Source organism: Leptosomus discolor, chromosome 1 (genome assembly GCF_034619465.1).
Source record: "Leptosomus discolor isolate bLepDis1 chromosome 1, bLepDis1.hap2, whole genome shotgun sequence".
Taxonomy (NCBI): Eukaryota; Metazoa; Chordata; class Aves; order Leptosomiformes; family Leptosomidae; genus Leptosomus; species Leptosomus discolor.
In genome coordinates this window covers 136,602,429-136,838,982 of record NC_141391.1, presented here as the reverse complement: position 1 = coordinate 136,838,982, position 236,554 = coordinate 136,602,429, and the positions used below count along the sequence as shown (strand labels likewise).

At 39.1% G+C, this 236,554-nt stretch overlaps 1 protein-coding gene across 1 annotated transcript; it reads left to right on the top strand.

The window, feature by feature from the left end:
* Window positions 1-5,329: 5,329 nt before the first annotated feature.
* On the top strand, window positions 5,330-210,421 carry ANO2 (anoctamin 2). Its single transcript, XM_086465725.1, has 25 exons — window positions 5,330-5,378; window positions 13,543-13,727; window positions 16,651-17,052; window positions 47,862-47,960; window positions 54,191-54,342; window positions 55,574-55,628; window positions 56,505-56,553; window positions 59,847-59,902; window positions 60,148-60,189; window positions 65,974-66,038; window positions 83,776-83,910; window positions 86,505-86,665; window positions 90,462-90,544; window positions 106,196-106,279; window positions 160,440-160,514; window positions 166,248-166,449; window positions 171,032-171,143; window positions 172,495-172,552; window positions 173,422-173,522; window positions 182,640-182,788; window positions 199,272-199,424; window positions 199,522-199,574; window positions 201,496-201,677; window positions 208,486-208,591; window positions 210,140-210,421. Exons 1-25 carry the CDS (start codon window positions 5,330-5,332, stop codon window positions 210,419-210,421), a joined length of 3,090 nt encoding a protein of 1,029 aa, XP_086321851.1.
* Window positions 210,422-236,554: the final 26,133 nt, after the last annotated feature.

The following is a 236,554-nucleotide window of genomic DNA, read 5'->3' as shown; positions in this document are numbered from 1 at the left end:
CATCTGTTGCATTAGCTACAAAAGTTTGAGTTCTTTCAAATACAGATTTGTCAGTGGTAGGTTTAGTTTAGTTACTGTTGCCAGGGATAAATTTAGCAGGAGTTAAATTCCACTTAGTCTGGTCAGGCCATGGAAGACAAAAGATTTTCCAGAGGGTTGTTGATCCTGGTGTAATCTAGTGCCAGTCAAGCAGTTTCACTGGGAACTACTAATTTCTCAAAAATATGAGAGAGGGAAAACTGTTCAATTTGCATTTTTGAAAGACAAGAAATATTCAAACTTCTCATTCAATTGAGGTGGGTTTGGTGGTGGTTTTTTTTTGGGTTTTTTTGGGTTTTTTTTGTAATATGTAAATCAGATATAGGAGGTGCATTAAAAAAGAAATGCAACCCCAAAATTTTGTGATGTTTGTGATGGCATCACTAAGGCTTAGGAATAGGTTGTGGGTGAAAAAAAATCATAGTTTCTCCAGCTCTAGCAGAAGTGTTCTTGAACTAGTGAAAAGCATATACAGAAGTCCTGAAGGGTAAGAGTGCTCCTGAGAAGCCTAAGAGAAAAGGTCAGGAAATCAGGTTATCCTTTTGCAGTTTTCACTTGGCATCTGTAGAAATGAAAGGCATTTCAGAGGACATTGTCACCTTTTTACCATTTCCCCTGGGTCACAGGGAGGGAAGTTTTGAGATGAAGAGCTATTGCTCCTCACATGAATGACAGTATCATATGATTAAATGATTCAAAACATGCCCCCCCCCCCCCCCCCCCCCCCCATCTGCATGAATGGCTCCCTTTGGGAGCAAATAAAAACTCCCTCTGTGCTTTCAACTAAAAAGGCAAGTTGTATTCCTTTTTGATATGAATTGGGTAGATGCCCACTTCTTCTCTTGCCATTCAGCTGTGGATTCAACGCATACTGAATTGTAGGCCCTTTTATTATTCATTCAAGATATCCTCTATTGCTGGACAGTGCTAGGAGAAGTGCAGGCCTTCTATGCACCTCTGTTCCTTGTGCTATGGGACAACAATAACTCTAGCGAGAGAAACCAAGTTTTAATTGGCACTGGCCCCACTTACTGCAGTAAATCTCTGTCACCAGTTTTCCTCCATCCTCACGCTAGTTCCTTATTGTAGCTGGCTCCAGATATTAAGTTCTATGACAGAAGGTTTTGGGTCATAAAGGTAATAAACTGCACAGCAGCTCATCTGAAGCTGCAGATAACTCCTAGAACAGTAGCTCAACATCAGAGAGGACCAGAGAAAAGGAGTGGATGGAGGTAAAAGCCAATGTCTTCCACTTATGATTGTTGGACTACCCCTTTGTTTCCATCCGTGCCTTCACCCAGACTGGCCTTTCTTAGCTCGTGAAAGCTGACAGGATTGCAGACTAAGGCTTCATGACTGCAGACAGGTCTTCTAATCAGATAATTGTATGAGTCAGGCATCAGCTTATCAACGGGGAGAGGAAACACAGAAGCATCCACAGGGACAGAGACAGAGCCACATTTTTCTGGAACCTCTGAAAAGCAGACATACACAGCTAGTATTTTCGATCAGCAACAAAGTGGATGAACAGATCTGTCCAACAAACAGGCAAGCATTCCTGCTTTCATCACTTCTACCTCAATTAACAAAAAAAATCTTGTGGATCTAAGTCTCTCAAGAGAGAAACGGAGTAAAATAAAGATACTGACTTTCAGACTGGAATAATTAGTATTTTTTCCTAAGGACCTCCAGATTATTTATTGGAAAACTGCTTGGTTATAGGATCAAATGCATAGCAGAGGTAGCTCAGTGTAATTGGATAAACAGAACTGTATTAAGACTTTATAACAGTTCAAGAATATGCCCCATATTACATGGCTTTTCTTCACTTTCCTTGGTTGCAATTTTGCTTTCAGGCATCCATGCCAGTGTATGGACTAAAGTGTGTGTGCAATACATGCCATGAGAACTTACTGGCTTTTCTTAGAGAATACAGTTCTGTGGATCTCTGTATGGTCTATATGTTATTGTTTGTGCCTGGCTAGTACCTATGTATTCCAAGCAAAGACAAGGCCGTGTTGTGCTCAAGGCTAGAAGGAGCTGCTTCCTTGAAAATCCTGTAACAGACAAGTGGGAAAGAGCAAGAGAAAGGGAATATTATAATGTCTCCCTCAAGAGAATGAGAAGGTACATAAATTTTTGGCCTTGACCTGCTGTCATGAGAATCAAACTTTTTCACATAGCCTACCCCAAAAGAGCTGTCTTTTATCTAAGGCTTAGTGGTGCCAGTAAAGGCAATTGGCTTGGACTTCCTCCACGCAGGTTTTGATTGCCTTTCACGCAGCCCAGTTTCATTTAGTGCAACTCTGCTATTTTCAGAAGCATTCTTACCTGGCAGAAGTGAAGAATGTAATCAAGCCTATAATCAAGTAACTGCTTAGTAGAGAGCTGTATACTCTAAGAATAGTAGTCTGCCAGCACATCAGACAGCGCTGTACATCAGACTGCTCCATAGACATTCACCAGCAGAATCTAGGCTTTGAGGAACATTGTTTTTCAATGTTTTTGCATACTGCTTTGAGTCTCGATTGTTTTGAGCTATCTCAGTCTTTGCCTTTCTGCCAAAGATTCGGAATGCAGCCCACCACTTCAGAAGACTGGCTTGGATCGTTGGGCGTGCTACAGGATAGATTTACAGGAATGTTAAATGGATTTGGGGAGGAGTCTTATATAACTTCTTAATTATTGAAAGCATCTAATCTCTCTGCTAACTTTTACAGACTTGCAAGCACCACTCCTCTACAGGAGGTGAAACACAATCTGGTATATTGCTATTATTTGTTGCAGCTTTGCATTATCAACTAACAACATACCCAGGTACCTCAGGAAACACAGTGATGCCAAGATATGATTTTCTCCATTGGAAAGTGTCCTTAAAAATAGAGTACAGACACAGTTCCATTTTAACCAGCTGGATATTGCTTCCTATCATATTGCCTCCTGTGTATATTATTTATTACCTAAGCTAGCTGTGTTACCTGTAACGAACCCATCCTTATGGCTTATAGGAGGTAGTAAGATGAACCTGTGCAGGTAGAGCTTTGTGTCCACAGGGATCCTGGAAGGAAGGACCTGGCTCTACATTCCTATACTATTCCAAAATTAGTGGGTATGCCTTTCTGTTTTAGCATTTAGTTGGTGCAGCATACAGTGTGCACATAAAATAGCATCATTTTCAGCAAGTTTTCATTCCCCTCTCCCAGAGACAACTGTATACAAAGCAGTAGTTTTGCACTCCATCCAGGGAGCAGATTAATTGGTTATAAAACATCACGGCAAAAAGCAGTTCAACCATTACTTTCCTTGGAGTATTCTCTGATTCCACATTGTGAGCAAAAAGCTACCAGGAGCTCTGTGTGACTGCACCATTGCCCTGCACCAAGTAAACATGAACTACATTGAGATCTGTGCAACTGTGCACAATCAAGCAAAGAGAAATTAATTTGTTGAAATGGATGGGATGTTTATGCAATAAAAAAAAAAAATTACAGGCACATCACCTCAAAACTTGTATGCATGGGCTAGTGTTCAAACAAAAGCCTATATGAAGAAATGTCCCCTCTGCTAGAGAGCAACTAAGAACACCCTTTTTTTAATATTTTTTTTGATTATTTCTGTGATATAATAGGTTTCAGATTAGTCAGTCCAGAAGCTATGGCATCCAGGTTGTTCCCTGTATTGTAACTGAAGGCAGTTTCTAAATTAAGTTCTGAAATTAACATAAGAAACTGACAGGGTAAGAAGAAAAAGTATTTGATACATGTTGGTACATTACTTAGAAATCAGGAAATGCTATTCCAAAGGAGGGACTGGAAAGAGTGGGGTGATCTAGCTTTTCCTATCTGAAGACATTATTCTATGTGAATACCAAAGCAATTGTTAAAAATATTCTGTAGCATTTAATGTACTTGTCTTCCCTGTATGCACAAAGACAGACCCTAATCATTACTTTTCCTCTTTCGTCAAGGGTAAATCATAGTGCAGAAAAGTTTGACTGACCTGTATAAGGCTGTTCAAGATGGAGTCAGGGGTCCTGACCCCTCTCCCTTTTAAGTAAAATTTGGCATATAACTAGCATAGGTTACACATAAAAGTCCTTGTGTGGCACTTCAGTTGAGCCAAAGTCAACAGATGAACACAGTCATCTAATTTAATCTCATTCTCTTTGGTCTGCCTATAGCTGTTTCATTAAAAGGACAAGTAACTAGTTTCAATTTGTCCACAGCTTAAAGCAGCATGTTTATTTCTTAGACTTGCTGGGAAAGATTTACAGCCCAAGTTTTGGGGCAGAACAGCCACCCTGTGTAAATTCAGTATCTTTGATAGCTTAGACACAGTGCATCAGTACATCTCTTTGTAATATAGACAACTGCTATTCTTGCCAGTCATGATACAGGGCACAATCCTAATTCACAAGCCAGTAGAAACATTGTACTTTTTATTCAGTCATTGACTAAATCCATTTCCCCTCTCACACTAGAGAAATTGTTGAGGTGTCATAAATAGGCTAAAAGAAGAAAAAGATTTGAATTAAAAAAAATTACATCTCCCTCCAATTATCATTGCCAAATAAAAGTCCTTTCTCAGATGGTATTAGTCATCATCAACTTTTCTTCTCAATACATTGTTTAATTGTAAGATTGAAGGCTAAGCAGGATCCATCACTTGTTCTGATTAGACAGTTGATTACAAGATAATCCCCTGAATATTTCATGCAGGAATGACAGTGCTGCATCCAGGCAGTAAGGTAACTTGAGTAGTTGAGATAGAGCTTATAAAAAGGTTTATGCACTTACCTCCTACCTGGAAGCACTGTAAAGCTTTGCAGCTATAAAGATACTCTTCCCCACAGTAACCACCTCCAAGATAATCTAATCCTTGAATAAAAGTTTTTTTGGACAGAGCTGTCTCTATTGTAGAGCCCTGGTTTTGCATTAGCTTTTTTTCTTCCACTCCTCCACTCCCTCTTCTTTGCCTTCTGGGGAGTTAGGACAAAATATGCTTGTTGTTACATTGCTTGTTGAGGCATTATAGAGCATAAAGGCAAGATGCTGAAGTTCCAGCAGAGAACTGTCATGGCCTTGCAGGTCATGGAGTTTTGTCTTTTTTCCCTCTCTTTCCTCCATGATGGTAATCATCCGAAGAGGTCTTGCTAATTAGCTTCAGTTTGTGGTTTGCTTAAAGCAGGATGAAGCCAGGATGGAAATAGCTGCTAGTGCTGTGCAGTACTTAAGCCAGTGCAGAAGCCGATTGTGCACACAATCAGCATAGCAACATCCTATTAGCACAGATGCAACTTCCAGCCAAACCTCCAGGCAACATGGAAAGACAAACGCCCGGTAAGTTTATTCTCTGCTTCATTGTTAATTGCTGCCTATGAGGTTGAATAGGTGGAAACGGGGTTGGGAACGGAGAAAGGAATACTTTGAAAGGACTTCTGTGTCTTCTTTCAGGACATTTTCAAACAAAAAGACATAAAAAAAAGAAAAATCTGTGGCCCTGGTTACATACAGACAATTCAGAGTTAAAACACGCATAGTTAATTTCTTCTGAAGCCTCAGGAGTGCAGCTGTTGGTCAGTGTTGTGATCCATGTGGAAAAGACGATCACTAGGCAAATGCCTTGTGCTGGACTTCTGCTGTTTCCATCTGCATTTGCCTTATTGCAATGTAACTGGGGGGAGCGAGCAACATCCTTTTTTCAGAAGCCAATGTGCGGCAGTGAGTTTTCAGTTCCCATATACAAGGAACAAAATTGCTCAGTGCATAAAACCTTCTGTGTTTGAGTTCCCAGTGTACAAATTTAAAATAATGTTCAGCGCTTATACTGTGTCTCTCTTTCTTTACTGCTACAGCCAAAAGCTCTGTGGTTGTTTCCACATTATCTCGTTGCTTCTAGGGCTGTAGCTCTGCTTTGAACTCTGAACTGTCATGCAGCTCAATGAATCCTGCTATTTCTGTGCTCTCCCATCCAGTTCCCTTCCTAAAATTACTTGCATAGTAGACCACAGTGTGCAAAGAGCCACTAGATTTAATGTCTACTGATGATCTTTGTTGAGTTATTCCAGTGTCCTTTTTGTATCCCCGATCCTTCACTGTTGGAGTTAGTCCTGATATATACTTCATGTCAGAAAAATCAGGTACATTTCATAATCTTTACATTTAGATTAGGGTTTAAAAGGAAGGAAAAAAAAGAGGGGAATCTATGGAGTTATACACACAGTTGTATTATATAGATACAGCTCTATTAATTCTTCAGTTAGTGCAACAATTCATAAGGCGGCTCAGGTTTTTGTTTTATACTGTGTGGTTCCCACATCTATCTCCACAGGTCTACTCTCTGTCCTTCATTCTTCGCCATTCCGGTTCATAGTCTTCCACCCTTTAAGAGATGCTCTGGCTCATGGAGTGTGCCAGAGGTGAGAGACTGTCTCTGTTAACTCAGGTACTTTCTTCCTGCTCCTAATGCCAGAGGTAAGGGCTCCTCTGTATATGGGGCTACAAAAGGAGCACAACCACAGGTGTTTACACTTGTGTCTGTGACCATAGCTATTCAGGCCAGTCAAAGCCAGCAAGGTGCCGTTCTCCCTCTTGCCTGCCCCTGTCTGTTTGAGGTGCTGCAATGCTGTTGTTTCTGGCAACAGTCAGGGACAGGCTGTCAGGGTCCAGAGTGCATTGCCCCATCTAGGTGTTTAGTTGGTCATGTTAAAGAGTTCAGCTGGCTGAGTCCAAGGCCAGCTCTTTCACTGACCAGAGCTGTTGTGCACAAAGCTAGAAGTGAGGACCTGCCCTTCTTTCCCTGTAGAACTGTTTTTAAGCTGAGGCTGTACTGCTTGCACCTGCCTGTGCCTGACTGAAGCTGAGCTACATCTACACCTGGCCTTGGACCTTTGCTAGTTTGGCCCTAACCAAATCTGGCCCAGACCAAGAGGCTGTGCTTCCTAGCTTGAACTTGGACCTGCCTTGTCACTGCTGCCTTGCTGGGGGGATCACTGAGCTGTGTCCAACCCTGATCACTGTCTCCAGCCCTGATCCTGAGCTGGACATGCTGCTCTGCCACTGGGCCCCTTGTCAGCAGAAGCCCTATCATGCTTTGCTCCAGGGTCACCTTCCCCTGTGATGGACATATGCCTCCTTTTCCCTAAAATGACTGTAAGAGGCTTGTTATTATCCTTTGTGTCAGTAACTCTTACTTTAAAGAATCGATGAATATGCATTCACACAAAGGGCCGGAGGGTTATGGACAAGTTGCTCTGTTTACCACATGTTAACAACTTCCTGAATCATCATAGCATCAAAGTGCATGGTGATATGGGAAGAAGCTGAACTCGTGCCAGAATTACTTCTTGTGCACAGCTCCACCAAACTCATCACAGCTACAGCAAGTGTGATTTCCTCCACTGTGTCTTCAAGACTACCATTAGTGCCTTTTAAGGATCATAGGAATTAAAGACAGACAAGGCTTTTTGGATTGTCTTTAATGCTTTCTAATACAGCATGGTACAAATGAAAGCAAAGTTCAGATTGGAGGGTGTGAAGCCTACCATGAAGAGAAGGAACTTAGAGGAAACTTCCGGGAAATGGAAGTATAGGTGTGGCTTCGAGGAACTAACAAGAGTTACGATCATAGCCCCACACAATTCCCTGACTGTTTCCCATCTTCATCATATTGCCCTAGCCATATATCTGGGGAGAGCAGACCTCCTGAGGAATGAAACTGGGGATGCAACCAAAGGGAGGAGGAAGTGGAGCTAGAAGCAGAAAACATAATTTTTTCACGTTTGCCAATTCCTACCTGTTCCCCCACAACTGAGTTTCCACCAAGAGACATGAGATTCAAATTTGCAGCCTGCAGTTTGAGTGCTCATACAGTACCTCAGCCTGAAGATGCGAAGGGCAAAACCACCCGTGAGAAGTCTTGGCTAAAGCCTTTGACAGCCTGGGTCCGTCTGCCTGTCTGGACCCCGTTCCAACATTCAGTTTGAAATGCCACATCCTGAGCCTCCAGGACACAGCAAGGAGAATCTCTTGAGTAGGAATCAGTATCTCAGTTGTGTCTCTTTACATCTGGCGGTACATAACACTGTTTCCAGTTTCCTTCCCAGCCTCCAGACTATGATCAGAGACGAAATACTCTTCATAGCAAGAACTGGCTAATGCTGAGTTTAGTTATGGGACTGATTTTAGTAGAAGCAGTTAAGTAGTAGGGGACTAAACACCTATCTAGTTCTTAAACCATCCTGAAGAAAGAAATATCTGAAATTTAATGGTCAAATTCTATCCGTCTTTTATTCAAATAAAGAGTTTGAGAACACTGCACTGGTCTAAATTATCTTTAATGAAACCGAGTGGAACTTTTCCTTCAAGTAAAATTGAATAAAGAATGGATTTCCTATGTAAGAATTTATTCTGAGACTTTTCTTCTGGTGGCTTGTTTCCTTTAACCTTGACCAAGGTTTATTTAATTAACATGTATTCCCTTGTTTATGAAACTTTTAAATTGAATACTAAATAATAATCAGTATTTTCAAGAGACAAGGGGTGGCAGCTTAAAAAAAAAAACCTGCAGTGTGATGAAAATGCTTGCATATTTACAGGCATGACTGGCTGTATTGAAATCAGCAGCTCTAGATATGCATGTTCAGAAATGAGAAGTAATTAGCTTAGTGGGGGCCTAGAGAACACTTGTATAACCATGGTACATCTTTTCACTTATGTATATCTCCTTTAAAGAAGATACGTTTAAGTCAAGCTACATAGAAACAGTAAATTCAAGTAGTTCTTTTTCATACCTACTCGAAGGGTGGAAGAAATAACAAGTTTGCCAAATAATGCTCCTAAATTGCAGATATTTTGAACAGCCTTGCAGAAGAGTCTGTGCGAGTACAGGTATACTTCTGACTTTAGTGTCTATCAGAAATGCAGCTCATTTCTGATCCTTAACCGGAAAGAGAGGAAGGTGAATGTAAGCAGGCCAGTCTGTGCCCTGGGTGGCCAAACCATTTACAATGTATTCTGCAAGTAGTTGTGCCTATGATAATCTGACCATCTGGACCACTCAGATTGGATAATTGGCTGTTACTCAGGATTTAATACAGAGCTCCTCATTAGGTAGACTCCCTTAATGCATATTTCCCAAGCAGTATGGTCCTTTAATACACCCTCTTGGTCCTTCCACTTTTGGCAGAATGTGCAGCTTTGTCATCATCGCACTTTAGACAAGGAATTGGAAACTCAATTAGTGAGGTCAGTTGGTGCACATGCAGCCAACCCTTACGTTTACAAAAAGCTGAAGCAAAGGAGTGCAGAGAGACTGAGCGAGCAAGTAGATGGTTACTGGCTGTGAACTGATGCTGGAACTAAAGCTGGTCACTAATCTTTGTGCTGGAGGTACCTTGTCCTTGGAAGACATTTACAACTTAAAGAAGTTTGACTGGAGGGTTGGCTCCTAGGCTGTTTTTCTAGAATGTGTGTAGTTCTTGAACATTCGCTTTCCAGGTTGAACTCAAGATTCGCTCTGTGGCTGTTCTCTGCGGATTTTTATATATATATACCAAAGCTATGCATATGTGCATGTATAAAAATTTATATATATATGCATATACATACACACAGCTTGTTTCTATTGATACTAATTCCTCTAGAATATTTACAGAATGAGAACATGTAAGGCCAGATGTTATAAAGACTTACAGGGTAGAATGAGGTCAGGCAGAAGTAGAAGCCTCTGCGGCGCTGCAGTACCAGAGGCAAGCACTGTCAAATATGGAACTCATTCAGAACAAAACGTTTTGGTTCAGTCAGTTTGATTTGGGAAGAAGAAAAGCTTTTGAGAGAGCAGGAGTCTTCCAAATTCAGAAATGGAAATTGTGTTTTCATCAAAAAACTTACTCTGACTGGAAGTCCCTGACTGCCTCACATGCTTACCAGTGTTAACCTCAGGTTCATGACACAGTTTCTGAAGGTTGGGGAGCATAATGGAAATTAAATCATTTTATTATAAATGAACTGCAGATTTCTCTTCCTAGGCTAAGTTAAAAGGACTGGGAAGAAAAAAAGGTCTTTAATTGACTGTGCAAAGGTCTTGTGAGATATCCCAGGCTTAGTTTGAAAATATTGGAGAAACACTGTGTGTAGCCTTTGGGAATGAAACCTTCAGTTATTAATTATTTTCCTGGGAGTTTCCCTTGTGGCATCATTATGTGCTTCATTAAAGTAAATAAAGCGTGAGTCTCCTTGAGAGATCAGAAAAGGAAGATTGGTGAGTCAATCTACTGTACTGTTCGAGTGCTGCAGGTCCTGCTTTTATGACAGGCAACATAAGAATAATCATAACATTTAGGGGTAAGTTCTGTGCATTTCATTCTTTAGCATTTCACTGGCTCCTCTCTTGGCACATAATTGTGGTTAAGTAGATTCAGCCTGTGTAGAGGGCATAGAAGATTAGCAGTAGGACACAATGTCTGCCTGAGACTCTTGAAAAAAAAAAAAGAGGGGATTTGATTAAATAAGGGGGAATATGACTTCCAGATTTTAGCAATACCTCCCCCCCTCCCCCCCCCAAAAAAAAAGAAAAGAAAAAGAGAGAGACAAAGTTTTGCCACCATCATCTATAAGAATGGATCCTTTTAGATTTTCCTTGAGTTATTTGAAGATGATGATCCCTCCACAACTCTATGGGTTTCCTGCATACAGCCACCTCCTTTGTCTTTTGAGATGCAATGCAAGGTATTTCTGCCACAAGTTGGCTGTTTCAGCAATGAGAGAGAAACACTTTTCAGTCACATGAACACTGAGCAAGTGATCCAGATATTCTTGCCTTCTCTGTTCCCCTGACTCGATCACCATGAGGAAGTTGTGGAGGAAGCTGCTCAAATTTTCCAGTGCTTTCTTATGGCAGAGAAAGGTGAAATCACTTTCTCATAACACAGTACAGCAAATCTGACAGGACAGTTCCTCCCAGACTAGAAAGTAATTATCCTATGCTGTTGAAGCTTCTTGTTTCCTTAGACAGAAGATGAAGGTGGGAGAAGAGAACTGCAGCATTACTAGGATTGCTTAGTAAGAAGGCACGAAGAGATACTATGGATGTAGTGTCTCCCTGGATATATGATGAATGTTCTGGTTATTTCTTCTTCCTGGGGAAGACAAAAGTACTGTCTGGAAAGGCATGGCAGTTTGTCTTTTCAGTAGTAAGTGGAGCTAACTATGTGGGCAGATGCGTCTGCTATACCTATTTCTTCTCCCTAGCAGAAAACATTATTGCTTGAAGGAACAAGCCATAGTTTTTCACTCCAATAAACTTCTCAAAGAAACTATGGGTAAAGACCAATCAAACTCATTTCAGTTATGGCACCACTAGAGGGGGAAAGAGTATGCAACATTTGTATGTAGAACAGTTTCTTTACCCGTTACTTTTTAATCATCATTTTTTCCCTGTGCTACTGCCTATATGGGGTTGAATTTCTGCATTTCCTACCCGTGACCAAACATTCTTCTCATATTCTGTTGTTGCTGTACCCTGCTCTACAACAGAGAAACAGCTTACCAGTGGTGGTGAACAGGGAGTGACATGTAACTCCCCACCCCCTCCAGACTACTCATTATGCTGCATTGTGACCATTTTAATTGTCAATCCAAGAGATGGAGAACACATCTAAAACTAGAAGGTTCAAGACATTAGTCCCTCAAGCCAAAACATATAAACTTAGATGTACTTTATGAGAATTTCACACCACTACATGTCCACAAGTTAAGAGTTCTTATTGGAGAATGACCAATAGCAAGAATTTTGTATTTATACCTGATGCTGCTAGATTTGTTCACCTCACAGTACAGCTGTGTCAATTTCAGTCCTAGCTGTAAGTCATAAGCAAACGTAACTCAATTCATTTGCAGTGATTTGGCTTCTGTCTGGCATGAATGCTGTACCCAGAGAACCACGGTACAGTCACTGAAGACACACAGCTTGCCTTTGTCCTGGGTGGTGCTTACCTAGCTACAAAGAACAAACTTTCCAGCTCCTAACCTCGTGGCTGAAGTACAGGAGTACAAATGGTGTTATAGAATCACAGAATGTTAGGGGTTGGAAGGGACTTCTGGAGATCATCTAGTCCAACCCCCTTGCTAAAGCAGGTTCACCTATAGCAGGTTACACAGGACTGTATCCAGGTGGGTTTTGAATATCTCCAGGGAAGGAGACTCCACGACCTCCTTAAGCAGCCTGTTCCAGTGCTGTCACCCTTAATGTAAAGAAGTTTTTCCTCATGTTGAGGTGGAACTTCCTGTGTTCCAGTTTGTGCCTGTTGCCCCTTGTCCTGTCACTGGGCACCACTGAAAAGAGCCTGGCCCCATTCTCTTGACACCCACTCTTTAGATATTTGTAAGCATTGATATGGTCCCCTCTCAGTCTTCTCTTCTCCAGGCTAAAAAGCCCCAGGTCTTTCAGCGTTTCCTTGTAAGAGAGATGCTCCAGTCCCCTCATCAACTTAGTAGCCCTCTTCTGGACTGTCTCCAGTAGTTCCCTGTCTCTCTTGAACTGGGGGGCCCAGAACTGAACACAGTACTCTAGACATGGCCTCACCAGGACAGAGCAGAGGGGGAGGATGACCTCCCTCGACCTGCTGGCCACACTCTTCTTTATGCACCCCAGGATACCATTTGCCTTCTTGGCCACAAGGGCACATTGCTGGCTCGTGGTCAACTTGTTGTCTACCAGGACTCCCAGGTCCTTCTCTGCAGCACTGCTCTCTAGTAGGTCGACCCCCAGCCTGAACTGGTGCGTGGGGTTATTCCTCCCCAAGTGCAGGACCTTACACTTGCCCTTATTGAACCTCATTATGTTCCTCTCAGCCCAGCTCTCCAGCCTGTCCAGGTCTCACTGAATGGCAGCACAGCCTTCTGGCGTGTCAGCCACTCCTCCCAGTTTAGTATCATCAGCAAACTTGCTGAGGGTGCACTCTGTCCCTTCATTCAGTTTGTTGCTGAATATGTTGCATAGGACTTGACCTAGGACTCACCCCTGGGGAACACTGCTAGTCACAGGTCTCCAACTAGACTCAGCACCACTGATCACAACTCTGAGCTCTGTCCTTCAGCCAGTTGTCGATCCACCTCACTGTCCACTCATCTATCCCACACTTCCTAAGCTTCCCTATGAGGATGTGGTGGGAGACAGTGTCAAAAGCTTTGCTAAAGTCGAGGAAGACAACATCCACTGCTTTCCCCTCATCCACCCAGCTAGTCATGCCAACCAACTAGTGTTGACCAACCAGGGTAGTGCTGAGCTAAGAGCAGTATTGTATCATTGTTCCCTCTTCCCCACGAGTTCACACAAGTAAGTACCTGTTGTTCTTCTGCAGTTGTATGCACCCCTCTCCATTGACTGAATCAGCATGTCATCTGAAGTTGAGTGGTGTCTATTAACTGCAGTATTTCTCATTCATTTAGGAAGTTACCTGCACAAAACCTTCTTTATATAACAATACTTATCTCTTATTCTCAGACTTTCTTCTAGCCTCCTCACAGCCAGCTCTGAATGGACAGGAGACAGCAAGATCAGCAAGGTACTCTTTTTCAGTATACAACAGCAAATACCTCACAGTTCCTCAAAACCGGACTTCCTTGCACAGCAACGAGACCAATGGAGCTTTTGAAGCACCGAGCTGCAGGGAGTCCTTCAGCAGTTCTGTAAGTAGGATTTTATGATCACTGGCTTACCTTTAATGCCTTTGAGATGAGGAAGAGGCTTGAAGCAGAGTGAGCAGAACATGGTGCAGTCGTCCTGTGTGTTAGTCAAATCCACGCTCTACTGGGAAAACTGACTATGCAAGGAAATGGATACTACAGTCTTAGGTAGCTCAGTAGGCTTTCTCAGTGTACAGCAAGGACTAATTGCTACTGTAGTAGTCTCATCAAGCTTTTATTAATTATTTAATTTAGCCAAAATGCTTTGGAGCAGGAATAGGGGGGTTACTTTACCCCTAGTGTAGGAAAAGATCTGCGTGTTTATGATTAAATTGTCTGTCCCTGTGCAAACACTGGGCCAGCACATGCCCAGGTGTTAGTGTGTGCTGGATTGGAAGGTGAAAGTGTACAGTGGCTGTTTTCAGAGCAGAACTGTTGTAAGAGGAGACACCTCTTGGGATATTTTTGTAGTGAATATATTGGCTTTTAGAGGACTAGAATAAAATCATCATGAAATAGCAATCCTACCTTCCCTTTTTCTTACTGCTTGGTGTGCTGGCTACTTGTCTTGGAAATGATAAGAAGCAATGAATGTGGGACTGAAGTTTGTAATTTAAGTAATTGATTCTGACTTTTACAATGGCTGTGAGAGGGGAGGAGAGAAAGATCTTGATAGTTCCTTCAGTGACATTTTAAAAATTGCAGCTTACTTGTGTTCCTCCCTAATAAGGTCATCTTGTGCCAGAAGGTCCCATGGTAAGGAAAACAGTGCAAATTTTGGGCCACAAAATATTCTTACTGAAATCTGTGGGAATTATGATTTGTTTTCTATGAAATAGACACCCATAATAATGGGGGTGGCACTTTGCTGCCAAGAGTGAGGAAAAGTCAACAGAGAGGAAGGGAAAGAGACACATCATTGTATCTCCTCATCCTATTATTCTGTGTAACTCCAGCAACATCAAATGTTGCTATGGTGCTCTCTCAGGTGGCTGGGATGTGGCAGCTGGCTATGCACAGTAATAAACAGAAAGACCTCTTAGTGACTTTTCATGTTCCCCAACCTCCTTGTTCCCTCTCCTGCATTTTATTTGTGCTTCTGATTTCTGCCCACACTCGCCAGTAAGAGAGAAGAGGATGCTTAGAGCTCATCTTCTCTAGAGTCAGCTAATGCATTGTGTTGTGCCAGTGACCTGGTGGTGGTGACATCATTACTTCTGCGCTGTACAGTGTGAAACTCTCTGGAAGAGAGACTAGAAATCTGCAGCGGGTTTTTCTTCACTGTGCAGAGATGGATCCAGGAGGTTTGCATGGACTGCCTGTGAGTACTACATGAAAATGTATCTAACTAGGAAATGGGGAATTGCAATAAAATGCTGTATCCCAAGCAGTTTTATATTCTGCCAGAATATAGTGCTGAGTGTAGGTTTAGATATGCCTAAAGGGACTATACATACACTTTACACATAAAGTGTGTGATAAGTGTAGTGTGCAGAACAGATTATTTGGTGATAAATTTGTAAAAGACTGAAGGATGTAATATGCATACAAAACTAAGATTTATTTAGTGATATGGTGACTAAAAGCTACTTTGTGGGAAAGTAAGCAAAGCAAAGCAATCAAAAACAGGAATTTGGGAGATGTTTGTGTATATAATAATATGCATATTTATATAATACCTTCAGAAATTCATGTTGTGTTTACAAACGAGAAAATTGCCATACAGAATGCTTGGTCAACTTTGCATTCAGGGCTACCAGTGCATGTAATGGAAGTGGGGGTAGGGAGACAAAGAAATCTGTAACAGGTACCTGTCAAGATCTTGCTTGTATAGCCACTTATAGGAGCCATAAATGTCTGGAGTTAGGTTATTAGCTGATTGCTTTGGATCAGGTTGACCCTATTTGTTTGCTTGTATCTTGTTCCCCAGTCACTGGAGGACTGGTGTCACTTGAATGAAAGTCACTGTAAAGACTCTGTAAAGGGTTTTAAGCTACAGCATTGAGCTGGAAATGGTGGTCAGTAACTGTTTTGGAAAATCTATGGGCTATCTTAGTGAATGAGATGAGAAAGTGAATGCCTTGCATTTGGTATCCAAGTTCAACATGGGTGCCACAGCACTGCTGTCCAGACTGGGGTGCAATGACAGAGGTTAGTACTAGAGCAGCTTCACCCCAGAAGGGTTCAGAGAGTGGAGATGAGGAGGCAGGGTTGGTCCAAGCCGGTGACTGAGTGCAACGTAGGTGATTCGAATGACTTTAGTCATTGATTTTCTTTTGCAGCGTTACTGGTCAGTCACACAGTCTTTTCATAACACATTAAAATACAGGTCAGCTAGCATTATTAGCCATCCATGGGGCATATCTTCTCTAATCCCTGGTATTTTTCAAAGCATTTCTGTCCAGCCCTACCATTCTTGCCCTTGTATTACATTGAGGGTATTTCTCCTGTTCTAGCTCAGATCAGTTTCTTCCCTTTCTTCCCGTAGTTTTTTTGCTCCCCTCCCCTGTCCAGCTTTTCTCCACAGCATATCCTTTCTCATATCCCAATCTGCAATGTCATCCTTATTGTCACTTCTTCATCCCATTTCAAAATGTGGGTGTCTTCTCCTGTACAGTCTGTGTACATGCAGAACAGAGAGACAATGTTGGTGTATGCCTCCATACCTGCCCGTCAGGTAGGTGTCCCATGCGTTGGGCTAAGGCTGCTATCTTTAGACATTCTCGATTGTTTATGGTCAGAGGAGTTTAGTGTGACTTAATCTGGTCTGCAGAGTGCAGGTTTGCAGGTCATAGCTACCCCTGGCTGACCTCCAGTTTTGACTCTGTGCAGCTTTATGTGCTTGTGGGGAGACAGACCCTGGGCCTGACACCTTCTTGGGCTTTCTGGCTTTCTTGTCTGTGAGACTCATGTGTTTCTCTCCCAGATTATAAACAATTACCTGGATGGGATGCAGGGAGGGACCATGGACAAGGTGTCCCCGAGTGGCCGGCATTTCAGCGACAGCAAGAGAAAGGTTGACTACGTGTTAGCCTACCACTACCGAAAACGCCTCACTCAGCACCTGCCTGGTGCTGGCTCACTGGAGCCAACGCGCGGATCTGCATCCTTGGCCCTGGTTTCGAACGGAGGGACCGGGAAGGGCCGTGCTGAGCCGCAGCGGCAGGACAGTGGCCAGAATGCCCTGCAGGAGCAGCCGGGGCTGCTGGGGACGGAGGTGATGGAGCTTGGCCCGCTGGATGCCCTGGAGGAGGAGAAGCAGCTGCAGCGGGAAGAGTATGAACGCAACCTGGTGGAAGCGGGCCTGGAGATAGAGAAAGACCCTGAGGTAAGATGGGGAGACTTGTTCCTCACATGCGGCACCGCGTGCCCCAACAGGTAATGGCCACTTCGGTGTCAGAGATGTCTATGTGCAGGACGTAACCATGGCTGCGCCATGCTGGCGGGACAGCCCGGTGGTGACTGCATGCCCAGAGCATGGCTGCCCGCTCTCCCTGCTGGTGGGGAGGCCAGGAGCCTGGCTGTGGCCATGCGCTAGGGCCCAGCCTGGCCTGCCTTCATTCCTGCCCTGCATTAGTGTTCACTGAGAAGCAAATCAACCCATGCTGTCTCTTAAAAATAAGAACATGTGCTGCTTTCCTTCTAACACAGCCTCGCTGACTCCCCCACTGTCACTCCTACAGCCACAGCAAGTGTAGGATGTCCCAGAGGTATGTTTCATGGCCAGCTTGAGCAGCTAATCCTGAAGACAGTTTGATACTGCTGAACAGTAGTCCAGTACTGAACATCCCTGGGTCAAAAGCTGCTGCCACGACAACCTCCAATTAGGGATCTGCTGTACAAGCTCTTTCATACGTGCCTAAAATAATTGTAAAGCCAAGAAGAATGGGGTGGGTGTGTTTCAGTGTGGCTTGTTTCTTACTGCCTGGGAAATGTGTGGATGTTATTGTTGTTTAATGCACTGCTGAGTAGCAATTTCAATCTTATGTAGAAAACACATTTTATCTAAATGTTCTTATATGTGGTGAACACGCTTTTCTTACAAAAAAAATAGAACTTCTTACATTTTAATGTTGTTAAAATGAAGAAAGGCTGTCTTAAGTAATTTGCTGGAGTACAAAGCTCTGTTAAGACATTTGTCACTTCCTCGGAATAACTCGGTGATTTTCAGTGTGACTCTTAGCTTTCTTCCCAGTCACATGTAAGTTTTGTGTCATTTCTTCATTCCACTCACAGAATGAATAGTGCCTATGCTGTAACAGGACAACCTCCCATCCTTTAATATATTTATTCTCACCACATGTGCATGATGTTGGATAGTGCTATTGTCGTATCAGGTGGGAGCTGTGGTTAGGTTAGTTGGCTACAGCTAGTCAGTCAGTTGAGTACGGGTCTTCCAAATCTCACGTTGATGAACTGAGTGCTGTGCTACCCCTTTGGACCTCTTTGAAAGCCAAGACTACTTATATCCATTGAAGGGAAGTCCCCACTGGGTTCTAGTTTTAGGTGCTCTATTGTTTTTGACACCAAATTTAAGAAACTCAGGGCTTCTTTTCAGAGGTGTTGAGAACTTACAGTTCATATTGCTTTCAGTGCAACCAGTCAGCACTTCCAAACCGTGGACCAAATCATGGTTTGCATCTGAAAATTTGAGTCTAGCTGACCTGGCATAGTGTACGCACATTAAATTGCTGGCAGGAATAGAAAGAAACAGAAAAGTCTTTTGACTGTAACATTTTCCTTGCTGCTTTTGCTGAGTTGCAGGTGGCTATTTCACTACACAGTCTGGCTGAGCCATTCTTGCACTGAACAGAAAAAAGTGATCTCAGATCCTGATTCTTTTATGCTAAGCATTGGGGTTAAGGTTCAATACTGCTAACATATGACTATCTTACTGCTATGATTTTTATAACCAAATTGCATAACACCCATGAGAACAGCTGTTTTTGGAGGCTTCTTTCAGTTCTGAATTTCATCAGAACCTGAAAAGTCTAGGAAGAGATTTGGATTTGATTATTCAAGTCATTACTTACCCAAAGTCCAGATGGACTCAAATTCCATTTCGGACCCCTTCCAAGTGATGACATGAGCTTTTAAATAATATACAAAGTAATAAATGATGTCATAGAAAGCTGATCAAGAAAAGACTTTTTGTCATAGTTTTCCTTCTGAAGAGGAAAAGGCTTTCTGCAAATGAACCGGCAAGTTCTGAGGAAATTATTTGGTGACCAAGTTTTTTTGTGGGAAAGAATATAAAATTAGAAAAATGCAATGCCATCATTTCTCTATCTGCATATATATATGTATGTATGTATGTAGTCACTCCTACCCCCCTGCAACACACTAGCTGTCTAATCAAAAAGGGAAAGTGCTTTTCCCTCCAGAAACTCCTGAGAAACTAGAAGGGACTACTCATTGTCCTTTTCTTCCCTGCCCAAGACATGTGGCTTTTACTTCCTTTTCTTTTTCTCACTTTACTGTTTGTTTTTTCTCCTGTTAGTTGACTCCTGTTAGAACAGGCTGAAGCTGCTGTCTGTTATCTTGCTGTGAATTTCATTGAACATGCTGATCAGGCACATGTGAAGGATACAGCTGGCCTTGTACGTTGATTAAAATTGTATGTTGAGCTGATATGAAAACTACTTCTGATTTTAGTCCTGGGAAAAATATGTGTCTACAGGTTCATTAAACTCAGAACAGTCTTAATCATGGCATCCTATATTTTTGGTGTATAACACAGTGGACTTTCAACTACTACATTTCTAGTGGTTTATGCTAAACATGTATGTTTGGTTTTTTTTTTGTTTTGTTTTGTTTTGTTTCAGTGCAAGTATAACAAGTGGATCTTTTTCATATAGTATTATTGGAAGTTAAGACATATTCTCTAAAACATATCTCCCTCTTGCCATATGTTCTGGACCAGGTCCTAAGATGAATTTGATCTCCTGCTCAGAGGGCTGGCTGAAAAGGTAACCCAAAACAGTCCTCTGTGCTGCACCTTCTGAACGAGGGATTCCACTTTTGGACCCTTGGGTTAGAGCAGGCCTTGGTTTCTCTACCTTATGTCACCTGCATACAGTCTTGCAAGGAAAAATATTAATTTAAGAACAATAGGATATCCTGAACACAATCTCTTTCCTGAAAGAGCATCAGTTTTTATTTGAAGCAGTAGCAATAGAAAGGAAAAGGGCAAAAGGGTATCTGCTATGTCTGTGGACTTCAGTGAACATCTCTGCACTGTTCTTTCTAGGTGGCCTGCAGTAGCTACACAGGGAAAAAATTGTCTTTGATAGGGTCTGTGTAGTTCTGTTTCTTGTTAATCTCATTCCTTGAACAAAATACCCCAAACACTCGCGCCACTCCCCCCCTCCTCTTTGTCCTCTTTTTGCTGATATTGTGGGGGTTGTGAAGGATATACTCACTGAGTAATAATGCTGATTCAGCATTTAATGAATTCTAAGGGCATCTGTCTTCTTGTGGCTAGGAAGTTGCTTAATCTATGATCCTGGTTAACCCTACTTTGTAAAGACTGTAAGCTTGATTAACTTAAATGAACTAAGCACAGCATCTTTTGCATCAGGCTACTCAGTCTACTAAGAAGATATTGGAATTCCTCTAGAAACTGCTTTTGTAGGCTAAAACTATTTAGACGTCAGGAAGTTCATCTCTAGGAACATAGTATAGCATTATGACAATTTAAAAATCTTTATTTCTACAACTATCTTTTTGAAAAAGTGGTAATTTTTGTGATGTTATATGTTTGTTGATATATGATGTTAATATGGTTGTTATATGCTGAATAACTAGGGACAAATGCCTTTCTCATTTGTATTGTCAACTTACTGTGTAAAAGAATAGAGACAAGAAAATAAATGAAGATATATAATTTGTATGTGGAAGGGGGAGTACTATACTTTTTTGAATATGTGGAGAATAGGCAAGATTGTGATCTGTCTCCATATCCACCCAGTTATTATTTGAGAATTAAGGAATTCTTGACTAATTTTCAACTTCCTTATAACTTTCTATAATTTGTTATTGCTGTCTTCCAGAGAAACTTTATTCTCTCTTAATATAACCTTCTTGGGTTTTTTTGTTTTCCTGTTTTTAAACTGAGATATTATTTCACATGTCCAAGACAAAGCACACAATGAAAGCAATGAGCATGAAGCTCAATGTTACAACTTTTTCCTCTCTAATATTACATTGAGAACCCATAATGATTGGTGGTTGTAATGAGAGTTGACAACCTTCTTACCATGTTTGCTGGTAAAGTCATACCTGATCCATAGCATGTATTCATGTATTATAACAAATACTGCCACCATCAACTTTCAATCTTGATGTTCTGAGTGTCAGAGAACAGAGGTGGCAGTTCAAGTTTAAGGAGCTCTTTGGATGGTTATCTCATCTTCAAATCAAAACATCTGGGTGGTCCAGTGTAGCCCGTGCCCATGAAAACAATTGAATTAGTATAACAAGGTTGTATGGAAGTGATAATTGGTGGAAAGAATAGGACAGAAGAGGAAACTCTTTCCCTCCACAGAACTACTGTTTTGCATAGTGTCCTGGTTTGGTTGGGATAGAATCATAGGCCAGTTGCGGTAGGCAGGCTTTAGCTGTTTTGAGTGATCCAGAGCAGCTAACCTGAGGTAGCTACAGGTGTAGCACATATCATAATGTCATGCTCATTATAAAGGGGGAAGGTTTGCTGAGGAAGGGGAGCTACTGTGGGATTCTTGCTGGGCTTTTTCCTGCTCCTGAGGACTGGTCTCCTGTCAATTGTGACTGCTGTGTGTTCATTCAGCGGAGTATAACTCTGTATACCTTTGTTGGTATTGGTGCTATTTTATTAAATCTGTTTTCACTTAACCCATGGGTCTCATTTACTTTTCTCAATTCTCCCTTCCTGGATGGTGAAGGGTTGTTGGGTGATAGAGCAACTGTTCTAGTTCAGCCCCAGATATGGGCTAAATGTAATCACGTAGTTTGCTATGAGTAAAAACAACATTTACATTTATGACTGGCCTGTTTGATCAGTCTACGAAGTTAAATAAAATAAGCCTGGTGTTGACTCTTGCATGTGTATGTTGAATTAACCACCTTGTATCTTGCAATATTATGTAGTGACTAATATAGACCCCACTAACACAGATCCTGTAAACGCTTACGCTAATCTGCACAGCATTAAGCATCTGCAGGACTTTCTTTCTCTGCTTCAAAGGAACACAGCCAAAAGTAAAGTAAAACACTTTTTCCAAGATGTCCATGCTGGAATCCAGGTTCTTTGGTATGTCTCTATTAACTGTGGAGACATGCTAGCAGGTTACACTTACCCTTGTGATCTAGCTGCCAAAGCCATGACAATCACTTCCAAATAAACCCTATTTAACACTAGTGGCACAAGTAAAGTTTTCTATCAGATACAAAGAATTGCCTGAGATAGGGTCACCTTAAGAGTACTGTCAAATATTCCACCTCATTTCCTAGGAAGGGCAATAAATGCTATTGACATTGCAGGCAATTCTTGGGGTTTAATTTTTTTTTGTTGTTGTTCCTGGGGAAACTGATTGTTGTGTTTCACCTAATGTGGAGCACTAGTAGCTCACTTAAATTTGAGCGTACTGCTGCTTTAATGACTGGAAATGCAACATGTACCATATTCAATTAGTATTATATATGGCAAAGCATAATAGGAATAGAATAACAAGACATTGGAGATGCACCTTGGCATTCTGACAAAGTAGGACCCTTTTTGAGCACACTGGCAATGAAATGTACTTTGCTAAATAGCATTCAGGAGATGAACACATCTTTTAAGGCAGAATGATGACAATTTTAAAACCAAGTGTAAATTACCCTTTAAGCAGCTTATCTTGTTAGAGCTGCATATTTTTAAGGATGTCTTATTAAACTCTGTTGGCTACATTACACTTTCATGCAAGGAAGTCCTTAAGGTCCTTTAATGTATCAGCTTGTGCAGTACTGTTGATAACAATACTACTGATGATGCTGGTTGTCACTGGATTGTTCTGCTTGATATTCCAAGGCATGTTTTTGAATTTTTGTGGAAACCCCCCCCAAACACCTAAACCTGAAAACCAAAGCAAACAGACCTCCATCTACAAACCAACAAACCAACATCCTCCTGCCCCAACCTGAATCAAAGAAAAGCTTATAGTGCTGCAGCTAGATTTTCTCTGTGGGATTAAACAGCGCTGATTTTTCACACTAAGGTGCTTCCCATTTCCTAGTGGGAGAAGGCTTTAGATTTTATCTTCTGTCAACTTTAAAGGACAGGAGTGGCCAAAATAATACCATGGTAAATTTTTCAATGCTAAGGAACTTTTTCTTTCTCTGTCTCCTCCTATTCGCACCTCTAGCTGAGGACTTTTCTGTTTAGTGCCATTGATGTTCTTGCCATGAGTTGTTTTCTTGGGTCTGCTATATTTCCTAACATCATGTTTATCCTGCAGGTACTCAGTGTGAATGTTATAGTTGTTTCAAAATGTTCATTCATCTAAAGCGCAGAGGGAAGCTTAATTGTAGCTAACATTAATTTTGAAAGGATAGGGAAATTTAAGATGAGTCTAAGACCTTTAGCCATGCTAATAAATGCCTCCTGAAGCCAAAAAGAATGCATACAGAGTAATGTAGTATTGGAAGCAGACTGGGGTCTTTTGTGCTCTAGGTCTTTGGACTTCGTATATTTCACTGTCTCTTCGTACACTGGTCGGAATAAGACAATACTTCTTTGGGGGCCTCTTAGTATACCAATTATATAAATATTTGATGGTTATTTTTCAATGACTCCAGTTACAGAAGCATTAATTAGCTAAAACATGTTCTGTTCCTCTATGCTACTTCTATGGGGCTGAAAGGTAATACACAGCTCTTATAAAATTAAAGTTGAACAGACAAGGCAAGGTTTTCAGTGATAGTGAAGTGGACATGATGAAAATATTGGTAAGCTGATTAACTATTTAAGAGGAAGCTATGTCTCTATTTTAGAGAGGATTTTGGAGTAGCCCCATAGTGTGGTTCAATCAGTATTGAAATAATGATCCATGATAGCAGGTGGCTAGGTAGAATGGCTGTCATCAAAGCTGTAAAGTTCATACTATGAATCCTGTTTTTTAATGATTGTATTGTGACTTGAATAGGTGAACGGGCAGACAGACTGTGTATTTTAATTAACATCCAGAGACCTAATGCTCAGCTATTAGATACCTTTGTCAAAATGTCTTCCAAGGGATTCAGAGAAAATTGAAGAGATGTTCAAAAATGGGCCTGTATGTTGTCAATAACATTTATAGAGCTCTTGGACCAGCAGCAATAAGTCTTGTCAATCATTTTCAGGTTGGGAAATAGAGGCATCAATATCTTGAATTTCAGATGGTAGTAGATTTGTGGTGTGCGTTCTGGTGCTATTTACAGTGGAAGCTGGGCAAGAAGCATCCTATTTTTACATAATGCTGTTTCTATCAGATTTGCCTGTTAGAAATGGCAAATTGACTCCTGAATTTGTGTCTTCATTTCACTGTGTCCTGTGAGTTCTGTCACCTGCTGGAGGAACTAATTCCATTTCTACAAACTGCTAGGTAGGTGAGAAGCCCACAGAAATGGCTTACACATCTCTGCTAGGACACGGCAGGGAAAGACCTGGATGCCTGAAGGATAGAGGATGAAATATAACGAAATCAGCTGCTTGGCTTTTTCACAGACGAATCCAAGAAAACATTTTTTAATTATCACTGGTCTTGTTTGCAGCAGAAAGTTTAACCTGCAAATTAAATCCATGGAGAAAATTTGAAAAGCAATACAGGAAGCCCTGAGGGATGCCACACTGCACTGATGACGCAGTAGCTGGGGTGCCTGCAGAGGAGACTCGGAGGCTGAAGTAGTGATAATTTCTGTAAGATGTTTAGAGTGGTGAAGCTTGAATAGTAGCTTCATGAAAATCAAGTGGTAAAATATGTGGAGCAATCATTTCTGCTGACTGAATAGTTGCTGTATGAATTTGTTATTTTTTGGAGGCATTGCTTCTTAATCATGCTTTCATACCTCATGAAAAGGAAAGCAGGGAGGTCTGCCTGCAACTCCTTTGTGTAAGTGAGAGACATTGGGAATTCTGCTTGGGAGTGGATGCAACACTGTAGATAAGTGCTCCTTGTTTTTGATATGTTGCTTTTATGCCTATATACCTGCATTCAGGTGCTGTTTTATTTTGTTGTTACAAAAGATCTGAGCTAAGATGATTCCTCTCTGCTCTTCCCTCATGCTTTTTTGACCCGTATGAAAGCAGATTATAAGGCATTCTCTGTCTGAAGACTCTCTGAGACAAAAAAAAATAAGAGAAACAAGGACAACAATGAGAGACAAATCGATTTTGCTTATATTGATGGAAAAAATATGGAATAGGATTTGTTCTTGAGTCACTTCTTCCTCTATGGAAGATGAATGTGGGGCATATCTTCCAGTGAGCAGAGATAGCATTCTTTTCCAGAGCCAGGGAGAGCAAACCAAAGGTCCCATGCCTTCTCACTGCAGGGCAAAACAGCTTGAAAGTGAAGCACTGAATGGTTTCTTAGAAAGGGATCTTCTACCTCTGCTAATTCTGTTTTGGCCTCTGATGCAACTAGCTATGTAAAAGCCTTCACTGTCCAGAGCTTCTGGATTGTTGTAGTAAGCATCAGTCCAGTGTTGTTGTTTTGTTTTTCTGTGGTATTTTTTTTTTTTGGTTCACAAATCTGAGCAAAAGCCAGTCCATTTTTATGGAAGTGACAATGAATACTCTTGAAAGGCTTACCTGGGGGCAAGGACAGAGAAGCTAGAAATTAAAACTGAATTGTCAGAGAACAGAAAAGGAATAAAAAAACCTGCAAGAACATGAAAAGGAAAGAAAAATCCTCTCAGCCAACCAATGGTACAGTGGCACCTGCGCCAAAGGGAATGCCATAAAGTGGCATTCACCAGCTTCTGCTGTCTCAGATTCAGGAGCAGATTCCAGCAAAGAAAAGGCTGAGGGTTATCTCACTATGGAAATTAGTCTTGGGAGAATAAGACTGTCTTATGGGAAAAAAACAATTGTTTGTGTATGTGCAGAGTGAGGGGGTGGAATTTGCTATCCTTTAGCAGATCCAGGGAAAGGTAATGTAAATAATGACTCAGTCTTGTGGGATTTTTTTCATATGTTCTGAAGTCTTTTAAGGTCGTCTTGCTTTACTGTTGACACTAATGGCTCTGTGTGTGTGTCATTCTGCCCAAATTTAAGTTAATAATAGGTCTGTTGCCCGTGACATTATGACTAGACAGGCAAGCATATTTCTCCAGGAAGAGAGTCACTATAGGGAAGGAATTGTTCCCTTCCACATGCACAGCTAGACATTTTATGGTGTGTACATTTTAAAACATTATATTGTATATGAGGGAGGTGTTTTGGAATGAAAACTGTGTTCTTAATTAAGCTGTTAAGCATGGGTAGCGGAAGGATCTCTTAAAGGAAAAGAAAAAGTATTTTTCCCTTAGAAATCAGAATGTCCCATTCAACACAAACTCTTTCTTAAATCATTTGTAGACCTAAGTTCTAGGCAGGGGCTGAGCTCTAGCAACTTGGTAGTAGTTTGTGTGGATGAGCACAGATTTAGTGGGGTGAAGCTGTCATAGAGGGAAAAGTTAACTCTCCCACTTTTACTTCAAGATGACAAGAACCTAAAGATATGTATATATATCTATGTAAGTAGAGGGAGAATTGAAGATCACAGCTCAGTGCTCTATGTGCTGGGTCTGTATGGGAGCTGACAAGGAGCCTAATTTTTGCTTACACTTGGACTGTGCTGATGGTGACTGTGATTATCTATAGCTTCTGTAGCTGAAGGGATGCACGGTTTTCCAGCTGTCAAAGGATCTACTTTGGCCACTGGAAACAGCAGAAATACAACTCTTCTCCAGTTGAACTCTTCTCTAGTTTTCCTGTCAGCTTCAAGTATGGCACAAAGTTACTGTCCAAACGCCATGTTACCTGAGAACTCCACCTATTTACATCACCAGAGGCAGCATTATGGAACCAATTTATCTTATTACTTAACTTTTTCAGTGAAAAGGAGTAAGGGTTGGTCTGCATGATCCAATTTTAATGAATGGATTTGCGGAGTGATGATGTCGTTCAAGGGGAAACAGGAGAAATCTGAAACCACACATGGTTTGAGAAGGCCTAACATATTTTATTTACACTTCAGTGTAAGAGTGAATATGTTTGATTGTACCTGAACAGCAGCTTTTGAATATTGTTTCTAATTAAAAAAAAGCTAAACATCCGGTTGCTTTTAGCAGTGGGAACTATGGATGTATAGTACTTGGGAACACTGCGCACTTCATGTTTCTAAAAATAGTTTCAATAATCTGCCTTTTATGTCTGCTAAGAGTTGCATTTATGTTTTTCATTTTTAAGAACTAACAGAAAAAATTCGATACACTGTCATAATTCGTGGCCACCATGATGGCACCTGCATTGTTATGATGCATGCAGGCAACTGCTCACAGAAGTTCCTCTCTCCCATCCACAATGACCTGGCAGATCTATGTAGATGAAGGTAGGGATCTTGTGGTTCTGCAAGAACCAAGGTCACTTCCTTCTCTCCAGTGTGGTCTGGGCTATGCACTGTAGGAGATCGCCCCTCAAAGGGGCTTGGCTTTATAAGCATTTAACATACCACAAGTTGGGACCTGGAGGTTGGGACCTGAAGGAGAAAAGGCCTTCAGCTACAGCTTAGTCAAACTGATATTTGTTCTCTGTATAAACTGTGGTTCTTCTAATGCCTACACCCTGAAAAAAAAGAAACTGTGATATATAAGCCATATAGAAGGTTGTAATCAGATTGTTTTCAGCTTGAAGTGTCTTTGCCAGTCATTGTAAGGTCTTTTAAATCACAGGATAAGGCAAATGATTCAAAACTGTATCATGTATTTGTTTCTGTTGTTCCAGATCAGCAATTACTTTGGCCTGAATAGAACAAGGAAAAAAAATTATCAGAGCGGCATCAGGCCTCACAGTTCCCTTTAATATTAATGGGAGTTAAGTGACTAAATCCCCATGTAGCATGGAAAATTTACCCTTAAGGGCAAATTCTCTTCTTGATAGACAGGGCTGACAACTGCGTGCACACTGCTAAGCCTCCCATATGTGTACAGGTATATGCACATGGTGATAAGCCAAAGAAAAAAATTATGTAAGAGCTAGATTTTGATTTCTGTGCCGTTATTCCAGGTTAGCCTTAATGTAACAGTGATTTCATCACCTGAAATAAAACAGTTAGACTTATATGTTTTCAAAAGGTGTATGGATGTTTATTTGCTGTTTTTGTGGGTTTTTTTTTTTGTTTACTTATGGAGATGTTGGATATGTTTGCTTTAGCTCCATATTCAAGCTCCATCACCTAAGAATTAATTCATCAGTTCACTGGTGGCTTCTCCCTTCAGTTCCTTGACCTCTGTCATTTTAGAGCATTACTGAATTCACTAAAAGGACTGAGACCTATATATTATCTTTTAAAGAAATTCTTCAGATGGAGTTAGGTAAATTACCTTGTGTTGTGGTTTTACGCAAGCTGGCAACTAAGCCCCATGCAGCTGCTTGCTCACTCCTCCCCGCCCTAGTGGGATGGGGAGGAGAATCAAGAACAAATAAAAGTCATGGATTGAGATCAGAAACATTTAATTCAAATAAAAATAAAATATAATAATAAAAGTAATAATTATAATTAAAAGGAAGATTACAAAGGGAGTGAAATAAAACCCATGAAAGACAAGGGATGCACAATGCAATTGCTCACCACTCTGACCGATGCTCAGCCAGTCACTGAGCAGTGATCTGCCCCTCCTGGCCAATTCCCCTGAGTTTATATACTGGGCATGATGTCATATAGTATGGAATATTCCTTTGGCCGGTTTGGGTCAGCTGTCCTGGCAGTGTCCCCTCTCAACTTCTTGCTGGCAGGGCATGAGAACGTGAAAAATCCTTGACTTGGTATAAACACTGCGTAGCAACTACTAAAAGTGTCAATGCATTATCAACATTATTCTATACTAAATCCAAACCACAATACTATACCACCTACTGGAAAGAAAATTAACTCTATCCCAACCAAAACCAGGACACCTTGGAATTTCATAAGACTTCTAGTGGTAAAGGAAACGAACAAAATGGATTTGAGAGAGAATGAGATACTGGTGGGGAAAAAGATGAAGCTATGTAGACTGATATTCCTTCTTATTTTTGGAAGCAGTAACCTCTCTAGGTGGAATACAAAGACACCACTTAGAAGCATTCTCCTGAAAACGTAGAAGTGGCCTTTAGTCATTACTCTTTGTAGGTTAGTGCCAACATTGAGTACACTGGAAGAATAACTACATCTTTCTCTTCCAGAGGAGCACAGTGCTCTTCCTTTAGTCGTGGCATCACTTTACCAGCTGAGAAATGGAGAATTTGTCTGTAGGGTTTGTCTCACCAAACTCAGTCATGTTTTACATGGAGTACTTTACTAATACAAAGAAAACTTATCATCTCAGAGACAGAGAATATATTCAAGGTCTTGCAAATACTTAAGCAAAACTCCAAGCTGGCACCTCCAAAGTGCTAGTTCAAACTACTGTTATTTTTCCTTAACCCCTTCAAAATGGGCCCATCCTATACTTACAAGGTTTCTCCAAACACTCTGAGTCCTAACTCTGCCCCTGTTGAAACTGGACACAGGATGTGAAGGATTGCTTATCTTTCATAATGCTTTGAAATAAAGTTTCAACTCCAGTGCAGGTTCTGTAGGTCTTCTTCAGTTTTTTCTGGGTTTATGTGTAATTGTTTCTATCCTTTTCTTGCCTTGCCCATCTCCCATTATCCTCACTGATTTGTAAGTTGTAAACACCTGATGGCTGTCTTGAAAACTTCTGTTGTTCCTGCTCTTTTTTTAAACTCTCATATTCCATACTTCATTTTACAGGCTTTGAATAATCATTCTTTGCTTGCCTCTTAACATTTACACATGTTCAACTGCCACCAAACCCTGTTGGGTAATCAAGACAAAGTAGCATCCTAAATTTCATGTACCTATGGAAGGTCATTGGAAGGCTACTGCATCCTTTCATTGTCCACTTCCAGTGGGACCTAAGAAATTTCATGATATTCTTTTGTTATGTAGGTGTACTTTCAGGCACTTGCAGGACAGATCAATAGGCTGTATACTTGTACCTCTGGCAAGCCTACTTGCTTGTCACAGGTCTCTGAAAGTTCACTGGATAATGTTTACTCTACCTCCAGTGGCACTGCTCAGCTTTCACATGTCAATGCATGGTAACTGCTTCATCTCAACAGTGCCTGACCTGCTCACCTATCTCCAGCCTCTATGTGTTCACCGCTGTACCTTCACACCAGTCTATCCACTCGCCTACCCGCTACAGATCACTGCCCTTCCCAGGATTCTCCATTTCTGTCCATGATACTCTTTCATCTTTATATCCTATACCTGTAGCAATCCTACCACTCCGCAGTATGACTGTGTATCTTCCTTTGGTCTACATGCAGTCAGTTCTTCGCTATTCTCTGCTGTACGTCAGTTACAATCAGTTAGTCACGAGCCTATGTGAAGCCATAATGTCCAAGACATCCACTTCTCTGAAAATCTGCAGACTGCTATGAACATGAGGACTTCATACTTCATGACAGCTTATCTCTCAAAGACTTCTGTACAAAGTTGTTTCTCTGTTAAACCTGGCAAAGCTTGGCTGTAGTTAGGCACCAAAGTTTGCTCATTAGAGGACTTGCTTTATTTTTTCAACTGATCTGTTGCAGGAGGCATTTGAGAGCACCACGGCAATGACATAAGTCACAGCTTGCACCACAAGGGATCCCAGTTTGTTTTTTCACCTGTGAGCCACAGTTCACAAGTGACTCTCCTGGAAAGTATTTGTTGGTATGGTGTCACATCTGGCCACCAGCTGGCAAGTCTCTTCACAGAAAAGTCATCATGAAGAATGTTTTTAAACGCTCCGAGATCCAGCTGTAAATTGTTGTTATTTCCAGATCTTCATAATGCTCTACTAGCATTATCAGACTCGCTCCCTGGCAGGACAAAACCCACATATCAGGAGACCTGCTGGATTATGTTGTTAAAGACAGATCATCTTAGTATTAAAAAGTAGGTGTAGTTTATAATATGGTGATTGGCAACCCTCCCAATATCAGTATAGCTATTCTGTAGTAATGTGCTGTGTTCCTTGTAATTAGATTTCCAAATTCCATTATTTCATAGAAGATGGAAATGTAATTATAATGTAAAACCAACGCTGTAGAATTTTAAGTACCACAAAAGACTAACAGGTAGCTCTAAAATCTGTTCCTTCACTTGTATGTGTCAGTGGTAATTATCAAATATAATTGGCATATAACTATGGAGCCCTCCAGTGTAATTAGAAATCACAATAGTAAGTGGAGGCAAGAAACTATACATTAAAAGCTGTAAGCCAAATCCAGGAAGTGATGCAATGGACACCAGCTGCCTGCTCAGCCCCATCACCTTGTTCAGAGGAATGGCAGGAGCTTGAGGAGCTGCTGTTACTTCCTGCATGTGAACTGCTTCTGCAGCTTCCCATCTCTTGGTTCCCTGAAGCAGAGCACTTGTCTTGTGAAGACTGACTGCTAGGTTGAAAATCTGACAAGATTCATACCTGTGTCTTTCTTCATGTCAATGCCAAAACTACTGTGAAATGTCAGACTTTTAGAAGGAGTAGAACTTAAAGTAGGTACTATTCCCATGTTGTAAATACATGAGGATAGAGACAGGAATAAAACAACTAGCCAAAAGCTCTCATGGGTCCCTGTGTTCCCTGGCATATTCTCCGAGTTCCTCATAGTTCCAGTTTCCACTTTTCAAGTCCTTTATTGTTGAAAGGAAACAACAGAAAAGTGGAGGTGAGAATTAGGTGAATACTAACTCTTTTTACTGGCAAACGGGTTTTTTAAACATGTGAAAGCATTCACGTGAAAGGGAAGGACAACGAAAAATGGGAAGTTGTCTCTTAGCATTATGTCTGTAGTAATCTTTACAGTTAATTCTCACAACTGAATATGTGCTTCTCATGGCTTCTGCTCTTAACACAATTTTTTTTACCTGCACACAGACTCTGTAGTCCTTCACCTTTTCTTCCTCTCAAAGAACTTATGCTTATATTCTGCCACTTGCCTGTAACTGTAACAGCCGTATCTATTATAGACTGCTTTTTATATATTAAACTTCAGTTATTAATAGTAAAATAAACACTAATTAAATTATTTATATTTTATAGTTATTAAATATTGCTTGCCAATCCGTTTTGTTGAATTGATGGCAAAAAGTGCACTACTTCTGTATATTTAATATTACTTTTCTCTAAAAAGCTGGGTTTGGCAAATACATCATGATTAGACATTGATGTATGACTTAATTACAGGGAGGCAAAGTGTACTGCAGTGAGATTTTAATGGAAAATACATTTATGACTGATCAAAAGTATTTGGAGATTTATACCAATTCAATGATTAATTTGAGGGAGAAAACCCCGAAGTTTCAGAAGAACACAGTTTGTTTTTTTATATAGACTGCATTTCTGATCTGTTTCAAAATCCTGTTTCAAGAGGAGACTTGCCTAAATGTTATCAAAAAATAGATATTAAAAAAAAAGGCAAATAAAATATTGGACATCAAATTTGAGTCAAACAAAAGGTTTTCTTCTCACTGTTTTCATTTTTGCAAGCATCCTGAAGGCACAGGGCAAGCTGATCCAAGTTAGGGATTCTGTGAATCTGACCTCTTCTTTCGTGCCCTGAGCAATGTGTCTTGCACATTCCTCTGCCTTGCAGTGCTACCAACAGTTGATCACTTAAAGTGTGGATCCAGTTGAAAATTAATTGCTCTTTAAAACGAGGATTTTGTTCTCAGGGAACTGATCTGCCTAAAGAAACTCACTATCCAGTTACGTAAATGTGACTACGGGCTCAAGGTGGTAGAGGGGTGGGTGTATAGCCACATGGGTAGAGGCAGAGAGGAATTTGGGACCACAACCTCTGTAACTTACACTAGCCTGAATTAATGTGAAATGGCAACCTACCAACTGCCTGCACAAGTCGTGAGCCCGCTAGATGAGGTGCTCAGACGGATCAAATAGGGGATCAGTAGAGGCTGCCTTAGAAAATAAAGCATGATGCTCATGCTCAGCACTCCCTCAGTGCTACTCTGTATTTGCATACTGCTCTGTGGGAAGCCCAAATGCTGCTTTTTCCTTTGGTGCGGGTGGAGGGAGAAGGTTTGAAAGCCAAGGCAATCTCCATGGAGGTCAAAGTTCAAGCAGAGGTTTCTAATTTGGGTATATATATATAAAACTGTGTGTATGCATACTGTTATATAAACTTGTGTATGTGTGTTTGTGCTTTTAGTCAAAAGGAAGTATTGCAATTAGTTTTAGGTTTTTATGTAAACCAGCTCTATAAATATTTGAAAAGAGCTATCACGTGTTGCAAATATTTAGTTAATGGTCTTTGTTGAAAAGAAATTTAAGAAAGCTCTAAAATCATAATAACCTACTAGTATTAAGAGGTCATTTTGTATATGTGTGAATGTTCCAGTTGTAGCCTGTTTCAGCCAAAACATTTGTTTAGTTATCTGTGATTGATGTGTGAATTTTTTGGCAAAAGTCTCACTTAGTATTTTTAATATTGAGCGATAAAGTTGTATTTTTAATGTTTTAACATCGTGTGCAAAAGTTGTATAATCAGATTGGATCTATGTGGTTTCTGCTATTTATACTACTGTTGGGGCATGTGACAGATGAGAATCCAATGTGTTCCAAATAAACACAAAAGAAAAATGCATTTTGTATTACCAAGATTATCATTTGAGTGTAAGAAATAAAACAGAGTAGCCATGATAAATTGCAGTGGGAGTACAAAGAATCAGCAATATGTGCTATCCTCTCAAACTTGTGTAAATGAGATCTCTATCTGACCAAAGAACTTTGTGGTTAAAGATGTTACAATGCATTTAAATTATCCTTGACCACAAATGCAGTATTTGTGTAACTGAAATGCCAGTAAGGATATGTAGTAATGGAAGGCAAAGACACAGTTTTCTCTATTGTTTTTTCAGTAAGCCAAAATATGCAGTTAATTTATTGCCATGCCTTAGTCTGCTCATTTCCTATTGTTTGCTAATTACTGCTAAAATCTAATTTCTTCTGCTTGTTTTTCTTGCTCCCAGTTTTGCAGAATAACTCCGAGTCTCTTGTCTCAGAACACTTTCCCTACTACATGCCAAGAACAAAAAACATCTTGTGATCAGTATTAAACAGATAGCTTCGGTGATGCCCCATGCAAATGGACCAGAATTTTCCTTGAGACAACTGTTTACTGAAGACTGCCAAAAGAAGTAAAAAATAAAAAGCAAAACACTCCCTTTTTTTTTTTTTTTTATTTTGCTCTCAATCTTGATATATCCTTTCTGATAAACTTGGAGTTAATGATATCACTTGACATGTGATCACCTCTGAACTTGCATGTTAACGCTTACTCAGCAATGCCAGATATGTGAGGACAGTGAATGATGTAACAGTTTCTGTTATGAGTCCGTGTCTTGAGGTTCTTTCTCAAGCAAGCAGTCACTGAAGTTCTTAGGAGCACACCCGATTGAGGCACTCAAAACTTAGCATAATATGAGTTTTTGCTGCAGGACTGACTTCCTGTATGTTCAGTTTGTGAATGCTCTTAAAGTACCCACTTAAGATGCAAGCTTAAGTGTGTGACTCTATCAGGGCTTTTAAAATGATGGCTAGATTCTGCAGGCCTTAATAACACTAGGATAAAGAGATGGTTTTTCCCCATTGATTTCACAAAGCTTTATTTTAGTGCTCATGAGTAGCTATCATGATGTATAGAAGGAAATACATTGGAGAGTAAATGCGTTACAGGACATATCTAAGGATTGTAGTGCCTAATCTAGAGGAAAGATTTGGACTGAGCAACCCTAGCCTCTGAGCAACAGGCAGACCTTGCAGAACTCTCCTGAGAGTAGCTGGCTTTTGCTATGCAAGATTTGGGTATTCTGTTGCTGAACATATCTTCCCATTATTGTGTCACAGCCTAGTATAGTGCGTATGTGGCTTTGTTACATAGCCTCCCTTTCTCAACTTTTAATATTTATCATATATATCAGAAAAATAATAGTACTAGCTAATACTATTTAGTATGGCAGAAGTATAGGAAAAATATTACAGAAACGTGCCCAAGAAAATGTACAAAAATGTACAAATATGTTCAATGTAATACTATATATAGATATTTTGAAAAGGCTCTCGAGTTACTAAGTGAATTTCTTTGAGTGCGCTGATGTAAAACAAGCAAAAAGATTTAGGAAAATGAAAAAACAACGAGTACTAATGAGGCATAAAATGGATTTTAAGATGTGGATGAAGGTGCTATCAGTGTATAGCAATATATTTATTACAAAAATCTGGTAACGATTTCATGTAAATTTCAACTCGTGTAATACCATCAGGTTTGGGATAACAAACTTTACATTTTTGCTTTGCTAATAATTTTTCCTCAAAGTACAAAAAACTTGGGCATTATCAGATTAGTATTCGTATTCCACAATCTATCTGCTAAGTATCTTTTTCATAGTTCAAAGTTAATGGTCCACCTGGCCCTTACATTTCTAGAAGTGATTCGTTCAGCTTTTTACATAAGTCTTCATATTTCAATGTGAACCCAAAAGTAAAATCTGACTAAAATTTTTTTTTTGAATGCTGTTGTGAAATATATTGGAGAACCTACAACTCTATAATGTGTCAAGCTTTACCAAACATCGTTGTAGTAATGACATTTGCTGACAGTTTATTCTTAGAATGGTAATAGAAATTGAAACTCACATTTCAGTTACAATGATTTGGCAACTGATTTTTTTTTTTTTTACCTGACAGATGGCTAGTCAAATAAACAATACAGCTGATGGCTAATCCCTCTTTAATTTGTGTTACAAAGGAGCAAAGTGGCACTTGCAAATCTGAATGGGCTGCATTTGTCTTTTTTTTTTTTCTGCAGAGTAGCTCCAAATTTATGGTGATGGAGATGAGCTAAATCTGGCTAACATAGGTTATGGCATGTACTAAGCAGTAGTACTGTTATGATGGATGAATGCAGTATGTGTTGTAATAGGTGTTCTGGTGGTATCTACTGAGTGATTGTTTTTTGGACCATAATTTTTGGGGAACTGAAACTAGCAGTATAGATGGGACAGATACCTGATAAGGTGATAGAGTGTTTTGAGAGCTGATTTTCAAAACTGTTGATAATTCAGCACATTCTACAGAGATCACTAGAAAATTCCAGCTAATTAACATTTCTGAACATCTAATACTGTCCATTTACTAGCTGATTTCAGTAGTGATTGTCATGCCCCTGTGGGAAGATATTCTTTCCAGCCTAGGTACCACATTAGTTGAGAGAGCTGGTTTCTTATAGCTCCAGAAACAGTATAATACTGAACTTTCCATCTATGAACGAGGTATTTCTTGGACACTGCTTCCCAGCCTGTTTGCCAAGCTTCTCATGTTAGTCTCAGAAGCAATGTTTCAAGCAATTATTTTTCTTTGCTTGATGATTTGCTCAGATTGCAGGGCTGCTGCTGCTGTTGCTGCCTTCTAAGCATCTGCAGAGGTTGCAAGCATCCAGCAGAGTTTGGCCTCCATACTTCATCCGAAGCATGCTTGTGCCTCACTGGCTGGGAACTGCTTCTCTAGGAAGGCCTTGGATACAAGGAACTAGTTCCAGAGTCAATGTGGCTCTTTTATACCCCTGCTGATGCTGGGCAGTTGCAAATGCAGACTGATCCCTTGTATTATGTGTGCTTAGTCAAAGAAAAAGAGATATTCCTGCTTGAATTTAGTTGCTTCATTTGCTGAAGAACTAGAAGAAATGCTGTTGTACTCTTTTGCAATCTGTCTTTGATCTTCCCCACACCTGGCTGTACAACCTAAAATTAATAGCACCAGGACTACCACCTAACAATAATCAAAAACATATCATCGTTGCAAATAACTACAGTCAAGTACTATAGTCTGGAAATGGAATGAACTCCTTTAAAGAACAGATGCTTTGAAGAAGTCTAAATTGTAATATTGTGAATATATGAAAGGTTATTTTTTTATGTGCCAAAATGTAGGGAAGGGAGATACATTGATAGTGACCTTTTCCAGCACTCACTTTCCCCATCTAAAGTTAAAACCCATGTTTTCTATTTCCACCTAATGGACAATAGCTGACTAGTCTTTCTAGCCTTCAAATTGGTTTTTGAATATTGATATATCTTGACTCACCCCATCTGAGATCTTTTGGTTCAAAAGACAAATGACTTTCCAAAGCAGGCATCTAGTGGGCTGTACTTCAATTTTGCTCCTGCTTATTCCTGTTGACAGCTACCAAGAACAGAACAATTCCCTTGTACTATGCAAGAAAAGTGAGTTTGTTTTTTTTTTTTTTTTTTCCTGAAGTAAACAGATTATTGGGACACATAACAAAACAGCATCATTAGCTTTCCTTTGGTTGATTGGTGAAGGTGAAGATATTTCTAGCCTTTAAGTCTCAACAATAAAATAAATTTAAATTACTTTCCTTGTATGAAGTTTTGTCTGAACTCATCCTTCCTTCAGGGAGTGCTCGCAGATTCCAAATTAACTTTGATCTTTTCCCCTTCCTGATAAACCTGCATGAGTCCAGACTTGAGTGTGTTCAGTTTTCAGGTCATAACCTTTAATGATGCCCATCTAAATAGCTCTATCAAATTTGTGTATCTGTGCCAAATTACATCATCTGACAGCCTAGCCTGATAGTCTCATTAAAACAGCAGAAGAAAGCAATTGTATCGTAATCTGTATTATTTATTATAAACTAAATGCCAGATTGTAGAATAACCTGAAGAGTAACTGATCAGTGGTGAGATTATGAATTAGTGACAGCTTGAGTCCCTGTTATTCTCTAGACCTGAGGCACTGCAGAGTGCAATATGGTAGTGAACCCGTGCATGGTGTAAGCAACTACTGAAACACCTTCATTAATCAGGTTCTACTCCACCACCAAACAGAGTGCTGTTAAACAGCCCGTTTTTTAAAAATTGCCATGGAGGTAACCCCTGTGCCAATAGCAAGGCAGAGCAGCCTATAATCTGTCCAAGGATGAGACAGTCAGATTGCTTACTGTGTATTTTTGGCTAAGCAGTTAATTGAAGAACAGTTGATACTAGGAAGTAGGAGGTCAGATTCTGAGCAGAAAGAAAGGCCTTAAGTCCCTCCTATTAGATTTGGCATAATTGCCATAAAATGATCCTATTATTTGAGACACCCCATCAATGCAGTACTCTAACAGTTAAATTAGTGAAATGTATAGGAAAAAATAGGAACGGTACAAACTTTTATGATACTTTTACTCTAACATTCTTGTGACAACTGCTTTCAGTTCAGGTAATTTCCCCTATTTGTAGTTAGTCTGTCTAGTAACCTTCCATGGATTTCTCTTCCAAAGTCTGGTATAGGTTGTTCTCATAACATCATACAGTCTTTTAGACCCACAAACTCTTTTGGCAGGACTACCCACTGCATTAATATCTGTGTCCTTTTGTTTCTTTTGAGTCTGGCTCCCAAGAGTTTGGCTTGGTCTGAAGCCCTTTAGTTCTTTGCCCCAAAAGAGACAGCAGGCAGTCCATCCACACCCCCTCTCCTTATCACACATGATTTTATAGACTTCTGCAATGTCTTCCTTAATGTTGCTGTTTTCCAGAATGAAAAGTCTCAGTCTACTCGGTGATTCCTACATCACTGTCATTGCAATGCTTTTATGGTGGTTGTTGCCCTCCTCTGGACCTGTTTGTGGTCTAATTTATCTCTTTGGAGGTGAGGAAACATGGACTGCACATTTAATTCAAGATGTCAATACAGCATGGATTCCTATGTTTAAACAATATTTTTTTTCTTAGTCTCTGTTGCTTTCCTAATGCAATACAATATTTGCATTGCTTCTTCATTCTTACAAAATACTGAGCTGGTATTTTCAAATAGCTTTCTGTTGCACCCCCAAGACGTCATTACTGGCTGGTATAGGTTAATTTAGAGCCCAGTAAGTTATATATGAAACTGGTTTTAACCCATGGATATTGCTTTATATTTATTTACGTTGAAAGCCATTTGTCATTGTTCAGTCTCTTACTCATTTTGATGATTTTTCACAGTCTGCCCTTATCCTTGCTACCGTGAAAATATTCATCAGCACAGTTTGTCTTCTTACTGCTTATCTCTTTTTCCAGGCCACTTATGGTGATGCTGTACAGCGCTGACTCTGCAAAACCCCTTTGGTGACTTTTTTTTTCAGCAGTCCAGTATCTTATCCTGCCTGGTTTCCTGTTGTTTAACCAATTATTTATCCACCCCAGACCTGTTGCCTCATCCAAAATGTGTCACATGAAGTTACTGTAAGGCTGTCAGTGCCTCTTGCCCTTCTTTCCCTGTTTATACTGAGCCTGTAACTGTCCAGGGAGGTTTTGAATTCCCCGCCAGCAAAGCCAGGCAGAACACTGATTATCTTCATCTTAATCCCCTCCCAATCAAGCCTATGCAAATACAGCCAACTATCCTTTTACTGCTGCTCATCTTTGGCGAGAGACCTCAAAGGGAGACACCATCCTGGAAAGGCTTGTAGCATATGATTAGAAGAATATACTTAGTAAACAAAATACATTTGTACCATCTGTTAACACTTTGAAATTAAAGTAAACCCTCCAAAACATTTTGCCTAAGAATGAATTGAAATTTAAAATCTTTCAACACAGAATTGAAGCATTCCTTTATATGACTGTTTGTTAATATCCCAGATCAAGTATTGAGTGATGAAGCAATATTTCAAGGCAGCAATCCTCTGGTTTTCTGTTTGGTATCCTAACCACTCTGGTTTTCTTTTTTTTTTTTTTTTTTCCTCGAGATTGAGTCTGCTAGAGTAGGGATTCAGTCTCTATTTCATTAATTCCCCTACTGGTACCATGCCTGTTATCTGGTCCAAAGATTGACTTCCATGATCTTGCTGCTTCATCTGGAAAATTGTTTAGGGTATAAAACTCTGTGCAGATTAGTGTGTCTCATTCCCTCAAGAAGAATTACATTTTGCCCTTTTTAAGGTTAACTCTTTGGCCTCAAGAATTTTGTTGATTTTATTATTGATAATCAAGTTTGATATGATGTATTTTACAGAATATTGGCTGATTTGCTAGCTAATTTGGCACGGAATGTAGCCAGGCCAGCTGATTACGTGTTTTTCCATTGACACTGCCAAAATATAGGAGGTGGTACTCCTCCCTTCATTTCTGAGGAAGTCTGATTTGGGTGGGTTTTCTTCAATTTTGCATTTTATTAGTATTTCTGGTATTCTTCAGTCTCAGAAGATGTACTGAAATTGTGATAGGCTTTTGTAGCAAGAAATTAGTGTCATTGACATAGTAGAAATTTGCTGATAAAGTTATTCTAAACATATAGGGAAGATTTTGCTTTACGTTTTTCATGCTGTAGTAATGGCCACAGATAAATATTTGGAAAATAATCAGGAAAATGCACTAATTTTTAAATTAAAAAATCTGCATTCAGAGAGAATTAAAAATTAATGACAGTCCTGACATATTTGTTACTCACCTCCATATAGGTTCTGCATTGAGTTCTGCAGTAACACAGAGGTCTGTGCATTTTTGTATTTGGCAGACTTAACAATCTATTCTACATTTGTGCTTGAGTTTCTAACAGCTCATTTCCATTCTGTTGTGTGCCATTAAATATTTCCATCTTCTTCAGGGGAAGTACGCCTGTGTTTTTAGGCTTCCTGTATCATCTTCCATTCAGAGACGCTTTCTGTCTATAGATGAGTGGGAAGATTTTGATTGGAAAGGTAGCAATGCCATGAAGAAACATTGCAAAGGATGTGCAAAGTCAACTGTTTCATTCCACGGTGTTTTATCTAAGGAATTAAGGTTATATAGTTTCTTTTAAAGTGTTTTGGCCAGATCTTTCATTCCAAGGTGTTCTGGTCTTTACTTATACACAATAGTATATTCTTTAACTGTTTATGTTCAGAGGTGGGAGTAAGTGAGTAAAATAAACAGGCCATTAACACTGTCACAGTTAGTAGAAATGAAGAAAGAGGAAGGCAAACTGTCAAATTGTGTTAATTATTGCAGCTTTGCTTAAGGTCTGAAATTTGGACTTGAGTGTGTCTGCTTCGTGTATTATTGAGCAGCTAAAAATAATCCTAACTCTGTGAACTAAATGGAGTTTACCTTTGCCATCAGTGAACAAGCCTGTGCTTTGCATCTTTACACCCGTGCTGTGTGACCGCTTGCCTGTCAGGAGTGGGACAAATTCTTGAAGCTGTTGGGGATTGCTGCTAATTATTTGTAATACTGTTGCAAGAGAATCTGCAGTCATTAATGAGGATGTCATTATGATAGGCACTGTACAGCCATACAGTAAGGTAAATCTGTACCCCAGAAAAACAATGAAAATAGAAAACGGGAAGTTTGGCAAAAGGTGAAAGGACTACAGTTACTAAAGGAAAATGTGAAAACTGCAAGATCGATAGTATGGCTACTGTCTGTAGTCATACACTCTTATTTGTTTACTGTATTATTTGAGCACCTCTCAATCTGTAATGTAGTTATCTTCACAAATGTCTTTTGATAGAGGAAAGTTCCATTCTCTTCATTTACTCAGTGACAGAAAGAATGAAATTACTTGCCTCTAATTGTATAGATGACATGAGCTGGGAATTGCTCTGGACTGCCATCTCCATGTCAAGACATTCTAGGTCTTGATGTCTTACTTTGACTAGTGCACTACCCTTCCTTTTTATAATGTAACTGACATACACATTGATATCCGTGCTTTGCGAGAAACTGATTTTGTATCTTGGATACAAAACATTATTCAGCAAAATGCCAATCCTTGTACAGATAGAGATTCAATAAATTTGACACAAAACATAGACACTTTCACATTTGCTCTCTGAATCTGGCAATGCCGTAGCATTCCATCATGTGCTACCCACGCAAGGGGCCAACAGCTCAGTATTTGGCTCAGCTTTCGTAAAATGTTTGTGAACAGAGTTCTGTGATATTAATGAGAAGTTGGATTTTATTTGCACTATCACATCACATCACATTGTTATTTGTCTCCATTTCCAGGGCAGGTATCAGGAGAGTAGGCATTAATTTTGAACAATTGCATTTGCAGACGTGACTGATCCATTTGGTGATGGAATAAATGGGAAGATGATTACTTTTGCTGAGCTACTAGGACCTGTCTTTTTTTTTTCCTCCCTGCAAACTGTCTCATTGTTGCTTTCCTAGAGTGGCTGGTCTTACCAATGTCAGCAAAAGATATCTGATTATATTAACTGAAGCCATTAGAAACTTGCGGTCTGTATGTGTCTGGTATTTTTCTGTCTATTTAATAATCACAGAAGAATAAAACATTTAAGGCCCATATAATTTGTCTTTTTAAGAAGGAAGGTTTTATAATTTATGCCTTTCCATTTCCTAGGTATTTTTTTTTTAAATCGTAAGATTAGCAGTTTCTTTGGACTCCCTTAGACAGTAGTTAATCACTTCTGTTCAGCTTCTTTCTGCCCTTCAGTGTTTCCTCTTTTCTTCCTATTAAGATACACAGCAGAAATCGATTTCTTTGGACAAGTATTTTGAAATAAATTATTTCCTTTAAAATATATTTTATATATAACTCTACACCTCTAATATAGAACGAGTGATGAGTGATTTCATTATGAGGAAATAATGAGAAAGACTTCTAAAATGTAGCATTCAGCAATGAAGCCTGTATTTGCAGAGTTGCTAGGAGCAATATGCTAACCACAAAGAACTCTAAGACTCTCCCAGAGTATGATTATTGGGTTTTTTTGTTGTCCTGACTGTGACTGACAAATATGATGCCTTTAGCATCATATGCTTTAGCTTGTATTAGAGGTGTCTAACTAAACTGTTGAGAACACTTCATTTTGAGTTGACATGTCTGACACATGACAAGTGGGTTATGTGAAGGAGGTAAGGTGGGAATCAAACTGGCCTGACAAAATAATGGCGCTATGAGAAATCTTTGAGCTGGACACATAGTACTCCACTTTTCACATGCCATGCTTTTATGGAGCAACAGGACTTTTCCACAAACTCCCATTGCAATAGAGAATGCTTCACAATGCATCTCCTCAATTTGTGGCCTGTTCCTGTGTCACGGTTTGAGGCTGGACCGGCCACTAACGAATGACAGACGCTCTCTACTAACCCCTCTCCCCTCCCAAAAGGGAAAAGGAGAGAGAACAAGGGAGAGAGACTTTACGGTTTGGAAAAGAAAACTAAAACAGCTTTAATGGAACAATAACAATAAAAGAAAAGGTAATAATAAGGAAAAAATGAAATATATACAGTATGTACAAATATATACAAAACCAATACCGAACCCAACTCCCCCCCACCCTGATGACAATACGTCACCACCACACTGCAGGGCTGGCACTGGGGCAGTCCCAGGCTGGACTCGGCAGCAGACAGGGACGGGATGCAGGAGCTGGACTCAGGCACTGGATTCAGGGATGCACGGATCAGTCCTCCTCAGATGTTGGCCATCGAAGAAGAGCGAAGGGGCGAGACCCTCGTGATCTCTCAGCTTTATACTGAATATGACGTCTATGGGATGGAATACTCTGTTGGTCAGGTTTGGGTCACCTGTCCAGTTCGCTCCTCCCTGTAGGTGCGACTCTTTTCACTCCCGGCACCCCAACATGGAGTACAAGATTTAGCAGTGACCTTGGTCGCCATAAGAACAAGTATAAGCAAGGGCCTCTCTGCACACCATTCCTTGGTACGAACTATAAACACCAGGCCTTATCACTGCTAGGAGCAGTCACTGTCTGGAAAAACATGCTGCTGTTTCAGAAAGTGCCGTTAGTTGGAGGAGACTTAACTGAAACGTTAAAGCACTAAAACAGAATTAGTTCTGATTTAGCCCAAACCAGGACATCCTGCAATGACTTGAATTGAGAAACTGTGAACTGGAAGAGATCAGTAAGAGCATGGTAATTGTGTTATAATGGTTCAAAAATATTCCATGTTATGGTTGGACAACTGTAACTGTCCAAGTAGGTGAGAAATACAGATATGCTACTAGCTTCAGAATGACAAAATTCTCACTTGATATTTGACTTCTAAAAACTTCAATGACAAGTCTCGGGCAGAGAGCTCTTCTGCTTAGTTTAGCTATTGCACTCTCTTTTTGAGTTTTTACTAGGCAAATTATAATCAATAGGAGTACATTCTTTATATAAATCTATATGAGACCTTTCATAGTTGTTATACATTTTTTTCTTCTATGGCCTTGATGGTGATAAGTTTGCAATAAATCTTGCAGTTAATACATGCTAATGTATTTTACCGTTAAGGCATGAAAGATAGAAAAAGTCTCCTTGGAGAAATTTGAATTTTATTCAGCCTATACATTTCCATTGTAAGACTGAAAAAACATGCAATACAGACTACTGTTAAAGTCCTGCTTTAAACTACTGGGAATACATGATAGGCTGAAAGAAATATCTGATATATTTTTCTTCATGTGCTGATTGAAAAGCAGAGCAGGCCTTGCACATTTTCTTCCATTTGACTTTAATGCTGAGTTTTCCTATTGAAATGGGAAGGCCCAATTCAACTTTGCGAAATAGAAAAGAAGCCAAGGTATAAATGTATCTTGAATAGTTCAGAACTAACTTAGTGAAAAACATCTTATTGGAAGAACTCTGTAATATGGAATATAGATTTGATGAAAAAAAGGATCATGAGAGCAACAAATCTGTTTGTCATCTGCATAGAAATACTTAGTCATTTGAGTAATATAATCAGGGAGTTCAACGATATAGACATAGAACAATGCAGGGCCAAGAATAAAGTCCTGGGGGACGTCAGCTGTAAGTGAAAAAGGACTTGATTAAGGATGGCTGTATTAAATAACAAGTGAATGATCAGACAAAAATATCATTAGCCAGGACTAAATGTTAGCTTTAGTGATACATCTAGAGTACAATGAATAAGCAGAGGTGGTTGTGAGTATTCAAAATAGAAGATTGACAGTATTTCATTAGAGCAAATATTAAACTGTATTGATGATCACATGTGCCTTGATCATTTCAGGTGGTTAACCAAATGACACCATTTAGTGGATGTCTTTAGTACACAGTTATAAATCCACTCTGGCAATGAGAAATGCAAGTTCCAGCTTTTGGTAATGTTTGCAATACAATAAGCACTCTAGGAATAAGTTAATTGAACAGATCTTCACCAGTCATCATAATGATAATAACAAAAAGGGCACACAGATAACTGGGACTACTTCAGATAAAGGCTTTAAAACTGGGGAAAGGAGCCTGACAAAAGGAGTAACTGATGTAAGTTTTTATTTTGGTGGCTCAACAGAAAACTAGGTAGATGTTTTACCCCTTGAGATATGAGATTGATGATTTAAAACGTATTTTAAATTTCTTTGATTAATTTTAATGTTAGGAAAATATAGGAAGATGTGGGAAACATGGTTCTAGTAACCCCAAGCTAAATATTCAGCAGTCTATTGTTCTGCACTTCTTGCTTACCATGCAACAGGAATCACCTGGTCCTGCTTTCCCTACTTTACTTACTTCGCATTAATCTTTATTAAAATGATCTCAATTTCCTATCGTGGGGTGATTTTAAAGCTTTTAAAGATTTTTTTAAGGCTCTGATTCCTCAGATTCTGATACCACTTCATGAACAGCACAACTTTCCAACATATTTTTATTCAAATATAGAAAGATCACATTCTTCATCTGTTTTTTCTCTTAAATTATCTGATTGATTTTATTTGCAATCTGCATAACTAGATGAGCCTGAGCTGGAAACAACCAATTAGGTCAGACTGTCTCTCCTCTTGCAAATGTAGAATAAAGACCCCCAGACAGAGGACACAAGCTTGATTTTAGCCAAAAGCTGAGAAGAAGCCTGCTGATCTTCACCCCCTAACTCTCATCTGTTATTAATATATTTTCAGCAAATGATTACCAGAACATCTGCTCATGCCCAGTAAATTTTTAGTTCCTTCTCTTAAAGCTGACTTCCCCAGTGGATTGATGAAAGAGACATTTCTGCAGCTCATTCTGCTCTTTAATATAGCATTGGTCCACCGAAGAAATGTTAGCTGAAAGTGATGTAATGATCTTTGTAGTTCATGTTGCAGCTATAAGGGAAATAAGAGAAAAATGATTGCAATAAGAATAGTAGGATTTCCATCTAACTTTTTTTTTTAAATAGGGAAGTGTTATGAAACATGGAGCAAATGCATGTTTGGTGTTTACTCAAAGTTGTAAGCATTTATACACTTTGAAAATGTTGAATACTGGTTCTAAAATGCTGCTGCCAATGTGATACGATACATCTTTATTTGAAAATTGATATAAATTGTATGCAAATCAAAAAAAGAAATGTCAGTGTGGCTGAGAGGAGAGGCTTTTCTGAGGTAAATGTGCTAAAATAGTCTTTCAGATTTAGACATATGTTTAGATTGTGACTCATATTTCTGTTTAAAACTTTTCTTAATTCAAAGCTTTTGAGAAAGACCACATTCTTGGAGTCAATTTCCAACAGAAGGTGCTGTTTCCATGGGTGTGGCCTATGTTCCCAGCTTTGTAGATTTATGCTCCTTGTTGATCATAGTGACATTAAGCTATGTCCATTAACATTCTTTCTCTAGGTATATGCAACTCTTTGTATGTATAACAGGCAGCTACTCACAGGTGGGGCACCCAAGTTTTGCATTTCAGCCCAACATGTAACCCAGCTATATTTCTCATCAAGTTGGACACGCTGCTTCGGTTTTCTTGTCTCACTTCTAAATTTCAGGATATTTTCTGAGGGAGTAGAAATAGAAGTTCATGCTCCCCTGAAGGGAGGAGGCTGTCCTGGTCCTTACATACATACGGGTGGCAAAATGCAAAGTGGCAGTATGCCCTAGCACCAAAGCCCCAGCATGCACACAGCTACCCAAGGATCATTAATCTTAGTATTAATCAAGCCTTTAAAGTCTTCCCCTGTCCACTTCCATGTCCTTCCCAAAATATGTCCTCATATCCTCTTTCTAATCTTCCTCTCAAGTTTTATTCCCTTCATTTCCACAGTAAGCATTCATCTGTATAATTTACTGATATAATTTATTTGTGTGAAATGAGGAAAGTTCTGTATCAATACGCCTACATTTCATTTTCATGCTTTTGCCAGGGGTGCTGCTTTCTGATCTTAGAGTGCCTTTGCGTAGCTCAGATATACTACCAGGAGAGCACCCTCTCAACAGCCCAGATCACAGAAAACTGGCTGTGCAGAGGCACTCTTGTGTAATCTTCTGTCTCTGCACAGCTTAAGCAGTTATTTACATAAAATTAGGTTCCCGTCTCTCTTCAGAAGTTAAATTTGAATGTTTTGTTTAGTGTTGCTACGCCAATTGCAGATATTTAGGGCAGTAAGTGTTGGGCCTGATCCCCTGTAAGGAACTACTGATCTGAGGAAGGGTCCAGGAAATAGTTGGGTAAAACTGAAAATGGGAACCTAAGGCAAAGCCCACCCGGACCAGAATAAATGTTTTTTCTTTGTTAGTTCAAAGTGGGAACAAAAGCCCACTAATGAAGTCAGATGACTTACAAAATATCTTACTGTGGAACCTGTAGCTTGGGGTTTTCTGGTTCATGATTCCAAAATCTGGAACAGGTTCATGCCTTCCATCTTCATGGTGCACACACAGCCACGCCATAGGCAGTAGATTAATGGATTTTAAAGCATTAGAAGACTCAGCTTTTAGAGAAAAGGTCACTTTTAAGCCCAGTTGTAACAGAAGTTGGTTATTCACTGTGATTGCCTACTGTTGCATGATTTAGTTGGAGCAGACATCTTGAAATCTTATTTCTATATTCTGTTCAATAATATTAAAATACATTGTTTTCACTATTCTGTGTTTCAGAATAAGAGCCAAGGATTGAGTTTTGTCCGTATACATGCACCTTGGCAAGTACTTAGTCGAGAAGCGGAACTTCTTAAAATAAAGATGCCCACTAAAAAGGTAAATATCTTCCATCTTCTATCAACTAGTTGCATGACTGAATGAGGGGGGATAAGAATAGTAGTTAAATGTATAGAAGCCCATGGAGTTAGTTTATTTCAAAATCAGAGCAAATGAACCATCAGGCTTATTCTTTCACATTACTAATTATTCTGAGATGATTTAGTATTCAGAGCCATATTTAAGATGGGATTTTCAAAGGGGGTTTCAAAGGCAGCAGAGGCAGCTGACATCATCAGAGGAGTGATGACAGGGGTGAGTTTTAAGGAGGGCTTTTAAAGCTGAGAAAGCAGTAGCTATTTGGATTTTTGTCAAGAAACTTTCCTCAAAGGTGAGGTGGAGTATGGAGGATAGTACAATAGCTGGTCATTGCCTTAAGATTTTTTTCTAAAGTCTGAGAATGCCAAGAGAGTTTATTTTGGTGGTATCAATGACTTAGTCAATTCAGACTTGCCTACTGTCATTAAAACTTTGGCTTACCATCTTCTTTACAGTCTGCTTTCAGCAGAGTTGCTGGCAAACATTGTAAATTCTGAGTAGCAAATCCCAAAATTTGTGGTCCTGCAATGATTTAGCATGTTGGCTAACAATGCCACTAAAGGCCATGGAACTGCCTTGTGCTTTGTTAGTGATACTGATCAACTGCACTACTGTACACTTATTTTATTGCATTGACATTAGAATTAAAGGACAGATTAATTTTTTTTCTTCCACAGGGTTGTTTGTTTATTTGATTTTTTTTTTTCATTTTGATTGTTTTCACACAGCAAAAGCTTCAGTGTTGTTCACATTTCACGGTGTTGTGATCTGTCACTGTCAGAAGCTTGGCCAACCCAATCTCACATACTTTTACTGTACTGTGTTTACATCCCAGGAAAAAAAAACCAAACAAATCTTGGTTACTTCTAATCAGACTTTGAAAATGAGTAGGTTTTGGACAGCTACAGTACCTCTGTCCTCCCTGGCATATAGATGAATGTGCAGATCCTTTCTAGAAATTGACCTACATATTCCACTCCTCTCTTTGATCCCTTCCAAGCTTTGTTTCTTTTGTGCATTTTTAGTGTCTACTTATTTCTTCCTCCTTCCCTCATGGGAATTCTCCTCTCCTAGCAAATTTTACACTATTTTCATTGACAAATATTGCCATCATATTGTTTTGAGTTAAGGTTTGTCCAGGAGCTGATAAGTCTCTAACGGCTGCCCTCGTCATTCACAAACAGTTCCATGTTGCCTTCTGTCTTCTGAATGGGAGAAAAAATGCACAGTATATCATAAGGCCTTAAAGACACAGAATCATCTAGGGTAACAACATCTAAAAATACTGACAAATTACTTCATTTAACTGCTATATATTATACATTATTTATAGAATCCTTTCCTTTAAAGCAACAGATTTCAATGAACCAATCAGGTCTGTGCACATTTCATGTTCAATGAGATTGGCAACGTTGCTGAATGAAATGTCATACTATTCACTAAAGGTCAGTTAAGTGTTCAAAGAGTAAATGAACACGCATTCATTGATTAGGCAGTTATGGAAACAGTATCCAGGTTTGTACTTGTAATATATTCTGGTGTATAGAAGAAGACAAAATATGTCTACCAATAAGGAAAACAGATCTCAATGTTCTTGAAAATTCACCCTTAAAACTGACATGGCATTTTTAAGGAGAAGATTGCTGACAACTCCTGTTGACTAAATTATTTTTCTATTATCTCAAAGGCAGAAATGGAGTACTACCAGAATGCAAGCATGACAGGAAAACTATATTCATGTCTTTCATTTTTTTGCAGTTAAAGACAGTTGGAAGAGGAATTTCCTGTGAAGAAAACAAAAATCCACTTTGAAAAATTGAAATCTTGTATTTCATGGATTTGGCAATACAAACTGAAAAATTCAGCCAGTAACCACTAGAAAGAAAATTCTATTTTTGTTCAGAGAGAGAAAAGGCTGTTTTCAAATACATTAGGTATTTTTGGTCATGTTATTTTTATTTATACAAACATCCAATGAAACCATAAACAATGCATTTTTAGTGCAAAGTATTTCTCCACCTCTAAACATGATGAACTTTTTGCAATTTTTTTTTTCCCCAAAGTTCAGTCTTAAATCATCTTTCACGATAAATGACATGCTGGGAAAAGATACTGTTTGAGCAATTTTAACTATATGTGTTCTTCTGGATATGCCAATACAGTTATTTTTGATGATTGAGAACAGGTCACACCTAAATGTGAGTAAGAGAAGCAAACAGCATGAGAAACAAACAGCACCAACTGGAAGCGTTGGTCTGTTCCCAGAGCTATGATATCTCTGGTATTAGTGAGACTTGGTGGAATGAGTCCTGTGACTGGAGTGCTGGGATGGAGGGCTACAGGATGTTCAGGAGGGATAGGCAGAGCAGGCGAGATGGAGGAGTTGCACTGTATGCGAGGCAGAAATTTGACTGTACAGCCCTTGCAGTTAGGGATGATGTGGTTGAGAGCCTCTGGGTGAGGATTAGGGGGCTGGAAAACAAAGCAGATGTTGTTGCGGGTGTCTACTATCAATTGTCCAGCCACGGTCATAGGACTGATGAATTATTCTGTAGGCAATTAGGAGAAATTTCTTGATCAGTAGCTGTGGTGGTTTGGTGTCTGGCGTGGTTTTGGTAGTGGGGGAGGGGGCTACGGAGGTGGCTCCTGTAAGAGGCTTCGAGAAGCTCCCCCGGCTCCAATTTCGGACCCGCCTCTGGCCAAGGGCAGACCAACGGTCCCTCTGAGAATAACTAAGAGTGAAAGAAGCAGTTGATTGCTGTCTCTTTGTTCTGTTTGTGTTGGTGAGCCGTTGAAAGAAGGAGGATGGGAAAGAGACAGCCCTGCGGACACCTAGGAGCAGTGAGGAAGCAGAGGGGGAGCTGTGCCGGAGCAGGGGTTCCCCTGCGGCCCGCGGGGGGGTGGCGGCTGAGCCCCCGCAGCCCCTGGAGCCCAGCGGCGGCCCAGAGGTCGCCCTGCAGCCCGCGGAGGGCCCCGGGCCGGAGGGGCAGGGACCGGGCCCGGAGCAGAGCGCGACTGCGGCCGCGCTGGAGCCGCCCGTGGGTGGGAGGGCGGCAGCCCCGGGAGGGACCCGCGCTGGGGGGTTCTGGGGAGCTGCAGTGGGAGGCATGCTGTCTGCCCTGAAAGGGACCCCGCGGTGGGGCAGGGGAGGGCTGCGAGGGCCCCTCTCCCTGAGGAAGGAGGAGCAGCGGAGACACCTTGTGCTGGACTGATTGAAACACCCGTTCTTTGCCCCACTGTGCTGCTGGGGGGGAAGAGGGAGCAGAGCTGAGCCCGGGAAGACCGGAGGGGTGGTGAGGGTGAAGGTGTATTGTATTTGAGACCTGGTTGTATCTCTCATTATCCTTGATGATGGTGGTTGTTTTGTATTAAGTGTGTGTTGTTATCCCCAAGTTGAGTCTGTCTCTCGCCCATGACCATAACTGGTGAGTGAGCCCTCCCTGTCCTTTGTCTCGATCCTCAAGCCTTGGTAGGGGCGAACTTCCAGCTGGGTAGGCTCAAACTATGACAGTAGCCCTTGTCCTTATGGAAGATTTCAACTTACTACACATGGGGCTGTGACAAGCAAGTCTGAGAAATTCCTGAAGAGTGTTGAAGACAACATCTTGTCACAAGTGCTTGGTGAGCCAACAGGGAAAGACAGCTTTCTAGACTTGTTATTTGTGAATAGAGAAGGACTTGTGGGCAATATGATGTGGCCACAGTGATCACAAAATCATTGACTTTAAAATTTTAAGTGTAAAGGGAAAGGACAGCAGAGTTGTTACTCTAGATTTCAAGAGAGCAAAATTTAATCTACTCAGGGAACTAGTTAGCAGTGTCCCCTGGAAATCTGCTTTTGGGGCCTTAGGAGTCCATGAGTGCTGGTCAGTTTTTAAGAATAATCTTTTAAAAGCATAGGAGCAGGCAATTCCAGCGTGTCATAAGTCAAGCGAGCAGGGCAGAAGACCATCTTGGCTGAACAGGGAACTCCTCATGGAGCTCAAGAAGAAAAATTGTACCATCTCTGGAAGCAACGTCAGGCTTTGCAGGAAGGTTATCGTGCTGTAGTTCACATATTCAGGGAGAAAACACGAAAGAGCAAAGCTCAGCTAGCGTTGAAACTGGCCAGTGTTGTGTCAGACAACAAAAAGGCTTTTTAAAGTGTATTAATAGCAAGAGGAGGTCTAAGGGTAATATTGGACCAATACTTGTTGAAGATGATAACCTGACAAATAAGGATGAAGAAAAAGTGGAGGCCTTCAATGCCTTTTTTTCCTCAGTCTTTAATATTATTGATAGACCTTGGGCTGCCTGGTCTGCTCAGTTGGAGGACCACAGCTGTGGGATTGATGACTTTTCATTTGTGGACACTGAATTTCTAAGGGACTATCTGTACGAGCTGAATGTTCGTAAATCCATGGGGCATTATGGGATTCATCCCAGAGTACCTAAGGAGTTAGCAAATGTTACAGCAGGATCCTTTCAATCATCTGCCAAAGATCTTGGGAGGCTGGGGATGTCCCTGTTGACTGGTTAGACTAACAGGTCTGTAATGTCCTGCATTATTACAATTTACAAAAAGGGTGAGAGAGAAGACCCAGAAATCACAGACCTGTTAGTCTAACCTCAGTACCTGGAATAATTATGGAGAAGGTCATACCAGGTGGTATTGAAAGGCATTTAAGGGACAATGCAATCATCAGCCACAGTCAATATGGTTTCACGAAGGGTTGGTCCTGTCTAACTGATTTTATGGTGTTCTACGATAAGGTTTCCTGCCTAGTGGATGATGGGAAGCTGGTAGATGTAATTTTTTCTGGATTTTAGTAAAGCTTTTCATAGTGTCCCTGACAGTATCCTTCTGGACAAGTTGTGAGATGAGCAGGTGCATGGTGCACTGGGTGAAGAACTAGTTGAACAGCAGGGCTCCAATGGTTGTAGTGAATGGAGCTGTGTTTGGCTGGTCACCAGTCACAAGCAGCGTTCGGCAGGGCTCAAAGGGCTGTAGTGAATGGAGCTACATCTGGCTGGAGACCTGTCACCAGCGGTGCTCGGCAGGACTCAATTCTATGGCCAATTCTGTTCAATATATTTATCAACGATTTGGATGCAAAAGTTGAATTCACCATTAGCAAGTTTGCTCATGACACTAAACTAGGAGGTGCTGTTGACTCTCTGGAACAAGAGGCTTTGCAGAGACATCTAGAGAGACTGGAGTATTGGGCAATAATCAATAGCATGAAATTGAACAAGAGCAAATGCTGGATTCTGCACCTGGAGTGTAGTAACGCTGGGCACAATGGAGAGGTGTGGCTGGAGAGCAGCCCTGCAGAGAGGGACCTTGGAGTGCTGGTCGATAGCAGGCTCAATAGGATTCATCAGTGTGCCCTGACAGCGAAGAGGGCAAATCACATCCATGGGTGCTTCAAACACAGCATAACTAGCCAGTCAGAAGAGGTGATTATCCTGCTGCACTCAATGTTGGTGCAGTCTCACCTTGAGTACTGTGTGCGATTATGGGACCCACAATTTAAGAAGGATGCTAAGGTCTTTGAATGTGTCCAGAGGAGGGCAACAAAGCTGTTGAAAGGGCTGAGAGCAATGTCCTGTGAGGAGGACATAAACTCATGTTTGGTAAGGTTGTCTGTGTTTCACAAAAAAATACCTTCCTGTCTCTGAGAAGCTCCTTAGCACTTCACATCAATCTGAATCAGCAAAAACTAGGTCCTTGCACTTAAAACTGCCACATAGCCGCGAGCCTAGCATCTTCTAGTGGCATGTGTCTTGTGCTGTCAGACCATACTAGCAATTATTTCCCAAGAATAATTTATTCTGCTGGGGAAGTATAATTGGCAGTAGGTAAAGGCCCTTCATTCTTTGTCTGCTCCCTCTCTTCCCAGTTATAAAGCCAAAATAATTACACTGCTTTTCCACCATCTCTCTGCAGCTCCTAGTTTAGTTAGTAAGGATGTCTCTTTTATTCAAAATTCTGCACAGTTTTCTGCTGGAAGTAGTTTGTGAAGGACAAGAACTTTTTGGAACTGAAACCCTTTACGGATTCAGGTGCTTGCTGTTATATGGGAATATAGCTTCAGAGAACATGCTTATTTTAATTTCAGAATTAAACATATGTGTATAGCAAATTCTGCCTTTTATTTTAATGGATTTTTGGAATTGACCTGCTAATGTACAATATTTTTTTTACTCAGATGTATGAAATCACAGAAGAAGGGGGAATACTCAAAAAGTTAAATGAAATATGGTGCAAATTGACTGAACCTCTGCAACCCCAGGTGCCACAACAAGGAAATACCAACATGAAAAGCCTGTCTTACCCATTTTCCAGGGAGAAAATATATTTGTAAGTACTTTAAATTGTGACGAGCAATGAAGAAAGCTATAGCATCGTTTTGCTGTTGTAATTTTTTACTACCAGTATTTCAATAAAAATTCAGAAATTCAGTGAGCATTTCTGGAAATGCTGAGGAAATATCCAAGTTGTCCAATTATTCCTGGATAATATTTCCAAGTGATAAAAGCATATGTCTGCATAAAACTAAGTTTATTGAAGGCCAAGTAAATACACTGAAAGTAAATGAAGATGCGTTAGCACTGAGTTCAGTTTCAGTGGACTAACAGAAATCTAAGTTTCAGAGACTTTCTGCCAGTGTTCTACTTCCTTCTGCTGGATAAGGCATTTAAGCAGTGCAACAAGTAAAATATCTATGTTTTTAGCTTGAACTGTAAAAATCCCACCACCAAATTCCTCATTGTTTGGTTAAGGATATTACTGCCTGTTCTGAAAAAAGAAAGAGCTAGTAGAAATCCGATACTATCTTTTGTCTTGATAGATTTACTATAGTAATTAAAACTTGGCTAACAATATGCAGATAAGGAATTCTTGACACCTGCCCTTTCACTCAGAATATTATTTCTGGACCCATTTTGACATTAAACACTCATTTTTTCCTCATGGGTGTCTCCTTGTATTTACGTCTGATAAATAAAATTCAGTAATAAATATAATGACCCACCACATAATTTATTGTGCTCTCTGACAATTTTAATTAACAGTATATACAACTTAAATTGATAGAGGCGAATAAACTGGGAAGCTAATTTCACATATGATAATTTTAAAGTTTAAGGGAATGAATAATTCCAGTGGGATGGTTATTAGAAAACAAGTGAAATGTTGACTGATTTGTCACCTGGAAAAGAGTAATGAACAGCTGCATTAGGCTAGTTGAAACCTAGTAACATAACCTCAGAATGTTATGGTGTTGAGGGTATGTTAAAAGGAAAAGACTAAAAGGTCATCTTCTGTAGACTGTAGACAAGCTCTCCTTACCCGAAAGGCATTTTACATTAAGATTTTTGCATTTTTATGCCCATCATCATTGCAATCCAGGTAGAACTGACTAACTAGGTCTTAAATAACAGTCTATTTCATCTTTATTTCCTTTAAACATCCGTTTTTCTTGTTTGCTGTAGTTTCTAAATGAACTCTAAATCAGAATCTTGTATGTTTTTTTACTTATTACTACCATATCTGGAAACATAACTGATTTTTTTTTCTCTTGACGTTTTAGGTATAACATTAAAGACAAAGACACCTTTTTTGACAATGCTACCCGCAGCCGAATAGTAAGTAAACAAAAGTAACATCATTGACTTCTTGTGCTGAATGGGATTTGCTTTAATAGTGGGTGTTGGTGACTACTTTGCTAATTTAATCAGTTTATGCGTTTCTCTGTTCCTGCAAAACACTAAGCAGTCGTAAATGTGTAAGAAATACCCTTCTGGAGCTGGCCAGTGATCCTGGAGTAGGAGATTCTGTGTAGGGAAACGCTGCTACTGACTCCTCTCCCTTGTTCAAAGTTGTTAGTAAACCCTACTTCCTAATCTTTAACTAGATTTTATTCCATAAAAGGACCTCCTCTACAACCCTATAGTAACTTCCTAGCTCTAGCAGTCTTTGGTGAGAAACCCTGTGTCATGTTCCTGAGATCCTGCTAGGTCTCCAGCAGGTTGCTCAAGCAAGATTTCTCTGTGTATGCAATGCCACTTACACACTACATTCTTCCTTACACACTTGTGTTTCATAGTTACAGCATACTTCTGATCACTTTATGTGGATCTTGATGTTATACTTCCAAATGTAGAAGATAAATGTTTTTTTTACAAAGTCAGATTTTGTTGTGATTTTCTTTAGTGTAAAAATCTCATTCTGCCTGAAGTCCTTATATTTCATATAGTTTTATAAGGATGTGGCACAATGGGATTTAGCCTACAAATGTTAGCACAGACAATCCACTAGTAAGACTTGCCATAGCATTGTTAAATATTAACTAGTGGCCTCAAGTCATGAATTTGTATATGAGTGAAACATATGATTTAAATGTACGTGCAAGTGAACTCTACAGAAGCCTTCTATTTTGAAGTTTTGTTTTATTGCTAGGTCCGTGATGAAAATAATGCTAAAAGACGATTTGTGTGTTATATCAGTGTTCTTTTCCACAGGTACGTGAAATTTTGAAGCGCACGTCTACAAAGGCCAGAAACAGCATGGGTAAGAAGGAGGAAAGATAATTTCGTATGTTGTTTTGAAAGGAACTGTTTAGGTATCTCACAGAATATTTATTTTTCTAGCAGAACACTAAGGTATGCTGGCAGATTTTCACAAATAAAAAAGAGATTGAAACAAATGTTTTTTCCGAGGAATAAAATCAGACTTTCTGATCCATGGTTTGGATAGGACATGGTAATGGTACCTTGCTTTTCGTTTCTACAGGTTCAGGATCTGGCACATAACTTTCATTTCATGAGTTGTTATAAAATTTGGTTTGATTATTACATGATCTGCTTTTGAAAATTCAGATGTCAGCTACAATATGTTGTATTATTTCTTCCAGGAGCAGATTTTTCTTGCTATTTCAATAGAATAATACATCTTTCCAGGTTATTTTTATCACTGCATCTTTAAAAATCATGTCCATGAACTGCATAGTGAAATGTACGACTTAACTACGACTGTTTTGAAGATATTGTGTGATATGTTTGGGGTAACCCTGAAATACTTGGAGGTTTGATTTTCTTGCAGCTTAAAATACATACAGGTGTACTTATTTTTTTTTTCTGTCCTCTATTCTTTCATCCATTGTGATATCATGACACATATCTCCCCGGTGGCAAAGAAGCTATAGTGCTCCTTGTCTGGCATGTTTTCTGGAAGTCCTTCTGTAAGCTTGACCACTTATGGGCAGATTACAACATCCTAGGGTAATGTACTTGCAAAGAATAAGGGTGCCATTAGCAACAGATACCTGCACAGTCTTGGTGTAACTTTCTGCAGTGAAGCTGCAGTAACTGATTTCTTTGGTACAGCAGCTGGAGTGGAAAATAGATTAATTTAGGTTTCACTAAAATAGAGATACTTTTTTTTCCACATTATATGAAAAAAACCCAAACCAAAATACTTTCTCTTTTTCAACCAAAAATACTTGGCTTTTCCAGTACAAACATTTAAATTTATGATTATTACACTGTTTCCTTCAAAAAAAGAAAAGATAGTTGAGAAGATGTTAGGCATTCTTTGTTTCTTAGACATTATTCAGCTGGTCTCCGTTTCCTTTATTGTTTGCTCTGTGTTGTTCTATGTTTTGATCTGCTTAAAGGCTCTGGTGGGGCAGTGGAGAGGAATGCTACCTTATTTTGCTGGATTGCTCCAGCTGGCATCCAGGGAACCCTCACAGTGGCTGCAGAGATGATGCTTTCCCTGAGAGCTGTTGAGTCTGTGCAAGTAGATGTCTCTAGAGTGCAGAATTTTAGAGACCATGCAGTGTAAGGTATATAAAACAAGAAGCCTGAAGTGCAGCCGGGACGCTAAGCCTTGTTGACATAAAAGCCAGCCCCTTGAGCTGAGACTTTCCCAAGGGATCCAGAGAGACTGTCTAGAACCTGTTTAAACTTGGAACTTTTAAGATTTTGTATGTTGGTGGGCTGACAGAAAGCTTGAAAGAAGCAATGTATCCTACAGAATACGAAGGCAGGGAGCACTTTACCAATGGGGCTTTTTTGCCTCTTAATTAATTTTTTTTTTTTCTATTTTAATAGCTTGTTTTGGTTTATAGTGTAGTAAAAGCCATCATTAGAGAGCAAAACAGTAATAGTGATTTTTCAGGCTTTTTTTTTGTTTACTCTAAGGTGAAATTACAGTCTGATCCACTTCAAGCTCAGGTCAGCTCAATATCCCATTTGGCATGAAGCAAATATTTTAACCCTCCTGTCTTTCCCATCTTTCTAGTCTATAGCCAAAACATGATTATGTGTCACATTTGCCCTAAATTCTTAATTGTTTTGGTCTCCTGAGATCCTCCCCCAATAGTCCTGTCCTTCATATGTCACTAAGGTTTTTCCATCTCACAGGTCTGAAGATGTAGACTCATCATGAGTGGTTTAAAAGATTTCTTTAAACATCCTGGTTTTATTCTGTTTCTTTTAGATTCCATTGCTTATTTTGCACAAGAGGTAGGACAGTGAAGTTGGAAGTACTCATAGTAGTCTTTGGTTTCCATAAATGTATACTTCATAATATAACAGGAAAATAACAACATTTCAAACACATTTGCTTATTGATTTTTACATGTGGGTAAGGCTGAACCTGATTCCACTTCTATGACATTATACCAGGAAGGCATGTTTTCTTCTAGTATAACTCTGAACCATTGTAAACTTTCCAAACATAATGCTTTTGTTAGAAGACTTGGCATCCAAACATAAAGATTTCCCAATTCTATTAATGCACGTAGTGGTGAGGGTATTTGTCTTTGCACCAAGGAAGAAATTTACTGGTAATGCCTGTCTAGCATCTATGACCAGAGTTTTTTTCCCGAACATTTCAGAATGATAGTTGTGTAACTTGGCTCCAAATTTGTTTTCATTCCTAAAGACAAGCTAGTTGGTTACTTTTTACTTGGCATTGAAAGCAAAGAGGTCTGGAATAAACTACTTATCTTAGTTTTAATTGTCATCTTATGGAACATTTGTTTTTACCTGCAGAGACTGAAGACAGAATAGCTATGAGTCGTAGGTCTTGGAAGCCAGTCTTGTGTATGTCTATAGGTGCTGTAGTCATTAGCTGGGGATTCTGTTCCTAAAGCCTTTGTAGTATCTGTCACTGAGATAGTGCAATGTCCCTGTGTCTTCCTGTATCTTTCACCAGACTTCCTGTTTGCAATTTTTAGGACTCAGTGGGTTTTGTCCTGGTGCATCCAGCTTTCTAGCATAGCCATGGATTTGGTGAGCACAGACTGATTTAACTCCTGCAAAAAAAGAAGCGTTATTTCAAACTTGGAAGGATGGCTTTATGTATTGATATGAGGAAGGGTACAAAATCCAGCACTTGTTTCAGTGAAAGAGACCTGACCTAATATTAGTTGATAGAGAGTAAGGGTTTCCTCAGTCACAAACTTCTGTGTAAGTGGGTTTTTTTAATTATTGTTTGAGTGTGTCAGTGGCAATCCATGTTTCTGATCATTGTCAAGCTTCAAGAAGGACTTCCCAGATGCTTTCCTCCTCAGTTGCATGCCTCTGCTATCAGGATGAGAAAGTGGTCAAAACAGTCTTTGTACCATACTAGTTCACTCAGGCAAAAACACTATATGGAAATGAGCCTTTCTCTGAAAACATGTTTTCCCTAGTCAGGTATGTCTGACACCTGGGATATACTCATCTTGACACGATTTTGAATATTTTCAGCAATACAGCTCAGTCCCATTTGTAATGCCATGTACGAAATCTGTAATAATCTTTTCTCTTTAACTGTGCCAAGCTGTTGACTGTCTTAATTTTTTTTTCTTTTAGGTATTGGCACATTAATAGCAAACAATGTTTATGATGCAGCGTACCCACTTCACGATGTATGTATATACTATTAAAAATCTAGTTCTCTGATGGTATCACTTGGTAGTGCAACAAATTAATGTTTATTGCCTGTAACAATGAAAATATATTCTAAGTGTGTGATTCTAACATGAAACCTCTTACATAAATACATTTCAAATTGTGACCTAAAAGTAAAATCAACAATGTAGGAACAGCTGAGCAATGTTTTTTGATTTTTATCTGTTTTTACGTAAGTTACTAAATTATTTTCTTTCTCTAGGGTGAATATGAAGGCCAAAATGATGAAGTGAATGAAAGAAAGGTAAAATACATTGCAAAACTAATTTCATATTAGGTTTAATGTGATAATGTGAGTTACTGTCCTGAATGCTATTGCAAAGTATTAGCCAGTGTTCAATCAAGTAAATGTTTTTACAAATGTGTATATTTTTTGCATTACTTATTTTCCTGTATTTCTGCATATAAATTTTTTTTGCAAGACTTTTTATGAAGACCTCTTATGAAGTATTTCAGTCTATTTAATTTGATATTTACATCTTGAAATGCTTCAAGTTTCCCTCCATGTGCATTGACAAGATTTTTCAACCTGTCAGGAAGCAAAAATAACTTATGTGATTATTTTCTTTCTATAACCCAATGGCACTATAGAACAATGGTTACTAAAATAAAACATAGTTGTATTTTTTATTTGATTGTGAATTCAATTAAATTACACACAATTTCTAAAAATCTCCTTCCAATTATTTTGTAAATAAAAAGTTTCTAGCTATCAAAAGACTTTTGGAAACATATCACCCACCAACTGTCTGCACAAGAGAAATGCATGCATAATCAAAACTACGTGAATTCAGACTGTTTTTAATACATATGCTTAATACTAGAAATTACATTCCATAGTTCTCTAATTTTTGCTCTTTTTTTCCCCTTGATATATAAACAATGGATAGGAAATGAAGAGGAAAAATTGTGGGGAGAGAAAGGGGGGGAGGGAAGAATGGAGAAAAAAAGCATGGTTCCCATACCTAAAATATTTGCTGTACTAGAAACTAAATTGCACATATTTTTGGTGACTTGTAAATTATTTCATAAATGTTTTTAACTCTATGGTATTTTATGTTGGTATGTGCCATCTGTTGCTTGAAATTTCAAGAGGTAAGAAAATGCCATTAGTATGGCAAAACTCAGTATAGTTCTCAAGAGCGTAATTGCCACAAATGATCGTTATTTGAACGTTTGAAACAAAGACTGAATTCATAGGTCATACAAATAAATTTGATTTCTCCAATGCAGGCTTAGTAAAAATTTGAAAACATAACTTTCTTTGTAGTTTTTGGTAAATAGTGTTAACATTCAGCCACTAGATGTCTTCATGCACCGTATACAATTTAATTTAGTATATGAACCTTGGTAAGCAAGAGACAAAGCTGAAAAGCAAACTGTAAAGAAGCTTGTATATTTACGTCTGTTGTTTTGAACTTTTTGTTCATGAAGAAATTGTCTATTCTGCACTTATAGAATTTTCTCTGAGTAAATCGTAATAGTGATACAGTAATGGACTCTGAAAGTCAGCTACGAAAGTCAGCTATGTAATTTACTGACTTACAAGGTTAGCAAAATTTTTAGAGAAGAAAGGTGAATGAAAATTAGTCAATGGAGGAAGATTGGGTACTGTGAAATAGGGGTGAAGAGGGCCTAAAAGGACTAGTGTCTGGAAAAATATTCATCCTACTAGTTGTATTTTGTGCTGCCTTCTTTTTATTCTGCCTATTAGGCTCAGTTATGAAGTGTTAAGTATTAAAAACATAAAAGCGTCTTTCCAGAAATACTTGGTTGATTATTCACATATGTCTCTGCTGCCTAACCATTGAATCTGCTGTTGTATTTCTATGTGTAACATCATCTGTTTTCTATCTGAATCTAATAGTCTCAGTGTTTAATTTCCTGAAAAGCCCCGATCAGGTTTAAAGGAAAGAGGGGGCATTTTTTGAGCTTTTTTTTTTCTCTGTTCTTTTTTATTTTGTCTATTTTAACTTATCTGTATCTTCAGTTTCAATTGTCTATTGTATGAGTCCAAAAAATGATGAACTGAACCTGTCTGGGGCACTTATGCCAATAAGGCAGCACAAGTAATTAAGGTTTATGTACCAGTTCATAATACGAAAGGTTAATCCTTATTAACCCTCTTCAGGCTTTCTTTGGAGAAAATGCACAATATTTTTGTCACATCCTATGAGAATTAGAAATCTGAAGTCAATGAAACCCACTCTTTTCCTAAGACTGTTGATGGAGTAAAGGTATTTCCCTGTTTTAGTGTGATTTCTGCTCTAGAAAAAAATCTTTTAAGAAAGCTATTGCACAGCAGCGTGTTAATAACTCACCATGAGTATAAACACTGACTTGGTCTGCTTTAAGCTTCTAGCCCACTGGCAACTTGTAACCCTTCATTGCTAGAAATATGTTTGACATTGAGAAATACATGAGGACTTTGTTACCTATCTGGGAAGTACACCATTGTCGTATACTAGAACAGCATCCCTAGAATATTAGCAGCAGATTGAAAAGTGTTATAAACTCACAGAAAGTACTGCTTTTAAAAGAAGCTGATAAAATACCATAAACTATATTACAAAACTCTTCCTAGAATTCCTTTCAATTTAATAAATATAATAGAATCATAGAATCATTAGGTTGGAATAGACCTCTGAAATCATCAAGTCCAACTGTTGACCTAATACCACCATGCCCACTAAATAATGTCCTGGAATGCCACATCTACACGTTTTTTGAACACCTTCAGGGACGGTGACTTGACCACTTCCCTGGGCAACCTGTTCCAATGTTTGACCACTCTTTCAGTAAAGAAATCTTTCCCAATGTCCAATCTAAACCTCGCCTGGTGCAACTTGAGGCCATTGCCTCTTGCCCTGTCACTTGTTGCTTGGGAAGCACGTTCCAGCTTCCAGATTAAGCTTAATCTTGTAAAATTGCAGTGTTGAGACTAAAGTTTAGTGTCAGCAACACATGTGAATGGAAAATATTCATACCATAAACTCACCTTCAGTGCTATGGCTTTTGGAATCAGAATAACCAGTGTGATTCTGTAGTCTGACATAATGCCATAGCAACCTGTTCCTGAACTGATTGCTAATTTAGGTAAACCTTTCTTTTTACTCTTCAAATTCCATTCTGTATCTGTGTTCAAAACAACTTTTAAGTCGTTTTAAGAATTTAATAGCTTTAACTTTCTTGTTTTGTATATTTCAGTGAATGCATTTACTAGTATGATTGTTTATGGAAATAAATACCATTGTAGGTGATGCTGTGGGGTAATGGTAAGGGGTGATTTTGAACAGGTAACCACAAGTATTCATGTGATAATACCAACATGGCAGCCAGGGCAGTCCTCTTTAACTCCTGTTGAAGCCAAAGAAAATCAAACCTAGTCTCAAAATTTCTTTCTACAAGTGCAAAGCATTTTGCAAGACTGTGCTCTGTAAGAGCAATATTCTGAAAGCCAAGGACTCCACACTCCTTGAATCTCATTGCCGAATCCCAGATTGTTTCAGCAGTGTAGGGTTTACTCCTTGATCTATGAACAGAAAGTACTCTATGCTGTATCTCTAATGAGTATGCAATAGCATAGCTCTGTTCACTTGAATGGTTGCAAGCCAGTTTTCATATTCCAAACAATAATACTTGATAGGGTGCATCTTCGCAGGATCCAGGACTTAATTGCTCACTTGATGTTTATTTAGTTCTTTCACATAGCATCTGCAGGAGGAGGACATTATAAACCATGTAAAAATGTGATTGGAAAACCTCAAGGAGTGTCAAGATAATTCTGGAGTTTGAATATCTGAAATTTCTCCACACTTATTTAAATTGTGCTGTTAACTTCATAAGATGGTGTAGCATGCTGCTAGCTGTCGAAATGGACCATCTGACAGATGCAACTACTGATAATTGCAAAAAACTGTATGTGCTTTGTTACTAACATCCTCTTCAGCTCTTGCATACTTACATAACTCCATTGTGCAATAATCTATTATTTACTGGGAAAAAAGCACCATGCTTAATGAGCATCTGTTTTGCAGACAGAACTGAACAGTTTGCAATCTAGTCTGCAAATAAGCTGATGAGTTCCACATACTACGCATTTTGGAAAAAATCTATACCTTACTGTCTCAAAATTACTGTTTTTTTTTTTTTCCTGTGAAAATAAAAAAAAAAATTGAACATATATTTAATTTAACTTCTCTGCAGAGTATCCTCTGTATGTACCTGGTTCTGTGTTCATGTGCATGTGTGTTTTGGTTTGTGTCTTCCTCCCCAGCAGCTTTAGAACTTGTTGTCCAGTCCCAGACCAAGTTTAGAGAAGAACAGGTCTCCAAGGTATTAACTCAGCAATTATGTTGCTTCACATTAACTACATTTTCTATGAGACTGGCGAGGGACAGTCAGCTAGTGCTCACAGCGAGGAAGGAACTGAAGTATGAGGTTGTCTCTGGAAGACAGAAGATATTCCACACAGAAGCTTATCTTCAAAACAATTTCATCACTACTTCAGTTTTACTAGGAATGATGGTGTGCCTTATTTTAAAGGAGGTGACCTCACCTCTCATATGCTACTCTTTTTCTGGACCCCCTCCGCTTCTTTTTTGAAAAGAAGGACAAAAGGCTTGACACCTGTCTTTTTGGATGTTACAGATTTATCATCAATAAAGAGTGATGTGGTTAATTTACTTTCATTTATCAACATATCCTGGGTTTTTTATTTATTATTTTTTGATACAGTCTTTACTTAAAGAAATAGTTTTCAACGAGCATGTTGTTTTAGACAGTCTGCAGTCCTTTTGTAGTGTAAAACTCTGAAAAGAATATGAACTCAGGTTGTTCCAAAGGAAATCTTTTTTGCATGGGACGACCCTGATTTCTGTTTTCCTCAGATGATGAAACATGGTGAACAGTCATCTAACAAATGATCATGCTGACATGGCCTCTGAACTTCCTTTGGTCTTCATGTAATTCTGGAAAGCTTCGTTTTTGAATGTCCTTTCTGGATTATGAATAAATTCATACACAGTTATAAAATATTATCAAATTAACTCTTTCACCAAATTGTAAATTGCATGGTAATTTTTATCCAGCAGCTGACTCTTGTTTCAGAACAGTGTGATGTGTTTCACACCGTAATTACAAGTTTCCTTTACAGCCTCTTGTAAAAGAGTGCCACAGGTTTCTTTTTTCTTTTTGAAAGCTCAACAAAGCTGTCACATAGATCACAGCCATGAAAGAAGGAATGAGGAAGACTATCCGAAGTCCCTTGCCTATTGCCGTTGAGTGTGTTGTGCTTAATATACCACAGGTCCTGAAATGTTTCCTTTTATCCCTGACTCTGATCCCACTGGATTCCTCCCATTGTAAGAAGCTTATGTAGGATCTATGCCTTCCTTTGAGCTGTCTGTAAGCTGTGGGTGAATTTCCACTTCCAACAGTAAACATGTGAACTTGTGTGTCCGTGTGCAACATGGGAAGAGAAAGAACTTTTATATGGGATCTGGTGGGTGTAGTAGCCTGAGGAGCTGAGGTGGAGAGCAGACTAGTTTTGACACATTTATACCTCTTGGTATGTTTTTACATACCAGTTTAGCAGTTTTAATCTCTTACCTCAGTTCACTTCATCTTGCACCTGAAAACACTCATTAGTACCTATCTATGGTGTGATTCCAGACATTGAATGGATTTCATCATAGAAGAATTTCATGCTGTAAGCAGGATTATTTCTAGCATCTTTCCAAAGATTTCCACAAGACTACAGCATCTTCTGTTTTTCACTATCTAATAAATGTGGTGGGGAGTGTGTAGGTATGTGGAGAAATATGTGTGCATACTGTCCTCACATTGCTGGCTTGGTTGGAGTCTTCCATAACTGTCTGAAAAATATACTTGGAGGTTTGTATTGAAGTATGGGAAACTTATTTTTTTGGTACTTATATTTTTAATTGTTAGAAGATGTTTGTAAAAACAGAAGGGAGCACTTGTTTCAAGTTAATTTTCTGTTTGTTTGTTTGCTTTTTTAATTTAGTTGCTGTATCGAGAATGGGCAAGATATGGAGTATTTTACAAGTTTCAGCCTATTGACCTCATAAGGTAATATGGACTTGTATAAAACACTAAGGGACATGGTTCTTAGCTGCTGCTGAATAATTAAGTTCCTTCCAGTTACTTCAGTAAATGAAATCTTGGATTGATCATGGCATTAAAAATTATTCTCTTACTGCTTTTCTGTTGCTCTCATGATAGTTTACTGCAACAAAAATACACTGAACAATAGTGTACTTTTGTTTTTGTGTAGTGTTTATTCCTGGAAGAATGCCATACTTCAGAGTTTTTTTTGAAAAGGATTAATTCTTTCCAGAAAGAGGAATTTCCATTTGCATTGATGAATTTGTAGTGGAGGGTATGGTCATAAAATCTATTGAATAATCAGAAGCTGGTGTTCATATCATGAATCACTATGAAAATATTTGACAGTTTTGAAATTGATTTGATTTTTTACTCCTGATTTTACAAGTTTTATTCATCTGAACACATCCGTGTGTTCTCAGTGTTTTTTGTATATTTTGAATTTTGACATGACAAACATAGAAGAAGCTGGGCTTGAAATAAAACAAAACAAAACAAAACAACCATGTTTTTTAAGGAATTTCCATAATGTGTCTACGTGAAAGCTAAACCTAAAAAAACCAATTTTTGTTGTATAGTATAAATACTGAGTAAAGAAAAGGAAATGTTTGTGAAAACTGCTGACTTGAAATATTTTTACATAAGATATCTGTCTAGGAATAAATGAACTGTGATATTAACAAAACAGTAAGGAAAAAATAACACAAAAATCTGTTTCTGGATAATTAGTATACATAAGAAAGATGACATTTGTTAGTATTTATTTTTCAAACAATCAAACTACAATTAGGTTTTATTATACAATCTGCAAAAGCTGGTCTTAGTAATATGGATAATCAATAATCTTTGTCACATATATTTATTATATTTTGAGTTAAAGTTTAAATACTGCATAGAGATTTTCAGAGACTTAACTACTAACTCGCAACATGAGCGGAATTGTTCTTTATTGGGAGTGAGATGTTTCAAATCGGCAGATGACTGTGAGACCATCAAATCTTACTGAGGTTCTGCAAGGCTTTGAAATTTCTTGGGTTTTGCCTGTAACGGTTTTGTGCAGGTTTTATACACTTTTTGAATACCAGTTATTTCAGGCCACGTATGAAGTAGGTAAACTCAGAATAAGATTACAACACCTGGTATGTTGTTAGTAAATATTACAAATATTAAGTTAGACTGTGACTGGCTAGAGGAACCTGAGAGCTCAGCTGAATTAAAAATAGAGGTACATCTGCTTACACTCCATCTTTATTTGTATTTTGCAGTCTCCATTATGATGTTTCACTATACTGATATAATTTCATAGAAACTCTGTGGTTTAAACTTCTGTGAGAAAGAAGGACCAGACATGTGCAATTGATTCTCTGTTCTCAGAGCTGATTTTTCTTGCTTTTATCTTCCATACTTTACTTGACTGCAAGCTTTACTGTTACCACTAAAATAAATGTGGTTTTTATTTTGTGGGTAATGTTGGAGCTTTAGAATATATATACCTGAAGAATTACCACCCTTTTCTTTCTGCAACTGAAATAGGCTTTTGCACTTCTGTACTGTGGCAGGGATTTTTGCTCATTCTCAGTGTGGATGCTTATTCCCTTGGCAAACACCAGCCACACTTTGTGGATTTTGAGAATTTACTGTGATCCTTCTTTCTTAGATTGATTAGACTATACCCAACATTTTTCTGGTTATGGGAGCACTGTGTAACTTAACAAGTTTATACTCAGGCTTTTATGGATAGAAGCAGCAGCATTATACTCAAAACCTGTTCTGACTGATGTTTCAAATACATTAACTCTGTTGAAGTATGTTGCTTAAATAATATACACATCCCCAGATTAATTAGACTTTTAAGTCTAATTTTTAATACAGCTTGCAGTGTAAAACTTTTTAACTATTCCTATTCCTATTATGCTGGAAGACTGGATATGGTACTGTAGAATTATTATAAATCATTCCCGGTGTGTCAGTACCTTGCTTCTGGCCATACGGTTGTTACCAGTTTCCATATGACTGTACACCAAAGCTAGGAACCACTTATTTGTCATGCTCACTCTTGGCACAGACTGGAGATTCTCTGAGATCTCCTCTAAGGTGCTGATATCCTGAGGGAATGCTGACTGCAGAGACAGTGTTATAATATTTTCAAGTTCTTAATAACATAAAACCAAATAAAGGACCATTGCGATATCTGCTGACAGTTCCATTCACCCCTCTGTCTTAATCTGTAAAAGTATTCTATCTTTATGCACCTCTTTCGGCTATAGGGAAAAGCTAGTATTTTGTAAATTAGGAAATGCAGTTGTTAGTGAGGAGGGTTACACCAAATGAGCAAATGGTGGGTGTTATGTATTTCTATTCTACAGCAAAACAATTTCAGTCAAAAACTTTGAAGGAATATGTAGTGCAGATCATGCAGACAGTACAGTGTGAAGTGAGGGTTGATTTTAAAAATGTTTATAACATCCTGTCTCTCAGTGCACATCCAGATATCAAATAACATTGCTTAATACAAGACCTGGCTAACACAGTCCTTTATTTTCAAAAGCATATGAATGTCTAAATATAGCCGTATGAATTTAGTTTTTGCCTTTCATATATGTCTATTTTCAACTCAGATGAAGAGGATGCTAAACATTTTTTGAGAGGGAAATAGCGATTTATTTGCTACAGATGTCTTAAGATAGAAGTTCTGAAAATGGTTTACCTCCTTTTTCAGCCACCTTTAGACCTGGGAAGCATAAGTGATATGTTGAGTAGAGGATCAAAGTTGCAGTTCTAGGACATGCAGGGCTCTAGAGGTTTGTCTGTTATAATACACTTGTTTTCTTATCCTAATTTAAGTATTGTTTTCTACTAGAGAGGAGTTTCTCTGCTGTAGCTTTCTTGTAGGAGTGAGATTATCAACAGTAATTCCTCTCAATCCTTGTAATGTAATGTAAAAGATTTTATAAACATCTGTGGTTTGGTGATTTTTTTTCTATTTTGATGATCTTTTCTCAAATGAAGATGACTTCAAACCCAGATTTTAGCAATTTTTGAAGTTAATGCATTTGTTAGTTTCCTAAAGGGTAATACTACTCTTGATCCAGAGACAGGGAGGACACTTCCTAGGAGTTTTATGAACCTGCATAAAGAAAACATGTTTTATGATTTTTTAATAAATGTTATAGTATGCTAATTAAAGTTTTAACAACGTGATTCTAGAATTAATAGGTTGTCCTTAGACCTGCCCTCTGCTCAAAACAGGGCTGGCTTGAAAGCCAGATCAAATTGCTCATGAGTCTTGAAATCTCTAAGGATGGAGATCACACAGCTTCTCTGGGCACTCTTTCCAGAGTGCACTTCTCTCAGGGGGAAGAAATTTTTCCTTCTGTCCGGACCAAATTTTCCTTGGTACAACTTGCAGCCGTTGTCTCTTGTCTTTCAGCAGTGCACCTCTAATGAGTTATAGCAAGTCAAGAAAATATACAGCAAGTATAAGGAATACAGTAGAATTTATAATAAATTATATTTCTGGTTGAATGAAACCTTTATCACTTAGGAGCTCTAAATGAGAGATGAAGTAAGTATGCTGTTACTGATATCACAGAGGTGGTTATCCTTTTGAGACAAAGGCTTACTTAACTCCTGGAAAACTTGCAAGTAGTCTTCTTAATGGACATCTTGAAGCACCTGCAGATGGGAACCCATATATGAACTGAAATTCCAGATACGGGACCATTATCATAGATTGGAGGTCCCCTTTTGTTATCTTGTTATTACTATCCAATTACCTCACCCTAGGGACATCAAGCAGAGCCAGCTCATTTTTAATTGTGATGGAGCTTATTTTAATATTAGTGCTTCTAAAAGGTCCCAGCTTATGAACTCCTGCTAACCTGTCTCATTTTTCTTGTTCTCATTTCTATTGCCAGGACTTCATGTAACTTATTAATAACTAACAGGCTACATTATCTATAGCGTGATTATTTTCAAAGCTCTGAGTGCCTGTATGTGCTTATCTTGCTGTAAAGCCTAAAACTGGGAAGACATGGTCATTGTAAAGTTTAAGATTGTATATACAAGTAACTCTTTTTGCAAGAGTAGGTGGAAAAGTGTGTTAAACAAAATATTATTTATAGTATACACCATGTAAATCAAGTCTTGGGAGTTTCTGTTACTCAAACTGTCTGCCTAATATATTTCCTCCTTCCTATTTTTAACTATGTTTTTCTTTGGTATGGAAAATTGTTTCAACTTCGTGTGTAATGAATTCTGGCCCTTCATTGCATGTGCCTGTGTTGAACCTGCTCTTGACCAAACAGTCACCAGTTCCCTCCCTGTTCCTGCATTTGAATGCTGTCTTCCTAAAGGACGGCAGCCTGGAGCTTTCTCTTCCTGGCAATTTTCAAAGCAATGACAGACCTATGATATTCTGAAGTTTGATTGTCTTTGCTCTGGATACTGTTGCCTTCACTCCCAGTGTCTTTGGGCCTGTGTGGTGCAGCGTTCAATGTAACCAGTCAGGCCCCAAAAGTGTTATTACTGGTTTGCCTTTTTACCTTTTTTCTTCTTTCATCAAACTTCACCAAACCCCCCCCCCAAAATGCATATATCTGCCTACCCTACTGAGGATAAACTTTAGTTTTAAAGGCGTGATAAAATAAGAAAAGGGAAGTTCTGTTGATGAGGTATTTTTATTGACTTTAGAGACAAATGTTTCTTCCTTGGTGAAAGTGTGGTTAAGCTCAATTTCTGGTACAGCATTCCCCTAACTGTGGCCATCTATCCTGCTTAATACAGTAGAATATCACTGCTTGTTTCACCACCGTACCCACATCTTCATCTCTTGGGAGAGAAAATTTTCCTCGACATGTCATCTAGAACTCTAAGAGCTTGAAAATAAAGGTCTATGGTGCCCTCCCTAATTCCAGAGGTACACTCCAATGTTGTTCAATTATTGTTTATGCTAACTTCGGAGTTATTGATCCTCAAAGTTCAGATTCTCCTGTAAGTTTTAATTCCTTTTCTTCACTGTCACTCATTCATTATTATTGAGAATTAACCTAATCAAATGTCTGATCTTTAATTTTTTATACAATGTAACCACTTTGGCAGAAAATAAGCTTATCTATTATAAGTAGATAAGTAATACGTGCTTATCTAACAGGGATTAAACAACCCTCTCTAGTGGTTGTCTTGGAGCTAAGCGTAATCAGTCCAGACTAATATTTTGGGAAAGAGATATCAGCATCCCATGCTGTGGTGGGCTGGCTGACCCAGCAGGTCAGTCTTACACTTCCCAGATTGGCAACAAATACTTGTATCTTTTTTGAAAGTCAGGATTCAAAGCAGGGAACAGTGAGGCCTGCCTCCCACATACAGCCAGCAGACTGAGAGCAGCAAGCTCCTTTCACACCCTCCCTCTGCTACGCTCACGTGACTATCACCAGCTTCGATAAGGCTGCAGAGAGAAAACTCCACCACGGTGGATGTGCAGGGTAATATCTAGTTCCTGATGCCTGGAGAATAGTTATGTTACGCACTTCTCTGTCTGCTGAAGCAACTGCTAGGTCAGGTGGTTATTTACTGCCTTCTAAGTAAGACATCACTTACGGTACGGGGTCTGTACGCTATTACAATGAGGAGCTTTTCTCTACCTGACAGTTTGATTCCTTATTTAACAGAAATGCCTTTTCAGTTGAAACCAAGTATGTTTCAGGCTTACCCATTGGTTATTTTATAGCCCCTTTTCATCACTAATGCTAGTGAGGTACTCCTAATTTTTCAGGGTTCTCTTTCCCTTTGAGGGAGGAGGGAGGTTGCTTGCTTTCTTTTTGGATATTAGTGATCAGTGTGTTGAGTGTTGTCCTTTCCCCCTTAGTCTAGTGAATTACTGTAGCATTCTTCTGAGACAATACTGATTTATAGGATCCTGGAGAAGGGTCCCTTTACGCCAGGTGGGTCATGACAGTAAAAGAAAGTTCCTCTTGGTAAATCACTAAGTTACTCAATTCCCATACAGAAATATGGGAACACTATGAAGTTCTTCCCTGACCATCTTAGCAGGCATGTCTTCAACAGTCACCAAGATTCTGAGGATTTATGCAAGGAATTCTCTATTAGGAAAAAGAGAAACCAGCTTTAAGCCTGGGAAAGTGCAGTAATTGAACAAACATAGCATTAAGGAGAAAAATGCCCATGAGCTCTACCAGTAACTTTGGCAGTATTCCATCCAGCTCCTTCCAAACCTATGCTGAGAATGTGCCTGAGGCAATAATCTGAGCGTATCTTCTCACTATAACTCTTTTGCACTTTGAGTCCAACATCTTTTTATAGTTCCAAGGAGCTCCACAACAAAGATTCATTCCCAACACGGGGTACATTCTACTCACAGTTCATCATCATTAAAGCACTAGGTACACTGGGAAGTGCTATGCCAGCATTCACTAAGCCTTGATGTTGTCCTTCGTGCCAGTTTTTATAGCAGAGAGCTTCCTGGAGGCAGCCAGAAGCAGTTGGGACCCTGGATCAGAGTCCTAGATGTTGAGAAAGAAACACTTTCTCCATCGTTATAATTCTTCCCCCTTTGCAGTGCCTGTGTGATCTCATTCCTCCTTGTTGCAGTTTAACCCCAGCCAGCAATTATGCACCATATAGCCGCTTGCTCACTCTGCCCCTGTAGTGGGATGGGGGAGAGAATCAGAAAACAAAAAGTAAAACTCATGAGTTGAGATAAAAGCAGTTTAATAGGACAGAAAAGGGAGATAAAATAATAATAATAATAGAATATACAAAACAAGTGATCCACAGTACAATTGCTTACCACCCATTGACCAATGCCTAGCCAAATCCCTGGGCTGTGGTTGACACCTCCTGGCCAACCCCTCCCAGTTTATATACTGAGCATGGTGTCCTATGGTATGGAATATTGGCTAGTTCAGGTCAGCTGTCCTGAACGTGCTCCCTCCCAGCTTCTTATGCACCTGCTCACTTGCCAGAGTATGGGAAACTCAAAAATCCTTGACTTAGGATAAGCACTACTTAGCAACAACTAAAACATCATTGTGTTATCAACATTATTCTCACACTAAATCCAAAACACAATGATATATCAGTTACTAGGAAGAAAAGTAACTCTGTCCTAGCTGAAACCAGGACACCCCTCATGATCCCAGTTTATTTATGAATGAACTTTTGTATCATGTCTTACGTCGATTAAATGGACTGCATATTAGATGCTTGATGCTAGGACAGCATTTTTCATCTGCAGTAGTAGGGAGTTTCCCTTCCACCCCTGGAACTTTTCGTCACAGGGCTTACATGAGTGCTCCAGCCTGTGTTTATTGCAAAGCAGAGCGTTTTTGCTCATGGTGCATAAATCACTGAAGAATTTGTATTGAATTATTCTGCTGGATACAGGCCTGTGACCGGAGTGAGATGATTTACTTACAGCTCTGCATTTCATAGACTTTGCCAGTGCTGTAGGAAGTGGTTGTCTCTCTGTCTGTTTTGGCAAGAGCTTGATCTTATTTATTGGTACTTGTATGAGAAATGGAATTTTAAGCCAGTAGGCTTGTATTGCAGTGGTGAGGAAAAACAGATCCCTGCTTTCTGATAAACATAATTCCTAGGCTTCAGGTCACTGTTTGAGTGCAAAGATCCTCATTACCATCCAGATTCCTCACTCCTTCAGTGGGATTTTCAAAAGTTAGATCCAGCAAAGGATATGCCTATCTACATAAGGACTTATGCAAAGCCAAGGCTCTGAAGACTGGAATTGATTCTGTACAGCTTCCTGGTGCCTCCCCCTTGGATTGTGTAGTTTTGTAAGCAGCTAGATTTCAGTTTTATCTATGCACGGAACTGTCTCAGGCTAAGCTGCGTAGTCCTTGTACAACACCTTCTCTTCTCCAGGCAAAACAATCTCTGCTTTCAGCCTTTTTCTGATATGTGAGGTACTCCAATCACTTAATTATCCTTGTGGCCCTTCACTGGACGCTCTCCAGTATGTCCATGTCTCACTTGTGCTGAGGAGCCCAGCACTGGACACAGCACTCTTACTGTGGCCTCAGCAGTGCTGAGCAGAGAGGAGGATCACCTCCCTTGACCTGCTGGCAGTAGTTTGTCTAAAGTGACTTGGCAATGTGGTTTAGGGGTGTACTTGGTAGAATAGTGTTAATGGTTGGACTTGGTGATCTCAAAGGTCTTTTCCAACCTGAATGATTCTATGGATACCATTCACCTTCTTTTCAGCAAGGGTGCATTGATGGTTCATGTTCAACCTGGTGTGCATCAGGCCCCACAGGTTCTGCCAAACTGCTTTCCAGCCAGGTGCCTCCCAGCATATATTGGTGCATAGGGTTGTTCTTCCCCGGGTACAGGACTTTGCACTTCTCCTTGTTGAACTTTATGAACTTCTTGTCAGCTCATTTTTCCAGCTTGTTGAGGTCCCTTTGGATGGCAACATGACCCTCTGGAATATCAGCCACTCCTCCCAGCTTTGTGTTATCTGCAGACTTGCTGAGGACATGCTTCGCTCCATCATCCAAATCATTAATGAAGATGTTAAACAGGTCTGGACCCACTATTGACCCCTGGGATACACTGCTAGTCACTGGCCTCCAACTAGACTTTATGCTACCCTCTGGGTCTGGCCATTCGGACAGTTTCCAATGCACCTCACTGTCTGCTCATCGAGCCCATATATCAACAGCTGCTCTGTGAGGATCTTATGGGAGACAGCGTCAAAGGCCTTACTGAAGTCCAGATAGACAATATTTACTGCTCTCCCCTCATCTACCAGGCCAATCACTTCATCATAGAAGTTATCCAGTTGATCAAGCGTGACTTCTCCTTGGTGAAGCCGTGCTGACAACTTGTGATGATTTTCTCATCTTTAATGTGTCTGGAAATGATTTCCAAGATTAGCTGCTCCACCACCTTCCCTGGGATTGAAGTGGGGCAGATCAGCCTGTAGTTCCTTGGGTCCTCCTTCTTGCCCTTCCTGAAGATGGGGGTGACATTTGTTTTCCTCCAGTCTTTGGGCACTTCTCTGAGTTGCCATGATCTATCAAAGATTACTGAGAGCAGCCTTGCAATGACATCTGCCAGCTTCCTCAGAACTCCTGAATGCACCCCATCAGGCCCATGGACTTACGTGTCTCCAGTTTGCTTAAGTATTCCCTGACCTGATTCTCTTCCACCAAGGCTACATTTTCCTTGCTGCAACCTTTCCCCCTGGTCTCTGGGACCTGGGATTCCTGAAGGCCTGAAAGATAATGAATCAGAAACTTCTGCATGTGGCTACCTTACAGGATGCATTTGAAGGTGCTTTCTTTGCCTTTCCATTTGTCACAGTTTCAGAAGTCTTGAGGACTACCAGTTTAAATTTTAGTTAAACAAGAAGTTCTGTAACTCTCTTATTGTCTCAAAATGACAAGAGGCAAGCCTTGCTATCTCAAGGTGTGCACTAATACTGTGACTGAAAAAGAATTTATTATACTTGTCCTCTATTGGAAATTATACATCTGTTTATTAGCCACTAGATGGTGTCTATCTGACAGTAGTAAGTGCAAGTGTTTATACGTATTTACTCACTAAAGCAAATACATGAAATGAATTCAGTTTCTATGGTAAAGTTTAGCTATATTAATTTGAAAAGCAAGAAAGCTTTCATGAAATATTAGTTATTATAAATCAGAGTTATTTATGAAAAGAAGTCAGTATTTGAACTTCAAAGTCTGTTACCCTACCTGATGAAAAACATGCAAATTATCTTGTGAAAACTGAAGATTAGGCAAGTGATAAAATATCAGTGACCCCACATTTGTTCAAGGTAAAAACTTGGGTAAACAACTCATTTGCAAGTAAAGAAAATCCAGAAAAGCAAGTCATGATAGGTGTTAGAAAAATAGGAAGAAAGAGACCAGGTAACCTCCCTGCCAGTCTGAAAGAAAGGTTAATTTGCTGTATCATATTAAATAGGTTACTCCTTGTTTGTAGGAGCTTGTAGAGTTTATTATGAGAGAAAATGTTACATGTATAACTGAATGAATATTTGTTTCTTACCTAAAGCATCACTTGGTGTGCTGGGGTGTTTATGAAGCGAAACTGTACTCCCTTCCTCATAGGTAACATCTGTTGACTTACATTAGTCAGGCTACCTGCTGTTGATTTTTAATTTGCCAGATTTGGAAGGTTACTGAGATTTTTGAATGTTAAAGCGCGCTAGAGAATAAAGGAAAGAAAGCTAAAGAGAGACACTGAGTGTACATAGGTTGTCTTACGCATGAGTTCCTAGAAGTCACGGGACCAAAACTGCATAAAAATGTCTCTAGTGGCTACTGCAGCCTTGGAGACATGTAGAACATTTTCAGGCAAAGAACATGACAGACATCAATAGAATAATGTAATCAGGCACTTAATACTTTCAAAGCTGCATAAGGTTAAGGACTGCTATTACTGCACCTAAAGTGCAGTACTATGTATGAGTACATTATTATTTTTATGTTCCTGCAAATCACTTTCTCTTTGTGTCTAGCTCTCTGACAAAAAGTCTCTTTAACTGTGGGGATATGGACACTTTACAGGTCATGCACAAATCAAAAAATGCTCTGTAGAAGCACTGAAGCTTTGTGTTCTCCCATAACAGAGGGGAGAATGATGCTACAGTGTTTCTGGCTAACCAGCATCATGTTGCTTGCTTATACAATTGGTAGTCAGCCTTAATTTCTGTCTCCGTCACATTACATGCCTACTTATTATGCTTCTATTGTTTGTATTATAGTTAGTAAACAAAGGCTTTTTTCAACTATGCCCTTTCAGTTGTATTCTGACAATTTCTTGGGAAAGAAGCAATAAGGTTTGTGAATCTATAAAGCTCAGTGAGTGGTTTGTCCTGATTTTATTTTTTATGGGGTAAGGTTTGATCTTTTGCTATTTTAGATTGCAGTTAATACACAAATTCTGTGGTTTTTATTCCAGATATTTCTCCCAGGTTTTTGAATATACTAGGATTCGAGAACCTGAATACTTCCTTCCTCCATACACATTACCTTCTCCCTAAACAGAACCCTGTTACTATGTTGAATAGTACTTGTTTCTTAAGAGCGAAGAGACTAGGGGAAAACATAGTTCTCTATCTACATGAATTTCATATTTTCTTTTGTCTAAGGAGTTGCAATATTTTGGAAGTCTTTTTTTTTTCTCCTATAATGGATCACAAGTAGTATTTAACAGTGCTTTGGAAGAAAATACATCTGCGGCTGCTATTATTTGTAATTTATGCGGGTTTCATTCCAGACTTCATGTACCATTGGATGACACAGCAAATATTTGTTAACTGATGGTTTCAAAGAAGAACTTTAACTAAAAGGGCTTGAGTAAATGGCTCTTGTGGCATCTTACTTCATTCTACTTTCAGGCAAGAAGTGACTGATTCGTTTGTTGGTCTTTGATGAACGTCTTTAGTCAGAAGCACTGCAGATGACTTAGTGCATTACTTGCTAGAGAAAAACACACAGGGTATGAAGTCTTCTATGGAAATCAAAAGCCAGGCTGTGGATCTGAACCGGTTTCCAGGTCTTACTGCTCTGGTACCAAGTGTTTCAAACTGAATGAGGCACATTTGCAGATGTGGACGTAAACATGAACATTAGAGCTAGCTTTCAGCATTTAGGGTTTGATCTAGGATTCTTGCATGGGCTTATCAACTATTTTCACAAACATCCGTATAATCACTCTCTACTGGACAGTCTTGATCTTTATCTCCAGTTTAGGGAAAACCACATGCTCTTACCTTGGACAGAGGCTCCTTTCTTTGTTTTCTGTATGCAGAACCACCTGGCCTTTCTAATGCACTTTTTCTTTCCTGCCTCATACTCAGCTGCATTGTAATTTAGCTGAGGTTCTGTAGTCGGTTTTTTTCCTCCTCTTAAAATTTTAATAAAAATGTTTTTCCGTTTCTTGGCAAGTTGTTCCAAGGGGTGCGGACTTCTGCCAGGAGCCTTTCTTGGCTTCCATATTGCTCCATTTGGTGCACTCTCTGTGTATCTGGATTTAGCACTGATATGTTTCTTCTTGGGACTGTCTGGACTGAATATGTGCATATATGCTGTCAGGCACAAACAGGGTAGAAATCTCTAGGATCTCTGGATGCACAGCAGCCTCTGTACTGCTGCTGAGCAGTAATTCCACCCAGGTGTCCCAGATGGTTGTAATAAATGCTTGAATCCTACCCTGAGAAAATTTTCAAGTGGAGAAAAATCCAGAAAAGTTTGGACATAGGCAACTCTACCTGGAGGGAAATTGTGGGATGCAGAGATGTTGTGTCCTGTTCCTGATTCTGTTATAGTAACAGGGATTTTCTCAATACTTCAGCAGTCTTTCTGAAATTAACCTACAGTTTTGAGGTTTTGAGTTGGAAACTGTAATTTGGTGGGAACTGTTATCTCAGAAACAAAGAAAAATCTCCTGTGTTTTGAACTCAATGTGTGCTAGAAATTAGTTCTATGTTGGTAAGAGTGGGCATTAAACCTTCAGCTTAATGGTAGATTTTCTTAAGGTGACAAAGCCCCCTGAAGGAATTATTTGTGTTCCCGACCCTCTACAACAGGGTGCCATTTCTTCCACTGATCTCCTGATTGCTCCTATTCAGAGCAATGGGAGAACAGTCAGAGATGTTCACAGGACCACAGTGTGAACTGGCTTGCTGTGGGTGAGGAAGGGAATGCACATCTGGGCTGGAAGCTGGGGAGGGAAAGAAAGTTTCTAAACTGGCTCTGGTAGCAGAGATGTTCTGACATGAAGCTATACTTTCAGAGGACTGCTTGTCCTTTTTCCTGACAGTAGAAACACCAGAATTTTGTCCACAATCTGTGTGAATATGTTTTTTTTTTTGAAGGCACAAATGATACATGTGACTTGTTTGACCATTTGCACAGGGGAAAGCCTACCCAGCTGTAATGCAGCTGTGAATCAGTTTAGTTTTGCATACAAACTATTGCATAGAAACTGTTTCACCACCATAGAGGTGGTGGAATGAATTGTTGCAAACTTGAAATAACAGCTGGCCTAGAATGAGTATGGAAATTAAAAAACTGAAGAGTTTTGACATGTATTCCAGTTAGGTGACTCAGTGTCCACAGCATCTTTTTCTCGCTTTTTAAACTTTGTTCCTGAATGACTCCAGAGTTCTTTCCAGTGTGTGTCACACACCACATGCTTTATTCACATTCCAGGTACCCCACACTTGTTTTCACAGAGTCAAAAAATAAGGGTTTTTGTCCTTCTCTCTTTCTCCATTCTTCCCCAAATCTTACTCTATTTGTAAATTGCACAACTTGGAATGGAAGCACTGTGACCAATATGCAAGCATAGAGTTTAATTATCAGTTCTTCTTTTTGATGTTGGTTTGGCAACCAGACGGACAGAAGTGCATTGCAGATGTGTGGATCAAGTGCTATATGGGCAAAAGAGAGAGGACTGAGTAAACATTTTCACTGCATCCTTCTCAATAGTTATTCTATCTCTGCCATGAGAGGGAATATGCTTTCTACAGGTGGGGGTTGTTACAGATTTTTTCGTGCTATTTCTGATCATTTCCTTGGTGTGCAACTTTTGCTCAGCTTCTGAAGGAGTTATGGATGATTTGGCCAAATCATTTCTTAAAGGCATGATTCTTACTCAATATAACTTAGTGCCTGGTAGGTGGCCATTTTACCAGCACTCAAAAAGTTTTCTGAAGTGAAAGGAACAAAATTTTGCATTATACTGTGACAACACACAGAACAGGATGTTTGGCTGCTGCTTCTTATAAGAGTAGTACACACTCATTATCAAAGCCATTTGCCCCTTGCTTTGGATGAGAACTACTGTCCTTGTGGCATATGTGTATATAAAGGGACATTCTCAGCATTATAATACAGCTAATGTGGAAATAAAGGTCAAGCAATGCAGAAGGCATCCTTTTTTTTTGTGGCACTCTGCAATGTGCCATCCATGAGCGTACTTTGGAAAGAATTAGTCCTTAGCTTTGTCTGGATATGTGTGAACTCGATGCAAGTTAGCTACTGAGGTAGGGTGAAACTTTTGTCTCAGTTTTCCTCTTTTTCCATGTCAGCACAAATCGTGAATAATACCCGAGTATAATAAAGTAAGACTGCTTTTATCCCAATGTAAATGAGAGAAGATGCCAAGTTCTTGATGTAAATATACAAAAACTTGTAAAAATTCCTATTTTTGACATACATCTTACTCTACCCTTGAAGAACACTTTTTTTTTCCTCCTCATTCACTACAGTTATTCTATTTTTTTTCGTTTTAGTGTGAAAACTTAGAGGGGCTAATATGTCCGCATTTGAGAAAACTTACCATTCTGCTTTCAAAGTGAAATAGCATTGCAATTTACTAACATAAAACTATTGACTTGAGTAGAGGTGGAACACTTTCAAACCTTTTAAAACTGTGCTGATGTGCCTTTCTTAAGAGATTTTTACAGGGATGCTAGAAAGAAACTGATCTCATGGTATTCTTGAGATCTGAGCCAAAAATAGCTGAATCCACCTGTGAGTGCAGTAGATGTTGTCACAGGTGGTCACAGGTGTTTGCAGAGGCTTGACTCCTATTCAGAGCAGTGGGAGAACAGTTCTGGGGACAAGTCAAAAAGGGAAGGGACATGTCTGTGTCCTGTGATTTTCTAGCTTGATAAACTCAGATTTAAATTTATCATCATACTTCTAAGCACTGTCATTGATTCTCCTTGTATTATTTCACTTTCTGGCACATTGGTGGACTGAGCTTGGCCACAGCAGTCTAAATTATTTTTATTTTTCAAAACAGTTAAGCCACAGAGCGTTTTGCCATTTTCTTCTTGGCAACTGCTTTTTTCCATACTGCCAGGACATTGTTGAGCCCTTCTCACTTTCTCTTGGCGTGGATGCAAATAGCAACTCTTTGCTTTACAGGTTATGGATCACATTTATCACTGAAAGGCTTAAAAATTCTAGAGGAAGCCTCATGAGCCATAAGCTTCAACTTCATTGACCCTGGTCAGCTGCTCTTTACTCTAATGCTTCTGGGATTTGAACATTTTCTGTGCTAATTTGTGGCCCTTTGTCAAAGCAGTAGTCAGTTTAGAAAAGCTCAGATTGTGGACTATTTTTCATGTCCTCTTTGACCTATTTGGAGCACTGTACTAGCTATGCATGTTGCCCAACTCTGCAAGGAGGGAAGGAGTAAGAAAAAGACAATCAGAGTGTAGCTGCTCTCTCTTCCTTCTTGTTCCATGTTGTTAGGATGTGTTCAGTGATGTTTGCCTTACTGTCAGATACAAGGTGTGTTACTTCCCGATCACGAGGAAACTTGAGGGCAAATTGAGTGTCCCTCTGTTCTGTGCTGCTCCAAGGACATTGCTGCTTTATGTTGACTCACGCAGGAGGCTTGAAGAAAAGCTCTGGGCCATCTTATTATTTTTATATTTTAATAAATTATTTTCTCCCTCACTTCATATTAAAAAATATTTAAAAAACAACAAATACGAAAATAAAGAAAAACTACCTCCTAAAAATTACCTCCAAAATTATCTGGCATGTGCCAGGTTACAGGGTAGTCCCACAGTATTCAGATTATATTTGCAACATAAATGTCTACGTTTATAATTTTATAAACTACACTCTCATATAGTATCATATTTCCTTATATTCTGCACAAATGTGATAATCCATATTTCTAAGGTGCTTAAAAACTATGCTGTGGTGTGAATGAAGGGTTACTAAGCTGACATATGTTGTTTAAAGACTAGTTACTGCAAATAGTATTCCCATTCTTACTTGTGCAAGCTGTCTTTCTGAAACAAAAGAGAATTACAAAACTAATTAAGTTATTGCCTTTTGATTCACTCTGTCATGATTCCACTCTTGTTGTTTGATACTTCACACAATCCGTTGCTTATGATAGCCTTGCAAGTGTCAGGTATAGGGGGTGTACTCCTTTCCCAGAAGATTCCTGAAAGTTCCTTCACTTTTGTGCTGGTTCTCCAAGATATGACATCTCCCTATACTGAGGATAATGTTGTCTGAGTATCACCTTAAAGTGCTTTTGTTCTGTTTTCCCTTTTATGATTGCATGTACCCTTCCTAAAGGATAAGTGAGGTTGATTAGACATAAGCAAGTATAGGCAGTCATGTAAGACAACGCTGAAATAGGCATGACTGCACTGCCAGTTTTTGTATATGGGAGCCTAGGAATGTGAAGTTAGCTGCAGCTGTGATGGTGTGAGAACAATAGCAGAGACTGCAGTAATAAAAAACCCCACTGTGCTACCTTTACTCTTTTTATCTGGGCTGGAAATGACTGTGGAAGCTTGTCTTGTTGTCCCATGGCTCTCTGCCTTGGTTGCACTCTTGCCCCTGTCTCTCCTGTGGCAGGAGCAGCCTGGCCCTGAGACCAGGATAAGAAAATCTCTGTTTTGCTTATGCTGCTGAAAGGACTTGAGCTCAACTCTACAGACTTGGAGGTTTGTCATTAAATTCTGTTGGAGTAGAATTGTGTCTGTTAAAAGAAATCCTGGGCCTCCAAAAATCTCATTTAACCATTTTCATTAGGAATAATTTAAATCTGGGGTGCTAAGCTTGAGTAAAAATTTCATAGTGTGAGCAGGTTCAGAATCAATCTCAAAGTGGAATTTTGCTCAGTCTTTCTGAGGAGCAAGTCTTTCTTTTATTAGACATGTTATCTTGAAATTCCTTTTGTTCTTTCCGCCACCATGATATGAATATACATCTCATTGATGCAAATGCAATGTCATGCCTGGAGTGCTCTCTGTATAGCTGCTTTCTGCCCGACATTCCTCAATCTTATTCTCTGGCTTTTGAAATGTTTCTAACTGTGTTGCTTTTTATCTAAATTTAGTCTCATTTTAGTGATGGCGAGTTCTTGAGCTCTCTGAAGCTCTTGATGTTTTGAAATATTTGTAATCACCCCTAAAAGTACTTTGGAATCATCAGTGAGTTTCATCTATGTTTAGTTTACTTCTTGCAGTGTGATTCATGAAGATTTTTGGCTGAGTACTAGCACATATTTATCAACATCTACAGTGAACTGTTCCTCAAAGCAGAAACTGTTTTTAAAAACCAGCTGTGCAGAGACTGTTAATTTGTCAAAAAAATTTTACCCTTTCTGAAAAGCCAGTGCTAAGTGTGCAAGTAAACCTTCCCTCTTTAACAGCAATTCAAGATTACTCGATATCAGAGGATGTTGTCAATATGTTCCCATAGATGTAATTTCCATGACTGTCACCAGTTGATTCCAGGACTACAGAGGCAAAGAATGATGACATATCTAGATACTCTTCTGAGGAGCCGAATCCTTTCCAATGTTTTCTGATAAACATTTGGTTGAAATTCTGCCTCTCTTGATAGAAGTGAGGGATATTTCACTGACTTCATTTAAGAGATGCAAAAGCTGCAGTCTTCCCTGAGCAGATCTAAGTATGTATTAGACAGGAATGTCTTGAACTTCTCAGAACGGAGAACCCCAGACTACCCAAATCACCCCATTCATTTGGTGATACTGACTTCAAGATACTCAGGGTTTTCATCCATGTCTTTGACATTTAGTATTTTAACTTTCAGGGATTGTTAAGAAGCTGTGAAACACATTTGAAAATTATACCCTTGAGACATGCTTTTTTTTTCTTTTTTTCTCTCTTCTTTTTCAGAAAGTATTTTGGTGAAAAGATAGGACTTTATTTTGCATGGCTGGGTTTATACACAGAATTCCTCATTCCATCTTCAGTAGTCGGGATTATTGTATTTCTTTATGGATGTATAACCATTGAGAGTGACATTCCTAGGTAAGCTTCTCTGTGACCAATAATTTGTTACTTGAAAATGATAACACTGTGCTTTTTGTTTATGTTCCTTAATGAGAATAGTTGCTTTAAATATGCCTGAAGAGTAGTGATGTATCATTAACAACCCTGTGAGCACTAGAAATATACATGCATTAAGTAGGGAAGACATTTGAATGACACACATTTATTTGGCTGTTCAGTGTTGCAGATTCCGAAACAGAAATGTTCAGTGAGTCTACTGCATTGTTGTAAATTCTTTTTTATGACCTCTTTTTGCTTTTTATGAATGCACATATCTCCACCCTCACCCAGAAAGACATCATGCAGAAGTCACTGGGGTTAATGAAAATATGCCTTCCACTCTTGGATTACCTTGTTCTTCTTATTAAAATCAAGCTAGTTACACAAGTAAGATGAACAATACTTAGCAGATCTAGCATATTTGGTATCCACAATATTCTCCTTCATGGCAGTTACAAAAAAATGTTGAGTTTTGTGCTGTGTGTTATACTAAACAAAAACTCTCAAATTGACACAATGATGTTAATGTTTGCTTCTCAGTGAAAAAAAAAAAAGGCACTTCCTCTGTTATCTGTGTCTGACTTCTGGTGGAGACAGGATACTGGATTACTAGTACTGCTGGTCAAACTCATTGTGGCAGTTCCTGCATTCTCTCAGATGAACTGGCAACTTTTAAAGTGGGTCATGGTAGCAGGACATTATTACTGATAGACACATGATGAATAACAACACATGTGAGTCAGGGTTTGTTTTCTTAGCTTGATCTGAATGAATGTTGATTGTCTGTGCTTGTCTGTGGGAAAGCTTGTGCTAACATCTAAACTTAAGTGAGATTTATGGCTAAGATGTATCTGCAGCACCCTCTGCTGCCTTTTGAAATAGAAGAGAATATTACTGTAGTGACATGATAGCTGGAAAGAACTGTATGTCTTTCAGGTGATATAATAGTAAACATATTGATACTACAGTTTGAATAGTTCTTTTTTCTTTTGAAGTCTTAGAAAAAATGCTATTTAATGATGGTCAGCATAGGAACAACCATAATCACAATACACAATATGCTAGCTGTCAGTGAAGCAGTGGTGCAAGTCGTTCTTTAGCTCACAATCCTGGCAAGGACATTTGAGCTTTGCACTACTCAGTTCACCTGAGTAAGACTGTGCAGGTATGAAGGTCTTTGACATACAAACCTTATGAAAAAACCTGAAAGCGTACTCAGCAGTGCCAAGTAGGGTTTGGCTTGATAAAGAGATAGTGTTAATGATTTTTCAAAGATTTTTAGAAGCTCAGTAAATACGTAGCAAATAAGACTAAGAATTAAAATAACAATTTTAAAGTAAAGATTTAAATATCTGTAAGAAGTCTCGTATGTCACTTTTTCCAGAGGACAGCTGAACAAATGCTGTAAACTGAGAGGAAGGAAATACAGTGTATCATCTGAATATATGAGGCAGAAGTGGAAGCTTTCTAGTTTTTATAAGAGTTGCTGCTGGTGGGGAGCTGGTTTTTTTCTTTTTTTTTTTTTTTTTCTTTTTGAAAATTAAGTTAGCACTCTGTACTAGAAAAAGCAGGAGCTATGGAGACTGAGAATGCTGCATTCATATTTAGCATTCAAACTTGAGAACCCCGAAATGTAAAGGTATCTGATTTCCTGAAATCACTGTGCACAATACCTGAACACCCCTAAAACGTATTAGAATGGGTGCCTAAAATAACTACCCACACTTGAAGAACTTAGCCAAAACTTTATTGCAGATGGTACTACAGATGAGAATTGGTGTTAAAGCCCTATGCAGGGAAAACAACCATTGCTTTTATATATATCTCACAAATAAATTGCAGGGTAGAGGAGAATTTCAAAGTAAATTATGTGAAATTTAACATCCTTGCTAAGAATGAGACTCTTCGATGCTATAAGTCTTTTAAATTCAGTACACTAATGTTAGTTTATACCAAAACCTAGGATGTCTTGCAAATGATGTTGCAGATTTATTCTGTCTGTGACACAGACCAACCAACATGCTTGGGTGCTGGTTCTGGCTTTCATGCAGACTTCCATTGCCAGTCCTGAAACACAAAGTAGCATGACGTTTGACATGGATTTTTTGTGCCACCGTGTTAAAAATGTGTGTTTTGTCAAGGGCACCAATTTCCTTTACAGCCATTTCAGAATTCTTTTTCATGAATTTAAATCTGATCTGTATCAAATCACGTAACTGACTGTAGAGGTGGCAAATTCCGCTTTGACTGTGTTTTAATTATTTTCTTTTAGCGTGGTTAACTTCAGTCTTCAGTGATGCAGTCTTCACTAATTCATTAATACAGTGCAGTGATTAGATTGGCTGCAGTGCTGCATTGTTTTTCTGTTGGTAAGGTGCATATAAATATTGTAATGTTACAGCGCACGGCAATGTGCCTTGAAGAAACACACAGCTTCTGTTCTCTGCAAGCGCAAACCACATATGTTGCAAATAGCTTGTAAGAGCTACAGTGTGCTGCTTGATATCACTCCTGTACATCCCCCTTTCCTGAGTTATAATACTCTTAAGAGTTTGTGCACTTGTCATTTATAGTAAAGAAATGTGCGACCAAAGCAATGCCTTCACCATGTGCCCACTGTGTGACAAGTTCTGTGATTACTGGAACCTCAGCTCGGCTTGTGCTACCGCTCGAGCTAGCCACTTATTTGATAACCCTGCCACAGTCTTCTTCTCCATCTTTATGGCTCTCTGGGGTGAGTATTGCTTTGCATGTTAACAGTGTCATTTGATATTTGGACTCCTGACAGAAATGAAAGCTGGGATGCACAGTAGTAGAACATATAGTAGCCTTACGTATAATAAAGTGCCATTAGATTGAATGTAATATCGGTGGCTTATGAAGCTGGCAAGCCTCAGAAGGCCAGTGAGGGGCTGTCTGTGCTGGGACTGGAACAAGGCTTTCTGATGTCAACAGCAAGCTGTGGAATAAATGGAGAGGAGTTGAGTAGTTCAGGAAAGAAAAATGTGTCCTTTCTCCCTCTACTGCCTTGTTTAATGGCACTTCTAATTTTTCCATGTTTTTCTTCATTTTTCTTCATTTTCTATCAATATGGCAAGTCCCTGGTGTTAAGAAGGTGTTAACCTCCTGCATTTGGGGCCAGGATGTATTTGGGGATTGGTATGATGCAGGCAGCTGAAAGGGTTTAATTTAAGCACACAGAGCACTTCCATGTGGAACAACTTAATCACATAATTTTAACAAAACTTTATGGGCTTCCAAGAACAATGGGACTATTATCATTTTAATTATAATATGTTCTAAAGTATTGCATTTAAACAAGCGTGGTTCTCTTTAATGGCAAGTATACCCTGTTTCACTGAGGATATCAAAACACTTCATAAACCCTAATGAATATGTTGTAGTATTCTTATTGTTTCTGGCCTCACCTCTGCCCTGAAGAGTGTGTGTACTGTGCTCGTGTGTATTATTGCTGATGTTATGCCCTCATTCACTCTAGATCTTCCTTATTGTGAAAGTTAAAGCTGTGATTGCTACTGTAAAATAATTTATTTCCCTATTCATTGTTCACAAAATTAAATTTTCATTCTTAATATGAAATTGAGCAGATATATTATTATATTGTAGCCATCCCTCAACAATCAGTGTTTTATACATTGCAACCTTATTAAAATTTTACAGCTTTTTTAGGAATGACTGATTGGTAGCTTGGTGTTGAGTATGGATAGCATAAGTTTTTTAAGGAACTTGCAAACAGATTATACCATGGAAGTAAGAAGTTTTTGTTTACCAGTTCCTAGAAACCCTTCAGCAGAAGTTAAAGAATAGATAAGCACTATGACTGAGAGAAATGGCAAAAGATGATGAATTTATAGACTCTCACAATGACTTATTTTCCTACCTCAGATTGCTGCCAATTACAGAGTAGACTGGCAGATAAGGTGTCACAATTTACCGGCTGCCATGAAGCATGCAATACATTGCCATGTCCAAGTTTCATTGTAGCTGTTCGGACAGCATGTGTATGAATGACAATTCATTTACCCTTTCATAGGTAAATAGTATTTTCCTGACAAAGAATCTCTACTGTAAACTTGCATACATGCAAATGATCATTTCCATGCAGACTCATCCGAAAGAATTATATTTTAGTAACAGTGGAAAGCAAAATGTTGATATATCCTTGCACTAAGATAAATTAGTAGAATCTGTAAAGGAACAGAAAGGAACAAAAAGTTCCATACTCATTGCTTTTAAAAAAAGGCATGTAAGAATAACAAAATTCTTTCTGAGCTGTAGCCTCCTTCCAAAAAAATATTTCCCACAGATTGGGAAAGTCTGTTCTTGGGACCATGATAACTGAGCCTGTCAGTGCAAGAAAATACAGCCGTTGTATAAAAAGAACAGCAAAGCGAAATAAAGTATCCTTTACTAACACTGCCCAGCTTGCGTATTAAGCATTAGATTACACCAAATTTTGCTGCCTTGCTACTAGGAGACTGCACTGGTCGTATCTAGAGCTCATTCTGCTGAATAACAGCTCTCATTCACACACCTAATCAGCTTGCCTCACAGTATCTTGAGTAGATGTTGCCTGAATGCTTTTTCGTAGGATAAAGTATAGTGATGTGGAAATTGATACGTCTTATGACTTATAATTGTATACCTAAAAGAGCAAAGTTTGGTAACTTGAGCTGGCTTCATTTCATGATGGTGTTGGACACAAGAAGTCTTTCATCCTGCTTGCCTTCTCCCATTCTGTAAAAGGCAGATGACATACTATGGTTAATATCTTGAAAGCAATCATGATTTTACTAACTGGTCTTGATGCCTCTTAAAGTATCTTTGTGATTCCAGCAATACTGTTTGCAAATGACCATATTCACAAAATACGGACTAATGCCTGGCTAACTGTGCTTAATGTCACTGGTGTTCTGGCATACTGAATTTCAGCTGTCAGATGAGTTTACTAGAAAGACAGTTGAATATAATGGGACTGCTTTTCTGCTAGTGTAAGTCAGTGCAAACTTGCTGATTTCAGAACAGCTACTGCATGTAGCCAAGTAAGTTCTTACAGAGCTAAATGTAGAACTGACTTTTTGAATAACAGGAAAAAATGGAATGAGTTATAGCACCCTGTAAAATAACAAAATGTTTTTGTATTTAGGATATCTAAAAACCCTTGAGTTTTCAAAACACACTAAATATAGCTTTTATACGTCCTCTCCTTTATAAGGAAGGAGCAGGGACAGCAACTTAATTGCTTAATGTCTGGATTTACTTTCAGTGTACTGCCAGTCCTGTGTTTAAATGATATTTATTTCTTACATTATGGAAGGATAACTCTGCAGAAAATACTTGCAGCTAACTGTTGGAATAGATTCTGTCTTGTAGGAGTCAGGTTATTTTAATAGTAATCTAACTTTTCCCAGTATTATCTTACAGCTTACACCAAGTGTAGATGCAGTCAAAGGAAGCTGGATCTAATTCTCCATTGTTGTGTGTCTTGTAGAGCTATCTACAAGATGTTCAAAGTGATGTAAATACTGCTGTGATCTAACAATGTTTTTACAATCCCCTTTTCACTAACTAAAAAGGTGAAGTGAAGCATAAGAAAATGGAGAACAGTGCCCACAGTTGTTTATAAGTATAGATTTTATTGGTATACTGGGTGTTTTTAGTTGGTAGTATAGTCATCTGAAAATAGGTGTCCGCAAGTCAAGAATGAGAAGTCCTATTTCTAATAAATCCATAAGTCCATAAATCATGAGCAGCTAAGCAAAGGGCTATCTAGAGGAAACAGCAGTTATGAGAGGAAGGTCAGGAGACTGTAAATATGAGACAACAGTACAACATCTGTTTCTTCATATTAATAAAAAAGGAAAAGCAGGAGACTGAACTACGGGCCAGTCCTTTAGAACAAAATCACTGTGTCTATGCAGGACAGAAACATTGAACTGTACCACTATAATGTGTTTCAAAAGAACATGATTTTCTACATATTACTGAGGGTCTTAGTTTACATATAGATATTACTCATTTATTTCAGTAGCAGACTGCACCTACCTTCTTCACATATTTCTGACTGATTAGAAACACTGAAGTGGCAAAATCTGTTTGGCCAGTTAGAGTGTTACAGATTAATATTTAGATCTAGATTTTGTTTATTATATGCTTTTTACCTAGGAATTATAGAATGACTCATGGTAAACTAAAACAGATGATGTTGTTGGGGTGGATATCAACAGATATGGGTTCAGTTCCAGCCCCTGACAGGAACTTGCCAGTGCCTTTGGGCAATCCATGTTGTAGCTTTCTTTATTTTATTTTTAAAAAGACAGTAATTATTGTTTCCATGCTTTGCTTGTGTTATTTTTTTTAAATTGGGCCTGGGGCTGTTTCTTAGTGGTTATTTGTAAAGGGCCTAGCATAATGGGATTCACATATCGGTTAGAGCTTATAAGTAACACAAACATTCACCACAGGGCATTGGATTTATAATTTTAAATTGTTTTTTTTTTTTTTTAAAGCTACTATGTTCCTTGAACAATGGAAGCGTTTGCAGATGAGATTGAGTTACTTCTGGGATCTAACTGGACTGGAAGAAGAAGAGGTAAGTTTCTTCTCCCTGTGCTAAGTTACTGTATAGATTATTCTACATCTGAAGATACACATTGATATTCTGATTTCTCATGAGTGTTCTCCAGACCAATGCAGTTCACAGCTGTTTAACTGATACAGTTTTGAGTACTAATCTATCGTTAAAGAAATCATCAGCTATATCTTAGTGATCAGCACTCTAATTTTAATTATTAATGTTGAAAAGGATTATACAATAGCAGCAGATCATCCTTTACTGAGAATGTCCATATACTATTGTACAAAGTGCAGTAATAGAATGATACAGAAGAAATACTTCGTCATATAGATGCTCCTTCATTATGTATAACAAAAATTCTCTGTGATAATGATTGTAACATGTCAGGATAACATAACAAATATTTGTATCCAGGTCTGTGCTGCCTCTGTGATGCCTTGGGTACTCATCCACAGAGCTGTTGCAAAAAAACAAATGGGGTTGGCCTCTTAAGAACAATTTTTAAGTGCTTTGCAATGAGCTCATAGGGCTTCTAGCTGTACCTGAGTTAACTGAAAAGTGAGACATGCTTGTTTATTAGTACTTACAATGTCCCTAAATTTGTTTGTAGTTCTGTTCTTGGGCATTGTTTCACATATCGTGGCCTAGGGTCTGTTTAAATTATTGACTCTCAGCAGAGGATTAATTTCTAAACTCTGACTAAAGAGTGTGTTGTTACTAGCCATAAATATAATACTAGATAGATAGACAAGTGGTCTGTGCGGTGAGTAGGGATCTGGCTGACAGGCCATAGTCAGAGGGTGGTAGTAAATAGTTCATTCTCAAACTGGCAGCCAGTCACTAGTGTGGTCCCCCAGGGATCAGTATTGGGCCTGGTGCTGTTTAATCTCTTCATAAGTGATTTGGATGTTAGGATCAAGAGCACCCTGATGAAGTTTGCAGATGACACCAAAATGAGTGGGGTAGCTGACACTCCAGAAGGGAGAGCCACCCTCCAGGAAGACCTGGACAGGCTGGAGGAGTGGGCTAGCAGGAACATTATGAAGTTCAATGTGGACAAGTGTAAGGTCTTGCACCTGGGAATACATAACCCAGGAATGCAGCTCAGACTGGGATTCACCTGGCTGGAGAGCAGCCCTGTGGAAAGGGACATGGGAGTCTTGATGGATGACAAGCTCAACATGAGTGAAGAGTGAGCCGCAGCGGCAAAGAAAGCCAACAGGATGCTGGGTTGCATTGACGAAGGCATCACCAGCAGAGATAAAGAGGTCATTATCCTGCTTTACTCAGCACTGGTCAGACCACACCTTGAGTACTGTGTTCAGTTTTGGTCCCCGCTATACAAAAAAGATGTGGTCAAGCTGGAAAGGGTCCAGAAAAGGGCCATGAAGATTATCAGAGGACTGGAAGGCCTGCCATATGAAGAAAGGCTGAGAAAACAGGGTTCGTTCAGCCTTGAGAAGAGAAGGCTTAGGGGAGACCTTATTACCATGTACCAGTACATAAAGGATGCTTACCGAGAAGATGGAGACTCCCTTTTTAGAGGAGTCACATGGAAAAGACTAGGGGTAATGAATACAAGTTACTCCCGGGGAGATTCTGACTGGACTCCATAAGAAACTTTTTCACCATGAGGACAATTAGACACTGGAATAATCTCCCAAGGGAAGTGGTGGATTCCCCTACATTGGACAGTTTTAAGACTCAGCTTGACAGGGTGCTGGGCCGTATAATTTAAACTATACTTTTACCTCGAAAGGTTAGACTAGACAATCCTTGAGATGCCTTCCAACCTGGTATTCTATGATACTAAGAACAGATAGTTTCCATTACATTACAGAGACCTTCCATTACATATTACCTAGCAATAGATGCTGACGTGGCTCTAGAACAGGGTCATATTCAGTAATTCAGAATTGCAGCAATTAGATTCTCTTTTATTGTCAATAGTGAGCCAAGTGTATGAAACTATTTAGTGTGCCTTGCTTTCTTCATTGACTTAATAAAATGTGGTCAGGTTCCTGGAAGGTGAGTAATAGGCATATCTTGGTTTGATGGGAGTATTCAAATCCATTTCTTCATGTTCCAGCACAGTTCCTTAAACAACATACAAGCCTCCAGCCCTGCTACTTGGGCTCAGCTCAAACAGGATGTAGAGTGCAAATAACCAAGTAGAAAAGTAAGTTGACATCATGAACTTCATGATGTAGCATGGTGATAATGTTATTCCACTTTTGTCTAGTCCTCAGACAAGAATCATTGGATAAAATGAAAAAATAACCCTGAGAACAGACAGCAGACTCCAGTATTCCTCCTTTTCTATCACTATGCCAAAATGCAGCCTTTAGCAATGTTTTTAGGCTAAGGGAGACCTCCCAAGTATTCTTCACTGAAGACTTGATTACAGCCTCCCCTATTTTGCCTCTGTTTTCTCAGCTTTTTCACTACTCTCCATCCAGTTATGACATGGGTGATGCTCACAGTAGAAGCCAGTACTCACAGCTTGTAGGTTGTGATGCATCAACACATCAGAGATTACTGCTTGTCCTGTGTGGAATGTCATACTGCTTCCTGGGAGAACAGCAATTCTGTACTAATTGCAGTACAAACTGAGAGGCTGGAGAGCAAACTCTTGGCTCTCCAGAGTTACTTATGAACCCATCAGATTTTACTGAATTTCAAGTTCATCACTTGTACTATAAAATCCTGAGGTTTAGCTCATTTGCAAAATGCTGTGAAAGAATCTATAGGTTTGTGAGGTCCTGTGATGAAGAGATCTGAAGTGGTAAAAGTTTGTGGACAGGAACTGTGGGATCAGCAAAAATCCTTTGTTTATGACATGTGGAGGAGTGCCAGACACATCTCAGCAGAAGCTGAAGAACTAGGAATGTAGAATCATAAAAATAAGGCTGGAGTGGACCTTGAAGGGCTGTCCCTTGTGCATGGTAGGATCAACTCTACTTAAATCATTATGAAAAGATGTTTGTCTAATTTATGCTGAAACAAATCCAGCAGTGGAGATTTCACTTCCTCCCTAAGTGATCTATTCTAATACTTATCTATGCTTACTGTTAATAAGGTTTTCCTAGTATCTAGCTTAAATCTCCTTGCTAAACTTTCTTTTTTTTTTCCTTGTTCTTTCTTTCAAAGATAAAGAGATTACCTCTGTCCTCTTTTTCAGCAAAATTCAACATAATATTGTGTCTCTGTTGCACCCTTTCTTTTAAGATGAATTAGCCTTTGCTCTTTCAGTCTCTGTTCTTAAATAATTTTCTAGATGTGTGTTTATTCTTGTTCCCTTCGGGACTTTTTCTAGTTGATCCAGCTCTTTCTTCAAGAATACTGCTCAAAATGGATGTGTCTCTTGATCTGACACCTTAAGCAAAAAGCCATGAGCTGTATTATCTTCTGTCAACTCTTGGTACTTCAGCAAAAATGCAAAAGTTAGGTCAGGTTTTGTTCACCTTTCATCTGTTAGATTCATAAGGATGAGGACAAATTTGTCTGTAAGACAGATACTGGCATCACATTTCAGTGGTGGGGAAGTCTTTACAAGTGTTGAAAATTATGTTGGAAAATGAAAAATTGTGTCTGATCGTGTTAGACGGAAGGAACTAGAAGTAGAATGCACAGGATCACTTAACAGAGCAAGAAGGAAAGGGAAGAAGTTCAGAAGATTTAACAGTTTTAAGACTAAATGGGGATACATTATTTATTATTATAAATTTCTTTAGAAACTAAAGTTACAGAACCAAAACAGGGAAGAAAATAACCATAAAAGATGAAGAGCTGAGAAGTACATTGTGAGAATGATATTGAAATAAATACCTTCACTGTAATTTTTGTGGACTCTTGACTATAAAATTTTCAGGAAAATTACTTTCTTTAAACACACTGGGCCAAATCTTTTGCTTCAAGAGAGTCACATGAGAGATTAATTTAGTCCATTTATTTGTAAATATCTTGACCATGCAGTCTGAGAAAACAAACTCCCTAAGGCTTGTATGCATATTTGCAGCTGGCAGCTGTACAGACTTAGAGGATTTGGTTTTGTACATCTGAAATCCACCAAAATAATAGGTAGCATTGGATATGAGACTGTAAAATAGATAATTGTGTTGAAAAGCAATTGAGCAACTGATAACCAAGTGGGAGAGGGAACGAAAAGAAGCTAACTCAGACCAGAACCGTGAAAATAGACAGTCTTGGAAATACCATCAACAAGCACTCAGCGTGTCATGCTACAGATCTGTGTTTGTGTAACCCAATTAAATGGGTTGTGCATTTGTTTGTTTTTCACGTTGTATATGGCCATAAATAAAGCAGGAGTAGAGGTGCAAGAATCCATCCCCTCTTCTACTTGTGAAGGAGCTGGTGACAAAATACTGAGGGACTTTAATTAATGATGTAGGGAGTAGAGACTATTGGCCTCACATCAATCTTCAGAAATTGCGTTTCTAGGACCCAGGATGCTCCTGCCTTAACTTTTCTGGGTGGAAGAGATGTTACATCATTTTACCAACAGTCCCGTGTAAACTGAAATAGAAATGCAATTATAAAAGATGAAATCTTAGAATTTGGAGCAGAATTTGGAAGAATAAGTGGACAGTAAGACCACACTGTCTGAAATGCCAATGAGCGTAGGTCTTTTTATTGTTCAAAAAGTCATGCTGTTACGCTGTTTCAGTACAACAGGGAGGAACTTAGGTGTCTGTCTTTAAAACATGTTTGCTAAGTTACAATTTTAAGTTAAAATCCCGTGCTCTGTAAAATGTTTGCAAACTCTTTTTGCAAACCCTAATTCCCAAAATCTTGCTCCTCCTTTTGGTATTTGTTGACTTTAAAAAAAAATTTGCTGAACCCTTAAGGGAAGACTTTAAGATACCCTGTGGATTATCACTGAGTTAAGATAAAGTAATAAGGGAGGCATACTGCGTAAAACAGAATTAAATAGTAAGCAGACTTGGTGACATTAAATATATTTACAGATACATCCCCTTCTCTCCTAACTCAACCATGATTTTACTTGATTTTTTCTAGTACATTTTTGAAATTTGTTGTGATCTGATTAATATGATGTTTTTGCCTTGCCTTCCACCTTGCAAGTTATAGGAGCAGACTTCTTTTCTGAAGTTCTAATAGTGTCCACTAAAACAGGCAGTATTAGACATTTTTGTTTGCTTAAAAAATGGACGAGTGAAAAGCAGACTAATAAAATAACTGTATTTACAGCTTAATCCTCTTGGGGAAAAAATGGTCAGTAATTGTAAAAGGGAAAAGTGTAGCTACAATGTTTTGTGTTGTCTCAAATCTCTCCTGTCATCTTCACTACATCCTCAGGTTTCTTGTGCCAATGAGTCCTTTGGTTTGGGTTATTTTCCTCAGATGCGTTATCTCACATTTTTCCCATGCCTGTTCTGATTTTCCTGTTGGGACTGTGTTTCCAGATATTTTTTTTCTGTTTATATGGGTTTTTTTAACTACCTTTTCTTTGTTTCCATCACTCCTTCTGGTGAATTGTCTGTCATCTTCATTAAATTCCTGTTAACACTAATTATTTAATGGTCCTAGGATAACCCTGATCTTCTGAACATGCCCATTCAACATTAGATTTAAGTGCTATGTTTAGGAGGGTGAGAGTTTTATTGGGATAGTTGGGGAAGGAATGTTGAAAAACGGCATGTTATCCCTTGGGTCTTAGGGGAAACTATTTAATACCAGTGGTTGCTCCATTAAAAAATTACATGTGAAAGCAAACTTTAAACATGTTTTATTTTGTAAACTATAAGAACCAAAGCAGGTGATATTTCCTTTGCTTTCCAAGAAATTGGTAAAGCTGTGATTACATTTTTTTCATTCTGAGACTATTGATCCAGAGATGTGCCACAATATACTGTGGCTCCAGATAATTTTCTCCTTTTATTTCTTTTCTACCAGACATACTTTTGTTTCTTTTATTCCTTTTGCATTATAATGACCTCCCATGTCCTTTCCAGGACTGAATTGTCTACAAGCCTCAAAGCATTTGATTCCTTACAGGTAGTCTTGATTCCTCAGGATGTTGTGACAGGCCACTCAAAGGCTGTGTCACCTGGGGTGGCATGAGTTCTTTCCTCCTGCAGTTCTCTGAGTTCAGAGAGGAGGCTCACACCTTCACGTTCTCTGGTGTAAGTGCAGAAGTGGGTGGTTTGCTTGGAGTGTGAAGCTATGGAGGAGGAGGTGGAATGGGCTCCTCCAGCCTGTGCAGCACAGCTCTTTACTGTTGCTCAGGGCACTGTCATGGCATGGATAATGGAAAACAGGAACTACTGTCAGAGGAAATGAGCAACAGGGAGGAAAGTCCTGCTTTCCAGTAGTTCTCTACCTTGACCTACCACATCCTGTATCTTTATCCAGCACTGTCCTCTGGGAATAAGAACCGTCTCTAGGCCTTTTCTTCTTCCACTCCTTCCTAGTGACCCAGGAGATCCAGGTGGGTAAGCAGGGTTTGCCAGCGATGTGTTTCTTGCAGAACAGGCAAGATAATGGAGTAAGGATAGGGAATCTTGTACTTCAGGAGAGTGTGTGTCATGAGGGAGATGGGTATGAGGAGGTAGAGAAGGACTTTCTCCTCTCCCAGTCTCACAAACCCTGTCTGCCTTTTTCAGATTCTCCAAAGTCACAGTACTCCCTCTCCCAGCTCTCTCATACAAACGTCTTTTAGACACCATTGTTTTTCTCAGCCCCATTTTTCCTCCTTTCTGTCCTCCTCTGTTGCACCTAACAATATCAGTTTTCCTGTGCACTGAAGATGTCTTGGGCTGATTCAGTGTTAGGTAAACTAGACATGCTGACAGCCTCCAAGATTAATCTGCTATTGGTGTTAACAAGGAGATCAGAATCTGATCCTAGTTCATGCAGTTGCCCCAGGAATGTCAGCACCACATCACTATGTATTCTCTTGTGTGGGGAAAGAATTTTCTCTTTAAGGAAATGAGATTTTTCTTTTAAATGTAAAATGCATTTTACATTTACTTGTGTGTATGAATGGAGGCTGCCATTTTTAAAATCTCCGCTGCATATGTAAATAATGTGGAAATGTATTAAGAAACTCTTATTTTAATGGAATAAAATAAAGGGGCCTAAATGTAATTTATTCTTCTGTAAAGTCTTTTATTGCTAGGTGATCGTTATTTATTCAGTGATTTTTCCGATGAAGTGTCATTGACACAGGTAGATTAATCAAGACTAAAATAAGATGGAAGCAGAAATAGCTCTTCTCTCAATCTGCATGATGTACTAAACACAGTGGAAGTTATTTCTAAAAGTATTTTTGAACTTGAGAAAGTCTTTTAAAATTTAAGAACTTGTGATATTGTGTAATGACAGCCAATATTGCCAATTATTTAAAAGGAATGCAGAGTTTTAGAACTCATGATATTTCAGCAGAACTATTTCCTGTTCTTTAGTTTTGCTTTAGGCTTTTTTATTTTGTTTAATTACCTTCATTTTCATATGCATATGGTCACTTATGAGTAGTGCAATGTTGTTGCAAACTCATGCCTATAAGAACTCTCCCACATTACACCTATGTCAAATATGTGATTAAGTGGTGTAAGACAATGTTTTATTGATACAAGTTTCAAATGGCCTTGCTTTATTCATTACTTTCCAAGAGCACATAAATGTGTGGGGTTTTTTTCTAGGTTCATCCACACCTCTTTGTTCAGAGTGATTCTAAGCCTTGGAAAACATAAGTACTTTTTTGATTCTGGATCTTGACTTCAAATCAGTAAAACACTGACTTTTTAGATCTCATCTTCCTGCTTCCATCCTACTCTACTAATTCTACTGCAAGATTAAATTTCTTCTATGTAGAGTAGAAAGTTTTTGCCATTTTTTGTGTATAGGTTGTTGTGAAAAGCTTCTATGTTTAGCTTGTCCACTAACAGTTCATTACACAATAATGAGATTCTCACTATCTCTGAACGTATGCCTATCACAGAATTTTCAAATATGAGTGCATTAAGGCAGACATCTTGAGCTGAGATTTTCAAAGGAGTCCAAAAATTAGACATCCAGATTCCACTGGCTCTTCCACAGAGGGTAGGTGACCAGCCTCCTTAGTCCTAACTGAACAAATGCATCCAAAATGTAGATTCAGGCGCCTGAACTATGTGGCACCATTTCTAGATGAAAATCAAATACCTCCCTCTCACTATAATGGGGGATGTAATTCTCTCTTTTCTAAAATTTATAGGGTTTTTGCTGAGGCGATTATCTATGGATTTATTTACCTCAGTTTATAAAATTAAGAGGCTGGGTTTTGTTTCTCTTTTTTTTTTTTTTTTTTTTTTTTAAAAATGTATTGTCCATGTTATTCTATGAATTCTTTGTTTGGAAAATCTAGACTCACAGGGTGAAGCTGCATAAAATGCCTCAATAATTCATTGATACCATTAGGTAAAGATTCCTTCCTTACTTTCGTGCTACTAATTCTAGTGTCTCATACACTGAGACACCTGAACCTACTGACTAAAACCATGGAGAAGTAATTCCAGAAATAAAATGGACAGTATTTGTGGTGGAGGGGACCAATTAATCAGATAAGTTTTCATATACTATAATCAAGGCATTTGGCAGGGGAGAAGAATGTGCAGGTTCTAAAGGGAAGACCCTTTTAGCAATGGTAAGCCATTAAATCAGCTCATCTGTACAACGCAACATCATTTGTAGATTGCAGCTGCATAGCACTTTAAGCCAATCTAACTCCACCCTACCATGGTGCTACTATCACAGCCATGCAATCTTGTTCTTTCTCTTACATGCATACTGGCAATCATACGACTGAGTGGTGAACAGTTCAGACAGCTGATACAGCTGAAGGGTAGCTGGGGTTATGGGGGGTGTGAGGGTTAGGAGTTTTTATCCTGGTCATACCATGCAGCTGCATATGCGCTGGTGTCAGTGTAAGGACAGAAATAGAAATGTGTGGCTAGTGCAAGGTGAAACTGAGTCATGGAAGCCCAGGTTTATGCTGCTGTGACACTCAAGCCATTAAATTCAAGCCTCAGGTATAAAAGCTTCTGTCTGCAAATTCAACATTCCTGTTTGCTTCAAATAAGTTGTTTTCATGAACATTCCTGGCTGTAAATGCAGTCATTGGGATATTTATGGGAAACAATTAAAAGAGGCACTGGTACTGCTGAAACAAATTAATAAGACTGAATAAATGTTTATGGTCAAAGAGATTTTTAGTTCAGATTAGCTAAAGTATCTGTATCTCTCCACATTAGAGAGCAGCCAACGCTCTAATTTGGATTATGATTCAACTTGAAAAGTTCATAAAGGTTTAGAAAGACAGTGGTTGGCCATAATATACACCTTCTGGAACCAGATAATTCTGGATGTTATAAAGCTTTTGTTAGCTTGCCTCTGATATATGTGCTTTAAGATGTTTTAGGAAATGTACCTTAGAATGCTACATAGAGTCCCACTGCTTTTACCTAGTAAGCTAGGTTGCCTTTAAGCCATGGGTTCCAGATGCACAGAGGCTGAAAGGAAGAAATCTCTGGGAAAATGAACATTCCAGAAATATAATAAATAGCCAGTGCTGGAAAATATTTCATAAACAAAAATCCAATTACCTGGAAGAGAGTTTCCTGTGTGGCAGAAAACCTAGGCTATTTGAGGCGTACTTGTTAAAACAGGAGAGACTGATAGATACTTTGAGATCTGGCATGCTAGAAACATTTTTAGCTTATATTCACTTGTCTATCTCTTGTAAGGGAAACACAGGGAAATTATGACATTTCCAGTAGTTCTATCCATGGGATCGGTATGACTGCTATGTTGTAAGTTTGATTTAGCATTTGACTTTGACGGTCACTTGCCTGCTTAACCATAGATCGAAATCTATGACTTCTGACCACCTGTAGTGGGATGAAACTACAAAAGGTTTGCCTCTTGTGTATCAGTGATCTTCTCTTTTAAGCTTCCAAGTTTCTTGGGATCTATGTGGTGCATAATGTGCAATATGTAGCCTTGGACCAATGACAAGTTCAATACATGATTTTCATCTTGCTTAGAAGAAAAATACCCCATCTTGGACGAAACTGTTGATTTCCAACCTTACTTGTTTGTAGGATATTTTATCTTAAGACTACAATGTCATGATTTGTGAAACAGGTAATTTGGATCAAGTTTCATGAATTGTGCACTGTTTATTGTTTTTAGTTTTGAGAGTTACAAATCTTTAATCCATTCAAAGTACATTCAATCTTAAATATCGACAGAGAAAAATTTCCATGAACATGGTCCCCTGAAGGGTGCCTCCACAGCCAAGTGTTCCCACTGTGACATGGTATCAGGCAAAAAAAAAAGAACAGTGCCCAAGGGGGAAAAAAAAAAAATCAATTCTTTTAAGAACATTTATTTGGAGAAGCGGTTCTATGCTTACGTAGTGGCTAAAGTGAGAGTCCCAGTCATGACTGTGACTACTCGATACTACCATAAGACAACTCAAAACAACAAACGCAACAGTGGTATGCACAAACAATTTAAACTTTCTAGGGTTGACGTAATATTTTATCAAAATTACAGCAATAAGGTAAGATGGAAGTTGTTCCACTAACAAGCTGAGTGATGCCCCATTTTAATGGGCTAGCATCAAACTTTACAGCTGGGTTTCTTCTCTATGTTTGTCAGCTCATTTGTTTCAGCAATGACTTATCATGCTGTAGAATAAATAATTTTAAGCAAAATTTTCAGTATCATAGTTCAAGGGACATCTAGCTTCACACCATTCCACTTACCGATGTAGGAGTAGTTAAATGGATTGGATTTGAATGGTACAATGAACAACAATAAATGATGCTATATTCTGCTAGTTACCCACAAAATGTGATACCTTGACATTGCAATGGCAGCATTTGATTGTTTGGTCCTAGCCTAAGGGCACTTAAAAATCTGAAGCCAAATTTAGTTTTGCAGGTAATCCTCCAAAGCCCTACTACTGTTTTTCTCACTGGGAGCAAACAAAGGCATTATCATAGAATCACAGAATCATAGAATGGTTTGGGTTGGACAGGATCTTAAAGTTCCAATCCCCCTGCCATGGACAGGGACACCTTCCACTAGACTAGCTTGCTCAAAGCCCCATCCAGCCTGGCCTAGAACACTTCCAAGGGAGGGGGCAGCCACAGCTTCTCTGGGCAACCTGTTCCAGTGCCTCACCACCCTCACAGTAAAGAATTTCTTCCTAATATCTAATCTAAATCTACCCTCTTTAAGTTTGAAACCCTTACCCCTCCTCCTATCACTGCCCTCCCTGGTCAAGAGTCCCTCCTCACCTTTCCTGTAGGCCTCCTTTAAGAACCAGAAGGCCACTATAAGGTCTCCCCGGAGCCTTCTCTTCTTCAGGCTGAACAAGCTCAACTGTCTCAACCTGTTCTCGTAGGGGCGATGCTCCAGCCCCCTGATCATCTTTGTGGCCCTCCTCTGGACCTGTTCCAACAGGTCCGTGTCTTTCTTGTGCTAGGGGCCCCAGAGATTAATGCAGTACTCCAGGTGGGGTCTCACCAGAGCAGAGTAAAGGGTTAGAATCACCTCCCTTGACCTGCTGGCCACGGTTCCTTTTAATGCTGCCCAGGATGCCATTTGCTTTCTGGGCTGCGAGCACACATTGCTGGCTCGTACTTAGTTTTTCATCCACAACACCCCCAAGTCCTTTTCTGCAGGGCTGCTCTCAATTCACCCGTCACCCAGCCTGTACGTGTGCTTGAGATTGCCTCAACCCAAGTACAAGACGTTGCACTTGGGTATATATAGATCTCTCTCTCTCTCTCTCTCTCTGTCTGGCAAGTGTATTTCCATAATATACCTTATGGGTTCTTTTATTTTAACTACTTCAGTTTTATGTTGCTTTAGAATACCTTTGATAGCTTAGTTCCTATGTACTTGTACAGTAACTTTTGTCTTTTAACGTCTTTAAATGTGTAATAATGTTAGATGACTTATTCAAGCTTCTGTTTTAATTTTACATAAATCAAATTTATTTTGCAAGTGATCTGGACTAAAAAGATTGTGAACATCTATCAGTGATCCCTTCATACATGCTGAGATATAAAAGTACTTTGGATGAGCATCCCATTACTAGGACAGTCTATACAGATCATTGGTGTGAATAACAGTCTCTTCCTTAGACTTCTCCCCCTGCTACCTGCTGTGTCATCATCATAAGAAATAGAGAGGTTTACTCCTCAATTTGTAATAATTAACCCTCTTGCAGCAGAGAACAGCTGGGTGCTCTGTTCATTCCAAGTTTCCATCTTGATTTGGGGCAGCAGCTGGGTCATTCCAGTTCTCGTTTGTGGAAACCTTTCTTCCTACCAGTGTGGACTGCTTTGCTGTTCTGCTTCTTTCAGCATATTAGGATAAGGCTGTTCAATTAATTTTAAGCGTAAAAATGAAGCAGTAGGTTGGCTTTTTTTTCTTGCTGATCGCTCCTTTGGTCTGTTAACCTGGGATAGTTCCTAAGGTTCTATTTTTTTCTTGGCAATTCAGCTGTGTTTGTCATGCATGTGTTATAAAATTCCATTATCACTTTCTTTCTAAATCAAAGAGAAATTAAGGAGAGATTGGTTTGCATATATTCATACCAAACTGCATTATTACCTTAATAATACAGCCTTAATTTGCAATGTGTAGTGGATACACATGTTGTATGTTTGAGGCAAATCCTGGAGACCATTCTCAGGGAAAATTCCCACTGACGTCAATATGAGTTTTGTCTGAGTAAAAATTTCATGATTTGGCTCTTTGTTTTCAGGAGGGGAATTATCATTTTCTACTCTGAACACTCACTTGGCCTCAAAGTACCTTGGCTCACATGGTTTTCAATAAGTGTCTGGCAGCTGTACTGGAAAACTTCCAGCATCGTGGGATTCATATTTATCCCTACATGGATATTTGGCCTTCTTCAAGTCATCGCAACTATTTCTAGCTTATTGTCCTAAGTGTAGAACTCTTCCCATTTTCAGGCAAAGAATTGATTATGAATCACACTCTTTACAGCAGAGTGGAATTGTTCCTTCACATCCATGTATATATGATCAGGATAAAGTATCTCTAAATCTGTATTGTAAATAAATGTTTCATGCAATATATTAATAAAAAGAATATATAGATACATGCATTCCAGGAGGCACTGTGGTCTGTTCAATCAAGGGCAGATTCAGTGAAGACAGCTCAACTAATTTTCCAATCCAGATGTAGGTGTATGAAATGCAGTTAAAAGGACATTGAAATGTCTTACTAGGAAAGCTAAACATGACTAAATTTGAACAGAATATGCACTCAAAGCAAAACTGTCAATAGCAAAAAAAACAAGTTACACTTCAATGTTTTGCTTGGCATTTTATTTTCTCACTCGATTTCCTTTCAAGCCAATTTTCAAAACTTGCTCTGACCCCTAGCAGCTGCCCCTGGTGTCCCAGAATGCTTTGCTTAGCAGAAAATAAGAAGAAAGGAAGAAAGCCAATTCAGCTCTACAGGTGCTCCCATAGTGTGGTTAGATCTCCTCAGTTTCTTGCAGCTTCATTTATCTCATTTCCCTACTTTCATCAAGCAGTCTCCTCTCATGTAGCCAACCATGCCTGATGCCTTCATCTTTTCTTCATTTAAGTCTAAAGATGGTTCTTCCACCTGACCTCTGAACCTTATCTAAGGAAGTGTGATACAAATCGATGCAAATCAACAAGCTAGTGAAAACTTACAAAACATCAAGATACCTGCATCGCCCACAACCTCTTTAAACACTTATTGGTGTACCTTTGTCTTTCTTTTCCCCGTCCGACTCACCACCATTTTTGCTGCTAATCAGCTTTAGCAATGTCAGACATTACCCATGTCTTATTATTTCTTGGAGTCCAACATACACTTATAGAACTTTGTAAGTAATAACAACAGTGACCTTTGTGACAAGAAGTGATATAGTGATTCCTGAACTTCATTCATTGCGGTATTGGTTTTTATGTGAGGAACTCCGTGGTGCAAAGCATCACACATGCACACTTAGAACATGTTTTATTAATCTGAATAGTACACAATATTACAAGTGTAAAACAAGCCACCACGCTAGCAATTTCATTGTATTTGTTTGGTATATCATCGTAGTGCTAGAGTCTCAGAGGCATAGCTGTACTTGAGCTCCAGAGAAAAAGTTCCCGCCAGCCTCCCATGTTATTATTAGACTCCCTGGGAGCAGTAGAATCCATGTACCATTTGTGGCACTGCCTTTAAGATAGACGTACATATGACTTGTTCATAGAGTTCAAAAATATATGGAAATATTAATTTAAGGCAGTTATTTAAATAAGTGCTTACACACCTGTTTAATACATCAGGAAAATCTCATAATCAGAATAAAAAATACATATACTGATATGCAATAGAGAATGCTCGAGATGGTGTCTGATGTAGCGAAAATGTTACAGATAACAGAAAATGAACAGCACAGGTAGGAAGACTGCTGAAGTTCCATGCAGCCCCCCTTCTGTTGTCCATGAGGATTATACATTTTTTAAAATATGTTTTTTATTTTCTTCATGGCTACCAGATTCATTAAAAGTGTTAGTAAGTCAATTTTGTGACTGGGCTGATAAGCATATGTTCTAATTATAATAAGGGTGAATTGTACCACAAATGCCAGGAAAAGCCTTTTTGTGGGAGACATAAAATCCAGATTCCAGGCTCTGAATGAATTCAGAACTTGATGGGAGTGGTGAGATACATGTCATTCACACATATACACCACATATATGCATATATACATGGTCAGCCACACAGACAGACACCCACAGCAGGCACACAAACACAGACAGCAGAACAGCTTCATCCTGCTCCCCTCCCTGGCTAAACAGGATGGAGGTCTGCTAATGAGAATATATATATGCACATATGTACAATGTGGCCCTCCCCAGCAGCTGGCCTCACTCAGTCTGCCCAGTAGCTGCCTCTGGGCCCCAGTCTCCCCAGTTGCTGGCACCCAGAGGTACAAGCCTGCAATACTACAGCCCCTCTCCAGGTGCTCGCTCACACGTATGTCCTGCTCCCCAGAGCTGGTTGGGACTCCTCTGGTCTCCAGCAGCCAACTCACTCTGGTCTTGACCTTGAACACACAGACACATAGATCTACCGTGGTCTCGCCCTTAGGCACTCACACTTCCCTGGCTCCCAGACAATTCACCTACTTGCCAGTTGCTCCAGCTTGATCTCCCCTAGTGCTTACATACCAGTCTCACACCCATGCTTGCTCCAGTTGCTGATGTTCAGACCCACATACAGACCAGCAAACTATTTACATGTGACCAGCCCTTTTTATCTCCTTATCTCTCTATTTTTCCAGTTGTTCGTCCCCAAAAGACCTAGATCCCTCCCTTCCCCACCTTTGGTTTCTCCCCTAAGCATCCTATAATAAGTCTTGGGCACCCTAAATGGTCTTCCCCTGCATCCCATAATGTTTCCCATACCTCTAGGCAGTGTTCACCAAAGTCTAAAATATGCTGTGGTGTTGAATCATCTTGATGGCTTGGATCATGAATAAGTGACCGGAACTTTTTTTCCTTTTCTCTTAATCATAATCACACATTTGGTTATGTTTTTTTTTTTTTTTTTTTCCTTTTCCAGGAGCATCCTAGACCAGAGTATGAAACCAAACTGCTGCAGAAAAAGCTGAAAAGTAAAAACATCACAACAGAAAATTCAAGTGAAGTAAGATGCAACTTACTCTGTTTACTCATATTGGAATTGTGTTTCATTATATTGTGATTATCTTTTTGTCTGTCTGTGATGGATAGTTTGCACTTTTTGGTGCTCTCAATCAGCCTTGTAAGTTGCTTGCTAGGGGTGTGATGTTAGGCAGCCATGCAGTACCATTGAAAGGCTTTGAGGTCATCACTTTGCTAGCTTTGCAAAGTAAAGCAATTTGCATAGGAATATTGTCGGGGATAGCCTGACTGAGGAAGATGAAGTTGGCCTTGACAGCATCCCAGTATACCTGTGAGAAGGTGAAAGAAGTGGATGAAGAATGTTGTAAACAGGTTTGAGGAGGTGCTAAGAGACTGAGCAAGAAGAGACTAAACAAGTGAATACCACAGAGCAGAAATTTGGCAAGAGAACAGTAGATGAAGTGGGAAGTACAGTAGGAGCTCCAGCCAATCAGTATGTGAATAGAGGTGAATGGACAGAGTTATTGAGCGAATCATTTTAACAGCCTTAGTGCATGAACCGATGGACAGATAAGAAAGGTTATAAAAGGGTATGTTTTTTCTGCTGCGCCATCTTGGCCATCTTGGCTTTTTGTAACTTAATAAAGGCTGCCTTCTTACATATATTTTTGTTGTGTCCCATCCCAACCGCAACAGAATATGGTTGACAGGTGCTTCAGGATCTAATCTGTAGGGCGATGAATGGTTAGTAAGATAATCACCACATGAATTCTTATAGCAATGACCTAGAATTTCAGTACTTTGTGGACAATAAAGAAAACATTTTTTATTATAATTATTTCATTTGCATAGGTAACATTGCATCTTTAGTCATGTCATGGTTACACAGTTGTGAAGTTTTGATAGCACTTCCAGTATAAATGGAAAAATAATAATTAGTATATCATTTTTAGATTGAAGTGTGTTTAGGCTTTCTATGGCTATTTCAAACCTAAGAAAAAGCACTTTTTTTCACAATCTCCTCTTGTAAAATGCTGATTGAGGTCTGTTTCCTAAGCACTCGTAAGTCTCTGTAGACTTTGTCTGTTAGGCTGGGTTAACCATTGCTTATTCCCCGAGTGCCACATGCATCAGCAAAGCCAAAGCATTCCAAAACCATGTCCAATTTCCAGGTAGAAGGAAACAGTTTGTTTAAACATTGAGAACCAGCGTCTGAAGTGGAGACTACTCCAGTTTTCAGGTTTGGTCCAAGAAATTTAGCCTTGAAGCTTATGAAAGAACTTAACCATCTCTTTCTTCTGCTGATCACCATCAAGACTGTGAAGTGTTTCCAGTTAGTCTTTCATCTCGGTGAGACTGCCTTTCACCTCTTGGGCCCAACCAAACTCCACAGAAGACAATAGAAAGATTCTCAATTACTTTAATGGACTTTGGATCTTGCCCAATATGAGCAGGGACTCTCACATAGCAGTATAGAAAGGTCTTCCCTTACACATTAAACAGTTCTCTAGGCCTTCCAGCTGAGGGATCAAAGACTGTAAAAGACAGATAAAGCAGCTGCTGCTGTTCAGCTTTTTCTGACTAAAAGTAAGCAAAATCTGGAAACAACTCAGCAATAGATGCTGGAGCATATTAGACTTCTGTAGTCCTGAGGCAGTGTTAGATGATTACCTTGCTTAAATGAGGCACAGAAATCACAGTATTGCAAATCAGAAATTATTTTAAGGTAAAAGAAAGATGAGGAACAATGTAAAGATCTAGCACTACGAAAATGGGAAGAAATTTCAGACATCAAGAAGGGAAAGCCTTTCCTGGAATATTTTTTGTCTAATTACTTTTTGTGCCAATGTGGATGGAAAAATAGCACTCAGAAAGAAAATATTTGCTTCAAGTTTTTGGGGCATGTGTATGCAGACTTTCTTCAATGCCATCATAGGAGATAAAATCCTGTTTTGGAAACTGATGTAGGCATTTTTAACTGCAAAACTCCTGATTTTTAGTAATATTTAATTCTGAAGCACTTTTGAAAAAAAAAAAATCTTAGTTCATTGAGTCATCTAAGTATTTTCTGGAAAAGTTTCCCAAAGTCATCTCAATCTCTTCTCTAAACTTCATTAAAAATTATAGTACTTTGACATTTGCCATCAAACGATTACTTATTGGGAGCAAACAGTTATTCATGTGGCGGAACATTTTTTTTGGGTTGATTAAGGTAAATTTCTAATAAATGCATTCATCCTAGAACTTAGTGACTATGATCTCTCCCCAGATTACTGAAATATATTCCAAACTTCTGAGCTCTTTTCCATCAGTCAGCATTTTGCTTACTAATTCTGTGTCAGTCACTTTTTTGATTTCCCTCAAATTCTTTCCTGCAAACAGCACATTAGTCTGGGTTTGGAAGATATGCTGCTCAATGGTTTGTACCTCAATGTCTTATGACATTATAAGGGCAAAAAATGTTTGTATGAGACCTGCTGAAAAGGAAAAAGGCCATTTTTTAAACTGAACTGTTATGTTTTAACGTAGCTGTGGAAATGTGCCATTACATTTTGCTTTGGAAGATCCTTAAAAGTTGCACATTAAAAGTGGTATTTAAGACTGCAATAGTTCTTCTGCTTAATTTCTAGAGGTTTTAATTTTTTCTTTTTCCTCCTTCAGATGGCTTCATGTTATACTCATTGCAAGACCATTAGCTCAGGAGCATGGCAGGTTAAAATTAAGGCACAGGTTTCTGTGAGGTCTTTGGCACAGTACTTCTGTCTTTTGGGTGGAAGCCAGGGTACAGGACTTTGTCATCTTAATAGTGCAGATCTAGTGTCTGGATAGGCATCAAAGTCTCAGATGCCTCTCAACTACAGATGTCTCAACTACAGAGGTCTCTCTGTGGTTAAAGATTCAGTCCTCCTAATTTCTTGGTTTTGTATGAACACACAGATGCCTGTGAGGTCTCAGTCTCATCGTATCTTGGTTGACAGTGTAATGTCATGGCATAAGTCTCTGTGAAGTTCTCGCCTGAATATTTTTAGCTAACTAGTGTAATTTAAAGGCATATCTTTTGGGTGTAGCTGGTCAACAACTGTAGTGCGCTGTCTTGATATCAAAGGACAGACTCTGGCATCACTGCCTAAAACTTCTCATTACTTATCTAGTATGAAGTCAGAAGTCTCTGTTTCAGCAGCTGTGGCTTGTTGGGATAGAAATGATGCCAAAGCTGTGGCTATTGTGAGAATGCTGATTTAGAGCTTACTTAAAGGCATATATTTCTATAAAATTACTGGCTTGTTTCCAGTATGTTAATTCCTCTGTTCCGGTGAGGATGTGACTAGTTTTATGGCAAGAAACCGAGCTTTTATGTGGAAATCTCTGTGTACATTGCAATTTTTTTTCTTGCCTTACTCCAACAAGGAGTCCCTGTGAAGCTAATCGGGTTATTTTCGCAATGAAGGGAAAGGGGTTTGGTTATGGGCTGGTTTTGTGATTGCAGAAGAAAATTGACACCACTTACACGCTCTCTTAAATGATAACTTGGGAATACCTGTTAAGAGGAAACCCACTTCAACATACAGTTTTCCCTGTCTGCTGTTGAAGTCATTAACTTTAATGAGTATGGAAGATGCCCAGCACCTTTCAGGGCCAGTAAACATATGAGTTGCTCTATCCAGGCAACAAATTCCAAATCAGCTTGATGAAACTGGCAATAGAAAGTATTACAGATTGAATATATTACTTGCCTAATGGGGTTTGTGTTATAGAATATAACTTTCATACAAATGGTATATACGGTATTTACACTACTGTAATAAGCAATGAACAACATTTCAGCCTACACCACCCTCTGTGGTTCAAGTTGTTTTGATAAATATATTATTGCTTATCTTGAGAATGAAAAGAAACTGTGAGCGCTCAGAGCATGTCAAAAAAGATTGGTGTGAAGTTACTCTTACAGTAACACCCTAAGGTTCTACTGTTCCAGGAGAGAATTCATTTAAAGTTAAAGGACTTGAGACATTTACATGAAGTGCATTAGGTTAGGTAGCAAACGCGTAAACACACAGTCCTTATGAATTATGATGTTCATTTAAAAAAAAAGGCAAGTTCCAAGGGACTGATTCTGGAAACCTGCAATGATCTGGCTTATAATCAGCAGTACTATCTGATTCTTTGTAGTCACATAAATAAAGGCTTGCAATGTAACGCTTCTTGCTTCATATACGTTAAAAGGCTTCTTTGTCCTTGCGCCAGAGATGAAGGCTTATGTGTGCAGGCATGAATGCATGCGTCTGATAATACATTCATGCAAATATGGCAGATGCAATTATTGCAATAAAGCAATTCATATTATTTTTGTTCTTGTTTAGTACGCTACAATCTTGAAGATGTGTATAGAAACATCTAACGAATATGCTAAATTTGCTGTATCTGCAGAATATTAACTAAAAAAGGTGTTGGATATTTGTGATCTTCTGATAAGTTGTTCCTCTCTCTGTGCAATAGTAGTGTTCTCAATGGAAATACATGCAGGTCAGGAAATGAAAATTGGTCTTGTGCCTGAAAACATGCAGATGGGGATAGATCCAACTCTCACTGGAGCTGATGGAAAGAAAGCCTTCCAGTCCTTTCTGGGAGAGATTGATCAGGCCTTGACTCCTTTTCACTAAATGTCCAGCTGATCTGGGAAACATGATGCAACATCATATATATTCTTATCTTTCCTATTTGGCAGGAAACCACATAACTCATTCTACATATTTCTCAAGGAAAATTTTCTTTATAGGAAAAAAGGGCTTGTCTCTTGGCTTGTGTCCTTACTTGGAGCAAACCCTGAGAATGATAGAATCCGGCATTCTGTTTTGCCTTTAATTCATTTTAAATATGAAAGTGGCAGAGTAAGTTATTGAAATTGTTAATTCAGCTGATAATTGAAACAAAAGAAAGAAATATTTCTTTCAAAACCACTGTTTCTGTTAGCACCCCAATTAAAGCAAACTGGTTTGAAGAGGAAGGTCTCTAGTGTAAGGACGATACAGGTAAATATTAAGTAGAATTGTACACTGCTGATGACTATTTTATATATATATATAAAATTTCAGTATTGCAAAATATGAAATAGTAATTCTTGCTACTAGCTGGCTCCTTACCCAGATTTGTATAGTCAAATCTCTCACAAAGCATAAGAAACACTTCAGATGTTGAAGCCCACCTCTTTATTAAGCAAGTCCTTGATAAGATTAACTAAAAAAATATAATATTATTTTTAGATATATTAGCTGTAACTCTGTAGAAGAAACCAAGATAATGGGTCATAAATACTAATTTGAATAATCAGAACAGTAAAAGAACTGTGAATAAACCCAGAGTTCCTTAATCACTAATATTGAGAAAATAAAGTTTTAGCATTTATTGGACCTTATTATTAATGTGATAAACCCACCAATTTTATTCCAATATTTCTTAAGTTGGCCAGTGTCTTTCCAGCCTTTTTCATTGCTTTACATTGACAAATAACTTCACTTCCCAAGCATATGGGATAGTAAGAACAATATGTAATAACTGATCTTTTTTTTTTTTCTTTTCAACTTATTCTTTGCATCATTAAATTTTGAAAATAAAAAATGCAGAATGAATGAAGATAAATGAGGACACTTATGATGATAATCTTAGAGATCTCATTCTCTTTATTGTGACAATATATGGTTGACTAATTAGATCAAGTCACATTTGAAGGATAAATGTTATAATTCTGATTATTTTAATATTTGAGTTCTAGGTTACACTGGTTTTATACCAGAGTACTCATAAGCAGAATTTGTGTCTTCAAAAGACTGTTGACATGGTCTTTCAGTATGTTCTTATTTAGATGTGTGAGTTCTTTGACTATAGGGTGTATGATGTGTATTCAAACCTCTCCCTTAATGATGTCTTGGAATTTGGTTGTCTTTGTATGGAGCAGTGTAAAAATAAAGCTAAAAATGTCCCACTTGCTTCCTGTGTCACTGAAAATCTGAGGTGGGATTTTCTCATTTGTATCAAAGAAATGAACCCAATGTATAGCAACAGTTCTGTGCTCCAGTATGTAGAATTATATTCTAGTCAGCCTTCAGAAGGAGTTAACTCTACCAATACCCTTGATGGGAAGAAAGAAAATGCTTAGACGTATACTATCATAGAATAATTCAAGTTGGAAAGGTCTTCAGGATTTTATCTTGTCCTAACTCCTGCCCAAAAGAGTCAGCTATGATATCAAACCAAGTTGCTCAGTGTATTATACAGCTGGGTCTTGAAAACCTCCAAGGATGGAAATGGTAAAAACTTTCTGGACACTGCATGACTGTCCTCCAGGTGTAAAAGCTTCTCATTATATCCGGCCTGAACCTCTCTTGTTTCAACTTAAGCTCATTGTTTCTCATCCTCCCAGCATGCAGCACTGTAAAGGCCTGGCTCTGTCTTCTTGATGACCTCCTTAAACAAGCTAAGCAAGCCTTGTTCTTCATCCCCTATTCACAGGACAAGTACTCCAGGGCTTTGTGCTAGACTCACTTAAGTTGAGCAATGTATTTTTTCAACGAGAGGGTTCAAAACTGGACACATTATTTTAGATACAGGCTAATAAGTGCTGACTTCCCTAGATCCACCAGTTAAGCACTGGTTGATACAACCCAAGGTGCTGTTGGCCTTTGCTGCCAGGGCACACTTCTGGCTTGTGTTCAGGTTGCTGCCTACACAGACACTAAAGGGCCTTTTCAGTAGCATCTGTACTGCTGCAGGGAGTTTTCCGTTTCAAAGGCACATCTTTGTATTTGTCTTTGTCAAATTTCATGAGGTTTCTATAGACCCATTCCTTCAGCCTGTCTAGGTCCCTCTGGATGGCAGTCATGTACTTGGGCACTTTGGCTGGTCTCTCCCCAATCTGATGTAATCTGCAAACTTGCAAGCATTCCATCACCTCCTCCAGGTCCTTTTTAAAAGTGTTAAACAGCGCAGTTCTAGTATAGACCCCAGCAGTGCTCCAGCTGTTACAGGTCTCCAGGTAGAGTATGACTTACTAGCTAACACCCTCTGAGCTAGACCATCGAACTTGTATTTTGCTGAAGCCAAGGCAAATGGCATTGGCAAGTCCCCTCTGGACCACAAGTCTAGTCGTTTTCTCACAGAAAGCCATCAGGCTGGTGCAGTATGAGTCACGTTTGGTAAATCCAAAATAACTGTTGGCAATCATCTACTTTTCCTTTACATGCTCAGAAATTGGTTTCAAAACCACTTTCCAAGAGACCAAAGTGAGGCTAACTCCTTGATTTTCATTTCTGTAAAGATAGATACAAAATTGTTCTTTCTCTAATTGTCAGGGCCCTTCCCTGATCTCGATGTCCTTCCAGAGATGATAGAGCTCAACCTTGCAGTAACATCAGCCTGCTCCTCTAGCTTCCATTCTTCTTCTCCAAACTTACAGTTAAACAAAATCACTGCTGATCTTTTCTAAAGGAATAAATCATCATTGTTTTTTCTAGACATTAAAATGGTGTTTGACTTTGGATACTGGATACTTTTTTTTATTCAACTGTTGGAGGCCAAACAGTGCAGATCAGATCCAGGATTTTAAGAAAAAGGTATCCTATGCTCATGAGACTCTTTCTGCCGGAATAAAAATTAGTTGTCTTTTTCAGAAGAGAGCTTTGAACCTAGAAATGAGAGAAGGCAGGGCTGCTGCTTATTAGTCTTGTTTGTGTTACTTACTAAGAGTTTGGCTCAAGGAAGCATTCTTTCTAGGGCAGTACTATAGCTTGCGTTGTTGAATCATATAACTGGGACTTGAGCATATGATAAAAGTTAAGTACACGCCTCAGTGTCCTGATACAATTAAGTGCTTTTTTGAATTGATGCCTAAGCTTCTTATTGACAACTTTAAAGATGCAGGTCTCTTTCCTAGTAAACTGAATGGAAAGACTCATTCCTACAAGTTCTGTTCATCAGTACTTGAAATTAATGGGAGTTCTGCCTGAGTAAGTAAGAAAGTATTAGCTCTTAAATCTGCAGTTACTGCAGATGACTTACTGTCACATTGTACCCAGTCATAGAATATAATAACAGGTTAGAGGGTTACAGCAAAGTCTCAGGTTGAAAAATAAATCTCCAGAAGTCTGCTGGGTTTTAATTTAGTGTAGATACTTGAACTTAAGAAAAGCTAGAGTATTTTCCCTTTCCTGTGTGCTGGTGACAAACTCCTATATCTTGGAATACATTTTTTACCTTCTGTTGAGCATATTTATAGGGTAAATTTCGTGCTATTAATCTCCAAGGTCAAAACAGAAGCCCAGATTTGGGACAAAATTTACACAAATTGGCTGTGGAAACAACAGTCAGTTAAGCTAGTTGCCAAGAATTTTTTATTTGATGCGTACTGCAATCCTGTCTGCAATTTTAAAGAAATAAACTGCATTTATGTTAGATTCCTTTGGGCATCCATCCCATGAAGATTGAAATTCCACATACTCCAAGCTTAAAGAGCTAAAGAAGTCAGTTTGAACTGCTCAACTTTTGCAGCTATTACCAGACTTAACTGAAAAACACTTGCCTGCTGATCTGCTGATTTTCATGGTTCACTTAATTTAGGGCATTGTGTTTGGAAGCTCCTTCACATCGTAGTATTTCATGTAATGCACAAACTTGAATTCTTACTGAGTTATTCAAGTCAATTTTTTTCTCCTATTGATGTTACCTAGGTATTGTACAACTGAATTTAGTGAGAATAGACTTTTATTTATTAACACACAATGCCAGATTCACTGCTTCTTTCAATCTCTGTTGCTCATGTACTGAAAATGTAAAGCTTGTTTGGATGCATGGACTAATTTAACAACTTCCAATGGTATACTTCAAATCCAGCCTCAGAGACTGGTGCATAGCTAATGATATAAATGAAGATGGAATAGCAGCTCTTTAAACAGTGAAAAGAAACCTCAAGCGCATCTCCTCTTCTATTAAGGTGTCCATTGAAAATGGTGGAGTGATATGTACATGCCTTTAGCTATTCCTTTGTAGTAAGCATAACTATTCAGAATTCAACCCTCCATATGGTTTTCTTCTATTCTTAAAGTTCCATGAAATCAAACCTGAAACTCAAAGGAGGATGTTACAAAGCTTTTACAACTGTCTAAAGCCAGAGTGCAAGAACAGCTTTAAAATTTTCTGCTATCTTCGGCCCAATTGCCAAATTTAGCTAAAATCTTATGATTAAAATCGGTCTCATGTAAAATTGCCACCTCACTGGCGTGGCCGTCTGTGTAATCCCCTCACCTCCAACCTCTCTCCTTCCCAAACAACGATGAAATTCATCTTGATGGGTTTAAAATGGGATGGTCCTTTGAACATCAGTCTGGAATCTTCCCTAACCCATAGACACCAGTTGCCATCCTTTTTTGCATAACAAATTACAGTGGCTTAGAGAAAGCGTAGACAACTTACCAAGTTTTGCACTCTCTTTTGTTTCTTTTGTACCTGGTTTCCCTGTTCTGTGCTTGATTTTCTTATTGAGATTAATTGCCTGGAAAATAGGTCAAACCTCATTCCTTGAGACAACTTAAATACCATTTTGAAACTGTGATACTTGTCTCTTGCTTGCAAATAGATCTTTAGAAATTAACCTACTGTAATATTTGAAAATATTTAACATCTCAGTCAGACTGCTTTTTTTACAAATGTATCAAAAATACAGCTTAAATTCTGTCTTCCTGTCAATGCATTACAAAAGCCATCCTTTTGTCAGGTGACTTTTTTCCTTTTTTTTTTTTTTTTTTTACAGAATTCTGGGTCTACCTAGTGAATTAATTTCTTGCATCTGTTTCCTCCTCTACTGACACTCCTTTACTGCTTGGTTTCAGCCTTTTCCTCTTTCCTTCATACTGATTCCTGTTTTCTGCAGCTCTTATCATGGCCTTTTCTGGCCTTATTCTCCTCCTTCGCCAGAACCCCTTTTCTTCGACTCTACCTCCAAAAATTTGTCTTTATTTTTCCATCTTCATTTTGCGGCTTGTAGTTTCACATTACTATGTACATTTTCTGTCTGTCTATCTTTCTTTAGTAAGGACAGACAGTATAGCAAGGTACAGTGACTATGCCGGTGAAGAAGGAAGAGATCCCACCTTTAGTTATGGAGCAATCACTAACTATCAGTTCTAAGCTCAGAGACATCTTGGTGAAAGCTTAAACTTTAAATTTGAAAGGTGCAACTCAGTTGTTAGCTCTGATTAGCAATGTTAAAGCAACGTAAAATCAAAAGTAGAGAATCTTCACAAGAGAGGAAAGATCAAATTTTACTCTGTGATGTTGACTTTAAATCATCAGAAAGGAATGAAAGCTCTTGAATGGCATGGGTTGGGCAGTCCTATGACTGCTTGCATTTCTGATAGGATCTAGTTTGACACCTCAGTAGCCTGAAGACTAGCTGTGGACTGTGTGCAAAGGGGCCTTAGTATGTACGTTGCCTTTTCTGAAGCTGAGGATGGTAATAACGGTAAAATTATACTAAACTAAAGTTCTTGTAAAGGAAATTCAGACTATTTGTGAATTCCCTAGAAGGACTCAGTTATCTGACTCCTACTGGTTTCAGGTGTAATTTTACCAAGGCCAGTGATCTAGAAAAAACACTGAGGAAAAAATTAATCCAGATTCTCTGACTCATAATGCAGCATACTGTTGAAATTTCAGGTTTAAGATGTTCCCAAACTCACTGTGTAAGTAAAGAGCCTTTTCCTACTCAAATTTGTTGTGCGACAAATGCTCATCATTACGATTATTCTCCTTGTTGTCCTTGTGTATGCAATTCATACCTAGGTAGATCAACAAGGAGATTTTACCAGGCCTTTTGGGATAGTGGATTTGGGACAATGATAAGGTATACTATCTTAACAATCCTTCTGCATGATTGCTAACATAGAATAGCTGTGCTTTTATTTATTGTAAATTATTATTTAAATAGCTTATTGCGTTTACTAATGCTTGTCTGATGGATATCTTTCAAACAGTATGCAAACCATCATTCTTCATGTGGAAAGAGACTTTGTCTTTCTCGACAAAACTGACACTGAACAACAAGAAAGTCTTCTTGGGTATTATTTAAAAGAGAAAGATTATCAAATCCAGAAATGAGGAATGAATGTTCTTAATTTGCAGATAAAGCAAACACTTAAAACAGTTTCAAAGAACTCTTCTTTCTATAAACATTGAATGTAAAGATATTATTGATTTTACTTTACTCTTCACTGGATCCGTTGCCTACTAACTGATTCATACAAAGCAAAGTTCACTATGTTTATAGAGGTATCCTTACAAGCTTGTGAGTCACAGCGCCAGGCATTATGAAGTAAACCAGCAAAACTCTAGATAACAAACTGTTTCAGATAGATTTCTTGAGATGGTCTGCTATTCTGGAAACAATATTGACAGCAAATATGCCATATCCAATAAATGAAATATAGTCTGTAGATAAAGTTTTGTACTGCAGTAAGGTAATCTTTGGGAGATGAAAGGTGTCAATTAATGAAGTATGCTGGACTGAAGAGCTTTGGGGGTTGAATGTGGAAGAGACTTTACATTTCAAAGTTTTAAAAATTACTGTTAATTTGCATCCAAAGCATACATGAAAAAAATAATAGGAAAGGACTCTACACATAATTAGGTTTAATCACTTCAAAAAAGATATCAGATGTTAGAAGACAGCTCACAATGATTAAGAAAGTATTTTCATAGCTGTAAAGTTGAAATAAAGTTGCAAAAAAAATTCTGAATTAGGCTTTTAAAAAGGAAGTTAAAACAATTGAAATGTCTTTAAACATACTGATAAATACACCCCCGACATGAAATAACTGACAAACCTATGTAGTAAAAATGAGATTCTAGTTGCCAAAGACAATACTTTTTCTCCAGTATAATAATGATTTTAACACAAGAGACAAAGGCAGGAAAAGGAGTTGGAAAAACGGAATGGGATGATACCAGCTGTAAAATCTGTATTTACCTCTGCATCAGCATAGGCTAGGGGATGACTGGCTGGAAAATAGCTTTGCTAAAGAAAGGGCTTGGGCGCTCTGGACAAGTTGAACATAAGCCAGCAACGTGTCCTTTCAGCAAAGGCTGACAGCCTCTTAGAATGCATCACGAAATGTGTTGCCAGGAGATTGAGAGAGGGCATTCTTCCTATCTACTCAGCCCTGGCGATACCGCAGCTGGAGTGCTATTCCAAATTCTGCAGCTCCCTGTACAAGAGAAACATGGGCATACTGGAATGAATCCAGTGAGGAGTCACTAAGTTGACTGAAGTATCGGAGCACCTGGCATACCTTTGTATGAGCCTTTGAGAGGCTGAAAGCTGAGACTGTTGAACCTCAGGAAGAGAAGGCTTCGGGGGGGTTCTTATCAGCTTGTTCAAATACCTGAATGGGAGGGATTAAAGAAGATGGAACCAGCCTTGTCTCAGTGGTGTCCAGTGGAAGGACAAGAGGTAATGGGCACCAACTGAAATACAGGAAGTTCCATTTATTCATGAGAAAAACTCTCTTACTGTGGGTGGTCAAATAGTGGATCAAAGTGCCCAGATAGTTTGTGGAGTCTCTATCCCTGGACATAATTAAAGCCTAACTGGACAAAGACCTGAGAAGTCTGCTCTAACTGACTGTGCTTTAAGCAGAGTATTGGACTAAGGTGAGCTCCAGAGGTCCCTTCCGACTCCAGCTGTTATGCAATTCTGTGAAATGCAGGAAAATGGACCAAGCAAGTGCAGACAAATTGGTTTGACAGCAATAGGCACATTTTGAAAGAAAATGTAATCTGAGCTTTACTAGAAGTACTTGAGTAGTGGAGCAAAATGTAACGTGTGTTTACTAAAGGCAGATTAATAACCATGCCATCTAAACTGGTGTCTTTCTTTAATGATATGATTGATTCCCTAAGGAAGGGAAACATAGTGTACTTCAGTAAACCCAGTAATTTAGTAAACTCAAATAGTGTTAAGGCACAAGGGGAATATCACATATTTAATAGGTTTTCAAGTAATATATTTTATTGGAAATAAGTGGAAAAATTGTTATTAGCATTTTAATTAAAAAGAAAAAAGAAAATCTGATTTTCAAATGGTTAATTTGGCAATGCAACTACAGTGCCTTCCAGTCACTGCTGTTTGGTGCTTCATGCCTCTTTCTTCTCTGCTGTCCTTCGTGTCATGATTCCCATGATCCCTTTTTCTTTTTTTTTTTTTTTTTAATGAACAAAACATAAAGTGCAGTGTGCTGTGAGCAGCTGCTTACCCAACCCAAGGAGAGAAGAGCATCTCACTGGGGGTATGTGAAGAGGGGGAGTCCTACATGCTCTGTATGCCTTCCTACTCTTATTCCTGGCAAATGGCAAGCATTTAATTGCATATAGTTATCACTGCAGGGCTAGAAAGATGATCTCATGTTTTTAAAAGTTTACAGGACTACCTGTGAAAGAGATGGGATTAGAAATCAGGCTGCATCTGTTTGGTCTTCTCTATTTTATTTCTGTGATTGCTTTTTCAATGTTTGCATTTCAGGTGCTGTACCATAGGGCTTTTTTTAACTTTCTTGTTGTTGTAACTTCTGATCCTAAAATTTCTTTTTTCCCCTCAGTCTACTTTTCCACACAAACCTGCAGCTGAGTCTTTTTAAGTGTATGGCATGGCTTCTTTTTCTTTCTGTGCTTCATCTCTCCATGCGTTTAAGTGCATACCTCTTGATTCATCCAGGTGAAATAAGATAAGGTATTAGACTATGTAGTGGAAAAGATGTCATGCTGAACATTTCTATATGAACTTCAACATGTATTTCCCTTCCTCTGTATCTTTAAAGGGACTTAAAGTTGCTATAGGGCTGGGAATCGCTTACGTGAAGAAAGTGGGAAACTTTGCAGGTGATCTGATTGTTTTAAAAATGTCTGAGGATCTAAAGCTTTAGAATGTAGATAAGACTTGTTCTTCATAGATTTTGTTTCCCAATGGATATGATATACAAAAATATTTGTTTCTTAATTATTCCTACCCTAGCGTTGTTCAGTTGTGGAAACAAGCACAGCATGGCCAAGTTCTGCCACTGATCTTCAGGATTTAGAAGGATCTCATACTAAAGAGCCAATTTTTTGTCTACTTTTATTTATCCCAGTATAAAATTACTGTTGATGACAATTCCCTTTTCAGGTGAAAGGACCGTTTTCACCTAAAAGTGCCCCACTGGAGAATATCACAGACTTTTAAGACCATTTTGGCTGGTTAGTTTCTTCTTATAAAATGGAAAATTTAGAGCAGATTCAGAGAGATAAAAACTGAATCAGAAAAAAGAGGTCAAGCACAAATTTGACTAGATTTTTAACATGCTGTAGAAGTAAGAATGTAGACAATTACCGTTTTCACTAACTTCAGAATGGCTAAGATTGAATAACTAATAAAGTCTACATTTAAGCATAATTTAAAAATGACTTCTGGAATTTTGTGAAATAAAAGTGTATTTTCCTAGGTTTATACTATGTGGTAAGAGACGGTCTAAATAGGTTTACATGGGAGCTGGAGTATTTCCAGCCAGAGGAATAAAAGTGCAGTGTCAGAAGCAGGGCTAAAATCTAAGGACAGAACAGGATATCATGAAAGAATAAAAATGATCACAGACTTTTGAGGGAAAGGGTAAATATGAACAACTTACCAAACTTAATTGCTATCTATTTAGGAATCATAAGGCCAAAAGCAATGTAGACTAAACTGTTCAAAATCCAGAATTGTGTATGTAGTGAAGAATGAATAAAACTTGACATAACATTCTCCTATCCCATCTCCTTGTGTCAGTTTTTTGTAAGGAAGAAACGAATAAAACCTCATAGGTGGTAAGGCAGAGGGGAAGACTGTGCTCCAGAAAAAAACCTTGTTAGCTCATTTTGCCACCATTCCATAATGCATTGTCACAAGAGCAGAAAAATAGGTTTATTTTGCCTTGACTAATAGTGCCAAAACCAAATTTTGTATAAGAGCTGTTTAGTTGTGTGATCCTGATGTTATAAATATTGTAATTTTTTCCTTGTTGGTCCCCTCCTCCACCTCTCCCCAGACATTTTTTGGGGTTGTTTTGGTTTTTTTGGTAGCATGGTGTTTTAATCACAGAATCACAGAATGTTAGGGGTTGGAAGGGACCTCGAAAGATCATCTAGTCCAACCCCCCTGCCAGAGCAAGACCACCCAGAGTAGGTCACACAGGAACACATCCAGGCGGGTTTTGAATGTCTTCAGAGAAGGTGACTCCACAACCTCTCTGGGCAGCCTGTTCCAGTGCTCTGTCACCCTCACAGTGAAAAAGTTCTTCCTTATGTTTACGTGGAACCTCCTATGCTCCAGCTTGCACCTGTTGCCCCTTGTCCTGTCATTGGACATCACTGAGAAGAGCCCAGCTCCATCCTCCTGACACTCGCCCTTTACGTATTTGTAAACATTAGTGAGGTCACCCCTCAGTTTCCTCTTCCCCAAGCTAAAGAGACCCAGCTCCCTCAGCCTTTCATCATAAGGGAGGTGTTCCACCCCCTTAATCATCTTTGTGGCTCTGTGCTGGACTCTTTGCAGCAGTTCCCTGTCCTTCTTGAACTGAGGGGCCCAGAACTGGACACAATATTCCAGATGGAGTCTCGCCAGGGCAGAGTAGAGGGGGAGGAGAACCTCTCTCAACCTACTGACCACACCCCTTCTAATACACCCCAGGATGCCATTGGCCTTCTTGGCCATGACGACACGTTGCTGTCCACATGGTCATCCTGCTGTCCACCAGGACCCTCAGGTCCCTTTCCCTTACCCTACTCTCTAACAGCTCAGTCCCCAACCTGTACTGGTACATGGGGTTGTTCTTTCCCAGATGCAAGACTCTACATTTGCCCTTGTTGTAGTTCATTAAATTTCTCCCCGCCCAGCTCTCCAGCCTGTCCAGGTCTCTCTGAATGGCAGCACAGCTTTCTGGTGTGTCAGCCACTCCTCCCATTTTCGTGTCATCAGCAAACTTGCTGACAGTGCACTCTGTTCCATCATCCAGGTCATTGATGAACATATTGAATAGTACTGGTCCCAGTACTGACCCCTGAGGGACTCCACTAGATACAGGCCTCCAACTAGACTCTGTCCCATTAACCACAAGTCTCTGACTTCTTCCCTTCAACCAGTTTAAATTCCACCTCACTACCCGATCATCCAGACCACACTTCCTCAGTTTAGCTATGAGGATACTGTGGGAGACAGTATCAAATGTTTTACTGAAATCAAGATAAACCACATCCACTGCACTACCATCATCTATCCACCTGGTTATGTCTTCATAAAAGGCTATCAATCAGGTTGATCAAACATGACTTCCCCTTGGTAAAACCACGTTGACTGCTGCTAATGACCCTCTTATCCTTGATACACCTAGAGACGGCACCAAGGATAAGTTATTCCAACACCTTTCCAGGGATGGAGGTGAGGCTGACCGGTCTGTAGTTACTCAGGTCCTCCTTAACCTTTTTGAAGACTGGAGTGACATTTGATGTCTTCCAGCCCTTGGTCACCTCCCCCATTCCCCATAACTTACCAAAGATGTAGTCACTAGGAATAAATATTTCCTTTCCATCTTGGATTTACTTTTTCATTGGTGAGTGCATGATGCGTTCCTTCATCTCCTTCCATTCTGCTTCACAAATCTCTGCCTTACAAACAGTTATACATGACTGAAATCTTATGCATGTATGTAAACACTTACTGAACCTGGTTTAGAAAGGACTAGATGCTTGGTCTTGGTTCAGAAAGCACTGGGGGTGTCAAAACTTACTACAGTTTCTCTTGGACCTGATGTAAATATTATAACTACAGACCTGTTATGAAGACTGCTTACATGCTGCTCATTGAAGTGTAAGAATCAAATACAAATTAAATAAAAGACTGACCTGCAGAGGTATGCTGACATGAAGCGGAGCAGTTGATAAAGATACACATCAGTGGTTGCAAAGATGAAACACCTCCTGGACCCAAGAAGTTCTGTATATGAAATACAGATTTTGGTATTAGTTTGACTAAGCAGATTTTACAGTTTCTGCCATTTCCTTCACTTTTGTATGGATTCAAAATTCAACTAACCACTGAAACTAAGAGTAGCACATTGTCTTCAAAATAAAAGCACTAAATTATATCTAGGAATTGCATGACCTATACATCGACTAGCAAATATAAACTGTAATACAACAGTAAAAAAAGGAAAAAAAAATCAATCTGCTCATAGCAATTGTATGTGCATTTCCTCTAGATATTTATTTTCTTTCCATTGTAGTGTCACCCAATTTTCATTTTAGCCATTTGTCATAGGTGAGATTTCTAATGTTGGGTCTAGTAAGGTTTTTATCTGTTTTCAGTAGCTTACAGCTATATAAAAAAGTAACTCTTCTGGCCAGAATTTTCTGTCATGAATTTCTGAATAGATTTTGGAATTCCCAACCCCTTATGTCCAAATTTTCAACTTTAATATACTTTTTGATGTAATCCATTAGATAAAAACATAGAAGCTGCTTATGTGGAACAATTTCTGTCTTAAAAATGCATGTGCTGTCTTCTCCTACTTCCTGCTTCCTGCTTCTTACAAAGCATAAGTTCACCTTCACTCTTTCTTCACCATCGCTGCAACATGGGCTGGTATTGGCCTGTGTTTGCCATGTGTTTTTTAATAATATGAGACACAACTGTTTTGTTTCATAAAGTCTATAATGGCTGCAAACAAGAAAGCAGAAATGAGGCTTTTCTAAAATGCAGTTGTAGCTTGTCAGTTGTTGAAAAATGAAGCTGTCGCAGCTATTTGAAGTTCCAAACATTTCAAAAGTATTTTTAACATTTGACCAAATTTTTTTGTCCCTAAGACATTACCGAATATTAAGTGACATATTGGTTCCTTCTACTCTGCTAGATACTAGTGTGGCCAGTCAGTACAAATAAAAGTCTTAGAATAGTTTGTGTAGGCTTGAATGGTTAGAGCTGAATTTTTAAATCTCTGGCGAATTTTAACAGTGCAGATTTTATCTGCTCGTTATTACTGTTTTAAACAAATGTCTAATTCACAATCTTGTTTCCTGCTAGTGCCTAAATAGAGACTTTATTGAAACATTGTTTTCAAAATCTATGTCTCACAGAAGGTTACAGTTTCACTGTAGTACTGTCTTTAATTTAGTGCTAGATTGTATATTTATTAGTGAAGTGTTTTAAGGTTTCTGATGGGTTTAGAAGCACAAGCTAAACTCTTGCTATGGAATAATTCTGAACATCGTGCTGCCCCTCAGTTGTAACTTAGTTTTGGGACAATCATTGCAGGAAAACAAAGGCAATGGAATGTGATGCATAAATGTGTTTCAATTGCATATGCAGCTGTGTTGCCTACAGTGTTAGGTGGACTGATGTGATGATGGTGACTCACTTCTATTTGTCTAAATATTTCATTTTATGGAAGAAGCAGTTGTGACATTTTAGAAGTCCAAGGCAGAAAGGCATTTAGGTGGTCAAATTGTTAGTGGTTCACAGCTGTTCTACCTGATATTCACATAAAGGTATACCTAAAAGAGTACAAGGCATTAGCATAGCTCTTCACTTTCACGCTTCCTAGCGGTTCAACAGCCATCAGGATTGTGAGAAACTGCTGGCTGTTGGGAAGGAGAGCTGTCATCTTTCACTTGATACCTAATGGCAAGATCATTTCAAATGGGAAGTGGGTCAGCCAGCTGCATTCAGAAGTGTTTGGTAGAGAAAATGACCATATTGAGCTTAGGAGGCTGCTTTAAATCCCTGGATGGCTTTTGGTGAAAGTATAGGAGGTAGAAATTTCAGGCAAGCAAAATAAAACCCAGCCAGCCAGATGCAACTTAAACAATGAACCCTGGCAAACTTACCCTGAAAATCTGGAGAGTCCCAAGTTTACAGCAAGCAAGTTTCTCCAGGTTTCCCATTTTGCTCTTGGAGCTTTGTACAGACACTGTGCTATTCTGCATGCACTCAAGCTAAATGTGAAACAGCCCTTAGGAGTGGCCCAGTGCAATAATTTAGCAGTATGCAATGAAACTCACTAAGGATTATGCTCTATTTCAGCTGAAAAATAATTGGAGTCCATACAGCATGCCAAAGCATTTCTCTGCCAAGTCAGCCGTGTGCTGGCTGTAGTTTTATAAGGGAAAGAAACCTTGAGTCACTACCAGGTGCGCTGTGCTGATGCTGGTGGACCCAGGTATTCAGCAGAGGTGGCTGCTAAGAGATGAGCTGTTGTGGAGGATGGCACATTCCTCCTACAGTCTCAGAGAATCTACATTTGGGCTGTTCTCAGGGAGGGATGCTGCTCATTGATCCACAAGCCTGAGGTATAACACTCTAATCACAGCTGACAAGAATGCAGGCCAGAGGATAAATGGAATTAAATTTGTTTTAATTTTATATATGGCTATGTTTTTAAAAGGACTTAACAGCTGATAACTCCCATGAGGACAGTAAAAGCTATTGGGAGTTGAAAGCTTTTGAAAATTTGTCCAGCTGTGCCTTTTCAAAAAGCATCTCTAAAGATGCTTTTTTTGCAAGGACTGAAAGAGGGAGCTCTTCTCAAAAACTCGGACCTGAGAGGCAACAACTGGAGCAGGACCATTTTTAGGGTGCTTTGGCCTTTCTTTTGCCTGGCCAGTGACTATGGCCCTATGAGGTGAAGATGTACCCGCATCGCTGACAGGCTCCAGAGCTATTGGAGAGAGGTGGTTGGGATATTTCCAGAGATGAAGTGTCAGCTCTCCAGTGCCCACAGGTAAGTGTAATGATCACAGCGCACATAGATAGCCTCAATGCATCCTTTCCAGTGTTTTGTGTTTTTAGGGTTCTGTAATTTCCACTGAGACCATACAGGGAGGAGAAACTATGAAATTGAGTGCTTTTCTCTGTAGGAAAAAAAAAAAAAAAGAGGGAGAAAGGCTATATTATCTTTCCACCTTAGGTCATGGTATCATAGCATCATAGAATCCCATGGGCACGGACACCTTGCACTAGACCAGGATGCTCAAAGCCCCATCCAACTTGGCCTTGAACAGTTCCAGGGAGGGGGCATCCACATCTTCTCTGAGCAACCTGTTCCAGTGTCTTGCCAACTTCACAGTAAAGAACTTCTTCCTAATATCCAGTCTAAATCTTCCCTCTTTAAGTTTGCCCATCTTCCTATCACTGCCCTTCCTGGTAGACAGTCTTCCTGTAGGCCCCCTTTAAGTACTGGAAGGCTGCTGTAAGGTCTCCCCAGAGCCTTCTCTTCTCCAGACTGAACAACCCCAGTCCTTTCAGCCAGTCCTCGTAGGAGTGGTGCTCCAGCCCCCTGATCATCTTGGTGGCCCTCCTCTGGACGTGTTCCAACAGGTCCATATCTTTCTTGTGCTAGCTGAATACAGTACTCCAGATTGGGTCTCCAGAGCAGAGAAGAGAGGGAGAATCACCTCCCTCAACCTGCTGGCCACAATTCTTTTGATGCGGCCCAGGATGTGATTGGCATTCTGGGCCAGGAGCACAGTTTGCTGGCTCATATTCAGTTTTTCATCCACCAACACCCCTCCGTCCTTCTCGGCAGGGCTGCTCTCAATCCACTCATTGCCCAGCCTGTCTCTGTGCTTGGAATTACCTTGACCCAGGTGCAGGACCTTGCACTTAGCCTTGTTGAAGTTCATGAGGTTTGCATGGGCCCAGCTCTCAAGCCTGTCAAAGTCCTTCTGGATGTCATCCCTTCCCTCCATACTGTTGACAGCACCACACAGCTTGGTTTCATCGGCAAACTGGCTGAGAGTGCTCTCAAACCCACTGTCCATGTCGCTGAAAAAAATGTAAAATGGCTCCAGTCGCAGTACCGAGCCTTGACAAACACCACTCATGACTGGTCTCCACATGGACATTGAGGCATTGACCATGACTGTTTGAGTGCGACCATCCATCCAATTCCTGCTCCACCAAGTGCTCCATCCGTCATATCCATGTCTCTCCAGTTTAGAGACAAGGACGTCATGCGGGACAGTGTCAAATTCTTTGCAGAAGCCCAGGGAGATACCTCATAAAAAGAAGAGAAAATTATTCCCTTTGAGAGACATCCTAGGAAGCGCTGTCTGAAGAGCTAGTCTTTAACTACAGATAATATAAAAAGCAAGCAGCAATAATTATGCGAGATGCTGCTCAGCATTACTAGCCATGCTATATTTGTTTTTGCTTTCACCTCTTGCTTTGAGTGTTTGATGGACAGAAATCGCATGTGCTGAAAGTGAATAGCTCCTTTTATAAGTACTGCCTCAGGGTAAATGTCCTATTATTTTCAAAATGGGTATAGTTATTGGTTGAAAATAATGTTAAAGAAGAGAATGCAGCTATGACTTAAGCCAGCTGGGACCCGTGTATGTCATTCTGGTGTGACAGAGCTGTAAAATGGATTATCAAACACTAGGCAGATATGAAGGAATGGAAAGGTGCTGATGGGGAACACCTAGGGTCTGACCTATTCCCTTGTCTTGTCACACTTGCACTAGGGGTTGTGTCCCAGATGGGGATTAGGAATTCAGGAAATGTCGTACTAGCTAGATGCACATGCTATCTACTACAACAGCAGTATCAAAATATCTAGGCTATGTAACAGAAAGTTTCTTACTCTGTGCTCTTCTTCGGTCTGTAATTATGTGTATTTTCTCAGATCTGCTGAGAATCTGCTGCAGTAGTTAACTCAGCTAAAGAGAATCCAGATTTAAAAAAACCCAAACCATCAGTAGTTATGCTCTTGAATCTTGAATATCGAGTACGTTTGCAGCAAGAACACCTCACATTTAAAATGCAGTCTTCTGTGTGGATTTGCCTTATTGATGGCTTCTGAGAGTGGGACTTACATTGTCTTCTGGTTTTTAATTGGATAGTGTAAGAAATATTCATCCCACCTGCCAGCTACTGTGCTCTGCTTCTTTTGTTCTGTTTGAGCCTGGAGACTGGTGCTGAAATACCTTCTGATGGAGAACTAGCAATGACCATTCAAAGCAGTATACCATCACAGCAGCAAGCAAGTAATAATTCATACAAGAAAGAAAATGCATAAACTTGGTTGTTCGGGTTTTTTTTTTCTTTTGAGATTATGAGTTGCTAGATTTTGCTTTTGGTTTATTATATTTTATCATATGCTGACCTCTAATTTCAGAAGAAACAGGCCAAGCAGGTGCTAGCTAATGCTTCTAGGATGAAAGGGTTGTTTCGGTATTTTGCAAAAATATTCTGCTTGCATTTTGGCCTTTTAATGAATGAATAAGGAACAACTCAAACTTATGGCAAACCCCAATGATAACAGCAAAGCTGTTTATCTTCACAATGGTTTGATAAGATCTTTATTTAACTCCTTACTGTTCTGCCTTGTCTTGCACTGTCATCTGCATAGAAAGTCTCCCCAGCTTTTGAAGGACACTGCTGCCAGCTGGACGTTATACTACCGATCCCAACTTTTGAGCTCGCAATTTGATCTGTTTCTCACCCACCTTATTGTTTTCTTACCTGTCCTGGCTGAGTTTTTTTTAAGTCACTTAAAGAATCACCATCAAAGGTATTAGCAAAAGTGATTTTAATATGAATTTGTGAAAGCGTGACATAACAAAGTTTGATGGCAAGGTTCAGTCTATTACTTACTACGTGGGAGAAATATACAAAGGAAGATCGACTTGGAGTTGGGCTAGAATGATGTTACACAGAGGCTGGGAATGAAAAGGATAAAGGAAGCTGTCCTGTTGAGTCATGAGGTTCAGAATGGACCCTCTTGATCTCTAAACTCCTTCTCAGAGTGGAGTCTAGATGTGGCTAGATCCAAACTTAGTACCAGACTTGATCAATGGTTTATGTTCAAGAGAATTTGGGTATAAGGATTTTGGTGGTATTGATTTAATGTGGTGTTGATTTAACATGGTATTATGGGTCCTATATAACTTTAAGGTAACAGCAATTTAAAATGAATTAACACTATCACTATAAATCATAAGATCAAGCTGTATGATTTTCTAGCAATACTTAATCAATAACCAGTAACTGGTTATAAGCAACGCAGTGATTTAGTTAAGGATTCAACAGAATTTTCTAATCAAATTGTGTACACATACACACAGAGACATAGAGGTTAGCCCATGATTGAGATGTTTCCTTTTCTGCAGGTTATAGTAAATTTTTGGTACCAAATGATCTTCAGGATTTTATGAAATCTAATAGCAATTTTCCTTTCATTGGCTTTTACAAACGGACAAGTCTATCCCTTCATCTGCCTTTGCAGGTAGACAGTCTTTCCCTTCATTGGCCTCACTGGTGGATGATTGGTGTCTGCTCTGAGAGGTGTCCCAACTCAGAGAGAGATGCTGAGTCACAGCCTACTGCGATCCTAGAGAGCTCAAAGGGCCTCAGTATTTATAGGATAGCAAGATGATTGACTTTGGTCAGTACTTTTTCATCTGTGGCCATTATTCTTGTCAGACTATCTTGTAACCCTTCAAAGTGGGCCATGATCCAGGCAGGAGGGGTTACAGGTATGTTTCCCATGCAACAGGAGTTTCAGGTGCAGTTAGGGAGTGCCTTATTGCTCCAGCTTACTGTACTTGCACCCAGGACAGGAAGGTACCAGATTGCTTCAACTCACTGCCTCATTAGGCAAGATCAGAAAGTATCAAGTTGTTCCAACTCACTGCATTTTGTAGTTAAACAAGAACACAATGGCTGGTGCTGACATTGTCATGCGGCCCAGGGGGGTCTGCACCGTCACATTACCCAGTCTCTATCTGACCAGTTTGACTATAAAGGTACTGTGGAGTATATACAGATTCTGTGATAGTTTGCCTTGGTTGTGAAAAAATCGGATTGGAATCTGACACAGGAGGAATTGGGATTCTGCAACTGAGGAGGAAGCTGAACTCAAAGACCTTTATGACGTGATCTCTAGTCACGAATCTGATAACAAATAGTTGTAATAACTCTATCAAAACTAAGTGATAAAAACTAAGTTGTGGATGCCCTATCCCTGGAAGTGTTCAGAGCCAGGCTGGATGGGGCTTTGAGCAACCTGGTGTAGTGGAAGGTGTCCCTGCAGGAAAGTTGGAACTAGATGACCTTCAAGGCCCCTTCCAACCCAGACCATTCTGTGATTCTATGATTCTACAATATTGTACAGTTGTTAACCACCTCTGTCTTCCTGCTCTCTATACAGACATAGACACAGACACAAACAAAAGCACCCATACCACAAGAGTGGCAGGAGTTACCTAGACTGTCATCATTATCTGAGCACTATTTGAATGTGATTCCCAGATGCGGAATAAATTCAAAGCTGTTGATAATTAAATAAAAAAGAGAAAAGGAATAAAGTAATTCATTAACTTACCATAAGTGAACTATGCCTGACTTATCTGGTATACAGAACATTTAGAAATGAAGGAAGTTTGAGGAATCACCTACCTGAATTTGATGGGATGCTCTGTGGGAGATTACTATACTGAACAGCTCTAGAGAAATTGTAACATGTGTGAGTATATTGAAGATTTTATCAAATGGAAGTTACTGGTGGAGTTCCAGATAGAGACTTCCTAGTAGAGTTCTTAATGGAGGTTACTGGTAGAATTTTACCTTCATTAAGAGAAAAGAAGATGTCTTTCTCTAGAAAACTCTGAACTATTGAAGGAGGCACTGTATGGATGACAATTTTCTATTGACTTTTACCTCTATTTTTACAAGTATAAATAGGTTGAGCAAGTGTACATTGCTACGATTTTCATAGTATTTTTCTCTTTACTCACGTCCAGTTAGAGACAAAGCAGTGGAAAACCTAGTCTCACAAGAGGAAAGAAGTTTACGAGATGTGTAAATGGAGTTGTGAAAACATTTAAGTATGCTTTCACCCAGGATAGTCTCCATGAGAGAAAGTACATATTGAGTCATATCTGATTGATACTTGCAGAAATGATCTAGCCGAAAACACAGAAAAAGAAAAGATCATAGGTGACACAGGTTCTACTGGAGAACAAGGTAGACTATATTATACAGAAAATATCAAATTTCTAACTATGCAGAGCTTAACTGTTACGTAATTTTTTTTTTTTTTTTTTTTTTTTTTTTTTTTACAATGGGAATAGAGCTCTCTTACAAACTTGTAGAACTCTGGCTAGATCACACAGACTTGAATTCAAGTGTAAAGGAGGTGGGTTGAGGCATGGGAGTAGGGATTATGTCAGAACTCTTGAGCAGCATCTGTGAGATTCAGCTTAACAGAAGCAGGGAGGCTGTGCTCTGAAATGTGTCCTATATATCTGAAAGAATGATGTGCTGATAATGTTCACTGTGTAGAACTGTGGTTGATACAATTAGAAGATCTTGCATCTGAAACAAAGCAGTTGCAACACAGACCAATAGGAAAAAAAAAAAAAAGTTGACTCTATGATGATATGGAATGCAAGATGGTTAGGAAACATGGTATGCACTTTACTGTTGGGTAAACTGGGAAAGCTTTGATATCGTACTGGGAGCTTCAAAACAGGCAGAAACAGGTTTACCACTTGAGGGAAGTGCTGTACCAGAAAATGAGATAAGGAAGATTCTACTTCTAGAAACTGGCATATCACAATATTGCTGTGCTTTTCACAATGTGGCTAAAAGCGCTAATCATTGAAAGTTGCTCTAAAGTTCTTCAGCCAATTAGCATTATCTTTTCATTATTAAATCAGCAATAGCTTGTAGATTTAATTACCCCATTTTCATTTCTAAGGCTAGTACTTCATACTGACAGATGGCAATGCATACAGTAAGTTTTATGTGATGAGGAAGAAAATGTTTTATAGTGAATGTAAAAAGCTCTTAAGGAATGGAGAGGTATTCCTTAATTGGGTTGTATATCATCAGGATTTTAATAAATTTGATTAAGGGCTTGATTATGCTATTTTTTTCTCCAGAGCCTGTACTAAAGTCAAAGGGAGAGCTACAAAAGGAAATTTGCAAGACATGGTCCTGGCATGAGAGAGCATTAATGAAAGTTTTATCCTAGAAAGCAGACACACAGCATCTGTATTTATCACAGTACAAAAATGAGATATTTATGAAGGATTTTCAGGGTATTAGAAGCATCATTATCCATATAGTAGAAGCTACTGGCTTTACCTTTTTTGTTCAGTAGGAACTTTGAGTCAGGTTGTGAGAGATGGTCATTGTACAGTTGCTATAACTTCTGCACATTTTCATGAAAAATAGATTATGAACAAAAATTGTTAAAACTCAAAGGTTTTCAAAAGGCTTTTGCGCGTACATGATTTTACCACTAGAACTAATCTTGCTGACTGGGGACTAATCAGAGCAGTAAAATTAAGCAGATATAGAAGGAATTAGATCTGTGAGTCTTAAGGATTGTGTCAAGACTTGAGAGCTTCATGTAATTTACTGAGCCAGTTTATTTTTGAAGAGGAAAATGGCAAAATCAATATGCATTTGATTTCAAATGTATTGATTTCAGATTTTCCTTTAAAATGCAGTGAAGTAGGCTTTTTATTCAGTCGCCTTCCTTTATAGCGTTGATTCTCAGAATTTGGAATTTTTCTGAAGTAGAAAGGAAGGAACAGTTTTCATTACTGTTTTATGTCTATATTTTCAAAGATTTTATGTGAAAAATGTATTGGCAGTGAATTATCTTGGAGTTAAAGTGTGTAATTACCTTTTTCTTTATGTCAACATCAAGAACAAGTTTGTAAGGATCATATTCCATTTAGATCATATAAGTGAACACCAAAAAGAAGCCATGTAATGCCCAGTGTCATAATGAGTCTTGTTTTCCATTTCTGTACTGGAATCTCCTTTGTATGATTCTACTGTTGGAAAGGTTAGGCAGTGTTAATGCAAAATAATGTTTGTAGCACTGATATTCTCTCACTGAATAACTGCACAACTCATGCTTAAAAACTGTGTTAGAAATTTAGAGTAATCTGGGTTTATACTATATTCTAAAGCTGAATAATTAAATACTTATTTAGTATTCAGCACAGCTGAATATATGGCTTTACAAAATACAAAAACATTACTAATGTATATTTACTCTTTTCTGGAACACTCAATGCATCTTCTTTGGAGCTGAATGCAAAATATATGCTGTATCTTTATGGACTCATAGCAAATTGGCTTGCATATTTATATGCTGCAAAAGTTTATTTTGTCTTATAATAACCCTACAACTTAAAATTGGAATGTTTTCTTCATATGTTTGGTTAAATAATTCAGACACTAGGCAGACTTATGGTGAAGATTGCAAGAAAGCTAGGTGGTTTTGTTTCTTATGTAGACATTTGCCAAAAGGTCCCAAGTTATTTGCCATATCAAACCAAGCTATTGAAATGTTCTGGCTAGCAAAACGTTTTATGACTGAATTCACAAAAAAACCTTTGCTTCTTACCCAAGATCTTATATGCCTGTTAGCCAAGACAACTACCAGTTTATCAACAAAACCTACCATACTTATCAACATGGTATTAATATTAAGTCAATATAGAGTGGGTTTTTTTGCATATATTCCTGCCAAGACCATGAAAGAAATTGGGAAATATGTTAGTGTTCAGGTTCAACCCAACTATTTTGTATTATGAAATTACTTCATATTGGACAGGGAGTATTATTGCTTTCCACTGATTACAGTGTGCTCTCTGAGTATTAGGAGACATAGCTTTACGTAGGTCAATCAAGAAAAGATTATCCTGGAGAAAACAGTATTATACTATATAGATTTTGGCAGTACTTTGGAGTGGTGTGGCACTAATAAGAACAGTGGTGGTAAGCATAGTTTTAAGTAATTACAGCGCTAAAACCACCAAATTGTTATCATTCTTTTAGTTGAATGGTACTCTGCTGATGTGTTAGTTTCTTCCTTCTCATCTATTTAAATAAAATAAAGGCATCAAAGCTGTTTTGCTTTTGCTGTGGAGGACATGAACAGAGATACCAAAGGAGTCTGTGTACAGAAGTGTATTTCTCCCTCTGTTGGAAGACTGAATAATTTTTTGCTGAAGTGAACTAAAAATTAACACTCTCTAACAACAACATGAAGAGTACGAAAAAATATAGCTGATTTTTACCACTATCCATTATGTCTAATTTTTGCCATGTCTAGCAAGCTGAGGATAGCAAGTTTCTGATAAGCAGACAGGCCTGTGTAGCTTGCAGTTGGAGCTGCTGTATCTTAAGAGGCTTCTCAGACGGGCCAATCTTTTTTAAAAAAAGTTTCTGCCTTTTCCCCATGTGCTGCACCTATTATTGATATATGGGGAATGTAAGCAGTGTTGTTATTCCCTTTAGTATTTAAGGCAGAGAGGAAAGATTGTTTTCCTTCTAGCTGCCCATAATTCTTTTTTTGGACTGCTAAAGTCTGTTCATCTTGCTAAGTCTGAAGCTGTACATGAGTTTGTAGTCTCTGACGGTGATCTGCAGTAGGGTTTATGGAGTTGCTCTACGACTCTACTGCTAAGATTTGGCTACCACACCTCAGTCAGATTTTCCTCAGAAAGAGGTAAGTACTTTCTCTGTTATTCTGCAGCCAGTACTGTCTGGTAAAGAGAAATAAAGTCCTTTTCCTTCTATGGAATGGTAGGGGAACCTTGTATAACATGATGAGCGATTGCTCTATGGGAAGTGTTAGGATCTTTCTAAATTTTAATGAATGGCTGTTACTTGTGTTTTGGGCTGGAAGAGAAGGGTAAACCTGTGGAAAATATGAAGTACTGGGGGATGAAAGGGAGACCAGCTGTCTGAGATGGTGCTGATAAGACAGGGTTCTGTAGGAGATGGTACGGTCCTGTTTGAATATGTGGAGCTACACAGGTATTCTCATGTTCTCCATAAGCAGTGAACACAGGAATTTCACCGAGCAGTATTATTGGGGAACCTGCTTAAGCCTTTCTTATTAAATTTGTACCTGTTAATATGTTTCTGCTTGTTTGGAGACACGTCTGGAAATAACTTTTTGGATGTGTTTGTGATTTAAAGTGTAGGGATTTGGGGAGGCTATAGCCATGGGAATCATAAAACTTAGAATGAGAAGTAGAGATGTATGTAATAATTGTAGCAGCAGCAAGAACAAGATGAAATTGGCTTATAGTTAGAAGTGATGATAGGAAGATTGAAAGACAAGCTATAAATGAGCCAAAAAATTACAAATCTGTAGTCAGGTGCAACTTCATTTTCAGAAACAACACTGCACTTTCATACAGCTCTAATCTACTTGTGTTATTGTAAATTTAACAGCAGAGAAATGAAAATGAAAACAGGAGGAATTCCACTCATGACTTCCTTTTACTTTCTGTAAGTTTCTATAAGAAGGAAGTTTTTTATTTAACATTGAGGGAAACACTTCCTCTTAATCTCCTAAAGTCCATGGATGATTTCAATGTGAGCTGAGCCTCAGGTGACTAAGTATTCAAGACATTTTTTTGCTATGTCATGCCAGGTAGCTGGAGTAAACTTATTGATTTTAGAAGGAATATAGAGTTAAATATAAATATGAGAGGCAGAGCTCAGATCTAGGAAAAGTATAATCTGTCTATTACAATGAAAGTCATAATAGATTTTTTAGTGTCAAATTGCAACTATAGAAATAGTTTTAATACCCCAAAGCTCTTTCATATAAAGTGTAATTTGTCATGGAATTGGTTAGTAATAATCTTACAGCTGTGTTTTCTTTAGCAGGTAAGGAGAAGATGAAAATGACAGTTACTTGTACAACCTTGATTATTTTGTGAGTAGGAATAGTGTTTATTCACATTGCCTTCTGCAAAGAGCAAGAACAGAACTCCCACCTTTCAGGAAACTTGCTGCTGGCCTGCTATTTGACATTTTATTGTTGTTGGAACTACATATCATAACTGCCCGATCATGACTGCTTACAGCGTTAGATACCCTGTCTTTCTCTAGTAGAAGATGCAAGGAGAATAACTTACTATACTACCGTACAAAAGTCATCACTGGAGAAATTAAATATAAAAACATTCTCCTATCACTGAAATGCTTTTTCACTCTGCATATAAAAAGCCTGACATAAAAAGACCCTTTCTACCATATCTGAACATCACGGGGATACCTTTAGAAGTGTATGCTTATGTGCTCACACATGCACATGTTTGTGCATGTGTGTATGTTTGTAGGAGGACATGCGCTTTTAAGTCTGCTCTTTTGTGTGCTGTACAAATTATGAAGTGTAACACCCAGATGAGTGTGTACAATCAAATGGTTACATGCTATTATTTAACAGGGAAATTACTGCCTTCATTATTATGGCTGAAAACATTTGACCAAGTATGGGAAGGGTGTGGGTTTTTACAATGTAGCTTTAAGTTCAGAGGTGAAAGATGGCTTAAAAGACAACTTGAATGAACCTCACTGCTTAATAAGGATGTTACAACTGAATCCTTTTCTTAAATAGCATACATCATTCTCTATTTGAACTGGGAAAAAATATCTTAGGCTCACAGAAAAGGTCTGTCTAAAATTAAAGGAAACTCAAAGTTTAAGACTGATATCGTACTTAGCTCACATTGCTGTGAACATCTTTTCAGGGAAATTGTGAGTATGTGGCACTTATATCTAACCTGTGCTTGAAATGTCAAAATACCCTTCATACAAAACTGTGTAAAAATGTACACAAATTACCAGCTGGTAATGTGGCTGGACATGTGATTAATAGGATTCAAAGCAGAATCAAACTACAAGGAGATTCCTACTCTTTCTGGTCTTTTACCTGGAGGAGGAGATGGCCCTTGCCTAAGGGCCTGCTATGTCAACTGGATACTCACAAGTCTATGGGGCCGGATGGGATCCACCCATGAGGTGAAGGAACTTGCCAAGCCACTTTCCATCATTTATCAGCAATCCTGGTTATCAGTAGAGGTCCCAGAAGACTGGAGACTTGCCAATGTGACACCCATCTACAAGAAGGGCCAGAAGGAGGATCCGGGCCTTCTACAGGATCTACCTGTCAGCCTCACCTTGGTACCGGGCAAGATTGTGGAGTGGTTCATCTTGAGTGCACTCACACAGCAAGTGCAGGACGTACAAGGAATCAGGCCCAGCCAGCATGGATTCGTGAAAGACAGGTCCTGTTTGACCAACCTGATCTCCTTCTATGATCAGGTGACCCACCTAGGGGATGAAGGAAAAGCTGTGGATGTTGTCTACCCGGACTTCAGTAAGGCATTTGACACAGTCTCCCGTAGCATCCTATTGGACATGCTGGTGGCTCATGGCTTAGACAGGTGTACTCTTTGCTGGATTAGAAACTGCCTGGATGGCTGAGCCCAGAGAGTGGTGCTGAAGGGAGTTAAATCCAGTTGGCGACCTGTCACAAGTGGTGTTCCCCAGGGCTCAGTTTTGGGGCCAGTCTTGTTTCGATGAGGGGATAGAGTGCACCCTCAGTAAGTTTGCAGATGACATGAAATTAAGCGGGAGTGTCGATCTGCTTGAGGGTAGAGAGACTCTGCAGAGGGATCTGAACTGGCTTGTTTGATGGGCTAAGGTCAATTGTATGAGGTTTAACAAGGCAAGGTGCCGGGTCATGCACTTTGGTCACAACAACCCCATACAGTGCTACAGGTTTTGGGATAAGTGGCTGGAACGCTGCCTGGCAGAAAAGGACCTGGGGGTGCTGGTTGACAGCCGGCTGAACGTGAGCCAGCAGTGTGCCCAGGTGGCCAAGGCGGCCAACAGCATCCTGGCCTGTATCAGAAATAGTGTGACCAGCAGGAGCAGGGAAGTGATTGTGCCTCTGTACTCAGCACTGGTGTGACCACACCTTGAGTACTGTGTCCAGTTTTGGGTGCCACAGTATAAGAAAGATGTTGAGGTGCTGGAGGGGATCCAGAGAAGGGCAACAAAGCTGGTGAGGGGCCTGGAAAACAGGTCTTATGAAGGGCGCCTGAGGGAACTGGGATTGTTTATCCTAGTGAAGAGGAGGCTGAAAGGAGACCTTATTGCTCTCTACAACTACTTAAAAGGAAGTTGTAGTGAGGCCGGTGTTGGTCTCTTCTCGCAAGTAACTAATGACAGGACAAGAGGTAACGGCCTGAAGTTGCACCAGGGGAGATTTAGATTGGATATTAGGAAAGATTTCTTTACTGAAAGAGTGGTTAGGCATTGGAACAGGCTGCCCAGGGAGGTGGTGGAGTCATCATCCCTGGAGGTGTTCAAAAGATGCGTAGATGTGGTGCTTAGGGACATGGTTTAGTGGTAGGCTTGGTAGTGTTAGGATAATGGTTGGACTTGATGATCTTAAAGGTCTTTTCCAACCAGAATGATTCTATGATTCTACAAGAATTCAGAGTTGGCAGAAGATCCTGTTTTTTAAATACACATTTGTTTCCTTGAGGTTAAGACCATCCCCACTGTCAGCAGACCTGCATGAGCTGGTCTGGATCTAGATGCTGTCTCCAGATCCCTGCTTCCAGCAAATGGAGTTTGTATTTTACACATATTTGGGCACATACTTAAGTTTCTGCTTAAGCATTTTGTGCATGCAATCAGCCTTATTCTGCTTGTCCAAACCATTGTCATTCCACTGTAGAGTTCTCCACTGAATGTAAACTTGAATAGTAATGAAGTTTAGAATTATATGAGGAATATACTTGTTTTCCTGAAGTTGCAGGTTCCTATCATCGTAGATAATATGTGTGCATGTAAACTGTAATTATCTCAGCCACCATTTCTGAGCAAGACCTTGATCTATGTTAAACGAGTATAAATCTGAGGTAATGCACAAGGCTTAAAGTCCTTCTGTTTTACATATGTAGAACTGAAATAAAAATCTGACCCACTGCATATGTTGCAGTATAAGAAAGCAAACCAAACCAAATAAAATTGTCAGCAAATAATGAAGATTTCTTTCACATACGGACTTTACACTTCATGCCTTACATTATTCAGATTTTGTCTTCTAGGGGAAGAGTTTTCTTTACAAGAAAGTCAAAACCAAATAAAAAACCCCCACATGATTCTGAACTTCCAGAATTGTTTATACATGTGGGAGTGAAGGCTTTGAATTTTGATCTCTTGTTAGCAACATATTTTAATAGCTTGAATTAAACATTTTTTTACTTCTTAATTAAACTGATATTATCCATATTAGCTCTTTCACTGATAAAAATCCATTGAAGTTAGCAAGTTTTGCAGTTACCACTCCAAAGCTCCACAAAAGATGTTCCTGATTCATGTGGTATGTTTTAATGATACATTTTATGTTTGGGTCCAATTAGCAGACATTTGCCAAATACAGATATGTCAGTAAGTCTCTGCTAAACAGGGACAAGATTGTCATATGTAATCCTGGAAAGCTGGAAAATTATTCACTTTAATAAGTGTTTTTTAATGCATTAAATTAAGGTATAAGGAGAGGTGTATGAGGTTGAAGTACGTGTTATAACCAGACTTTTCTGTGTTACTTAGGCAGAGGAATATCAGATTGCTAAGCTTTTCCTAAACCAGCTTTCTCATGCATATTCTTTCAGAGATATAACTGCTTTGCAGAGTTGGTTCCTCCAATACAAGATTTTTCCATCCATTTCGAATCATATGAGCAGTTCTGACAGAAGGGGTCAGCTCAGAAACGTGCACTAGTTTATCTTTTATTGCATTTTTCTAGTTAACTAACTGTGCTTCATTTTGTGTGTTGGGTATGCCTTTCTGTTTTTCTTATAAAATGAGTAAATGTGTTTGGTTACTTGTACCAGAAATAGTGCACTTAGCTAATAGACCACAGTCGACAGTCTATCTGACTATGTGGTAGCCCCTTCTGTCTTTTTGTGTACCAGCACCCATTTTTAAATAAATGTGGGTCTTGTTTTGTGGGTCTTGTTTTGTTTGGTCACATCAAAGGAAGTCAAGAAGTATGTTATACTTTGATAGATATTATCGTATGTCTACATTTCTGCAGTATAATGATACAATCTAAATCAATTAATGTCACACAATATAGTAGAATAATGATCAGTAACAGTGACAGGGTTTTTTATTTTCACTGACATCAACTATATTTATTGTGAAATCATACCCTTCATTTCATTGTAAGAGAATCCACCGTTTTATGTGGAACTATGTTCCTGCTGATCTTATACATATAAAGAAAGTCTCATATTACTGATTACTTTATGTTGCTAGTGTCTTTATGTGGCTGCAGCATTAGACTGGATACTTAGATCTCCATAGGGCATGTGGACCTCCTGAATAAGTTGTGCTTTGGTGTGATTCTGGTGTTGCAAACAGTGATTCTGCTGAAGATCATTCTCTGTGCTGTGCCTCCTCATTTGGGAGGAAAATTATCATTGACTGCTCTGTATTATAGAAAATGGTATATTTACAGAAGTTTTCATAACAAATATCACATCTGACCTGTGGGACTGGGAGAGATATCTAGCACCGTTAAGCAGCTCCTTGCACTTACTGTTACACTGAGAGGTTTCTGTTTTAGGTAACTGCTATTTTGATGTTCCATCCCTGTTATCCCAAAGGGTCTTACCCTGCCTCTTTCCACATGGTACAGTTCTTGGGGGAAAATCACTGTTTCTCTTAATTTATAACCAATGGAATGGAATGTCAAGGGTCAGAAACAGGTTTTGCCTTTAGAGGTATATAGAAAAACACCCATTCTGTCAGCATAAGACTGTACATACATGTGCTTTAAAGATTATTTTTTAATTTTTTTTTTTTCTTCCAAGCAGGATAAAATAACTTTGAACAAAACCCAAGGACCGTCTTTTATGCTAATTATAATTATATATTTTAACTTTCAGTACTGCTTTCAAATACTCAAGGAGAAACACAGACCAACTCTAACTCCATATTTAACAGCATTCAGCTCCAGTTTTAGCACTTAGCCAAACCAAACTTACACTTATGATAAGTTGGAATAATGAAAATTTCCTCTCAAGACCTGATGCCTTAAAAATTTAAATGAATATTATTAAATTGTACATGTTGGCATGAAAATTACATACAAAATGCCAAAAGATGTTTTCTATTTTCTTTTGTAATATATTCACAAAGAAAATGTAAACCAATTCTAGATGCTTTACTTGTAGCTGGCTCTTGCAGTAACAAAGATAACAAGGATTTGACAGCAGCTTTTGGCAAAATGGAAAAAAGACAGAGAAAACAGAGCATGCATGGCCCAGATATTTTCATCAGGAAAGGAATGTTAAAGAATAATTTGAATTTCTGGTGTGTTATTTTCCTTTATTAGAGTAGAAAGGGTGAGCATGTTCAGAAAAAATTGATGCATATTTAGAAGCATGGTGTTGCCCTTTGGTCCATGTGTGGAAAAGTGTCAGAAGCCTTTTCCCGTTGTCCATAATTCAGGGGAGCATATAGTAACCTAAGTATTGAGCTGGAATTCTAAGGATGTAGAGTTCCAGCAGTCTATGAGCTAATTTCTGTTTTGCCCAAGTGTGTAAATGCAGGGTAAGAGAAAGAAACTAGAATGAAACTTTCTCTACTCTTCAACTCTGATTTTAAATGACAGCTGTAATTCTTTCACCTGTATTGCTGAAGCACAAAGGACCTCCATGTCAGTTTCCCTCCAGTTCACCTCATTGAGGACCATCTCATTAGGTCAGGCTCGGTTGTTTGTACAGAAGCCTTTTAACAGTATCATCTGAAATGTACACACAAAAGTCAAATTGAAATAATAGAGCAAAGTAACACCAGTACAGCAACAAAATGCACTCATGAAAATAGTTTTCTGTTCCAGACTTTGGGATGGAAAGGACGTACTCCAGTGACCTGGCTGCATTCCCAGGACTTCAGCATCTATAACAGTCATAGCCCAGCTTCTAGCCTAGAAGGAAGAAAGCAGTATATTGGCTGTTCCAGCACTGTCACCTGCAGCATTTGTATGACCTACATGCTGTTAAGGACAGTGTGGTGAAATTAGCTGCTGGGTCAGCAGCAACACTGGACCCAAAGTGTATATCTAATCTGTCCATGAACAATCAGTGTCTTCAAAATCTCCAATAAATTTCTAGATTTATGAACTCTTGAAGTTTTATTATGTATCTCAGAATATCTAATACTTTTTAAAAGACCCATTTCCTGAAGTCACGTGACTAGCTAAGAAGCATCATGTTGTTTTGTTAGATTGTTACTTTTTTAATTGTAATAATAAGTCTTAGATATCCTGACGAGGAAGAAAATGGGAAAAATAGTGAAGACTCAAAACTCAGAAGGAAAGTAAAAAAAAAAAGAAGTGATAAAGCCAAAATTTTGTAGTGTTTAAGAAAACGGACTTGAAAGTTTTGAAAATTTGGATTTTCTAATATTACATTTCTGTACTAGTTGCTGGTCTTTCTTGCTGCCCTTTCTTGCTGCCCTTATACTAGGTTCTTCTAAATCAATGTTTAACTGTCTTAATGAACACTTGCCTATAGCTGATAGGAGCTGTGAATGGCCATCTCAAAGGTGGCTGTCTGACACTTGCTTCGTCATACTTAAGTTTCTCGTTATGGTCCTTTCTTTATAAGGCCACACCTCTTGTCCCTCCCTATCAGTTTCTCACCTCTTCCCAGTATGTGATGCTGCTGTGTAGACTGCTTCTTGAGTGCACTCCAAGACAGTGCTTGAGTACTGTGTGTTTCTTTGCCTGATGCAAATATTTCTGCGTAGGTGTTAAACAGCTCAAGTCTCTGACTTGTGCCCTAGCACTCAGCTTTTACGTAGTTCTATATGGAAGAAGCAGAAAAAAATCTAGTACAATTGAGAAGTCTAATGATTAGCCAGATTGATGAGCAACTAGCTGATACTGTGAAAAGAGACTTATTATTACAATTAACATTTTGCTGACTCTACACCTTTCCTATGTCAAGCATTAGGCATAGGGTACATTTCTTTATTAATACAAGCATTATCAAACTATTAAGCATGGACTAAAGGTTTGCTTCAGATGAGGTATGATATCATAGTTCACGGTGCTCTTTCCAAAAGGTCATGAAATGCATCAATTATTGTGATGTGTATGAGATCTGCAGCAGAGGTTCTTCAGAGGGTTAATTGTTACTTTAGGCTACAGATACTGTTAACTATGAAAACATTAAAAAAAAAAATAAGGAGATGGGAGATGCTTTCAGATGAGTAGTATTTTTCTGTGGCTATCCATCTATATAATGACCAAATGGTGAACAGAGTCTAGACAAAGCATAAATCCTGTATGAAGGGAATCCAACAGGAGTCCAAATCCTGCAAACAGTAGCAGAACAGGATCTGATACCAAGTATGCAAGAGAATGAAAGCACCAGCTAGATGAGCTGGGTCTTTCTGCTTTTCGGGATTGTTACACATGGGGAGGAATATGACTGCAGAACAACTGAGTTTTCTGCGTATCTGGTTATGAGCAGAGAATGTTGAATGTAGTCAGGGTCCAGTGGCCTGAAGTAGTTTTTTATGTCTTCAGTCCCAGCAAGTATATACCATATAGAATCTCACCATTACCACTTGACATGACAACACGTGACATGCATGATAAGCATTAACAGCAAGGTATTCATAGGGCATGAAACTCCAGAAATCCCTCTGTGTTGGGAAGAAAATTGAGAACAGAGCTGTTAAAAAAATTGTAGAGTTGAAACACCTCTCCACTGGAAAATATTGTTTATTGAAGTTTTTTTTTTTTTGTAAAACATGTTTTGACTTTAATGAAATATCTTAGTTCAACTTTTATAGAGTGAGGAGTTTCCAACTGCTGTTATTAAATGACTTCTTCTTTCAAAATACAATTTACGTTACAGAGTTTTTAAAAATAGAATAAATCAAAACAAAATATTTTAAGTTGTTGACGTAAAACATTTGGTTTACAGTAATTAAAAACACTTTTGAAAACAAAAGCTTTAGCTTTTCATCCTAATTTGGGACATATCTCCCTCATTCTTTCTTCTTTTCTTGAAATGTTATAAAGCTTTCATTGGAGAAAAAAATATCACTTATTGCCCTTTTTAGCTTGCTTAAGTGCCTATGAAGCCTAACTTTTCATTCCCACCTGTTCAGAACAGATCTTTTGACTCCTTTTTTAGATTGAAATTGACTCTCTGGCCCATCTTCTTTGTTATTCTTACCCTTATGATCTCACTCGTGTTACAGGAGAAGAAAAGGAGTAGTTCTGCTACCATCATTAAGATCAATTTTAATGGATATTTTGGAAGTGAACAGAATTTTTTACAGAACTCTATGCCAAAATACCATCCCTACGAATGAGAGAGTCCAGTCTAAGAAGAATGCTTGAAGAGAGCAGGTGAACAACATGGACATATGAAGAGGAGCAGTGAGAAAATAATAGGAGTAGAATGCCTGTGTGTTGTAGTTGCACCAGCAACTCTGTGATTCTGCAAATAGAGTAGGCAGACCAGGAAAAAGGGGGAGCAAAGACAGAGACCTTTGCAAAGAGAGACAGAGGCTGTTGTCTCCAAATGAAGTAGGATTTAATAAGGAAGAGTGAGGTGTGTGCTGGATGTTCTTTAAGGTGAGGCTGCATAGCTTGTATGGAGAAATGGGACCAGAATCAGAATGATAAGAAAGGAATGATGCAGACAAAGTCATCCCTAGGTTTTCTGGGAAGCACCATTGCATTGATACCTTCTCCTCACTCCAGAGAAGTCTTCTGGTGGGAGGCAGGGCAGAGGAAATACCTGCCTTGCTGAAGAATAAGGTGAGAATGGAAAAATCTGCACTCCAGAGGTTCTGTGACAAAGGGGCCTTATGGTGTCTGGGTTATTTCTAGAGTAGCAGAAATCCACAGGGCTAGAAATTACAACAGAGCTTCTTTAGTAATTGCTGGGGAAACATCCCACATACTCATTGTCCCCAGAGGACATACTGGATTCAAAGACTGACAATCCATACCAAACAGCATCTCTGAATAACTTGTTTTACATGAAGAATAGCCACCTGGCATCCCTGGAGGTACTGACAATAGGATAGTTCAGCAAAACAGGAAAGGGTAGATATGGGTGATAATTATGTAATTTTCTCTGAAAATCATCTACTTTAGATATGCCAGGTTCCGTGTCTTGAAATAGTAATAGGAAAGTGGGAGCTGAAATTCCTTGCTATGCCTCTGAAGGGCCGAAAGTGCAATTTTGGAAATTTTGACTTGGAAAATTTTGAGTTCACTGAGCTCACTAGTCTCCTTTTTACCTGTCGGTGTTGTATCACTTCCAGAGCTTTGTAAACCAGATTTCAGGGTTCAGTTGACCAACCACATACAGGCCATGCCTGGCAGAATTAGCACAGTGTTAGTTTTCACCTTCTTTATAATACAGAACAAATAGTTCATTTATTGAGCAAACAAGCTTTCTTTTGGCTGTTTCTTCTGCTGCCTGATGAAGTTCATCTGTGGTGAAATAAATATTAAACATAAATCCCCATAGAAGAAAACACATCTTTTCTTAATAATCCTGCACATTTAGTCAAATTATTTAAATGGTTCCAGATGCTTAATCTGTTGCTAATTTGTTCATTCTTATTTGGATTTTAGTGAAATCGCTTTATTTCTGAAGGAATGAGTCCATCTTATTATTCACATGAATACATAGTCTTAGTTTAGTTATAATTGTATAAGTTCAGTTAGGCATTTCTACAAACATGAGAAAAATGTCATTGATGCATTTGAAGCGATAGGTGATGCAATTATACCTCCATCTATTTGCAGTTGGTGAATTATGCTTCCATACAAGAACCAGAGATCAAGCTCCAAAAGTTAGAAAGAATACATTTCCAACCTGAACCATAGCCCACTAATGAAAATCACTGGCTTACATGTGTGTATATGTGTGTGTATCTAGTTTGTGGGGCTTGATGGGAAGGCTTCATGCTCATAAACCACTAGGTGAGCATCATCTCCTTCAGCATCTGACCTATGGTTCCTAAGGAATCATAGACTAGTGAAAAACTATGGGATGAAGGGAGAATTCAGCTTCCTCAGAAGAAGGTGGAGAAGGGGAAGATTACCTAACAAACACGATTCCTAAAGCAGGAGCTGATGGCTGAGACATCAGACATTTCCTTTATTCCCTCAGCTAATGCCAGATAACGAAGTTTTGTGAGCTTGCTCATTTGGATGGACTGTAGCTTGTTGGGCTGATATTACTAGATCTGAGCCTCTGGGTAGTCACAGTTGTGTTTAGGACATGGAGCTCTGAGGCCCCTGAGCAAGCATTTCATTAGAGTGGTGTCTGAGTGGCAAGACTTTGTACACTTAACACTTCTGGTTTTTGACCTGGTAACATCAGTGACAGGATGCTTTAGAACAATGATTCAGAATCTTGGCTTATTGGAAGGCACATTTACTTGCCTGTAGACCCTACAGGTCAGCTCTTGCTTTGTCTGTTGCTGTCATGAACACAAGTTATATGTCTGTTGACTTCCCAGTTGAAGGTCAAGGAACAGGCCACTGTTGGGTTTTCTACTTAAGTCATGTGAAGAGAGAAGATTTAGCTGGGAATGTGTGGGTTAGCAGCTCTGTTGGGTTGCACTGTTATGGACAAGTGAAACCAGCTTTGTGAGGTGTTGGCTCAGCTTGTCTCTCTAGATCCTTGGCTTTGTGCCAAGGTGCTGGCTGCTGTGAAGTCATTGGTCTGGTATATCCAAATTTCCTGGTTATAGTCTGGGTATAGATTTCTGTGAGATAATCATCATATAATAAATACCTTCTTTCATTTAATAAGGAGCATGTTTTCAGTGGCCAGTGCTTCCCTGAAATGGTGCTAAGATTGTTGTGTCTGTTCACATGAGTTAGCATGTGGATACATAATGAATCATTTATTTATGTGTGATAGTACCTCTACTCACATCCTATCAGTAACTGTTGGTAACAGCTTCAATTTTTAATTTCTCTTACTGGTAATTCGAAGAAATTGCATGAGATTTATCAGAATTTGGTATTTTTCAGAAGAACGAGAAAAAGAAACAGAAAAAGTTCTCAGTAGTTTAAATGAGTTTAAGACCAACAAAGGTCATAGGCAGCACAGGAAAAAAACAAAACAAAACAAAACAAAACAAAAACCAGAAAACCCCACAGTAATTAAGCTTAGAAGAGAATCCATGAAGACATCTAGTTCTCTCACTGTGCTCCAAAGCAGGACCAGCTATACCCAGTGTCATGTTTGCCTGATGTTTCTTCAACCTGTTCTGAAAAATCTTCAGTAATGATAATGCCACGGCCTCCTTAGGAAAATTGTCCCAGGCCTTACCTATGCCTGTTTGAAGGATTCAAGGATTTACTGTTCCAAGGATTTTCTTTATGTCCAGTCTAAGTCTTCCTGGTAGTAATTTAACCCCCTACTTACTTTTTACCCATATCAGCAATAGACATGAAGACTTTTCATCTATTTTGTTAGATTTATTTTAAAATACTTTTTTGCTTTATATTTGATATAGTCTAATTTCCTCTATTAACCAAGTTATAGAATTTCACTAAATAAATCCTGCAACAAATCTGTAACACTGATCAAACTAAACAAATAGAAAATTATAGAAAAGCATGTGGTCTTGATTTCAAAACTGCCAAGAATGGAGAATTCCTCAGTATTTCTAGATTCCGAAGATCTTTTTTCCTCCTTCCCTTGTCTCTGCAGGTGTAGTAGTGAACAATGCATGTTCTATCAAGGGTGAAAAACAAACATGCCCTTTGCCTTTTGAAAGAGGTCAGGCACGTAGAATGAAACACAAGTTCTCTCTGCCCCTGTACTGCCTTTCCTCCCGTTAACTCATGGTTGAATGGGAAGTTCTGAGACTGACTGCATTACATAAGGAGACAATTTATTGAGACTTTATTCTGATACTGTTTTGTCTCATTGGGGAACATGACTGGTTTGTGTGTGTGTATGTAACGATAATATGATAGCTCTGACATTTTAGCAGATGCCTGTCAGAGGTCTGGTTGCCCAAATCACAGCCCAGTTACCTGAAACTGTGTCCAAAGACAAATCAGCTATGTAGGTGGCCTAGGCCATATCTGTCACTTAAATTTCAGCCACATATCATATGCTAGTCAGAGGAATGGGACCTGTAATAGAAGCCTTTGTATCAGATTCATGTCAACAGAGGATTCCCAACAAATCTGTGCAATTTTCCCTTGGGCAGAGTCTACCTTGAAATTCTTCCAGCAGTCCAGTGCAAAGTAGTTGCAGCAAATGAGAGGATCAGTCTGCATATTTCTGGAAACTTTGAGGAAATACTACATCGATGACTTCACACTGAAAGCTGCTTTCCAGAATAAACTCTTTTTCTTAACTTTTGTTGAAATTTGGTGATAACATAGGGTTTAAGTGCAAGATTTCATACCACTGTAAATGCTTTGTGGTCTTTGGAATGTAGTCGGGACAGGGTCAGAATAAGAAAAGATGTAGATAAGCATTGTTTACGTGACAGTGTTACATTCTTCTTTGCTCTGAGTCTTCTGCACAGGCAGTGCAGTGAGAGGTGATGCCTCAGGTTGCAAAAGACATTTCAGTAGCCTAAAACCCCAGAAGGTGCATGAGAATAAAATGCTGCACAAGAGGCCTCCCTTGTAGCCTTGCCTCTTGCAATTAGGTATCTATTTCTCCTAAGTATTTCTGTCCGTGTTCCTACAGCTTAGCTAAATGACCTAGTTTATGAATAATCTTAGTAACAGGATCTTGTCCACTTTCTGTGACAATGCCCTAAGTTCAGAAAAACTTAATCTTCATATAGGGACTTTAAGTAAGTCTATGAGGGGAAATGGAGCATCCCAAATCATCCTGTTTGACTCATTACTCTTTCCAGAGGTCCCTTCAGTGGGCTTATATCCAGTCATCTTGGGGATTCTTTCTGTAGTTCTAGAAATAGCACAGGTAGCTTTAGCTCAGATCTGCAGTCACCCGACGGTATTTATGTATCCATACTATTCTTGCTCTCTCCTGTGTGTAAACAACTACCATAAATGCAGCCTCATCCAGTGCTATACGTGAATGCCAGAGGCGTTTTAACCCAGTGCATTAGAGGGCTGATTTTTTGCATACCGCTCAGTTCTCTCTGTGGAATTCAAGCATGTTGAATTTACTCTCAAGCAGATTATGCATACATTAAAACATTCATCTCTTCACTACTTCTGAGGATGACCCAAGTATAAATTACCATAATTTCTGTGCTCTTCAGATTCATTTTCACACACTTAACTCATTGCTCTCCAAGAATCTATTTAATATCACTTTTTTCTTTGCTGACAGTTATTGCTGTTTCTAATTATTTTCCTAGATGTATCAGCCTTAATTTGTCTTACTTGAATCTTATTCCCTTTCATGCTTGTATTTCTGACTTCTCGATGCCCACTGTTTAAATCTCTGTCCTCTTCACTATTCACAACTTCTAATTTAGTATCATCTGCAAATTCAATTGATTATACAATTTCATGTATAGAATGACACTACTTTCAACATTTTTCTTGTGTGGGACTACAGAAATTTATTTTGTTGGTATATCTATTCCGTTTTTGTTAACAATAGGGAAGAATCAGACAAGCATTTTCAAGAGAGTAAAATGTGAAACATTGATTCCCACTGTTTCCAATTTAGCCATCTTGCTTTATATTAAATCTAACTGGGACGCTTCAGGGTAATTTTCAATAGATCTATATTTTACTACCAACTACCAACACAACTATTTCTTAAAGAAAAAATAAAAGGTGAATGATCTGGAATGCTCGTGGGAAAGAGCTCCCTGGAGATATTTGTGTGTTTTCTATACAGTTTTAACACATATATACAACTTGAATTAATATTACCTGATTCAGCCTGGTGTATAGGTAGTTATTATTTCCCTGTTTGGAAATCAGAAAGGAATTGGAGTTAGAGTGCTAGGAACTTTTGCTCTCCATCTTATATTTAGAACTGGGAGATCTAGACAACTTAGTGGAAAACAGTTAAGATGTGCGTGTCAGTCAGCTTTGGTCTAATATCTGTACCCCCTTGTATTGAAAAAAACACATGAAAAAACCCACCAAAAACTCGAGTGACCTGGCATTGTGATTTGCTAGTTTAAAACTCCAGCTTTGGGAGCACTGAGAAGTATTGTACTTCCTGAGAAGTGACTGCCAATTTTATAGTATCAAAAATGTATACAATAAAAAAAATTAATTTCTCATTGAATTTAGGTTTTGAAAAAATGAAAGTTGATGCAAACACTGTTGGCTGTAATTCCCTGAAATCATAGCTCTCAAAAGTTTGAAGAGAGTTAACAGTAGCATAATATATGTCTCTCATTACTCTTCCAACTCCTTTAATCTCTGACTCTGTCTTTGCCTTCCAGTGTTTCATTGACATTACTTGCTATTCTATACTCTTTCACTCTTGTATCAGGTGCTGCGGGGAGACTGTGTGTGTGTGTATGAAGATACAGTGGTGTTTGTTATGAATATCAACTCAACATAGTCTTTCTCCATAATTAGCCAAAAGAAATATTCTTCCTAGACTTGGACTCGGACCAAGAGTCAGGTTGGACTCTGACTCTTCCCTCTGGCAATGCCTCTTTTGGCTCTGACTGTACAGGAAGCTGGTAACAGTTACTCCCACTATACTGAAGCAAGGCTTTGTGAGTACCTGCTCCCCTCACACTGCTCCTGTATGTGTAACACATCTGGCATCTCTATTTCCCACCTCCCAGTCTTTTTTGTTTTGTGTGCTCATGGTATGGTGATACATACCTAGTATTGGGTAAAGTGATCAAGCAGAAATTGTACACTGATAAATTTCACTGTCTGGCTTTAAACAGTCAGGTAGACCAGCTCAGTGTGAAAAAAAGCACATAGGCAGGACTCTTGTACCTCTGAAATGTGTCCTTTTTGGAGCAGATGTGAAGAGAGCAGAAGGCTGCTTTGCTTCTGTACCCCTCCCCACTCTTCCTGTCTTCCATTTGCTGACTGTTTACACAGACCTCTTCTCTGCATGTCATCTATATATTATTGGCAAAAGTTTGTCTTCGTAAATTGTGTTCTGCAATCAAGTGTCAATTTTTATAGCCCATTCAAATGTTAGAATACAAACTTAATTAACATTTTACAGCTGGTAATAAATGTTCTGGAGTCAGGGAAAAAGTCTAGCATAGCCACATCCCCTTTTAATTCTTTCCCTGCTTCTCAAACATTTAATTAGCAACTTAAAAATGTTACTAAAATTTGCACTGCTTCAACCTCCTCTGCGTGATCATTCGGCGTTTGTGTAGGCTAAATTTGAAATTGCAACCAAAGGAAACTGATAATGTGTTGCATGCCTTTTTCTCCTACTTTGTGTGGGGTTAAGTGACTTCAGATGGTGTAAGACAATGGAGAATCTGGTTTTAAGTGTGCAATGCCAAAGCCTGGGGTGAGATTCTGCTTCATTGAAGTGACTGGGAATTTTGCAATTGATTTCACAGGAGCAAGAATTTCAGCCTAGATTCTTCAAGCTAGGACACCGGCCCAGATTTGGACTAGGCAAGCTTCAAGAAACATAGAAAGGACATCTTTCCTCAGAGTCTAGCACTAAATGCATCTCATCCAGAACTGAAATCATATGCTCAGTTACATTTTTTATTATATTCCCTTCACATTGAGGGAACTAATACATGCAGTTTAGAAAAGTAACAAGACTATTAAATGTTGCTAAGAGACGCCTACATAAAGAATTGTAATTTGAGCTTCGCAAATTGCAAAATTGCCAACTGGCTTAGATCCACTGGGCCCAAATTGCTTACATTAAAGTGTATAATGGTGACTGAATGAGTGATTTCACTAATAAATTTCAGGTAAACTGTTGTCTATCTGAGGCAAATAGACATGAAGTTACAAAACATAACATAATTTTGGACATTTTTATATTCTAGGAAGAGATACTGCAAGTAGTTGGGTGTCTGTGTAACCAACACCTTTTAAAAGAACTTACACAGAGAAGATAGTCCTATACTTAAAATAATTTATAGAGAGAAACTTTTAAAATCGCTGCCAGTATTAAAATAGTACTGAATTATGGGAACTAATAAAAATAATTTTTTGCTTAAAAATTATACTGGATAAATTATTTTAAAATGTGCTACGTTTATTAATCCATTAACTTCCTCATCAGGCATTCACAGTTTACACGAGAAAGAGTGAAACCAGATTGACAATTAGAGTAATGGTGCTCTAGATTTCAGGGTACAAAGTGATTGAAAATCCAGTTAATTCCAGGACAATATAAGGTAGTGAGTATTGCTGATAATTGATTTTTTCTAAAGCCACTCTTTGCAACTCATGTTGTTCTCACTTTGTTTAACATGCCCGATAGGTCCGGATCTAGTTAATATCAAAATATATTAAATTGATCTAATCACACAGCTTAAATTGGGCACATGTCTGGCTCAGAATCTATCTTCCTTATGCATGACTATATTTATATAAGTGTGTTTCAAAGCCATGTGTGACATTTCTTTATCTTCTTTGAGAAAGGTAGGGAGTTACACTGAAAAACAGAATTTGAGCAGGTGACAGAATATCTCTTCATGCCATAAACTTAATTTGTGGCATTCCACTACCATCTTCCCTAGTGTGACAGACCTGCATACCACTGTCAGTCAGTTGCTTTGGAAATCCCACCAGATGTCTAAGTGTATTTCTACATCTGGCCCTTTACCTTCTTAGGATCAGTCTCATTATGATTTATTAATCATCTACAAAGAGCATTGATAAACAATGAATATTTATGACTACAGATGTAACCCTATTGTTTGTGTAAAATATAGTGTTTTTCTGGTAATGTTCTGAATGGCTTCAAGTTTACATAAATAATTCATTCTTGTAAAGCCATATGTTAAACTGTCATTGTAAAAAAAAAGAAGTGCTGCCAGTTTTCACTTGAACCATATGTAAATATCAATAAATTGATTTTAAACAGTGATATAAAGACTAAGCACCTTAATGCCATTTACACAATAACGATTGCAATATGCTACAATGCGCTAGATGCATTAAGATGAGTATCAAAGGCAAAATAAGTTTTAAATACAGCAGAGAAAGGAGCCATTTTTGATTTTTGAATAAACTACAGTGTATTAAATTAACCAAGTCTAGCTTTACAAATTTATAGTACAGTGATAGACCTCCAGCTTTTTGTCACAATTTCTAAGTGAATGAAGCAGCTTGAAATACTTCCCTGAAACTACTGCAAGGAGAATTGATTATTTATCTTTGAAATTAAGATAGAATTTTCAGTAACATTGTCCTATGTGTATGTGATTTTGAGATCTTCTGACCCTATTTGTCTACATGCCCTACAGCTAGTAGTTATCTCCTGGTATAGTCTAGGTACATGCTGTTGCTGCAGAGGGAAAATCAGTAAGAAATCAAGTTGGCATGTTGCAGTTTACCCTTATTCCAGCAGTACTGGCATGGTTGGGCAAATGGCCACTTTCACCATGCCTTGGAGAACTTTGATAATAGATTTCATCTATGAAGTGTAGTTCATATCTCAGTTCTAATTTAATAACAGAACTAGTTTTTAATCAAGGTATTCATTGCGTGCATGTGATATATATATATCAAGTGATATATATTCACGTGTATATATATACTTAGAAAAAGTTCAGAATATAGTGTTAAGACTGATAAGGACTAGAAAGTACTTGGATTAGCAGATCCTTTCCTCCGTTCTGCCAGCACCTCTGTTGACAGAGAAAAGTCTGGTGTCTTCTGCCAGGCTTCTTTGTACTTCATGACTGGAAGTATGACCTTCTCCTAACACGGTAACCATCACATCCTATGTCTGGTCCTGTAGAAGGGATGTGCACGTTTGTCTCTTGAGGCCCAGGGACTTGGCTACACACACATTCTTTCATAAGCCTCCTTATGTGAAAGGCCAAGTGAGTGGCCCATGTCATGGCTGTAGCCTGTGGGAGATTTTTTTCCAATCACTTTGCAGGCGAAGAAACACAGCTGTGGGTTTGACTGATTGTTCCCATTCTGAGTGGTCTAAGTAGGATAATTAGCAATTGGCATTACCCAATAAGGCTTGTGACTGACTGTTCGTCACTGAAATGCTCAAGATGTGTTAAGAGGTTTCTCTAAAAAAAAAAAAAAAAGAAATTAGTTAAAACACATTTATAATCATTATAGCAAAAACCATTTCAAGGAAGTTCTGTGTTTACAAAGGAGACCAAGATGGGTGGTTAACAATAATGTTGCTTAGCCTTAGATTTCTACAGTCCTAGTACCAAGCCTTGCACGCACATCTTATAGCTCTCTATTCTGCATTGCTTTCACAAATGATTTAGAGTGTGTCCTTTAGGCTCCACTGAAAGCTATTGGAGTGTCTGTGCTCTTCTGCGTGTTTCAAAGACAGCAAAAAGGTTTTAATTAAAGGTTTTGCACTCCTTCAGCTGACTCTAAATGGGTCTTGGCAGTTTGTTTTCCATGTGCAAGCCTGAAACAGAACATTGCTCACAAAACAGAGACATCTTTACTGTTAAAATGCCCTTACTGCTTTCTAAGTGAGAAGAATAGATAATGTTCTTCTCTCTTTTGATGAGTCTTAAACCAAAAGCTCTGTGGGAGTGTGAAGGTAGAACTCCTAGGGACAGATTCAAACTGGGATAGACAGAGGCATTGGCAGATGCCCAGGGTGGCAGCAGTTTTGTCTTTCCTCTCAAAAGTTTGAGGGTTAGTGGTCCCTAATACAGCCTGGAATAGTCCCATGAACTTGTCTAGATTCTTAGCTGTAATTACTACTGTGGGCCATGGCAAGATACCAAAAAAGCCCATGGGACTTGATTGTGCCTCTTTTTGTGTTGCCACCTTGGAATTAACTGTCTTCCAAAACTGCCTGTGCTGCAAGATCTTTTCTGACTCTTAACCTCCAAATAGCTCCAAATACTCCTTCCCTTTCTTTTATTTCTTGTCCAAATTATTGGCATTATTATTTTATTTAAAATTATAGGTACACTTTATTTCAGAATAAGCTCATTTCATTCCTTGTCTTGAGCCTGCAATACACATGCAATAATACGGAAGAGCTGTATTTGATATCATAATTCTTATTTCTAGATGCTTCTTTGGACAGCACATTTTTTTACACAGATTAAAGCTTTTCTTTCTACTGAGAAAAGTGCAGTTATAAAAATGGCATTTACTTACTTGGTGCTTCCTGGGCATACTTAGACATGAACTTCTGGATTTTGTAATCAGAAATATATTTTTTCAGTTTTTTGCTGTTGATAGCTGTGCAAGACCTTAGTAAGCCAAGTGAGAGGGGTCCTGGATTCTATTCTTCCCTGTGCATCTTCTACTAAGTTCCAGTCAATTATTGCAGTCCTGTGAAAGTACAGCAAAGTCACTGGGGTTGCCCAGGTGCAACTGCACTGAAGAGCCTGAACTTCAGAAAAGCAGAACGCAGAAGAGAGAAAGTATATTGCTTTACTTCCCAAGTGTAGTTTGAGCTGGCATGGCTGATGGTTAGAAACACCTGCTTTGAGGAAGTGTTCTCTTGTGGGAAAATATAAATAAATAACTGAAATGCTTGTGATCTGAGCAAACTGGCTGTGGTTTAATTCACAAACAGAGAACTGTTTTCATAAAGCCGCTTGGTGCTGTCCAAGTGCAGTATATTTCCAGGCTTCCACAGCTCAGAGGCCCACCTGAGGATGCAGAGCTGCACATGTTGGATCTTTTCCATGTTAGGTAACTCAAAACAAAATACGAAATCCAGCAAAACCTAGATGGTGCTTAGTTTTTATTTCTTTTCTGATTTTTCTTAAATTTTATTTTTTATTTTCTAATAGGAAAGAATTGTATTCCTGCAAGGAACACATCCAACACAACATTAGACATTAAAACAGGAACATATCACTACAACCAGAACAACAACTATCTTTTTCCTCCAATACAATTGTAAACACATCACTGTATTTAAAGAATCTGACAGAAAGATTTTAAGATATATCTTTTAGTTTCTCTTGTTCACCATAAAATATATTCGCTATCCTGAGGTTTTCTGTCTGCATATAAATATTTCCCTGCAGTAGATTTTCTCTAGGGAAATATTGCCAGTGTAACATACCTTTCATTGAGATTGTTCTTCAGATGATCAGTTTCATCTCGTTTCATTCATAAATGCATACACCTCTTAGACTGCTCCAGATAGATTCCCCGCCTGCTTGACTGAGTTTTCATCAATCTTTCCTACCCCCATCTAAAATTTAGGCAATGTTCTGTAGTTCACGTTATTTATTACAATGGGATATGTGCTGTATCCTATGAGAAATCTATGAATGATTTGCACTAACTTAGAATAAACCACAGTGTGCAAGTGTAATATTTTGGTCGCAGACAAGGTGTTCCTGATGCTTAACAGTACAGTCTTTCAGCGGCTAGATGGCACTATTGCCAGAGAGTAGAATCAGGTGCAATAGAAAATGCCAAGTAAATGTACAGATTTGGTTTTCTTAGCAAGAGCTGTAACATGAAGTATCTTTCAGCTGCCTACTATATTTCATAATTTGTTTTATACCATATGTGCTGTCTAAGTAATTCTGTAATATTTTCATCCAGCTTTTTCTTTCTTCTCCTAATGTCATAACAACTCAGGCATGTTGTTCTGATCGCCCTTTGGCTAAGTGTTACAGAGAATGGCAAACTCATGGCAAAGTCACCAAAGATTAAAGGAAGCATATACATGAAACAGAAAGCTGTCTAGATGGCATCCACTTGTCCTTTCCAATGCACACATTCTCCTCTCTCCTTTTCCTAATTTCCCCGTTTGTGGCATTCATTGCAAGTTGAAGTGTCTGTCACTCCACCAAGGTCTGTCCAACCAGCATTGCCTTGTTCAGTGTTCAAAAGCAAATGTGATTTTCTTTAAGCTGTTGCACCAACACCATAGATGACCTGGTACCGGTGCCCAGGCACTGGCAGTGGTGGCATCAGGGGTGGCTTCTCTGTGGAGTGGCCGAGGCTGCTCCAACAGACCCAATGCAGGGCATAGCTGAGCCATTTGGCAAGATGGTGGCATCTCTGGGAAAGTGTGTGTAAGAAAGGGTAAAATGCTGCATGGTAACAAGGAGAGAGGGGAAAAAGTGTGAGAAGCAGTCCTACGAGCATCAAGGTGAGAACAGAAGGAGGGGAGGAGGTGCTCAAGGTGCCTGAGCAGAGATTCACTGCAGCCCCTGGAGAGACCATGGTGGAGCAGGCATTTCCCTGCAACCTGTGGAGAGGGTCACCATGGAGCAGATACCTACACTGCAGCCTGTGGAGGACCCCATGCCAGAGCGGGTGGGTATTTCCTGAAGGAACTGCAACACCTAGAGAGAGCTGGGCAGAAGTTGGGAGTGTGGTGAAGTGGAAGGAGATTTTAGTTTCGTTTTTCTTTCTCACCATCCAAATCTATTTTAAATTGTGATAAATTAAATTAATTTCCTCCAAGTCAAGTCTGGTTTGTCCATGATAGCAATTGGTAAGTTATCTTCCCTTTTTTACATCAACTCACAAGCTTTCTCATCTTAATTTCTTCACCCATCCTGTTGAGGAAGGAGAGTGAAAGAGTATCTGGGTGGGCATCTGGCAGCCAGTCAAGGTCAACCCACCACAAGAGAAAGGACTATTTTCACCTGTTCAGTAAGGTAAATTTTTTTTGGAGGCCATTCATTTTTAATTTAGTTATTCCTATTTTAGTTAAATTGAAATTCTAAGAATCAGTTATGCTTCTAAATCTTTATTCTAGGAACTTATTTTATTGAATTCACCAGGTACAAAGTGCTTTTGAAAAGAAGTAATTTATGTAAAACAAGTATTTAGGTGCTAAACCTAAGGCTTCCAGAACGACTGGAGATGCTAGATGCCTCTGCGTTTTTAACACACATGCCGAGATTAAAGAGGGCAATCTCTTTAATAACTGTAGTCCTTAAACTCTGCTGAAGTTAGGACCCTTAAATGGATTAATCCTAATGTCTCCTAATGCCTAAAAAGGTAGATTTAGGCACACCTTAGCTTTTGTTATTAATCTCTAAAAGTACATGTCAATCTTTGCTCAGTTTTGCTGGTTTTTCTTCTTCTTTTCTTACCTATCCAGTTGTATTTTACTAACAACAACAACAAAAACAAACACAAAACCAAAAAGAATGGTAGGGTAAACAGGGCAAATAGCTATTTCTTGTTCATAATAGACAATTGTTTCTTAAAGTATGCCCTGATCTCTCAGTTTTGTAAATTGCTGAGGTGTTATCAAGAGTCTTCCAATATGAGAATTTTTTCTTGACTTGGAAAGCCAGTAGATCATGTCAGAATCCTGGCTGATGTTTCAAAATACAATAAATGTCTTACATCACCAGAAGTACTGAACAAAAAACCTGAAAACATGAAAAAACTTAGTCACTTTGCCACACAGGATTTGGTGAGCGTGATTCATGTTATGTGAAAGTTTGATCTTGGTATTATGATTTCTTATTTTCCAAAATTTCTACTTCTAGAGGGGTTTTTGAAGTAATTTTCTTGGTCATTTTTGCCTCTTCTTGGCCCTTTTGTATAAATCACAATTTTCTCTTTCCACTTCAGTATGGTTATAAAAGATTTTATTCTTTCCTTTAAATGCTTTGGTTAGCATTAACTCATTCTGCTGATTTGCTTCTTTAGTGTTTTTCTCCTAGTGAAATTGTTAGACATGGTGTCCTTCAGGCCTTCTTGGAGTATAATCACTTAGACCTTCTTTACATCCTGTATAATTGCTGGGTGGTAAAAGCCAAAATGAAATTAAATGTATCTGTGCTTTCACAGAAATGCTTTTTAAAGTAGCCTTCCAGCTAAATGATGGACTCCATTTATGTACAGTATGGAGCATTTAAGTACTGCATGCTTCTGCTTGGGTTTGCTATGACCCAGTCCTACCAGAGTTCTCCCAAAGAAGACATGCTTAACATTCCATTTGAACAGCTGAGCTGCGAATAGGGGATGCCGATTAATACTACTTCCCACAGTGTTTGAGGCACCACCACAACGGCAATGGATGTGTAGACAGGATCATGTCTTTGGTCTAATTCCACGTCCCAGTAAACTCCATGAGAAAATTCACTGCTGCATTTCTGCACTTGGAGTACATACTGTATTCCTAGTGCTACTTTGGGAAAACCTTTTTCAAAGGCATAATTCTCCCAGATTTTATTTTTATCTAAGGACAATTGTGCCTTAGAAATTGTTTATTTGAGACCTTTGACCTGAATTCTAATCTTACTTAAATTCAGAATAACTTTAAGTTAACTCCAATGTAAGTAAAATACTAGTCCAATGGATAGCAACGGTGGTTCACAGAAATGCAAACAGCAGCTGGCTCTGTGTCCTTAGCTAATTTGATTATATAGTTTTAGTTCAATTTAAACAGAGTAATAACCTTATTATTATTTTAAGAAACCGATTTTGAAAGGAAGGAGTCATATTTCTCATACAAATCCACTTTCAAATTTCTTCTTTAGGTGTACGCGTTACTAGAGATGGAGTTAGGTTTTTGTGGGGAGTGTAAAAGCATAGTAGATGTCACTGATCACAGATGCTTTAAATTATGCAATGAAGAGAGAGATGCAGTTTGCACATGAAAAAAACAGGTTTGGCAACAGAGATCACAGAGGGGGCTTGCCTTTGTAGTTTATCTTTTATGTAGACCAAGTACCAGAATAAGGATTGGGGAGTCTTTGCAAGAACTATCTTAGGGCCCACATTTGGCTAAGGTAACCATTAGAGAAAAAAAAAAAAAAAAGTTCAATGGTTGTAAGCATTCTTTTCATAATTTCTGTTTCAAGCATTTTTTTCTGAAGTTTTACAAGAAGCAATTCAAAATAAATGGTTGAATCTTGCTTTGCCGAAATGTAAATTAAGGGCTTTCTCCTGATATCATGAAATTCAGTAAGAGCCGAACACATTTTTTCAGATATTAAAATCATAGTTACGTATGGTATTTTCTGATTTTTGCAGACATTTTCTATATGCCTTGTTTACCCTCTTACCCTCTTTTCTCTCAAGTCTACTTTAAAATGTCAGTGTCCAAAATTACAACAGGAGCAGGGGAATTGAAAATGTTTTTCAATAACAGATCTTACTAGCACTAATATTTGCTATTTTACAGTTCTGTAATGTCTGTTATTTTATCCTTGTGTGTTGTCACAGGAAGAAAAGGAGAAGCTGACATGGAGTGACCGTATGCCTGGATATGCAGCAAACTTTGGATTGATTTTATTTATGGTAATATAATCTTCATTTCTGCACATTTATTAGGTGTGATAAACTCTGCGATAAGCATCTTGAGTAGAATCCTGAATTAGTGTTCTCAAAGATGCTAAAAATCTGAAGAAAGCTAGGTTTATAACCTACAGTTTGTGAGAAATATGTGTCCTACTAGGAGGACTCGGAGACTTCAATGCCTACCTCCAGCTTTATTCTCTTTTTCCGAAGGCTGCTTACAAGAGGGCTGTTGGCTGGGTCATTTGCTGTAATGAGCAGCTCATTACTAGATGCTGTCTATCCCACAGGGTTTCTGATCCATCTCCCATTACGTGATGAAGGGAAGCCCCCTGTGTATTAGCTTGTGTGCACAATATTGCATATGCTTTGTCAGAATGACATTCAGAAGTGTTGAGCCTACTGAATAGATGACATACAGGTGAAATAAATCTGTTGCTGAGAAGTGCATGTCAAACACTTCAGGGATGGACTATATTGCAGTTGAGGAAGACCATGGTATACAATCCTCACTTGAGAACAACAATAAGGTGCGCAGGTCAGGCAACTGTAAAGTGCAGACACCACTATCCTAGTGAAATTTCCAACAGACCATAAACACATCATCAAGCTGCTAGACTTTGTAAACAGCCATAGGAAAGCCTGGCTAATAAACCTCAAATAACATTGTCAAGGATCCCACTATCCCTCTGGTTAAAGAAATTACTGAATGAAAGCATGTATTCACATCTAAAGACAGCATAAAATTGCTATGAAATATGCTGGTTTATACCACAGGAGCATCTGGCATGGTAAATTTACTTAGGGACTAAATTATTTTAAAATTACTAAGTGTATTTCTAATATGCTGGAATTTGCATATACTGCAACAGATGTCCTGTGAAGATTTAATTTCTTCTTCTGACAATCAAAACCATTTTATATTCACATTGAAGTCAAATTAATGTCTGCATTTTTATAAATACATGTGTATATATTTATGAAGATATGCATATTGTATATTGAGTGTATTTTCTGTACATATTAGGTGTGTCATTGTCCTGGTTAAACCAGGATAGTCATTCATACATATATACATAAATACTTAGAACATTTTGAGTGAGTTTATCGTCCTGAGGCCATACCAAGTATTTCCTTTTTAGACAGAGCTTCTAAGTGACATAAGTTGGGACTTTGCTGTAGAGGACAGCACACTGAGTAAGACTAAGTATATAGCCCAAATTTAGCTTTTACAAGTCCTTCTTCTGTAGACAAGGGCTCTTGACTTTAACCACTTGTTTAAAACTCCCCTAAGCATGAGCTTAAAATGCTTTCCTGAGTCATAGCCTATATATTACACTCCCTGCTCACTGTAACATCTCAGATATAGATTTTTAAAGGTAAAATGCAGAGCTCCAATTCTTCAACTTCTGTTGAAGTGACTAGTGGAACTATACTGGCTTTCACCATTTGGAGAAGTGGCCACAGCGATTTTTTTAAAAATATTTTGAGCATTAGTAAGATGTAAGCACCTACAGGAGACAACGTACAAACCATGCATGAAATTCAAGTCAACTCTTGACAAGGGAAAGCCAGCTCTGCTTTCCCATGTGGAGATTAAAATCTGCTCTTTACTGTATGTAATGTTTCTTTTTTTTCCTGCTAGATTAGTTAAACAGGAATTGGAAACACCAGACTAAAGTTTGCTGTCAGCCTGTGCAATAGAATTGCACTGAGAAAACTAAATTGGTCTCATCTACCTCCGTTATTATTATTCACACAGACTGGTTTTTTAGCTGTAAGCACTACATGAATAATAGGTGATGAAATCTTGAATTTACGTGTGCAAGTGCACATACACAGCATACAGACATAGAAGACAGACATAGATATGCACACACATATGTTGTAATTTCTGGTGCTGCAGAAGTGATTGTTGAATTCTTAATACCACCTTTTCCAGGCCCAAAGGGTCTGGTGGCACAAACCAACAGGTATTTTCCATTAAGATGTCTACATTGCTATAGAATGATGCTGCTGTGTTCTGTCCCTCCTTCCCCCAGCTTTACATGCTGTACTTTTGCTGATAATTCTTGAAGCTGCTATCGGTTTTCTTATTATAAACCCTTTTCTCTTTTTTTTTCATTTGCACTCTTCTTTTGTGTACTTCACTTTTGTGAATCCTCTTTCAAAAACAGTATTGTACTTTTTTCTTCTGTCTTTATTAAGTTAGGTATGCTGTTTGTTTCTTTAAAAGTGCGGGTTGAAAACAGTGCTGGGTTTGGTTCTCTTGAGCAATCGGTCTTGGTATTTTACACCACCAAATAATTCTCAGGATTATTTTACACATTTATGGATGCTTTAAAATCCAGTAACAGCTGTTTTGTTGTACACAAAGCCTCACTTGACTGCAGAGGATGCAGAAGATACAGCCTTGATTTGAGCAATGTCTTTTGCAGGGATTTTAGAACAGAAATTCACGTCTTATTTTGCCCAGTTAGACCACTGGTAGCAGAAGGTCTAGGCTCAGCTGAGTATATACAAGTTTGGCTTGTGTGTAATAACATTAGTAATAACATACGTCACAGTTTAGAATTGCCTCATTTAGAACATACACATTGCAGCAAAGATTTCCGAGTATGTAAAGAAAACGTTGGTAGCTGATGGAAGAGAGCAGGATGGTATGGAGCAATGCCATCACTGGAGCTTTTCTTTGGGTTCATTGCATTTGGTTCAGTCAGAGGAAGGAAAAAAACCAACTAGTGTCATGGCACAAGAGTTCAGCCTGTTCCTTCTTTTGGACGCTGTTGCCCTATTCTTACTCACATGGCGTAATACTTGACTCTAGAATATCCCCATTGGGGAGCCAAAGAACTATTTGGACATTAAATTGTTATCCTGCTTGGATGAAGGTATCAGTCTAGCCCACAGGGTTTTATAGCTTCCTTCTGAGATCTAGTATGCTTTCCTGTTTGTCTTCATTCATACCAGGCTCAGTAGGTGACCTTTTCTGCAGCCAATTTTCACATCTGTTTCTAAGCAATTCAGTCCTTGACAGACTAGTTTAGATATTCTGTGAAGAAACTGTCTGCCATAGCAGGAGATAGAACTGGCCAGATGAAAATTTGACAATGACAACAAAACCCAAAGTAAGCACCTGAATGAAAAGTGACCATTTGATCTGGAATTTGGGCAAAAGAGGTATTGTAAAGAATGGGAGAAAAGCTGTGAAGAACAGGAACATTCCCTCTCGGTGACTGTCTGGGGAGTGAGAATTGCGCTTTCAGTTACTGTGCAGTCCTACAAGCCCTCCTCAGTTTTCTCTTGCTGGATACACAGATAATGAAGACTCCTAAAGGAGTATTTTTCCATCTGTGTCTAAGCAGATGTTTAAAAACAGCTGGGCAACTAAAGAGTTTCTGAAGTCCCGGTGCTTTTGCAAAACCAGTGTCTTTGTTCATTAAACAAATAGAACATATTTTTTGGGTTACTTTGTATGTCTTGTTATGGCACTGCATGATTTGAAAAGGCCACAATAGTGCAAGCCTCTGATGGTATCTTATCCTCCAGTAATCTTCCTCATTGCTATGGATCCCTTAAATCCTTTGGTCAGTTTTAAGAGTTTGCTATTCAGCTTCCATGACCTGAAATTTCCTCTTTGTCTGTTTAGTGATGACTGTCTATGATCACTTTTCTTCCTGTACTGTTAAGTTATCATTTTTAAGTGGAAGGTTGTGATGGAGATAGGTGTCCATGGAGGCCCAGAGAGCTCATCATCTCCAGAATGATACATACAAGTTTACTTCGCTGGTTTTCCTTGTCCACCATCAAAGTAAAAATTTCAAGGAAATCCACAGGGGAAAGAAACAGAAAAAGAGTATTTGGAAGGTAATTAAGAGAAAGGAATCTGTGACTCAAACGAGGAAAAGGAAAAGAGCTTAAGGTGACTGTAGAGGTGGAAGGTAAATTAGGTTATTGCCAGGTGATGCTTTTTTTATTTTCTCTCTTTATTTGGGATATTACTCTCTACTGTAGTGCTTGCTCCTGCAGTGGACAAGTTAGGTAAAAGTTCTGATCTTTGTGTTTCTGCACCACTTCTGTCACAACAAGAGCTGAGCTGATTGTTCAACACAAATCAGATTTTTGTCTGCGTGTTTGGTAGGTAAGTCAAAAGAAAAGGACAAAAATAGGCAGAAAAAATAGAATTTTTTTATCAAAACAGTAAAAACTACAAAAGGAAAAGAAACAATATTTTATATCATTTGAAATGTTTTCATTTAGACTTTTTTCTTCAGACCAGTATTTGAATGAAAAACATTAGCATGAAGACAGAACTCATCATTCACCTAAATTTAAAATTAGTGAAACATTTCCTTACAGTAAAAGACACAATTAGATGTTTTACTAGATCTAATACTTTATTACTACTTTCTCACAAAATGTATTTATGTATTTTGTTTGATATCAAATTCATTTTGATATCAAATGAAATACGGTTTCTCCAAATCGTTATTTTTTAGTATGCTTATTATTTCTCCATTAAATCTAAATGTGCCCAGTTTTCATCTTCAACCTTTAATGTAGCTCTGATTCTTCTTCTGGTTCTTTTGCAATAGTACTTTTTCATAAGACAACCTTCCTCGGTATACATGAATTCAATAAATTGTTGCTGGGTCATTAAAATGAGCTATTAAATTTCCTTAAATATGACTTGTGAATCTGGGCCCTTAGGCCCATTGAAATAATTGCAATAGTCTAATCTTTCACATTTAGGTAGTCTCTTTCATCTGAGGATCTCAAGATGTTTTACCTAAAATAATGAATGTACATTGGAATTCTTGCCAAAGGCAAAAATGAAAAAGAAAAATGTACCGTCTCCCCCTTTTCTGCCATGGCTATGAAAATTTGCTGGGTTTTTTATTGCTAATTTATTGTTGGTTTGTTTTTCATTGTGGAGTGTTGGTGTTTGTTTTGTTTGTTTTTTTTGTTGGTTGGTTTTGGGTTTGTGGGGTGGGTTTTTTTTTTTGTTTTTTTTTGGTTTTTTTTTGAAACCAGAATAGCACAGCCCTGTGAAAAGCAAATTATTCTTCTGAGACCTTGATCTCAAGTTAGCAGGTCTGACTTTCCTCATCTCATGGGTCAAAGCCAGCCCGTAAAGCGACTCCAGGATACCAACAGATTTCTGGGACAGAAATGTAAAGTGAAGATCCTAGTAACCCTGTTTAGCTCAGTCTGAAAAGAACAATACAAGGCAAAAATTTTATTTTAAATTTTATTTCATTCGCGGCAAGAGTTGAGCAAACATAACTGGAGAATAAGATGCCACTTCTCTGTGCAGAGGTGAAGCTGAGAAAGCCAGTAAAACCTATTTACATGACTGCGCATACTCACAGGCCCTTCGGTCCAAGCCATCTAAACCTATTGCCAGGTAAAAGACCTTGCTTAGTATACCTGTATTTGAAGCCAAACTACTTGAGTTTCTTGAGTACTGCATCAATGTGTAGAGCTTTAATCAGAGAGAACATGCAGATCTTCAGGAACTGTGCCAGTTCAGAATTCTGCATCCATTTTCTTCATTATGTCCCTGTTAGAAAGTTTCGAATTCTCACGTTTTAATTTGATTACCCCGATATTATTGTTGCTCTCGGAAATAACCAGCAATGACAATTCATGGAACAAAACCAAAATATCAGTCAAAGCTTCTGTTTAAATGCTAATATCGAGCTTTAACTAATCTATCTGTGCATTTCTTTCCAGATTATGCTGACGTTTTCAGCAGTGTTTGGTGTGATTGTGTACCGAATCACAACAGCAGCAGCTTTGTCATTCAGCACAAGTGAGACAGCCAGGTCAAATGTTCGAGTGACTGTGACTGCAACTGCTGTCATCATTAACCTCGTTGTGATACTTATACTTGATGAAATTTATGGAGCTGTTGCCAAATGGCTGACAGAAATTGGTAAAACTCTCTCACCACATTCCTCATTAGTGAGTTGCATGTATTGACACGAGAGTATGCAAGGAGGTTCTAACAGGAATATTTCCTATTGAAGAGTGCCAGTGAAAATATTTAGGCCTATGGGGTAAGATGCTCAGACATGCCTCTGTGAACTAGGGGTCTAAGCCGCAACTTGCGGTGTGCCACTAATAGGACTAATTAGCCTGGCCATAATGCCATGTTAACACAGCTGTGCTGTTTCCAGGATCCCAGCTGGTATTTCTGCATTGCAGTGGCTCTGTGCCAAAATCCACTTATCTAGAGCTGGTTGAGAATTTTTGACCTGGTGTGTATGTTGGTATATATATTTACCTCTAGGAGCCTGGTTTACTGAAAGTCATTGGTTTGTTTCAAAGATGTTGCTGGCTCTGGCAAACCTACACTGGAAAATGCTTACCATGTTATTTTGCTAATGTGATTTTTACCAGGTCCTTACCACTCAGAGGATGTTTTTGCCATTATGGGGGCATGTCTGGGCTGGATATTTTTATAAAAATATCTATTTCATTTAGGGGTTGGATTTTATTTTTTCTTAATGTCGTTATTGCAAGCCTGGCAATGTATTTAAGTCTTTTAAAGGCAAGTCAGTCCTATAACTACTATAGAGTTTTAGGCTAGAGTTTATTTTGTTATATACCTTAGGCCAAAGATGTTTACTAATAGGGGTTTAAGCTGGGGTTTTTGTTTTGTTATATAAATTAGGCCAAAGATATTTGCTGATAGGGCCCTAATGCGAGATTCTCATAGCTGTCATTAAGTATTGTTTCGCACATTTTTATATATTGCTTCTAATTCTAGATGCTTCGAAGTGTAGGAACACAAAATAAGTTATTTGAAACACTGAAAATCAATCAGCAACCACAGATGCTTTTAACTGTAGCAAGTGTTCTACCTGTCAATTTTGGGCATCTCAACTTAGGCGCACAAATTAAAAATGTTTTGACAATTGGAGCCTGACTCAATCATTTGAAATTGCAGATTTGCTCCCTGTAAAACCTATAGTGATGTAAAGCTGGCTGGAACTAGCAGACTTCAGATTAAAACCTTAGGAACCCTTGAGACTCATGCTTCTCACTTTCTCAAGACACTTTCGAAGTCACGAGTGAAAACATCTATGTTAGTCTTATTTTCTGAAGAACACCATAAACTAAAGTTTTGGCATTGTCATAATAGAGTTGCAATCCTGAATTTTTGACATATAGTCCTGTGGTTTTGCCAGCAAAGATAGTCTGGGAGTTTAGATTAAATTTATAAAGTATTTGAAAGAAAAGACAAAATAATTCATTTTCACAAAATGCCACCAATTTGTTTGTTTCTGTTTGGAACGAGCTTTGGGCAGAATATATCAGGGTTACACAAATTAATTATGTTTGAGTGGTATAAGGAAGCTCAGGCTTACTGTCCAGGCCAAATTGTACTCAGATTTTCAGCTTTCATGTAACTGAGAAGCTGCTAATTCTGTGTGACCTGATCAATTCTGTTCACTGCACCTGCCCAGGTAAGAAAGGGCACAACTGTTAAGGCATGATACTGCTGTATGGAAAGAGTAGGAAGAGATGGAGGTAAAGCTTCTCCTCTCTGGCAGTTTCTAGGCAAAAGTTGGTGAGTGCAAGCCACTGACTTTGCCTCTCAAAGGAAGCACAGAAGGAAAAATCTCTCCTTTAGAAATGTGTAACACTGAATTGTAAAAGAGACAAGAGTTTCTTACTTGCTGATTATTCTCTCCCTGTACGCTTGCATTTAATTCTAATCCTGCTATTTTTATTCACCATCAGATGTTTTGTTTAAGAAGGATTCTCTCTGAGTAATCTCTAGTGCTACAAATTACACGAGTTAGAAAGTTCATTCTGGCAGCAATCTCCAGTGCTAGTTGTCAACTGTAATCAAAATGTTAAAAAAAGTTACAATTCATTCATGCTGATAAATGTTCCTTATTGTGTGAACTTCCATTTTGCTGAGCAGAGAAAAATATACTCAGTTCTCTTTTCACTCTGCAATTGATCAAAAAGCTAAGGAACACATTTGTTGGGCTGAAGGAATAGCACTTGACAGCGTAGGTTTCTATTCCAACCCCAAGCACACTTGAATCTTTGCTCAAGTGAAAAATCAAGTACATCTGTAAGCGCAAGAATAGTACCACCGGTAGCAATTGCATTCTTTGTAGGATCGGAGTAACACATCTGCCTCAATACCTGCTGAACTAGTGCTTGGGGGGAAAAAATGGAGTAGTATTGTTGTAATCAATACAGAGAGCTCGTACAAGATGCACTAGGACTCCATGCAACTCTTGTGGATCCAGCAGAGCAGGGCACTGACATCCTCTTGCCACAGATCAGACCAGCAAAAGTGTTGACTATATCCTGGTGTTCTCAGGTTGAATATGTCATATTCAATAATCAGGTTGTGTCAGACTACTTACAACTCGTTTGCTCACTTGTAACTTCACTTAGGTCAAGGAAGAACCAGTCAAATGGGGACAAAATCAAAACCTGCTTGAGTTTGTGCCTTATAAAGACAACAATTCCTTCAGTGAGCTAAGGCCTACGCCCCAGATATCTCAGCTCATTTGCTACCTGGAAAGTTTCAGCTGCCCAATTTTGGTGTAACAATTTTGGCTGCACAACCAACCATACATTACGACTTTATGTTGTTGGGGTTTTTTGGAAAGTTTTTTGTCTTGCTAATGCATCTATTCTGGCTGGATGCGTTTCTTGTGTGGCAGACTCCACTAGCTAGAGGACAAATTCTGTGCATGCCTCTATTGAAATGGTATAGTATATCTGAGTGTGGGGAGGGAGTGAAGTGCTGAGCGAGTCTCTGGAACCATATATGGTGTGCAAATTTTCATCCAGAGGCTGAGCTCATCTTTGTGGGAGTTCTCCATAAGGCAAAGGCTAGGATTTTTCTCCCTCAAATTAAAAGCTGCACCGCTGTTATTTGATATTCCTCTTGCCCTGAGCTGTTGTCCTGAGAATCTGTCCAGCATATGGGGTCATCTACAAATTGTTCTAATCCTTTGAAGGTTTAATTAAGCTTTTCTGTACATAAAGGTGAATGATGGCTTAGGGCTCACCAGATAACATATTGACCTTTTATGAAATATATTTGAAAGTATCACAAATAAAGCTGGGCAGTGGGAACATATTAGAGTTTTGCTATTACTTTAATGCTCAAATATAGACCATGCTTCTTCCTTAAGAAAAACCCTCAAAGCAATGAAAACACACCCAAACTGTGCCCCAAAACAAAACTGTAAAAGTACAGCAGTATTTTAATTAAGTTCTTAAAGCTCTGGATCTACCTTATTTCACCCTTCTGTTGTGCTGCAGAAATTAGGTCAAGAACATACCACAATAAAATTACCTGCTCTCACATTAGTTCATGGCTCAGGATGAGCATGGCAATACAAGAATTTAACCCATACAAAATCTTTAAAAGAGGATCCTACTGTCAATTTGAAAAGCCCCTGTCTTATACCTAGGTGTTCTATTGCTAGAAAATTTCCATAAAAATTGGAATTAAATCTGGGAACAAAGTAATGAATACTGAAATTGTTTAAGACACATTTTTGCAAGTTATCTAAACAAGTCTAGAAATGTAGAATATATATAGTGAATGGAGAAACATCAGCAGATGCAGACATTTGCATGGCAATTAACAATTCATTTAATGCCTTTTTCAGAAAGGTACTTAGTCTTGTATTTAGTGTTAAACAAATAGAAGAAAAGGCTTGTACACATAAAGTTAAGAAGGTTTTTAAGGTGTTTTTCCTGGATGAAAATCGTTGTACTTTGCTTTCATCATTCATGAACTGAGAATATTAATGTTTTTTTCTTTCAGTTCTGTAACTGATATGTATGTCAATATGCATATGCTTATATACATTAAAGCCATTTATACTGCCTTTTGCTTTATGCAATTGAGTATTGAGCCAATTATTTTTTCTAGTAGCTAGTAGGAGAACTATGCAAATATCTAATAATTATTTCCAGCTATCTATTACACTTAATAATATATACTTTATGTTAATAAAATATATTTAATGATATTATGTAGTTAATAATATAATAGATGTCAGAGTAAATGCTAAAATTTCAGAGATGTGGCTTGAAGCAGAGGAAGGTGATGTGGTCTGTCCAGGCCTTTCAGCAAGTCAATAAAACAGACTGGAAATGAAATGACGTATTGTCAGGTCCAGACCAGGTGTCAGGATCTGCTGGGTTTTTTGGTATCGCATAGAAAGCCGTGAGCAACTTGGAATAAGCTATCAGCGGCCTATCAGAGAAGCAAGTTCATTATGTTGTCATTGTTTATGTTTTTATCAAAGAATTTTCAGTTTCTGTCTGGAAATTTGGAAAGATTCTGGAAGTCAGGAGGCAGAGGCAGAGCTAGTGTACATGGGTACACATTAAAAGTGCAGAATTAAAACCAGTATGAGCTCAAAGTCTGCAGTTTGGTGTTGTATTTGCAGATATCAGGGATGTTTACATATTTACTGTTTGATTTCTCTGTTTTGTTTTTTATTGTTTTTTTTTTTCCCCAGAGGTACCAAAAACAGAGAAAACCTTTGAGGAGAGACTGATTTTGAAGGCATTCCTACTGAAGTTTGTGAATTCTTATGCACCGATTTTTTATGTTGCCTTTTTTAAAGGAAGGTGGGATAAATTTCCTTTACATATAGATATTTAAGTATATAGATATCTATCTGTATATATATATATATATATACATCTATATTAGTGGATCTGTGTTTAAAAATGGGCACAAAGGGCTACTTAAGTAAATCTGGGACTGTCCAGCTGTGAAAAAATATCATAAACAGGGTTGACTAAAGCTTGCTTTTGAATGGCAGGGCATGATGTTGAATACTGTCCTGTCTCTCTTCTAAGTAGAGCATTGTTCTGAAATGCAACCATTTTTGTTTTCTTACTAAAATAAAAACAATTGACACCTCAGAAAACAATTCTTTTTAGTTAAAAAAGGGTGTTGCATTTATGAGTGAATGGTATTGCTTACAGGTCTTCACTTTCCACATTTTAAAATATTTAAAATAAAAAAAAAAATAGAATTCCCCATTTTCTGGAAGCATCATTTAACAAAGAAAGCTTTTAATTTAATTTAAAATTATGGAACTACTTTCTCTATTACTTTCTCAACATTTTGCACTCTTCGCCTGGATCAAGTTAAATTAGGGAATAGTTATAGTCAACTGGAAGTTCCATGTTTTGGCAAATGAACTGAATTACCAAAAAGCTAATTCAGCTGTCCTGCTAAATAAGTGTGACTTCCTATGGGTTCAGGATCATCGTCTTTTGGGACCCAGTTATCCACAGTATAACACATGCTTTTGAATGGGAAGCTTAAAATGATTGCTTGCTAAAACTTTGGCAAAAATGTTTAAAACATCCTCTGGATTCTCTTTCATACCCTTTTTCTGTTCCTTTTGCAGGCTGTAAAGTCTGTTAATCTATACTCTTCACTAATCCTATTCATCATCATTGATTTCAGAATTAATGATACATTTTACCAGCAGCTGTAAATATTGTAAGACATTAATGAAAAGTATCACCAATTTCTTTCTTTTTTAATGATTTTTTGTGTGTGTTGTATAGTAATAATAAAGTCAATCTCACTGTTTCTCCCTGTGTAGTCAGAAGAGCCTTGACTGTGTATAGATGTGTAATAACTCCGTTCAGGGCGTTACTCAGATGCAAGAGAATGTGAGTTAGGATATATATTCTCAGTTTTGTTTGTGATCTCTAACCAAGAAAGGGACATTATTATTATTTTTAGTGCAGAAAAATATTTTATTAAAATTATTTAATCAAAATGTAGTAGAAAAACCTTTGTAGAGGCCTGCTACTTTGAAATAATTCTAAACAATTGAAGTTGAATAGGTGTCAAGTCTTAAAATTCGTGTTGAAGTAGCTAGTTAATATGAATGAACAGTTGTTAGCTATTTTTTTCCTATTGTTGTATTATTTCATATATTGTTATTGCTTTCAGGTTCGTTGGCCGTCCTGGTCATTACGTATATGTGTTTGATGGTTATCGAATGGAAGAGGTAAGTACATCTGGAATCCAAACAAAAAAATCCTTAACAAAAAGAGATATGTGTGTATAGTGTATTTCAGTGGAGTCTAGACAATAAGGGAAAAATGGAAAACATGTTAAAACGAACTGTTAAATCTTCAACATAAATAGACAAAACCCAAAATTTCCCCCTAAGGCACCCTGTATGTTCTCTCTTTCTGCAGTTCTGAGTACTTCACAGTCTTTCTTAGGTGAAGTTTCACCATTTCTATGCTTTACAACTGGGCACTAAGGCACAAATAGATTAAATTATTTGACTGAGGCCCTTGGGAAACCTATGGCAGAGCCAGAACTTGAATCTGGCTTCACGTTCTGCAGACCACTAGAAGTCTAGCAATTTTAATAGTCTGAAAAGCTATAACCGTTTTGTGCTAAACCTGTAAATTATTTTTTTTTCAAAATTCCTTTTAACTGCTGTGAGTATTCCTGTGAAAATTGATAGACGTACTCAAGGTTTTACAATAAAGCCTACGCATAAGTCTTTACAAGATTGAAGACCTTCTTCCCCTCTTGGGACACATCAGGTTGGAAGAGTATTGGTGATACTGCATTATGTTTATTACATTGATTATATAGTAAATATTTTAAAAGGAAATATAGTAGCCCCAGGGCACAGTAAGTTATTTCAGAGCTCTGCGTATTTTCCATAATGCAGTTTTATTAGTGGAGGTGAAATACTTTTTTAAGTATAGAACAGCAATGATCGACAATATCCATGCTCATGCACAAATCGGTGGCGGGGGTGGGGGGCACATATAGACACCGGTAGCTCTTCCAAGTGGATACTTTTAAATTAATTATCTTACACCCTTCACACTCTACCGTTTTGCTTGATTACAGTGTGCTCCAGGAGGCTGTTTGATGGAACTCTGTATTCAGCTAAGCATCATTATGCTTGGAAAACAACTGATTCAAAACAATCTGTTTGAAATTGGAATCCCGTATGTATCCTAGCCTTCTCCATTACCATGCATTATTCCGAAGACACTGTAAATTAAAAACTTGATCCTTATTCAACTGAATGGGACTTTTGCCACTGACTTCAATGTGTTCTAATTGAATGTGGTGATAAATCACATTTTTGGTTGTGATGAAATGATCTGGCTGTATTTTATGTTGAATAATTGGCTATATCTGCAGTAAATGGCTTAAAGTAAGTGATTGAATATATTAAAAAATTGATCTAAATTAATTTTAGAAACCTGCAAAAACAGGCTAGGTATGATAGATCTCTTGGGAAGTTTTAGAGAAGCTTTCAGAATTGCAGCATTGAATACAAATTAGTATAAAGTGGAGGAGAGGTGGCAAGGAGAAAAGCAATAGGTCGTAAAAGATGTTAAAATGTATTACTTGATCTATGACTATTTTATGGGTTTACAGATGACATCCACACATTTCTAAGGTGCCTGTATGTCAGTATGTCACTGTGTGATGCAGGAGCTAGGGTATGGGAGAGATGCTGACATGCTGCTCAGTGCCTTTCTGCCACAGCAACGTCCTCTGCTCCAAATGCAGCAGGAAATGTCTCTTGGTCTGCCTCTGGTGTCAAGGTGATCTTCAAGCAAGAGAATCCACTGAGAATGTCCTGCTCCTGCCTCTTGGCAGGTTTGCTCTTGTTTGTGTTAACTGAATCATCCTTGTTGGTGGCAGCGGTCTGTGAAATGTTGTGTTAGATGAAGAGTCTGGCTTACACACAAGCCTCAGCTCTGCTGAAGTTAGTCAGAATCTTTCAATTCAATGTTAGTATCTTTTGGATCATATCCCTAAGGAAGTCCTTGAAGATGCTAACTAGAAACCAAAAGAAGTGATGCTTAAAAAATTATGAAATATTTTTAAAATAAGCCCTTTTCCTCCCTTTCCCTAGCAAGAACTGCTTGTTGGAAGAAATTTAAATAGAGAGAAAAAAAAAAATAATTCCCAAACAAATCAGATGTGGCTTATGGAACAATTCATTATTCTTGTGTCAAAGTTCACTAGGGAGGCCTGTTTTCTGTCTACATCTCATTGACTTTACAGTTTATTTTGAGAAAAGGGTGGTAAATCATTCCCAAAATATCTGACATGTTGAAGGCTTAAAGCTTTCTCAGTGTAAATCTGCTGTGATTTTTTCCCATCTTCCAAAAACTTACTGCTACTAGACTTTTTTAATAGGGGTTTTATGTTAGAAATACTGTATTTATTATTTTTGATTCATGAAAGCAGAAGACAATCCAGTCCAAACATAAAATTCCTGTAAAATTATTTCTCAATTCCCTCACTACATCTCTTGGTGCAAGAATGCGACAATTTCATCCCATTTTTCCCCCACATTTCTGCTCACCCACCATTCTGCCAACAACTTATGGTGGCTTCAATTTTTAAAACTGAATAACTGTTTAAGAACAAACATACTTTCATCCTCTTCTTCCCTGAGAAATACTTCATTTCAGTCACAATGCTATCTTGTCATCCTGAAGTAAGCACATCTGGTTTTCCTTTGCTTGCCTGCATTCTCAAGAAAATCGCATGTCTATCTGTAGGGCTCGGCTTTTCTCACCAGACCGGTTTGCACCAGGAGAAGTCCAGTGCTTTACTGAACAATTAAATAAATTAATTCAGAATTAGCCTTGTACTTCTGCATGGACCACTCCTTTAATGGTACTCTCTTCTACCTCATCTGCTCCACATACACAGGCACACACACACACTTTGAGTACCAGCCAATCAGATTTTCAGAGGGCTATGCGTAGGTCTGCTGGACACGTATAAATACAGACCAAAAGGGGCTCCAAACATGAATGTGTTGCACAAGTAGTAGTTCTGGCATGTCTGTGTCTCATGCATAATCTACTATGTCTATATATGCTGTTGTTAGGAGATGTGACAGACGTATAGATAAACATACCCTCTCTCTCTGCCCTCCAACCTTCTCGTCTGGCTTCTGTCTGTATCCTATTTGTTGTTCTGCTACCTGTTTTCCTTGGTAATCTCTTACAGTCAGCTCATCTCCTCTGTTAGATTATCCTTTTTCTACCAATAAGTTTTTTATTTTCCTTTTCAGGATATCTCTGTCTTCATCGAGCCCTTGTTCTGTTTTCCAGTATCTACTTTTGCACAGGCTATGCACAGTGATGAACATCCCTCCTGTGGCAGAAAGATAGATCAATCTTTGCTATCTCCAGTTTCAGTAGCTGTATTTTTTGCCCACTTGCCTTGTGCCCCTTCAGAGGGAATGAGAGTCAGAGTGAATAACACAGATTCTTCCATTGGCTCCCCGTATTTTCACTGAGGGCAGAGTACAAGTGCCGCAATCAACCTTACCCATACGGAGAGGCAGAAGGGACTATCATAAATGATGATTTGTTCTTCAGAACCCGGAACTGTCCTTTATATATCTGTAACATGGAAGAATTTGTCTGCTAAGTTATATGATGACCCAGATCAAAAGAGTTTTCTTCTTTATTGAAATCTCGGGATTTCAGGATTATTTTCAGAAAACATTTTGATTTAATTAGCCATAAAATCCATGGCATTTAATTGCTTTGCAGAACATCACAAAGCCTTACTCCCATTTGCTGTCTCTTTCCCTTAAAAAATACTACTAAGTAGAAGATAGACTGTGTCCATAAACAACAGCCATCTATTATGTCTTTAATGCCCCAAATGTTGCTGCGGTTGGGAACCATCATTCAATGTCTTCATTCTGGCTTATCCATGGTCAGTGCTGGCTGAGGAGTTACAGATTTAAACTTCAGATGGCAGCCCTGCATTGTTTGGGGTCATTGGGACACATCCTCACTTTTTTCTTCAATGTTTCTGGAGAAACTGCTGCACAGCTACAACAGATGTGACTTGTTGGTCTTCTAAAACTTTCTGTGATTTCTTTTTGAATATCTGCACCCAAGAATATCAAAACAGCTCAGTAAATGCAACAACATTTGAATTATGGAAAACTAAGCCTTCTTGAATTGAAATGTGTGTACTGTGTGGCTGGAATTCACAAGTTTAACAGATGTAAATATGCTACAGTTCACTCAGATGTCTCACAATCCATAATTCTTTTGCTGTTGCCATAGGAATTGACCCTAAAAGGCTGCAGGGCTTGAGGGTCTTAATCTAGAATTCCTTTAAGACTTGTTTTCTTCGGTCTTCAGTTCTGTTTTTCTGAACTTATTGAAAAAAAATCCGTGTGGTTATTTTATTACTCTCTGTCTTTGACCTTGGTGATAAACCCTTAGGGTGAAATTCTGGCCCTGTTGAAGTCAGTGACAAAACTCCCATTGACTTTAGCGGGGCCATGATTTTGGCCTTTTTATTCAACATCAGTTTCCGTCAGTTACTTCAAAATGCACTGAGTATGCTGGATGAAAATACCAAAGGTAATTAAAATCAAACCTTTTCATAGCTATTAACTTTGATGTTTCTTTTCACCTTTAATAAATTATTCTTAATTAATGGGGTTGGTTTTGTTTTTGTTTTTGTTTGTTTGGTTGTTTTTGTTTTTTTCTTTTCTGTTTTAAGTTGTTCTGTTTGAGAAATCAGTAAATCCCAAAGTCCCAAACACAACTGAAACTCCCGTAGAATACAGGAGGTCTGAATGTGCCAAGGAAGCATGACTATACCATAAATTTGTGGAACAGAATGAGATTAAGGCCCTTTTGTTCTCGCCCTGTGTCCTTCCTTTACCCTCTACCTATGAATATGAGATGGTTTCTCCTTATGTGAACAGACTGTAGCAATGTGACTGAGGAAAAACCTGGACCTTCGGCTCTCCTTCCTGAAAGCACCAAACAAAATTACAGGCAAGGACACAAGAATCTGTCACTGCACCTCCTTCTCTCTAGACAGAAGTGCTCCAGCTACTCAACCTAATAGTCTTTTCTGTATAGCTTTCTCCCTGTACCCTTTTCTATCATGCCACAAAGGAAAAAGCATCAACTGGAAGGATAGCCTTAAAAATCACCTGGTGTAGATAACCATTCATCCCTGGCAGGTAGATTCTAGGGGTTTTCTGTCTTTTCGTGTGGAGTCTCTGTTTGCATGTCTGTTCTAGCAAGTATTGCCTTGCAATACTTCAATCCCGTTCTTGGTGACTGTCACGGGCGATCTGCCTTTGTAGTACCCAAGCGCATTTGCTAACTGGGAGTCTTGAGAAATTGGTAAACTGATCCTCAGTTCCAGTCTTTCTGGCAAGCTCTGGTGGTGATGCATTGTGAGGACTGCGCAGCCACTGAAGACATAAAGACTTGCACCAACAAAATCCTTTTCCTGCATCTGTCCTGTTTCAACCTGCCTCCCAGCTGCCCTGCCTCTCCAGTCTCTATACGTTCCACTCAGCCTCACTCCACAAATTTCTCATTTTACCTGAGTCATCATCGTGTCTTCACCTAGATCCCCCAAATCCTGCTAGTCCTTTTTACTGTATAAATTCGCGTGTCTTTTTTTTCAAAGGAGTCTTCATGTAAGTGCACCATGTTCTTGCAGCCCAGACAGGATCACTTTGGTTTTGATTTATCTCTTCTTTTCCTCATCTTTTTTCTCATGGTTTCTTCAGGGGTGGGACATTTTCCCGTAGTGATTTTATGCTTTCTTCAGATGCTGATTACCTTGCATACTGTGATGCTTATTGGTTATATTAGGAATTAAGAACAGCATAATTAAACCTTGTTCTCACCTCTTATCTAACACTGTTTGGTGCCAATCCCTTGTGAAAAACTGAAACATTTTTAACTGCTCTAGACATAGCCTTCTGACAAAACCCTGGTCTTCATTTTCTTCCTCCCTCATCCTACATTTGTTCTTTTTTCACACACTTCAGTCTCCTTAAGAATGTATCTTGGTTTTTGATTTTCATCTCCAAAAGTACCAGAAAGAATGTCTATTCTATGGTTCTACAGTTTTCTCTTTTTGTCCAGATTCATGTGACTACTAGCAGAGTAAGGAAACTTTGCTGCATGTGCCTTTTCAGCACTAGACTTCTCAGACCCTCATCCTAAACGGGCAAACCCACCTCTTTCTCACTGGTGGGGCTGCCTGGCATGCAGAAATCAGAAGCTAAAATATCTCTTGATTATCACTGTCTGTCAACTTTGTTTAAAAATGTTGATCTAAGAAATTAAAAAACAAGTTTTACACTGTGCATTTAAAAAATTTTAATAACACAATCATATATGCAGCTATAGAGTTCTGCAAAACTCCTTTTCATTGCCCTACTGCTGTATAGCTGGAGAATAACACTATGCAAATTCCTGTTCCCTGTTCCTTTAACTTTCTGACACATTTCTTTTTGGTCTCAAACTTCACGTGCTTGGATATGACACAAAGGTGCATTCTTTGTAGAGTATTTGAAAGAATTAGCTTGCCTGCTTTCAGTTGGTTGAACCTTTAAAAAATTACATAAAAATAAAAATAAGAACAGTCTTCAAAGCTTAACTCAAAATGGTTAAGGGTGCCACACTTCATGCCTGGTTTATAGATATCCAGATGAAAAATTAAAAATTATTCTGAGCCCTGAATTTAGTGTACTCCCAAATAAGCATTAAAAACAACAAGTATTGTTTTAGTTACTGGGTTCTCAGGGGAGTTGTGTGTATGCATTGAACTCCATAACTTGACTCTGTGGTGCTATAACCAGAAGATTAGATCACACATGTACAGACTTCACATCTAAACACACCCAAATTTTGTCTCAGCTGATGCACAGTGACTGTGAGATGCTCTTCAATCTCATCTGCTCGCAGAAATGTGAGGGACATTTATAGTTCATATCATTTTATTGGAACAGAAATCAGCACTGCCTTGAACTTACTGTTCACTGTCTTCTGAGAGTCCCTCACGTTAGAAAATTATTTGGGATATGCTGGAAGAGCATCCTGGGAATTCTTTGACTGTGTTAAATCCTGCCCCCAGTCTCCTACCCTCTGAATACTATATCACCTCTGTCACGACAAGTTCCCTTGATTGCCATAAAAGCAGAGAGGGGGAAAGGAAACTTTAGTGTCTTGAAATGGCTGAGTTTGCATGATATAGGAAGTAAATGTCTTCGTAAGTGTCCATCTAATTCTTTCTTGTGAAGTATTTTAAATCCCTCTGCCCTTTTATTAAAACTGTGTAAACTGAATGTTCTGGGTGCCAAAAGTATTTGGTTAGCCCAAATATATCTGCGTATTGCCAAAGCACTGAGTATTTTGCCATCTAAGAGCTCCATTTTAGCTGTACCTGGAATAAAAGCTGGAGTTGATCTGTTCATTTTTGTAGCTTTGTGATCCTGAGACTGACAGAGCCTGATGCAATCTAGATCTGTTTTAAAAGTGCCTGCCAATCCCTGTTTCCTCTGTACTGGTGATGAAATCGAAGGGGTCCTGTAAACACTGATCAGTGTAGAAACTCTGCGGCCACTGTAGCCATTTCCATGCTGCTATAGAGCCTTGTGTTATGTGGTGACACAGTGTCCTGTGTGGCTCAGCGTATATTCAGGAACAAAACAATATATCTACCCAGCAAAGCCTTTAGTGTGTTTGCCAGCTAGCCTTGCCCTGCTACTTAAGTTAGGGTCTCAGAAAGCGGTTCTGCTTAACTGGAGGTATAAATGAAATCCCCTACCATTTCCCCATACAATCCTGTCTCCAGGCCACACACCTCTAGTTCAAAGGGTTTATTGCAAGCTGTGGGCGAAAAGTTTGTGGGAGCCCTGCTTACACTACTGGCAAAACATCACTGGAATTAGTCTGGATTTTCACTCGTATGGCACATGTGTGAAGAACTATAAAATAATGTGATGCATATTTGTGAAAGATAAATTTCATCTGCAAAATGAAGTCATACAGTAAGTATAAATCTTGATGTATTATGCTAGTTCAACTGTATTTCACGTCCTTGATTTTGAAGAAATATCTCACTCTATTGCATTTTTCCATGGAAATTTCTGAATGTGTAAAATAGCATAAAGTCATTGGTGCATACGCATTTAAAGTGTCATCTGTGGGGTGCATTGGGAATGCTTTATTCTTCATTTAGAGATGGATTCATTTTACTCTGGGATTATATTACCTATGAAATTCATGTATTTGTCAGTATCATGAAATTCGTAACCCCATCTCAGGGAGACAGTGATCGATACTACTATTCCTACTGAGGACCAAAGAAATACTGACAGAAATAATTGCTCACCCATGTGAGTAATTCATAGTCTGGCCAAAATGGATGATGTTATTGTAAAAAACGGTCAAAATGAGAACCTCTGATATAACCTCTTCTGATCTACCGGAGCTGGGAGACATAACTGATCTGTGTTTACTTAAGAAAAGGTAGGAAACAATTTTGCTTTTCTGCTTCAGAAGCAGTGAAAACTCACCAGCATAGCTGGTCTTGCAAGACACACGCTTTTCAGGTAGCAGAAATATTTCCTGACTGAAATCAGGAATTTCCAAGTCTCACCTTAACAGTGGTTCTGTGCTAGCTCAGTATTCCACTTTTATACACACTGTGGTGTATCTGAAGGAAAATTCAGAACCTCTAAAACTCTTATGAGAAATCTCTGAAGGAAGATTATATGGTTGTGCAACTACGTAAAGCATCTAACTCCTGGTGAAGTAAGTTTTTCAGAGTCTACATAGATCTGCATACCCTGCCTTATACGTGATTGGTAAACTCTCAGGAAAAAAAGATTACTCAAGAAATATGTATTTTTCAAATAAGCTTTCAATAAATATTTCAGTTTTTATATTAGTAGTTATATAATTTTCTAGTTTCCAGTGGCTTAGCAATAAACTTGCAGAGAAGTTACAGCGAGTTTCAGTTCTTCCCCAATGAGTTTCGGTATGAGCTGCATTGTGGAGTACTGAAGAGTCTGTTACTGCATATATCCCAAGAGACACTTTTCTAGAAATAATTTGTTAATGAATCCAAAGTAACTAAGGTAGGATTTCTGTTTGTGCATGACAGGAATGATACACCTCTCTGAGACCAAATTCTGCTGACCTTGTGAAACTCTTTCATGATTCTGATTCTCTCTATTAGTTTGAACCCTGTTTACGCATTAGATAGAAGCTGGGGAATTACGTTCCTCCCGGATGAAAGGCCATTTTAAAAATTAAGACATTGTTTATACTTAACTTTTCATGGGTACATATTTTATTATTTTTATTAGTTGTAACATCATTTTGGTTAAAGAAAAGAGTGCTCCCCCTTGAAGGGTCAACAAGCAGCATCCTTTTTTGTCTGTTTAGATAAACTCAGGTATATGTGCTTGTGACAAGAGAGCACTGGAACCTGAAGAGCTGCAGGTGTTTTCTGATGGTCACAGGCCTGGATTTAAGTCAATAATATTAATTTTTAGGCACCTAAATGGCTTTGGACCTATCAGTATCTTGGAGACACTTCCTTTTTTGGTGCTGCAGATTTATTAGCAGATGTGTTCATTTCCTTTTGCTCTGAAAACCAGGCAGTTTTTCTAAAAATGTTCATAAGTCCACCAGGTTTAGGAATCGGTACATTCTTGCACCCTGTTTGTTTGCCAATATGTCCAGTCATTTTGACCTTAAAAGTACACTGTATTGGAAGTTCCCAAGTTTCATTGCGAGAGAAAAGTGCACCTATGGTAGATATGTGGTATGAAGGTATCACATCACTGCCTGGTAGTTTGTTTGTTTGTTTGTTTCTTTCTTTCTTTCTTTCTTTCTTCCTTTCTTAAGGGAGAGGTGCTCAGTGTGTTGTTTTTGAGAGTATTGCTTATTCCTAACATTATTTATGTCCAAGGTGCTTGAGCTTCAGGAAGATGCCCATTTCACACATATCTAGAGAGAAAAGATTATTAAAAAGTGCTAGGTTCAACTCCATCTTAGCAGCACTATGCTGTTGTAACTTTCTTCTTGCCACAGGAACACAGGAACTGCTGCCTCCAGCAGCCTGTCACCCGATAACAAGCAGCATCAGAACTTCAGAGGATGGTGTAAACTAAGCCTATGGGGCACCAAATTAACGTGATATGGATTTTGTGTTGCTGTGCAAAGACTTGGGCCGAATTTTATGGTGGGAAAAAAAAAAAAAAGGCTTATTCAGTCTGAACTTTTGTTCCTTAGGAAGCTAAAGAAGCTCTTCAGGAAGCTGAAGGATGAAAGAACTGAGCCAAAGGAAATGGACACCAACCAATCAAAGGATCCTCAGCAATGGGATCTTGACTACATCTTGGAACCTTTCACTGGGCTGACTCCAGAATACATGGAAATGAGTAAGTTTTCTGAATTCCCTTTCCCGTTGTGCAATTACCATAGCTTTACATAGGACCAATCACTGTATATCATATGACTGTGTGTCATAAATTAACATGATACAGGGAGTAAAAAACCAAAACCTCGTATTTTGCAGAAATTACATGCAAGACAGTAGGGCTACGAGGCTACCACATTACCAGCATAGCAACAATGACGAGTCCTAGTATCTGTTAATACTTACACCATGAGAGTTCCCAGCTGAGAAAAGTGCATAGAAACCATTCAGCAACAGAATCACAGAATAGCTAAGGTTGGGAGAAACCTCTGGAGATCATCCAGCCCAACCCCCTGCTCAAAGCAGGGTCAGGTAGAGAGGTTGCTCAGGGATTTATCCAGCTGTAAAGTTGGGTTTTGAATATTTCTAGTGATGGAGACCCTACAAACCCTCTGTGCAACCTGTTCCAGGATTTGACCACCCTTACAGTAAAAAAGTTTTTTCTTATGTTTAAATTGCATTTCCTATGTTTCAATTTGTGCCAATTACATCTTGTCCTTTCACTAGGCACCCTTGAGAAGAGTCTAGCTCTGTCTTCTTTAATACACCCAAGAGGTATTTGAACACATTAACAAGATCCCCCTGAGCCTTCTCTTGTGGTTCAGCAATCCCAGCTCTCTCAGCTTCTCCTTGTACATCAGGCCCTCCAGTCCCTTAATCATCTTAGTGGGTCTTCACCAAACTCACTGCAGTTTGTCCATGTCTTTCTTCTACCGGGGAGCACAGAACTGGAAAGAGCACTCCAGTTGTGGTCACAGTACTGCTAAATAGAGGGGAAGGATCCCCTCAATTGAAATGCTGGCACTGCTCTTCCTACTGCAGCCCAGAAGCCTTCTTTGTAGCTATGGCACATTGCTAATTCGTGTTCAACATGCTGTCCACCATGACACCCAGGCCCTTTTTTTTCCAAGTTGCTTTCCATCTGGTCAGTTCCTAGTGTCTACTGGTGCTTGGACTTATTCCTCCCCAGGTGCAGGACTTTGTATTTTCCTTTGCTGAACTTTGTGAGATTCCTCTGGGACTATTTCTCCAGCCTGTTGAGGTCCTTCTCAATGGCAGCACAACCATTTGGTATAACTCATCCCAAAATTAAAATCACTCATTAATGTTTCAAATGTAGTAAAAATGTGTACATTCAAAAGTATAAAGTGTATTTTCTCATAACAGTAAATTACTCTTTACAACAGAAAACTGTAGAATATTTTTTTAGATTACTTTGTTCATGACTGAACATTACACGATGTTGAATCATGTACACAGCATTCCTAGCTGTGCTTAAATTAAAATCCACACACATATACAACAGGAGACAACCTTCAGCCTGTAGGAGCTTCTCAGCTGAAAGAGACAGTGGAATGGAAAATTGTTATTCCCATTTTACTCATGGACAGCTGTGACATGGAGGTATTGAGTTGGCCACACTTTCTGAGGAAATCTAGGGCATACTTGGGAATTATTTCTCAGTCTCTCATTTTTCATACCAGTTCTTTAACCAGCACATTCTCTAGTTTTTTAAATAGCGTGTGCATACTTCCTCTGCACACATCACTGATGTCACTAGTGGTGTGCACGGCCAGACATTTGGTCATCTTTCAAATCCGCATAAAGTAGGAGCAAGTCTATTAAAGTCAATAGTATTCTAATTTTGTGTATGCATGTGTATATCATCTGTGTGTTCGTATGTGTTTGATGTTTTTCACTACTACTTAAATTTCCACTAAACTATGGAAGAGATCAGTACTTTTTCAAGGTTGCTCCACAGTTTGCTTTTGCACATTAGAGGAGATAAGTATGCTGGTGGAAACTCAGGTGGTACTGGGAGCAATTCTTTCTTGAGGTTGCAAGGTGCCACCAGTTACGTCTTTTGTAATCACACTGTCACGTCAGGGGAGATTTCCATTAGGTGGGATCCAGGAGCTGGATCTGCTGCTTCACAGAAATGCCTCTCTCAAGATGTAATGTCTGTCAGAGAGGAACCGTATGCACTTTTTATTATCTGCAAGTGTGGATTGCTGACATCTTAGTGACTTGAGACATCATTTGCATATTATTAAAAGACTCTGATTCAGGATCTGAGGTCAGTGTTGCCACTGTAAGTCATTTGAGACATAGTATTACATTGTCTTTTGCTGTCTGGAAGGTAAGAGTCAAAAAAGAAACATTAAAGTACTGAGTTTGTTGAAATAAAATATTAATAATTTATTTTTATTTTAATGCTTGGCACTGTGCCATTGTCCTCAGTAGTCATGATTTGTAAGTCTGGTCGTTTTGGCATCGTGATTGCGCTTTGCTCAAGAGAAAATATAACTCTGTTGTCCACAGTTGTGCTGATACTTACGAAATTATGTTTGAAATTCTGAGTACAGTGTCTGTCTTGTATAAATGGATACAGAGAGCAAACCCAACAATTAGGCATTTTTGGTATAATTCTGCTTCGTGAGGAATACTCTGTTGCCTTCTCTCACCTTTCACTGAGATCTTTTGATCGTGTTCATCTCCGTGCATCCACTTACAGTCACCCATAGCTCCAGCAGGAACAGGTCAAACACTGGGATAAAGGAGTACACTACAGATGAATTAGCATCTGATTGAGAATTCCAGAGTGAAATATATACATGCCTTCTTTCTCATTCTAAAGTGTGTCTTATAAACTCCAAGGAGTTTCTCTCTGGCTTCACAGAACCCAGGAGGACAGATGTGCAAATAATAGCCAGATAACTCAGTCTTGCTGCTCTGGAACACAATCCAGCTTCAGTTGTCCTCAGGGAAACGAACCTGAGAGGAAGCAGCACACAGGGGTGCTAGGGAGTAAGCAAGAGGCCAAGCTTTTCACACCAGATGCAAACCAAAATTGCAGAGTACCCCTCAGCCCTGTAGCTGCCATGTAGACCCTGGAGAGGCAGGGAAGAAGAAAGTGGGAAAGGTATGGGTGGGGGAGGAGGAAGGAGAGAAATAATGTAGGCAAACCCAAGCTTTAGGGCATAAAAATATTCAGGAGAGAACCACAGCTTGTCAATGAACATGTTATCTAAAACCAGACATCTGTTAAATATTGTATGTGACAACTCCCGTTTTAACAAGCCACTGTTCTCAAAAATCTGAAAGACAACGCATTTTATGAAAAAAAAAAGTGAATACCATGTATGGTTTATCTATATATATAGAAATAGCGATATTGATTTATAGATATAATTTATAATGTATTTATAAATGCATATATGGGGTTTTATATAATGATTGATTTATGTAAATATATAAATATGTAAGTGTATATGAGGTGTTTTATATAATCGTAGATTTGGGGATCTCTTTTATGGATATGTTTAAGGATCTGAACCTTGCCCTCTTTAGTGCCAGTAAGTTGACAGAAAGAAGCCATTTCCATGCCATCATCTCCCTCTCAATTGTTGCAACTCATCTTAGGATCTGTCTGTGAGTTGCAGCCTTTACTACCTTATCTCCTTCTGCAGATGATGATACTTTGTCGATAAACTCTATTTTAGGACTGATATTTTCCATGTGTTACTTCAGCTCAAGATTATTTTTCCTCCTGCAAATCTTATGCAAGCTTCTTTGCAATTTTGGAGTTAAACAAAGGTGAAAAAATACAGACAGTTCACCCTGTAAATATTTTCATATGCTTTTATGCTCAGGCATAACTCAGAAAAGTCTGCACTTTAACAGCCAAAATTCCTGGTTAACTAGTTCTCTGAGGACAAAACCCTTTAGTTATTGGTAATAAACAAACAGAATAGATACAACTGTTTATAAATATTTAATTTCTTTTCCTTGCACATCTGTGGTAGTTGATCTTATTCATTGTGGGAGCTAGATCATGCAATTGGTTGCAGCATGAATGGCTAATTACAGCGAAAGCCACTGGCAGGGTAAGGAGGAGCCAGACTTCTCAGTTATAATGGGCCAGAGAGTGCTGAGTATGCTCTGTGGTAACCAAGTGTGGCTGACTGATACAGAAGCAGGATGGAGCCTTGAGTGAACTAGAATATCCCACTTTCCAAACTTTATGTGCTGGTACTTTCTCCTAACTGTAGTTGGACTTAATGCAAAGCGTCCAGGTGTGGGAGAAAACTCTTTCCACTCTGTTATCTGTGGCAAATTCCCATTGTATCTGAGATGATGTCACCCTAATTCAGGACGTCTGTGTAGGAGATCACTCTTGATTCACTGATGACACCACTTAGATGCAAATATCTGCCTTGTTGGAATAACTTGTATCAGGATCTAAGCTACTGATGTTGTAAATCACTGAACACTAAGCCTGTATTTTAGATTAGTCCCTTGTGCTTAGGTCATAAACAATGTTTAGTACTTCATGCTGCAGTCATTCAGGGATAACTAGATAGATGTCCTGCAAATGAATGGATGAATTACTAATCTAAACATTTGTTTACAACAGGAGAATTAGCTTCTCAAGTGAAGAGACTAGCTCACTGCTATACCCTGACAGTGGGATTCAAGACAAATGTGCAGCAAACGAAATCCAAGCTGCACCTCCCCAGCCAGCTTGTTGCCCCAGGTCTGCATCTCTGCACTCAGCTGTCAGATTCACTGCAAAGTGACTCAGACCACCCATGCTGACAGGAAGCACTTTGTGCAGCTCAGCACTGAACCTGTCAGCTGGGATTGTTGTGAAGGGCATCAAGCTGAAATGGCTAGCCAAGAGGTAGTTACACAGCTTATTTACCTGTTTTTCTAAATTTGATTTGAGAGGGGGAGGGAAGGGAAACAACGCAGCAAGTGCAGAGGAAGTTTTTTTTTCCTGAATTGCTTAAAAAGGAAGAACGACTGGGATATAAGAAGAGGTATGATATTAAGGAGAAGAGGGAAATCCAACTGCTGTTTCAGAACCTAATTCTTAATTTTCGCACTGATATACTCAGGCAAGATCCCACTGATATCAGCGGCTGTCTATCTACTCAACCAGGAATGAAGCAGCTGAATAAGAAACTGTAGACTGGACTTACTGTAGCCTTTGGGTTCTCCTAGCCAGATGGTGATGGTGTTTCATGCAGAAACAAACATGGAAAGATTATATATCTGTGTGTGAATATTCAGATTTGTCCTGCCAGGATGCTCCTACAGTTAAGGATGTGTGACATCTTTAAGACTACACAGAAAGCTTCTGACCAAGTTGAGACTCTTGACTCTGGGTCTGCTGTTTGCTAGGCTGTACCCTAATCACAGGCAGTCCTTGCCTTTTGTACCCATGTAGAGTCTCTTCTACTCATTTCTGTCAAAAGGGTTGACATGTGCCCTTTCTGATGGAAACCCAGAGCCTGTCCCACTCGCCACAGGGCAAATCATGTACTCAGTTTGTGTTCCCTTACAAAGCAGATTAGCTGTGGTGAGGCACCACTTTTCTGAGGGATAGTGTTTGGAAAGATCTCAGGATGTGTTTTGCCACAGGTCAAGGAGGTTTTGATGATAATTATCCCACTTTGGTTTTGGAATGGCCATTTCAAAGCTGCTGGGATTTCCTTTTGTTCTGATTTCTTATACCAGGAACCTGAAGCCTCAGAGAGTCTTCCTCCACCTGCCCTGCTACCCCCTCCCCTTGCTTAAGTCTAGGTAAGTTAGCAGAAACAGTGAGATTTACTGGGTTTTTTAAAATCTCCTCTGTTTTCATGTTGGGAAATGCGATTCTGGCCTTTTTCACTGGAGTTTGAATCTGCAAAATGGAGTCACTCTAGTGCATGTCAGCAAAGCCACTAGCACCATTAAAACAAGAGGCAGTACGATGGCTAATGGGAACACTGAGCTGATGCCTCTAATCATGATTGATCTATTAACAGTAAGCACAAAGAACCACAAACATGAAAGAGGGAAAAGTTGTCAAGCGAAGAACAATCCAGGTTTCTCTCACTCACTCAGGCTATAGCCATCGCTGTGTTAGAGCTAGCCTGTGTTCAAATGTCCCAGGAGTGTTACCTTTCAGTTCATGCATTTTACAAGGCCTCCTAGAGTCGTTCAGCTCTTAAATGTAAATATAGGTTCTGTCAGACTAGGATGTTTAACAACAGCCTAATGTGAATCAGTCGCTTGGTGATCCTGTCTCAGGATTCCCACTTCCAGCTGTCCCCAAGCCAGCACCTACATCACCATGCCTTCCCCACCACCTCAGCCGTGATCTACAACCCAAAGCAAATATGTCTGTCTATAGGAAACTTTCTCATCTCTTCCACTAGATGTCATAGGAGGGGAAATGATACTTTCCTGTTGACTTCACATCCCTCCTCCTCATTCCCAAACCCGTGATTTTGCCAAGAGCTCTCTCTGCCACAGGAAGACATACCCAGAGAAGTACAGCTACTTGCCTTTTTTACACAGCAAACGTGACATATTGAAGCCTGGGGCTAACGACTGGTGGGCTAACAACTAGGATGTTTCCGGGCCCTAAATAAGGACTCAAGAATTTTCTCAAACCAAGACTTAAAAAAGATAATGAAATAGGTAGCTAGGACAGAGCTGGGAAATATGAGGTAAAAATTTAGCTGCTTTTCTTAGATAAAATCTCCTATTAATAAACTGCAATGCAAGTTTTCTTGAAAAATTGTGCTACAATATTTCTGCACTGATTGATGGAGAGTCAGCAGCTGCAGTGTGGACGCTGAAAACTGGTTCAGGGCAGCCAGTGGTAGGAATGATGGTTTCATGGATTCTGGCTCTTTCAAAAGTGAAACATCTAACCAGGAGCAGGTCCAGCAAAATCAAGTACAGGATTTGGATGGAATATAGAGCAAGCATCAAGACCAAGGCATTTAGGCAAATCCACGCTCGGGGTGGCAGGTGAACCCCCTCCTTGCCCACTGCCTGCTGCCTCCCTGGGGCTCAGGTTAAGGACATCACTAGGAAAATTCCGAGCCTGGTACAGCCCTTGGACTATTACCCGTTACTTCCATGTGCGATGAAGCCACAACACATAGTCCAAGGGCGATCAAAGAGACTTCAGGACCTTGGAATGGGGAGTCTGGAGCACAGGTTATTTTTTCCTCTATCCTTCCAGTTGCAGGCAGTGACATTGGAAGAAACAGACAGACCCAGTCTATTAATACATGGCTCCGTGGCTGGTGTCACCACCACAATTTTGGGTTTTTCGGTAATGTGATGGCACCAGACCCATGGGCATCAGATGGGATTCACCTTTCTCAAAGAGGGAAGAGGGTCTTTGCTTACAAGCTAGTGGGGCTCACTGACAGAGTTTCAAACTATACTTGAAGGGGGAGGGGAATAGTATCAGGCTTGCCTGTGACAAGCCAAGGTTAGAGGGACAGGGTGCTAGTGAGGTCCCTCAGCCTGTTGCTCTGAAGCATGCTGGCTACACTGGAGCACACTTGAAGTCTTACAGAGAGGAGTCAGGGGCTCCTGGGGTAATAGAAGCCAACAGGGAAACACCAGTGAAATACTCAAAGGAATTAAGGGGTGTTCCTCTAAGAAGGTGGCATGGCTAACAGCCCAGCTGAAGTGCCTTTACACCAATTCACCCAGCATGTGCAACAAACAGGAGGAGCTGGAAGCCACCGTGCTGCTAGAAAGCTATGACCCAATTGCCATTACTGAAACTTGGTGGGACGAATCCCATGACTGGAGTGTGTCTATTGATGGCTACAGACTATTCAGAAGGGACAGGCGAGGAAGGAGGAGTGGAGGAATTGCCCTTTACATCAAGAAATCACAGAATCACAGAATCACAGAGTGGGAGGGGTTGGAAGGGACCTCTGGAGGTCATCTACTCCAACCCCCTTGCCAAAGCAGATTCACCTAGAGCAGGTTGCACAGGATCACATCCAGGTGGGTTTTAAATATCTCCAGAGCAGGACACTCTACAACTTCTGTGGGCATGGATAGAACATGAAGAGCTGTCTCTGAAGGACAGCCATGAGCAGGTTGAAAAAAACCTTATGGGTAAGAATTAGAGATCAAGGCAACAAAGGGAACATTGTGGTTGGGGTCTACTACAGGCCACACAATCAAGGGTAGCCTGTGGATGGTCTTCTTATTCCAGCTAGAGGAGGCAATGTGCTCGCAAGCTTTCATCCTGCTGGGAGACTTCAACCACCCTGACATCTGCTGGAAAAGTAGCACGGCAAGCTGTAGGCAATCCAGGAGACTCCTGGAGTGCATTGAGGATAACTTCTTAAGCCAGGTAATAGACAGCCCTACCAGAGGGGATGCGATACTGGACCTCCATATATTGAGCTGATCAATGACATCAAGATTGGAGGCAGCCTGGGCTGCAGCAGTCATGCGCTGGTAGAGATCACAGTCCTGAGGGATATGGGTCAGGCAAAGAGTAAAGTCAGGACCCTGAATTTTAGGAAACAAAACTTCCAGCTTTTCAAGGAGTTAATCAATAGGACCCCCTGGGAAACTGCCCTCTGGGACAAAGCAGCAGAATACAGTTGACAGATTTTTAAGAATGATTTCCATAGAGTGCAAGAGCTCTCGATCCTCAGGTATAACAAAGCAGAAAAGCAAGGCAAGAGACTGGCATGGCTGAGCCGAGACCTGCTGGTCAAACTAAAGGGCAAGATGGAAATTGTCACAGTTTGAGGCTGGGCCGGCCACTAACAAATGACGGACGCTCTCTATTAACCCCTCTCCCCTCCCAAAAGGGAAAAGGAGAGAGAACAAGGGAGAGAGACTTCACGGTTTGGAAAAGAAAACTAAAACAGCTTTAGTGAAACAATAACAAGAAAAGAAAAGCTAATAATAAGAATCAGGAAATAATGAAATATATACAATATGTACAAAAAGATACAAAACCAATACCGAACCAAACTCCCTGCCTCCCCCCCCCCCCCCGATGAAGATACGTCACCACCACGCTGCAGGGCTGGTACTGGGGCAGTCCCAGGCTGGACTCAGCAGCAGACAGGAATGAGATGCAGGAGCTGGACTCAGGCACTGGATTCAGGGATGCACGGATCGGGATCGACAACAGAAGAACAGACAGAGTCCTCCTCAGATGTCGGCCATCGAAGAAGAGAGATTGACCCTCGTGATCTCTCAGCTTTATACTGAATATGACGTATATGGGATGGAATACTCTGTTGGTCAGGTTTGGGTCACCTGTCCAGTTCGCTCCTCCCTGTAGGTGCAACCTTTTTCGTGCTTGCGACCTTTTTCACTCCCGGCACCCCAACATGGAGTACAAGATCTAGCAGTGACCTTGGTCGCTATAAAAACAAGTATAAGCAAGGGCCTCTCTGCATACCATTCCTTGGTACGAACTATAAACATCAGGCCATATCACTGCTAGAAGCAGTCACTGTCTGGAAAAACATGCTGCTGTTTCAGAAAGTGCCGTTAGTTGGAGGAGACTTAACTGAAATGTTAAAGCACTAAAACAGAATTAGTTCTAATTTAGCCCAAATCAGGACACAAATGCACAGGCAGTGGAAGCAGAGATAGGTATCCTGGGAAGAGTATATAGACACTGCCTGGTTATGTAGGGATGGCGTCAGGAAGGCCAAAGCACAGCTGAAGCTGAACTCGGCAAGGGATGCAAAGAATAATAAGAAGGGCTCCTACAGGTACGCCAGCCAGAAAAGGAAGGTCAAAGAAAACGTACTCCCCCAATAAGAAAGGCTGGTAAACTGGTAACAACAGACAGGAAGAAGGCTGAGGTAATCAACAACTTTTTTGCCTCATTCTTCACTGATGACCTCTCTTTTCACACCTGTCAAGTGGATGGACCACAAGATAGGGACTGTGGGAGCAAAGTCCCTCCCACTGTAAGAGAAGGTCAGGTTCGTGACCACCTGAGAAACCTGAACAGGAATAAGTCTATGAGACCTGACCAGATGAATTCCGGAGTCCTGAGGGAACTGGCTGATGTAGCTGCCAAGCCACTCTCCATGATATTGGAAAAGTCGTGGCAGTCAAGTGAAGTCCCTGGTGACTGGAAAAAGGGAAACATTGCACCCATGTTTAAAAAGGGCAGAAAGGAGGACCCTGGGAACTACCAACCTGTCAGCCTCACCGCTGTGCCTGGGAAGATCATGGAACAAATCCTCCTAGAAGCTGTGCTAAGGCACATGGAGGACAGAGAGATAAATTAAAACAGCCAGCATGGCTTCACCAAGAGCAAGTCCTGCTTGACCAACCTAGTGGCCTTTGATGATGAAGTGACTACATCAGTGGACAAGAGAAGAGCTATGGATGTCATCTATCTGGACTTCTGTAAGGCCTTTGACACAGTCCCCCACAACATCCTTCTCTCTAAATAGGAGAAATATGGATTTGGTGGTGGATGAGGAATTGCTTAGATGGTCGTATCCAGAGGGTAATGGTCAATGGCTCAGTGTCCAGATGGAGATCGGTGACAAGTGGTATCCCTCAGGGGTCCGTATTGGGACCAATGCTGTTTAATAACTTCATCAATGACATAGACAGTGGGATCAAGTGCACCCTCAGCAAATTTGTAGATGACACCAAGCTGAGTGATGCAGCTGACATGCCTGAGGGATGGGATGCCATCCAGAGGGACCTGAACAAGCTCTAGAAGTGGGCCCATGTGAACTTCATGAGGTTCAACAAGGCTGAGTGCAAGGTCCCGGACCTGGGTCAGGGCAATCCCCAGTATCAATACAGGCTGGAAGATTAAGGGATTGAGAACGGCCCTGCTGAGAAGGGCTTGGGGGTACTGGTGGATGAAAAGCTGGACATGAGCCAGCAATGGGTGCTTGCAGCCCAGAAAGCCACTGGCATCCTGGGCTGCACCAAAAGAAGTGTGGCCAGCAGGTTGAGGGAGGTGATTGCCCCCCTCTACTCTGCTCTGGTGCGACCCCACTTGGGGTACTGCATCCAGCTCTGGAGTCCTCAGCATAGGAAAGACATGGACCTGTTGGAGTAAGTCCAGAGGAGGGCCACAAAAATGATCAGAGGGATGGAATACCTACCCTGTGAGGACAGGCCGAGGTGTGTTCAGCCTGAAGAAGAGAAGGCTCCAGGAAGATGTTATTGCAGTCTTTCAGTACTTAAAGGGGACTTGTAAGAAACACGGGGACAAAGTTATTAGCAGGGCCTGTTGCAATAGGACGAAGAGTAATGATTATAAACTAAAAAGAGGGTAGATTTAGACTAGATATACGGGAGAAATTTTTTACAATGAGGGTAGTGAAACACTGGAACAGGTTGCTCAGAGAGGTTGTAGATGCCCTGTCCCTGGAAACATTCAAGGTCAGGTTGGACAGGACTCTGAGCAACCTGATCTAGTTGAAGATGTCCCTGCACATTGCAGGGGGGAGTTGGACTAGATGACCTTTAAAGGTCCCTTCCAACACAAACTATTCTATAATTCTATGATTTAGTTTTAAAGTAAAAGTCTTACATAAGTCTAAAAAGAAAGAAAACATAAGAGGGTAAAACTCAAAAGTCAGACAGACTTTCATTGCCTTCAGTGGCAATTTACAGACACCAGTAGTGTGGGAGGAAGAGGCCAACACTTCACCATGGTGAATAAATTCCTTTCCTTTGGGGAAATCTTTTGTGGGTCACTTCTTCAGTGATCTGAACTCTGAATCTGATTTCAGTCAGCAGACTGACAGGCCTTGTCAGTCAGTAACATGTCTGCACATAATTCTGATTCGCACCAGTGAAATTTCTGATGACTGTTTGTTTTGATATTATTAACTGATATATATTTGTATTTTTTAGCAGACACTCTTCAGCAGAGACACTCTGAGTGTTCCTGAATGATCAGAAAATTTTGCTCAAGGAATCCTGAAACATAAATTGTCATTGTTAACATCTATCAAATTTGTCATTAGTACTTCCGGTTTCTAAAACTGTGCAATGGCTTTTGACCCAACCCAATATACCAGACCACATGCATTACCAAAGTAGGTAGCATGTATAGCACGTATAGCAATTTCCTCATCCAGCTGGTAGCAAGTTTGCAACATGTACAACCAGCTTGCAGTGATAGGAGTTGGCAAGGAATTGATGTTTAGAGTAGCAATAAATATTGCTAGTGAAACAAACTTTATGAAAATTGCTCCAAAACCAGCTAAATGATACATGTGAAAGTCTGAAATTTATACCACTACTGTTGTCTTGAGAAGAAACTGACATCAGTAATGACTTTCAGATTCTTATTTCATTCGGTCTTTCCTTCTGCAGTCTAACCCCTCTAAGAGTCCAAGGTTCATGTAGAAATTAATTGAAAACTTTTTTTTCTCGAATAGAAATAATAATAAAGGGTTTCATCATCCAACTAAAAATCAATGGCAAAACTCCCTTTTGAATTTTAAGAAGATGATCAGATCCAATCTCTGTATCTACTGACTACCATAAGGATTAATCCTAGACATTTGGAAGAATTTCCCCTAAAGCAGGAAAAGCCATCAAAAAGGCAATGTGTGAGGCAGCACAAGGGAAAAAAAAAAAAAAAAAAAAAAAGGAATCATTGAAAAGAAACCTGCATTTTTCTATAATCTCTATAATAAGGATGGATTTGAAAATACCAACTTAGCCTGTTGTGTGTAGGCTTGTTGCACACATTTATTACTAAAAAGCAGCAAGTTACACCTTTTCCTTAGTTTCTCAGCCAGGCTTGGCTGTATATTGAAAAGTTTCTTCTTAGGAATTGGAAAGTCACTTTGCACAGAAGTGATTCTCCCACTGTTTACTTCCAGTAACACATGAACTTATGACAGATTTCACTGACACAAAAGTAAGAAAAAAAGCAACAGAATCATAAAAAATTACCTTCTCTTAGGTTAGGTTTTGATGTAAAAGTTACTAGGTTTACTTACACTACCCAGTGTGTAAATCTGAGTGATACTCACTGTGGAAGGTTTTATGCTTGGGACTGATTCTGTAACCCTTACACCAGAACACTAGCCAGCACTCTCCAGGTCCATAATTTAAAAGCCTTAATCTGTGCTCTTAATCATAATTTGGAGGTAAGAGTTAGAGGGGCAGTGCGTTCTGTGTCTTTGTTGCGATTGGGTTCTGTTCAGGCCCTGTGCACAGAGGAATAGCTTCAATGAAAAGTGGACTTCTGAGAAGTACTGTGGTCTAAGAGACTTCTCTTGATGCTGTTTGTCTTTTACAGTTTTTGCCTCAGGGCCAGCCAACCTAAGACTGGATGAGATGTTGCAGATGTGGTATCAGCTGCTGAGAACTTCATGGGCTGGCTCTGAGGACTTTGCCTGTTTCCTACTTAAGTCAGACAGTAAAGGTGGCTTGTCCTGAGCGCCATTAGTATGTGGTTTGTTTTTTTTCTCTCATCAGAAATAGTTTTTGTCACTGACAGCACATCTAGTCTCCTGTCTCCTGCTTTGATGCCCTAGGAGAAGGCATTATTTCCCACTTCCTCTACTTCCCCTTATACACAAACTTCAATCATTTTGTTCACTGGCTTGTACCATGAGGCTGGGTGATCTTGGTTCATCTTGGTTGTGTCCAGGCTGGCCTATCAGGCGAGTAGGAAAGGTATGAAAGAGGTTGGACGTCCAGAGGTCCAACTCCTGGCACAGGTCTCTTTAGCCTTTTGCCTCAAAGAACGGAATAATTACCCTAGTCAGGTAGGGCTCCTATGTGGGGTCATAGGGTTGTATGTGAACACTAAAAGAGCTTTGTATGGAGACCTTGTGCATGTGTGAACGGGAAAAGGCTATTCCAGGGTTGCCATCTAGTCCTCCAGGCAAAAATAGGATGTCTCAGCATCAGTTATCCTGCATGGAAGAGTCTTTGTGAGTGCCCTAAAAGAATTTTAAATGTTTCCAACTTGCCTGGACAGGTGTCCACAGAATTCCAGGATGCTGTGACTAGATTGTTTCTGGGACCTGAACTGTACAGAAGGGATTCTTCTCTTTTTAATCCATGCAGCTTTGTTGACATGTTTGTTTCTACAAATACTGACCAAACTAAACAAGTACCTTTAAATTGCTGAGGCTGTTTGCAGACTGCTTGTTTTGAATGATTGCTAGTTTACTACACAAGACCATCTAAATCATGGTGGGCTTGGTTTTGGTTTTTTGTTGTGTTTTTTTTTCCCCTACTTTTGCATCATTCACACTTTCATAAAAAGAAGGCTAGAACCTTGAAGAGATTTCAAGATGGCCACACAAACACTTCTGGCGTAGAATTTTCTGTGAAGACATATTTACACAACTGTCCAGAAGTCCTTTGCATACCTTGAACATTCTTTCATGAACTTGAAAAAAAATTAAACTGCATTTTCCCAGACAATGAATAAAGGGGCTGCAAACAACATCAAAGCAAATGCGTGTGTGGTTTATACTTAGAGCACTGCAATTTTTTTTACAGAATTCTCCCAGTATTATTCCTGCTAAATTCACTTAAAACCAAATAAGGCATATTTTGGTGTTATGTATTTTTCTAAGCCTTTTACAGTTTTTTGGGATATTACTCTAACATCTGTTTTTATTTCCTTGTTAACTCCTTTTCCTGACTCTGAACATATAATATGCAGGAAAGTATGATTTCAAGAATGTTTGTATGCTTTGAAAAAACTCCATCTTAGGGTATGTTAGGATATACTCTTTATCTCAAAGCAAAACAATGAGAATGAAAATCAAAAGGCCATATATATAATACAGAGATAGTACTTTACTGTGCAAATATATTGTCACTGAGAAGAGCAAAGCAGGAGTATCAGTCAGTAGACTTGCAGTCTGCACACAAGAAAAGATCATGCAAGAGATGATTCTGGGGAAAGCCATTTTGTCAGTTATTTGTAGGCTGTAATAATAGTGCCTAAGGAAATTATTTTAAAATAAACTGTTGTGCTATGTAAACCCCTGATTTTCACAAAAAGTGCAAGAGATTCCTCCCATAGTGGAGAGAGAACACAGGGATTTGCCAAAAAAGAAGCCACAGTAAATAGGGCCTCATATACACCAACCCTTTTTCTATACTGCTCTTTATTTAATTCTGAAGTGTAAATCACAGATTTATTAGTTTAATCTTACTGGCATTACTGCCTTTGCATTTGGGCAGCACGCTTTTTGGTCTCCTTACTCTTCTTCTACTCCTCATTAGTTTCCTGGGGTAATAACTCTTTCTCACTTCCTTGAAGCATTACTTTAAAATAAGGTAGCGTTTTTCCATGGAAATGATCCAGTCTCATGAGTAACATTCACTACTGATGCCTCCTGCTTTCCATGAAAGGCATGGCCTTTCAGACAATTTGCTAGTTCCTCAGCACCTTAGAGAAAAAAAAAAAAAGTCAACCCTTTTCAGACTCTGATTGTACCCAAATGAGATATGAGATTTACCCAGATAAGGTAGATCTTGAAGTGCCACTGAAAGAAGTGAGGATTAAGGATACTCTGGCCACCCAAAAACTGAAGAAGCTTGCTTGGAGGGGCTTGGTTTTCTACTACATTATTCCAAGCATCTCTAGAGTACTGCAACTTGTCAGAAAAACACAGGTGTGTCAGCATTGTGCTTTTTCAGGGTGACATTAGTTCCTTAGCTGCTCAGAAGATAATTTGTTTGCATGAAGACAGGTCATCCTATGCCCTAGAAAAGAGGTATAATTAACTCAGAAAACGATGTGGTCTTTTTGTTTATATAATTATACTATCGGTGCTCAGATGAACTCTGTGGTGCTAGTGGTCTAGTAGTGGGAACAAGATGATACGAAATGTGCCATCCACTTCAAAGTGAGAGGATTTTCTTTGGTTGGGTGGGTGGGTTGGTCCTTGTTTTTTTCCCTCTGTGGAAGAACCCAGGCTTATTAGTTGTGTATCTGTTCTAGCAAGCATGGAGAACTTGGGAGGTCTGTAATTCATTGCAATACTACTTGTTCTTTAAGACCAGTGCTTTCTTTCTCCCAAACTACTTTACCCAAATTGCAAATCCAGAAAAAAAAAAAAAACAAAACAGTGATAATAGCATTCTCCTTTGCTGGGGCATTAAGAGGAAGATTTCTAACTTTGGAGGATATCAGTGGCGTAAGGAGGAATGAAAATATTATATGACACCACAGGCTCATACATCCATAAAGATACTTATTCTGTTCCTGCTCTTGACAAGTTGCCACTGAGTTTTCCAAAGGAAGCTGGGAAGAAGCAGTGACACCTTGCAGATTTTATCCTCTTGCTTGCTTGTGTATCATTTTCCTTACAGGCAAAAGTACAGGGAGGAACAGCATGGACTTAGTTATGTATAATGTAGAAGAATACACCCCAAACCCTTTGTCCTTTATTAAATATATTATTTACTTTGGGTTGTGCTGGAGAGTAGAAGCATTATTAGAAACATTCATAAAGCATAGTGATAGACCTTTCTCTCTTGCATTGCCTTGCTTTGACTTATTTATTATTGGGACCAAATTGTAGAGTTTCATGGGTTTTGTAACACACCAAGCTCATCAACGATTTGCTGTCAGCTGCATTTACCAGCTCCTCTCAGCAGATTTCAAAAAACATTGCGTATTTCTCTTCCAGTTATCCAGTTTGGCTTTGTGACACTCTTTGTTGCCTCCTTCCCTCTGGCACCTCTCTTTGCACTTCTGAACAACATCATAGAAGTCCGGCTTGATGCAAAAAAGTTTGTTACTGAATTGAGGAGGCCAGACACAGTAAGAGCAAAAGATATAGGTAAGTATGTAATGAAAAAATGTTACAGTGAAGATAACACAAAAACTAAATAAGAAATAAGAAAAATCCATTAATAAATTCTGTTTTTAACTTACAGGAATTTGGTATAACATTTTGAGTGGCATTGGAAAGCTTTCAGTTATCATTAATGTAAGTATTTGGTTACACAAGTTTCTAACCATGATCTTCGGAGCTTATATTACCCCTCCAACATAATTTAAAATTGGTCTAATTTTCTCAATTGTTATAAAATACAATAAAATCTAAATTATTCAGTTCATTCTTGTGGAAGTGTAAAACATGTTTCAATTACAAACAAGATGACCATTCACTCATCTCATTCTTACTGTCCTTGTGTTATGTAGGGCAGGAAGACTAATTCATGTAAGAACAACAAATGAAGGGGATGTAACCTGGTAAACACTCCAGATAATTCATAAAGATCTGCTCATTCATACCCATCCGTTTTTCTGTTACTCTGCTGGTGTAACTGTTGGTATGAATAAAAAGGAAATAAATATAACATCCTAGATTCTAGGAGCAGAAGGTCCTTAACTAGATAGCATTAGCATTTGTTCTGATAAATACAGGTATGATTATATCCCTGAACATAATTTCTCCCGCAGAGTGAGTATTTCTGTAAGAGTGGTTTTTTGGGTTTTTTTGAGTTGGGTTGCACACTCCCCGAGCTACAAAAGCTTAATGGAAAAATACATTCTTTCATAGAACAAGAATGAATACATGAATATAATGCGTGTCTGGTATACAGATATACTATGTTTATGGTTCTACATGTATTCCTTAAGTAAAATTTTCCTTGATATGCTTTAAGATAAAAGAGACTTATGCCCTAGGAGTTTAATCATAATACTTTCTAGTGTGTTTTGATCCACAGATCATAGAATCATTTAGGTTGGAAAAGACCTTTAAGATCATTGAGTCCAACTGTAAAATATCAAAGATATCAAAGCACTTTAGAAAGGCAGATGATTGTCACTACTGAAGGGGAAACTTGTGCAGAGGTGTTACGCAATTTATCTAGTACAAGAGCTTCCAGCACAATAGCACTCTGAGCAGTATGTAAGCTATCATTACAACTGGGAGAACTATAACGCCTGCAGAGTGTTTTTTGACTTGGGTGGAGCATTGTTCACTTATGGCTCGGCAGTTTCCAGGATTTAAGGTAGGAAATCTGTGCAGCCCTGCATACACCAGTAATTTTGTTGTCAGGCATAGATTTCAGGTTTCTAGCACTGATTTGTGCTAGACGAGCAAAACTCTACAGCCTCTTCATTTAATCTGAATACACTTTGCAGATTTATGATCCTTGATTATTTTCTATGTCAAACAAACTCTGAACAATTTTATTTCCTGGGGGATTCTATTAAAATATAAGTTAGCTACTTTTTCTTGACAGAAATGTAAATATGTGCATACCCAATTTAAAAAATTTACTGAATTCCCTGTTCTGTTTCTCCATGTGAATAATACTGATGCAGAAGAACTACTTAGAAAAATGTAGTTTTAAACTAGTCTAAGGAATTCTTATTGATATGATCTAGATACTTCTGTGTCTGATTTACTTCACAATTGTACCAGTTATATGCCAGCATGAGACACACCAATGTCAGATGTGTAAATGCTGATGCAGAGGTGAAAACGAAGGATGACTACCTTACACTTAACTGGTTTATCTCAGATAACACTGTGTAACTACACCAAATTATACTCCAAATTATACCACCTAGCTATTATGTCTTGTAGTTTTTCAAAATTAGTGATAAACCTTCTAATGGCTCCAGGGATGGAAAGAGCTGGAGAAATTTAATTGCTTTTGCTACTCTGTGCTCTAAGAAATATTCCACTTCCCTAACTACAACCTTCCATTGGAGAGACAGAGCAGGGTACTGTGCATTTATATAAGTTCTGTGCCAGGTCTGGCCATTTAACTCTCACTTCATCACCACTCTTATTTGAACATGAAAATTATCACATGAATTAACGCAATCTGAAACACGTTAGACATAGATTCACAACACTGTTGTTTGGTTGGTTTTTTCTCCTCTCTCAGGCTTTTGTAATTGCTGTCACGTCTGATTTCATTCCACGCCTTATGTATCAATATGCATACAGTCAAAATGGAACCATGCATGGCTTCATCAATCACACGCTCTCATACTTCAATGTCAGTCATCTCAAGGCTGGAACACAGCCAGAAAACTCCCCGTTTGCACAGGATGTTTTATTCTGCAGGTAAAGTACTTCTAATGACAGTTTGCATAGTCAAAGTAATTTCTTTGGGTCTTTTGTCAGACAAAATTTTTCCAAGTGGAAACTGATAATATTTGTGACTTTAAAAAAGTGGGTTTAAGAGTACAGCTTTTAGAGTATCCTTCCTATGTTAGAAGGTTCCTAAAACGGTTTTTCCAGTGCATTGAAAGAAAAAATAAACAATTTAGTTAGACTTACTCAAAGAAAAAAATACCTTTCTTTATTGAAAGACATAACTTCAGTTAAAAACAATGAGTTTTTAAAATGGACACCCACTGATTAGAACCAGGCTTTCTTTTTCTTTATTAAGTTCAGTGTTTACTTGATGAATATGAGTTTTCAATATATTCTGCCCATTTTTAAAACATGCACCGTTCCCCATCTACATGTCTTGTATTTCAGATTCATCTTTTCAGACTGGGGAAACAAGGCTTGACTTCCTTTAAAATATGTCCAAGATGTCTAGTCCACTGCTCCTGTGGTGCAGATACCTATGGAGTAGTTCTGGTTTGCACGACAAATCACTAACATGGTTCTGGGGCTCTCAAAGGAACCTTGTTTTTTTATTAAAATATGCAGAAATTCAAAGAGCTGTTTTAAGGCCACACAGCTCAAGGCTGTTCAAAACTGAGCACCTTGGGTCAATGCTATATTCAACAGACTGCCTCACCTTCCTTTTGGACTCCTTTGAAATCACGTTGTGCTTAGCCTCTGCAATGGCAAGAAATCATCACAAAACTTGCTTTTCCATTTTCTTTTGAAGGAAAGCCTTCATTTATATGGTTTTTACTACACACAGGTCTTTAATTGGCTTCGATTGTTTTGAAGTATAATATATTTGCATATGTTTGCTGTCTTTTCCTGATGTGTGGCAAGGTTTTTGAATCTAGTACTCCTGATATTTGCCAGCTAAACCTGTACTGGTTCTAAAACTAGTTTCACCTCTGTCTTTCCCAGTCTCCTTTCTCAAACTCAGGTTTTTGCTCTCATGCTTTCATTGTGTGCTTTTACTCTGAGAACAAATTTTGGCTAAGGTCGAAGTTGGGATTCTTGAAATCTATCACCATATTCTTTCATTATCAGGATCAAAGAAAGGGCACAGAATCAGTTACCAAGCCGAGCAGAATGATGAGACAAATCTCACAGGTGACATTCACATACCATCTAGCATCAGATTGGCCTTTTCTTGCAATACTGGCTTACTGAATACTCAGATACTGGCAGAAAAATACCGAAATACAGAAAAATATCGAGTAGTGTTTTGTGGTTAGAGCTTCAGAATTATTTTTTCCTTCCCTCCATTCACTTGAATACATTGTCCTTGATACACCTATAATCAAAATACAGATAGATTTCTTCATTATTAGTTCCAGTGATCCCTACATTTCCATATATCTGACATTCAGTGTTTCATAAGAAATTTGATTTACGGAGTAGATAGAGGTAGCTAAGGCAGCTGGAAATTTTTTATAGGGTTACCATTAAGTTATGTCTGTTAGTCTTTTCTCTAAATCTGCAAGAACAGCTCTCAGTGTGACATAGAAGGCTTGTAAGTGAAGCTATTTAGGACATATGTTCTTGCCCTACCAAAATCTTTGTCTTCATGTTAAAGTTAGGGAGAGAAAATATTTCAAATAAATCAAACATTTTGATTTAAAAAAAAAATCTAAACCCACAAAATTAAATTAATTTTAATTATTTGCTGATTTTACTCTTTGAAAAGTAAACTAATTTAGAAACAAGCAGCGGCTTAAAAGCAAAGGGAGAAACTAAGTTTGTAATTATGCTTCTAACAGGTGTCGTAAATTGCCCTTCAGAATAGTTCACTTCTTTTCACTGATTATTTAAGGAATCATATTCTAGCTGGGCCCCTGAAGTAGCCAAAAACCTCCCTTTGCTTCTAAATCACTGCACATTTCTAAATGCAGACTACATATTTTGCTCCTACAAAATCAGAGGTTTTTTCCATTCTGATTTTATTAGGGAATAGGATTTTTTGCTCAAGTAGCTTGAGAAGGGGTAAATGTAAGTTCTTAAATGAGGCCTACAAATCAATACCTATCTTAGAGAATATATTAAATATCATAATGTAATAATTTTCAAGAAAGAAGTCTTGAAGTTGGCGTTATTCAATGTAGTTTGGGCAGGTTTATCTCCTGCTACTGTGCAAGTAAACTTTATTCATACTTAGGATCCCACTGATTTTAAAGCAGGGTATTTATCTCATCCAACTATAACCCACAAAAAATTACACATCTCAGTTCCTTCACTGGAAGCAGAGTAAATGCAGAAAGAAATCTGGCTGTCTAATTCAGGCACTGCTCTTGAGATTGCCTTTGGGACATGCCTATCTTCCTACCTTGACTATCAACGGAGGGAGGCTAGATGATGCACAGATATGACTCCTAACTTTTAAGCAGATAAAGAGAGAGCATATAACTCACCAAGAGAGAACATACAACTCACCATGTCCTGATGTCAGGAGCTTTGTTAAGGGAATTCTGCTGCCTCTTGGGAGGTGGTCAGATGAGAGTTGAGGGCAGACAGAAAGGAAAAAATAGCTCTCCAGTGCTTAAAGCTGCATGCTGTGCTCTACCTGCTGCTTCGCTTTTGGCAGAGAGGGTAGACCTGGGGCCTGTCCTCTTTTCTCAAAGTGTTGTTCCTTGTGAGCTCTGCTATTCCCCATTTCAGTATGTTGCTAGGAGTTATTTCTTAGTATAATGTGAGAGTATGCAGCATCTCTACACTTTCTGATAGACTTGTAAGTCTGTTAAATGCTTTTCTGCTCTTAGTTCCTAGCACTTTCTAATTTGTATCCCCAAATTAGTCAGTTTTCCTTGTACAAGCATGCCGATCCATATGGATCTCCTACTTCACTGTGACTTTGTTACTTTCACTTTGCTATTGTTTACCTGGTCTCAGTCACTGGCCTCTATTTGTGGTATATGACTGCCAGTGCATTTGGAAATGTATGCATTAATAATAGTGGTGAAATGCATTCCTCAGATTAGCATGGATTCAACAGAGCCAAAATACAGGGAGAAGGGAATACTCAACACTAGGTACGAAAGTGGTTCCTGCCTAATAATATCAATTAGGCCACTGAGAGAAAAAAATAATAAAATCTATTGCAAACAAGAACTATGTAGTAAATGTTTGACCGTGTACTAGTCTGAATGACAAACAACTATGAGAGCATTTCTGTTCCATTATCAGGAAACAATTAGGAAAAGATGTCAGCATCCACATTCACTCTTTCTCATTGTCACCTGACTCATTTGAATCTTATCACAATCTCAACTTTGGACAGAAATATCACTGTGATAAAATATGGGGTATCTAGCCTGTGTCCCAAGAGACAGGCAACAAACACTGCCCCTTAAGCTGGAAATAAAATCTGTTTTTCTGTTTCTGGCAAATATGTTGGGAACAAGCTGACCTCTCTTATTCTTAGATTTCCGTGACCTCTGGAGATAAATGTGGTTACAATAAGCCTGCATTTTGCTCCTTACGGGCATTGCCAGAGATTAAGGTATCTTAAAAATAACCATAACAAGCCAGAAACAACTCTCCCACCGAACATTCAGAATACATTCTTTGAATATTCTGAGCAGCATTTTCTACACTGCTGTGAACTCTTTGACACTGCTTCCAAATAAACATTGATGTAATGCTGTTCTGACACATAGCATTAGTTGTAATGATTTTTTTTTCAGAGCAAAATGACATTTGTGTGGCTGAAGGCAAATTAAAAGCAAACCTTGCTAAGTTATGTGACATTTTTATTTGTTTAGCCCTTTTAATCTTTATAATCTGGTATGATAATGGAGTACATGAAAGCATTCTGATCACACCGAAAAGAAGAAAGCAGAAGCTACAGAGTCATTAAAAGGACTTTTCCCTTAACACAAGTGTGTTCCAATATTCAGCAAATTTATAAAGTATCTTTGAATGAATTAATTTTCTTAATGCCCTGGGGTTCATCTCTTCTACTCCCAGTGATCAGTGGTGGATTCTAATGTTTTTCCCTGAATAATTCTTATATAGTCCAGCACTCCGTCATTCAGTCATTCTTCAATTTCTTGTCAAGGACCAGCTGAAAAAAGAAATTAAACAGATTGGCTTATTTAGACTGATTTGCAGCTCCACCTACATACACATTTTGATGTTTTTTCTACCAACCTTTCTTTTTCCCCATGCAATATACTTGTGAAATATGCTAGCATATTTCTCTTAGCTCTGGCTTCAGTTTGGTTTTGTTTAAGTCTTGCCTGGTCCTCTCCATCCATCCGCACTTCGCCAACATTTCTGTACTTTCATTGTGCATTTTTCTTTTTTCCCCTCAGAACTTTTCTGTGCTCTATTCTTGACTACTTCATATTCTTGTTCTTTTTCAGTGAAATTGTTTGCTATTTTTGAAACACAATAGTCTTTGCAGCACTGGCCATGTGCTGTTCCTAGCACACCTGCTGAATCAAATATTTTAAGAATGAAGAATTGAAGAACTGAGGGAAAAGACAGTCTTTTTAAAAAAGAAACTACCTGGAGAATATGCTGGTTAGAAAAGGCCCACGTTATTGCACTTTGAAGTCCCATGTGCCATAGAATAATTAAAAACGGAGGTGGGGAGGAGGTCCAGCTACCTTGGCTGTAGCTCTGTCAACATCTCCCTTCACCATAAATCATTTGTTAGTGTTCTGTTGAATGTAGATTCAGGCATCATAAGCAATGTGATTTCCAGCTGAACCAGGTGAAATTTCAATAGGGTCTGATATTCTGCAACACTTACATAGGTTGTGAAGCTCAGAGAACATTAAATGGAAAACCCACCACGGTTGTGACCCTTCCTGGTGAACCTGGGCTCTGTTTCAAGACTGGGATTGATTTATAGTGCTAGACAAAATCCACAACAAGGTCAGTGGTTTTCCTTGGCTTTGATGTTCAAGGAGATTAAATTCAAGGGAACTGACTCTGGCCCTCATTGCAGCCCTCATACACAGATTTGAGCAACATGTAGGAGTCCACATTATACAGAAAGGTACCAGAGGGGGAATCTCAGAGTGCAGGCACAGCAGAGGCACAAACAGGAGTCCCGTGTGAGACACAATGGAGAGCTCAGCTGCTGTGCATGCACTACCGAAGAAAAAAAATAAACCAGGGTCTAACACAGCCCAGATAGTGCTTCCATAAATTAATAGAGCCCCCAATTTAAAGTTGTTTTCTCCTTCTCTCCCTCCTTTCTTTCCCCATTGTGGGTGGTACCTTGTGTCTTTTTTTTCTAGAAGGTGCAGGACAGAATTACATCTAACATTTCAGACTGAATTTCTTGCAAGGCAAGATGTAGGGAGTGTGTGGATTGTAAATGTGTGATTTAACATGCAAAACCACATGGATAGAACCTGAAGGTAATTTTGGTAAGCGCACCTGCAAACTGAAGCTGACAGATTTTATATATGAACCTTCTCCATTATCCCTCGATGGAGGCTTTTCCACAGTCTAATGAATCTTACTGTCAGGAAGGGTTTTGTGGTATTCGAAACAGATTTTCCCTTTCTTAATTTCATCCCATTACTCCTAGTCAAACACTGTGAACAACACTAAATTATCCCTTTCAGTCCTAAGGGCGCAATTTGTGCATGGTTATCATGTCTAACTGTGGTTGTTACTTACCAAAGTGGAGCAATACATGTGCTCTTCTTTAATCTTTTCTGGTGAGGCAGTCTCCTCAGCCCCTGGATTGTTTTGCTGAATTGCTTTCAATTTGTTGCTATCTTTTTCTTTTTCTGTTTTTTCTTTTTTTCCCTCTGAAATCCCCACAGCTGAATGGCTGAATGCAGTGTTCCAGGTGTGGCTTTACCTGATCTGTGCAGAGAAGGGCTAATACCCCCCAGCACCATCGTGCCTTTTGTTTATACATCCACAAATCATACTATCCTGCTACTGTATTTCAAACTTGTGCTAACTTGCTGGCCACTATAAGCTACAGGCTATTTTCATTGCATTTTCTTTCAAACTCTGTCCTTTCAAAGATCCTTCAATTGTTTTATTTTTAATTATTTTCCATTTCCCCACATTATTTTCGTTGTGTTTCCTGTCTGTATTTCTTATTGCATTCTGTGTTTCCTGCTATTTGCAAATCTTTCCAATTTAGGAGCATCTGTGACTTTTATTAGCCTGTTGTTTACTTCCAAATGATTGATGATAACGCTAAAAGCATCAGTCTTTACACCAAACCACTAAGGCTTTGTTTTACCCTGTCTAAGGCTAGACAGTTAATTTAGGAAGTGTCTTTCCCATTGCTCCCCCTGTCGTTAATGCAAAGACAGGAATCACCAAAATATGAGTCAGATTTTATGTGAGCTGAATTTTTCCCTAAATCAATCAGGGTTTAGGTGAGATGAACGCAGGCTTGTCTCCTTTAGTCTAAAAATATCTTGGACTATCTCTATGCTTTAATTTTAACACTTTATTCCCTGTTCACTGAGATCATTTTAATATTAACAAAAAAAAAGGGGACATTAGTAAATCCTGGAAAATCTGGAAATTTCCAACATTAGAACAATGTTCTGATTTTGGTTATAACTGTGAAAACCAGACTAAGCTTGCTAAGTTCAGCGGGGATAGTCCAGCTCTAATTCTGGAGTTGTATTTCATAATAAGGATTGAAGTAGGAACATCTGGAGGATTTGATTATTTAGATTTTGTGACTGGAAAATCATGTTAATCAAAGCAATTGGTGCAGAAGGAGATTGCTGGAACCGTGTGATAACTGAGCTGTCTCCATTGACAGGTTCAAAGACTACAGAGAACCACCTTGGTCCCAAAATCAGTATGAGTTTTCTAAACAGTACTGGGCGGTCTTATCTGCTCGCTTGGCTTTTGTTATTCTATTTCAGGTAAGTCTGTTGAGTTGCTGCAATTTCAGTACAGAAATACCATAATAAATGGATTAAATGCATGTGCTTTGGCACACGTCCAGTAGAGCTTTTCTGATTGCAAATGCCCAGCCTGACGCACTGGCACCCAGCCTGCCGAGGTGTCAGTGTGCTGCAGCGCAGGTTCTACCTTCCGAGCACTGTGGCACACTTCCTCAGCAGACATTTCCTCACCCTTCATGGAAGGGAAGCCCCACAGCCAGCATTAGCCCCTGGCACCAGCAGTCATCCTCAAAATACCCCAGGTTCTTGAATATTTCGATTAAGTGGACTCTGTCAGCTTCTTTACTCTCAGGGGCACCACTTGTAAAAAGCATGTAAATTCTATGTAGGCTTGTTAAATGCTGTTCTTTAACCAAAGCAAGAAATAAACAGAATTAATAAATCCTCCAAGGTCTTTTGTTACTTTCTACAAGTAAATGGTGTAAATTCTCACCATTGTGGAGATTTCATTCGCAAGGGATTTGCTATCACGGCTTGCCTTCTGAATGGCAGAAGCCTTCTGCTCTCCTCCATGGTCTGGGATTTCTCCACAGTTAAATTTGGCCCACCCCTAATATTGAAATCTGCCTGTCTTTTCTCCTCACCTGCCAAACATTCCTAAGTGTGATTCTGTGTCTTGCCTGGTTTATATTGCCCTCTTCTGCTTCTCTTCTCTTCAGCAATTTTCCACCACTGGCTGCAAAATATTTTAAACCAACTGGTTATGCTGGGCTTCAAATAGCCTGTTGCTCTGTCAGAGTACATTCTCTGGTTAATTAGTTCCATTGTCTCAGAAGGGGACAGAGGGTTTATGCTAGTAGCCTTGTCAGCAAATGTTCTCACACATTTTGAGGCATTACACAACACAGACATTTTCGAAGCATTATCATGACAGTATAAACCCCAAAATATAATTTAGCTATAAAATTCACAAACAAGAAAAACTTTTTTGCCCAGTTTGCTTCTTGCCTCTTATGAACATCACCTGAAATGACCTTGACACTTGAGATTCAGGGTTGTGGCTTGCATGCTACAGTAATGTAAAAAAACCCTGCTTATTAGCAGACAGAAGGATTTCAGGACAGGACGACCACAACAGTTGTCTGCTGTCTGCTCAGGCCACATTGGAAACACGTGGGTACGATTGTGTGGGAGGATGCTTTCCCTGATGTTGCCCTTATAGTAATGGATTCTGAACTCAGTCTCAATTAGTTTGATGTTGAGAACTTGAGTACCTTTGGACACCTGTAAAGAATAAGGCTGTTTTAGCTACTTAGGCCATGAAACATTTGATGAATACAAGTCATTTCCCATTTCAAACCTGAAGCATGTGTTTAATTCAGTCTCTCCACTGAGGGGCAATTATGCACAAACATGAGCTGCTTCTTGAACTAAGGCCTTACTCAACTGCTTAACACTACAGATTGTTAACAAAATGTTTTTGATACCTTCCTCACAGCTATAGCAAAGTGGTGCAAATATTTTGCATTTTTCATACTTGCTTCACGTCTGTTGCTGTGCTTGCAGAACCTGGTGATGTTCCTCAGTGTTCTGGTTGACTGGATGATTCCTGACATCCCCAAGGACATCAGTGAACAGATCAAAAAGGAGAGGAGTGTGCTTGTTGACTTCTTCTTGAAGGAAGAGCATGAAAAACTGAAGCTGATTGAAAGCTTTATCGCACGTGACAGGCAGAAACACAAAAGTGGGACCAAAGGTGAAAGGATCCGGGCTGCCAGCTTCTGTCAGTTTAACCAAAGTCAGAAAGGCAGCTTTGCCTCCTTTAGCTCACAGCACACAGAAGTGTGACTCCTTAGGGAAGGGTAACATACTATGCTTACCTCTGCAATACCTGCTTTCTATGTGACATGATTCTGAACCTGGAGTAAGAGAGGGAGAGATAGTCAAGGAAGAGACAGGGAGCAAAAAAAAAGGAGGCTTCTTTTGCTTCCTTAGAAACTCCATATGCAAGGGTCTCCATTACATTTTATATGCTATCTGGGCTGCAGCATTTTCAGACTTTATCAGTGCAAGATAAGGGCTATATTGTGGCTGTAGCTGGTCCTTATGGTGATGCATGTGAGTTGGGTAGGCACACAGGAATTTTCATCACTCATGCAGCCTCCGTGGTAGGACCACAACCATCCCTCTTCCTGCAGACACCATGTGGGGCACAGGGAATAGAAGGGACACTCCTGCTCTAGTATCTATCTTTTGGAAGATCAGACTGACAATGTCGTAGTGCCCACAAGGCGTGGTCTCACAGCTGCCAGCGGATGCTTTATAAACATGTGGAGTCTCAAGGAGTCATTGTGCCTTCCTAACATACACTGCCACTTGGTGCTGACTCTGTAGAGCACGCAGGGCTGCTGTTAAGGGCACAGAGCTGTGGGAACAGAAGGAATGAAAATCACTGAGCACTTTCATCTACAGATATATTGTGTTTCGCTTAGCAGGAGCTTAAATGCATGTGCTAATGAGCAAAGAGGCCACAACATAGGCATCAGAATGAAGTAAAGCTGCTAGAACCAGGAAAGCTTAATGTTATTCATTGTCCTGAACCAAAAAACCCCACATGTTTGATTCTCCTCACTTAGACTGGGAATCCAGCCAGTAGCAAGAGGAATTGCGCCACTAAACCAACACCAGGGTGAAGCTGACAAGTGAGAATTGAATCAAGCCCTGTAAATCATGTGACATTTTCATGTACATTGTGCGTAAAGTAACAAAAGTTGCTATTGTTGTGAGTTTACTTTAAAGTAAAATATTTTGCTGAACTGCATTTCATTGGAAGATAAACCTTTTCACTAACCAACTCCATCTACAAGCATTTAATGAATAACTTTATTCTCTTACCAGTGATAATAAAACTTTCTTTAAAAAAATCTGTTTCTCTTTCTGTAGATTCTGTCTCTAACCCAACTTGAAATTCTGGATAGTCTGGATAAAAGATTTTCTTCTCATTCTGTCTTCTTAACAATGTTTTCAAAACCGCCAAAAGCACAAACCAAAAGAAGTGCTTCAGTTTCAGGAATTGTATACAATATGGTTGCTCTTTAACATTATAATGGTATTATATATTTCTGAAGCCTAAGAATTTTATCATTCTCCTGGATGGAAAGACTTTTTTCTGTGAGAACTATTGATAATTTAATGAGAGATGTGAAAATAATTGTTTTTTTTTTTCATTCAGGGCCTAAACTAAAGGAAATCAGAAGCGGAAAACACTTTCAGGGTGGGCTGAAATTAAAAGTTTCATTTTTGAGTTTCATTTTTAAAATTTCATTTAAATTTTCATTTATCCCTTCCATGTGTTAGATCAAATTTGAAATGATAACATCAACTTGAATAAAATTGCAGGTGTTTGACTTTGTTGAAAAAACCTTCTGACCTCTCCAAATGTTTTCTTCTTTTTCCCCTGTCAAAACCCATTTGCTGTATTTTAAATGAATTCAGGGAGTTCTTCCCCTTTCTGAAACTGTTGTGGTTGGTTTTTTTTTTTTAATTAATAGTAATTTGCTAGGGATGTTGCCCAGATCTCAGTTTGACTACATACACTCAAGACTACAAACGCAGCTTGTAAATATACAAAAATATGTAATATTACGTTTCTCCCTTTTTTATATATACATTATCTAAAACAAGCTATTTGAAGATCTCCTGACACAATGTACTGTGTATAAACTATTGCCTGTGTATGTATTTGGTGTTTCTAATTTAGTGAAATAGTTAAGAAAACTATAAGAAAATAGTCATCTTAAATACAATTTAAGCTTTTTCTTAGTCTGAATACTGCACAATCACCTGTGGTCATGTGAACTACATCCTTTGTCAGGCCCAAAAGTCATGTTATTGCATCTTGAGGAGGCTCAGATGGTGGTATTTGTATGACCAAAACATAGCTATTAAAATTTAGGTAGGTTCCCTCTGCAGTCACCAGAGAAAGAAAGTCACCACCAGCCAGTTACTCATCCCATCTCGACACTTCTGTCTGAGACGGGCAGATGAATCACCTCAGAGGATTTCTGTCTCCTTTCCTGCACTACTGTGTCTGCCTTTTAGATTGTGCGCTTGGGCTTTAGTTTGCAGAAGACCAGCACCTGACCTCCCGAGTCAGAGTGCATAAGACGTTTCGATCACTGAAAGAATTAGTGACTGCTAGATTCCCCACTGATCATGCTTGATTTGTTTTGTTTTAATTTTGCTAGGTGCTTGAATGAATCTATTTTTTAAGAATTTGGCTCCCTGCTAGAAATCTCTGACATGGCTGAGGCATAAACCTTGGTTTCCACAGTCTAAGATTAACATTTAATGAGGGCACTGTATCTTCTCAAAAATAAATGGTCACATTTTACTTTCCAAAGACCAACAAGACCTATTGGGGATTCCATGGTCTATTAAGACAGTCAATATTAATGACATCTTTTCCCTCATTTACACTAGAGGGTATGCTGGTGGTGGATTTAGGGATTTAGTACTGTCTATATTTGTTGTTTACGACTCTAGTTGATTGAAGTACAATCAATTTTCTTCACTCCAGAATGCCTCTGATGGGAGAAACGTTATGTTTCCAAACAGTAGAAATACCCATCTTGCCAGACCTTTATCATAATGCTCCCTTTCTTTTTCCAGATATGTGGGAGTACATGCAGAAATAGGTTTAGAAAGAGGCTTACAGGTTGCATGGCACTCTTTTCCAGTGGCTTTTTGAGTGAAGGATATTCAGCATTAAGTGTCTTCTTAAAATAGAGCCATTTTTGTATACCCTCCCTCTACCCAGGATATATCCTTATCTTTTTCAAAACTGTGAGTCACTCAAAAATGGTTAGAAAAATGCTATCCCAAAGTTGAATGCATTAGGCTGTTGTTACACAGGATTTCCATAATAAGCAACTGAAATGCTTACTATCGTCCAAAAATGATAATGTCTTTCTAGATTTCCTAGCAAAAAGAACTAGAGAAGCCAGCAGACAGACACTGACGCTCTGAACATTCTCCTGAGGTTTATATATTTCACCCAAACACGGCTGGGAAAGCGGCATAGCAGCAATCACGGTTGATGTCCAGATGGGATCTACCATGATATCACAAACAGGACAGACAGCTCAATTATCTTTATCGGTGATATGGTTTCTATTTTTCTCTTAAACTTGAGAGTTTCATTCACTGAGAATTCATGCACCTTTGGTACTTGACTCAGGTACAGTCCCTGAGGATTACATCCTTTGTTACATTTCTATGGCAACCTCTGGATTCTCCTGACACTGCTTCCCATCAGCTCATGTAATTGTAGATCACTGATCAGGCATCCATTCATTCCCAGTTTCTAACTTATCTCTTTTGGACAAAGCAAGACTTTATCTGATCCCTTTTTATCAGCATGATACTTGTAAGTCTACCCACAAAGTGTCCCCTTACCATGACTTGTGTCTCAGAAGCAGAAAATTACTATTTCAAGAGACCTTCAGGGAAAACTCACTCTAGGAAAGAAGAGAACCGGGATGCAAGCAGAAACACAATGATTAATAAAACCTGTGAGCTATTGTCACTCCTTGCTTTAGCAATGAAAACTGGCTAAAATCCCTGCAAAAGAAAGGAAAAAAGTAAGAAAAGAAGAAATTGTATAGATGTCTCTGCACATTTAGTTCAGAATTTTACAACTTTTTGCACCATTCCAACTATAAAGTAAGTGAAAACAATTAAAACAAACAAGCAAACAAATGAAAACCTACATACCTTTGTGTGTAAGTAGCTAATACCACACTGAGAACTACACCTAGTCACAAACCACCAAATCCACACTCTAGGCTTCATGTGGAGTCACATTAATAGGAACTGCACATCTAATCAGGACAGTGCAAATAGGAAGTAACGAAAGGGAGGAATGAGGCTTGTATAAAGCCTTGACACAGATATAATTGGATGTGACCTTGTAATTATCAGGCAATGTAAGGTGTGTCCACTTCTCTCTGGCCAGCAGAAGCTAATGATTAGGCGACTGAAAGAATTTGCTCCCCATTTAGCACAGCTTCTCATTTGGACTGTTGGTGCAGGGTAGTTTCAAACAGCTTTTGGAAGTTATTCAGGAGAAGTAATTGAATCAGATTGAAAGCTCTCCCTGCTCCTGAGTTATGCTATGCTTAAACACCATCAATTACAGAATCCATCTGATCCATGCAGCCAGATGAACCCTCTCATGGTGGTTATCTCTAAAGAGGGCTTTCAGGAACTTAGTGAAGCTGCAGGAATGTTAGCCCTTTCTATCATGTCTTCTTCACGCAGACTTGCCCATTTATTTTAGATCGTCAGCACTAGATGCCTTTTGGTCCTCAGCATTCTCAGTATGTAGAAAACACTGCTATCTAGACCTCTTCTGCAATTTGACTTTTCATGACACTCAAAACTAATGAAATGTAGGAAGAAAAGAGTAGCCCATGTGGAAGTGTGTCTGTTAGATTATTGCTTGGAAATATCCAGCTCAATATGCACAATATTTACCACTGTTAGCAATAAACTCTTCTGACTATAATAATATAACATCTGTTGCTGTTATGCAGTCTCAAGCTTTAATTAAGCACAGATGGTCTTCCTATTCCCTGTCTGGTCTAATTCTTTTGCTTTCAAGAAGAAAATATAAACCAGTTTTATTTGTGACTTATTCTTATAGGTAAATTCCTTCACACCACATACTTTTAAGACATCTTATGTGTCCAGTGACAGTATTTTCAGATATACCAGTAGCAAGTGCCTTTATTGCACCTAGAGGTATGGTGACAAGAGGAGCATGTACACCTGAACTCACAGTTCTTACCTTGTAAAGGACACCGGTACATGGTCCATCTAAAGGCCTACAGACAATGGAGGTTGAAGAATATTTTTAGCAAGAAAACGAGTATAGATTCCATACACCTTCTGTGCAACATTTTCAAGGAAGGTTCTGCTTTAGTTATTTTCTAAATGTATTTCAACCCTTCTTAAATCCCTCAGTACTACCAAAACTCTGAATATTCCCTACAAATTTCGTCTTTTACCCATCATCTGCAAATCTACTTAATTATTAATTTATTATTAAATTATTAATCACTTCATTAATTAACAGGATGCCTTACTGCCTCTTTCACACTGCCAATGGAATTGTTAAAATTAATCAGATTCCATAGCAACTCCTGAGACAGCCTGATAACACACTTTATTCATACATAATGATCTAATGAAATCTTTTTATTTATGTGTATTTTCAGTCTGCTTGTGAGCACAATCTTGCAGCTTTACTTTTCCTAATTCTTAAGAAAGTCACTAACGACTCTTCTACTCAAATGTAAAGCATTTTCTAAGCTATTCCCACTGATGTCCTAGTTCTACAGATACAGTTTTAATGAGCAAAATTATTACTATCAAGGATTATACTATGTCTGTCTCTAATGTGGCCACCTGGGACAAGATCCCCAGATTCAAACCTCACTGGAATCAGTAGAGGTCTTTCTTTTGGCTTCGATATCCCCTTGTTCAGAGAGCGTTTCTTCTATGCAACTGCATTCAGCATTCAACCAATTAGGTATAAAATGTGACAGCAGTGAAAAAAATGTGCATCCACAGCAAACTCTTCCATTGCTATGGTCTTCGATGAATCCAACTACGTCAATGCTATGGAAAATGTGGACAGGCAGCAGTTTGGGATTTGACCCTGCATTTTCCTAGATGGGAGCACCTCAAAACTTACTAGCAATTTTGTCTACATTCATACTGATGTCTAGTTAGGGCTGACTTTCTTACTTCCATGTGGCATGGATTTAAGGCAGACACAACTATAATTCACTCTTGAAAGCTAGGATCCTTGAATTTAAATATATAAAGAATTAAAAGAAGAATTATTTTATTGCTGGTATGCTGATGAAAGAGGAAGTAGTACATGATACTATTATAAATAACACAGTATAGGTAAGAATCTAAGAAAATTTACCCATAATCTAGTTAAATCTATGTAGTTTATGTATGATACACAACTTCTTATGACATGCTGTAGTGATTGATTTCAATAAGTTCAGGGAGAGAATAAACCGGGAAGCAACTTGGAAGGTCTGTTGCAGCTTTCTAGGTGAACTACACATTTCCGGGAAAGACTGTTCTGAGAATGAAAGTCATGCCTTTAAAACTAGGAAGAAGCTAGTTAGGGAGGTGGAACCCTGGAAGCAGGAGAACAGCTCCTTGAAGCTGTGAGAATAACACTGCTGTTGTTTGAATAAAAGTCTCTCCATGCTGTTTGTTGGTAGACACATGCGTTTCAGAACTTACTGCTATTGTATTCCAGTCCATAACCTCATCCTTTGCTAGAGCTCTAACTGCCATAACAGGATCAGAGGAAAAGACTCACTAGTGCTAGTGTTTCTAAATTTTACTGCATAAAATGTTTTTGGTCTATTCAGTATAAATTGCCATTCTTTCATTGACTGCTAATGCTGATGCTAGATGACCTTTGACAAAAATACTGGTATTTCGCAAGTTTTAACATTTTCACTTGAAATTCGTAGATAGGGGAGCGAACTGTTCTCTGCTTCAAGCGAAATTAGAAACAGAAATCACAGCCCTACCTGAATCTGACACATAAGGTAAAATCTGCTTTTTGCATGATTTGTGGCTGCTGAATTTTATGCACAAAAGACAGCAGAAATTTGAGACAAAAACTGTGGAGGTTTTAACTGCACAAATACAGACAGTACTTCTAACATTTTCTATCTAGCACTTAAACAGAAATTTAACCCTATCCTAACGAGACAATTCTTCACTGGATTTTTTTTCCAAAAAAACTTTTCCAGTAGCCACTTCTTTAAATATGGGACAAAGAAACTTGACAATAAAGTTGTCTTGAATCTTACAGGTGTGATGTAAACTGTTCTCTGACATCTACTGTTTTAGCTTCTTTTCCATCTGTTCTGAAGGAGTTTTTTTAAAAATTATTATTTTAAAAAAAGACGGTTACATATGACTGGTGCAATTCAAATCACATCTAATTCCACAAAACATCATTCTGTTGATGCTGGGAGAGTATTTTTACTTGTTGTTGTTGTTTTGCTACATTTAATATTTTGAGAAACAGTGACATATTTTCCTAAGAGTTTGGAAACACTGAAGGTCAGTAAGAACATGAACCTATGAGGACATTTAGATCTAGAAGAGTATTCTTACTGGCAGGCCTCTGATTAAGAGCCTGAAAAGGGAGAAGATTTTGTTTACAAAATATGCACTTCGTTATAAAACTAAGATAAATCAACTGTAAAGACTGGATTAAGAGGTTTCATTTATTTTTTTTTTTTTTTAACAAGAATAAATAAATAGACTAATTATATATTTGTTCATTCAAATGCTGTGTAGAACTGATTCCAGTAGATGGAGCAAGAAAACATAAGGAAAACAATGTCACATACCTAGGGTACTCAAAGGAGGTGTATTTGTTCATGAGGCAGGACGTGGAATGCACATATGTTCATAAAACACTTCTCAAACCATGAGAGGAGAAAGCACTTCGAAAGCTACTCCATGGATTCAAGTTCAGTCAGAAATATTTTTCATATAACTGACATTGACAGGAGTTTTTCCTTCGAATTGGCTTAGTAGATGAGGAAAAATAACCATTTGGGATTTTCTCCAAAGCCAAGAAAATAGATTAATTATAACTGGCTTGTTATTCTCTTGGCTTCAGTGGAGATTAGGACAGCTTAATCCTTCTGCAAAAGCTAATGTTGTGAAGAGGTATTAAATGAGACAAGCTTTACATATCCCATACAATCTTCAGCCTCTTATATTCCACTGCCTGTCTCTTCTGACCCTGTATACACTGTACGTTACCTTGTTTACAAACGGATTGTGCATCCCGGTGAGCATCACGCGCTGCAGGAAATGCACCTGGAGGCTCTGCACAGGCACAAGCCAGCTGAGCTGCCACTCCAGGGAGACACCGCAGCACCTCGGGAGCCAAAGTAGCGCCAAGCTTTTCATTTGGGATGAAATGGCTGGGGTTTTTTTTCGTCTTTCACTTCCCCTCAAGTTAACATCTTCTAGAAAAAAAAAACAACACATTTGTTTGTGTGAAAATGAATGAGAAGAGCTCTCACACGAATCAGTGATGTTTTTGTTTGAACTGGACCTATTTATCACAAAAGCCTCCGGCAGCCAGCCAGCAACATCCGCAAGGCCTGTGTCCTGTCACCGGCCCAGGAAGTCTGTGACACCCAGCTTAAGGGAAAGTGGAACATCTGCGAGCGTAGCTCCTTTCCCTGCTGACAGTGAGGAGGAGGGTCTCCTTCCTCTTCCAGGCCCGAGGGAAGTCAGCCCGTCTTTTTCTTGCTTCTTCCCTAACTCCTAAAACTGAGATAGCCCTATGTGATCATCTCCAAACCGTATGTGATCATCCCCACCAGCAGGTATTTTCCATGCAATTTCCACAGAAGACTTTGAAAGCAATAGGCAGCTTCAACTCACTTTCCAGCTACTTCTCTCTGTGGTTTCCCAAGTTTCTTTGTCAAAATTGAGCTGAACAAGCTATTCTGAAAATGACATTAAAAATTGTGGTTAACTTCCTTAAAAAATCATCTAAAAAAAAAAAAAAACCAACAAGAAAAATATCACAAAGATGCTAAACATCTTTAAAAGAGCCTCCTTTTTAAAAGGCATTTTTGACAGAGACCGTTTGTCTGCCCGTGATTATAAGATGAGAGGAGCTGAATGGGAAGAGATGCTGGTTGCAAGGCTGCCTCGAAGCCGTGGCTGGCCAGGCTGTGACTGATAATTCAGGTGGAGCATGTAAGCAGTGGAAACGTGTCTCCTCTGCTGGGGTTTCCATCCCAGGGACAGGAGCAAAACTGCGTGGGTGTCAGGGGTGCTGTAGGGAGCCTTTTGTCATCTCCTTTCAGTGACACCCTTCTGGGACTCTCTCAGCTTCAAGGTACTCAGCTGTCATTTGTGACTGTATGGACTCGTTGATGTGTGTACATGTGAAGTCAGGCTTACATCAGCTCTAGCACTGGAGTATCTGAGCCTGTAGTGCATTATAGACAGCAGTGGTCCTTTCTGCTGCAGGTAACCTCACCAGGTTTGTATGGTTTTGTATTTTCTCTTCCTTTCAATAAAAAAAAGTCAGCTTTTCTACCAATTTCTTTCTCTTCATCAGGTTCAAAACCCTGGGAAAAATACAATGACTCCCTTGTCTCTTGCAAAACAACCCTTTACTCAGGTGCATCCTCAAGATCCAGTGTGGTCCTCCAGTATGTGTCTGTCAGGAACAGAGAGAGAGTGAGAGGTCTGTTCTCCCCTCCAGCTGCGTCTGGGGCACGGTGTACAAGAAAGTCAACGGAAAGGCATAGAGATGTTCCCACATAGCAGCCCACACTCCAGGCGCGTATGCAGATATGCTCTCATACACATTCATATATCTCAGGGGCAACATGAGGAGTGTGGACACCTGACACAAAGAAGTAAACACAGATCTCCTCTTCACTCTCTTTCCCTCCCACTTTCCCTTCAGCAAAAGCAGAAGATGTCTCAGTGAGGACAGCCAGCATATCAGGGAAGGAAGAGAGCAAGGGAGACCGGACACTGTGCTCACATAGCATTTTACAGCTGTTGGCTGCCACTACAAGGACAAACAACTGCATGGAGACCTTCCCAAGCTGTACAGGACCATACCTTCTGTCCGGGATGGGGAAAGCAAAACAGTCAGCAGGAGATTTGAATGAAGAAAAGAGAGATGTCTGACACTATTAATCAATCTGTATTTGTAGAAGAACCTACGTCTGGACATAAACATTTTCCATTCCGAGTTGTCTCTTAGTTACCCATGTCAGTCATTTGGGCATCACTGTCTTGCAGAGCACATCCTCTTAGAGCACTGATGGCACATCTTGAAGAAGCACAAAGGGAAAGCTACCAAACAAGAATTCTGCTCTGAATGTCTGTAAATAATTTTTAATTAATACCAACTTAGGAAAAAAAAAAAAAAGTGATTTGCTTGTAGATGCTTTGTAATAAGCAAGGATGGGATTTGTTAAATAAATAATTCCTTCTGAATTAGTCACCAGGTCTTATTAAGTGATACCAAAGGGACAAGGAATCAGAAGAACAAGTTTAAAGGAATATCTAGCTAAAACATAAGATAAAAGTAGTACTTGAGAATGTAAAAATAAACAGCATGTGTGAATGTTTTTCTTGGGATGAGCCAAGGGAAATATTTTCCTGGGGTTTGGACCATACAACATGTAACCGATTAAACCAATCTGGTTGCTCTTTTGAATGAATTACACAATTAGCGGATAAAAGCAGATATAGTTGATGCTAATGCAAAGTCTGAATGTCATTTGAACAGTAATACCTTGTAAATCCCGATGTTTGGGGCCTGCCTTATCTTACAAATACCTTTCTTTGTTGCTATAACTCCTTTGACTCCAATGGGCTTACATCTGATTTCACCTGTTTGAAAGAGGAAAAGGCTCTTTGATTCCCGGCAAAAATTTCAGATGTTTCAGCTCTACTGGTAAGACTGCGTTTGCTGGAGGATTTTTCTCTTAATTTTGAAGAGAGACGCAATTAACATCTCTAATCTGATCCTGAGGAAACCTATTAGTCACAGTCTTGCTCTTCAAGCCATCCAGGAAGCCCAGAGGATCCTCAGCCCTTATGATGTTGCTAACGAGGTTTGCCTAAAGCTTAATGGGTTTCATTCTAACAGCAAGTAAATAGCTTAAAACATGCATATGCTCAAGGCAATGAGTGGTTTCTCAGTACAGCATCATGGATGTGAAGACCAGGCTCCCCTTTTTTAGTGACCACCTGCTGTCCTTTCTCAGATGCTGGCATAAATCATCTGCATAAACAAAGCAGAGGTGAGAGGAGATTCTCACTCAAAAATCCAGTATGAAAATCCAGATCCCATGCTCTCTGTCACTGCTGAGATACAGTCCTCATCTGTTCCTTCTCCCTTTCTGTGTAAACCCAGGATAACTTCAGTTAACTTTGAAGAATTACTCCCTCTCTATAAATGAGATAAAACAAAACACACAGTGAAGGATATAAGTGTGCAAAATGCCTGAGTGGCACTTGGCAAACATGAAATGCAGAACAGGCTACAATATGGGCTTGAACACGAGTTTCTACTAAAGTACAAAAATTTACTTCTATCTGTGGTGGTTTGACCCGGGCTGGATGCCAGGTGCCCACCAAAGCCACTCTATCACTCTCCCCCTCCTCAAGTGGACAGAGGAGAGAAAAATATAACAACAGGCTTGTGGGTTGAGATAAGGACACGGAGATCGCTCAGCATTTACTGTCACGGGCAAAACAGACTTGACTTGGGGAGAAAAAAAAAGTAATTTATTACCAATTAACTCAGAGAGGAGTAATGAGAAATAAAACCAAATCTTAAAACACCTTCCCCCCACCCCTCTCTTCTTTCCCAGGCTTAACTTTGTTCCTGATTTCCCTCCCTCCTCTCCCTGAGCAGCACAGGGGGACAGGGAATGGGGGTTGTTGTCAGCTCATCACACGTTGTTTCTGTCACTCCTTCCTCCTCAGGGGGAGGACTCCTCACACGTTTCCCCTGCTCTAATGTGGGGTCCCTCTCACAGGAGAAAGTCCTCCATGACTTCTCCAATGTGAGTCCTTCCCATGGGCTACAGTTCTTCATGAACTGTTCCAGCGTGGGTCTCCTTCATGGTGTGCAGTCCTTCAGGAACTGACTGCTCCAGTGTGAGCCCCCCTCACGGGGTCTCTGGAAGCAAACCTGCTCCAGCATGGGCTTCTCACTCTGCACGGGCCACAGGTCCTGCCAGGAGCCTGCTCTGGTGCAGGCTTCCCACGGGGTCACAGCTTCCTTCAGGCATCCACCTACTCCGGCGTGGGGTCCTCCACAGGGTGTAGGCAGTCATCTGCTCCACCACCCATGAGCTGCAGCCTGCCTCACCATGGTCTTCGCCACAAGTTGCAGGGGAATCGCTGCTACAGCACCTGAAGCACCTCCTCCCCCTGCTTCTTCAATGACCTTGGTGTCTGCAGAAATGTTTCTCTCACACATTCACACTTCTCTCTCTTGCTGCAATTACTGCTGTGCAACAACATTTTTCTTTCTTCAATACGTTATCCCAGAGGCACTGATTGGCTCAGCCTTGGCCAGTGGCAGATCTATCTTAGAGCCAGCTGGCATTGGCTGTATCAGACATAGGGGAAGCTTCTAACAGCTTCTCACAGAAGCCACCCCTATAACCCCCCTGCTACCAAAACCTTGCCACGCAAACCCATTACATTATCCACAGTACAGTTTGCTACTGACCGTGTTTCCTCACTCTACTGTTCAGGAAGGATTGTTTTTAGTATGTGCTTGTGTGTATCCATGGTTGGAGTGATTCTCACACACAAAGCTACACAAAGTTGGGAGGAGGTTTGGGAACCTGTATCAGCAACACATGAAAAAAAAAAGGTGTTGTAAAAGCACTGTAATGATCAAAAAAGCCATGCATTTCAAGTTCAGGAAATTAAAAAAATTGCTGTTAAATATAAAAGAAATCCAAGAATGCCAATGAAAAACACTCAGTTAAAATATCTTCAAAATCTTAGCTCTACTGTAGAAAAAGTACGTATAAGACATATTGCATTTTAAGACAATTTATCTTAGTGTGAACATTGAAATGTATTAATAACAATCATATGACTATTGCATAAATCTATAACTGCACAAACTTACACAGTCTCAAAAAAATCATTCTGTACTTAAAATAAGAGTGAGAACAGATCTCCTGCTGTGGCTTAACTCAAGCATCCAGTTATGAGAGTGATGGATTGTATTTTAACAGTTTGTGTATAGAGACAGAGGAAGGAATTGGGACTCAAATCTGAAGCTGAAGCCTAAACAATAAAATACGAACAGAAATACCAGTAATGCACGATAGCTTTGTTTCTGCCTCTGCCCAGAAAGATAGGCTCAAAAGAATATTTTGTGAGCAGCCCTTCACAGATGAGGCAGAAACAGAGCTATCCCACATCACTGGTGCATGAAGGTGAAGAAAGCACAAAAAGGCACAGAAAGATTTTTTTTTTTCCTTCTGCTTTGCACATCTGCCTTGTGTTATATGCAGAATCTCAATGTCAGTGCATCCAAGAAAAGGAGAATACTATCTGCACCAGTAGAACTGGATATTTGCAGATGGGCTGCCAGCGGTATGGTACATGGCACTTTGGGGAGAGCACTGCTTGTTGAGTGGGCTCTTGCCTGCAGAAGCCTAACTTCTACATATCAGCAAGTCCAATATCCGATTTTTGACATTGCCTCTGCTGTAAGCATGACAGTATTTTCCTATCTTAGGCTCTACACATAGAAATTTGAAAGCAAATGGCAATGTTATTTTCCCCTCCTCCCTTCTCCTCTTGAAATAGTCTTACAGGACTTAATTCTATTTCTCAAGCTGCCATTTCTATACATGTATAGTAAGCATATAGTAAGCATACTTTAATACTCTGATATTCTTGACAGAAAATGTGGTATAGGTCAGATCCTTAGCCTGGGGCAACTGAAAGAAGTCTACTGTTGTAAATACAAGTAAAAAGATTTAAACCAAGTGACTCTTTTGTCTTTATCTCAGATCCTTCAGTTTGACTTTTTTCTGTTTTTTTTTTTTTACCCCCTTCCATTTCTCCTACCTCCAAAAATAATTACAAATTATCAGAGAGAAATGTAAAAAGTGGGTTGTTTCCTTCTGTACCTTAGAAGTTTCTCTGTAAAATGTTACATAACCCACAAAAAACGATTCAAAAATGGTGCTGAGCATTATAGTGAGGGAAGGAAGTGCTATTCCTTGAGCTGACTTGGGATCTCCTTTCAATATGAGCATAACTTGCTGGAAAAATTGGGACCAACACTCCCTTTGGCATCTGTGGTATTACTCAAATGAATGTACACTGATCTCAGTCTGTCAAGGAAATATATACTCTTTTAATGATGGATAAGTGCATTGTAAATGTATTCTATTACATGGTAACTAGTTATGGACAAATGCTTCATTGTGGTACATGCAAAAGGATGTGGTAGGTTATTTATTTATTTATTGCATACCATAGTTATCACATGCATTTGAACGTTTTTATGTTTATTTTACATTTCCCATTGCTGTCCTCTTTTGAATGTTTCTCCCAGGTTTTAAGTAATTAGCTAATAGAAACAGATTAAGTCTTTGCACTGGTAGTGTAAACTCTTCTGCATCAGCCAACTGATCTGGGAACAATATTTATAGCCATAAGTGACACTATTGAAATTAAATGCAAGGAGACTGTGTGTCTGGCTGCTGGAATACAACAGGTAGCTCACTTGCCTCCTTTTCATTTTTAAAGAAGCCTCTACTTTGACCACATGTCCATCCCATAGAATTATGGTAGAAATAAATACCCAGATGTAAGTGTACTGCCTCCATCATATGTTACTACTGGCATTCAGCACTGGGTAGCCAAACTTTCATCTCTTCATCTTTAAAACACTGCCATCTGTTGTTTCCAGACGGTTCAGTCTTATGTTTATCCAAAACTTTGTTCCAGGCCATATGGAAAAAATATCTATTTTCAATTAACCATCATATTTTCTTAAAATATACTAGAGTGATGAGAAAAAATAGGCATCGCTCACTCATAGATGTTAGTGAAGGGGATGATAATTTATTGCGAACTGTAGTTTCAAGATTTTGATCATGTGATCATTCAGTACGCTCCGATACCACAACAGCTGGCCAATTTTGTAATAATATGAACATGCTGAAAGCATTTGAATGCTGTTATCATACATAGATTTCGTTGGTACTAGCATATTGATCTAGTCGTTTCCATTGGAAGTTTTTCTAGCTAGGCCGTTTTCAGCATTTTTGTTCTGTGGTCAGAAATTTTCGTGTCTGGCTACAAGCTACATGTGACTTTTTGTTGCAAAGTTGAATCCAGTTCCATAAGCTACCAATTAAACCATGGAAAATCCTTAGATATTGTATTAAGTTTATGATGTTAGGAATATGTTAAAATGTTGTAAGTATGGGGGGGGGGTGTGTGTGTGCGTCTGTCACTCTGTCTACGCCTACATGAGCAAGCAGTACAGACCATGGAAGCAGATTAGCAGAGAGCAGTAGTGAGTGCTGCAGCCCAGATGTCCGCCACATTTGAGAGGTGGGTTCCTTCAGATTACTTCCAGCCTGGTTCTCCAGACTAAAGCCTATTCATGGCTGGAGCCATTCAGGTATAGTTCTGGATGCCTCTTCCAGGTTAGTTTCCTCAAAAGTAATCCTGTGTGCTTGTGAGACCATACTCCAGTGTGAACCAAAGGGCAGTAAGCAGAGAAAATGAGGACATTACCTTCAACACAGAGCTGAAATGAAGGAGGTAAAATAAGTTAGTAGAGGTATTCATCTAGGAATCCATTTCAATGAGATCAATTCCATAATTTCTTTCCTGAGTTTCTGATATAAATAATTTTCAGTGCTAAAAGTGAAGGAGATACCATGCTTGGGCAGAAATAGATCTCTTCAGAACTAAAAAAAATATATATAAAAGGATGTTATTATTAGGAATGGGATATGTGTGTTGTTCCCCAGTTCAAAGGAATATTTAAAATGAGAAGTTGAGTTTCCATTCAAAGCCATCCTCTTTGATGCAGGATAAAGGCCTGCCCTTCCATCCTTCAAACAACTGCAAGATTTTCTCCTCCTGAGTTACAGTCTTGTCCTCCCAGCCGCCCACGAGCGCCAGCCTCCCCCAGATACATGCAGATTATGGCTCTGTAAAGTGACCCAAGTTGAAACTAAGGAGAAAAACAGGTGCCAGGTGGCAGGAATATGTGACAGGCACCGGTAAAATCAGAACAGAGCTATAGTGAAAAAGATGTATATAAAAATGGGGAACAGATGCATCAGGACTCAGGCAAAACCCCCAGACAGAGCACGCTTTTGATTGTCTATTTGTATAAAACAATACAGGTTTTGGCTCCTGGTTTAGTAAGGCACTTCATGGCAATAGGAAGAAAAGCCACCTCTGTGGATTTTGAGACAAAGTATTGTAAAGGCTGAAGGCAGGATGGTACAGAACTGTCTGGATCTTTTGAGCTGTTCTTCACCTCTAAGTTTACCAGCTATCTGTGCAGACAGCCAGCAGGAAGAAAAAGAAAAGACAGTGGTACAGATATGGGAAACCCTGTAGCTGAGACAAAAATCTAACTGCATGTTAAGTGTACAGATAATATTAATGTGTGTTATATTTAATTAATCAGAAAATTAGCAAGCACTAGTTCAACACTGATTCTTTTCTGGTAGCTAATTACATGCTTCTTCTCAGCTTGAAACAGTGCCACTTATTTTTTGCCCACAACTTGTTATACTTCATTCAGTTTTCATCCACTTGAGAGTGCTGAACTATATAACCACTGCAGTTCTGGAAAGGAAAATTTTGTGAGTGCTGGGCAGAATATGCTACCTTAGATGTAAGGCATGGAGAACTTAGTATGTTACTCTGACCATTTACATGATTTTATTTTTTTGAACAGTGAAAATTATCCCCTACCCTTGAACAGTTAGAATGATTTTAGTTTTTGAATTTTCCAGAACCTTTAACTTCTCTACACCCTTCTATAAAGCTCATCTCTGTAGAATATTACGCTTTTTATCAGCTCACTTTACCTCTCCCAGGCTCATTCAGCCTCCTCCAAAACTACTACTTTTAAAAGTCTTCAGTGTTTATATTCTTGTGTCAGGGTAGTGGAGATCCCTGAGTGACATTCCACATATCCATTTTTGGGATGATTTTTTACTTGTTCTGTGGCAGCCGTGATCTTTGCCTAGGAGTGTGTTGTGCTCAGAATCAAAATCCTTGTCATGAATTTACAATCAAGGATCAGTGGGGACTGATTAAAAAAAAAGTTTTTTCCCCACAGGAAACTGTAGGTAAAAGCATGTGCTGCAGTGCTGGGCAGAGGTACCCAAGTCAGCTCTGAATGCAGAGATATCAGGATCAACAGATCATGTCAGCTTGGTGCTGACATTGTGGTTGTTAAGGAACAGTGGTGCAAATCAGAGAGCTTGCTAGAGCTTCCTAGAGGGTAAGAGGCTCAGGCAGGGGCCCAAACTGCCTTAGGGAAACAGTCCTATAATGCTAGCTGCATTTTGCGCTGGCAGCTAAAGCAGTGTGCTGCTTTAATGTAATAAGAATATGTTTTCCTTAGCTATAGAGACTAGAAAAAAGCCATAGCATAACAGGATCAGTCTACAATCTTCACTGTTTTTCCTTTCCTTCAGTAATTTGAAAAATGGCATCTAGTGGTTGGGCTGCTCTGTGATTTTTGGATGGACTTCTCCTCTGGAGGGGAGAATTGTTCTCCAAAAAAAAATTATACATCCTTTTCAAAATAATTATACAGCCCCAAATTGATTACTGCCCATTGATGAGTCTAATAACGGACACATTTTCTCCATGTCCCTCATATGACAGAGAGCATGCTTCACCTAATACCCTTCCAAATACCTCACCCTGCTCCCTGAAGACCTCCTGCTGCTCTTGCATATCAGTGCTAACATAGTTGATATCCCAGTTGCCTCTAGAGTGGTAGTAGGTGTTTTGGTGTTCACAGGTAGGAAAGCTGAAAATACTGCAGTCATCTACTTTCAGGGTGGGCTCCCATGCTCAGAAAAGCCTTGTGAAAGAGATTCAGTGGACTTCTAAATAAGTCTACAGTCAGGCAGGGCTGGCATTAAGCAACACACTTGATTTTGAAAGTGTGTGGCCTGGAGGCCAGGAAACACAGTGAGGTCTATGTTACCTTCAGTCCTTTGGAGATTTAATATGTTTACTATTTGCCAGCCTCTTGATACAGATAATTCGTGAACACACATGATGCAGGACTGATGAAAGAGCTGCTTTGCCCCTGGGTCCTGTTCCTATTCAAATATATGAATTATTAATTTTCCCTTTGTCCTCTTATTTTCCTTCATGTACTTCCTGACACACTTTGGTGACTATCATCAATATTTTCTACCTTGGCCCACCCCTCTTGATGGCTGAGTCACTAGATTCCCATTGTTTACCTGACACAAATAAATAAAGCATCTCTTCAAAAGATGTCTTTCTCCAGGGCTCCTGTTTTGGCCACTGGTTTATGACTGAGACATTGGCATGGGGAGCCCAGGCTCACACCTAGCTTATACAAGAAGTGAGGAGAGTTACTTGAGGATCAATTCACTTACCCTCATACAATCAGATTCTGCTGCCTGGAGATGTTTTTGTCTGTTGAGATATTTTTGGCCTGGAGATGTTTTTGGGCTGATGTTTTTGGGCAGCCCTCATGGGGCTGGCTGATTTGTCACAAGTCCTGTGGGAGACCTGTGCCTTTTCATAAGGACAGCTGGGAGTGAGCTGATCTATGCTTAAATAGCTCAAATGGCCAGAGACAAATACATAAGGCAACTGAATTGAGCTGTTGGTGTCTTGTTTTTCCCAATTTTCTATCTGCACAGTGCTGTAAATAACACAATTTGCAGTCTGAGTCAGCTGAGGGCTGTTTGGCAATGTTGCCCAAAACTGAATCTCACTGCCTTACAGTGGAGAAGTTACAGAATGGCTGCTTCTGCCATATGAAGAGAGGGAAGCGAGGAAGATGAGGGAGCTGGCATGAAGCAAAAAGGTAAAAAGCCCCAGAAAAATGGGTTTTCCAGACCTGGTGCCACAGGGTTTGTGAAATGTATGGAGACAGTGAGCGCTGTTTCTCTGTGGGGCTGATTCTCCAACAGCAAATACGGCTTTACAGCAGAGATGGAAGGAGGAATTGAAATGTTTGCCCAAGTATATCACCTCAGGCACCAGCCACCCCAGGAGGAGAGTGGGTATTTGAGAAGCTTGTGGGTGTGTGCATGCCTGTGGGATTTCAGTCAATGTAGTTCAGCATAGGTGTGAGCTGGGTGGTGCACAGGCATGGATGATGAAAAATCTGTGACATTTGATACAGAAAGCTGAGGGAAAGTGTAAGGGGAGGAAAGCTTATAGTCAAATACTCCATAATCAGAAGAAAAATAGTGAGATTAAAGATTCTGTGAGTGTTCTCTTTAATGAACTCAAACACTGCTCAAGACTGAAAATCAGAAAATGTCAAGCTTTATTTTCTTTGCCTTTCTTCTAAGTCAAACTTAAGTTATTTAGCTCCCTGGAAACAGAGGAATAGGGGTTTTGTGGCACTGGATCTTAGATAACTTGGTAGCTGTGGCTAGTTCCACATATGTCTTTAGGCATCAAAATACATTTACAGACCTGCTGGCCATTATCACAAGGTGTTTTTGTGGTCACAAAGTGACTGGACAAATATGACCTCTATTTACTCCACAAATCTCATAACCCAAGGGACAAATGCTGGGCTTTGTCAGAGCCAAAGCAATAGACTTTCAGTGTCCTCATGGTTGTGGGAATCCAGCTGGGCAAAGAAAACAAAATGCTGAGATTTGGGGAAATTTGAGAATCCGGCAATGAGGACTGGAGGCTTCTGAAGACAGGGCTGCTGCCTAGATTGTGGCATGTCTCAAAGCTGCTGATTAACTACCTGAGGTATCCAAGTGTCAATCCTGTTCTGCTATTGGCAACATAAAAATATTTCATGGAAATGTCTTAGACCTCATTGCTATTATTTGTGTGCCGGAAACGCCTAGGAGACTAGTAGTTAGTAAAGTCCTTTTGTATGAAGTACTTTATGTCCTGTACTAATTTAAGACTCCCTTTGGCCTGCACAAGTGTGTATGACAAGTGGAATTCATTGCTGCAGGATGTTGCATAGGCAAATGTAATGTTAGGGGAAAAGAGAGAAACACCACATTAAACTGAACAAGGTTTCCTCTGACTGGTGTATCCTTGATAGAATCTTTAATTTACCTACAGGACAAAATATAGCCATTCTTCATGGCAGTTTGAATAATACTATATCAAAAACTGGAAAAAAAACCTGTGAGGAGAAAAACTTGTAAGCATGTCAGTCTCTTTTTTTTTTTTTTTTTTTTGTGCCAAGATAAAACTCATCCAAATGTAAACTATTCTAAAATATGGATACTTTTGGGCTTCATAATGTGAAATGTAACAAGGGAAAATGCATGGGTTTTATGGTAATACCCACCTCCTCTCTCAGCTGCCAATTCAACATTCTTCTTAAGTGTGTTTTACCTGAAAAATATGAATTTGTACTCATGGTGATATACTGTCTGGAAATAAAATCCAAAAGCAGGGCTGGCAGTTGGGTAGAACATCTTTTTTTACTATAAATGCAGTATGTATCTCTGTGTGTGTGAGACAGAGATTGGCTATGATTTAGAGGTAGGCAATGATCTTGGAATACGGAAACACTGTTCAGCAGGATGAACTATTCCTCTGAAACCTTATTCTGTGTCGTGTGACAAAAGAGTGCATTTTGGTATGACTACTTCACAATAATATCGCCAAAGACACAGAACCTTGTCTGCACTAGGATCAACCCAACATTAGCAAGAGACACGAGAAGCCTTGTCAAGCATGTCTCTGCTGAATAACCTTGTGGCCTTATCCTCATCACCCCGCGTCATTCCTTTACCCTAGCTTGTGCTTTATCCCCTGGCCCCCTTGTTCTGTCTGTAATTAGTGTGTCAGCCTTTCAGGGCACTGACCGCACCCTCTTATCTCTTTGGAGGCTTTTGTGACCTTAACATAGATGAATGTAAGACAATGACCTCTCTCATATCACTGCTTTGGATGATTTTGGTGATTGCTCCTTTCTGATCTAGAGCACATATAATCATGCAATACATAGACTTCCATCTGGTTTGCATATCCTGAATAAGCTGCTGAAATGGGAGGGTTTTGTACTCAGCTGCATTCCATGCAACGGTTTTGTAAGCTTTGGTAGACTGATTAAAATGGATATAACCCCTCTCCCTACCTTCATTATGGTGAGATCCAGTGGAATTTGCCTGGGATGAAACCAATAAGCTTCAACACTGACTCCTTTCTACTAAAGAAAAATAGAGCACAGCAGAGAGGCGTGGGAGGTGAAGGTTTTATTCCTGGTCTGGTCACTGATCTCCTATTTGACCTTGAGGAAGTTGCTTCACTGCAGTAGCTCTCATCCTATACTTTTTGTATCCTGGCTATTGAGTTTTGAAGTGCTTTTCAGGGCAAGGATTGTTTCTGCATGCTTAGTAAGTGTCTCACCAGCCCTGATCCTGGTTAGGATTTAAGACTCTTTTGTAATATTCCTAAAATAAGAAGATTTACTGACAGTAGAAATAGCTTCTACCGACAAGAGAAATAAGTTCTAATATAGATATGGAAGTGAAGGGACAAACAGATGAACAGCAAAGCTGTGAGGAAAAGCCTGTAAGTTACTGTAAGTGGTCATGTAACTTTGATAAAAGTTATACAATTTTCACAGTCTCTGCACAAGCAATTCAGCAGTCCAGCTTGTATTAAGACATTGCATAAAAAAACCCCCATATACCACACACACACAACAAAACCCCAAACTAGAACACTAATTTTTTTTTGGTAAAAACTTCCTTTTCTTGAAAATTTTGCCTTTTGTAACTGTAAAGTTGAAATAAATGTATTGCCAGTGCCACCAAAAAAATCTAGTTAAATACTGGTAAATATTAATTATTGTGATATTTCTATCACACATAGTAACTATAATTGTGATGGAGGAGGTTAAAGTTCTCAGAAGACTATTACTTTATCAGGTTTCTTAGGGTAACAGGGAAGTTACTTAGAGATTCTGCTTATGAGGAGATTATATTTTAAATCCTTTTTGTACAATGGTCTGAAACAAATCCCTTAACAGAAAAAATGTTTTAGTGCCCATTAGATGTTGGATATCATTTTGATAGAGACTGGAGAGTCAGTTCTATGCTGCATATCTCTAAACAGAGCTTTTAAGGCTTGGATCGTGCAGTTGATTGCATAGGCAAAAATTAGTAGTGGTCTGCACGCAATAAGGAACTGTACCACTTGCAAGACCGATGCCTCAGCGAAGAGATAGTAGCCAAGCCTGCTTAAACAGACCTGGAAATACTACTGTCTAACAGCCATGTAGCCAGAAAACATCTGTATTTTCAGCTGAGCATCTAAGCTAGTTGCCTGCCTTTCCAGAAAGAGCCCCTAATCTTATTTATGACCCCGTGACTGACAGGCATCTGCATTCCAGACAAAGTACAGAAGAGTTCTCAATTACAGGAAATATGTAGAAAGTTGCAGCAGGTTATTTGCTCATTAGACTTCCCCCTCAGTGACTGTGGGAGTGCACGGTATGTTGGTAGACCCTCCTGCTGCCGATCATTTGTCTGTCATAATGTGATCAGCCATTTATTCATAATGAAAAGCTAATGCCTCGAGAGAATCCAAAGGCTGGAGTTCAGCTTGGCTTCTTATGAAGATAAAAGGGGCAGAGATAATTCTGAACGGATGTCATTTGTATTTCCATGAGGCTGTGTCTGCTTTTATCTTTTTTTAAAACCTGTCCAAAGCTGCAGCACTTCTTAGTGTATAAGGATTTCTAAGTGTCACTGAATTGCCTGATAAAGGGCAGCAGGAGTTTCTCATGTCTCTTGGTGTCTTCTTTTGGGGGGAACTGGCTTCCAAAGAATCATTTGATGGAATCCACCAGGCTCTTTTCTTAGCAGTCATGTAGCAATGCCCAGGTCTAACACAGTGCTTCGCAGTTGTACATCATCCTATTCCCACTTCGCAGGTGGGGAACTGAGATATGGCGTGAAACATGACTGGGTCAAGGTAAACCATCTGGTCACTGCTGTATTAGAAATTTAGTCCCCTGTTTCCCAGATTGGTGCTCTTATTACTGCTGCTTTTCACTCATTGGAGGCATGAGCTAGAAGTGGCAATTTGTTTCCACTATGATATCTAGAAAGAAGGAATGGAATTTTGTTCCCTGTGCTGGCTTGTTGTCTTAATGGTTACAAAGCGCCCTATAGTTGTGTGAAGATCCTGTGGACATGGATGGGATGTAGGAGATAAGAGAATGAGATAAGACGTCTGTGTGACTGCAGAGGTCTTCTTCAGAGAGAAGAGGCAGTCTGTGCAATTTAAATTTCTTCCCTGGGATGAAAGGGTGAGTGAGAATGAGACATTAAAGGAATGGACTGGAGAACTGGTTGCATATAAACAGGGCTGAGTACTGTCTAAGACACTGAGGCAGACCTCTCTTTCACCATTCCCAGAAGAGAGTGACTTCATTAGAAATGTGGTCTCTAAGGCACTTTTCTTCCTGGCTCTGACTCCACTGAGATTTTTTTTGGAAGCAGTGCTGACTCAAGAAATTCCTTTTCTTTCAGGTGCTGGTTTGCAGTTGAATGGCTGACTGGACTGTAACACTGAGCAGGGCTGTTAAAAAATTTCTTTTAAGCTTAAGTGAGCTCCTGTGCCCACCTCACTTGGCAGGCCCATAAATATCTGTTGGTGGCACGAGAAGGAGCAATCTGCTTGAGCTGGCACTCTCAGTGAGGAAATACAGAACCAGACCAGCATCCTTTCTGCAGCGTTAGTCTGTCCTTGATGATCGAGGCAGATATCTCCCCCTTGCCTCAATGTACTGCAAGGCCAGGATTTCAAGAGATTTCATTATTGCCTCTTCCAGGTGGCCAGAGGTTCATAGTCAGCCTTTTTTACAAGAAACTGCAGTTTGATTGCCTTTACTTTTCTACACCAGCTCACACAAAGGTCAATACTGTGATTCTACTATTTTGATGTGACTATTATCAAATTTAAAATGTGCTCATCTGGAGTTTCAATGTGGATGAATGTGTCTGCAATATCAGATAAGAGTCTGCTCTAATTGATGCTGCAACATAGATGGAAGTTAATACAAAATATTTCTGATCCCTGATGGGTCAACAAGTACAAGAGCATTGGATAGTTCACATATGGGAGCAATGGATAGTTCTCAAGAACAACTCGCACCGGCAGGATGCAAAGTAGGGTATAAATTCACAGATAGGAAAAATTACAGATCACTACAACTGATGGTGTGACCCTCCATGGGCATAGATGCTTCACAGTTCAATAGTGTTTTCAGCCCGAGCTAATTGTCTGTCTTAAGGCCTCACATGCCAAGGCTCGTGAGTTAACTCCAGGAAAGACGGGTCATGAGTGTGTGCCCACTTCAGACATAAAAGACTGAGGGGAGGCACAGCAGAAACGAGCTGTGAGGGCATGTATAAATAATAAGTGACCCTTTCTTTATTCGTCCCCACCACTCCCCCACCCCCAGCACCCGCTGTTCTGAAAGACTGGGGGCACCTTGGCAAAATTTATCTCAAACAGTCTTTTCTATCTGGTCAGAGTGTCCTTAAGTGAACCTTAAACCCATTGGGGAGTTAGGCAAGAGAGGAAACAGCACACTCTGACATCTCCTACACATCATGCCCAGAGCAAACACACAGAGACACATTAGAAAGAAACAAAAACATCTTGAACTTCTCCTTGAAAGTTTGCCACAACTGAACTTCGACATGTGAGGAGGAGAGGTTACCAGAATCAGAGGCCACCCTAGATAAATCTATTACTTTACTGGTTAATTCAAGGGTCTTTAACCTTAGCAAATATTATTTTGTTAATGCAATTAACTTTTTAATAAAAGTCTCCAAATGTAGTGAAAAATGCAATTCCATAATCCCTGAGGTATTCAGCAAATTCAGATGGAGTTCATCAGAGAGTCTCGATATCAGAAACTCTCAAAAACCTTGTCTTGAAAAGCAGAGTAGGTGCAGGAGGATAACAGGAGTTCAACTGCATTTTGCTGCTATGAAGATGCTATGGTGTGTTAAGCACCTCGGTGTTTGCCCAGAGTAAAGATATAAAAAAATCATTAAACTCTTTGCCTCAGGAGATATTCCCTACCTATATCCCTCAGGGTGGCACTCAAAATGCCCTACTACTTTGGGCTACAATCAGGCAAAAATGCTGTGACTCTGTGGCTCACAATAATCTGTTATGCATAAATAATTGTTCTCCTGAATATTTATACAGGATTAAGACAAGGAACACTGTTTTTCCTTGATTGCCTCCTCTCTTCATTACTCTACAGCCTAATGAGTATGGCCCTTCCTGTGAGATGCTTTTGGGGTGGGAAGAGGAGTAATGAACCCTTGTTTTCACATCTTGGTTGAAAGCTGTTTATACTTCATGAGATACTGGACAAAAACCAAAGCAGGTGTGTATCTTCCCATGGTGGTTTTGTGGCTCTAGTTCTTCCCTTTTTTCCCCTGATACTTCACATGAAATATTTCCTGTTGGGTCAAAGAAAACAAGACACATATTGACTGAAAAGGACTTCTCTGTGTATTTTCACATAAAAGAGGACAAGGTTAATTCCAACTCTGTGTATCTGAATCATCAAATACTAGGATAATTCAGCAAGGTAACCAAACGGAGAACCATTATTCATCCATAAAAGATTCCCAAACCCCTGGATGCTCTCACGGGCCTTTGGATAATACCAGAGTTTTAAAAAAGCAAAACATAGGAACTTTGGAGGCTGTGATTCTGTAGCTGGGTCTGCTGCTAAGAAAACAAGTCACTTTGCTTACCACTGCCTGCTGAACATAAGTCTGACTGCTCTAAACCCCAAAAAAACCCTGTCTAGACCAGTAGCCCACACTTAGTGGTAGCTCAGTGGATACTTCTGGAGATGAAACACAAACATTTTCCCTGCTTCTGGAGACATCATTACTCAGAGCACGCATCTAAACCATTGTGCTAAATATCTGTCAATAGGGCCAGCCTCCATGAATAATTTTCTTATATGAATACATCTATGGTTTTTGCCTCAGTGATATCCTACAACAATTAGTTTCATAATTCAATTTAATGGTGTGGAAACATTTTGCTACTTTCCTGCCACCTTGAGCTTTTTCCATTTAATATATCAGG

Bases quoted from the DNA above. Each gene is read 5' to 3' on its own strand.
- ANO2 (XM_086465725.1), top strand. From the start codon at position 5,330: ATGCAACTTCCAGCCAAACCTCCAGGCAACATGGAAAGACAAACGCCC. The intron at 90,545-106,195 runs GTAAGTTTCTTC...TTCCTTTTCCAG, and splicing joins CTGGACTGGAAGAAGAAGAG to GAGCATCCTAGACCAGAGTA. The intron at 166,450-171,031 runs GTAAAACTCTCT...TTTTTTCCCCAG, and splicing joins CAAATGGCTGACAGAAATTG to AGGTACCAAAAACAGAGAAA.